Raw genomic sequence first — 279242 nt, forward strand, 5'->3', positions numbered from 1 at the left:
TCTTGGAGGACAATTGAATAACCCTGATATAGTAGGAAAACTTCACGCTCCTTTATAATTGTTACAAACAGGCCCACACTGAAGTTGTGTGCTTACACGATCCCTGCACTTTGCATTTCCATCAGTTAAGTGTTTAAGCTCCCTGCTGCATTTTACGCTTTTGAATCCATTCCACAGTTTTTCTCCTTAAAGTGTGTAAAATGTAGCCATGCAAATATAAATCCACCAAATCATTTCACTAAAATCATGTTGTTACTTCAACCACCAAAGTTTTTGTAATCATTTTTGTTCTTGTATACATGACATTTCATAATGGATGTTAATTGAACGGCTTAAATGTTTAGTCTGAAAAGGCTATTATTAAAAATAATAATAATAAATATCCCTAAATTGTCTGCCTGTTTTTATGTCTACGGTTATTTACAGTACAATGATGCATTTAAAAAGCGTCTCCCAGCAGTGACTAAACACTTAGGCCAATCAACCAATCCCTAAACTGACTGTTGGTGTGGATTCAACAACACACAAAATATCTGGAAACAGTCCCAATATAAAAAACTCATACTCGCATACTATTCAAACCATTTCAGTCATAGAAAGATATGGTAAAATTGTGTAGTATGCAGTTATGAAATCAGCTTGTGACTGACTGAATATGCTTTCCCCTCTACAATGTGGAAAAACTGGACTGAAATGTCAAAATTCACAGTATTTATAAAACACCTACATGAACTGCCTACACAGACAGTATGTGACTTTAAACACAACTGGTGTCAACATCAGTTGATAGAAATGTATAGACCTTCACTGCTCGTCAAACACATTATAATTACAGACTGCAGAACACAAACTTGTGCATTAAAATGGCAGATTGCCTTCTGGGAGGAAAAAAAAAATTCTGCCACACATTTCCTTTAAAATATCTTTATTGCTTGAATAGTTTTGATACAGAACAGCTTACATTTCTGATTCTGAAGCACTCATTCGAAGAACAAGAGTAGTGTACCAAAAATGTTCTGGTGATTCTGGTTCCATTCAAGTCCAGTAGAATTATTTTTGGGGGTGTAGCAGCGACACAAAGCTCCCTTTTACATCAGTCAGCACGTCTAACAGTGACAGGTTTCCAATCCTCTGCATCATTTTTCTAAAGAGACGGGAGGATAAAAAAAAATAGGGAAAAAGAAATACATACCTTGTAGAAAACCCATGAGTGGAATGTGGATTTGATAACTCCACCCTGTTCATTTGAATTCACAGTCAAGTGCTAAAAAAGTAGTGATTGATGATTCAACAGATTTAGAAATCATAGGTGAAGAGAAATCTTTGTTGCATGAAAAAAAAATGATGATTTGAGAAAGACTTCTGTATGAACCCTGAGAGTGAGACAGAGCGGGGGGGCGGGGGGCAGGTGGGGCGAAAACATACAAAAAATTATAACTGAACAACAAAACAGGTTATCATGCAAAACTACCCTAAAGATTCACCCATAGCAGAACATTAACAGTAAATTTCACAGTTTTATATGCAAAAGAATATATCAATGAAAACAAATTTGTATCTCTCTGTCAAACTGAAATAAATCACCATCATAATAATATAATAAAGATAACAGAAACAGTCCACACATTCTAAAAAAAAAAAAAAAAATCCATATAAAGATATACATAAAGCTTTCAGATCAAAAGTGATTATGACCCAGATCAGAGCTGGGATGCTAAGTATTGAATTTGAATCTTTTTTTTTGCAGCATAATTGTGATAATACATGGCTTCTCCACATTTACTTCTTCACCCCCACTGTGTCACAATAAATACATTAAAAACAAGTCTGTGAGCATTCTTACCAGGAAACCAATCACGTCTGCACACAACCAACACAAAACACACTCAACATGAACCCAGGAAAAGGCATCGGGAGAAGCAGAAGTCCCGGAATACACAGATAGAGAAAGCGATTGCGATTGCATTCAAGTTCATCCAATACTACAAGTCTCGTGCCTGAGCAGAGATGTTAGATCTTCACCACTAGGGGGCGCACACAACCTGATATCCAATCAGGGGCAAACTCTCTCACCTTCCCCGCAATTCCTATTCACATCCCGGCATGCTGATCAACAGGCATCCGTTTGGTAGATGTCTTCTCCAGGAAATCGGGAGACCTATATTCGGAGATGCTTACCAGTCCACATGATTTCAAACAGTCTCCGTGCCCTTTGAGGTTTTTGCTTTGTTTGTGTCTGAGGTTTCTTTACAAAATGAGTTCATAAAACTGAGAGGTCAAAGAGATCCAACACTACAGAAGAACGTGTGATTGACATCGGGGTCCTCCTGGCTGAGGAGCGCTGCAGGACCACATCCTGACTCGAGGCAGCAGGGCGACAGGGTTCAAGTACACCTGAAATCTAGTTCGTGAGCCCGGCAGAAAGTAAGACACCTGCCTAAAGCTAAGACGAAAGAGTAAGGCTTAGAAATGTATGTTTTTGGAAGACCGTAACACGACACAGTTACACATTTCACAAGTACATCAGATTCATAACTCATGGGCTTCCTGTAATTTGCTTTTTTTTAATTTTTGTATTCTTAAGTAGCTGAGACAGGGCTTGAGGGACAGTAATTCAAGAGCCCTTAAGTTAAAAACATTGCCATCCCTCATTAAAAACCATCGTTTTGTGCCAAAAAAATTTACGTTAATGCTAACTCAAGACATTGACACAATCAGCACAGCTGGACATTCATCACCTGTTTTGAGCTCTTATACTTTGCCCATATACTTAACGCGACAGCTGCTGATCATCTTTCCGAGGATGACCCTCGGATGTTTCCCCAAAACATCTTTAGTTGACACAGCACCCAGAATGACAGATCTCTGTGATAAAACACTTACTCTGAAAGCGTCTGTCATTAAAACGGGGAAATTACTGGCGAGTTAAAGAGGACAAACAGCAACGAAGAAGCCCTATGGTGAACAAGTCATCTTTGCATATTCCAGTTATGCACTTAAGGTACAAGCCTTTCAGTAGAAACACGTCCTCTTGTTAATCCAGCCGTCGCTGGATAAAGGTATAAACTTGCTTTTCATACGACAGATTGCACTGTCGCTAAACTCTTCAATATGATATGCAAATTTGTTCATATATTGCTTAAAGTAGTTATCTCAGGATTACACACACACACACACACACACACAAAAATCATAATGATCATTGTAAAATACTATAAAAATCAACTTTAAATCGAGAAAAATGCAGATAAAGATATAGCAAAAAAGTAGAAAGGCACTTGGAAACAAGTCATTGCTTCTTTTTTCTCATTGCAATGTACTTTTGTTATATGGCACTGCTTCTTCTCGAAGCACGTTTCACCACAAGGTAAGATAAACTAGAAAAGAGTCGCTCTTCACTCCACTCCAAGCAGTGGCGGCTCGGGGGTGGGCAAAATGTGCTCAGTAGTGGGCTTGGTGTGTATTTCCAGTAAACCTTGGATGAATCCCTCCGACGGCTCTAAGTCGGATGTGGTGGGTGAATCTGATGCTGGTTTCTCCTCTGGCGGTTCTTTGGGTGTCTCTGTTGCTGATGCAGGTCTCGTCTTGGAGGTTAGTTTAAGCTCTTCAGCTTCCGCAGGGGGTCCACAATCCTCCTCTTTCTCTCGTGAGGTTGGCTCCTCCTTCACAGTGTCTGTTAATTCGCTTTCGTTCTCAGAGGGTGGATTGGTGCTGGTGGGTGTGCACTCGCCTTCGCTAGCCGAACGCCCGCTGAAGCCGTCCTCGTCTGGTCCACCTGTGACCCCGCAAGTCGAACCATCGCTATCCGCTTCACGTAGTTTCTGATGAATTCGCTGATGTCGGACCAAACTGTGCTTAAGGGTGAAAGTGCGCTCGCATGTCTGGCACTTATAAGGCCTCTCACCTATTAGAAACAAGCCATTAAAACATTCAGCTTTATTTTATTAAGATACAAGAACTCTGATTGATGAATGATCTATACCAATCTAGTAAGTTTTTTTGTATTGTCAATACCTGTGTGAGAGCGCATGTGTCTGGTGAGGTCCTGAAGGCTCCAGAAACGTTTGTTGCATATACCGCACACCTTTTTCCTCTTGTCCGGCTTGCTGCCAGGTTCTTCAGTCTCTCCCTCAGCACTCTTTGGTTCAGTTGTAGGTCCCTCTTCATCACTCCTCTCCTCTTTATCCTCCTCAGATCCACTATCCACCACACTGCCCGAACCCTCGTTCTCTCTTGTGCCGTTTCTTACACTCTCCACCTCTTCCTCTGTAACCTGTTTATTATTTTCACAAGGCATAATTGGGTCGTCTGATTTTGTGAGGCTTTGTTCAGGTCCATTTGTTGAGTCTGATGCTACATCCTGCTGGTGAACTTTCTCATGTCTGGTCAAGGTGGCGGCGTAGCGGAAGCTCTTCTTGCAACACTTGCAGGTCAATTTGGACTCCTCCTGAGGTGTTGCTTTGTCAGACATGTCACCATGTGCTGCAGGAGAGGACTGTGGCTGGTCTTTCTCAGGGATCTTGAGGTCCTGCGATTTGGAAACAAAGGTCAAGTCAAGGGTATTATTGCTATGGGAATCGCCATCCTCTTTTTCTGAGTCATTGTGCTTCAAAGACTCTAGGGCTGTTGGGTCCTCCTCTTCTCTGTGAGGAAGAGGCTCTACCATGGCTGTTTCTGTAGGCTTAGCTGGTGAAGGTTTCTCAGCGTCAGATGCTAAAGGCTTCTCAGGGTCTGATCTTGTGAGATCCATAGCCTCACTAACAAGAAGCTCCGTCTCAGATGCACTCTCTGAAATATACATTGACCCATTACACTTCTATCAACAGATACAAAAAAAAAACATGGTCTAAAGTACGTAAGCAATTCAAAGGTTCTTTAATATATTATGTTGGTACCTGCACTCTCTGGTGAGCCTTCCTCTGCGTCCTTAGACTTGGGTATTGCTCCATTGCGTCTAAGCACTCTGTTGGAAACGCCATGTTTGCGTAAAAGATGTCGCTCACAGTTAGACTTGGTTGAGAAGAAGGCATCACACTGGGGACAAGGATATGGCTTCTGACCTTTAAGGAATACAAAATAGTATCAAGAAAATAAATTACTCATAAATGAGGGGTAAAAGAGATGATGTACATCAGCATTGTAAATCCTGTAGAACTCTGCATACAAGACTCACCTGTGTGTGTTAACATGTGGCGCTGAAGCGAGCTTGCCCAAGGGAAAACTCTGGGACAAAAGGGGCAAGTCATCTTTTGCACAGAATTTGAGTATGCATTCTTCTTTCCTTTGGAGTGTTGGGATTGAACAGTCTGGTGGGCCAGCAAGTGTTTCTCATCTTTCACCTCTTTCTCGTCACTAGCACCTGGATGCCGCCCACCTTTTCTTGCCAACTCAATTGTGTTGGTCTGAAGATAGGCGCTGAACTTGTTGGCATCAGTGGTTGCCAACATCCTCTCAACACTAGCAAACTCCCCACTAGACTCCAAATCAATACTTGGGTCTGTGGCATTCATCACAGGTTTCTCTTTCACTGTTCTGTTAGAAAGCCTTTTCCTAGACCTCCTCTTTGAGCTCCCTAGAGAAAACTCTTGTGTCAAAATATCTGGTGAGTCTTGCTTGCCATGTGTATCAGAATCAGCCTGAAGATTATTAGTGTTGTCCCGTTTAAGAAGGTCAGGGGCACCAGAAACAGAGGAAATGATCTGAGCAATAGATGCTAGTGGTGGAAGCTCCTTCACAGCAGCAGAGGAAGGTTTAGGAAGCAGTGGCTTTAAACGCAAGAGCCTTCCTGCAGCATTGGAGGACAAAGCAACAGGGACCTGGTAGCATCCAAGAGTTTGGGACTTCTCATCAATGGACTTCTCGGCCTGTAATGCCTGTGCAAGTATGCTAATGGATGACTGTTCTTTCTTAACCTCTCTTGGCAATGTGGCCTCAATGTCTTTTTTGAGCTTCTTTACAGGATTCTTAGGAATAGAGAGGTCAATTGGTTCCATGCTAGAGTCATAAGAGACAGGTTCAGTTTTGATCCCAGGAGATCCACTAAGACTTCCAGCACTGCTGCCCCCATGACTTTTGTTAGAGAAGTCCAGAGGTTGATCCATATCTATGTTGTAAAAGCTAAGGTCCTCAACTTTGATAGGCTGCACAACAGTGCTAGGAGAAACCCCACTGAGAGGAGAGGGGTTTGGGCTATTTGGGGTTGATGCAGCTAGAAGAGTGATTATGTGCTCTTCAATATCCTGCTCTTGGACTTCTGGATGTTGTTTCAGAAGGTGATGGATACAGTTCCGCTTGGCAAGGAAGGCTGCTCCACAACGCTTGCACTCAAATGGCTTTCGCTGGCAGCCATTGTGTGTGCGCAAGTGAATCTGCAGGGCTCGGAAGGTCTTTAGGTCCTCCCCGCAGAAGCGGCAAGTAGTTTCACTAGTTCCAACCTGCTCCAGTATGTCTGCTGTGGTTGTGGACGATGTCACATATTTAATGTTTTTCTCAATCTCCTTGCGATTGTTTTTCATGTGCTTTTTGCGAAGGTGGCGCTCACAGTTAGCCTTGACAGTAAATGGGTAATGACAGATCCGGCAGACATAGGGACGCTCACCACTGTGTGTTCTCAAATGACGAATCAGTGTTGCCTTGTCTGGGGCCACGTAGTCGCAGATATTGCATTGGTGGGGTAGGATGCCTAAATGATATCGCATATGTGCCTGCAGCACACCAGAAAACAAGCCTTTCTGAGACGTTCCCTTCTTTCCAGTGGTCTCTTCTAACTTGCCATTCTCCTGTTTGATATGCCTTTCATCCATGTCCATTGGGGTATGGGCATCTCCCATGCAATCTGCCTCCATTTGTATCCTCTCTGCTGAAGCCTGGCTGTTGGCAGAATTGGATGAGGAAGATGGGGAGATGTCCCAAACTGTCTTGATAGGATGGCTGGCAGGGGGTGGGAGGCTAGGGCTGATACAGCCCAAGGACGCTTGCTGGGTGTTCAATAGGGGTGGTGGAGTTGAGGCTACCATACTGGTTCTGGGAGCCACCAATGGCTTTGGCTTGAGTGGAGGCATCTGTTTGTAGCCTGATTGCACGGCACTACAAGGCGCCTTAGATAAGGGTGGGAGAGTGATCTGGTTAGGAGCAGCAGAAGCTACTTTGATTATTTGTTGTAAATCAGAAAGTTCCATGCTGGTTTCACCACAAACAGGCTTCACTACCATACCACCATCTGGGTGCACAATAAAACCAGTCTGGAAGGGCTGAAGGGACAGCAGATTGAGAGCTTCTTGATGGGACAAACCATGAAGAGTCGTTGGGTCTACAATAGACAGGTTAACCCCTTCACTAAGGCCGTCCTCCTGAGGTACAGAGGACTGATTCTGGTCCACGTGGATAACCCGAATGCTATCAAGCTTGGCCTGCTGGACATCATCTTCTGAGGGGACAGGCTTAACCTGAGAGATGTGCTGCAAGCCCAGGGAGTCCATGAAGCTGCTTTTCTCAGGAGTGGGAGGCTCATCTTTCATAATTAAGGGTGAAGTTGACTCTTGTGTGCTACTGAAAGTCTCGTGTGAAGTCTCGTGTGAAGTCTCGTGTGAGGTTTTGTGCAAGTCCAGAGCTGAGCTAAGAGGAAATGCTTTATCACATGTGTCACATACAAAACGATGGAATTTGCCAGTACATCGCCGAAGGTTGGTTTCACACCAAATCTGTGGGTTCAAATAAAATCTAGGCTTAAACTCTCAAATATTACAGACAAGTTAAAGAAATATAACATACTGTGCAGATCAACCACAAAAAATTTAACCATGGCTGTTACCTGTGCAATTTGAGGGAACTTCAGGCATGAGAAGTCAATGAAAGCCAGATCATTAAAGCCAAGAGGAATGGATGGGTTGTTCTGAATAAAGGGTCGTCCGTTGGGGTCTGTGGGTAGCTGCTTATGGGTAGCTGCATTGTGGCGGAGCAAACTTCGGTGTGTCCGGAATGAGATGCAGCATAAATCACATCTAGGAATAAAAATACTAATGTGAGGTGCTGGTGATATCAAAAGATCAATGTTTTATAAATACTGCATCCAATCTATAGTGTGTTGTTGAGACATCTGGACAGGGAAAATAGAGCAGGGATTTCCTAAGTGAATTAACTATGAGCTGGAAAGTCGATGATTACCACACCCTTGCCTATAATGGCACTCTTTCTGTATTTGTAGGGTGCAACAGCTGGCTGATGTCTGTGACACTGTGCACTGGTCTTGTCACATGCTCTGCCCCTGATCATGGTGACGACGTGTCCACAGGGACTGTAAGCTGCTTTTTTCTCAGTAGACATACACAATGCAATGTAAGGCAGAGTATAGCAGCACATCCACCTGAGAAGCATAATACCTTAAACTGATAACAGGTTCAGGACCAATGCTTGAGAATGATTTAATTATATAAAAACAGCTCGTTTTGCGTGAGAAAGCCACGAGAAGCATTCAGCTTGTCTGTTATAAAGAGTTCAAGCACTGTTACCTATAATTACAACAAGCACTAACCATGCCTTGTCCAGGATGCTTGTGCAGGATTGTTTCTATTGGCTATTCTGCAGTGGCTTCAAATGTGGCTCATCCAATCAGATTTCAGAGTGAGAACTGTTCGTTTTATTATAGCATTTATATATGGGAGTGTCTGTCTTACTTGGAAGGGCTGTTTGGGTCAGACAGATAAGTCATTTGTATGCTGGAAAGCATTACTTGGGTCTGTTTGCATGTGTGTATGTGTGGTTATTTTGCTGCTTTTAGAACTCTAAAGAGTGGAACCCAATTCACAGCAGTCTAGATCCTCTTAACTAGCACTCTTAGCTCTTGTGATTACACAGGATTAGTGCTAAATTTGCAGTACTTCCATACAACAATAACGCTGCTCTGAAACACAATCAGACAGGCCCTGCCAACTTCCTTCTCCCAGAGCCATGCAATACAGCTATCCATTAACCAGAGGAGCAACCCATTGGTTAAGGTGAGTTTAGAGGAATATTCTGCAGTCTGACATCTCTAGGGATACAGCTACAATCTTACACACATGCATGCACAGACTACTACAGAGATGTCCTACAGAATGCATCTTCCTGAAGTCTCCTCCTGTGTCTTATTAACCCCCCCCCCGCCCTCCATTTCTCCCTCTTTCCTCTATTTGCCACTCCCCTTTCCTAAGCCTGGGGGCCATATGCGGGGGAGGGGGGGGAGAACCTCTTAGGCCTCTCACGAGTGGGAGGGAGACACGTCGACAGGATTACAGTCATGTCGGTATGATCATTCTCGGCCAACAACTTTTCAGAATAACATTTCAATAAGCAAAACAATTAAAGTTCCAAACTGTCAAGATCAAACCTGCTCAACAAGACAAACAAACGTGTTTTTAACATGCACCAAATTTCACTGAAACAAAATCCCTTTGCATAGTCTGTAAGCAAGAGCCATCTGTATTCGGATGTGTTAAATTATGACTTTTCCAGCACAAAGCATGCCACTATATCTCCCGGCAACTGCAGGGATCCAGCCTACAGCCGCAGCTACTGGCGTCCCCCTGCAATACAACTCGCACCTCGAACAAAGGGACAACATTCCTGTCTGGGCTTAATGGACAGCTATAATATACTGAACGGAAAACTGAAGGTAGGAAGGGCCAGAACTGTTCCATTATCAAACCCTAAACAGTATTTTGTTACTAAGCCTCTCGGTCCTGAATTATACTCATGCCTCTCTTGTGTTTGTGTTGGTGTTACATGTTCATATTGTTTTTGGAAGCACTTTTGAATGAACTGAATCTACTGATGTATGGGTTTATACCTCAGAGTTGTGTCAGGATGGGTCTCCACGTGGGCATCGAAGTCGTTTCTGCAGGTGAGGGTCTTGAAGCAGATAGGACAGGTCAAGACTTCATCCTGTCCTCTGTTCAAACTCTGCTCATCTACTATGCTATCCTCCTTGACCTGCAAAACACAGGCCACCGTCAGCTATTTGTAGCCCAATCTGAGAACACCATCTTAGGGCACAGGAAAGATGGTGGAGCTACACTTACCTTTTTGCTGGCTGTCTCCTCCGTTTTCTCACCATCTTCATCATGGCTTAGTTTGCGTTTGGCTGCAGAGTGACGTCGTCGCTTAGGTGGAGACAGAGTTGGACTGTTGGGGATGGAGCTGGCAGAGTCCTTGTCGTGGATCTTCATGTGTCTGAAAATAGACAAAAGAGTGTGCTTTATAACTGCATTTTGTGCGTTTACAAACCAGCTTTCACATTGAGCATCACAAATGATTCTGCTCTCTGAAAAATGCCTGGGAACTACAGGGTTAATGATTGTGGAACAATTTCTTGGAAGAGACATTTGCAGATGCCTTCCACTTGTTTGATGGATGAATAGCTTGTGAATAATACTGTAGAAATTAGTGTAGAGGAACCCCTGTTCATCCCATTGGGAGCCAACAGAAAGGACTGCAATGGGAAGATACTAATGGTCTGGAAACTCATGCAATTATCCCACAGCCTCTATATGTGCTTATGTGAGTCCAAGATGGCGGGTAGAGATCAACGGAAAAGAGAGCGGAAATGTTGCAAGAAGTTGATCCTCTATTATCGAGAGAAATCTTGAGGAAACCAGTGAGAAATTGGATGTCCAATAAAGATAAATAAAAAAGATGTCAGACTCAAGTAAAAGTTTCAAGCAGACTTTAAATTTATAACTATATATGACAGATAGATTTATATTTATTGTACAATCAAAGGTCAAATTTCAAATGAAGCAAATATCCAGGAAGGGCTCTAAATAAGGGTTTATATCTGTGTACCTATAAAAGTTTATCTCATGAAAGTACTTTGGAAGTATACATGCATGTGCAAGTGTAAAAAAGGTCAGACATCCCATGGTCTTGCAGGTCTCAGTTTTCACTCTGGTCAGTCGGTGGTTTATTAATAGCAGGCAGTATGTTGGACACCCGTGTGAGGACCTGACAGTCTGTTATATCTCTCTGCTCTGGACTCTGACCTTGCCTCTGACCAATCACAGAAAACCAGCACTGCTAAGTCAGCAAACTTTGATTGGATGGAAATCATCACCACAGTAACCTCATATAGGATGACAGCTTATCCTCTGGAAAAAACTAATTCGAGTTTATATTGATGGCATGACTGAATCAGAGTTTCAATTGAATTAAAATGTAATGAGTAATGAGGCTGTAACATTGTTCTAACTGCACTAGACTGAAGTTTCCTGTCCTTGAATGAAGGATGTCAATATGGACATTTCATGAGCAGGCTGGCTAATCTGTAAAGGATCATAAAACTTGTTGATGCATAAACAGGTTCATTCCATCCAATCCAAGCGTTCCATTGCGCTCCCACAGAGCACAGATAGAGGGCACTGTGGTGTCAGAAAGTTGCAATGTCAGAGCAAGGGCACCCCTGCAAACCTGTGGCTGTTCAGTGGTGTAACTAAAAGCAAAAGAGCAACCAATCAGGACGCACTCTGACTCTCCTCTGTGAAGCGGTGAACTTTCTCCAAGGCAACAGTGACTCGACTTCTCGCAGCCCCCATCTAACCATGTGATGCTTTGGCACAAGATGGCTGCCTCCTCGTCAACTACATGGACATCTACCTTGGACATACATGAGGCCTCAAAACTATCATTTCAGAACTGAAAACATGCTAAAATATTTGTTATCAGGTTTCATTTCTAGAATGAAAAGCTTCTTGATATTTATAGGGAAAACTATGAACGAACTGAATTAAACTTGGCATGTACATCGTCCTGCACTGTTCATGCTAAAGACACGAGTGATGAGAAGACATCAGCTGAAAAAAAAAACCAGCCATATCTAGAGACCAGAATATTAAAAAAAAAAAAAAATGGGCTCAGCTTGGTCCAACAGACTTTAGTAAGGCCAATAGTTAGTTGTTTTTGACAGGAATCTGTGACAGGAATCTGACACGAGACTGTGAGGAATAGTATAATGGATTGTACTGTTGTTTAAAAACATAGTCTACCAATTGTTCCCTGGACAAAACATATTTCCAGAACACCAAAAAGCAGTTTTGAAAGTTACATATGATTCAAGAACCCCCTTGTAACCATTATTAGTACAATTATCCTCATAAAATACCATGGAAAAGATGAGATATTATCAGGACACTAACAGCAGATGTAGAAAAACCAGATTCCCTTCACATCCGTCATAGCCACACATTCCATGCAAATCAAACGTAGCATAGTATTTCCAATTCCGGCCTACAATCTCACTGTACTTCTGCAATTTACAGAGTGCTTATTCAAGCCATCTTACCCAGGGGCCCTTTAACAACTGCTAAGAGCTGTCCACACAAACACACACACACTGATCCCCCATATGCACATCACCATCAACCTTCGCAACCTTGGGAGGAAGTTCATGTTTACCCCCTCCATCAGCAAGGCCTGCTGGGAGAAGATACCATGACCAAAACTGGAGGGAAGCGACGGGTGGGGGAGGTGTTTAAAAAGTCACTCTTCACTTCCTGCAAAGCTCGCTCTCCTTAAACAAAAGCAAGGCTACAGAGCTGACGAAGCCCAGCGGTAGCACACGTTATATGAACACCAACATACATAAACAAAACAACGCCTTTTCATTTATCTTAGTGGTGCACTCATCCTCTGAGCAACTCTTCAGCGCAAGCGAAGGCAGGGTGAGGCCTGAGGGATGTAATCAACCAACAAGCTTTCACTTCTCTAAAAAGCCCAACATACGTCTCTGAACAATTCAACTTCTCAAATGATGCTTTTACAAACGGATGTGGACATCAGATGTAATGGAACTTGCACTATCTATGCTAGAGATGTTAAAAAACCTCTAATGTATTAATAAAATCCTTTTTTGGCAACCATCCAGAACACCCTACCAAATATTTTGAAGACCTTCACAACACCCTAGCAAGCTGTATAGCAATTAACAACCACAAAAAACACTGTAATAACTCTAGAAAACCCTAGCAACCACTTAAAACACCTTAGCAACTATAGAACACCCTAGCAACCACCCAGAACACTCTTGCATCTGTATAGCAATGGACTAGCAACCACTTAAAACACCTTTGCAACTATAGAACACCATAGCAACCATTTACAACACCGTAGACACCTCTACAACACCATAGCAACCTCTTACAACACCGTAGCAACCATAGAACACCCTAGCAAGCTGTATAGCAATGCATTAACAACCAGGTAAAACACCTGAGCAACTCTACAACACTATAGCAATCACTTACAACACCTTAGCAACTCTAGAACACCATAGCAACCACTTACAACACCGTAGCAACTCTAGAACACCCTAGCAACCACTTACAACACCGTAGCAACTCTAGAACACCCTAGCAACCACTTACAAAACCATGTTAGCAACTCTAGAACACCCTAGCAACCACTTACAAACACCATAGCAACTCTAGAACACCCTAGCAACCACTTACAAAACCTCAGCAACTCTAGAACACCCTAGCAACCACTTACAAAACCATGTTAGCAACTCTAGAACACCCTAGCAACCACTTACAAACACCATAGCAACTCTAGAACACCCTAGCAACCACTTACAAAACCTTAGCAACTCTAGAACACCCTAGCAACCACTTACAAAACCTTAGCAACTCTAGAACACCCTAGCAACCACTTACAAAACCTTAGCAACTCTAGAACACCCTAGCAAGCTGTAGAACAATGCATTTATAACCAGGTAAAACACCATAGCAACTCTACAACACCACAGAAACCACTTAAAACACCTTAGCAACCCTAGAACACCCTAGCAACCACACAGAACAGTCTTGCGACTGCATAGAAATGTACTAGCAACCACTTAAACACTGTAGCAACCCCAAATCAACATCCTGGCAATCAGCCAGAACACCCATGGTGGCAAATTAAGCACCACTCACATTTCTTCATGAAATTAATATCCAGTGACAAATCTGTTCTGCTTAAATCAGATCGGCATGAAAGCCTCAATGAAATGACTGCATATGACTCATTTTGCTACAAACAAACATTAAATCCACCAAGACAAAGTCAGCGCTAAGTTTAGGATTACAGCTCATTCAGTAGTTAAACAGAAGATATGACGAAACATTAGGGCGGATGGCCATGCTACTCCCACACATCTCCCTTCCCTTAAATCACACGTACAGTTACTCACTACTGTTTATCACTGAATTTAAGACCAGTTGAGTTTGAATATTCAATGGTTTACAAAGGTGTGCGTGTATGAAATCATGCCCTCAAAACTTCGTCAAAATAATAATTTGTTAATTACACTTTATTAGCTGAAAGAGAACTTGAAATCAGAACTGACTTAATAAATCAATGCACAATTAATCAATACGGATTAAATAGAAAGAAGCTTCATAAATTTTATTTAAAAAATGTAGTATCTTTAACCAAAATGACACATATTTGCTCCAGATTGCAAATCATTTTTAGTTTGAAAACCCCGACTGACCTGTGCATGTTGCCATTGGTGGTGAAGGTCTGATGGCACACAGAGCATTCGTAGGGTCTCTCTCCACTGTGCACTAGCATGTGACGATCCAGAGAGCTAGCCGAGCTCAGTGACTTCCCACAGATACTGCAAGAGTGGTCCGAAGCCCCGCTATCAATGTTGTGCTGAAGAAAAGACAATTGGGTCAGCTAGCTCGATAGGTTAATTAACATTACAGCCTCTTCAATATATTGTCCTGTCTAAGTGGCTTCTGAAATCGCTCGGACAGATGGCACTTGACTTTGTGCCATCTTTGCTGACTTTAATCACAAGAGCATGTTACCTGGCGGATGTGCATGGTGAGCTGGTGTTGGGTCTGAAAGCTCTTATCACACAGTGGACAGACGAGACACCCACTCTCATTTTTGGCTTCCTGGAACAAATATGAGATGAACCGCATGTAGTTATATATCTCTACAGCATGCACAGAGCATTGTGTTATACTATGTGACAAAAGCTTGTGTTTCAAAGCACGGGATTTGGCGAGGACGCAAAATTGACGTCTCGTTGACACAAAAGCAGTTTTTGGGACTTTGATGCGCAAATGTTTTAAAGTGCATATGTGTATCTTCATTTTGTCAAGTTATTTATTTTATTCAAGTTTATTTAATCACTTGTTTTGGTCAACTCATTCTTTGAAAGTCTGTTCTGCTCACCAAGGTTGCATTTATTTGATAAAAAATTCAATAAAAACAGTAATATTGTGTAATTTTATTACAATTTAAAAGGACTGTTTTCTATGTGAATATATTTTAACATGTAGTTTATTTCTGTGATGCTCCGCTGTATTTTCAGCATCATTCCTCCAGTCTTCAGTGTCACATGATCTTCAGAAATAATTTTAATATGATGATTTACTGCTCAAGGAACATTTCTGATTATCATCAATCTAGAAAATAATTGTGCTGCCCAATATTTTTTGTGGAAACTGTGATATTTTTTTCATTATTCTCGGATGAATTGTTGAAATGAAGTGTAATTTCTATTCAAAAATAAAAAATAATAATTCATACTGACCCCAAACTTTTGAACAGTAGTGTAGATTAGCCTCAGAGCTAATGGAATAAAAGCCACAAAACATATTAGAGAAATTAAATAATAAAACTCAGCTGTGATATTACATTATTAAACAAAAGCTAGTGTTTTGGTTTAAAGTCTTGTTTTCATCATTTTGCACACTCAGAAATAATTTGAGCAGCGTGGGTAAAAACCCATATGAGGAATGAGGCCTTGTCTTCCGACCTTGAGTGTCTTGTCAGAACACGTTGTGTGTGTGAGATACTGAGCTAAATTCACTGTTAAGTAAACACTTGCTCAACCCCAGAACTACATCAGCCACGGAGCACAGACTCCACAGCTCCACATAAACCACAGCAATACAGCTCACATTTACACACACAACAATCGATCATCTGAAGATCTGCTGTGTAGGAACTGTGAGTAAAATCAATGAAATCCTCTCCTCCTCCAAGTATGTTTTGTTCGAGTTTGTATATTTCATGTAGAGCATCTTAAAGAACCATTTCCTCTTTCTCCTTGTGTGGAAATCTGTGTAAACTGACACCACACACACTGAAATAAAAATTCGATCATGATTTACTCACCCTAAAACTGTTCCAAACCTGTACGAGTTTCTTTCTTCAGTTTCTGGTCCCCACTGGGGACAAACAAATGTTTGGTTAGCCACAATCCTCTAAATATCTTCTATGTTCAACAGAAGAAGAAAAACACACACAGGTTTGGAACAACTTGAGGGTGAGTAAATGAGGACCGAATTTTCATTTGGGGGGACTATTCCTTTAAATGTGAACATAGCAGCACTGTCCCGCTCAGCGAGACAACCAGTTCCTGTTCTTCTGTTTGTATGACGTACTCTTACTTGTATGATGTCTCAAAATAAATGCGTAGCCGTCTCATACTAGATATTTATAAGGAGATAAAGAGAAGGTGTGAGTCATCACAAATCCAGCCCTAAACAGACGCCCACATGATCTACAAACACACGAGTGGAATCTTCAAAAACATCTCTAGGAAGAGAAGAGCACTTCCTTTTCCTCTGGTGGCACGCTGGCGAAGGGCTTGTTTTCCTTCGGTGACTCTCTTGGCTTCAGTTCAGGACCAGCGAGTGCCGACTGCTCAAGCTGAGCATATTTACCATTCAGCATGTTATGAGGGGAAGTGTCATTCACAGACAGCGTTTGCTTTTTGACCTTAACTGGAAGTGATAGTTTCGTCATAGAAGGAAGTCTCCATTCATTTCATCGCCACGATTCGCTGAGTCATACTGACCTGCTTAAAAAACTCCACAGGTCACAGGTTTTGGATCAGGAATTTTTTTTTTTTTGCATAAATTAAGACTTTCAATCAGTAAAGATATATTGACTTCATTAAGAATGATGGTTAAGACTTTTATAAATGTTACAAACTTCCTATACATCACGGTTTCCACAAACACATCCAAAATCATTTCAACACTGATAATAATACATGTCTCTTGAGCAGCAAATGATTATATTAGAATGATTTCTGAAGATCATGTGACATGCCATTTTTTTTCCACTGGTTATAATTCACGGGGTGCATCTGAGCAGACACCTCTTAGCAACATTTTATTTTTTACCAGTTTTTGTCCGAGCCTGTTTGTGTTTAACAGCACCTGTCTGGTGTGTTCTGTGCTTTGGCACGTCTCTTTATTCTCAGTTAATCCAGTAAATTACACAACGGACTATAAGCTTCTTTACTTTTCCTCAAAAGGAGCGAAAGAGGCATGAGAACTAGACTACAGCCTCCCCAGGTGAAACACTGCATACTGGCTAAAAGACACACACACACACACCAATTTCTATACGGGTCTCCAGATTTGACATCCTTGAGGTTTTATAGCTACTGTCCTAAAGCCAAAATTTCAGAATGTAAATAAGAACAATGCTCTTTCAAAAGTGGGAGGAACACACTTAAGGAGGGTTTAGATCCAAAACTTCAGAGACTTAACTTCCCCCCACAGTTCCACAGGAGTGTTAAGGGGTTAAAAGCGACACCTGTTGTCCCACACAGGGGTGTTAAGGCATGAACTGCATGCTCTAATGGAAGTCATGTGATGCAGCCAGGATGGACAAAAGGTGGATTGAGATGCCAGAAGCCCATTTGTCACTTTCTGTTTAAAAGCAGGATGGCAGCATCCATAAAGTCCTTCCCCACCTGTACTTCATTCTAACCATGAAAACACATGTATATAAGCAGCAGCTATTCATTATTTAATGCTGCATCCCAATTCACTTTAATTCTAAATAGTGCAAGATTAGATTTAGCATATTATGTAATCACAGTACAATAAAAGTAATATGCAAAATGTGCCTGCTGTAGATCACAGTGTTTTTAAATGCATTAACCTAAAATGGAAAATGATGTGGTGATGAGCCACAATGGTGGAATCTCTGGTTACATATTTAAAACTACCAACTTTCTCATCAGGACAAACTTTTGTATACCGTATTTTCCGGACTATAAGTCGCACTTTTTTTCATAGTTTGACTGGTCCAGCGACTTATAGTCAGGTGCGACTTAGCAAAATTAATTTGACATGAACCAAGAGAAATGAACTAAAAATTAATCAAGAGAAAAAACATTACCGTCTACAGCCGCGCTCTGTAGCCTACATTAAGCATCATAGAGCGCCCTCTCATGGCTGGAGACGGTAATGTTTTCTCTTGGTTCTAAATAAATGCGACTTATAGTCCAGTGCGACTTATATATGTTTTTTTTCCTCATCATGACGTATTTTTGGACTGATGCGACTTATACTCAGGTGCGACTTATAGTCCGAAAAATACGGTAATAGAAGTATGTGAACTGGGATGAAGCCAAGGACACTGCCATGTCTCGTCTGATTGATTCATTTGGGGAATGAGTCAGTTTTGAAATTATGAATTATTGTGAGACATTCGGTGTTGAGTTAGAATCATAAATATATTTTGCGTTTTATTAACAAATAGTTATTTTCAAAAACAGGAACGATTTGTTCTTGACTTTGTTTTTTTTGTATGTAAAGATATGTATATTTACTGATATCACATTTATCAAGTATGTATGAGACTTTCACTCTTATTCTTCGTAACGTCTTACCTGGGTCTTTCTTCCACTGCGGTTGGTGCTGGGGCTTTTGACGGACACCTTACTGGGCGTGGTGTGGGCGGAGTCTACACCGCCATTAAGCCGAGCTGCTTTCATCACGGTGCTCATCATGGAGTTAATGGAAGACAAGTCCACCCCATCGACTTCCTCCATCTCTCCGTCTACTCCATTCTGTCCATTCTCCCATTTGTTTGCTTTCTCCTTTACACCGACAGAACCCTCTGTGGATGTTTTAATTTCTTTGTATTATTTTAATGATAGATAGATAGACAGACAGACAGACAGATAGATTAGATCCTGACCGATATGGGTTTTTGGGGGCCAATACCGATATTATGAAGTAAAAAACACCTATATCGATATTTTGGCTAATATTCTTTGTGTATATTATTATAGTATCGTACCAGTCAAAAGTTCAGACACTTTCCCATTCATGTGTCCAAACTTTTGACTGGTACAATATATAGAATACTATATGTACATAAACAGAATATGTACAGTATAGGCCTACATAAACAAATTTTTTGCAATCATCACTTAAATGTGGGGATCAAACCCTTATAATGACGTGACAAAGATATGTAATGGAGGCCGGGCATTCAACAATTTTATTATCCCAAATGAGTCTGACATCAGTGCACTTAACAGTAATGCTGAGTTTATTTATTTTTAACCAACTAGAGAAGTGTGAAGTGTGACATATTATACCGCTGTAAATAAATACAATTTAAATTTAAGTCTCGCAAACTTTAATGTCCTTTGAATGTAACGTGTACAGGTCATCAGTAGCAAACAATGGACTGCAGTCTGCTGGACAAACTACGTGATTACACCATTTACAAGCATTTTATCTGAGTTTTATTTTCTAACCATTTTTTATATCTGTGGCATATTCATCGATACCGATATATCTGTGACAGGCTAATATCGGCCGATAAAATCAGGCTCTAATAGACATAAAACAATGGATGGATAGAGCTGGGATAGATGATACAAAGATGATACAATGATAGACAGAAGCAACAATGGATAGAAAGATGATAGAGCAATAGATAGAAGGAACAATGGATAGAAAGATAAGAGTAATAAAACGCGGCATGGATGATAAAATGATACATGGATAGAGTGAAAGATAAGAGTAGCAGACTGAGTGAAAGAACAAAAAAACTGAACACAACTGATGGATGGATAGATGATAGAATTAATAATCAATAGAAAGATGGATGGATAGAGCTTTAGATAGAGTGAAAGAACAAGTGATCAAAAGAGAATGAACGATGATGGATAGAAGGTATGTAAGATGGATCAATAGATGGGGGACTGACAGATTTCTACCTGTGTGTGCTGTTTGTGTTCCTGTGGGGGCGGGGCTCTGGCGCTCATCGCTTTGCTCCGCCTCCTCCTTAATGAGGGTGCAATTTGCAGATTCTGTTCTTTTCTCCTCCGTTGAATTTTCCATAACTATGAAAAAAATAAATAAATCATACGCAAATAAACCATGGGTGCTTTGAGTGCACAGGAAGAACAGCTTATATCTCATAGTAAATTTTACATTTAAAAGACCTAGATGGAGAACAGGGGGCAAAAATGACTGGAAGAATGGGAAATTTTTCAGCGTGTACACTACATACTACTTGATACAATCAGTGGAACATAACGTGTGTTCTCCAGATGAGGCACGGTACACGTTTTCTTTCTGTCTGCAGAGCGCGCTTGCCCGGCTCATGAACACACAAGTCTGCCCAGTGCAAGTGTGTAAGAGTCATCGTGTGATGCCATAGCTGACTATGAAGTTCTAACGAAATTTAAGAAAAGACAGAGATCTGATTGGCTGAAACAACTGGCAACATCATAGGTGTGGCCTACGAAACCATGATTGGTTTCATCTGATTTATTGAGAACTACAGACGACCACACAGGAAAATCTCTGCTTTGGTGGGCACCAGCATGGCAGATGGCTGTAGATGCTAATCTGGATGAGCAGGGGGGTCTAAGCGCTACTTTTAAGAGGGGAAGGTCATGAGGGGTTCATTCCCGAGGGAGATGCTTAGAGGTACATCGACCTAAAAAGCAGCACTCTAAGTGTTGGTTATGATTTAATAAGTGTGCTAATGACTAAAAGAGACTGATAATGTGTTAACATGAGGAAGGGAGAGTTGGAACAGTTGTCAAGAGGAAAGATATAGGAGGGAAAATGATGGAGAAAAGAAAGAGATTCTCTCTTTTCCCATCCACAGCCACACAGGAAGCTCCTCTGGGGTCTGGGTCAATTCCTCTTTTGGAGAGAGGATAAAGAAATGCAAGCGTGTGTGACAATGCAGTTGGACAACGGGTCTGCTTTTGGCTGGACCATAACAACATGGTAGATATGATCAGGGGGACAAACTCTGCACTAACCGGAGAAACTTCACATGTGCCTTGTAGCCAAATGGAGGTAAACCAAAATCCTCCAGAAACAGCCTGCTACCCAAGTACTGAATGCACTCGATTAGACACAACTACTGCTAAATACAGATAGTGCCCTACTTCTGAGTCCTTACGCTTCAAAATAATGACAATAAATCATCATCGAAAAGACCTCTGTAGACCCTTAGTGTGTCAGAATTTGTAGTTTTCTGCAAAAAAAAAAAAAAAAAAAAAAAAAACCCCGAAGAAAATGGATGACCAAGTATTTCTGAAGTGTGCATTTGATGAACACATAGGGATGAATCCCATGAGGCTACAGGAGAGGATTTGTGGATGGCAGTGAAGTGACAACTAATGTTGATAGGTCACATGACAACAGGCCTGTTTACACTTGGCCACTTCAAGTGTTTTCTTTTATCAGATAGCTATCCAATTGAGAAAAAGACCATAAATGCATTAAAATAATATAATAGGCCCAATGGCAACATGGATGATGTGTACATCCAGATTTAATCCATGTCATTTATCAGGTATCAGCTAATTCAGCCTTTTCATGATAAAGCAGTTTAGTTCAGGTGGTAAAATCTCAAACATGTATGGTGATATGTATGGGTTAATTCATGATATTGGTAAAAGTTTTTTTTAACTAGAAAGACACTTAAACACTTTTTTGTTGATTGAGATGTGTAAAGAAAACGTTATTACTTTTTACTTGGGCTTGAATGGATCGTAGTTGATCCGTGATCCGTACAGACCAGGACCCAATGGTTTGGCACGCATGAGATCCGCGGATTAAATGGATGCTCCACCCCAAAATGAAAATTTTGTCTTTCATCTCTTAGTCCCAAATGCCATTTTGGAGAATATGTGCTGGACGCAAGCAGCGTACGCTGGACGGATGCACTGTTTTCATTCAAATCAATGCGTAAATACATGTAGAAAACCTATCATTTTGGCACGGCTGACACAGAAGAGCATACACTGCTTGTGTTCAGCGGATGTTCCCCAAAATGAAGCTACAGTAATGCAGAGAGACACAGAGGAGACAAACTGCTGAATAAAGTATTTTTTTTGTTTTCTTTGCATACAAAAAGTATCCTTGTCGCTTCATAAAATTCAGATTGAACCACTGATGCCAGATGGACTATTCTGACCATGTTTTTCATAATTTTCTGGACCTTGACGGTGTAAGATACTTGACAGTCTATGGGACAGTCACAGCCTCCCAGTTTTCATCCAAAATATCTTAAATTGTGATCAGAAAACGAACACAGCTTTTACAGGTTTGGAACAACATGGGGGTAAAAGATGAATGACAATTTTCATTTTGGGGTGGAGTATCCCTTTAATTGACAAATTTAACAACCCTCTACAATGCGACTAAATCTTCACTCTGGGCGAATAATGATGTCTAACATTAGCCTTAGATTTTACTCGTTTTTTAGAAGATTTTACTTTTACTCGTCTTCAATTATGTTTGATTAAAGAAAGAACGGAGAAAGCCTAACTGAGAAAACCAGAAAGATGCTGAACAGAAGAAGAGGACAGAGAGAAAAGAGAGAGGTGAGAAAACCTGTATTAGTAGAGATGGGTGTGGAAAGTTGAGCATGATACTGTTGGGTTCTGTTGATGATTAGAGGTAGAAAGACCAGGGATTACACAACAGCAGGGCAGGTTTCGAGTTGTGCAAGGATTTGGGGTGGGGGTCTGGGGCGAGAGTGAGTGAGAAAGAGCTGTACTTGTCATAAGGAGAGATAGTGCGGGTGGAGGGAGTCGGGGGGGCTGCTGTTACTACATCTGTTCCCAACCATCACTCTCACTTTCCTGCACACACACACACACGACAGAAAAAGATTCTTGCACATCCTTGTTAAAACAAGCCAAACAAAAGACAAACTGTGGGAAAGCAGAGGTGATTTTGGGAGACTATGAGGAGAGAATATGTTATGGTTGTGCCTGCGTGTGCATTTGTGTATGACCGTATGTGAGCTTTTTAAGTGTTTGTGTGTCAGTCAGAAGCACACAAGAGTGGAAAAGTCCTCACTGCCAAACCGAGCAAGCAAGAACGCCTCTGCTGCTCCCTTTCTCTGTGTCTCTCCATCTTGTTTCGTCTCCCATCTGTCCCTCACTGCTTTTCTTGACTCATCCTACATAAACTTCTTCAAATATCCTCAAAGCTATTCTAAAATGTAAATGCTTACCTTTTAAAATTACAGAAACTACTTTACAATGGTGTAAAATATTCTAAAAATCATAATCAAATTTAGTAATATTAAGACACGGACTACACTGATAGCATTTCTTTCAAACCAAAAAAATGTTTGACAACAGGGTGTGGGTTGGAATAAGCCCAGAACCACTGCAAAATCTCAATTGAGGCATTACGAAATTAGATGAAATATTAACTAAACGAATATGCTGTAGGCTCAAATTATTGTATTTCTGCATACATCCATTTGTGCAGGCCTTGCATTGCATAGATGCTAGCTAATATATTAATAGTTGACACTAGTAAACTCAAATCAAATCAGTCTTAAACCAGACTAAGCTATAAACTAGCTAAAACAACTAAAAATCAAGGTATGTATTTTTTTAATTCACCCCCAAACTTCTCCAACTCCAATTTATTTTAATTGGTAACACTTTATTTTAAGGACAAATCCTCAGTATTAAATGGCATGCATATTACTTGCATATTGGCTGTTTATTAGTATGTATAACGCACATATTAATGACTTATTCTGCAGGACCATACATTTGATACTTTTCCATACTTTAACCGAACAACTACCTTACTAACTATTAATAAGCCGCATATTAGGAGTTTATTATGGCAAAAGTCATAGTTAATAGTGAGACCTGGACCTTAAACTAAGACCAAACATTTTTTGAGAACGACTGGTTGCAACACAGCAACACAAATGAGCAATCTGTTAAAGAAAAAAAAGTTGGTTTCAGTTCGATTTGAAATGATCAGCGGCTTGTCCTTCTGTCTACTTTCCCATGAGACACACATATGATGCTGACAAGTCCAAATAGCACCTGCCTATTTATTTGAGAAGCATTCCTAATCTAAATTTACATTAAAACTTGGGCCTAAAGCCAAAGTATTCACTCAAGCCACAATGCTGCCAATGCAGACAAGACCTTTTACTCCCTCGTAAGATGCCGATAGCTCTAGCTTACATTCAGTAGAAGCTCTTATTAAAGCGATTGGCCTGCATTCTGGGATGCAAATGACGGAGCGAGTGGGTTGGGCATGCGAGGATGGCTCTCAGACAACAGCTCCGAGCCAAACTGCCAAAAATGACACGTGCACTTCAAAAGCAAACAGATCTGGAGCGACCGTAGCGCCGATTCTCTGTTCACTGGTGGGAAGAGGCCTTGAAAGGCTTTTATAAAGGGAAAGGAGAGGATAAATATATAAATGATTTCCCTGAGTGAGAGAAAGTTAAAAAAAGGGACTAGTTTGCTTTGTGGTTAAACTGAGAATAGGTCAAGGCGAGGGGGTTGCGAGGGGGTGGCCATATGTTGGCTGTCTATTACATCCTCCAGTGTCTTCGTTGACATCACAGCGCTCAAGAGGAAACAGGAGAAATCTGGTCTCATGTGTGAAATAAGCGGATAAACAGATGAAGCGGTAGAGGAAGGAAGCTACAACTCCTGTACACTTACTGCCCAAAGCTTTTAGTGTACAAGAAAAGATTCCTAGTAGCCGTTTGCATCTTCCTTCCTCCCAATCAGTGACTCCCGAGTGACTGGGGCCTTCCTCCGCCCCTTCCACGAGCAGATATCCTGTCCGGACTCGCCAGACCGAGTTAAACAAAACCTCACACACAAAATTCAGTCAATGTTTGGTCACCAGTTATGGCCTGGAGTGCAGTTCGCCAGCTTGAACTTTTCACGTTCTGTCTCTCTTACTCTCTGAGGGCAAAGATCAGGGTATCAGTAGAGCACTGTGTTTACAGAGACCAAGAGACAGGGGGTTGGGTCTGGGGCCAAACTAGGACAGAGTGGAAGGAATATTACTAGTGCTCCCTCTCTTACTCACGTAAATCACTCATTTGAAAGTCATTCACCCTTGAGGTGTCTGTTGGGTATTACACAAGCATTGGCTCAAAGGGGAATAAGCCTCTGAACTTTACGTAATGGCCTACTGAACTAACAATGTGCTGAGGCAAAACACAGCGGGACCTTTTAAACCCCATCTGAAGTCAAAAGAAATGTCGACATTCTCCTCTGTGTGGCCATCCTCTATGAAAATCACCACAATCTGGCAAATCCCGTCACCTGATCCACAAAGACAATTAAAAGCATTAATTAAGTGGCAAACATAAGTTGGCATGAATGGAAATTGCGGTTGGATTGTAGAAAGTGTTGTTTGGTAACTGTTGCAATCGTTTCATGGTGACTTTAAGCTGATCCAATTATTGATCCAACACTGCAAGTCCACAAATTTAGATGCACTTTTAGGGACATTCAGTTAGATGGACCGCAGCGCAACGATGCAGAACAGTCTCTTGACATGTTTTAGTACCCATGTTTGTCACCAGCTTTCCAATAAAGATTAATAAGACGTATATTTTCTTCCCTTGTGTTTCAATATAAATCCCTTAGACTATTTTTGTGATGCAATGTTTTTAAAGTAACAGAAAAAAGCATTTTGCAAAGCCTAAAAGTCGATAAATGACAGGAAATGTGCAGACCTCAACGCTCCTGTGAGCTTCATGGCAGTATGTTGATGACTCTACATTTTCTGGTTTAGAGAGGATGTGTTTCTGTCATTTTTCAGATATGTGAGGACGTTACCGAGAGTAAACTTGAAATCAACTAACCAAGACCTACCGGACAACATATTAAAACATCACGATTCTGCAACTGTTTCCTTGTGACCTAAACAGCCTAATCTAGTAGTGTGAGAAAAACAGACCTCTTATTAAATACTTCCTCTATAAAATCAGTTCAGTGCACCAAGAGCAGAACAGAAACAGATATGCTAAGCAAAAAACAAGTGGCTGAGCACAAACACACAGACCTTTCAGCATCAGATGAGTAATGCTTTCTTCTGACATTTTTCAAATCGATGTAGTCTGGTTTTAACCTTTTATTGTCGTCTAACACTCCTGTTCTCCAACACTGTGAATCTCAGTTGTTTTAATGCAATGTTTACCACAAGCTGAAGTCTTTTTGTGCGGGTGTTGTTTATGGTGGAATCCTGGTCGCTCCATCTATGCAGACACTCGAACAGGTTTTTGGTGGATGATGGACTTCCTCACCTCACAAAGAGGCCTCTCAGGCCCACACAACCATGCATCAGCACCAGCTCATCGTCTTACCGTATTGTACCATAATGGAACAGTCTCACAGAGCAGAAAAGGTGACTTTTTTTCGATCTGTGTGTGTTACTAACCTTTATCTTGGTGACATCTAATGCATTTTATCATCACTGTCACATGCCCTACCAGTATGTGATAAACCGTTTGGTCCTGTTCCGTGACTTTCACCAAATGCGCCACAAGTCTGAGCACGGGAGACTGCGGGCGCTCAATAGAGCGTCTTGAGCAACAGGTCATGACTCACAGGAGCGCTCGGAGTCAGTTATCTGAACACTAAACATTCAAAGTAACAATCTAAACTGTGAAATGGCAGTCAGAGGCCGCTTGTTCCGAAGTATAACGCTGTAATTCTGCCATTTATTTTGTGCAAAAGAATGTGTGTCTTTTCGGAGCATCATTCTTTCACCTAGATAACACAGCTGCTTTACAGAAGAGAATGTTGACCTTTGACCCTGCTACCTGAGAACACTTCAGAACGAGGAAAGGGAAACGTAGCTAGCAACTTGAACAAACTTTACAATGAACAATCTAGACGAATAAAAAATATACCGGGCACACTTATTTATAAGATACTTTTTACCATGTTTCATCTTTACAATAAGGTTCTATTTGTTAATGCAATTGTTAACACAAAATAACAATGAATCCACAATGTGAATACACATTAAATTAATTAATATATTATGGAAAAAACATGAATTATTACCAACATAATTTGCAACTGTGTATAATAAAATTAACATTAACATACATTAACAAATGCAAAAAAGAGTGTACACCTCATGTATTAACTAATTTGAAATTACCTTTTGTTACCTTTAGTTAATGTATTTACTAACATGAGCAATACATTTTGAACCATGATAGTACATAATGACCATATTTAATAAAAATACAAGTGTGCATTGTTTGCTCATCATTAGTTAGCTCATGGTGCATTACCTAATGGGAACAAATAAAACTCAATTTTACAAGTACATAGAATTAAAAATAGTCACCACAATGGTAGTCTCTATTTTTATCTTTGATGTTTTTCCATTATCAATGCCTGTTCTGCATTTAGTTTTAAGTCTGGCCTTTGTCTGGTATTTTGTCTTTACATCTACTTGCATTCTTTTTCTTCAACGCAACAAACACAAACACATTTTTCAGATTCCTCCGTGCATCTTGATGCAAAGCCATGTCCATGATTAAAAGTGTCTTAAAACAAGACAACACAACACTGATAGACCACAGCTTCATGCAGCGCACGTTAGCAGTTAAATTAAGTGCATGCGACATCTGAAGAGCTGAAAGCAGATTACAAAGTTCAAGCTTAAAAGTTTCTGTGCTTTTATAAAGTAAAGTAATAAACTGTGACTTCCCAAATAGTAGATTTGAACATTGTTTTGTATACCAAACTCAATTTCAAAAGGATCAGAAGCCTATTAAGCAGTGGCTAGCTTCACTGTTTTTGCAGTAATGGGCCGCATGCACACTGCAAAAAAAAAAAACAAAAAAATCTGATGAATGACAGAGCAAAGGAATGCGAGTCAATGATGTGTGGAGTGTGAGATGTGCTGTGACTGTAAAACAGTGAGGATGAACAGACATGTGCATGAAATGATGAAATAAAAGAAGGAGAGATAAAGCTCAAAGTTTCGAGTGAAACTTGTGGACGGGACTTGACAAGCAGGTATCCATGCTGCATGTGCAAACAGTCAGGATGCTCACGCGGACAGACAGCCTCGGTTCGGCTTGGACCGGACAGTGAGGTATATTTACCCGTCCTCAGACGAGGTTGTCTTATTCTGCAGCCGTTCTGGGTTTGAAGAGGGACCGCAGTGCACCTCGTGTGTCAGCAACCACTGCTCACACTGCAGGGAGACCACAAACAGGGAGTTTAATATGCATACCTATGAAAACACACACACACACATGCACTTTCTTTCGGGATGAGACTTTTGACCTTGAAATCTGTTATAAAGTAATAAAAGCATTGCAAACATTGCTTCTGTGTTGAATCACAGCCCTATGAAATGACCCGTTCTTACATACGATCTGGATCTCAGTGGCTGGAGTTTGACCTGCAGTCATGGCACAATTTAACTCGCATCAAAAAGCTGCTTTGAGTCAAAGACACGTTAGTAGTGTAAGCTCTAGAAATCACAGTTCCCTTGAGTGTCTGTTTGTCAGTTGCTATAAATGTCTGAGTATCACTTCTATTTTGGTCCGATTCACAAGCACCTGGTTCTCATGAAGGGGATTCTTCAAACGATTCATCCAAAAGACTCACAAACTCTGGATGATTTGGTGAAGGGTTTGTCAGAATAATTCAAACTGGTATGAAATTGACAATACATTTTTCTTGACCAGAAAATAACATACACATCCATACATACATACATACATACACACACACACACATATATATATACACACACATACACTTTTTTTATTTTAAAAAGATATTTTAAATTGTAATATTTCACAATATATGAAGAAACATTATTGATAACTATTTTTTTAAATTCAAAAGTTAAAAAAAAAAATTCAAAAATTCAAAAATTGTAAAAGTTTGACCCCCAGCTTTAGTGTATTGTTATCTAGAATTAAGAATATTGCCATAATATATTTTTGCTTATACACCCTATTTCTATTTAGCTTTATGTGATAACATTGTCAGTATTAAGAGTAGACTATTTTTAACTGGCAGCTGCTAAAAACATAAACAGAAAAAAAAAACTTGCTAAATGACTTATTTGTTAGAAGACTAGTATTTTATTACTAATATTTTACAATAGTACAGTTATAATACTTCTGACATTACCTAATTTTTAAATAAACTGTATTATTTTGGGAAAATCAGCATTGGAAAACGTTGCACAATCTGTCTAGGCCTGCTCCTAATTAACACAGTAAGACGTTTTTCAGCATCTTTTGTTGCATCACTAATCAGTGATTGGCCCGTTTAACGTCTGTCAGCCGTCCGCAGACGTGATGGAGAGATACAGAGATGCACAGACGAAGAGGAGGAGAGACTTACGCAGCTTTATCCTCTTTGTGAAGGAGCTTTTCAAAAGAGAGGAGACGTGCAGAGAGTGTGATGGAGCGTGTGTCTTTAAATTAGAGAGAGGGAGAGAGGGACACAACTGACTGAAGACAGATGACCATAAAAAGTTCACAGGAAACTTCTCCGTTGGTGGTGGGGGATGGAGAGGAGATGGAGAGACGAGTGAAGGAGAGATGGAGGATGGGATGAGAGAGACAGGACAGAGATTATCAGATTAGCGGCTGGTAAGACTGTCTAATTGAGAGGCACAGAGGCAGGTATAATGGCCTGCTGGAGGAGACATTTTAGGCTGCTGTGGTCTTTAGCCACGTCAGTGTGTGTGTGTGTGTGTGTGTGTGTGTGTACGTATGCCCCCCTGAAACCCACACAGCCTGCGTGTCTCTGCTCTGATGATGATGACCGGACACTGACTGTATTCAGCAACGGTTATTGGCTTTGGTGTGAATTGCACAACAGTCAGAAAAAAAATGATAAAACAAAAGGAGAAGCAAAGTGGGTAATACATCAGCGAATGAGCAGGCCAGAAATGTTTGACACAGCCAGCCTCCCAGATGCATTACCAGTGTGATTTAAAGTGTATTTTATAAAGTATATATATTTTATTAAAGTGTATATATACAAAAAAAGGTAATACATTCGGAGCAAGTGCTTCCATATTGCGCCAAAGTCTATGTAATTAAGTTTTCATTAACTTATTTTAATGCATATTTTCATTAAATATAAAAGTTTAGGGTCAGTACAATTAATAATAATTTAAAAAAAAAACTTTTATTTCAAGCAAGGATGCATTTAACTGATGAAAAGTCACAGTGAATCATTTTATAAGTTTACAAAAATATTATATTTCAAATAAATGCTCTTCTTTTGGACTGTATATTCAAAGACTCCTGCAAACCTGTATCACAGAAATCTGAAGCAGCACAAATGGTTTTCAACATCGATAATAATAAATGTTTTTTGAGCACCTAATAAGCATATTACAATGATTTCTGCCAAAGGATCAATTGAATATTCAGTGTTGCCATCATCATAAGGATAAATCAAAACAGAAAACTGTTGTTCTAAATTGTAATAATATTTTTGATCAGATTAATGCAGGCCTGGTGAGCAGAAGAGACTCGAAAAAACATGAAAAATATTTAGTGATTCTTATATACACGTGAAAATAGTCGTGTGATTTTGTCTGTCCTGCTGTGGGTTAATTTGCTATCATTGCCATTAATTACTGAAGCACAAGTGCAGAAGTTAAAAAGTAATAGTGAGACTTCCTTTGTGAACACAGCTAATTAGATGAGTCACTAGATTCAGACTTCAACAAATAGTTTGTTGAGAAAAAGTTAAAGCAGCTGCAAAAAAAAAAAAAAAAATAGAGAGATGCCTGACGATGAACCACAATTAACTGCTACAGGATACATTTCATTCCTCTGTGCCAGGAAACAGTTTGATTCAAGCTGAATTTGTGTTGAATGAGTGCAGTATTGGCTGCATCCATTTTTGGGTTAAACCTGTTTGTGTATGCATACTATGTGATTACCTCCGCCTCCGTGTGTGTGTGTGTGTGTGTGTGAAAGAATGCTACTGCTCTGTTTCAGGGCTGGATGACAGGCACGGACAAGTGCAGGAACCGACGAGTTTGAGAGCAGTTGGCGCGCTGAGATAGCGCTGCTTTCTGCCTAGCACATCGCCCCTCAATATCAGTTTCAATAGCGAGAGGCCAAGATAAAAACCAGTGAAAGGCAGACAGGAGATGGGACCTGACGCAAAAACAGGAAGGTGTAGAGTTTAAAAGAAAGGGATGAAAAAAAAAAACTGATGAATGAGAAGAGCAGGCAAGGTGGCACAGATAAAGAGCGAGGTGAGAATCTGGACAAACGGGACAGGCCAGTTTGCTCATTCGATGCTTGAAAGACCTCACTGAGTTAACTGCTCACTCCCTGACTTGTTTGCTTTGTTTCTACTAAACACCAGAGACACAGAGAGGGAGAAAGGGGGGCCGGAGGATGGGTGAAGGGAGTTACCAGAACCTGCACCACCCTGAGGTCTGTTTTTTGCAAGCATTCCCATCAGAAGTGGGCCTTGGACCAGAAACACAGTCCCACGGAGATGTAAATGCACAGCCAAGCCAGTGAAATAAAGCCATCCGATTATATAATTTACATTCATTTTAACTCAACGTAATTAACCTCCAGTACTCGAGGGGGCAGTCTATGCCATTAATTTGATTGTGTCGACTAGGGCTGGCACAATAAAAGGATGCATCGTGATTTATTGATCGATTCTGAGATTTTCGGAATGCATCGTGATTCTCTCTCAAATCGATACTTAAGCAGATTTTTAAGAAACATGCTAAGTTAACATACATCTTTATCTGAAAACCAATGCTAGTCATTCGGGCCTGAATGTTGGTCTCTGTTTTGGTTTGTGAAACCCGCCCACTGCCAGTTTACCCAAGTGTCTTTCAGTCCCCCGGGCTGCCACTTGGCGGAAAACAGTGTATTTCATTTTATTCATTGTCAAGTGCGCTCGTTCCTGTTGGGTGTTGTCAATCTGGCAACCTGCTGAGGAGGAGAGGCTGGGTGAAAAACAAAAAAAACAAACTCTCCAATATTTTGAATTTGCACTGCAATACCTTGTTCAACCACTCTGTTGTCAATCCTACATCCAGCACCGTTAACAAAAGCTGGTTCTCTATGCTAGTTTTTAACCAAACGCTCAAATGCTACAGAAGATGTGCACTTGTGCATTCGGCTGAGTAATGTAAGTGTTTAAATGTACTTGCACATTTATGCTTTTATGATAAAAGAATTCATGCAAACACAGCCCACTGTGAGCATCCTTGTACTTTGCTTCAACCTTTTTGAACTTTATGAATGATTATTTTAGGTTCAAGTGGTGCATGTGTAAGGAACCTGAAGCAGCAGAATACAACTATTTCTATTTTCTAAAGCGCGCAGTGCTATCTGCTGTTAAGAACTAAGCTCAGAATCGATTCAAGACAGAATCGCGATGCATTCCGAAAATTTCAGAAACATTTCTCAATTTGCGATGCATAGTTTTATTATCCCAGCCCTAGTGTTTTTATTAAGCTTCCTAAATAATAAGAGTTTATTATTAAACAGTTATCTTCAAATGGTTGCTAAACCATGACTTGAAAAGCAAAAATGAGCATAGAAGAAGACATCTTAGGTTAATGTTTGTTACAGCGCCCCTTGTGACAACGTGGAGAATGCACCACATACTTGCTTTGAAGAATGCAATGGTTTTACCATCATAAGGTCTGCAAAACACAATGGTACTATGCAATTTCCACATCCAGAAAAATATTGTAATACCAATAGTATGGTAATTTTTAGTACAGCAGCCCTCAGTATGTTTCCTAATCAGTCTGCAGAAGTGCCAGCAATGCAATCAAAAGCAAAGACATAGAAAATTGAAATCATCTGACCAGCCATTGTGTGGCAACATGTGGAAACTCCAGTGAGGCTTGGGTTCCTTTTACAGATGATGGTTTATGTTAGAGCAGAACAGAGAATAGCATTAGCCCATCAAACCAAAGAAGGCAAAAGCAGACACGTCACCAACCCCAATTATTTTCTCCTTATTCATGATTTTCTGCTTCCTAGACGAATTTGCAAAGATGCTGGCCTCAACCACTGACAAGACAGCACATCCAGTTTTGTCTGCTGACTGATTTTTCATGGTTATATGACTAACAACAGGAAATAAGAAACTATGAATATAAGATGTGACTACATCGAACTTACAACTTTCGCTTCAGCTATGAATAAAATGAGTGCTTCTGCAATGAATTTGTGGCATCAAACTGTGATCAACTGTTTACTCTTAAACATCGTTTAACACCTGAGTAAAGCATACATCATATCAGGCAACATGCTAAACTGTGCTGAGCAGGAAGTGGCTTTCATTTCCAAATCAAGCCTGGCTGCTTCGCCTTGGGTTGCTTCGCCTTCATGCAAACAAGTTCTGTATCTGTGTGAGCATCTCAGATGCACTATAAAAAAGTTTCAAAGCCTCCAAATCATAGTCACTTTGAGAACACGTTGCTGCTTCTTGCTAAATGGCTTTAAGACGTATCCTTGAAGTACAGCAGGGTTGCAAGGATGCGCTGAAATATTTGGTTCACATGTGTTTTAAGGGGGATGGGGGACGTCTAGCCCCAGCTGTGGTGCAGGCTCGGTAGTTTCTGGCTCTTCAGAGGTTAAGAGATGATGTAAACAAGCATGCAAATTGAGGGGTCCTTGGCAACGGACGACTCAGCTGTCAAGCCTCACAGGTGTTTGCGACAGGGACAAGTCTAAGACCCTTCTTTCTTGCAGATGGAAGGCTTTTATTTTGGTCTAAAAGACACATATGGTGCCTCGGATTGGCCAGACTTCTCAGTGGGGTACTGCAAGAGCAGTTGACCGGTCACATGAGCGAGGTTTAAGGACAGGACGGCCTCGTATTCAGTCTCATCTCCATATCCATGCAAATATGCATGGGCGGTAAAAGAAAGGACTGCATTCTCTCACAAAAGAGAGGCTGGGTTTGCAAAGACCGAGTTCTTGTAAGAGTAGACAGACGCTGGCTCGTGCCCGGTTTCTGTGGAGAGCCGTGGTGTTACAGAGGAGTGCAGATGCAGGGTCCATGCTGACAGATCAGTGTGCCACTGACAGCTGCCTGGAAAAAGCATACACTGTCCACCCTCATTACAGATGGTGTGTGTGTCTGTGCATGTGTGTCCCCACCGATCCGTCCAAAACAGGGCAGCCATTTTATAACGCTTCCTTGAGATGTGAACAAGAACCGTGAATGAAAAGAACCACAATGATGCGAGACTACATCCCAGGCTTACTCTGGTTAAACAGTGCGTGAGGTGTAGAGGACTGAATGAAAAGGAGGATCTGAGCATCTAATCTCCTTCCCTCCTGTTGTTCTTGTTGTTTTGATCGCTCCTTTATTTAGCGGACATGTTCCTGCAGGAAGACCAAGCGATCTTTCCCCCGTCCGACTTGCTGAGATGGCATTCTCTCTGATACGCTTTGACTGCGATCTGTGGATATAAAGACATCTGCAACTGTTCACTGACATCGTTTCATTTGAGCGTTTAAATGTCTGCTTTTGTACTCGACAGTAAAAGGTTTATTTTCAATTTTGTTGTGCAAAACTGGATCTTTTAACTCATCCGTGGAAAAAAAAAAATCCTCTATGGAAGAAGTCACATGGGAATTCTTCCCATCTCCCTCCCACTTTCCCCCATTCCCTCTCTCTCGGGCAGAGCTGGTGAGGGTGGCAGCTTTTATGGCAGAGAGGATGCAGTGGGCTAATGCTGTTCTCCTTTGACAGTTGTCTATCTGTGCAACAAATGGAACATAAATCCAGAGGCACACAGAAGGCTCTCCAAACCTCACTGTGTACATGGCTCACATCAGCAACTAGAACAACTTATGCATGGGGCCTGTAGATGTGCAACTCACTTCTATCACTGGAAAACTTCTCTTTAAACATTATTGATTATCATAAAGGATGTACCAACAACTGGAGGCAAAAAAATTGAGATGTTCAGCATGTTCAAAGCTGACTTTGAGTTCAGTGAGATTATAGGGTCCCAGATAAAGTGGCCGAAAAATATTATTTTTTGTTGCATTTTGAGAAACATTTATAATATTGTAAACAAAGACAGAAGTAGGGTATTGTGCGCACAAGTCGGCATGAATGCAAGTAATGTTTTTCAATTAATCTAAAAAGCACTGTAATAACTTAAGGTTTGGCTTATAAGATGGTGTTAGCCAAACTGTGCCTTGCAATAAAACTATAAAGATGCTTCTGATAACCATCTCTCCTTTATGCACCGTTGAGGTACAGGTGTGGCCACCGGTTTCATGAAGTAGACTCTAAATTCACTGTACACCTGAGAACACAAAGAGACCAGGAGTAGGAAGAGGAGGAGGAGGTGTGTGGGGGTACCTCCAGGCCTTTTCAGTCCTGTTAAACAGGCAAGCTCCTACAAGCCGTCCTGAAAAAGAGGCCCACGATGCTGTGCACACACATCCTGGAGCTGATCCGAGTGAATGCACCAATACAGCCAAGGGATTCCCTCACAAATTGCATGAAATGGTGTTCAAAGAGGAAAAAAATAGCAAAAGCTTAGATGATCATTCCAAAAACATTGTGCAAAAAAAAAAAAAGAAAACATATCTATTCTGTAGAAACTTTTAATCAATTTTACCAAAACTAGAACAACCTGATTCACTGTAAATAATGTGCTAGCAGCTCAGGTTTGGAGGCTGGCGAGCTGCCATGGAGGGTTCTCCATCATTTATTTGGAATACTAAGAGAAGGAAAACCACTGGAGGGGTGTTTGACAGAGAACTAGGCAGATATGCCTCTTACGGCATGCTATAATAGAGCTCTTTGTGAAGCCAAGAAGAATACAGCCTTCATCGAGCTGATGCTGAGAACATCTCTCTGTGTCTCATACGAGCACACATAAACAGACATGCAGTGACCATGCATGAGTTGTGGCTGCTTTTTCCCCTCCCTTGAAAAAGAAGCTTGTTGGGTGAAAAAATCCAAAGCAAGATTTGTGAATGCTTATTGGACCCAGTTCTGACGGCGATGTTATCGTCAGTAACTGCGCATTACCTCACTCCCACTTCTTTCACTCTATCATTTCTGCACCTCCCCTTCCCTCCGGCCCCCTTTTGGCTTCTGTTACAATGTTACATGGCCTAAACTCCAGAGCAAGGATGCAGGCTAAAGTACAAGGCCATAACATCAGCCAACTGGTGCTGTGACGGCCGTCAGCCACCCACTTTTATGGCTCCGCCCCCAAAGGCCAACCCACATGACTCGCTTCAGCCAATCGCGTCCGTTCTGCCAGCTGTTTGCTATTGCTGTTCGCCTGAGTGACAACCAGGCCGGCGGTTGCAGCAGGGGTCATCCATCACACTGACGCGCAGGGCTTCTCGGCTGAGCCGAAGCGACTCCCTAGCATCACATCACGTACAGCCCCCCCTCCCCTGCCTGAAATAAGAGTCACATTGTTTTTTTTCCCTTTCGTGGAGCTCCAGAGTTGCTGTGCAGGGCTCTCTCTACATAGGCGGCTGCCTGAGGACATGCTCCTACAAGGGAGCGATTCATCTAAAATGGGGGGTGGGGGGTGTGGAGGCGCTGGAACTTCGTAGGACAATTTGCAGACTGAGAGCATTAAGTCACGATTCTTTCTATAAATGTGGCAACTTGGTGTTTAGCATCAGTCTGACCATCCTACAAAAGGCTGCAGAGGCAGTCTACAAAGAAAGAGCAAGCCAAAAGCGAGAACTTGATGGGAGTCTAGAATCGGATCCATTCAGTGTATTTTGCTGTAATCACCAAATGCCAAAAAAAACGTTGATGACCAAATTTGGTGAGAGTTAATTTCTTTCAGTTTCACCGTACTGACCGTATTAAGTGACATGATTGAAATAAAATCTTTATTATTACACCCATATATTTAGCATAACACTGAAAATGGATCGGTGGTATAACATTTATCTCGTACTGCGGACACCTCTATTTAATGTAATGCTGGTGAAAACAACAATTACATATCATGTTATTTGGAGTTCCAACACTTTTATGTTACGTGGCGATTTTAATTGTGCATTTAAATACTTTATTACAAAGTGAGTAAGCTTAAAAAAAAAGTGCCACCTACTATACCAATACGTATTTATACGATTATGTAAAACTAGACTCAATTTGGGAGTAAAGTACACAGATGTACAATGTTATCCACTAAACATCACAACATACCGTTATTCGTGCTTGCATTGTCCTTTAAGCATCAATTAGCTTGAAACCTCCTTTAGATGATGGATCTCAATGACATCAGCTGGTACAGAAATTAAAGAAAGTACACAACCCAGCAGCAGTCAAAAGACGGTGGTCATTACAGATCAGTCTCTTTTTCCTCAATTTCCATGACAGTCTGTTGAGGCGTAAGGGCACCAGCATTTCAGCTGCAGGGCCGCAAAGGCCTCATTTCCATCTCTACAGGCCCCTTAATGTTTGCCCATACACTGATAAAGAGGGTCCCATCGGACGTAAGGCGGCACCAGAGTGGGTACAGATTGGTGGGTGGGTGACAGCCCTCAACATTGTGAGGTCCTGAAAGGATAAAAGGGGTTAAAACACACAGGAAGGGACAATTACAACCTTCGAACAAAGGCTAGCAGGCTTAGACGAAACGGTCACATGACTCAAAGGAAAAAGTTCTGGTTTCCTCCACTGATTTTGAGCTCTAAACACTTTTTTTTTAATTGTCGAGAGGTTCTTAGAGCATGACCTGATTAAGTATTTAATGTCCACCTCTAACAAAAGAGCCAGATTAGCAGAACTGAGGAGTACGTTGCCTGCGTTCCCCTGGAAAAGACTGAAACCATTTAATTCACGACCTCTGATGAACAATTCCCTAAAAGTAGCACAAGCGTTATCATAATTATGAGAACCTGAAAAAAAAAAAACATCCAGTATCCACCATTTCCTGTTCAGCAGACTCACACACGGCCTTGTGGGATAGGCCATTTCCTTAGCAAGCCATGAAACATGCGGTTGAATCACAAACACAGACGTGCGGCTCCAAAGTGACCAATCACCATCGTGCCATCATCAGGAGAGGATTTCAACAACGAGTCTAAAAGCCTCAACATATCTCATGACATTAGAAAAGTTTTCTACATGCACTGTAGGACTGTCAATTTCTTTGCAACTCTCTTTATAGCTTATCAGCAGCCCACTGACCTTGTTCAAAGATTACGGCAGAATGAAATGAGCGCAATCTAGGAGAAGCCACTTTATGACTAGTTACGCAACACCGATTGAGACAAAACAGAGGTTTTGCACATCATACACCAAGGGCACGAGATGGACTCTTCATTCAAACGAGGATGTTGCAAGTTTTTGAGCCTGACGTGCTGAAGATTACAACTCTTCATTTGTCTTTAAATATCTGCATGGCTTTCAAAAGATTTATGAAATTTCTGAACTGATCTAGTTTAGGCTAACTGATCTTAGGCTAGTAGTACCCATAACCCACAAGGATGAGCGAAGCAGCCATTTGACGTGCAGACCCTTGATCTGGTCTTCATGTGCCAATCAACAGCCTGGTTATCTTCTTTGCTCTCTGATTAAGTTTATTATTACCTCTGCTCTACTTTTCTCAAACACTTGGTAACAAAGTTCACAAGTGGAGTCCTAACTCCCTGGTTAATGATAACACTCCACTGACAGTCATATTGTGGGATGCTCTGGACGCATGGAAACTAGATGAAGGAAGTAGATGAATCCGAATGGTTTTCTGATGACGAACACTGATGAAGAGGTTTTGTAATGTGGCAGTTATCGCTCATCCACACTTATACTCTCATTGACAGGCACAGACAGGTCGGATTATAGTGCATTCACACAAACAGTTGTTTTGAGCCACACAGCGAGATCCTACCAGCTAAAGCCCAGGAGAAAAAAGAAACGCCAATAGGTCGTGTCCACAAATTGTGAGATATGGTTTCAGTTTTATTCACTGAAATTGTCAAATTTCAGCCTCAAAGCAAAAGAAAATTAATTCACGGCAAATTGAAAATGAATTCTCTTTTGTAGAAAATGCTGAAAACTTGATGGTCCTTAATAGGGCTGGGTGGTATACTGAGTTTGTACGATATATCGCTTTATTTTTAATAAGCGATACGGTATGAGGCAATACTGTTTATATGGATTAAATGGATTCACATCTGAATAACAGCAGAGGACACAGAGTGAGATGTTAAGGGGCAAGTGCAGTTTGTTCTGAACATGAGACATGTTTTATATTAAGGGCTTTACAATAACTAGTATTTAACTGATATACTTAACACATATAGTTTAAAGCGGCTCACACAGAGACGCTGCCTGCGCCATTTAATTTGTTTTCAGATATGCCATTATCCTCAGTGCATAACTTATATTTCACTGGCATATTCTCCATCTGTAAACGTTATAAGGTCGTGGAAATGTTTCCATTTTGAATGTCAGGAGCCTTTTGCATATGATTCTCCGCTAAACTTGACAGACTTCAGTGTACGAGCACCGCTGGACACATGCTTTTGCTTTAAAAAGCATAATTTTTAATGTTACAATGTTAGAACATAATGCGATGTTAGCCCCTTTTTTGCACATAATGAATAGCATAGCCAACTTTCACTACATTTGTTTTCATTGCCTTTAATATGAACATTGTTTGATTAGACAACATTGGGCAGGATATTAAATAAATGAATATATTCTGTATGTCACACTTGGGTTTTTTAGCCATATTGCCCAGCCCTAGTCCTAAAACAACTTTTTTTTTCATCCACTGTATCTTTAACATTGCTTATTAGACCTCATGGTTTTCCACATGTATTCTGGGTGGGTCCCTCAGAAACATCCAAGCGTGCAGGCTTGCTGGGAAGTAGGTGTTGAAGAAGGGCAGCGTTTCTGTCTGTTCATTGTGTACACAGCCCCTGATGGGAAAGGCCAGGTTTCAGGAGAAGAAAGAACCCTGTTCGCTGTCTTTTGTGGCGTCTCCTCAGAGGCGCGTCAGAAGAGCCTGCCCCATTGACTCCTTGTTTCCCGAGGGAGCTAGACGGTGTACCATTAACCCCATACCAGTGAGGCAGACACACCTTTACCTTTTCACCTGACCATTCGAATTCACAGCCCAAAATCGGACTTGAACGCCCACTTTAGAGCCCTAGACCTCTCTAACCCAACCCCCTCCCACATCATTTCAGCCGGCTCCATCACAAAGACGCATTTATTTTGGAAACAGTCGCCAGCATATCAGCATCTCCTATCTTTTCTAATGCTGATATCCCTAAACAGAAGGAGCGTGGCCTGGTGCTATTTCATGTGTCTCTTCTCCTGGTGTGACGACTCTGGGAGATTTTTCTGAGCGGACCGGGTGTGGCTTTCAGGAAGGGTTCTTCAGATTAGTAACACTGGTACGCATCTTAGTCAGACCGTCCTGGCTGGAAAGCGTCTGGTGGAAATGTCAAAGACGAATGTGACCAATCTTTTTGTCTGAACTTGCGGGTGCAAGACCAGATTTGTTAAAGAAAGTGTGAACCAGGAAAGCCTTGATTTCATTCACTCCCCGTGTCTCCGCCTCCATCCCAAGGCCAGTCCAGTAACCTCATCCTCCCTGCCCCCCTACACTCATAGCAGCTGTGCAAAGGATGCTCTCTCTCAGGTGGAGGCCCATGTGTTTGCACAAGAGCTTGCAAGAAGGTGTGTGTCTGACTTCTTTACGAGCCTGAGGTTCAGCAGGACTAGGGGCATGTGCTCCAGTCTCTGTGGATACGAGGTGTGTCCTGTGTTTGCTGAACAAACAACAGCACCTTTTCAGCTCATGAGATTGCTGGACATTGTGTGTGTGTGTGTGGATGGGTATGTGTATGGTTCGGTTTTGAAGAAGAGGATGACTGACTGTGAAGGTTGTTATGCACTTGAATTATCTGCTTCTTATCCATCACTGCATAAACAGCTACAGGGAAGCTTGAGAACTTCAGTTCAACATGGAGGGACTTCAAATAAGAACCAGGGATGGAATGAAAACAAAGCACAACTTGCAACACGACACACTTCTATGCTATGATGCCAGGGTGGTGCTATGAGACTGCTAGTTGTGATGCACCAAAAAAAATGATGTACTGAAACCAAAATTACATTTTTCATTTAGACAAAAAAAATTGTAAATAAAGTTTGGGAAACTGAGCAATCTGGATAACTGTAACATGCACAAAATAGTCAATGACACGGTCAAAAGTTTAGCTTTTCATTGACTTGATATTCACACTCAATATTTATCTTCCCCAGCATAAAGGAGCAACCCATAAATGACACAATAAAGACCATAAACAGATCTGCTGCGGTCAACATCTCATATTCGCTGAGCTGCATCCCAGGATTACATGTTTTCCCAGCATGCACCGCAGCCGCCAGGTAGCATGTCATTAAAACAGCTCATCCTCGCGAGCTATATTTGTTATCCACCGAGTGGCAGACCAGCGGAGCAGACGGAAGCAAACGGCCACCTCTTGGTTTTCGATTAGCGCCAGACATAAGACGACCAGTTTTGTGCCCTTTACACGAAGGCCTGTCTGCATGTCCTCAAACGTGCCAGACGCAGAACATGCAACGACAAAATACCCTTCCTGGTGTCCCAACTCCAGCTCAAGACGACGATTAGTGCAACTGTATCATTTGCATGCTCTCTCCAGTTCCAGCGTACTCTCTCTAGTTGCTGCGATGCTGTTGCCCTCTTTTTTTCTTCCTGCAACCACTCGTGTCTTGTCTGTTCCACCCTTTCTTCCCTCCCTCCCTCCCTCTCTCTTTTTGTCTCTCGGCCAGCTCCACTGAGCAACAAGTGCTGCCTGCGAGTACCACCCTCCCCCTCGTCCCAGCCTCCAGAAGCTATCGCAAATCCTGCGAGCAACTGCCAGCTGACAAAACTGTTTAGTCAGCAAGAGAGAGGCAGAGCAAGCAGGGAGGGATAGAGAGAGAGAGAGAGAGCGCGCAAACGAGAGCCATGCATCAGTCGACCCACACTAAAAACAACCAAAATAACGCTTTAGATTTAGCCTAAACACTTATCTTGAGAAAACAAGAAGTGAGAGTTCTAAAAAAAAAAAAGAGAGAGAGAGAGAGAAAGTAATAAAACCAGGGCCTGTGGTGTCAAAAGCACTAGTGGTCTGTCTGTCGAGAGGTCTGAATCTCAGAGAAGACTAACTAACTCACCATTGTTCGAACACTTCCTTCATCTCTTCCCCCTCCACCTCAGAGTCTTTCCTCTCATCTCCTCTTCTCAGCTTGCCCTGCCTCCCTCCCGTCCCGTGGCATTCTTTCACATCGGTGATAGCCGTTGGGTTAGACTTTGAACTCTTAGCACATACCACAACATTATTTGCTGGTTGGAGCGGCTCGGGGGAGAAGCGGGTGATAAGACGGGAACAGTTTTTGAGGCATCGTCAAGCCTGATCATCGGGGCAGATGATTGGGTCAGTACTCTGATGAAAGCTTCTCAACAGTCTTACAGCTACAGACTTTAAAAGCATGACGATCATTACAATGAAACGTTTCAATAAAAGCTGTTAAAAACCAAATTCAAATGGCACTTAGAGAACACATTATTCTGTGGTTGCCAACATGACTTTAAATGCAAGTCTATGGGACTTTTATTTTATTGTAAGATAAACCATTTGAAAAGGTAACATCTCACCTCGACAGGCCGTGATTTAACACATCATACAAAGAACACAAGTTCAACAATTACGGTTTTGAAATGCCAAATAGTACTGCTGCTTTCATTTATGAATTCATCAGACTCTTTTATACAAAGCAACATGCAAATGATTAGCGAACAGATCAGTAAAAAGTCAGAATTGTTTTAAACTACATGTTTTGCAACTGCTAGTTCTCCAGCAGCTTCATGTTTCTTTTTTACAGCCAAAGATAAGTGCTGCCTGTGTGGGCCATGCAATCACGGAGAGGATTGGTTGAATTTTTGAGGTCGAGCCTTCAATCCCATATATGACACATCTAGTCTGTTAACAATAATGAGCCACGGCGAGGAGGTAAAGCAGTATTCATGAAATGTCTGCATTCTTCTTACTGCATTAACAAACAGTAGACAATGAGGTACTTCAAGCAGGACAACCTCAAATATAGCTGAGGCTGAAGTGTCAGCACCCAACACTATTCTAGTGCAGACGTCCAGACAGAGGCATGCCTGTGTCACTGAAATATACCACTGGTTTGAATAAAACACCAGTTAAACTGCGTGCTAATAAAATTAACAAACACTTACTACAACTCTGCATCTCCAGCTAACTTTTGCATGAATGAGTTTGAATATCTAGTTATTTTGTGTGATGTTAATAAATTGTGTGTACTTGTACAACATCATCTTAATATTTATGAATAAACGCCCAATTTGGGGAGTCAACCAATCCACCTTAGGGCTCATTTTCCTCCATCTCGTACTCAAAGCTGTTCCCCTGCTGTGTCCCTGTCTCCACTATATGCCTCACGGAGGGATGGAATATAATCTTATCTAAAAAAGGCAGGATAAATATAGCCTGGGAGCCAAAGGGCCAACCCAACATGCCCTAGGGCCAAAAGCAGGTCCCTCTCCATCAGGTTGCACATTTTCAAGATCTCATTTAGACTTCAATTGCATTAGTAACCAGTAAGACTACTAAGCAAAACATCTTGAATGAATGGATGAAGAATGCATAAACTAGGTACAGCTGCCTAACATTAGTAGCTAAAAAAGGTATAACAACATGCAGTATTTCAAATGCACCTCATGCAATTGAATCTGGGATCAATTATTTACAAAGCGTTTCAGGGAAGATGGTAATTCTAAGATAGGAAATCAAATCAAATCCAGTGTAAATCTGGTCACTGATGCAAAGCAGAGCTGTAAAGTGTTTATCATTTGGCCTGTTGTGTAGGTATCTCGGGAATTATTACTATAATGAATTAAGTTAATGTCAACACACCGGACACTCACTGAGACCCAAGGGAGGATGACAGACTTTTAATTAGCCCTGGAAAACTCCTAAGGGGGACTGGACACCCGATTGGGACAGTGTGCATGGGTTTCTATTCACTGAACAGTTCACCATCAATCTCAATTTCCTTCGGGATTTAATTCACGACATCTTGCATTTGAAAACACACATACTCTATCAAAAACTCCATTAGCAAAGCTCAAAGATACAAATATGTGCATACTTCAGACTCTCTAGAATGCGCCTTTAAAACTAAAAAAATAACAAATATGAGAGCATACTTTCCTATTTGCCTTAGCCAAAGAGGAAACAAACGAAACTGCATGGAAACATCCTCTTTCTTTAGCCACAACATCATCAAGTTGATCCTTTAAGACTGGCTGCAAGGCCTCCGTATGGTCCTACTCATAACACGGCCGCTCTCTGCCAATCTCTGACATCACTAATGTGAGAGAAGAGCACAGAAAATCTGCTTTGTGCTCCAGCTAAATACATCAGGTGGGGCTTTTATTTTAAGGGATGGCATAAGATCTTATATTTAGAGATGGAGAGAGGCATGGTGTCCGTGTAGTGATAGTGCATTGCTGCTGCATGAGACTCTGCTCGTCTCCAGTGTTGAATTTCGTAATGGAATGTGAACTGCTCATCCGGATCCGTCCTCTCCTCCCTGCCTTTAAAAAAAAGGCAAGAGGAAACTTCTTTATCTGCCATGACCCCGTCATCTAATGCGATTGGTCGAGCAGTACTGGGACTGTGTATTATTTGTAGCAGTTCACTCCAAACCGGAGTATGCGGTGTGAAGTGGAAGCGGAGCATGGAATGGGTTTTTGGAAAGTCAATGGTGTTTCACTGGAGGAGTGCACAATGGAAAACCTGGAGTGGAGCTAGAGACAAGAGATTACAGAAATCTGTAGAGACAGTCTTTATATTTGCGTGTTACTTGGTGACACTCAAAACTTGATGCTTTGGCCCAATTTTGGAACTACTAGGAAACTTGTTCCCCTTAATACTGTGCTTGTGCATGCCACAAATCCAAGATGGAAACATAACATGGAAGTAGTCTAAACAAAAAAGGAATTATACTGTGATCAGTAAACACAAACAACTAGGCTACATTCCCAAAAAAAAAGAAGAAAAAAAAAAGAAAAATTTTATATATATATATATTTCTACCAATTTATTTATCCATGGTACCACAACAAAATGTGAAGAAACTGAAAGTTCAGTGATAATCACCAGTTTGCTTCAAACTTGCTCTCTGCTCACTGATCTCCATACAAACATTACAGATGTATTATATGATGAAAACTGACATCTTAAAGATGTTTGTACCCAGATAGATGAAGCGATCTCTAACACACATCTTCCAGAAGTACCTGCGCTGTCTGGGTAAGTAACTTGATACTGATCGAGCAATATCACTCACAAATAACACTGCTGAAGTATTTAAACTAAGCTTCCCAGAGGCCTGCCCTTGCTTCAAAATACTACCACGTAAGACACGCAGCAAAGCGTCTTAAAACCACACCGACACCGTGGAGGATGCACAGAAAGAGGCGAGTGAATGTGCCACGTTTACCTCGGTCTCTCCTGAAGTGTTTGAGGAGGAGCGGACGAGAGACGGGACAGAAGCGCCTAGCAACAGAGACCGAGCCGACTCATCCATTCCTTCACAACGACACACTTCTCCAATGAAACTTACAGAAGCACTTTAAAACATGCAAACCCCTCACGCGCTTGATTTGATGATGCACACCTCAACTGGTGCTAAACCAGCGACTTAAAGTGTGACAGAATCAGAATTAACATCGACAACTACCTGAACATGATCAAAAAACAGGCCATGCTTAAAGAGATAAACTTTGTGACGCAACAGGTTGTTGTCGAACTAAACAAACCACCACCACAAACAACAACAACAACTAAAAAATGTATGCAAAACAATCGAAATGTATATATATCAGAAACTACAATTCCGTTGGTCGACAGCGACCGAAGCGCGAGGCGAGGCGATCAAAGTGCACGCGAGATGTGATGCTCCGCGCGACAAGCGGCGCGTTAGCTCGACGCGCTAACAGCCACAAACTTTCAGCCCCATCATCGCATGCAACAACTTCCACATCGCACTAAACAAGTTAGTAAAGAGAGCAGCGAAGTTGCGTGAAGAGAAACACGCCGATGTCCGCGAGAAGCGCTGCTGTTTGGAGCAGGTCTGCGAGCATCAGCTCGGTCCTCGCGCAACGAGGAAGCTGAAGTTAGGGGAAAAAAGTGACCTCTTACTCCGCTTTAACTTTCCCACTGACTCCAACTCCTGGAAAACATCAAAATAACAGCCCAAGCAGACCAGCAGGCCCGCGGGAGACAGTTTAGGAGACACCCGAGTCACTTACGCTTGACTTTGTTGGGGTTGGGTTGCTTTCGCCGAGACATGATGATGATGATGGTGATGATGATGAGCTGAGGTCAGAGAGAAAGAGAGAAAAAAAAAAAGAAAGAAGCTGCAAAAGTTGTTCCGGAGAGGAATCAAAATGGCGTTTGTAAAAGATGTGCAAAGTTCGTCAACTTTGAGTTTGAGTTCCCCACTCTCCCAGATTCCCCCACGCCGAGATGCTTCAGGGAGGAGAGAGGAAAAGCCTCGTTTGGTTTTCCTCCCACCGCGTCTCTCTCTCTCTCTCTCTCTCTAAAGCTGATCAGTGAGGCGGAGTCACGTGTTGCTCCTGCTCTAGTCTCCAAGGGGACGCGCGCTCCTGAAGCTGCAGACACACACCAGCATCACACACACACACACACACACACACACCTAGTTAACCTGCTCTTTCACTAACTCTTCTAAAACAACTCTTACAACACAGAGAAGTGTGTCTTATGTGCTGACAAACACACACAGAAGTTCCACTTCAGAAAATAAAGACACAAAATATTAAAGGCCAAAATAAAGCTAGACATAAAGATAAAAAATTAAGATAAAAAATTTAAATTATTATTAGAAATAATAATTGTGGTAGTGAATCTGATGAATCATTACCCCAATAAAATATTTAAATAACACTAGTAAAAAATTAAATAAAATATAAGCAATACAAATTGTCATTATAAAGACAACCAAATTGTTCAAATTATTACTATTGTTATTTTAAAAAAATAGTAACGAAAATAGTAACTGTCAATTTTGGCAAATTATCTGTTTAAACATTATTCTATTTGTTTAGTAGAAAACAGAATACTAAATAGTTAATAAAAAAACAACATTAATAAAAAGTATAAAATACAAATAATAACCAAATAAAAGCACAAATACTGTCAATAAATAAAATATAAAAAAATACAAATGATTATTCTTAGTTGCACTTGTATTCATTAATTTTATAGTTCACTGTTGTATTGTCATGGCAGATATTTGTACATTAAGCACACAACTTTTTTTAAACAACTTTAAAAAGAGAAAATATACAGAGTAAATGACAAAGAAAAATAAAAGCACCTTTAAAGATCTGAAGTTATGAATATAACATTAATAAAATGTTCAGAACGTTACATTAAAAATGGTTTTGTAGAAGAAATAAAAATGTCAGTTTTCTTCAGATGACAAAAGAAATAAATGCTGGCACAGCGAGCGCTGAATGATGATTGGTTGTGGAGGATTTATCTGAAGCTGCAGATCCTCGAGGGGCTGATAGCAGGACACTAACCCCCCCCCCCCCCCCCCCCCCCAGACTGACCACTGCCTCTTCCCATCCTCACACCTGACTGACCACTACTGCACACACCCCAGCTGTGTTTACTGCTCATATCACACAGAAACATGTGCTTTTCCCCTTCCTGAAGAGTTTAAGGAGGTTTGAGTTCACTCTTTGGTCAATGAATAACTTGGTAGAGCGGTTTATCATTTCAAAGTCATGCATCTTTACAGAGTCATATGCAAGGAACTTTATGACTCAGATATGCTAATGAGCAAATTAAAGTGATGGTTTGGTTCTTTCATTATGATGTAAAGAACAGGTCAAAGCGCGTACTGAAAGGCCTGCAGATCTACTCGAAGTAAGACAAGATGCAGCGAGACCTCCGTCTCCAAACTAGCCGAAACTTGAGAGTGATGTTATTTATTGACCGTTACCTAGGCTTCCGAATGCAACCCTGCTGCTAGGGAACAACCGTTCACGGCAACAAAAGGTTTCCTTTATCCTCTGTGACCGAGTCTGAAAGAGTACCTCAGCAGCGACACCGACTCTGAGCCATCCCACACTGCACTGCAGGCCGCTGCGTCACAACACATCCACAGAGCTGTCAGGAAATCAAACATTGTAACCGGACTTTAATGTAAGAGTAAACACTTCAATACTGACCTTCTCGTGCTAGCCAAGTACACAGCAGGCTTGCTTAAAGAGAACGGTGTGCATGCATTTAGAGCAATAACTGTCTGAATGTGGCAAAACTAGCATAACACCAAAGTATTAAGATTTTGAATAAGCACATGCTAAGGTTGCACTGGCTGCTTCCAGAAGACTCTCTAGCTTCTTCAAAGATACGGGTGGATGGAGAAGAAGTGAAAAAACAGGTTTCCTTTGGTGATGGATGACTGTTGGCCAACAGTCGTTTGTGCTTCTGCTCCCTTTATGTTGCTTTCTGGTTACTGTGTAGGCCTGAGCGGTTCATTCTGTTATCTGTTTATTAGTAAACAACATTAATGATGTGCTAAATGTATTCATGTTTGTGCATTTAACAGCCATTAAAACATCTGAGCTTCTTCCTCATTGTAATATAAGTAAAAATAGCATGCCTGCTAAGACCAAGTGGAACTGTTGCACTGAATTGCTGAAAATAAATGAGAGCTGTTCCCATGCCTCGCTAATAAAACATGTATTCTGACGATGTTCCCATTAAGTTATGAACACTTTATTTCTGAGTGTTTTCTAAACATCGAAAACAATGTTTTTATGTGATTGCTTTTTTAATGTTTTGAAAAAAAAGTTTTTATTTCTTTCTTTGAACGTTAAGGAAATATTCCATTTTAGAATTGTGTGAACATTATGAGAATGTTACTTTTGAATGTTCTGAAAAAAAAAAAAAAAAATGTTCATATCTTTCTAAAAGTATTTCATGCTAGGTGTCTTTAAAATGCTCAGAACTTATTTTTGATCTTTCTAATGTTGTCTGCTAGTTCCAGTTCGACCACATACAATAAAAGCCTCACCTTGTATTATGAATCAAAGCAGCTGTGATGAAACTTTCAAGCACAGGCTAAAATGTGTTTCCTCAGCTGAACTAGAGTGAGCAGTTTACTGTTAAAACACTGAAGTGTATGCATGTGATGTAGGCTATAGCTCGGTATGGTTATGCAATGCTTTCATGATGGAAGTTCTGGTCTGTATGAAGCAAGAATGAGTGAGCACATGTATTTTAAATACAGAAGGGGGCAGATGTGATCTCTGAGGTCATGAGAAGACACTTCAGACTCTTCATCAGATCCGTCTGTTGAATTTTTCATGTGTACATCAGGAATGTCTCTAGATCATCAGGCCTCATCACGGCTCGTGAATGGAAGGCATGCTGTGTTTTGAATGTATGTGCTGTCATTATGAATAGGCAAGAACTTTGTACTTTGTGTTGTTTGCAATTAAATATGGTATCTGATATTTTGTACAATTAAAAAAAGGTTAACTTCTTAAATCAGTATACACTATTTTTTTAATTTTTGGGATACGGTCTTAGGGCAGAATCTAAAACGTCTAAAACAAAATATTTTTTTATTATTAATTTGAAGGCAGCATTCAGAGCATCGCTTGCTCCTCAGCAGTGCTGTGAGTGTGAGAGGATTCGAGTCTGCTGGCGCCATCTACCGGTGACACACAGGATTGCGCTGTGTTACACACTCGAGTGTGTGAAGCACTGCTAATTTAGTATCATTTATATACTAATATACTTTTTATTATTATTATAATTTTTTTTGTTGCAATATTTAGTAGTATTAGTAGTATTTTTGTCATTTTATATATTATAGTTTTTATTTATTTTATTTTAAATTATAATTTTATTTATTTAGTTGTATTTTAGTACATCAAGTTAAACTGAACTGAAAACATACATGTTGCCTTGTCAACTAGCGGAAATAAAATGAAATAAAATAAAATTTTATATTTAATTTGATTTAAAGGGATAGTTCACTTCAAAATAAATATATCAGTATTTACTCACTCTCAGGCTGTATGAATTTCTTTCTTCTGTTGAACACAAAAGAAGTGATGAAGAATGCTAGTAACCAAACAGTTTCTGGTAGCCATTGACTTTCATAGTATGGAGGGAAAAAAAATTATATGATGTAAACGGCTTCCAGCAACTGTTTAGTTACCAAATATCTCATAATTCATCCAGGTTTGGAAGAACAACTTGAGGTTGAGTAAATGATGACAGGATTTTCATTTTTTTGGTTGAACTCTCCCTTTAAACTAACATTCATTTTGTTTCGAGCAACATTTTTTTTTTCATGGTTTTAGTTTTGACTCAGTTTCATAACTATAAGAAGCCAGTCCTGACAAAAAAAAAAGAACCTTAAACTGTTGATATTTGTAGACAATAAGCATTAAAAAAATAATAATAATAAGATAAAGAGCTACTGATGACAAAGACGTATAACCTGTTTAAGACTATTTAGTTCATTTTTTATAGTTATTTAATATTGCTACCCATGCCACTCAAGGTAATCTGTTACTTCGGTTAGAAACCGAGGAAAATGTATATATATTTTTCTTTCTGTCATTTCCACCATCGTGCTTTGTGTACAGCATTCTGTGATTAAAAACTTGTAACTTTTGTGGAATTACTGATTCTCTTGTCTTGCTGTGGCTAATTTCATAGCTAGCATTTTAGATATCCTAAAAAAAATACCCTAGATATAATTCAATAATTTTCTTCACAATTTTCCATCATGTGAGATAAAAAAAATAAAAAATAATGAAGATATAGTATGTGATATTTACCTTGACGTTTTATTCACAGATCACATGTAATATACTGTACTGTTATAATATCTCAGTGCTTTTCTGTTCAGTTGCATGCTCCCTAACTTTGCGTTTATTTTAGTGCACAAACATTTTTCAGCATTATAATTCATTGGATTTTTATAGCTTTTGAAGAGTTAACAATCTATAAAATCATCCGCAAGCATCATAAATCCTGAACACACGCTGACATTCGCTCAGTACAGTTTCCACAATTGAAGCCAGATTCGATTGCACAGCTGCTCTCAGCTGAAGCGCAGGTCGTTCTCTGCTCTTAAAGGATCAATGAAAGCTGAGAGTCGCATTCACACAGGCGATCAGGAAGCCATCTTGATTTATTGCACGTAGTTTGAGATCAAAATTAGCCTGTGAAGAAACACACGTCAGACGTATGGATCAACAGTGAAGCAAAGCCTAGATGTTTAGCTGGAACATACAAACCAGACCTTTAGAGGAATATTAGTCTTGTACTTAAACGATGAGTCAAGCGTGAGGATTTCTGGAGAAATCGCAATTTGACATGTTATAATTCCCAATGATATTGCAATCTAATACTGTCAAAGGCAACCAACGACTTTCTTTCCATGCTCACCTCCTCTCCTGCTTCCACAAAACTTGAAACGTGGGAAATGAGGAAGACAGAGGGGCTCGTCCGAATTCAAGATCGGCTCGTTTTGCCCGTGTAGCCACAGCTCATATGATGAATAAAGCTCTTTGATGGACTGCCCTGTGGAAGACACACATTTAATGGCTTCTTGTCAGTAATCTGAAACAATGTAATAGTGATGTGCAAAGATGAACACTCACTCAGAATCAAGGCCAGTCTGATTTTTATAAGATCAGTCAACCTCTCAGGACAAGGCAGGAGAGTGAAACCTATGTCCTGTAAAGGGTCTGAGACGGTGAAAATTGGGAAAATGAAAGCAATTCACTATGCATTTTGGGAGGTAAATAAAACGACTGAATTGCATTTACTGACAACTGGTAGTTCCTGTAAATGATGTGTATGTCACACTGATCTCACCGCAGCTCCTGTAGGTCACCGTGATTCTCTCAGAGTCGCAGACTGTGTGAAGCGGCCATCGAGGATCCTGAGCGCGAACCCCATTCACCTGAACCAGAACCAGGACCAGAATCACAAATAACAGCATACTGTCCCACAGCCGTGTCTTCAGAGTCTGACCACCTCACTGTGAATTGTAGCCGAAATACGTGGAACTGGGCAACTTCACTTCTCATTACGGTCAAAACGGTAAAGTTTCACTTCCCTGAATCTTCATGTCAGTACAACTTTATTGTCATCCCCTTTAAAACTTCCTAATATCCAGTACAACATGATGCATTGATGTAAAATACATTCTGTTTTACACTATACCTCATGTATAGAGCTCAAAAGTTCAAAAGCATCACAATCAAATCAAATATTCATTTACTTTTACATGTTTTCATGCCAGCACCTTCTATAATATATATATATATATATTTTTTGTAAAATTTCAGAGTTTCACTTTCCAAGTCATTTTTATTTGCTAGTCTGTTTTTTTTTTTTAACTCAGAATCTGATTTACAGGCAAAAACTATTATTTATTTATTTACTGATCTATGAAATTTCTAGGAGGTAGAAAAGCAGATTAACTATTCTCCTCTTATATATATATACAGCATTGTTTAGGACTGCTTATGTCAGTATCCGCTCATATATTATTTTATGGATCCAGAGAGTATGATGAGAAAAAGAGGAAACAGATTTGAACTGTATATGGATAAAAATGTAACACAAACCCTCTATGCATCATCTACCCATAACAACTGAGGTTTTATCTGACCGAGAGTTCACTGAAGGTACAGTCCTACAACATTAGATCAGTACAGAAATTGAATTTTTTCCATTAAGGGGCAATATATGCCACTCTAAATTGATTTCTATTTTTAGAACATTTATAAAGGATTTTTGTCTGACCATATCAGATATATGTTAACCTTTATCTTAAATTCGTAAATGTAATCAATGAATTAAATATGAATAATACGTTTTAATCAGCATCTGAAGTGGCATTGAGTCTGTATGCAGATCAGAGGTGGCATAAATACACTTACAATCAAATTACTGTTGCATAGATACTGTTATGAGATAAGTGTTATAAAACATATTTTTAATACATATTTGCAAACATTATGGCTTTCCAAAAAAAAAGAAAAAAAAAGGAATTTTGGAGGCATTTTTGCTCTGTCCTTGGGGATCAAACTAATGTCAATGGCATTGCTGGAATGAAAAAAATATATATATCATTTACAGAAAAAATACAGTAAAATATTTTTGGCTGAAGGTAACTGCAATTTATCTCACTGTACACAATGAAGATTATAATTAGATTTAGTAAGACAATACAGTGTGAGTATAATAAACCCTGGCTTTTTGAAATATGATGAATAACAAATACATATTGAGTGAAATATTGTTGATGTTTTAAAGAATGGTGATCAGCACATGCATACACAGATCTATCCATCATATCCACAATGATGTGAAATAAAGTCACGTATTCCAGCACGTTTTGTTGTTCCAAAACACTTCCTTTCAATCCTTCAAGCTTTTGGACTGAATTATATCATTATCATCTCGTCTATTGTTAGTGATGGTCTGAATATGCTGTTGTCATCGAGAATCAGAAGCAGGGTCACAGATGTGTGTGTCAGACTGACCTGATCTTGGGATCTTCTTGACTTTGGTGGCTGTGGTTCCTTGGAGGTGTTTGTCTCCAGTGGAAGAGGAAGTCCTGAGCGTATATTAATCAGCATGAGGCTCTTCATTAACACATCTGCCTGGAGCTTCTCAGCAGACCATCTACTCTTCTACAGACACCGTGAGTTCAACACTTTTCATGATGGTTTCAACTGTAAACACTTTAGCATTACATACAAGGCTGTTTAGTTTAGTTTTGTTTATACTGTATATTACACAGAGATACATGCCTTAGGTAATGTATTCTCAAAGTGTAGGGATGTTCGTTTCAGAAATTTTTGTATCCGACTTTGATTTCTGGTTCTGGAATCAACTATGCAAATTCCCTTTGTATTCATTGATTATTATCAGCATCCAAGATCTCTTCATGTAATCAAAGCGTCGCTCAAAACCTTCCATTGCAGACAACAGACAAGCCAGTTTCACCTTTTAAGCGAAATTATCACTTATTCACATTTGTGCACCAGTGTCTGAATTGTGTGTTTTAGATTCAAAACAAAAGTTGTAGGCAATTAAATATGTTTGTCAGTCGAATGCTGATCACAGAAATAAACAGTGAACCTCATTAACTTAAGCAAGCACCAGTTGCTGTATTGAACCGAAAAAGGCAACTTAATCCCAAATTTTTGGAATTAGTTTCTTGCTCCCAAGTTGTTGAGAATCGAGAACTGACTTGGAAGCAAGGAGTTGATTCCCAGCCCTAAAGGACTGTCTGTATGGCTGTATGTTTCTAACATTGAAATGATCTGTCATCCAGGTCAACGTCAAGACATTTTGTGCACATCATGTCATTTAATAATGTCATCGGCCGTATTTCCCTTGCCAACTCCAACTCACAGGAGTCTAACATACTTGATGAGTTTTCGGATGCTTGGAAGCCAAGGGGACCCCTAGATGGAGGTAAAGTCTTACTCATGTTTGCATTTATGCATGCCATTCTGCACAAAAAACATTCAAACATTTTCCACAATTTGTGAAAATACGTCTTCTTTAAAAAAAAAAAAAAAAAAAAAAAAAGCTGCAGGTCTGAACGTGGTGAGCTTTGACATGTGTGTGGAGGACAACAGAAAAAAACATTACACAGACAAGTACAAGAATTCCAGTCTCATTGTGCGCAGGAATAAAGAGTTCAACATCATCATCAATCTAAACCGGGACTTCAATGCAGAGCAGGATATGGTGCAGCTGGAGTTCATGATTGGTGAGCTTCTGCGTTTAGTAAAACTTTTAAAAACATGATAAACTACATAAAGACTCTGTAAGGAAATATCTCTGTAGCCTAGCACAGGTTAAATCTGCTGATTTGCTCATCACAGGCAGTTCACCTAATGCAAAAAAGAGCACCTACATCAATGTGTCTATTGGAAAAATGAAACAAAACGGGCGATGGAAGTGTCGTGTGGTGGAAACAAAAGCCAATGCAGTGACAGTGGGCATAACACCTGACGCCAGCTGCATCATTGGCCGATTCCGCATCTTTATAGCAGTAATCACTGATTTGGGAAAACAGCGCACTCCGAGGAACCCCAACACTGATTTCTATGTGCTGTTCAATCCTTGGGACACTGGTGAGTACGACTGTAACACACTGGAAACTATTTTAATATTTGTAGCATGAACTTGTCAAACAATGGAACTTTGATAAGTCTTTAGATTTACTCGGACACTGGACCATTATTATCTCACTACACATGTGATGACACATGCATTTTGTGTGTGTTGTTACCCAGAGGATCAAGTGTACATGGACAACGAGGAGGACAGACAGGAGTATGTGATGAATGATGTGGGGACCATCTTCAATGGAGATTACAAAGACATAACCTCCCGCTCATGGAACTTTGGGCAGGTTGGCAGTAATCTGGAGATGTTTCTTCACATCAGGCATAAAAAAAAATGCTCATGCCCATATACAATCTAACCTAGGGGTGTCCAATGTTGCTTCTAAAGGGCCATTTTCCTACAGAGTACAGCTCCAACCAGTTCAAACACACCTGCTTGGAAATTTATAGGGGTGTCTCTTAATTATAAAGCTGCATCTTAGTAAGGTTGCATACCTCGGCTGCCACACCATCAAGCATGGTGAGTGTGATTTCACCAAGTACAACATGTTCCTGGATCAACATCCTTGTTGATCCTGGAACAACATTCCAATAAACCAATCAGAATGGAGATATAACTTTTCAGGAAATACCCGTTTTAAGCTTACAATCAGGGTAAGGTGCTTCTACACCCTTGTTAATCAGCTATCCTTTCACTCAGATTTTAGGAAAAAATTATGGGTAGGGGTAGGTTTAGGGGTAAGAATCGGGTTAAATCTATATTTTTGGATAATAATGTTTATTCAGTCATCAAAAGATGTTGATCCAGGAACCTTACTTGGCAAAATCACGGCGACCATCAAGCACCATCGAAGCCCATCTCAAATTTAATGATCCTTGTAAGATGCATCAAGTGTATCCTTTGTGTCTTCCAATTACCCACAATCCTTTGTACACATGCCAAACTACACACACACACACACACACACACACACACACACACACACACAAAGACAGAAAATGAGACCACATTGAGCAATTTGAGATTCATAATTAACCCATAACTTTTAACCTTTATGACATTGCTATTGGGACTTACTAGATCATCTCACTTTAAGCGTTCAATGATGAGGAGGACTCAAGCCTAGAAGCTGAGAAAGACTGGTCTATGAAGGACACAGCCTCACTAGGATGCAGCCATCCAATTGAGAAACGTCCACTTCGCTCTTAGACATACATGCAAACTTCCCTGAGCAATTCCCCTTTGGGAATCCCTGCTACCATTTTAAGGTACTTTCCACTTTATCAAGAGGAGGGACATTTATATGGATAGACCCTAAACACCTCGACTTTGACTGAGGGAGCGAGACTACTCATACGTACACGTCAGGAGACTCAAACACACACAATGCAACATGATACAGACACATTAAATTGTGCTTAATTGAACACCACCTCAGTATAAGTAATAACATGTAAATATCAAATCATCACCATAGCAGATTCCCAGTGAACAAGGGTTCTGCCAGTAGTGGGCACTCATGCAACATAGGCCATGAGGTACATCCGAGTAATCGAGAAGTTAGGATACCTTTACTAGCTGTTCCAAGTGTGTTTAATTAGTATTGAAGCTAAACTCTACAGGAAGGTGACCCTTCAAGAACAGCATTGGACACCCCTGAATTAACATCCTATGTGGTTTACTATAGTTTGAAGAGGGGATTCTGGATGCCTGCCTATTGATAATGGATAATGGGAAAGTACCACTAATGTACCGTGGAAATGTCATTGAAGTAGTTCGGCAAGGATCAGCTCTGGTATGATTTGATAATAAGTTTTAAAGTTATGGATAATTCCATGAACAAGTAATCATTTTGTATTTGCTGGTATATTTTCAGTTGAACGCCCAAGACGATAAAGGTGTCCTGGTTGGCAACTGGAGTGGTGACTACTCCGACGGTACAGCACCCACTGCCTGGACCGGAAGCCCTGAAATCATGCTCAAATATGTCAATGAAGGTTATGAGCCTGTGCGCTTTGCACAGTGCTGGGTGTTTTCCGGCGTGATGAACACTTGTGAGTATGGCCCGTCCATTAAAGACAGTTTTCTTCATAAAACATTGTCAAAATTCTACATCATTTTTTGCAACAACTGTTCCTGTCCCCCACCCAGTTTCGCGTTGTCTCGGGATCCCTGCACGGGTCATCACCACTTACCACTCTGCTGTTGACAACACAGGCAACTTGAAGACAGACATTGTGCTAAACAAGGATGGGAATTGGGACCAAAGCCGAACAAAAGATTCGATCTGGTGAGATCCCCTAAACCAGGTTGCATCCAAGAGGTCCACAATTCTGCATTTTGCATTGCAGAAAATTGGTGCCTTTGTTGAAATAACAAGCTGTCTTTACACTGCAAGGCTTAATGCAAAGATCTGATCTTTTGACAATTTCCACTTTTTTTGTCCAATCTGTTTACATTCACTTAAGACATGACTAGTACCTGATATCTTCATTAACTTGAATCCCCTCCTAAACTAGACCAGTTCCACTGGTAATCACTTCCAGAGACTCAGTAGACCCCTGGGTTTTGAATAGCCGTAAATGAAATTAATAGTTAAAATTAGCTTGTTCTTTGACTTTAATGCATACCGTCTGTGATTATCCCGCTTATACCATGATCACTTGCCAGCTTGGACATGTTCAAGTTAAAACTGTCATTGACGTTTGTAGTGCAAATTCTGTCTGAATAGATAAAATAATGTAAGCTGTTTTATCTACTGTTCTTTAGAGCTGTTTAATTACTCAAAAAACAGTGACATTATTATCACCTTCCTGAAAATATAATGTAGCAAAGAGATTTTATTTAGAAAATTCACGAGACAACATCTCAAAACAAGTTTATGTGCTCCTGAATGCTTAATAAAAGAAGCAGAGTTATGTTGGAGCACATACAGGCAACATCTGCTTCATAATTTGACAAAGTAAAGTTCCGTCATGAAAACTCTCGGAGGGATTGGCATGGTGATGTACATGATAATGTTAATGTATTTGGTCTTGGAGGAATGAATCTGCTACGCTAAGTTCCGAGACTTGCCACTGCCAATATATCTACAACATGCTGCTGTGAGTGTGTAAGAAATATTGCTGATGCAAATATAACATACATTAAATAACCCCATAGTATACATGAATCGCCTTGTCGCAGATCTATACAGGTGGAGCTGGGGAAGGAGGAGGGTTTCTGAAGCAAGCTGCACTACTACCTGCAGCTCTAGTCATATATTTGAATGTTGAGCGGCGAGCCCATTGGCTACCAGTACAGGAGAGAACCAATCAGCTGTGCCATGTTATAATGATTTCATTACGTAAGATTGAGTTAGACCTATCGCACTGCACCATCAGAGTTTCATACCAGATCTGTATTTTTCCTTTCTTGGGCAAATGCAGCTCCCTTGCCTTGTGATGGCTTGAAGTTCCAATGGGAATCAGATTCACGTGTTTAGACATAGGTGTCCAATTTCTTAGACACAGATGTCCAGATATTGGATATGTATTTGTGCACGTGAAAAATCTGATCTTGTGCAGATTTTTATTTACACATGTGCAACAATATTTGATCTGTGTCACATGTGAGTAAAAAAAACAACAACAACAAAAAAAATTATTTATGTTTTGTGTGTGTGTGTGTGTGTGTGTGCCAATGTTAATGCAGACTTTTACATTGTAGCCATTTTTACTATTTAGTGAAAAAAAATTATGATACACTACGAAGCCAATATAATTCTATTGTCAGGTTAGTTAGTAAAATGTTTAGATGCAATTCTGTATGTAACAGGAATTTCCACATCTGGAATGAGGTGTACATGAAAAGGCCTGATCTGCTTGAAAAGTTCTCTGGCTGGCAAGCGATCGACTGCACCCCTCAGGAGACCAGTGATGGTATCATGACTTCTGCCACATTATAAACGCACCATAGCAGTGCCTTTTTTGACCCAAGTTTATATTTATGTTATTTTACATGTCCCATGCAGGTCTTTATCGATGTGGCCCAGCGTCTGTCAATGCCATCAAAGAGGGAGAGGTCAGCTATCCATTCGATGCAAAGTTCGTCTTTGCAGAGGTAAAAGCGTGTCAATGTTCTTGCTTTTACCCTGTATATTTATAATACATTTTTAGCTACATGCAAATAGACATGGAAAAACATATATATTTCCTGTCTTCAGATAAACAGTGATGTGATATACTATAAGGCTGATATGTATGGAAATCTGAAGATTATCCGTGTAGACACTGTGTATGTGGGAAAGCTCATTTTGACTCAAAAGAAAGACAGCAGCGATTATGAGGACATCACAACTAACTATAAATACCCAGAAGGTATGTTTCATATCAATCTACAGAATTGTATGCAATGTGACATTAGATCAGGAGAGCTGCCTTCAATGTAACAATGTGATTCAAACGATTGGTCTCTGACCGATGGAAAATGCCAATATTTTGCCTTCAAACTTCATGATTCTAGGAAGTCTCAAGGAGAGAGAAATCATGCAGTTTGCAGAGCAACATGGTGCCCCTTCCAGGGATTACTTGACGCCCCCAGAATCAGGTGTGGACATTGAGCTCCAGGCTGACGCCATCAAAATTGGTGAAAACCTCCAGCTGACTCTGAACATTAAAAACCAGACCAAACAAACCTGTACCCTCAGCGCCGTCATCACTGGCTGTGTGGTGTATTACACGGGCATCAGTAGCAAAACTTTTATGTCTGAGGAAAAATCTGCAACCGTGGAAGCCTCGACAAGTGAGTCCAACAGAAGTGTTTCAGTAAAGCAGTTCATTATCTTGAGATCGAGCTATAAAGTTCTAAGGAATTCTAAAAAAATTGTAAATGGATTAGTTCATAGTGTGATCATAATATCTTTACAGCTGAGTCCCGGACAATAGATGTCACAGCTTCGGAGTACATGCCCTACCTTGTGGATAAGTCCAACCTGCTCTTCGTGGTGTATGGGCAAGTTGAGGAAAGTGACACTTCCCTTTCCACGATGAGAGTTGTCAGTCTTCTTCCTCCTGAACTTACAATGAAGGTAAACACCTTTAATAACAATTCTTAGGGGAGTCCGTGTTTCGGGCAGGGTATTCATTTTGAGTTCACACTTGATATTGATTTAGAAATATGTCAAAAATGAACATTCTGTCATAATTAATTCACCATCATGTTGTCCCAAACCTGTCTTTATTGATTGACTTCCATTCAAAGGACAAAAACAGTTTAAAGTAACTCACTAAAATGAACCTTTATAGAAAAAGGTTTATTGTTCATTATTATAAAAAACAACAGCAACACAGTAAAATAAAACTGAAACATTCCATACAACTCTGGCTTCAGGGGTGCAGATTTCACAATTTCACAATTCTTTTAGCTTTAAAAACAATTGGTAAAGCGGAGTTAAGTTGCATTCAGTATCTCATGGGAAATTCATATTTACTTGTTAGGAAGTTGTAATTGCAACTTCATGTCAAGTCATTTGGTCGGCGCTTTTAGGCGATGCACCTTTTTACAAAAAGTTGGTATGAAACAGAAGTTGTGATAGTCTTTTCTTCCCTATTGTTGTTACAAGGTGTCAGAGACAGCCGAATCCATATGCAGTAGTTTATTATAGAGTGGTCAAACAGGCAGTAATCAAACAACAGCGTCAAGTATGTCAAGGGATATCCAAAATCAGAAACAGTAACAGGCAGAGGTCAGGGCAGGCAGCAGAGAAACACAGGCGGTATAAACAAACCAAGATCAGATACGGCAAGAAACAAACACCAGGAAAATGCTCGGAAATGTCAGACGAGGCTAAACAAGACTTCAGAATCATTAGTTGCATTTACATGGACACTTTTTGCTTCCATTGGAATGAATTAATTCTGATTGACGAATCCGAACGTAGTGTTTACATGAACGGTACATAAAGTGATCGGGTTGATGTGTGCGTTTATATGTCACAAGCTTCTGATCAAAATTTACTCTTTTGACATGCGCACACTGCATGAATATACAGAGTTTCCCACTGCTGTTTTAAAAAGCACACATATTATTTATCTGCTTCGGGTCCTAATTAGGCGACGACCAGCACATGAACTGTTGTGTTGCTTAACTTTACTTTAGCAAAAAAAAAGTCGTAAAAGTGCCTCTTCCCACACTCAGAACTAGTCATCTGTTGATGAGAGTCTTTAACGAGGACTGGTAGGACGTGGTTGTGTTCCACTTCACATCCGCTGAGTGAAAGGGGAGATTTATAATGACAGGACACTTATTTATGACACTTTATTCACCAGGATGAACAACTCATTCGGTGCCTTATAAGTCATTATGCTATTTCTACGTTGCTGCACATGCGCAGTACTTTCCAGTTTCGGTTTTCAATCCGATTAAGTGTTAACATGTCCTCTCGCTCTGATAATAAAAGGGATAAACCACTGTTTATCCCTTTTTTTCCCTGTGAGGGAGGGAGACCCAAGACGAAATCTAGCGAGTTGTGGGACCAGGGCTTCGAAGGAACTAACAACGGCTGAAGGAGTCCAGCAGGGGGTCGATTGGAAGACTACGAAACAGCTCAGACAGAGCAAGCCAAAACAAAAAGAAGAATGTCACGAGCCATGGCTGGCTACCAAAACCGCTGTTTATCGAGAAACATGGTACGATTTACCCCAGGATGGCAAGCTACCTTGGAATAATGACCCCATTGGATAACTTCGGACCTTGAAGCCTCTGGCATAAACAACCGACCCGGTGGGCACCCGGGCGGGGACGTTACCCCTTGCGAGGCTGTGCGAACTTTCGACTCGATGTACCACGTGACTGCAGAAATATAGACTTTCTGGGGTACAATGGGTTCGGAAAAAGATGGGCTATCAGAAACATAAAAAATACGGGATAACGCGTCCGATTTGATGTTCTTAGAACCTGGATGATAAGAAATAGAAAAATCTAAACGACCAAAAAAAAAAGAGCCCTTCGAGCCTGCCTAGAGTTTAATCTTTTAGCGGACTTGATGTATTCAAGATTTTTGTGATCAGTCCAAACATTAAAGGAACCCCCAAACCTTCCAACCAATGACGCCACTCTTCCAAAGCGAGCTTGACTGCCAACAGCTCTCTGTTTCCAATGTCATAATTATGCTTGGCGGGGGACTAATGGTGAGAGAAATACGCACAAGGATGCACCTTACCATCAGTGAGGGAACGCTGGGATAAAACCGCACAAACCCCCCACCTCTGAAGCGTCATCCTCCACCACAAACTGCTGGGAAGGATCAGGGGCAATAAGGATGGGAGCTGAAACGAAACAGCTTTTCAGTTTGGAAAATGCAGCTTCCACTGCACTAGACTACCTGAAGGCAGTCTTGATGGAGGTTAAGGAAGTCAAAGGGGCGGCTAGCTGTCTGAAATTGCGAATAAAATGTCGGTAGAAATCGGCAAAGCCCAGAAACCTCTGCAGGGCCTTATGAGACTCTAGGGTTGGGCAATTTACCACAGCCTGGATCTTGTCGGTATCCATGCACACCCCCTCGGCCGAGATGATGTATCCCAAAAAAGAAACAGACTGTGCATGGATAACGCATTTCGCCGCCTTGTCAAAAAGCCCATTCTCTAACAGCCTCTGAAGCACTTGCCTGACGTGTTGAACATGTTCCTGGAGAGAATGAAAAAATATCAGTATGTCATCCAGGTACACATAAATTAACTGATCTACCATATCTCTCAACACATCGTTGATGAGTGCTTGGAATACCGGGGGGGGGCGTTACAAATGCCAAAAGGAAGAACAAGATATTCAAAGTGCCCCCTGGGGGTATTAAAAGTGGTCCTCCATTCATCCCCCTCTCTTATGCGAACCAAATGATAAGCATTACGGAGTTTAAATTTCTTGAAAAATGACACCCCCTGCAGACGCATGAAAGCCGCCAACATCAACGGCAAAGGATAAGTTTTCTTCACCGTGATGTCATTCAAGCCTCGATAGTCAATACAGGGATGAAGAGAGCCGTCTTTCTTTTTCACGAAAAAAAGAGGAAGAGGTGCAGATGATCTTGGCTGTAAGAGAATCAGAAATATATTTCTCCATGACCTCCCTCTCCGGATTGGAAAGCGAATATAATTTGCCTTTAGGCGGAGATGTACCTGAAAATAACTCTATAGCACAGTCATAGGGACGATGCGGAGGTAGAGAAGCAGCCCGAGAATTACTGAATAGTCTCTTCAGGTCGAGGTACTCACGTGGCACGTTAGACAGGTCAGTGTGATCATCCTGAAACACAGAACAAGACACAGGAGAACATGCAGAGAACAGACATAACGCATGACAATATTCACTCCAGGACAAGACAAAAAAAAATTATGGAGCACTAGCCAGGGATGCCTCAAAACCACAGGAGCAGCAGGAGTGTCAGTTAAGAGAAAGCTAATGTTCTCAGTGTGTTGTCCAGAGATTATAAGTTTGACTGAGACTGAGGAATGTGTGACGGAGGGTAATGGCTGACCATTTAGTGCCACCACAGAGATGGGCTGAGAGAGTTCCACCATAGGTATCTTAAGTCTTTAGCAACATTAATGTCTAGAAAATTACCCTCAACCCCCGAATCCACCAAAGCCTCACAGTCAAGAGTTAGAGAATGGAGTGTGAGCCTTACCGATAGCGACGTGAAAGAAAGAGGGGATTTATTAAGAGTTGCCCCACCCATCAGTAACCTATTACTTACTGGCAGGCACCGGCTTTTACTGGACATTGCAGAACGACATGACCGGTGGCTCCACAGTACAAGCACAAACCTTTCTCTCTGCGTCTCTGCTTCTATTGCTGTGAAAGGCGAGACCTGCCCATCTGCATGGGTTCGGGATCTGGAAACGAGAACTCACTCTCGCCAGTGACTGATGATTAGGGCTGTGCAAAAAATTGAATGTGATTTTCATGCGCATCTCATCAGTAAAGATGCTCCTGTAATTAGAAGTATATCTCCAGCACATGCGTTCAGATCAGGGTTGCCAGGTTTTCACAACAAATCCTGCCCAGTTGCTTCTTAAAACTAGTCAAAAACTAGCCTAATCATGCTTCTAGAAGGTTCCCTGATAAAAAAAAAAGCTTCCCAGGGTTAAAATATATGTTTTTTAGAAGGGTTGCCTTGGTAAAATTAACATTTTAGGGGCTAAGAATCACGTTATTCGATTCGATTTTTTGCACAGCCCTACTGATGATAGGCTGCTCTGATGAGTGACATCAGGGATTCTCCTTAGTATCTTCTGGTGGATACGCCTCCTTACTCCACATCCACACGAATAGCCAACTCAATGAGATTATCCACCCCCACGGGTAAATCCGAGGAATAAATGTCATCCTTGATGGTATCCGAAAGTCTGTGTAGAAACTGGTCCAACTGTGCCTCAGAATTCCAGCCGCACTCCGCGGCTAAAGTGCAAAATTTTATATAATAATCGGCTACGGTGCGATCCCCTTGTCGCAGCTCCACGAGAAGTCTAGCTGCCTCTCTGCCATAAGCAGCACGATCAAATACCTTCTTCAGCTCCTGCGAAAATGCTTGGAAGGAGGCGCAGCACGGAAGTCTCTGTTCCCACACGGTGGTTCCCCAGCTTGCCGCTCGTCCTGTGAGCAGAGTTATAATGAACGCTATCTTAGATTCCTTGGTGGGAAACAATGACGGTTGAAGAGAAATATAGAGGGAGCATTTAGCCAAAAATTAGCAACACAACCGGGGCTCCCGGAATAAAAGGCTGGTGGTGGTAGATGAGGCTCAGGAGATTGGATACTTTGATCCACGGTAGCTGGTGGATTGGACGCAGGTGGTTGCTGAGAAGAAACGGTCTCTTACTTGAAGTGCTGAAACTGAGTGGTAAGTTACGAAACCTGAGTGACCAGGGCTTGGACAGCACGACCCATGGCCATCATCATGTGAACCATGACAGTGAGAGTCCAAACGCATTATATATAGGGGAGTGAAAAAGGGGACACCTGGTGATAAGCCCTAAGCATGGGATTATGGGAAATGGAGTTGGGAATGGAAATGGACACCAAATACAAGAGTCCTGAGTAGAGTGCCCTCCACTGGAGTTCATGGGCACTCCAGCTGATGATCGTTTTAGAACAAGGAAAATTGTCGGGTGGTACATGATTTTGTCCATTGGGAGTTGACTGATTGTTTTACTTTACTAGTAAAAATGTCAGCAGAAAAAAGATGTTGTTACGAGAGGAAGGATAACCTAATTATAAGCATAGATAAATCATTTCTAATAAATACTGCAATACTCCATTACAAAATTAAGATTTGTCAATTTTGATTTCAAGACGACTTTTATCTGTGCTTCTACAAAATTATAAATAAAGAATGTGCATCAGTGTGTTTTTATTTTATTCTACTTATGAAGGTGCAGTTATATATTCTATCATATTCGTACAGTACTATGGTATTTTGTACATGCAACTTGCATAGTTGTGTTGCAAATGAAAAAAAAAGGAGCTTTGTAAAAGCTGTTGTTGCTCTACATTATAATCTATCTACAGATGACTGGATCTCCCCAGATTGGCAAGGAACTCGTGGTCAGTGTGGAATTCCTGAATCCCTATAATTTCACCATGAAAGATGTTCAGCTTCGTGTTGATGGACCTGGTCTGATACCGACCAAATTGAAGAAATACAGGTGACCTTTTTATTTCTATCACACTTGCAGGTGAAATAAAGCAAACACACATAGATGTCGCAATAACTACTACACCATACACCAATAAACATGTCCAGACATTTACAAAGACATATATGGTATTTATTTTTGTGCATATACACTATCAATATACATTCAATTATTTATTTTATGGTGACTCCAGTTTATGTTGCAGTCATGTTGCATACATAGAAAACCAAATAAACCTTTGGCTGAATTCTGAAAACATTTAATCTCTTTTGTGTGTGTTTCTACTTGCAGCCAGATATTACCTGGTGCTTCGGTGATGTATAGACTGTTGCTGATCCCTCAGTCTCTGGGGAAGAAGGTGCTCATGGCCTGTCTAGACTGTCCTCAACTGAGACAGGTCACCAATAAGCTGGAATTTGAAGTAGTGCAAGACCCAAATACTGAATAAAGAGTGACACTGTGAACAAGATAGAGAAAAGACAGGGAAAGAGGAATGGAAGAGAAAACAGTGTTTCAGTGAAAACAAAACTTTATGACTTTCATTTGTTCTGTGGAACACAACCAATGTTTTGAAAAGCAGAAGATACATTTATGCAGGTTTGGACAACATGAGTAAGGATATGACATGCCAAAAAAAAAAAAAAAAAAAAAAAAAAATTGTTTGCACGATTTACTAATTCGTTCCCTCATATTTACTAAAACGTGCACACGATTACCATTCCCTCGATTTTCTATTGTTTTTGCTCGATTTGCTAAATTGTGCATTTAATAATGACATCAATTGAAATGCCTAGTTATCTGTAACATGTTTTGTTTGGTGAAATGCTTTCTCTGGTTGGAAGGAATCTTACCTAGCTTACTTTATTAATCACAATGTATTGTTGTTTAACTGTGCTCTAATGCCATGGACTATGTTGTATTAATGCATATCAAGAATAAATGTTTGAAGCTTTTTGATGGACAGAATTATTATTTTTTTGGACACAAACACTCATATTCGCATATAAGATATATACAATAATTTATAAGACCTGTCATCATTTAGCAAACTCATCTCATGCCATTCCAAGCCTGTTTGATTTAAAAAATAAATAAATTGCGAAACCGGCACACACACACAAAAAAAGTTTGTATGGTTTTAATGCTTAATAGTTAATAGAATTTGTAGTGGAAACCATGAGAATTCTGTGGTCTGCTACTTTCTTTTGTTGTTTTAGGATATCTCTATTTTCTATTTGTACATTTTCTTAAGTTGATTCTGCTTATGTATGGCGTATATTGTTTTGTTATCATGCTGTAGGATTGGGGGACTGGAGCTTGTCTTTTGCTTTTGTATATTTCTGTGTGTACTGTACATGTTTTGTTTGGTTGTTAAATTTATGTTGTAATTTGTGTTTATATGACCCCCTTGAAAATGAGATGTTACATCTCAAAGGGCTATGATTTCAATAAATTTAATTCTATAGTTGCCCAATTTATTATTCACTCAATATTTACCAATATGTGCCTCATAAGCATGTCCCAAAATCGGAAATTTTGGAAAAATGCATGTCATTCAACCCGCCTGAGGTCTATTTAATGGATAACTACAAGAGAACAAATGTTTTCCCTCGTATTTTACAATTTGACGTGGAAATAAGTATGAATATTTGTGATTCTGACATTTAACCGAGAGGTTCAATCCCCACATACTACCCATACAAGTCTTCAGAAGCAAGTTTGAGAACTTTAATTATAATTAGGCATTGCTTAACCCCTGATTAACCCCGGATTTACACTGCACACGTCATGCTAATTTCTGTGTTTTAACTTTTAAGACTTCGAAACATTCAAGTTTATAACTGACCAACCTCTAAAAACAAATTTATAGCTTTCTTTGTAAATAAATATGTAGCTTTGGAGTGGTGATGCTGTACAAACGACCCCAGCCTGACCTCACAGCAATTCATCACAGTTTCATATAAATATAAAACACTAGCTCAGAGGCTGAAGGCCAGATGTGAATTTTATGTAAATGCAGCTATTTCATGATGATTTTGCTTGTCCTGAAATGTGAACACAGTAGCAGAAAACAGCCAGTATAGCGTTGTGCTAGGAAAAGACCTGAATTTATTCACTAGTTGGGCATTAGTAGAACAAACTCCTCCTGCGGATCACTCGTTCTGCTCAGAGCATTAGAGGTTTCAGTTACAGCTCAGTGAATGTGTTTTTAACATTTCCAGCAGTTCTGTGAAGTATGGAGTACGCAAAAACCTCAGTTCCTACATCTCTAGTGAGGTAAGACATCTTTCAAGACAATAGTTTTAGGCTTCAGTGTTAGAGGTCAACAGGATTTTTGGGGAGTCTTTTGGTTATTTGTGTAAATACAAGCTTGAAATTCTCTAAAATTGTATTTAATCTCTTAATAGTAGCACTTTAGAGTTCGTTAACACTACTGTTATGACAGAATCTATTTTCCCATTATTTTTACTCATAAAACTAATTTATATAATTTATATTAAAGGTCACTTAAAAAAAAAAAACTTGGATCAAAAAAATCAAGTTGAAATTAAGTTGAAATGTGCTTATAAATAAAAATGTAAGGAAATGTTTTAGAGTATAACTATAACTATAAACACTATAAACAATCCGCTAATACATTTTTAACATGGTAAACATTAACAATTTAAAAACAAACATTATTAACAAAGAACATTGATGTATTTCTAAATTAGCATTAAGTTAATTTAGTTTACGATATCTCATGCATCAAACTGATCCTTATTTTAAAGTATTACCTTTTTAAATGCATTTTTAATTTAAAATTCTTCATGCTCAAATCAAATAATTAAGCCTCTGTAAGTGAAATACAGTAAAACTACTGTGCAAGTGATCTGTACTTCAATATACTCTGCTATGAAAGTCTTTGATCAAGCATTGCATTATTGCTGCAATAACAGATGCGGTAAACAGATCTCTTCCTGTTTATATAACCATAACTTAATCTTTACAAACCTCATTGTTCGGTCAATGGCAAATTGCCTGGGTCACCGCAGTCCATTAAATCCTTTCATTAAGCCGTTAATTTCTATTATTCAACAAGCTGTAGCTTTAGATTTACCCCAGAATGGTACATATTACATCAAGTGACAGTTTTGTTCTATCGTGTATGGACTATCGTGAGATTGCAGGCCTGTTTTGAAGTGTAACCGCTCAGACAACAGTTGTTTCTCCGTGCCGTATTAAAGTCCCAGCTGTGACTGTGTGTTGGTGTGGTTGATGTAGGTCTGTGTCGTCGGTGCAGACGTCTCTTGTCCAGCGAATGCTGCCCCCTCCTCAGCCCCGTCTGTACAAGGTCTGCACGCAGAACCACCGCAGGAGGAAAGGCTTCACTGCCACTTCTCTAGCAGACCTCATGGAGCAGGTCAGATCTCTGGAACCTAGTAAAGCGTGACGCTTCATACTCTAGTCTATAGGGTTATTTAGGAGTTTTTATTATTATTGAACATTAACGTTCAGCACTTTGAGGTCCATAAGATTTCTAATGTCATTAAAAGAGTCCTTTATGCTCATCAAGGCTGTGAAAGATTATTGAAATTTTAAATAAGTGTTTTCTATCACAATATATTTTAAAATGTAATTTATTGGCAAAGGTGAATTTTCAGCATTCATCATTTTTTTGTACAAAAGTCAGCAAAATTTCATGCAACCTTGATATATCATACTGACTCGAAACTTTGAAACAATAGTTTGATTAGGATTTATTATTAATAATATTTCAGCTCCAAAAAGGGTACACTGAAAAAGGCTTACAATTATCACTTAGAAATTGCTCATAAATTTCACAAATAATTATCAATAATAATTAATCTTTAATGTCCAATTTTTAAAATTATTTTTTGTATAGTGAATGCTTGCTGTTTCAGAAAATCTGATTCTCATTTAGTTTGTATTCATGGAAAAACATCAGTCAGTCGATTGAGCTCCATTCAGATCTTACTGAAGATTTCTATACTGATATACAAAATTAATCGTTTGCACGATTAATGAAGTAAATAGAAATTCAGAAGTATATTTGCCACTACAGGTGTGCAGCTCTTTCTTGATGACGTATCAGTTCCTCACACTGGTGCAGGAGGATGATGGGACAGTGGTGGACTCTGAGGCTTTTTTTCAGTCTCTGCCTATTAATACTCCATTCATGGTCCTGGAGAAAGGGGAAGCTTGGACCCCCAATAAACTGGTACGACAATATTGTTGATTTAACAAAAATAGTCACCTTTAAATTTTGCAGTGTCAAATTAAACAAATAGACATAAAAAAAATAAATAAAGACTGAATATTTTATTTATTTGCCTGCATATCATGTGATGATTAACTGACATCAGAGAACCATGAACATGTAAATGTGTTGTTATATTATTGAAATATTCCTTTAAAACTTTGCATATTGTACTTGAAATATGAAGTAAATGGATCTGAAGTGTGGAAATCTCTGATTTACAGTACTAAACAGTAATATGTCATTCAATTGCCATTCAAATTTATTATGATTCTTTCTAAATTCTATTTAATTTTCTATGTATTTCTTATTTTTATGTTAATAATGCCATATTTAATGAAAAAGCACATTTTGATAAAATTTGCTGATTGGTTTCACTTTTAAGAGAGAATTTCTGTAGCCACAGCTGACAGTAAACATTCGTTTATTTTTCTTTTTTTAACAGTATACTATTTCTCAACTGTGTAATACTGCATAAGCTGCAAAACACTTACACACACTTTTTGAGTTAAAACAATTACAGCTGTCAAATTTATGATCTGGTATGGTTTAAATAGTTTCATAAACTGTGCTTCTCAAGCAAGCAGTGAAAACAGATTTGTAGGTCTAATCAGGATTATTTGTCCTAGAGCTGATTAACCAGATCCAAAGTGTTGCTTCATTTTTCAGTTTTGTTTTCTTAAAAACAATATTTGAAACTTTCATCAGCATTTGTTATTTAAAGCTTATTATTCAATCATTACAAGAGTTATTTTTGATAAAACAATCTTGTGTTTTTACTCCACTAGGGTGCAGGCTTGAATCTACCCTGAACTCTCATGACATTGTTGCTCATTTCAGTCCGTGATTTGTCTCACAATTTGCCCTCGATGCATATTTGGCAGGTTCTGCCCAGTTTCAGACAGCTAAGAAGAGGAATTGCCAGACTGAGCGTTGACCAGTACAGACTGAACCCAGAGGATTTTCTGGCCTGCCTCATCTTTAAAGCCACGCTCTATGAAATACAGTATACAGTCTCTCATACCACATCAAGTGCACCAGAGCCAAGCACCTTCTTAAGTAAGAGATTCACGATAAAAAGTGGGTTTCCAAATGCCAGGCTTAAAATTATAATTTTAGAAATGTTTGTCTGGACAATCATATAAACATATACAGCTGAATCCAGGCTGAAGCTGAAGTCTGACTATAGTAAAGTAGTAAACTTATACTATAGTAAAGCATCTATAATTTAATACAGATGTTTTACCATTAACAGTGATGTACTTCAGGGAGCAATCTGGGATTACTATGTTACAAAAAGTATACAATCTGTCACTGGAGCTAAAAGGTAATTATTTTTTTATCATGTTTACACTTCAATGGTAAACATTAGCCTACCTTAAAATTACATATAAGTACTTTGACAGTACACATGAGCAGTGTTGGGGAAACTGTTTTTTAAAAAGTAATGCATTACAATTTTGTGTTACTCCATAAAAACGTAACTAATGGAAAGTAATGCATTACGTTACTTTTGTGTTACTTTTTAAATCTGGATGGGGTTACTTATTTATTTTTAAAATAAAAAAGTTATATTTTTGGCAAACATAAAAGCCTTTTCACACCAAAAGTGAAAATAACATTCCTCAGGCTGAAGGGAAAGTAAATTTACGTCTGTACAGTAGAATGCAGAAGAAGAAATTTCAACACACTTTTAGCCCTTTATTTTACAGTCCTGTTCCTCATGTACATACTATGTATTTATTATAGTAATTACAATGTAATAACTAGGTACTAACAATGAACCTACCCCTAAACCTAACCCAACCCAATCTAGTTACCTTGTACTGTATTACCAGAACTTACTTAGATAAATACACTGTAAGTACACTATAAAGTACAACTACTGTAAAATAAAGTACAACCAAAAAAAGACACACTAATGTTTGTCTAGAGTAATTTTTGCTTATTAATATGGTTGAACTGGATCATCAAAAGTCAGAAGCAAAGACACTGGTATACAGAATAAGATTAAATACTTAAAGGATATTTGTGTTGTTTAATATTTAATTATTGCAGGTTTGCATCCTATTCGGTGTTGCATTGTTTTTATTGATTTTTTTTTGAGTGAGCGAGTTACTTGTATCAGATTTCTTTTTTCTAATAACTAGTAAAGTAATGCCTTACCATGGGCACAGGAGAGCTGTCAATCAATAAATTGGGAAAAAAAGTAACTCAGATATTCTCTTGTAAATTCAAAAGTAAGGCATTACTTTAATAGTTATTTGAAAAAAGTAATCTGATACAAGTTACTCGTGTTACTTGTAATGCGTTACCCCCATCACTCCATATTAGTATCTAAAGTTTAAGTATTAGTACCTTCTAAAAATGTACAGCCCAAGTGACCACTTTATATCTTGTTTGTTACTGTAATAAAAGGTCTGTCTGAAAGTTTAGTAATGTTGACCTGATATTACTCTCTTTTTTCCCTCTTCAGGTCTTTATTGTGGTTTTTCATGTACATGGCCAAACTGGCGGGTCAGGTTCTCCTGTGTCGCTCTATGTATGTGCCGTGGTATACCGGGGACAAGAAATCCTCTGGCTAAACGTCACACCAGCTGGTGACAGATCAAAATAGTGGGAAGAAATTAATATTGCTCTCATGTTTAGTTTTTGCTTATATGCTTAGACAAACATCAATATATTTGTGTCATTGGTACATTATGTTTTATGTGACAGAACTGCTTCTTTCTAAAAATGAAACATATGCAAATGTGTACTGTGAATTAAAAAAAAAAAAAAAAAAAAAAAAATATATATATATATATATATATATATATATATATATATATATATATATATATATATATATATATATATATATATAGTGCACTAAAGGTGAACTGAATACTTTGAATGTCATATTTTATCAGACTTGTGCTAAAGAGATCTCTTGTTGAGTGACTGCATTTTTAAGACTTTATCTGATTTACTTATCCATCAGAATGAAACTCCCAAAAGTCACGTTTCTGACTTCTCTCACGGTTTTGAGTTTCCTTTTCAGAATTTGTGAGATAAAAAGGTATCACTTTATTTATTTATTTTTGTCATTTTATTTTATTCAGTGGTGGAAACAGGCTTCCATAATATTTGCCACAAATGTATGTATTGCTTCTCATGGTTCCTGTGGCTCAAGTGGTAGAGCATTGCGTTAACAGTGCAAGGTTGTAGGTTCGATTCCCAAGGAACACATGTTCAGTGAAGATTTTCATCCTGAATGCACTTTAAGTCACTTTGGATAAAAGCATCCGCTAAATGCATTCATTTAATTTTAATTTTCTCTGATGACAATTTTATGTATCAAGTGCAGCTATAAGAAGACAATATAATGAAAAAGACAAAACTCTGTTCAAAATTGACAGGAGAGCGTCATCATTATTCAGTTAAAGTTTAGATAAAAATCAAGCTCTTATCTTAAAGACAAAAACTGTGTTGGAAAGAAGAAATACAAGTAGCATAGTATGAATGTACGGTATACAACAACACATTTAGATTACACAGTTTACTCTGGAGAGCAGCAGAATAGCCTATTAATTATATCAGAATATATTACTTTACAAAGTAATGCAGAATCTGTTCCTAGAAGAGAGAGATGCCAGCACGTGTGATTGTGCAGCTGATATGTCATTCAAATCTGCACCAATCGTGTGAGAGGCAGAGTGAAAGCTGGAGATCATGTGTCAGACTGAGCTCACCCTCAGTCTGCAGCAGAGCCAGAGCCAGAGCTCACTCAGAGGAGCATCTTCATCTTCACACACCTACAGCAATGAGGGAGATCGTTCACATTCAAGCCGGACAGTGCGGCAATCAGATCGGAACAAAGGTTAGTTCAATGGATTTTATTTTCTTTCACATATGCGTCATTTTAAGACTTTACATTTTGTATTTACAAAAACTGTTGAGCATACTGATGAATACAGCCATTATACTACAGTAGCTATGCAGAGAGAGAAATTAAACTTTGGGAATTTTTTGGAGATTAATCTTACTGATTCTACAGTAAACACATCGTTTTTAGTGAATGGGCGAAACATAGTGGAACGAGTGATTCTTTTAGTATATCAGTGAATCCAAATGTAGTCCTGAGTGACTTGTGTGGTTCGATTCTCAGACAAATGACTCGTATGATTCAGTCAATTACATTGATTCAAAATGTGCTGCGTGACTTGTGTGGTTCGATTCTTAAACAAATGATTCGCGATCCGGTTCTTTACAGTGAATCAAAACTTAATGCGCCAGTGCGTTTTGATTCCCGATCGTTACTTTTTAGTAACTGAAAAACAGTCCCGACTATTAAGATCCAGTGCTCCTCTGTGAATTTATTTTTCTTTATACTTCCTCTAGTGAAAAAATTATCGCAATATGAACGCGCAACCAGAATCTTTCATCGAATCCCATCGCTATAGTTTACATTTACATGTAGTTTGATCATCCCTAGTAAGTGTAGTTAAATGTGAGTCATGACAGACAACAGACCGCTATATTTTAAGGGCACACCCGCTACACACATGATACGGGTGTGTCGAGATGCGTCGTGCTGAGCGCGAGTATGCTGAGAATCTGAACCCTAGCTTTATCTCACTGTCTGAATAAATGATATCTAAACTAACGCAAAACACCTGTGGCACTTCTAGTTCTGGGAAGTCATCAGTGACGAGCACGGCATCGATGCAGCCGGCAACTACGTGGGTGACTCTGCGCTGCAGCTTGACAGAATTAATGTATACTACAACGAGGCGTCCTGTAAGTGTGTGTGTGTGTGTGTGTGTCAGTGTGTGAGTATGAGGTATGAGTCAGTGTGCTTGTCTCCCCCTCACGAACTCACAATGACCTGCAACTGTTGAACAGTGCAGTCAGCTCACAGGAATTTCCTGACTTCACCAGCATGCTTTATTAAACGATTCATTAAAAGACATATGAATTCATTTATAAATGCTACATTTCTAAAATTAAGTTTTTAATTAAGTTATTATTATTATTATTCATGTGTCATCTGTTTTAGTGTTCCAAAACATAACTTTTACAGCAAACAAGATAAAAATATGTTTGTGTGTTTAGCTCACAAGTATGTTCCCAGAGCCATACTTGTGGACCTGGAGCCTGGAACTATGGACAGTGTTCGTTCTGGGGCATTTGGACAGCTGTATCGACCAGATAACTTCATCTTTGGTACTGTTTCAACATGTCAAGCTGTTATTTATTTATTCTTTTTTTTTTCAGCTAGCATAATATTTGTAGGACCATTAGCTTCAAGCCAAATAATGTATTAAAAAAAACACATACACCTTTTTTTTTTTGGAAGTAGTTTTCTTAGAACACATACTTTTATTCCTTCAAACTAAATTTGTATTAAATTAATTTAAACTAATATTCTTTTCAGCAATATTCCTGATAACATACAATGAGATTAATAAATGAGACTAATCAAATCTGGCTTATTAACATTTTCTGTGTTATATTTTCTATCTCCCAACACTTAACACTTAATTTGAAAGTATATTTTGAAATCAGATCCCATTTGAAGCTGATTTCATGCAAACATAATTCTGATGGCACTACAGTTCAGAGGTTGTTTATTAGTGTCTGTAGACATCAGACTAATTTTCCACAGTGCTACGCAATGGAAAAACAGACAATAGTTATACATATTATGAAGAGTAATACTGAGCAAGATTTTAGTTTGAAAGAAACATCTACACATGTTTTATTGTTACTATTTTTCATATTTCTTATAATAGTAAATAATTTAAATGACAAATTACCACAAATGGCATGAGTAATTACAGCATGGTGATATACATTGTGATATTATGTTTATACAACAGTTCAATGGAACAAGTGGCTAAATACATAAGAAACAACAATGGAGTGTATTTAAAAACCCTCTTTTGTTCAGAGCTACTTCCTTTCGCCACGGATTGAAGCCTCCATTATTAATTCGAAAACATTGATTAAAGTGTTAGTTCACCCAAAAGTAGAAATTCGTCCTTGTTCTACTCACCCTCAAAGCATCGTAGGTGTATGTGACTTTCTTCTTTCAGAATAATCCAACCGGAGTCATGTAAAAAATTGCCCTTGCTCTTCCAAGCCTTTCAATGGGGTAAGTGGGTGTTTGTTGTCAACAGTTCAGAAGACATGAAATAAAGTGCGTGCATCTGTAATAACACATCAAAATGCTGGTCACAAATTAGAAGCACAAAACGAGGATTTGTAAAGAAAAACATTGGAGGATTTGATATAAGCCAAGAGAAGAATGTTTTTCCTTTGCTAAAGTAAGGAAACTTTGTTTCCTTTGCTCCTACATTTCCTAGAATCGCTTGACACATACACTACATCTTCCATCTTCCGCCTGCACATCTTCTGGTTCCCAACAGTCAGCAGATGTGAGAACAAAAGTGTTTATTACCTTTGAAATCTGGACATTTTTCTTACAAAAACACATGGATTCACTACTGAGGGCCTTTATTCACCCCCCAGAGCCGTGTGACAAACATCCCTGAGCAAAACGCTGGTCACAAATTACCCCATTGAAAGGCTTGGAAGAGCAAGAACACTTTTTTAATAACTTTGATTGGATTATTCTAAGAGAAGAAAGTCACATACGCCTAGGATGCTTTGAGGGTGAGTAAAACATGGACGAATTTTCATTTTTGGGTGAACTAACACTTTAAATGTTGCACTCATGAGCTCACATCTCAGAAGACGTTGAGGCACATTTTCAGATAGATGTTTTCTTTATTAACATACCACATATTTGAAGTCTAAACAACTACATTCTGACCTTAAAAATTACATACAGCTGGTAGTTTAAATAAAACAGGAATAATGTTTTCTCATTAATATCACTTCCGAAACTAGCGTGTACAGCTTTTATTTTAGAATTAAGAAATAGATTACTGTACAGTCATTTTACAGATATAATGCATCTAGAATAAACATCACATAGGCAACGATACACAATTTCTACACGGCTCCCAATAGCCAGTCACTAACCAGTCTTCTCTTACTGCATTGCTTTTGCAGGACAGACAGGTGCAGGAAACAACTGGGCCAAGGGCCACTACACGGAAGGAGCCGAGCTGGTGGACTCTGTCCTGGATGTGGTCAGGAAGGAGTGTGAGCACTGTGATTGTCTGCAGGGCTTCCAGCTCACACACTCCCTCGGCGGAGGAACCGGATCGGGAATGGGGACTCTTCTGATCAGCAAGATCCGAGAGGAGTATCCAGACCGCATCATGAACACCTTCAGCGTCATGCCTTCACCCAAAGTGTCCGATACGGTGGTGGAGCCCTACAACGCCACACTGTCGGTGCATCAGCTGGTGGAAAACACAGATGAAACGTACTGCATCGATAACGAGGCGCTGTACGATATCTGCTTCCGCACGCTCAAGCTTACCACACCCACGTACGGCGATCTCAATCACTTAGTGTCGGCGACTATGAGTGGCGTCACCACTTCGCTACGCTTCCCCGGACAGCTGAACGCAGATCTGCGCAAGCTAGCGGTCAACATGGTGCCTTTCCCTCGCCTTCACTTCTTCATACCCGGCTTCGCGCCGTTGACCGCAAGAGGAAGTCAACAGTATCGCTCGCTCACCGTGCCTGAACTCACACAGCAGATGTTTGACGCCAAGAACATGATGGCCGCTTGTGACCCAAGGCATGGGCGATACCTCACGGTGGCCACTGTTTTCCGTGGCCCCATGTCTATGAAGGAAGTCGATGAGCAGATGTTGGCCATTCAGAACAAGAACAGCAGCTATTTCGTAGAGTGGATCCCCAACAACGTTAAAGTGGCGGTGTGCGATATCCCACCCAAGGGACTGAAGATGGCCTCCACTTTTATCGGCAACAGCACGGCCATCCAGGAGCTCTTCAAACGCATTTCCGAGCAGTTTTCGGCAATGTTCAAACGCAAGGCCTTCCTGCATTGGTTCACTGGCGAGGGAATGGATGAGATGGAGTTCACCGAGGCCGAGAGCAATATGAACGACCTGGTGTCGGAGTATCAGCAGTACCAGGAGGCTACGGCCAATGATGGCGAGGAAGCATTTGAGGATGATGAGGAAGAGGTGAACGAGTGAACGACAGATGCACGACAATTTTGTAAGCTGTGATTTTTACGTTTTGTATGTGGATGACTGAAGTCCTAGTAAACAAAGCGTAATTGCAATAAATGCATTTTGAGGACCACATGCACCTGTACTGTCTAAGTGAATATTCTTGGTTTTTGTCATTTGCTACACTTAGACTTGTAAAACACTTGGAATTTATTAATATGGCTTTTAATGATGAGAACTGTGAACTGTTTAAATCAAATTATTAATTTAAGACCACTCCAAATGTTTTCCAAAATGTACAAATCTAGTTAAATTGTATGGAATGTTCACTAAGTGTACTTCGAATCTTAAGTAATTTTTCCAGTAAAAGCAGTTTTTACAGTAAAACGCTGTATTTGCAAAAAAATTATACAATTGATGAAATAAAAGAACACTTAAAGAGAGACACTTCCAATAATTTTTTTGACACACTTAAGTACACTTTTATTTTTTTAAAATACATTTTAAACCGTTATGTTTGAATAATCTTCATTTTTAATGTGTTGACTTACATACTAAAGCACATACAAATATATTTTTTTACTATAGTGTTATTTGATTCTACAGTTAAATTTAATATATTTCAAATGTATTAAATTGCAGCTTTATCATTACAAATGTGCAATTATGAATATATTCAAATACATGGCATACAATACAAGTTTCGATAAAAATGACTTTATAGTATATTTTAATTGATCATAAATCCTTGTCAGTATATTTGACAGTACTTTTGCAGTATAAGGCAATGGATTAATGAAATTCTACAGTAAAAAGCACTTAAGTCCTTCTTAAGTGGGTCAAAAAAGCACTGTAAAGTTAACTTAATTGCGATTAATATCAATTTAAACGATGATACATTTTCATTCAATTGCAATTAACATGCAATTTTTTCACACTTAAATATAGTTTCAAATTATAGTATTTCCATAACAATGTATGATAAAGTGTATTTCCATCTCTTGAGAGTTGGAGCAAATTATATTATATTATTATATTATATATTCACAGACAGGATTTAGAATAAACCAGGATTAGGCCACACAGTAGTTCAAATAGGACATTTAAGTAATTTTTATTAACATACCTCAGAAAAAACAGTACTGGTGTGTATCTTGAAACAAAACAAGACACTGATATATTTTTGGATCAGTCAGTGCAAGTTTCTTTCAGTTAAAACAGCTAAGATTTAGACTTTAGTCTGGGACTAGGCTTAAGCCTTGTCTGTGAAACCGGGGGATAAAGTTGCACATGAATAAATATTCCATAAAAAGATACACAAACTGTCACTGGGGCAGTACATTTTCATAAGGTTTCACACCTTTATACTGTAATTACCATTAAAGGGTGCATTTTGGTATATAATTTTACCTAAAGTGTTCATATTAGTATCTGAACACATATTCATAACTTTTGAAAGGATACTATCCCAGCAACAGCTTTTGTACTTTGTTTCTGAGCGTGTAGTCAGAGAGATTTGATTTGCCTCGAGCTAAAATCCTATGGAGGATAGGTGAAGGTAGAGCCAGGCATTCTGAATAACACATGCTTTGTTCATATCCGCTTGTGTCTCATAACACACAGGCTCTTGTTCCAGCCTTGGACACAAATCCTGCTCACTCAAACTTCTATTATTCTCAACAGCTGCTGAGCAAGCCGTTCTACACTTAGCAGTATGTAGCTAACAATAGAGGAAGTCCAGTCTCGACACAACTATTTAGAGCACAGTATTAACAAACACAAAGGGCTTCCAGCTGGATATTGTGTACCATCAGACGTAAGTTCTGTAATAGGAGTGATTCACAGAAGCTTTTCAGATTGTAATTGTGATCCTGATCTCTGGACTCTGAGCGTGTATAAAACTCGAAGTCGAGAAGCAATGTGTGAAAAAAAATGAATTAAGTATGTCCTCCATAAAATGTAAATAAAATAAAATAAATAAAATAAAAAGAAAATAAAAGAAATTGAAAAGGGTCAAATAAAACAAATGTAATAATTTATAAAGTTAATATGAACTATATAATTAATAATTATATTAAAGTACTAAAATGCAGTACCTGTAAATAAAGCAATAAAATACAATTTTAACAATAAAATGTTTGTATATATAGTCAGGATGCAAATTGATTGATTTCAAATCATTAATTTTATAAAGAAAACATCATTACGTGCCATTAAAAAGTGTTAAGAATATCATTTTTAAGCACATTAAAACATTGTATGCTTATTTTAATATTATGTTTGTATATATGTATTTTATTGTCTGTTTACAAAGTGATTTATTTATATTTATGATTTTCCAGTTATTAATTCACATATTTACATATAATTCTAAATAATTGAATAAAGTTAACATATTTTTAGAAATTAAATAAATATATACTATAATTAATTATATTTTATTTTTATACAGTATCTGCTATTCCCCATAAGGCTAAAAGAGTGCTACAGTCCATTCACAAAAAAAAAAAAAAAAAGAAAACCACAAAAGGTCCATGTGCGTGATATTTTGAAATATGAAATGGTTATTCGCAGGATCATGAAAGGCCTGTGCAGCTGGACGCAGGGTTTTAGAGGTCTTACTTTGGTATGTTTAACAGCTGCAGTCGACTCAGCTGAGAGGAAAGTGGGTCAGAGTGTCTCGCTCACATTTCTTTAAGAACCCAAACGCTAAAACCTCCACAGTCCCATGACAGGATAGTAATGTCTATTACTGACTTTTTTTGCAGTCATAAATATATAACCCATTTAATGTGTTCTGTATTCCATATCCATGCTGGAGGTTCCAACAGTTTTCATCCACAGTAATACTAGCTCACTGTCAAAGCATGTGAGAGGGGGTCACAGCACGCCCAATAAGGCTTTGAAAATGTCTCTGGAATCTCATTTGTTTAAACCAACTAGACATCCTCAGATATATTCGATGTTGATGCTTAGCCTAAAGATGGATGCAAAGTAACACTAACTATGCAAAGTGTCTGCTTAAAATACATTGTTAGAAAATAAATATATATAGCTCATGTGCCTAAACATTTATATAACATAAGGTAACATCATCAACATGGTGCTGGACTGCAGGCATATTTCACTTCAGGTCATATTTATGGCTCTTTTCAAAATGTTTATACAAAAGCAAACCATATTCAGTTAGATAGGTCCTTATAGTAACAAAACGGCTAAAAGGACAGCAAACTATAAATACACTCCAGACCTTTCTATTCATCCTATTCATCTGAGTTCCTTATATATTAGTATACCACAGATTAGAGTGTGCTTTGTCATTCATAGAGCCGTGAGGTGTAAATCAATCTCAACTGCATCAGATGTCATTCTATCAGAATCCTTAATTCATATTTCATACTTCATATCACTGGATTATTTTAAATACAAATATTTTATATTTTATTTAAAAAATAGAAAAAAGTGAAATATGAGAATAGTGAAAAAATATTAAAATAAAATTACTGTATTTGTTTTTTTATATAAAGAATACATGGATGGATCTATATAAAACATAATATTAGGACTCAAAACAGAGGCGGAGAGAGTACACAGCTTCATTACTTGAGTAAAAGTGCAGATACTCCTTGCAAAATTTTACTCAAGTACAAGTAAAAGTACTACAGTCAGATGTCTACTTAAGTAAAAGTACTGAAGTACTTGTTGTTAAAAGTACTTGAGTATGAAGAGTACAAGAGTACATTTTCTAAATAGTGCATTATTACTGAAACAGTGCTTACATTTATTTACAGAAACGTCCTACATGGAGTTCTGAAAATTTTCAATGTTAATTGTCATGGTTGGTAAACCGTGATCTCTGGGTCCTGCACTTTGTGGTGAAGTCTGTGTGTTTTGCGTCTGCACTGTCTTAGGTCACCCCTGGTTAATGAAACATAATCCACGAGTGGATTGGGGTTCCACGCAGTCACATTGTGGAGTCATGTCCGGTTTCTGCTTGTCCTGTTGTCCCTGTCTTTGTCTTTCAGAAGGAGAACATGGTGTTATCAAACGTTCCCGCAGAGTATCTGGACCTGAAGGAGGTGTTCAGTTAGTCCCGTGCTGCTTCTCTTCCTCTGCATAGTCCCTACGACTGTATGACATTGGTTACATCATACATTTGAAAGGTGTTCCTGTTGTACCTATTATGTGATGTTGCTTTTGCTACATGTTATTTGTTATTCATAAAGCATTTAAACAGATAGGCGTGCCATATTAGCAAGACATTGTGAGTCTTACTCTTGTCTTCTTGAACACAGGTCATGATGTGGATGGCCAATGAAGGTAAGGCTCTAACGATGAGAACACCAAATGGTAATATAAAGTTAAATGGCTCTGCTGCCATCTAATGGACTTATTTTGTTTTGCTTAAAAAACAAAACCTTAAAAAAGTACAGTGCTGCTGTGTTTTAATTTTTTCACCATCTAGTGGTTCATAGGGGAGCCATTATCCCTGGTGAAATTTTATCCCAGCTTTAAGCTAACTCTCACTATGTTTAAGGGATAGTTCACCCAAAATCACACATTCTGTGAGATGGACTTCACATCAGAACACAAGATCCAGGGGGCATGGATGGATCCAGATTTAACTCCTTCCATATACCTAAACCTACTCATCTCCAGCCCCAGATCCCTAAACCTACCCATCTCCATCCCTAAACCCACTCATCTGCACATATCTCCACCCTTAAACGTACAGATCTCCACCCCAAACCCACCCATGTCCACCCCCTAAACCCACATATCTCCACATATCTCCACACCTAAACACACTCATCTCCACCCCTAAACCTACCCATTTCCAACCATCTCTACCACTAAACCAACTCATCTCCACCCATATCCACCTAAACTACCCATCTCCACCTTCTAAACATACTAATTTCCACCCATCTCCACCACTTAACCTACACATCTCCACCCCTAAACCCACCCACCTCCACACATCTCCACCCCTAAACCTACCCATCTCCACCCCTAAACCGATTCATCTCCACACATCTCCACCAATAAAACTACCCATCTAGACTCATAAAACTATCCATCTCCACATATCTCCACCACTTAACCTAAAAATCTCCACCCCCAAGCCTATCCATCTCCACCCCTAAACCCACCCACCTCTACACATCTCCACCCCTAAACCTACCCATCTCCACCCCTGAACCCATTAATCTCCACACATTTCCACCAATAAACCTACCCATCTCCACCCCCAAACCTACCTATCTCGTTCCCCTAAACCCAGTCATCTCTAACCATCTCTATGCTTAAACCTACACAGCAAATTTCGGGAGATGAAAATTTAGGAGTTAGGCATAAAAGTGTGAAAGAGTTAGATTTTTGGAGTTTATTTTTTAACTCTGACTAAAGTTTGTGTTATGGGATACTCCTTGGCTGTGTTTTATTTTGGAGTTCATTCATCGGTGTTAAGGAGCGTGTTTTAACACCATGTCTGGAGTTAAATGTTAAGAAAGTGCGCCATGACACGACCCTGGTTCAGCAGCACGAAGGACTGATGGAGTTTTGTACTTCGTCGTGACTCGTGAGGTATGTAAAAGCGTATTTATATACATATTAAAAATATATATTTCAAAATGTTTGATATTTTCTGACGGAGATACGTTTTGTCGTAGCTGTTACGTTCTGTATTGTAATGTCGTGGCGAACTGTTGACCGTTAAGTTAACTCGGAACATGTGGCTGATTTGTGCGGTGTTTTTTTCTTTGTTTTTTTTTTTTTTTTCTGATGTGAACGAGCTAACATTAGCATCTTTCCTTTCACCATGTTTCTGAAAATGTGTGTTTTTCCGTCAAACTGAAGAGGTGACTCCGCTCAAAAAAACCTTAGTCGACGAGGTAATATCTTGTATCCAGCAGCAGCCTTATGTCTGTAGCATTGCCTAATGTTTTAATAAACTGCAGGGTACCCTGCTAATAAGATACATTTTGAGCCGTGAAAGTGTAGGCCTGTACTTTTTTGAATTGTAACAGCTATGATAAATACGTCTGAGAGCGCGTGGTTTTCAGCTTACACTTACACACACACACACACACAGTTTCTCAATCACACTAACATTAGTTGTTATGTTAAATAACATGTTTTCTCTTTAATTTCAGGTCAAGATGTTGATAAAAGTGCAACTTGGAGGGAAGAAAAAATATATAAAACTGGAAGAAGTTTGTTTCTCAGATTTTCTTAGTGCAGGTAAGTTCTAAATTTAGTATTTAGTTAATAAAGACTAAGTAGCATTAGTTTTGTAATTTCTTTTGTAAATAACCTGTTGGTATTATGGTTTAGTCCAACAGAAGTTTATGATATCAGAGAATACAACATTGAAAGTCACAGATGACCAGGGCATAGAGGTGGATGAGGATGTATTCCCAGAACTTGCAACAACCAAAGAAATGTGTTTTATCATCCACACTGATGATGGTAGGACATTAAAATAATGTTTGTTTTGTTTTATAGATATTTTCTGAGTTTGTGTCTTGACTCCGAGACAAACATGTGTGCATTTCAGAACTTCTGTTTGCTGAAACATCCAAGAATTCTGTTGACTTCTCAGACCTGACAGAGTTTGGTGCCTCTTCAAATCAGACAGAATATGTTACGCTCACTACTTGTGGTAAGCAGAGAGATATATAATGTGATTATTTGGTCTGACCCTGGATATATCCACTATGGTACATAAAAAAGTTTTGCTGAAGCAACTCTTCGATTGTATATGCCTTATACTGTGTTGTTGTGATCTTCAGATTTGACTGTCCTGCAGCAAGGGGTTGTTGAAGGACCCTCCTCCCCAAGTCTGACAGATACATTGTCTGTCTCAAGCAGATTAAGCAGCAGTGATTCTGGATCTCAAATGCTTCAACCTTTAACGGACAGTTTCAGTGCAAGAAATGTATTTTTTTTTTTTTACTTCCATACAAATAGATCTTATGCTGTAGACATAATGTTGTAAAAGAAATGCATTTTGAAAGTATTCAATGGTATGTATGGTTATTTGATTAAGATTAATGTTTTTGTTTTAAAAAAAAGTCCAAGTGTGGTTGTAATTTTTCTAAATGTTTTCTTTTAGAATATAAAGCAAATTCTTACTTCAAAGACAGCAGGGATGACTGTGATCAAAGAGTATGAAGACACTGGGAGTTTGAAAGATTCCACAAGGCGGTTAATGGTGAACATAATTGTAGCTCACATGCATGAAAAAGAAGGGTAAGAACCTTCAAGACATGGCTTTATCATTTAAAAAAAAAAAAAAAAATCAAACGATTCTTAACACATTAGTTTCATCTTTGCAGGAGAACTGTTAGTAAAGCAACAAAGGAGTTCCATGCCCTTGGGATTGTGTCCCTGTTCCCATCTTTGAAAGACCCATACTCTAAAAAAGGATATGTAAGTTTGCCTACCGAACCATAAACATCTTATACGCTCTTGAGTCACTGTAATTGTATTATTTTGTCTAACATAAGATACTGCTTCCTCCCAGGAACATTTCTATGACATTCAGAGCAACAAAGGCTTTCTTGAGTGGCGTATAAAGACCGTGCAACGTAAATCCAGAACCACCTCTGCATCACAGAGCAGAGTGGAGCTAAAAGGAGGTCCCACATTATCAAGAACGATTGGAACTATAGATGACCAGCGAATAGGAGATGAATGTCTGGAAGCTGTGTCTCTCCTCAATCACACAACTGACCGTGACTTAGTGTTCCAGAAGATGAGAGAAACTTTCCACTACCGTCAGCAGATTCTTCACAAGCCACAGCGCTCAGCTGATGTACTACAAATGTTTCCTCGTTTCTTGGACGTCAAAGGACTGGTAAATATTAAATAGGAATATGAAATTTTATTAAAAATATTATGTTACATTATATGTTTAAACGGTTGGCTTTTGTTTTTTAATTAGATTTTGCAAGACTTCTCACTAATGTTTGGAGCAGAGGTTGCTTCAAGGTTTCTGGAAAAATGGAACACCAGTTTCAAAGAAAAAGTCATCCAGGAGGCCAGGAACCTTAAAGAGACTGCTCTCCTGAAACAGCATCTGAAAGCTGTACTGAAAGAAGGATCTGATACTACTGATGATCCAGGTACAGTCATCGTTAAAATAGTAATGTTTTTACTTGAATCAATTAATCTTCTGGTTAAAGTTTTTATTGATTATTTCCCAAAAAAAATGTATTTCCAAAAGTCTGCTAAAAACACAACACAGTTATTTCTTAAAATTTAGTCTATTACAAAAGCTCATCAGTAAATTCATGCTTTGTGAATGCTGTTCATAACTACTTGAATTAAAAAAAAGTGATGCGTGGAAAAGTCACCTTGGCTTTGGATATGTACAGTATGAAATTTAGAAATTTAGTTTGCTCTCCATCACACAACTAATAACTACCCCACTAATAGTTTTTACTTGTAAATTACACAATCCACGCTGTTAACTTAATGATGCCATAAACAGACTGGTTTGAAATAACTACTGTTATTTTCTGTCTCCAGAATGGGACAGTGACATGGCCTCTCTATTTGTCCTGCTTCATCTTCTTACTCCACAACCAGCTGGAAGAAAGCGGCCCAAGAAGATCAGTGTTGGAGAGGCAACAGATCATCTGGTCAAATTTCATAAGGTTTGTTAAGACTATCCTATTCCAAATATTGTACTTGATGCCTATTTTTTTGTACAAATTGTTTATAAAGGGGACATTTATTTTATGTTTCAGTCATTCCAAAGCCTTGATGATCATCTCCTGACAACTGAAGGAAACCCTCAGCCATATCTTCTCGCCTCAGGGACTTCAAAAGCACAGGTTTCCACCTTTTACATTGTCTTGGACAGAAAAGTTCTGCCTTGTCAATCATGTACATCCTTGGGTGCCTTTGATGAGCTGTTCAAGTCCCATTTTGTTTTCAGTGTGAAGTATGATGATGCTCTGTCCAGTCTGTACACATTTTTGCAGACAACTGTGTACAATATCGATATAAGTACAACTGAGGAAACTCCAAGGGTCAAAGAGCTAAGAGCAAGACTGTTGAACAAGCACTAATTGTCTTATTTAACCAAAATGTTAAGTTGTTTCCTCTGCACTTCATCCTTTTGTTCAGCTTTGCTTTTGTTCAGGCACCTCAAACTAATTCATGGAATGTATCCTGGGAAAAATCTAAGACTGAAATGTGGTCAAGCAGATTGTTGCTTGCAGTTCTCTAGTTATTCTGGATTTAGGAGACATCTCATTAAGATACATTCTTCAGTTGGTGACAAATGTGACCCTCATGAGACCCCTTCCAGTTATGAAAGTGAAGAACAAAATTCTCATACCTTAAATGATGAAATACCTTCTACTTCATCCCAGTGCCAAAATTTTGAAGCAGTCCCTTCAGTATGTACTCACAAGAAAGATATGTGTGCGTCCATTATAGCAAAACTTATGGCAAGTGGTGTACCAAATACTGTAGTTCTTTCGACAATTGAAAATTTGGAGGAATTTGTTGAAGATTTGCAGTCAAATATTAAGGACCATGTCTTAAACTTACTACCAGGTAACAATCCATCAAGACCAGCCATAGAAGAGTTATTTAAAAGTTTGGACAACCCTTTCAGCCAATTGAACTCCGATACCAAATGGAAAAAGTATTTCAGAGACAAATGGGGAGTAGTAGACCCAGTTGAACTGCGCCTTGGTGTTAGGTATGACACCAGACGAAATAACAAAACTGGAACTTATGAACAAGTTCCCGTTAATGATAAATTCATATATATTCCAATTTTGAAAACATTCCAGTTCATTTTCAGAAATGAAAACATTTGTGAGATGATGCAAACATGTACTCAGTCTGACATATATGAAGACTTCTGCGATGGTAGCTACTTTAAAAATCATCCTTTATTTTCGACTAATAAGTTTGCTCTCCAAATTCAATTATACTATGACGAGTTTGAATGTGCAAATCCTCTTGGTTCCAAAAAAGGAATTCATAAAATTGGTTGCCTTTACTTCATTCTTAGAAATCTTGCTCCAAAGGTGAATTCTGCCCTCATGAACATCCATTTGGTATCTTTGTTCCATGCCCAAGATGTTAAGAAATATGGGATTGATGAAATACTGAAACCTTTAATAAGCGACTTGAAAATATTAGAAACTGTTGGGATTGCTGTTCCATTTGCTGAACAACCTGTATGTGGCACACTTGCCCTCATTACTGGTGATAACTTAGGTATGCATAGCATTCTTGGGTTCTTGGAATCATTTAGTGCAAATTATTTCTGTCGATTTTGCTTAATTGATAAATCTTCAGCTCAGTCAGTTTTCTCAGAGGATGACCCAAGTTTGACTTTAAGATCACCAGTACTAAATGATCAGCATTATGCCAGTTTGGTAGACGATCCAACACTAACCTCTTCTTTTGGCATCAAGAGGAAAAGCATGCTCAATACTTTGCAGTATTTCAATACTGGGGAAAACTATGCTGTCGATATCATGCATGATATTTTGGAAGGGGTTGGTCAATATGAGATAAAACTGCTTTTTGAATATCTGATTGAACATTTCATCTCTAAAGAAAGCTTGTTGAACAGGACGTATGCTTTTAATTATGGCTATATGGAAACTAAAAACAAGCCCACAAATATTAATCTTGACTGCGGAGGACATGGAATAGGCTTAAATGCATCGCAAACACTGTGTTTAGTCACAAACATACCTTTGATATTTGGTGACCTGGTACCAGATGATGATTTGCACTGGCGCTTGTTGCTCTTGTTGTTGAACATCATAAATATTGTGTTCTCTTACTCAATCACTGAGGGGATGACCGTTTATTTAAAGCACCTTATTATCGAACATCATAAACTCTTTAAAGAACTGTTCCCATTAAAAAACTTGCTTCCAAAACATCATTTTATGGTCCACTACCCAAGGTGCATTAGAAAGATCGGACCACTCATTCATATCTGGACCATGAGATTTGAAGCGAAACACAAGTTTTTTAAAGATTCTGTGAAGAACTTCAAAAATTTGACAGTTTCGCTTGCAAATAAACACCAGTTTGCAGTAGCATATCATTGGGAATGCTTGTCTTTAAAGACAGTTGAGTCTGGTCCAGTCAAAATGTGTTCACTTGAGACACTTGAATTTTCAGAAAATATAACTGAATCTCTCCATGTTGATTCACAAGCCACTGTCAATCTCACAAAGTGGGTAAGATGTTGTGGTGTTGAGTATCGTGTTGGACTCTTTGTTTGCACGGGTACTGATGAAAACATGCCAGTTTTCAGCAAAATAACCTCAATCATTTTACACAATGGTAAAGTGATTTTTGTTTTGATTGAGCATGAAACATTTTTCCATGATCACTTCCATGCTTTTCAAGTGAGTGAAAACCTACCAAGGAAGGTACTGGTTATAGAAAGGGAAAGATTAAGACATTTCAAATCTTTTGATGCCCAAATGTCATATGGGTGTGATTCACAATTTTATGTTGTATCAGAGAGTTGTATTATCTGATTTCTTATTTAAATGAGTTCACTGTGAATTGTCACTTCATCTGATGTATAAGTGTCTACCTCAGGTTACACAATCCTGCACTACTTTTTAATATATATATATATATATATATATATATATATATATATATATATATATATATATATATATATATATATATATATATATATATCCTGCCGGCTTGATTTTATATAATGCAGTGATGTGTTGACAATGTTTTATAAAATTTTACTAAGCAGTTTTATTTGGCACTCTGTTAGATGCCTACATGTATTAAATGTAAACATTTTGCTGTTAGATTTTACTGTATTTTATGACTGCAGTTAATTTCAAAGTGTGTCCATGCATGGAATTTCTAAAGCTAATGTATGGATTTGCTTAAATAAAAGCAGTTAGTGAAGAGAATGGCATTCAGTGTAGTCATTTTCACATAAAACATTAAATATTAACTCTAAGAAGTGTAAAATTGAATGTTTTAAAGTGTTGATTTTAACACTGGTAAAGGAGTTCATATTTAACTCAATTTCAGAGTTACAGTTACTCACTGTAGGATTAGTATTTTTACTCCAGAAAGTGTTACATTTTAACTCTAAAAAAGTGTTAAAAATTCAACTCCAAGAGCGGAGTTATTTTAACACTGTGCTGGAGTCTATTTGATGGTCACGCATGTACACTCAGATTGAGTTGATTTTAACTACCAGGGAGTTTATTCCAAAGACCAGAATTTGCTGTGTACCGATTTCCACCCCTAAACCTACTCATCTCAACCCATCTCCACCACTTAACCTACCCATCTCCACCCCTAAACCCACCCACCTCCACACATTTCTACCCTTAAACCTACCCATCTTTACCCCTAAACCCACCCTCCTCTGCTTGTGTTCAGCTGGCAAAACGCGTCAGAAGAAATAAATGTCCATGTAGTTGTCTGTGTTTACCACTTTACTCACAGTATCATTTTAGCATTCAATATGGCACATTCTGCGCCACTGCTGCTGATCAGCTCGACCGTTTCTGGGGGTCCAGTCATAAGTTTCTACGGAGCATCAATGGCCTTCACACCTGAAAACAGATATCCAGATGGAACAGTGGAGGTACAACCAGGTTAAAACATTAAAACTAAGTGAATATCTCTTTCATTGAATGACAAATTTCATTTGCTCTGTTTTCCTCTAAATTAAACATAACTGAGAGCTGTCATCGCATCACTTACTTTCTCCTGTGAAACACAAAAGAAGTTATTCAGAAAATGTCTCAGTGAAAGTTGTTCTGTTTAAATGTTACTCTGAATGCATTTTTTTAATAACATCATGGATGGCTTATTTGCAATTATGCAGAAAAAGAAAGGTCTGTTGTGTGTGTTCAAGGCAGATGCACTTTTACTAAAGAGAGTCTGGTAAACTGCCGTGTGATCCTCAAGTCTCATGGGTCTGTTATACTGGTGACTGCGATGTTCTCACACCACTCAGGTCAGATTCTCTAGTGCCAGTCTGAGCATCACATGACCACCAATGTCAGTGGTGATGAGCCCTTCACTCTGAGATAAGAGCAATCAAGTCTATTTATATTATATTATAAATATGTATTGAATGCAACTACATTGTGACATTTTTTAACTGCAATTGTGAGCTACATCTACCTTATTTTACCAATAAAATGTATCTTTGTTGAAATAAATTAATGTACGTAGGGTTATTAGATATTAAATATTTTACTACCACTTACTATCATTTTTTCAGTGTGGTTGACATTAATTTAATAAACAGTTCTATTGTGTTTGATATGGTTAAAGTGTTCTGTAGAATTTATGGTAAATTATTTGTACTGTAGTGTAACTTCTACTGAAACTTTTCATGGATATGTGCAAATGCACATTTAAAATATGCAAACTATATTAACTATCTATATAATATTGAATAACACACTGCAGTTAAAATTGTAACCAAGTGATTTAGTATTTTAATCAACACACCAAAAGTGTGCTTCTTTAAAGCATGACAAATTATAACATTATGAATATAATTTTTGTTTATGTAAGTGTGTTAAGAAACATTGTCATGAAAGTGAACATTTTAAGTACACCACAAGTGCACATTCAATACAATTTAAGCATACTTTATCTTTGTGAGTTGCTTTTTTGATTCATTTAAAGTCATACTCAAGTGTTATTACTGACAGCATCTGAAATGTTAATACTTACATACAGTTACAGTTGGTACATACAGTTAAAGTAAAACACATTTTATTAGCAAATGTATTGCCTTAAAGAGCCATTTCTATTTATTTTTTTGCTCATAAAATGTAGTTCCCTTTTGAGAGAACTCTTTGCTGCGTGTGTTCGGTGTTTGAAGAACATGTGAAAACACACCAGTTTTATTGACTGGTGGTTATCACAAGCATGACCTTTGTCCCCTGTAGAGAACATTGTATGTTAGTGAATTTCTCTGAGACCATGCATGCCACATTTTCGTCCTGTACAGAGCACATTTAGGGCTTTTTAGTGTAATGTTGTACTTTGCATTAAAAAAAGTGCTTTCCCAGTGTGCTGTGCTTTAGCATGTGATTAAGCAAGTACTACTGTTCGAGAGTGAGAAGCAAACAGTAAAGAGAGAGACATTTGTACTTCAAACAGTTGTTGGTCTGAAGTCATTACAATGGCAACGAGTGATTAATTGCTAATACAACCTGAATCAACCCACAAACACAATGAAAAGACGACCATAAGGAGAAGGCATCGCTAAAAGTTGCTGCGACTTACACTAGGACACAGCAAAACCTAAAATCACAGGACAAAGAAAATTGCACATATCTGCCTGTGAGTAAAACGAGAGATAAAATATATATATAAAAAACACAGAACGCAACGTAGCAGCAAATTATAAATACAAACTAACACAATTTGCAAATGCTCGTATACGCAAACAGGCCAAATGCCTTTCAATGATGTGTTACTGTATGATAAAATCATGGATACAGCTGCTGAACTGCCCTACTTTCCAAGGTTTGATATCAACATAGAACAAGGATCTCTCGCACCGAAACTGAAAAAATGGCTACTAAGGTTTGAAACATTCCTGACAGCCGCTGATGTAACCAACAAAACCAGGAAAAGAGCAATGTTACTGAATTATGCAGGTGAACTAGTGCAGGACATTTTTGAAACAATCCCAGAAAGTGGTGACAGTGATGACTATGATAAAGCAGTACATGTTCTCACAGAATACTTCAACCCAAGTCACAATACTGAGTATGAAGTTTATGTTTTCAGACAAGCTAAACAAAAATAAGGAGGGACCATTGATGATTTCCAGAATATAGCCAGAGCATCTGAAACATCAGAAATGCAAGCAGTGACATTGAACGTGTTGCAGCGATACCACTGACAAACTTTAAAAGAAAGATGACAAGTAAAAGCCCACAACAGAAAACAGTACAAAGAATGCAAGCACCTTCGAAAATCAAACAAACAATGACAAAAGTATGGATATCTCAACAACCTCTGGACATACTATTCCAAACTGGAGCCACAGTCAACCTTCTTGGCAGCTGAAGTTCTTCAACATACCATTCATCAGGTCCTGCTGGGAATTCCTGGAGTTTGAAATTTCAGTGATGACATTCAGGTGAATGACACCACAGCAGATGCCCACAACAGATCTCTTGAAGCATTTTTTCAGCGATTGCATGAAAACAACCTGACAATCAACAAGGACAAATGTGAATTTCACAAAACATTTTCTTATTCTCCAATAAAAGAAAAGTGCTTTCCCAGTGTGCTGTGCTGTAGCGTGTGGTTAAGCATGTACTGTTCGAGAGTAAGAAGCAAGCAGTAAAGAGAGAGACGTTTGTACTTCAAACAGTTGTTGGTCTGAAGTTATTACATTTAGAGATGTCAAATGTTTGGAGGTTTGAACACAAACACACTTGATCTTGGTCTTGGAAAAGACTGACATTGATAGTTTTATCAAATTTAACATTCTTAAGGAATTGTGATAATATATTTGTAATTATCATTTGAATCTGAATTTTTTATTAAATTATTTGTCTTAAATAATCATTGTGCCACTGTAGCCATTGGCTTGCTTAGTTGGGGATGCTTGACTGATTGAACAGACACTATTGGAAATGAGCGGAACTGTTTGATGACATCACTGAATCATCAATGAACTGACTTCAGCTGAAAAAAAAGGCTTAGCACCTCCATTGATGAAGGTTATGGAAGGTTAAGTTAGTTCAGTTCATTGATTAGCATCGCAATGGAACACTGAATGTTCTTGTATCGGGTGCTCAAGTTTTTCCAAGGCTGGACCATGTCTCACAGTAGTTTCCTTCAATACAGTAAATATCATTAGGCCTACTTTATGTGAGTCCATTCTTGAAGGGCTCTATATGTCTCACACTTGAGGCCTGTTATTGTCATGATGGACAACTCCTTTGTGCGCTTCCAGTCAATGAGTTCTGGGAAGGGAGATTCTAAAGGAACTTTTTCTGTTAGTATTATGACTATGTGGAGAGATCTCGATTTAGAAGATTCTACAATGAGCGTCTTCTGTTAGGATGTATTTCTAATGCATATACCTATTAGTAGACGTCAAAGTGAGGTGTACTTAGTTGCTTTAGTCGACCCACTGTCTGCCCTCATATTCCCAGCACATCAAGGCTGGATGTCTCAGTGCAGTTGTGGCCAAGATAACTGCATGCTTTCTCTATAGTCTGCTTCTAGAAGTTTCCAGCCATTTTAAGTGGAGGGCGTGCTGGGCCTGCCTCCATGAAGCAGATGCCGTTTAAGGTCTTGACGATGTGCCACGCTTCATAATTTGACTAATGCCAGCCAATCAACTTTTCACACTGAAGGAGTTCCCAGAGCATCAGTTCCTCGTTCCCATCTCAGGTAACCTGGTTTACATACATAACCTGAGAATAAGTTAAGGTTCAGGTTTCATTCAGTATGATTCAGTGATATTTTATTTTTTATTTGAATAAAACCAGTTAACTTAGATGTTACTATTTTTTTAAAGGCAAATGAAAAATGCTATCACATCATTTTCATGACCAACCAGTTGAGAAGCACTGATTTAACTACTTAAATCACTGAATGTTTTAATTTCTTGACAGGAATGAAGAAATGTTTTCAATGAATAATATTAAACTTAATCATTGACCCACATCAGCAAATTACATTAAAACTGATACTGTTCAGTTTGTGTGGGGTGTGACTCGCTGTGAACAATTTTCCTAATGTCTTTAAGTTTCGTTTATTTTTCCATGTTCTACAATTTAAACTTAAATGGTAAATTTTTCAAAGCACTACACATGTGATCTGATTATTTTCTGCATCTATGACTCTTGCACTTTGAGTAGTAATGGCACACTGGACCTGGGACTGCATGTTTTTGTAAATTATCTAAAGTATTAGAATTCCAGAAGTTGAGCTGACTATTTATCAAGGTTTCAATTCTTTTTAAACATTAATTTACACTTCCAGTCATTTGTGATTAACTGGATAAGGATTAGGGATAAAAAAAATTAAATTAAATTTAAAAAAAAAAAAAAAAAACCTTGGCTTAAAAAAAATTTACAAATAAAACCTGTGCATTAACAAAATTCTATCCCATTTCCACGGTTTTGCAGTCCAAACACCAGTCCACAGTTGTGAACCAGGGGTGAACAGGCCAAGTTTTCTGACACCAACTCCCTTACATGGAGATCTTCAACATGCAGCTGTGGGATGTGTTCACACTATCACTATCCGTGCCCAGAGTTTGGGCCACTGGTCTGAAATATGCATGGTCCTAAACTAAACTAAACAAATTCAAGCACAACTACTGACTAGAGGGCAAGTCAATAGTGTAGTGACTTCTGTATAAATTCAGAGGCTCTTTCAGATGCAGACACACTTCTGTGGGTTTCAGCAAAAGCAACCTCAGTTGAATCTGTAATAATAGCATGGCAAAACAGATTTGGCAAAAGCTATGGTTTTCAACCTGTGGGCTCCGGCCCCGTAGTGAGTCACTATGGTATTGCAGGTGGACCGCCAATTACTATTAAAATAAATAATAATATTATTAATAAAAAAAATGTTAAAAACATTCTTTATCGTAACATAATAACATAATTTCATACATTTAATTAAATAAAAAAATATATTAAACTGTAACTATGCTTCCACTATTCGAGCTCGCTGATTGGTTTAAGAATGAACCACCAATTTATCTTTGATATTTTGTGGCATATGCTACAGAACAACAGCAGTTGTGCCAAGCAGTGCCAGCCCGAGTTATTTTCTGTTCATTGCCAGTTCATTCAATAAAGACAGTTAACAATCTAGCTTCTGAGTACTAAGTTAAAAAATGCTTCTCCTGCCAGTACCCCAAAGTGGCCAGTGTTTTTAATCATTACATCAACAAGAAGTCTGACTATATCTTCACTTAATCCAGCTTTGGCACTTGAAGTTACTCTTTTGATATTTTTACTAACAATAACTTCAGCAGTCGGGTAGACCACAGTCTGTATCCATTTAAATGGAGATAAATTTGGTGGATATGCTCTACATGGTTATTGCAGCTCATTCTGCTCTACATGAGGTCTGACTCTTTGTGGAGTCTTGCAGAGCCACTACAGATGAAAACCCATACAGTGCCCCGTTTTATGACATCATTAAAGAAGGGTGAGACTGCTGAAAACCTCACATCCTAAGTGTCAAACTCAATTCCTGGTGGGTTGCAGCCCTACAGACTTTATTTCTAACCCTGCTCTAACATAGATACTGATTTTGCAGAGTTAGATGTAGTCATACAGTAGGTCAACATATTTTGTTGACTCTGGAACAACATTTTAATCCAAAAATGTAGTCTTGACCATTTACCTACATCTAACCTTAACCAGTAGTACTTCCTAAAATCAGAGGAAATTATAGATGAAAGACACTGACTTACAGTAAAAGTACCAAATACTGATTGTATGACTAAACTTTACAAAAGCTATAAACTGGTTCTTCAAGTCTGATCACAATGTTGTTCAAGGTTAAACAAAGATGTTGATTCAGGAACATGTTGTACTTGGTAAAATCAGGTTCTACCTGCTCAAACTCAAAGTGTAGTTTTCAAATAAGCCTAAAGGACTTGGCCCTTGGCACTTTAGGCCCCTTAGTGCCAATTGGGCATCGTTTAAATGCCACAGCCCACCTGAGTATTGTTGCTGACCATGTCTATCCCTTTATGACCACCATGTACCCATCCTCTGATGGCTACTTCCAGCAGGATAATGCACCATGTCACAAAGCTCGAATCATTTCAAATTGGTTTCTTGAACATGACATCACTGTACTAAAATGGCCCCCACAGTCACCAGATCTCAACCCAATAGAGCATCTTTGGGATGTGGTGGAACGGGAGCTTCGTGCCCTGGATGTGCATCCCACAAATCTCCATCAACTGCAAGATGCAATCCTATCAATATGGGTCAACATCTCTAAAGAATGCTTTCAGCACCTTGTTGAACCACATAGAATTAAGGCAGCTCTGAAGGCAAAAGGGGGTCAAACACAGTATTAGTATGGTGTTCCTAATAATCCTTTAGGTGAGTGTGTGTAACCTAGACAATTTCTCCCTTATTACTTTCTCATAACCTATTAAATAATTAGAGCATATATTAATAACACAATAGCAATCAGTGATGCGCGGGTCAATGTATTAATAACCCGCACCCGACCAACGTTTTCAACGCCCGCAACTCGGACCGCAAAAAAGGAAAATAAAATATTGTAACTGACCCGCTTCCTGACACGCATTTTTTAAATGTAGTAAATGCTCATCATAGCGTTATTTGGCCATATTGTCACAGGTCGGGGGGGCCAAGCTGGACTGCACCCACCCCTGAAACCCAGGATCACCTCGGGGAGCGTACCAGAAGAACCAGACGGACGAGAGTATAAAAAAATGAACAAGGTTTTATTTAGTTAAAAGCAATTTAAAAGTTCAGTGTTCCTTCCGTGTCTCCCGACCAGAACAGAGCCAGACCTCAGACGCTGGGAAGGCGTGGAGTCGTCAGCAATTCGTGCCTGTACGGGGCCAGCAAGAGCCAGGATAGTCTGTCACCCGTCCCGGAGTGAGGGGGGTTTCCGGGTAAGTAGAGCTCGTGGATGTTTCGGTCGAGACCGGGAAAAGGAATAATTCTCGTGTCCACCTCCTTTTACAGGGACATCACATGCAGCATTCGGCCCAGAGAATCCTGTGATCTGCACAGCGGGGTAAGTAATCAACAGCAAGTATGCGTTCTTGAACAAGTAGTGGGGCTTACGGCTGGGAGAGGCTTCGGTTAAGACCGGGAAAGGAATAATTCTTGTGTCCACCTCCTTTCATAGGGACATCACATGCGGCGTTCGGCCCAGAGAATCCTGCGATCTGCACAGCAGAGTAAGTAATCAACAGTAAGTATGTGTTCTTGAATAAGTAGTGGGGCTTACGGCTGGGAGAGGCTTCGGTTAAGACCGGGAAAGGAATAATTCGTGTGTCCACCTCTTTTCATAGGGACATCACATGCGGCGTTCGGCCCAAAGGATCCTGCGATCTGCACAGCAGAGTAAGTGATCAACAGTAAGTATGTGTTCTTGAATAAGTAGTGGGGCTTACGGCTGGGAGATGCTTCGGTTAAGACCGGGAAAGGAATAATTCGTGTGTCCACCTCTTTTCATAGGGACATCACATGCGGCGTTCGGCCCAAAGGATCCTGCGATCTGCACAGCAGAGTAAGTAATCAACAGCATGTATGTGTTCTTGAATAAGAAATGGGGCTTACGGCTGGGGGATACTTCAGTTGAGTGCCTGGGTGTGGATTACGGTGACGGTGGTGGGCTCTCGGGGTGGTGAGCGTCCGGCATTAACTCTATATATCTTCCCCACACTCTGTAACTTCACTTCAAACGATTTATTGTGCAAACACACCACTTCAGACACGGCACACCCACTCTTAGTGCAAATAGAGCCAGCACTCACCCAACGATGGCTCCGTCCACTTCACAACGTTATCACTCCCAGTCCAGATGTATACAATTGATCGAAGTCCCAGATCAGGTCTCTTAACTTCCCTCCGATAGTGATGGCGCGGCCTGGTCTTCACTTACTTTCCAGAGCTCACACTCTTTCTGTCCTGAATATCTCCACTCGATCGCTGATATATCTGTTGCACAGCCAGATAACCGAAACCCCACAATAGTCTTCAAATACCTCCACACGCCAGCCCAAACGTCCCAGGAATTCACCTCTCCTAGGGGAACACGTCCAAAGAGAAGAACCACACACGGGGGCAAGCCAACCAGGAAGAATCGCCGGGAGAACGAACGACCGAATAGAATCCACAACCCTGCATGGTCTCTGCACTTCTCTTTTTATGTGGTTACTCCGCCTCCATAATCCTCTCACAGATCGCCACATCAAACTCCCCACACCAGATGTCAATCTGTCATTAGCGTTGTTATTGCGACATCGGGCGCAACCCGGAAGTGGACCGGTGTTACCGCGACACCGTCCCGAGGGGAACACAAAATTCTGGCGGGACTTAGTTCCGCTTCCCTTTCGTCACCCCGTGACATACCCCCCTGCCAAACCGTTCTAGTCCCTAGAACGCCTTTCAGTCGCCCATTCTCCATAGCGTGCCGGGGGCCGACCTTGGTTCTCCCTCTGGGACCGTCGTGGTGGCGAGACAGGGTCGATGTCCGCAGGCATATCCATCGGGTCTCTGGGGGCCATTTCTGCGGGGACATTTCCCCGTTCTCCTGGGATCACGGCCCATCCTGCTATCCACGGGGCTACAGCTTCAGGCTCCTTTGGCGCCTCCTCTACGGGGCTGGGATAGTTCGGACAGGGGCGGATCATGTTCCGATGGACCACTCTAGCGGGCCCGGCTTTTCCTTCGGGCCGAATTGTATATACTGGCTGTCCAGGCCGCTGCTGGCCCTCGACCACGTATGGTGCATTCTCCCATCGGTCACTGAGCTTCCCCTTCCCTTGTCGCCGGTTGTCCCTTACCAGGACCCTTTCTCCGGGGAGAAGGGGGGCTTCCCGAGCCGTCCGGTCGTACAGCCTCTTGTTTTTCTTCCCAGCCGCTCGGATCCGTCCCGAGACTTGCTCGTATGCAAAATGGAGGCGTTGGTGGTGGCGCCTTACCCATTCGGTTACGTTCCCCTCCTCCTCGGTTGCTGCCGTCCCCAGCAATAAGTCGGTGGGCATCCGCACATGCCTGCCAAACATCAAATAAGTGGGGGCGTAGCCCGTGGTACTGTGCGTACTATTATTGTAGGCCTGAACCAGATTTGGTAGCGCACTCACCCAGTCGCTCTGATGTTCTTGGTCTAGCGTGCCGAGTAAGTTCAATAGGGTCTGATTGAACCGCTCGCATCCGCCATTTCCCTGGGGGTGGTAAGTAGTGGTATGGGTCTTGGTGCAGCCGTACACTTTACACAGCTCTCTGATTACCCGAGACTCGAAGTTTGGCCCTTGGTCCGAGTGTAGGAACTCGGGGCAACCGAACGGCTGGAAGACAGCTCTCCACAGAGCAGTGGCGGTGGTGTTCGCCGTCTGGTCCAAAGTAGGAATGGCCCAGGAGTACTTGGTGAACAAGTCGGTAATGACAAGGATGTTCTGATAGCGGTCTGCCGGCCGACCCAAAGTCAAGAAGTCCATTGCGACTATGTGGAGAGGAGCCTTTGCCTGGATGGGGACCATCGGTGCTCGTGCCTCCTTCCTGGCTTTGAACAAGGTGCAACGAGGACAGGCCTGAACGAAGGTACGTACCGTTGCTTCTAGGTTGGGCCAGTAGAAGTGTCGCCTCAAGAGAGAGACCGTTTTCTCGTGCCCTTGGTGGCCCAGCTGATCATGGTACGCTATCAAGAGCTCTTGTACTTGGCCTTCGGGGACAACGATCTGTCGGAGTTCCTCGTCCAGCCCCGGATCTCGGACAGACCTACAGAGTACTCCCTCCTTCACCTGTAGTCTGGCCCATTGTCCCAACAGCTTCCTTCCTGTTCCCCCTTGGGCCCGTTGTTCGGCCAACGTTGGTTTTCGGCCCCGTTCCAGCCATCGCATCAAGCCACTGATCTCCCTGTCGGCCTGCTGTCGCTCTTTCCAGCGGCAGGGGTCCCATCCCCAACTCACAGGCATCCCCTCATGTTGAGTCCCCGGCGCCTCCACAATGCCCACCATATACTCCTCTCCTTCGGGGTCTGGTGTGGGTTCCGGTGGGTCCCTCGGACCTTGAGCTTCCGGGAGTCGGGACAGGGTGTCAGCGTTGGTGTTCTCCCGTCCTGGCCGGTATCGGAGCTGGTAGTTGTAATTGGCCAACTGGGCCACCCAGCGCTGTTCCACTGCCCCCAACTTCGCCGTCTGTAGATGTACTAGGGGGTTGTTATCAGTTACTACCGTCACCTGGGCACCCCACAAGTAATCTTTAAACTTTTCGCTGAGTGCCCATTTCAGCGCCAGCAGTTCCAACTTGAAGGAGCTGTAATTGGCGTCGTTCCTCTCTGCTGGATGAAGGCTCCGGCTTGCGTAGGCTACGACCCGCTCTACACCGTCCTGTTGCTGGGCCAACACGGCCCCCAAACCCAGGTTGCTAGCGTCCGTGTATAAGACAAAGGGCTTGGAGAAGTCAGCATACGCCAGAATCGGCGCCCGCAGCAACTCGTCTTCCAGTCGCCGGAACGCAGCCTCACACTCGGGGCTCCATAGGATAGCCGGCGATCCGCGACCTCGGGGGCGTCCTGTCCCAGCCAGCAACTGATTTAGGGGCTTTGCGATCTTGGAGAAGTCCTTGATAAAGCGGCGGTAGTACCCCACGAAGCCCAGGAATGACCGGACCTGCTTCACCGTCTGCGGGGCAGCCCACTCTCGCACCGCCGACACCTTCTCCGGGTCGACCGAAACTCCCGCCGCGCCCACACAGTGTCCCAAGAATTTGACCTCCCACCGTAACAGATGCCATTTGTCCGGCTGGAGCTTCAGCCCATATTTCTCCATGGCCCCGAAGACCTGCTCAAGGTGTTGTAAGTGGGAGTCGAAATCTGGGGAATAGACAATCACATCGTCCAGGTATACCAAGGCGGACTCCATCAACTGACCTCCCAGGCACCGCTGCATCAGCCTCTGAAAGGTGGCAGGAGCGTTGCAGAGGCCGAAGGGCATCCGGTCCCACTCAAAGAGACCGAACGGGGTGGTAAAGGCGGTCTTCTCCCGGTCGGCCTCGGCCACTTGTACCTGCCAGTAGCCACTTGCCAAGTCCAGCGTGGAGTACCATGCCGAGCGTGTCAAGCCAGCCAGGGAGTCCTCAATCCGGGGTAGGGGGAACGCGTCCTTCCTAGTGACCAGGTTCAGCTTGCGGTAGTCGACGCAAAACCTCCATGCGCCAGTCTTCTTCTGTACCAACACGATGGGAGCTGCCCACGGGCTGCTGCTCTCTCTAACAACCCCTCGATTGAGCATACCTTGCAGCAGTGTACGGACCTCCGTGTACAGGGTAGGTGGGACGGGTCGGTACCTTTCTCTACTGGGCTCTGCATCTCCGGTGGGGATCCGATGTTGCACGACGTTGGTGCAGCCGTAGTCCTCTTCGTGTGCCGAGAAGACATGTTGCCACTTGCTCAGCAGGTCTCGCAGCTTCCTGGCCTGTGTCGGTCCCAGCTCCTCCCCTTGCAGGGAACTTCCCTTCAAGTGGCCGGGCACCTCCTCCCCTAGGCTCTGGGGCGACGAGCTCGCTTGGGTAAGGGCCACTTCCACCACCGCGGGGTGTACTTGGCGAAAGCTCACGTCCTGGTCCTCCCGCACCTGATGGGATTCTACCGGCGTTACCTTGACCAGCCGCTGATGTTTATGTAGGTGCACAACATGGGGCGTCCTGTTCCGAACTCTCACCGGGATCCGTCCTCTTCGTGCCACGGCCAAACCTCTGGCGACTTCTACCTGCTGGCCATCCCAGTGGGGCTCCACCAACACCCATTCCTCCGCTCCCACGTCCCGCTGGAGGACTCGCACCCATACTAGGGCCTCGCTGTTCGCTGGCACGGACAGGGCATAACGGCACGCTACCCGACCTGTCCCTTCGCGGCCTTGCCGGGCCCGGGACATCTGGATCCGTCGGCAGTCAGCGGCGACACGTTCCCATTCCTGTTGTTTGGCCAGCGAGATCCCTCGAGCGGGCGATGCCCGAAATAATTCTTCCCAACATGCAGATAATACATTCATACCTAGCAAGGCCCGGTGACTCCCCAGACAGTGGTCCTTTACGATGATCACTCCCTTCTGGGGCACGATCACTCCGTGGATCTCCAAGTCCGTCAGCCTGTAGCCAATGTAGGGGATGTCCAGACCATTTGCTCCTTTCAGGGAGAGCCAGGGAGCCTCCGTCCCATGCATCCTCTGATCTCCAAACAGCTCTTGCGACAGGCTCTCCGCGAATAGGGTCACCTGGGATCCGGTGTCGACGAGACAGGGCACCTTCACACCGCACACCTGGACCTCCACTACTGGGCTATGCCCGACCAGCCTGTCCTTGGAGCCTGCTCCGATGGGTGGGTCATCTAAGGGGGTCCCGACCACACGACCCACTGTGGCCGGTCGACCTAAAAACCCCCCTCCGAACCTCTTCGAGGACCACACTGTCGGCTGTAATGGCCTGGTTGGCCACAGCGGTTGCAGATAGGTCGTCCTTGCTCGTCCCATTCAAACTGGGGCCGGTTGGGCCGGTTAGGTCGCCTCCCTGCGTCCCTGTTCCCGTCCGAGTACACCCGGTCCCGCGAGATGGGCCTCACCTCTGGCCTGGTAGCCCCAGAACGCAGCTCGTCCACGAGCGTCTTGGTTAGCTCCGCCATCTGCTCCCTGACATCCTTTAGGAGTTCGAGCTTCAGAGTCTGTTTCCACTCTGCCATGTCGGGGACAGCCACTGCGGATCTACTTACGGCCGCACACACAGGGGGTTCTTGCACCTCAACCTGATCATTCTCCAATGCCACCGCTTCCTTCTTTAGGTCTTCGAAGGTGAGTTCCGGCTCCCTTCTGAATTGGACTCTAAGTCCCTGGCGTACCGGGCCTTCCCTTAGCCCCAACAGGAATTGGTCCCTCAACAGAGTCTCACTATCTCCGAGACCATGGTCTGGGCGTCCCTGCAGCCTGGTAACTCGCTCCCGTAATTGGAGGGCGAAAGCTCTGACGGATTGGCGGGGGCCCTGCTTGCTGCTGAAGAACTGGGCCCGGAGAACCGCAGTTGGAGTGGCGTCACCATACCTTTCCGTCAGGAATCTGAACACAGACTTGGCGGTGGTTCGGACAGCTTCGGGGGCGGCTTGGACTTCCCGCCGCGCTTCCCCGTCAAGGGAGTTGAGGGCAAACTGTAGCTGTTGGGTCGCGCTCAGTCCCTGTAGCCCGGCCAGATATTCGATCTGAGCCCGCCATTCGGAGAGGCGCACCTCTGACTCATTTCCTCCATATTTCTGGACCCAGGGGTTTCCCATGAACACTGGCATGACTCGGGGTGGGGCCCCCAGTGCCTCGTCGTCGGCCATCTGAGAATCCCTGGTCGCTCAACCCGAGGTGAAACCCTGCCGACTACGCCAAATCTGTCACAGGTCGGGGGGGCCAAGCTGGACTGCACCCACCCCTGAAACCCAGGATCACCTCGGGGAGCGTACCAGAAGAACCAGACGGACGAGAGTATAAAAAAATGAACAAGGTTTTATTTAGTTAAAAGCAATTTAAAAGTTCAGTGTTCCTTCCGTGTCTCCCGACCAGAACAGAGCCAGACCTCAGACGCTGGGAAGGCGTGGAGTCGTCAGCAATTCGTGCCTGTACGGGGCCAGCAAGAGCCAGGATAGTCTGTCACCCGTCCCGGAGTGAGGGGGGTTTCCGGGTAAGTAGAGCTCGTGGATGTTTCGGTCGAGACCGGGAAAAGGAATAATTCTCGTGTCCACCTCCTTTTACAGGGACATCACATGCAGCATTCGGCCCAGAGAATCCTGTGATCTGCACAGCGGGGTAAGTAATCAACAGCAAGTATGCGTTCTTGAACAAGTAGTGGGGCTTACGGCTGGGAGAGGCTTCGGTTAAGACCGGGAAAGGAATAATTCTTGTGTCCACCTCCTTTCATAGGGACATCACATGCGGCGTTCGGCCCAGAGAATCCTGCGATCTGCACAGCAGAGTAAGTAATCAACAGTAAGTATGTGTTCTTGAATAAGTAGTGGGGCTTACGGCTGGGAGAGGCTTCGGTTAAGACCGGGAAAGGAATAATTCGTGTGTCCACCTCTTTTCATAGGGACATCACATGCGGCGTTCGGCCCAAAGGATCCTGCGATCTGCACAGCAGAGTAAGTGATCAACAGTAAGTATGTGTTCTTGAATAAGTAGTGGGGCTTACGGCTGGGAGATGCTTCGGTTAAGACCGGGAAAGGAATAATTCGTGTGTCCACCTCTTTTCATAGGGACATCACATGCGGCGTTCGGCCCAAAGGATCCTGCGATCTGCACAGCAGAGTAAGTAATCAACAGCATGTATGTGTTCTTGAATAAGAAATGGGGCTTATGGCTGGGGGATACTTCAGTTGAGTGCCTGGGTGTGGATTACGGTGACGGTGGTGGGCTCTCGGGGTGGTGAGCGTCCGGCATTAACTCTATATATCTTCCCCACACTCTGTAACTTCACTTCAAACGATTTATTGTGCAAACACACCACTTCAGACACGGCACACCCACTCTTAGTGCAAATAGAGCCAGCACTCACCCAACGATGGCTCCGTCCACTTCACAACGTTATCACTCCCAGTCCAGATGTATACAATTGATCGAAGTCCCAGATCAGGTCTCTTAACTTCCCTCCGATAGTGATGGCGCGGCCTGGTCTTCACTTTCTTTCCAGAGCTCACACTCTTTCTGTCCTGAATATCTCCACTCGATCGCTGATATATCTGTTGCACAGCCAGATAACCGAAACCCCACAATAGTCTTCAAATACCTCCACACGCCAGCCCAAACGTCCCAGGAATTCACCTCTCCTAGGGGAACACGTCCATAGAGAAGAACCACACACGGGGGCAAGCCAACCAGGAAGAATCGCCGGGAGAACGAACGACCGAATAGAATCCACAACCCTGCATGGTCTCTGCATTTCTCTTTTTATGTGGTTACTCCGCCTCCATAATCCTCTCACAGATCGCCACATCAAACTCCCCACACCAGATGTCAATCTGTCATTAGCGTTGTTATTGCGACATCGGGCGCAACCCGGAAGTGGACCGGTGTTACCGCGACACCGTCCCGAGGGGAACACAAAATTCTGGCGGGACTTAGTTCCGCTTCCCTTTCGTCACCCCGTGACAATATCCTTAATATATTCTAATTTTGTCAAGAATTATACAAAAAATTGTCAATAAGCGCATAATTTCTTCTAAAATAGTCTAGTCTGGCTATGGCTATTCTGATGTTTCTGTTCAGCAGACCGAGGTTCAGGTTTGTTCCGATCAGAGCTTATGAGCGGAGAGCGCATTTCTCCATATATTACACTCCGCTCTCTCATTCCGTGGGGTCTCGCTCAACCTAGAATGGCCTGCTGGTTCGAAAATATGCAAGGAGACATTTAATTGTTTAGTAATAAACTGGTGTTTTCTGTGTCGCTGCAAAGGTGAAGTTGACGATGCAGACTCGCCACACCAGAGAGAAATTCACATTTCATATGGATTACAAAATCAGAGAGTAGCCTATTTATTTTGTTTTTAATATTTTCATTTAAAAGGGTGATGTCTAAATGTCTATGTCATTCTAAAGTGCAGGCTCATTTGTGAGTTGGTATATTACCCAGCTTGTAAGCGGTATATAGTTTCCCTTGTAGCCTTGACTGTTTTTATAACTTTACAGTCTGACAGTTTTTAAGTGTGTGTGTGTGTGTGTGTGTATTATTGATTTAGTTTGTGTATTCTTCTAGGATTGGGGCAGCAGAAGGATTAGGATTGGTTTCCTATTACTCTCGGTTGTGGTAGTCTTCACTGATTGCCGTGCTCCATAGTGAGGTGCTGTGTGTTGGTGTGCATGTGTGGGATTTTGTGTCCTTTTTCCTACATAGGAGAATTTTGGGACTTATTCCTGAAGAGGAGCTGGATGCTGACCCCAATCTGTGTGCTTTTTTTTTTTTTTTTTTGTTAATGTGTATTGTCATTTGTGAATCCTATATTCTTTTGTGAGTGTTTGTAATGTATTGTGTGGTTCCTCTGTTTTTGTATTAAATAAATCTTTTGTATAATTTTTGTCTCATACCTGACCCACTGAACTGAACCTGTGAGCTTATTCTTATTTAGAGTATTTCCCCTATAATCAAACTTGGGGTGGCGTAGTCGGTCTTATTTGGGCTTTTAATTTCGTTGCCCTCTAATTCGTATCCGCCACATAATCAAGCCAGAGGCGACAGCGACAAGGAACTAAAACTAGTGGTTGCCGTGTGTACTGCGTTTGAGCTCCGTCATATTCCTTTTATCGACAATTTTTTTTAAATCTTTAAAATCTCTTTTATACACCATTATTTTTGTTTCTATAATGTGTGAATATATCCTATATCGTATACTACAACAAAAACAATCAGAGCACCTGTCACAGTGTCTGGTCTGTGTATCTCTGGGTGTCCACTAGAGGTCTCACTTCCCCATATCATCACCCCAATTGATCTGGACTAATCACTGTTCATTGCACACAGCTGTTCCTACTCACATTGTTTGCACCTATCCATATATACCCGGTTTGTTTCTGTCATTGTCATGGAGTCCTTGTTTAATATGGAATTACATTTGGTTCAATTAAAATGAATGAAACTTTATAAAACTGAACTTTTTTCTGAAACTATTAAAAATATGCCATTACAAAAGTAGAAAAACAAAATGAAAATTTAACCGGCTCTTCAAATATGCTCCATTCTTTTTTTTCAAAGATTTTATTTTGCTAATCGTGGATTCTGAATGCATTGCCACAGATTTCGCTTACGCTTCGCAGTTTTTTGTTTGGTGTTTTGACACAATCTTCTCATGGGGGTGGGCTTAACAGTGATCTACCCGGATTGGATAGTGCACTTTTGATGGACAGGTGCTCTCTGACCGGGAAAGCATATTGGAAAGCTCTCGCTGTGATTAAATCTGGTCTCTACCGCACCCTGCTTTTTGTGTTCCCTGGTTTATGTTTCATGTTTCATGTTTTGGACTGGTTACCTGGATTTTGACATTTGCCTGGCTGGATTTATGATTCTGGAATACCCAAATAAACATTGTTATTGTATCTACCTGTTTGTTTGTTGCGCTTTGTGACAGAAGGACTTCATCATGCCCAGATCCAGTGGTGTGGGATTTTGAATCCGTTCCCCAGCCACCATGGAGGAGGGGAGAGGGAGACTCTTGAACTTAACCACCCTTCGACAAAGGGGGAATGAGGTGGGGGGTCTGGCTCAAGTGTTTCTTGACCATGGCAGTAGGGCTGGAATATAACGATGAGGCATTGAAGGACTTATTTAATCAATGCTTGGATGACCCTTGCCTCGGTGGGAGATGAAGGGGCTGGAGGTCCTGGACTTTTGGGGTTTCACCAAGTACCTACACCATCGTGGTCTATGGAATACACCAGCCACACCTGTGTCTCCAGACAAGATTGCCAATCTATGCCTGTGTATCCAAACAAGATGGCTACCAGCCAGGTGCCACTGCACAAGAAGGTTGCCAGCCCAGTGCTATGGTACAAGATGGCCGCCAGCCCAGTGCCCCTGAACAAGATGGCCACCAACCCCGAGGCACTGCACAAGATGGCAGCCACAGTCGACTTTCCAGAGTCGAGTCAGTTCCCCATTGATTTTCCAGAGTCAGGTCAAGTAGCCATTGACCTCCCAGAGTTGAGTCAGGTCCCGGTTGACTTTCAAGAGTTGAGTCAGGTTCCCTTTGATTTCCCAGATTCGAGTCAGATCACCATTGACCGTCCAGAGTCAGGTCAAGTCACCATTAACACCCATGAGTCAAGTAAAACCACAGTTAAACCTCATGAGTCAAGTCAGGTCACCTTTGATCTCCGTGAACAGGGTCAAGTCACGGTTGGTCTTTATGAGCCAAGTCAGATCACTACCGTTCTTCCAGAACTTCATCATGTCTCAGTAGATCTTCCAGAGCTTCATCATATCAAAACAGATCATCCAGAGCCTGGTCACGTCTCAGCTGAACTTCCAGATCCTCGTCACATCCTGTCTGTCGCACCCAGCAATGCTCTCTCAGCCTGTTATATTGCTGTCAAGTAGACTATTATGGCGGTGTAACCTCCAGAGGTGTTTTTTTGTTTCAGTCTTGAATGTGCTTTTCATGCACAGTCTGTTCCTTCCCTAGGTTACATCGTCTCTTCTGAGGGAGTGCGTATAGACCCTGACAAGGTTAAGGCTGTTGTAGATTGGCCAAGTCCAGATTCCCGTAAGGCCCTGCAGAGGTTTCTGTGGTTCGCCAACTTCTATCGATGTTTTATTCGCAACTTCAGCCAACTAGCCTCGCCTCTGACTGCTTTGATCTCCGCCAGAATGACATTCAGGTGGTCCGATACAGCTGAGGATGTATTCATCAACCTCAAAGCTGCTTCATTTCGGCTCCCATCTTAGTCGCCCCTGATCCCTCACATCAGTTTGTGGTTGAGGTTGATGCAACAGAGGAGGGGTAGATACAGTTCTATCCCAACGTTCGTCCTCAGATGACAAGATGCACCCTTGCGCATTTTTTTTGGAGAGAGTGTTGCGATGTTTGGGGTCCAAGAATCCTTCATCCTGGAGCCAACAGCTTTCTATGGTTGAGTACACACATAACTCGTTACCAGTGTCATCCACGGGCTTCTCTCCATTTGTGTGTAGTCTAGGGTACCAGTCACCTATTTTTCCAAGTCTGGATTCCTGAAGTCTCATTCCCCTCCGCTCACGCCTTTGTCCAGAGGTGTCACCACACATGGACCAGAGCCCGTGAGACTCTGCTCCAGGTGGGGGCGCGCACTAAGGCTAAGGCCGATCAAAGCCTCCAGTATACGTTGTGGGTCAAAACGTGTGGCTTTCTACCAAGAATGTTCCACTCCGCTCCGTGTCTAATAAATTAGCTCCCAAATTCATCGGCCCATTTACTGTCATCAAGATCATTGTTCTCATCTTAATCCACCGTCCCCGGTTCCATCACTGCCGCGACTCGTAGACGGGGAACCTACGTATTCGGTCAATCATATTCTGGACTCAAGACGGAGGGGATGCAGATTCCAGAGGATCTGCGCTGACTATTTAGTCTCTCTGTTTTCACCTTGTCAGATCATTGTTTGGCTGTTCCTGTCTGTTCACGCCTGTCCAGTTTACTTGCTACCTGTTTGTTTGTCCTGCATGTCTGCCTTCACGTCATCTTCATCCCTGGGATTATTCACAGCCGTCAACTTCCGGATTATCGTTTGTCTACACTCACCTCACGGGATCGTCACGCCCGGACTGGGCTGTACCACAGCGTCCCTGTGTCACTGAGTGTTGCCTTCCTTGGACTTTGTTTGCATCATCATCATCCCTGTTTCACATTTATTAAATAAACTCTCTTTACTTGCTATTGAATCCATCTCTTTATTTCATCACACTAGTTCAGGGAAAAAACACAGTCTCTATAGCGTGAAATCTAGGTGAAAGAGTCTCTATGTGCTGAGAATGAACTGACTTCTGTGAACACTGAGTCGGCCAGCTAAAGAAGTTTTTAATAGCTTGACATAAAATAGTTTTTAATAGCTTGAAAAATTTTGGTAAAAATGCACCAGTCATACCATAATTCTCTTTTTGTTCTCATGTCATTACAGAAATTAGATTTACTGTAGGCTACTATTCAGTCCTTACACATACCCTGTAGACATGTTCTTGTTACTGTAATGACTTTCTGAAGGTAGAAATTAATTTCTACTTACTAATGTGTCGAACGAAATGTGTGCATTTTTCACTAACCCAACACTAAATATGATCTTTTAGAAAAAATGGTCAATAACTGTTTTGCAAACTTTTTTTCCCTCTTTCATTGAAAATAAAGAACTGAATCAAAGAACGACTAAGTCACAAATTACTGGCATCAATAGTTAAGTCGACTGAAATACAGGATACATAATAAAAGCAAGCAAACAAATAGAAACAAATGCAGATATACTTTTAAATTGCTTTTGGGGGGAAATGATTAAGGCACTGGACTAGGATCATCTTTCCAGTGTGCATGTGTTGAGCGCTTGTGTTTGTGCACTTTATCAAATAAAGTCTGAAAGGCTGTGTTAGGTTCTATGCATACAATAAGAATTTGCATAACTTGAGTAAGACACAACGCTAAGACATTTACCAGGACAAAAACAAACACGAGGACATCAAAAGCCTCACCAAACCTGTTAATGGGGTTTCTTTGTTTGCTGAAAGCAAAACTAAAATATTACATGGTCTTGAGTGAAATGCACTTAATCATTAACAAGAACAAATGAATCATGAGGAACAATCTTGCATTCATGCATTTAAACGCCTGCAGCCCGCTGTGAAAGAAGATTTCCCTGGAGTTTAAGATAGCAACTGCATTATAATAGCTACAGCTTTATTAAATAAATGAAATAAATTTTTTTACTGTATTTTATTAGATTATTTTATTTTCATACTTGCTTATTACAAACAAGACAGTCAGTGTCTAAAGTCATAAATAGAAATTGAATACATGCATTACATGTCAACAATATTTATTTCTACATTTTCAAGGACTTTTCTTGAATCTTAAACAATGCTACCTGTCTTTGGAAATTTCTTCAAATAAATGACAAACAAAAGCTAAACTGTTTTTGCTGCTTTTGTTTTGTTTTGTTTTCTTTTGTTTTCTTTTTCTAAAACTTGTTTAGCCAGTTATTTTAGTATCTACAACTCTCTGAATTTACATTTAAAGTTATTCTTTTGTATATGCAATCAATTAAAAAAATATATATTTTCTTGTAGTTTTTATTACCTATCAATAATGTTTTAAAGCCTAATTTATTTGACCTTTTTATTTAATTTATTTGATCTGTATATATATGTGACAAACAGACAAACAATTAAAACAAAAACAAACACCATACAGAAAAGAAAAAAAAAATTAAGTACCAAAGACAGCAACCAGAGCCAAAATAGTGTTGTTTTTTTTTGTTTTTGTTTTTTTACACAAACTTAAGCCTCATTCATAGGGGAACATGACAGGGCGTCTGCCACAACGTTTTCAGACCCTCTAATGTGCTTAATATCAAGGCAATAAGCCTGAAGAAACAAAGACCAACGTATCAGCCTTTGGTTAGGACAGTGAAGAGAATTTAAAAACGTCAAGGGGTTGTGGTCTGTATAAATAACAACAGGTTGACTTGAGCCAACATAGATGTCAAAATGCTGTAACGCCCAAATCAACGCTAAAGCCTCCTTTTCCACCACGGAATAATTTAGCTGGTATGAGTTAAACTTGCGCGAAAAGAAGCTGACAGGCCGAACAACCCCCTGTTCATCAGACTGTTGGAGAACAGCTCCAGCTCCAACCTGACTTGCGTCAACCTGCAAAGAGAAGGACCTTTCAAAACAAGGAGCCGCAAGGACAGAAGACGAACACAATAGAGACTTAACATTTTCAAAAGATAGCGCACAATTTGACGACCATAAGAACTTTGTTTTGGTTTTCAAAAGATCGGTAAGTGGTGCAACAACTGACGAAAAGTTACAGCAAAAGGAACGATAATAACCCACTAAACCCAAAAACCGCATAAGCTCTCTTTTGGTAGTAGGTGCAGAGTATTCTTGAATAGCTTGAACTTTTGCATTTAATGGTCGAACTTCACCACTTCCGACCACTTTACCTAAGTATGTCACAGTGGCCCGAGCAAAATCACACTTGGCTAAATTCACAGTCAAGCTAGCTTCCGAAAGGCGCATCAAAACTGCATGCAGACGTTGTAAGTGCAAATCCCAACTGTCACTGAAGACAACCAGATCATCTAAATACACAGCACACCCCTCAAGGCCTGATACCACACGATTCATCAGGCGTTGAAAGGTGGCAGGAGCATTTCTAAGCCCAAAACTCATTACTTTGTAGGAGTAAAGACCTGATGGTGTAATGAAGGAAGAGATTTCTTGAGCTCGCCGAGTCAAGGGCACCTGCCAGTAACCTCTTAGCAGGTCAAGTTTAGTTACATACCTAGCTGAGCCTACCTGGTCAACACAATCGTCCACCCGAGGGAGTGGAAAACAATCAGGCTTTGTCACAGCGTTTACCTTTCGAAAGTCTGTACAAAACCTTACAGACCCATCAGGTTTTCCTACTAATAGACACGGAGACGCCCAGTTGGAACACGAAGAAACTGCAATATCATTTTCTTGCATATACCTAATCTCTGCTTCCATCAAATCTCTTTTTTTCTGGTGACACACGATAATAACGCTGTCTAACAGGGGAAGCATTACCCACATCAATATCATGCTCAACCCAATCTGTTCGAGACGGCGTATCTCCAAACAACCCAGGGAAACTCCGCAAAAGTGCACTCAACTCCGCCACCTGCGAAGGAGACAAGTGGACCAGATCATCGTTTAACCTTTCCAAAGACTCAGAATTATTTAAACGTCCACGTAAAATACCATCATCTGGTTCTTTACCCTCATTCTCCATTTGCCCGGAGCAAAACCCAGCTCCAACACCTGAAACAGCAAGGAGAGCAGAACAAACAGGGTTTACTTCCCCATTAGACTTCTCATAATATGGTTTCAGTAAATTCACATGATATAATTGAGTTTACTTTCTCCGAAACGGAGTGAAAATCTCATAATTTTCATCACTCAATTTACGCTTCACCACATACGGGCCTTCAAATTTTGCCTCAAAAGGAGAAGATGGCAAAAGACGTGACACAAGAACTTGGTCTCCTGGCTCAAAAACACGACATTCCACCTGGCGATCATACAACCGTTTCATGCCTGCCTGTTGTTTTTTTTGTTGAACTCTGGCCAATGCTCTAGCCTCAATTAACCTCTGTCTAAACCCATAAACGTACGACAACAGATTTTTCGGTGAGTCAGAAATTTTGACGGAACTTTGTAACACTCCCACAAGCCCACGAACTTTATGACCGAAAACTAAATCATTGGGACTAAACCCAGTGCTTTCGTGCACAACCCCACGTGCAGCCAGTAGTAACCAGGGCAAACCCTCCTCCCAATCTCTGTCCAACTGCACACAATAAGCACGAAGAAGAGACTTCAACGTTTGATGAAATCTCTCCAACGGTCCCTGGCTTTGCGGATGATGCACACTAGCAAGATTATGTTTGATTTTAAGATGTTTTAAAACCTGTTGGAAGAGATGAGAGGTAAGGTTAGTACCCTGATCACTTTGAATGATTTTAGGAATGCCAAAAAATGACATGAATTGTGACAAAGCTCTTACAATTGATCGCGATGTAATTGTTCGCAATGGATAGGCTGAAGGAAAACGTGTAGCCAAACACATGACCGTAAGCAAATATTTGCTTCCCGATTTTGAAGGTGGCATAGGGCCCACGCAATCAACTATAAGATGTTCAAAGGGATTACAATCAGCAGAAATCGGATGTAATGGAACTGGCTTGATTTGGCTTACTGGTTACCTGACAAACGTGACATGACCGTATATAGGTTGAAATATTGCTCTTTAAATGTTGCCAAAAAAAATACTGCAAAACACGATCATAGGTCTTACGCACCCCAGAATGCCCCGACTTTTCGTGTGCAACCTCCAACACGCCACGCCGAAATTTTGTGGGAAACACTACCTGAACAATAGGATCTCCCACAAAATTCTCACCATGAGGACTCCATTTCCTCAACAATAACCCATCTTGTACAAAATAGCCTCTAGTCTTATCTGATACATCGCCATCCTGAAGTGCAGAGGTAAACAGCTCATCCAAAGTGGAATCTAACCGTTGTTCTTTACTCAGCTCATCTGCAGACAGAGGAAAAGGCAGAGAAGACAAATCAGGTACAGGCAAAAAAATGTGCTGTGCCTTTAGCTCACTTCTTTCTTGAGGCTTCAAATGCTCCATACTTTTAGCCATAGCGCGAGTTACAACACCCACAGGGTCTACCACCATTTCGTACTCACTCAACTCTCCACTAGATGAAACCATAGGAGACGGAGACGCATTTGGCCACACCTTATCTCCTGCTAATTTGTTTCCCAAGATAAGGTGTACACCCTCAATTGGTAAAGCAGGACGCAAACCACTACTACTTCCCCAGTCACTAAGTCAGAGTGAAGCTTAACCTTATGAAGAGGAACTGTTAATGTATTTAAGCCCATACCTCAAACTAAAACACTATTACCAGTTTCAGATTGCACTGAAAACGGCAAAATGGACTCTAAAATAAAAGAATCCATAGCACCTGTGTCACGTAGAATTCTGACAGGAACTTCAACTCCATCTGACAATGACACTCGACCTTCTGTAATAAAAGGAGCATAAGTGGACAAATAATCATTAAACAGTTTATCCTCAGACTCAGCCCCACTAGAATGAACAGAATTTGCCACTGCAGCAGGCTTAAACTTATTTACGTCAATCTGTTTATTTTTCTCTTTAAGTATAGGGCAGTCCCCTTTCCAATGGCCTTTTCCCCGACAGTAATTACATATTTTAGACGAATCAAACTTCCCTGAAGAAAAGCATCCACCCTGAGAACCAGCATATGTAACACGATTCGCGGCAACTTCACGTGTTCTCCAATCAGCAGCAGTGTTTTTATGAGTGAGCACAAAGTCATCAGCCAACAATGCTGCCGCCTCAGGAGACTCAATTTTGTGCTCACTGATATACATCGCAATTGGATCAGAAACGGAAAGTTTAAATTGTTCAACTATAATCAATTCCAGCAGTTCCTCAAATGTTTTGGCCTTTAGCGATGCACACCAACGAGTAACATGTCGTCTTAAATCTTGCACAAACTCCAAATGAGTCTGTCCTTGCTCCTTTTTACAAGACCTAAAACGTTGTCGATATGTTTCTGGTACACACTCATATGCTTTCAAAACTGCGAATTTAACGGTTTCATAATCTCTACAGTCATCTGTACTCAAAGCAGCAAAAGCTAACTGAGCCTTACCGACCAATACACTCTGTAGTAACAGAACACAATCGGTTTTAGACCAACCTTGTAACACCGCAACACATTCAAACATAGTAAAAAAAACATCCGGATCAACCTCATTAAATTTAGGAACAAGTTTTAAGCTTTGATTCAGTGGAAACTTCTCACTCTGACCAACAATTGACCCAACGTCACCAACTTTACCTTCTTCAATGAGCTTCAGTTTTAAATACTGCAAGTCCATCCTTGCTTTATCCAATTCTATTTTATCACGCTCCGATTTCTGCTTTATTTTCTCATGTTCCATTTGTAACAATAATAACTCTTTTTGCTGGTCAAAAGTTAAAGCAGACTGTGTAGTCTAACTTTTTACATGCTGGTCACTTTCACTCATTTCAGCTGTCAGAACTTTCTTATCAACCAGTTTATTCCTCAGCTCAGTTTTAATACTACTTTCTTTTATTCTCTTATCGCTAAGTTTTACTTCATAATATTCAGCGATATTCAAAAGTTGTTCTTTTGTACACTTATTTAACAACACGTACGACGGCGATTCAACAAACTGGTCAATATCAGCCATAAGCAAATAAACCACAGACTGAAAGTATTCAAATGTGCAATCAAATACTTGGAAATTAGCCCACTATCTAACTCCCAAAAATCTACCTACTTAACTAAAACCTAAATCTTCATGTGGATACTGGCGGGGGGAAATTAAGCACACAAGCCCAGTGGGTGGAACTGCAACTGGTTAAACCAGCGACAATTCTCAACACCATGGAAATGCTCCCGAGACAACCGCTACTACCCGCGTTCACCACAACTCTACAAAAAATAACAAAACCCGATATGTTTCAAAGGAAACACACCGCTAAACCTACCAGGGATAAATTCCAAGTCAAAACAAACACTATTGCACAAAAGAAACTTACCAGTCGGAGGATTCAAACGACGACCAAACAACTAGCTACACCAAACGCTTTCAGCTATCATGACGTAATTATTCAAATTGGGATCCCCCAAACGTCACGACCAAATAATTTCCAATCCCCTTTAAAGGAATAGAAAACAACAAAACAATCCAAATAATCAAACATGTTCAACTAAGGCATAGAATTAGCCTAAGAACGGACGAGCCCCCATTTGTTACGTCCCGTGACTCAAAAAGGAGACGCAACAAAAACTGGGACATAAGAAAGCCAATTCGTAAAAAAAAACTTTTATTTAGCTCAAACAAATATACCAAAACGTCTTAAGATAGTATTCAAAGGCAGTAATGGCATCCTAAAGATATGTGCGAGAATGTAATATCCTGTGGTGTGGTCTCGTGATGTGTGCAAAAAAGAAACATCAAACTATAACGAAAAACAATCAAGTTGGCCGCCCGCTCTTCTGCCATCAAGCTTGCTTCTTATAAAGAGGCAAGGGAAATTGGGCACAGGTGTCACGGATGCAACCAGGTTACGGGGGGCGGAGTCATCCGACGTCTACTGGAAAAAAGCCCAATGAATACCCAGGTCGTCACAATATATATATATATATATATATATATATATATATATATATATATATATATATATATATATATATATATATATAAGAAATATGAGCTGCCATACTAAACTATAATATTAGTTTCTTTTTAATAAGATGGACAATCGTCACATATAGCCATCTGTGAGGTTTTTTTGTTTGTTTGTTCAGCAACAGTAGTACAGTATATCAAATCTTGAGCAGATATAGTTACAGATCTTGACTCTTAAGCAAGGTTTTATCGTAATATCTGAATCTATCGATCTAAATCCTGTGGTAAATGTTTGTTATCATTAATCATTTTATCTTCAATGTCTGTGTTCCACACTCGTTCCAGTCAGTAGATAAAGCGCCAGACTGTAGAGTTCAAATATCATGTAATCTGATCCTCACATGTAACAATGAAACTAAGTTTGGATGAAAGTATCCAGTAAATGGCTACTTAAGATTAATAGCATACCGCCAAAAAGTAACTCAACATCCTCATTACATACCTCAATTACTCTGTCAAACCTGTCAAACACAAATTAATCGTAAGAAGATGAGAAAACAAACAAAGCATCTGTAATGGAGGAGCAGAAATCTCTGATACAGTATATGGCAAGGTATTAAAGTAAAACTCTTCCATAGGCTCTCTACTGCATTTGATGATATAATGCATAAAATAAACCAACAATTGTAACGGACAAACATGTATTTGATGATCTACATGCATTTTCAATGAAAAACCTCTCAAACTGACAAGAGAGTATTCACTGTGTTTCCTTCAATCCTTTGCTTTTTCTATAATTAAAGTTTGCCAGCTAATGACCTTTGAATGTTTTGACTGGATTTGCAGCATTTGTTGAATCTACTTTCACATTTGCACATTTTTTTTTTTTTTTTAAAGATTGAAGCGATATAACTTACCATGTAAAACTGGACTGACTGGACAGTTTCAGCTTGAATTTGACCAACAGGAAGACTTCAGTAGCGATAATATTATGTAATAAAGTGCAGTACATTTTCAACACTGCTAAAGATCATCATGAACAATCAAAATTATTATATAGTACAATCATATAAAAAATGATCAGTAAGCCATGGCAGAATGTTTTTTTCTATTATATTAATGTTAACCCATTTCATTAAAACTTTTATATATACAAGATTTAACACATTTTTAAACTCAGTTTAAGTTTATTATAATTTAATTAACTGAAATAGGTAACTTTTCTCAAACTTGCCATTTTAATAAAATGCACAATCAAATAAAAATAAGTATTTAGTATTTCAAAAAGAAAATGTTTTCACATAAAAAACAAACAAAACAAAAACAAACAAATCACTAAAAACAAAAAACATGTACATGCTTGTATTTGCTCTAGCATGGTTATTATTTTTAATTAAAACTAAGAATATTTTGTTGTTATTTTTATTGTTATTTTTATTTTTATTTTATTTATCACTGTTATGTTATTATTGTTAAGACTAAACTAAAATAAAAACATTTTTTGCCTTGGAAAGTAACTCAAATAAATTGAAGCACTGTAATTATAAGTGGAAATAAAACGAAACTGAAAAAAGAGAAAAGGAAACATGCAGACAAACAAAAAAGAAGCTAATGAAAATGCACACAACAAATCCTAAATAAAAACTTAAAAGACATAAAAGCGCAAAATTTGGAATGAAAACTATAATAAATATGGAAGTATATAAATACTTCTAAAATACCAGCACTGTATGAGATCAAAACGAGACCTCAAACTGAATTTCTAGATGTATAAGGAAGCTATGGAACTGAAAAACTGCATGCCAATCATTTTTAGGGTAGGAGTGGAACTTTAATCTTTAATCTTTTTTACTTTATTTTTTTAGATGACTTCCTCCATCAGGTCTTTAAAAAGGTAGTGCAGTGATCAGTTGTCAGGTCTCATCCAGCATCATCATGTCTGTCTCTGCTCTGCTCTCAGCTCTGCTGCTGCTGGCATCCACAGCCTCAGCCTCACACTTCTATGGAGGATCAATGTCCTTCAACTCCAGAAAGAACACTGATGGCACCTATAGGGTGAGAACTTTATTATATTTCTTCAGTTATGGGTACTTTTAATGAGGATTTTTTTTTTTTAATTAACTAAAATTATACAGTACACCAGTCAAAAGTTTGGAATAAGGTTTGTGTGTGTGTGTGTGTGTGTGTGTCTTCTGCTCACTATGATTTGATTAAACGACAGTAAAAACAATAATATTTTAAATATTACTATAGTTTAAAAAAAATGTTATACTACATGTACTGTATACTATATGTTAGGTAAAAAATGTTATCCTATGCACTGTGAGTTGCTTTGGATAAAACTGTCAGTTAAATGCATGAATTTAATTTTTAATTTTTATTTTACAATCAAATAATAATAATAGCATATTAGAATGTTTTTTGAAGATTTATGTGACACTGATGATTGGAGAAGTGATGCAGAAAATTCAGTTTTGATCACAGCAATAAATTGCATTTTAAATATATATATATATATATATATATATATATATATATATATATATATATATATAATATATTTATACCCTTGGTAAAATCATAATTACATATTTTTTGGCTATACGTGTGAGAATATATTGTTTTGTGTGTATACATATGTCTTTTATACATTTAAGATAAATGTCACATTAAAACATTTTTTATTTTTACATGCTTTCAGAATTTCTATTTGCTACTTCTTTAAAATAATTTTATGTATAGACAATTTTGTCATTTATCCTTGTCCTACACCCAGATGTGAGATCTTAAATTATGACAATTCAAGATTAAAACAGTATTACATTAACATAACAACATAATTAATATTTAGGACAGGAATTATGAAATCAACCTTAGTAAAGACAAAGGAATCTGCCATTTTATTCCAGAAAGTTGATGGTAATTATATCTATGCAGGAACAATGAAGGATGTTAGGGGTGTTGTAGCAGACATTGGAGTTTGATTCCTAGGCTTATCAGACAGTAGCTATAATGGTTTTATTTTGATAGAGTACTTAAATCTGTATTATTATTTTTTTCAGGTGGATATCCGCTTCAAGGAGGCCTATCATAGCTGTTATGCAACTGACTCCTGGACGTGCAGGTCTGGAAATTGTGGCAGTAGAACCTCTTTTGTGGGTGGTCAAGTGGACACCAGTCCCAATGGTGGTAGCTGGTGCCAGACTGAGGCAGTGGTGAAAAGAACCGTCCCCAACAATAGCCCATTTCAGCTGCAGTAAGCACAATTAATCATTTTGACCAATCTAATTCACCATAATATAATAGTACTGTAGAATATAACTAGTTTATTACAACTGGTTTACTATAAATGAAATGCATGTGTGAACAGACAAAGTAGTTGCTGCTGGATCTACACCTTATATAACGTATATGGTGGAAACTGGGGACTTCTCACACATATTGACCTCGGAGAGAGATCTGACACCTCTAAACCCAACACATCTCCAGTCGCTACCACTCTTCCCATTGTAAGGTAAAATCATCAAATTCATCGAAAGATTTTTGCCTGCAATAAAACTCCTCTTTTTCTATCTGCTTCTTAAAGAAATGTACAACCTCCATTCATTTGTTTTTTTTTTTTTACATAAAAAAATATATATATTTCATGTCCAATTTATACTTTTAGGATTAAACTAAAAAAAATAAAAAAATAAGACCCCTTTAAAGAAAACATGTACATCCAAAATTCTGATCTCCCTTTAATCTGTTAAACACTGTTAAAATGCTCAGCGTTCATAATGTAACCAACAAACAATGATGTTAGTGTAATACTATTACAAAAAAATTATATTGCACATGTATTATATTTTCATAATTTATAATTCGTTTCCATATTATTGTATCCATTATTGTCTCCAGTAGGTGGCGATATTGGTGGGAATATAAAGGTTTCCCTGGTAACAGATTTACACAAAACAGCAACAAACTTTGAAATGTGCAGTGCTCATGTTTATTCAATAAAATCATCATCACTATTCTTGTCTTTCCATCCCGACATTTAAGAAAACCTCCTGAAACCATAATTTAGACTTGGTTGTACCATTTAAGACTTTGTATGGACTTAAATTTGATGCTGTTAGATTTCAGACTTTTTCAGGACCTGTCAGCTTTCCTAATTTTTGAGAATGCCATTGTTTTTCACTCACTGAAAGTCTCATCGGTCTGCGCACCACTCTCTGCTCTCTTCTGCACACATCTGACGGTAGCAACCTGTGGTGCCGTAGTACCCAAACGGCTCTACTGAGCTGACCTTGTATTGCTTGATATACATTTTATTTTATTAGAAAATAACATTTGACATTTATTGAATTAATTATGTCAAAAGCCTTTGTTGTCTTGATGGATGCAGATTGCTATGGAGCCAGAAGAGTCTCAATAAAGATAAATGCACACACTACAGTCACATATGCACACATATGATTCATACATGCACACACATAATTCATAAATACACACACAGGATACACAAATGCACACAAAATTCACAAATGCACACACAAAATTTAAAAAGCACAGAAGATTCACAAATGCATACAAAATTCAGAAATGCACACAAAATTCAGAAATACACACAAAATTTAGAAATGCAAACAACATTTACAAATGCACTCAAGATTCACAAATGTAAAGGACAAGATTCAGAAATGTATTTCTGATGCACACACACATATATCTTGATTTACAAACAAATTTGAGACTCCCTTGACTTGGAGACTTAGGTCTCTGCAGAACAAAAGTGGGCGTTTATCACCATGTGGGTGGTTTAAAACTGCTGGGTGTTTCTGAATCATGCAATCTAAATGATCCCCCTTACTCAACCCCACCCCTAAACCTAACGTCACTATTACATCAACCAATCAGGTATCATGGTGTAAAAACACCTTGATCTTGTAACTCCCATTACTTTCTTGCCGAGACCTATACTTGTTGACTTGGCTGGACACACAAATGCCTTTTTTTAAACAGGGAATGATCTGCAACCAATCAGATATCTCCCTTGTTTTAGCCAATCACAAGAATGCACCCCACGTGGGGGATTGTTTACTTATAAGCCAATCAGCGAACGACTCACTTTCCTCACGCAGCGAACGACTCACTTTCCTCACCCAGCGAGCGACTCACTTTCCTCACGAGTCACGCAGCGAACGACTCACTTTCCTCACCCAGTGAGCGACTCACTTTCCTCACGAGTCACGCAGCGAACGACTCACTTTCCTCACCCAGCGAGCGACTCACTTTCCTCAGCGAACGATTCACTTTCCTCAAGCAGCGAAGTTGAGCGAACGATTCACTTTCCTCACGCAGCGATCAACTCACTTTCCTAAGCGAACGACAGCCGCAGACCCACTTTTCGCAGCCAGAGAGCCACTTTCCTCTTGCAGCGGACCACTGACTATCTCTTCATGTAGGGACTGAATATTATAATTAAAGTGACTTCTATATTGCATCCAAAAGAATATTTAGATATATTTAAATATTCAAAAAGGTTTAAACATTTTTTTTTTTTACTTTCATTAAAATATTTCAATAAAATGAAATAATTGCCTATTGCAAATTTATGAATCCATGGTTAACTTTTTTTCTGCAGTCACTGGGCTATATGTATTGAGACACTTTTAAATTTATATTGTGTAAAAAATAATAAAAAATAAACCTGAATTGTAATCTAAACATCTGTATTTTCATACAATTTAATAGCAATTGCTGTGTGAACACGTTCATGTGATTGGCCTATAAGTAAACAACCCCCCCTCATGGGGTGCATTCTTGTGATTGGCTAAAAGAAGGGAGATATCTGATTGGTTGCTGATCATTCCCTGTTTAAAAAAAAGCATTTGTGTGTTGAGCCAAGTCAGGGGAGTCTCAAAATTCACACACAAATGCAGTGAAGTTCACAGACCGCAAGCAGTTTGTAAATCAAGATATATGTGTGTGTGCATCAGAAATACATTTCTGAATCTTGTCCTTTGCATTTGTGAATCTTGAGTGCATTTGTAAATGTTGTTTGCATTTCTGAATTGTGTGTGTATTTCTGATTTTTGTGTGCATTTCTGAATTTTGTATGCATTTGTGAATCTTCTGTGCTTTTTAAATTTTGTGTGTGCATTTGTGAATTTTGTGCGCATTTGTGCATCTTGTGTGTGTATTTATGAATCATGTGTGTGCATCTATGAATCCTGTGTGTGCATATGTGACTGTAGTGTGCGCATTTATCTTTATTGAGACTCTTCTGGCTCCATAGATTGCAGTCTAATAAGTACTTCTTGGAGCCTGTTTGCCTATACACATTTCAAGATGACTGTTTTTGGATTGTTTCTAGAGTTCCTCAGAACTGCGCCAGGAACTACAATCTTTTGTCCTGTGATCCAGATAAAGACAAGGTCAGGTGTAGATATGGAATTAGTTCTGCAAATGAGTGTGGAATGTGCCACAAACCTGCAGGATTCAATTTGGACCAGGTGAGGAATAATATATAACCATGTACATTGTCATGGACAGCAGTGAAATATACAGTTAACTGGCCACTACACAGAAATAAGAAGTGTTTCTTTTCATTCTTCTACATGTTCTTGGCTGATTTGGTTGCTAATAATGAGTTTATTTAGATCATTTCTTTCTTCTTTCCAGAGCACCTGTACTCTGTCAAACTTTGTCAATGCTTCACGTGGTTTTTATGCATTCGAGCTGGTCATGGAAGACTATCCCACCCAGAACATAACTCTAAACTACACTGCCATGGCCGCGGTGGTCAGATCTCCCTTCATTAATTCATCTTCCAATCCACCATTGAGCAAAATACCTCTCCAGTTTGCAGTAGAAGGTACCGTCCGCTGCTGAAATCAGTTTTTTAATTGTGTTGTTCTGCCACAGTCTTTATATTATCTTTTGGTTTTAGTGGAAGCTCCTGCACCATCTTGCATCGAGGGTGAATATCTACCTCGGTTCATCCACCCAACACCTAATCAGGGAGAACATCTACAGGCTCGTGTCAATCAGGAGCTAGAGATCAGAGTAAAGGCTACTGCAACCTTCTCAAGGTATGATGGAAATGTCTGATAACAGTAAATACATTTTTTTTTTCTGGACCAGGGGTGTCCAGTCCTACTCCTGGATGGGCAAAGTTCTGTAGAGTTTAGCTCCAACACACTGGAAATTTCTAGGAAGAGGAAGACCATGATTTTTTTCTCAGAGATAACTTTCCTCAGAGCATAAACTGGATTAATCTAGATCAGGAATGTTCAGTCCTGCTCCTGGAGAGCCAACGTCCCACAGAGTTTAGCTTTAACCAGTTCTTACACACTTGCTTGGAAGTTGAATTAATTCTGTAGGTAAACTCTGCCAGGCAGTAGCCCTCTTAAAACAGTACAATTGTACAACAAAGATTGGCTTAACAATTTCCAGCCCAAAAGCTTTCCATCAAAAACATTCACTTCCAAAAGAATGTAATAGAATTATATTGTCATGTTAACCAAGGTTGATAAATACCATTTTTACTCTGGGCAGTGGAAGACCTTGGAGTCAAAAAGGTTGAAAACCACTTATCTAGACCTTCACTATAACGGGTTAATTTTATTTACGTTTCTAATCCAATATATGTGCATCCTATTGGATGTTTTTGTTTTGTTTTTTTCTCAGGATCAGTGATGTGGTCTTTAGTGGACCTCTGAATAGCACAAAGGAGACCACCACCACTGGGGAGTATGTGATCAACTGGACACCAACGTCAGAGAATTATGGCCAACATTTTCCAATTTGCTTCATTGCAGAGGGGCAAAATGGGTATGATTACACAGTGAGATTAATTCAATAAAAACGTGCCATATCAAAAGAAGCTGATTAATCTTCTTAATATTTTAGGTCCAGGAACTATCAATCTGAGATGAGGTGTGTAATTGTTGTGGTGGAGGCTGCAGGTAATTTACAGTGTTCATTGAAATGCATCTTACTAGTCATGAGTCATGAACAAAACATTCCTGACCATAAGTCTAATCGATAGTGTTAACAAAAGCAAATGTGAGATTAAAACACATTTGCTAAAGCCACTATGCCATGCCACACCAAGTGGCTCTTTGTATGGAGTGTTGTGATTTATTTTCACTGGATTTGTACCAGAGTGCTTTGCAACACAAATGCAACATTGTACCAGATGGGCTACCTGGCAAGTTTACAATATCAGAAAAGCCATAGATATGGAACTGGTTAGGTGATACAAACATCAAAATGTATTAGTTTACAAATCATGTGCTTATTATTAACATTGTGCAAAGAAACCACACATCCTTTTTTCTTGAAGCAAATGGATGTTTATATATCTGCATTCTTACAATCGTTCTGTATTTGTTCAAGGTCCAAGAGCACAAGTGACCTGTACTAAGGACAAAATGTCAGTGTCAATAGAAAGAGCCACTATTTCGGGTATTCATGGAGATCACTTGCGGCTGAACAACAATGCTTCCTGTGCAGTTTCTTCCAACGAGACGCATGTGTTTACAACTTTCTCTCTAAGCGGATGCGGTACTCAGATTGAAGTAAGAAGCGCAATGAGTTTTAATAAATACTGTATAAAAAAATAAAATAAAATAAAAACTTTCACTGCATGTAAACTGATATTTATTTTTCTGTAGGAGACTGATGAACATATTTCCTTCAAGAACACAATTGTTACCTATGATAATCCAAACCACATCATAACCAGGAAAAATGTATTCGAAATTGAAGTTATGTGCAAATACCAGAAAAAGAGCAGCATCACCACGAGGTTTGATGCTCACAGGCCAGCCGTCAACTTCACAGAGAGAGGATTCGGCTCATTCAGCTATCAGTTTGAGTTTTATCAGTCTGGTTCCTTCATAAACACAAGAAATCCCAGCAGCTACCCACTGGATTACAACGTTGGAGAAAGGATCTACATGGAGATCGCCCCTGTCAGTGTCATACAAAACACTGAGGTCTTCCTTGAGTCCTGTGTAGCTACACCCTATGATAATCCTAATTATCCCATCTCTTATCCCATCATCACAAATGGGTAGGAATACAAAATCACTAAAAGCAATAAAGCCATATGTTTTACACAATGACCTTTCAATTTAAATAAGTCAGGTTTATGTTTGGCATGGAAACACAGTTTGATTGTCATATTCCAGATTAAATCAGTATATCTTCTTGCCAAGTTTCAATTGAAAAACAGACATTTAAGACATGTCATGCAAAATCAGATTTATATATGTGTGTGTGTACTTTTTATTAATTTCTATTTAATATGTATTGTTATATATCTTAAGTAAATTGAAGAAAGTAGTAAAATGTTACTTTTATAAATATATTATTTCAGTTAACAGTTGTACACACAAATATATTTTCCTTTCAGACACAAAACATATTAGTTTTAATTTTTAACTGATGAAGTTTTGAAATCGCTATATTATCAATTACATTAGTCACTATGTACTGTGTCCAAGGAAATGCTTTGTCTGTCATTTTCCAACAAATTAATTCAATCCAATTTGTCACTGTGTGTCAGATGTGGGGTTGATGAAACTGTTATCATCCACACAAGTCACCAGCCCAGTGTAAAGTTCAGTTTGGAGGCTTTCAAGTTCATTGGACAATATGACCAGGTAAGGATGGACAAAAAATATACAAATGTATGATGCACATACCTTATATTACTAGAATAGTGAATGTGTTTTTTTGATTCGTCACTCTTTCTCTCTCTAGGTGTTTATCAGCTGCTTCATTATGATATGTGAAGCTAACAATCCCAACACACGTTGCGCTAAGGGATGCACCAATGGCACACAGGTTGCACCACCCTCACATGTTCACAAAAGAGAAGCAGCCATCCAGACTGACATCCACTTCATCTCCCAGGGACCACTGCGGCTGAAGAGGAGTGCATCATTTTCTGGTACATCCTAACTTGGTTTTTTTATGTGGATTGTTTAATCAAAAGATATAGTTATAACAGCTAATATCCCTTATTCCTTTAAAGATGCCATCAGCCAAAGCTTGAACATGAACCTTGTTTTCGTGGCCGGGTGTGTCGTATCAGTAGTTGCCATGGTGTGTGGAATGATGGTCTACAAATCCAGGGGATCAAAGGTCAACTACCAACTTCTGAAATCAGATGAGATTTAATCAGATCGGTTCAGACTACAATGAAATTATGGCAAACAGCTAATTAACATATTTTGGTGGCATGTATTTCTACAGTTTCTTCAAAAAATATTTTTTGGTTTGGGAATATTGCAAAAAACATTTGTTCGGCCTTTTATGTATGATTAATTGTCTCTTTGTGAACTGCTTGTGGTGTTTACATGTATTCTAATATATTAAATGCACTGAATAAAAACGGATAAATATATGCTATTGATTCAATTTAAATCAAAGTTATTTGTGTAGCACTTTTCACAATACACAGTTTCAAAGCATCTTTAAAGAAAATGGATGTGCTACATTAGAATTTATCAGAAGTGAATGTGTCCAAGTAATCTTGATTTCACATAAGAAAAGTTCAAGATAATAGAATCATACAGTTAGCTCACATTAATTAATTTTAGGCAGAAGCTCATAAAAAGCAAGTGTGATCTTAATAATTACAATATAGATACATTTTTGCAGTTGTTCATGATGATTCAAGTTGGTGTAATCTGAGGTCCTCTCAGGGGTCAGCATCATCTCTTCACAGGTGTTGGGTCATCTGAGGTCTTTTTATGAGCCTGGATCCATGCTTGAACTGGTGTAATCTCTAGATACCTCGAGATGGGCATTCCTGGGCAGGAACAGAGAGACAAATGGAAATGAATTAGCGTAGCTGCTGTTCATGCAATGTTTCAAGTAAAAAAATATATTTGTGACTTTTATCTGATCTAACTGGGAACAAGGGTATGAGATTCGTTATATGAATGCTTGGCTGAAGAGATGTGTCTTCAATCTAGATTTAGATTGAAAAGAAAATATCAAAAATAATCACAACTGCTTGAAAAATACATTTTAATAATGGAAAGAGAACACTTCAAGACTAAGGATACTCAGCTGTTGCAACAATTTCAATCTAACAATTTGGAATACAATATTTTGTCATCTAAAGAAGCAGAAAATGCACTTCTCAGATCAGGACAGAGGTATTACGAACACGCGGATAAGATGGGAAAAGTATTAGCATGGCAAATAAGAAAAGAAGACATTAGTAAATCAATAACTAAAATATGCTCTTTAGGTAATAAAAGTATTAAACATCCAAAATCAATTAACAAAGAATCCTTAGATTTTTATAAATTGCTGTATAAGTCTCAAGGAGTAGAGGAAGCTGAAATCCAAAACTTCTTAAGCAAATTAAATATCCCAGTCTTATGTGATAATGACGAGAAGAACTGGAAAAAGACATTTTAAAAGAAGAGATTCAGTCTGCTTTTGCTGCATTAGCTGGGGGTAAAACACCTGGTTTGGACGGTTTTTCCATGGACTTTTATAGAACGTTTTTCTCTAAATTAGCTGACCCATTGCTTTCAATATATGAGGAGACAATTTATATTAAAGAATTACCAGAGATTTTAAATCAGGCTTTAATTACAGTCCTGCTGAAACCTGGCAAAGACCCTAATCTATGTACCTTGTAAAGGCCGATCTCACTGCTTAATTCTGACTATAAAATTATTACTAAAATGATTGCATTACGTTAAGAGAGGGTTTTACCTAGTTTAATTCATATGGATCAAACTGGATTTATAAAAAAAAAAATAGATGCTCTTTCGATAATATACGAAGATTAATGAACATTATTTACTCGGCAAAACAAATGGATTCTCCGGTGATCGCTCTTTCTTTAGATGCAGAAAAAGCTTTCGACCGAGTAGAATGGCCTTATTTGATAGCTATTTGCATAAAATGAATTTCGGTCCTAGATTTATTGATATGATTTGAATGTTGTATGGAAGTCCATCGGCAACTGTCCGTACTAATTCCGATTTATATTCGTACTTTCATCTATCAAGGGGAACCAGACATGGACGTCCTCTGTCTCCACTACTTTTTGCGTTAGCAGTGGAACCCCTGGCCATAGCAATACGGGCAAATGAATCCATATCTGGACTAGAGGTAGGAGGTTGTGTACACAAAATATCATTGTACGCGGATGATGTTTTGTTATATCTAACTAATCCTGAAGCATCTCTACCTATTTAATCTCAATTGTTGTAAAACTTAATAGACATATCTCGTTATAAAATTAATATTAATAAAAGTGTTATGGTGCCACTAAATTTGACTGCGGAGAAAATGCCCTTAAAGGTGCTGTAGGGAACTTTTGTAAAAAAATATTTTTTACATATTTATTAAACCTGTCATTATGTCCTGACAGTAGAATATGAGACAGATAATCTTTGAAAAAAATCAAGCTCCTCTGACTCCTCCCAGTGTCCTATTGCCATTTGCAGAAACTCCATCGCTCCCGGTAAAAAACAACCAATCAGAGCTGCGGTCCGTAACTTTGTTTGTGTTCAAAATGTAGAAAAATGAACATAATAAGCGAGTACACCATGAATCCATTTTCCAAACCGTGTTTTTAGCTTGTCCTGAATCACTAGGGTGCACCTATTATAAGTGTTTATATTCGGACTATTTTAGATTGCTTCGGGGGTACCGCGGCGGAGTAACCCAGTACCTTTGTGATTCTGTCACGGTAGGAAATCCAGTGTTTCCTCCGTGTCATGTTTTGTGGTTGTTTTTGTACTTACGTTGTCTCCATGTGCTCGTTTAGTTGATTGTGGTCACCTGGGTGTTGATTGTCTCGCTCCAGCTGATCCTCATCACCCCTCAGCTACATATACTCACCTCGCTCTCTGTCTGTTGTCAGATCCTCACTCATGTTGCAGTCTCCCTGTTGGATTACCGTCTCCCGTGTTAGTGTTCTGGATTGTGTTCGTGTTGTCGTCTTCGTGTGAGTGTTCCGGTCACTTCCTGGTTTCATCCATTGACCGTCCACACCGTCACCACCGACTTCACCATCCAGCACTTCTCACGCCACTGTAGACCTTCCGTCACCATTGCCCACATCCTGGACTGTGCCTTCATCTTTCAGTTTCGCTGTATTTTCTACCATCAATAAACAACCATTCTAATTACCTGCAATTGCTTCCTCCTCTCTTACGAGCCGTCACAGTAGGATCTGACCATCATGGAAGCAGCAGGCAATCGCTCCCCATCTCATCTAGAGGACATTCTGCAGAGAGTCGTTGATCGTATGGAGCGCCAAGACAAGGCGATAGATGAGATGGGTCGAGCCTTCCAAGCAATGGTGACGAAGGTGTCCGAGCTCGCTCTACAGGCTCAACAGCAACAACAACCGCCACCCGCTGCGCCTCCCACGCCACCCACACCGCCGATCGTCTCCGGAGGGATTTCCCAGCCCGAACCACGCCTCCCCATTCCTGAGAAATATGCGGGTGAGCCAAACTTTTGTCGATCATTTCTGTCACATTGTTCTCTACACTTCGCCTTACAGCCCCGCACGTTCACCACCGAGGAGATGAAGGTGGCTTTCGTCTTGTCCCTACTGACGGGGAGGGCTGCCCTCTGGGGAACGGCGGTGTGTGAGAACCAGGACAGCTGCTGTGCATCGTTCCACACCCTTTCGGTGGAGATGAGACGAGTCTTCGACCGCTCCGTCACCGGGAGGGAGGCGGCTAGACTTCTCACGGATCTACGCCAGGAGGAGAGGTCCGTATCCGACTATGCCATCGAGTTCCGCACCCTGGCGGCGGAGTGTAAGTGGAACGAAGAGGCGCAGTGGGATCACTTCCTGCATGGGTTGGCTGACCACATCCAACAGGAGATCCGCGCCGCTGAACTCCCCACTTCTCTCAATGGTCTTATTGACTTCACCATCAGGATAGACAACCGACTCGACCAAGCCGACAGACGGAGGGGGAGAGTTGTTCTCGCGACCAGACCGGAGGCTCAGCGTCAGCGCTCAGAGGTTGCGGTCAGCCCACCTGGAGATTCTGAACCCATGCAGGTGGGGCGAGCTCGGCTCTCCCGGGAGGAGAGGATCAGGCGGAGATCCCTGGGACTGTGTTTATACTGTGGCAGCCAAGAACATCACATCCAGCGCTGTCCGGTAAAAGACCAAGCCCGATAGTAAAACCGAGGCTACTATCGGGTGGGATCTCTGCCAAGAAGACCTCATCTACATCGACACTCCTTCCGGTGAGTCTACGGTGGTCTACCCACGCACTTAATCTTCACGCTTTGGTGGATTCTGGGGCCGAGGGCAGTTTCATGGACTGCAAATTCGCCAGGAAGCTCAACATTCCTCTCACCTCCCTCAAACACCCCATTGCACCTTTTGCACTCAACGGACACAAATTGCCGATCATCACACAGACCACTCTACCGGTTTCGCTCATCACAGCTGGCAACCATACGGAAGAGATGTCATTCTTCATCACGGACTCACCTCTATCCCCCATTGTTCTCGGTCACACCTGGCTCCAGAAACACAACCCAAGGATCGATTGGCTTCTCGGATCTGTGGTTAGCTGGAGCGAGGAATGTCATTTGTCTTGTCTTTTGTCTGCTGGTGTTAATGTTTCTGAGTCTGTGTTTCAGGGGGAGGCAGTGGATTTGGCTAACGTGCCCGCGGAGTACCACGACCTGAGGGAGGTGTTCAGTAAGTCTCGGGCTGATTCTCTTCCTCCTCATCGTCCCTATGACTGTGCGATAGAGTTATTGCCAGGTACTTCTCCGCCTAAGGGCAAGTTATATTCCTTGTCTATTCCAGAGACGGCGGCCATGGAGAAATATATATCCAGTTCTCTAGCAACGGGGTTCATCCGCCCTTCCTCTTCTCCAGCGGGGGCGGGGTTCTTTTTTGTGGGAAAGAAGGACGGATCCTTGCGACCTTGCATTGACTACCGAGGGTTGAACAACATAACGGTAAAGAATACCTATCCTTTACCGCTTATGTCTTCAGCTTTTGAGAGGTTGCAGGGAGCGTCTGTTTTCACTAAATTGGACTTACGTAATGCTTATCATTTGGTCCGCATCAGGGAGGGGGATGAGTGGAAGACTGCTTTTAACACCCCTAGAGGCCATTTTGAGTATTGCGTCATGCCCTTCGGGCTAACCAACTTGCCGGCAGTCTTTCAAGCACTCGTTAATGACGTGTTACGAGACATGGTCGATCTATTTATATATGTTTACCTGGATGACATATTGATTTTTTCTTCGTCTCTCCAGGAACACATGCAACACGTACGACGAGTGCTTCTGCGGTTGCTAGAGAATGGGTTGTTTGTCAAGGCGGAGAAATGCGTTTTTCATGCACAGTCTGTTTCTTTTCTAGGACACATCATTTCGACTGAGGGTGTTCGCATGGACCCTGATAAGGTTAAGGCTGTGGCAGATTGGCCATCCCCAGAGTCTCGCAAGGCCCTGCAGAGATTTCTGGGGTTCGCCAATTTTTACCGGCGTTTCATTCGCAATTTCAGCCAACTAGCCGCGCCTCTGACCGCTTTGACCTCCCCTAGATTGACGTTCAGGTGGTCAGACGCAGCCGAGGCTGCGTTTACCAAACTGAAGAGCTGCTTTGTTTCGGCTCCCATTCTCGTCACCCCTGATCGCTCACGTCAATTCATAGTGGAGGTCGACGCGTCAGAGGTGGGGGTAGGAGCAGTGTTGTCCCAGCGCGCATCCTCAGACGAAAAGGTTCATCCTTGCGCGTATTATTCTCACCGTTTATCCCCTGCGGAGGTTAATTATGACATTGGTAATCGAGAGTAGTTGGCAGTCAAACTTGCACTGGAAGAATGGCGTCACTGGCTTGAAGGGTCGGGTGTACCCTTCATTGTATGGACGGACCATAAGAATCTCGAATACATTAGAACCGCCAAAAGACTTAACTCCAGGCAGGCTCGGTGGGCATTATTTTTCGGTCGTTTCGATTTTACACTTTCTTACCGGCCGGGTTCCAAAAACATAAAACCCGATGCTTTATCCCGTCTTTTTGAGCGTTCCGATCGTACTGCTACTCCCGAGCCCATTTTACCGGGGACCATCATTATCTCCGCGCTCAGATGGGAGGTCGAATCGAAGGTTTTGACTGCCTTAGAAGGGGTAACGCCCCCGGCTCGTTGCCCACCGAACCGATTGCTATTGGGAAGACTTCCAATCGACCTCCAGAGGGGTTACTCTTACCGCTGTCTGTCCCTTCGAGACCCTGGTCCCACATCTCGCTAGATTTCATTACCGCCCTCCCGCCCTCTAAGGGCAATACGGTGATTTTAACCGTAGTGGACCGGTTCTCGAAGACGACTCATTTCATTCCCTTGCCCAAATTGCCATCAGCCAAGGAAACAGCGGTAGCTGTCATTGACCACGTCTTCCGTATACATGGCCTTCCGACGGACGTGGTTTCTGACAGGGGTCCCCAATTTGTGTCCAGATTTTGGCGAGAATTCTGTAAATTGTTAGGAGCGACTGTTAGTCTTTCGTCCGGGTTCCATCCCCAGAGCAATGGTCAAACCGAGCGAGCCAATCAGGATGTCGAAAGGGTTTTGCGATGTTTGGCTTCCAATAATCCTTCGTCCTGGTGTCAGCAACTCTCAATTGTGGAGTACGCACACAATTCTTTGCCAGTGTCATCTACGGGCATGTCTCCATTTAAGTGTAGTTTAGGGTACCAACCACCTAATTTTGTCAGTACGGAATCCGAGGTTTCGGTCCCCTCCGCACACGCACTAGTACAGAGGTGTCACCGCACCTGGACCAGAGCTCGCAGAGCTCTGCTCCAGGCTAGGTCGCGCACCAAGGCTAAGGCCGATCGCCACCGGTCGAAGCCTCCCCGTTACGTCGTCGGTCAAAGAGTGTGGCTTTCTACCCAGAATATTCCTATGCGTTCCGTTTCTAACAAACTTGCTCCCAAATTTATTGGCCCGTTTTCTATTACCAAAATTATTAATCCGGTAACCGTGCGTTTTAGCCTTCCTCCGGCGTACAGGAGGATTCATCCCGTGTTCCATGTGTCCAAAATTAAATCGGTGATTTCTTCCCGTCTTAATCCGCCTGCCCCGGTTCCGCCCCCGCCTCGTTAATGGGGAAACCACCTATTCGGTTAATCGTATTCTGGACTCTAGACGGAGGGGACGCGGATTTCAGTACTTGGTGGATTGGGAGGGTTACGGTCCGGAGGAGAGAAGCTGGGTTCCTGCTCGGGACATATTGGATCACCACCTTATAGATGATTACAATCTACAGGTAAAGCAGGCTGGGAACGTCAGGTGACGTCCTAGGGGAGAGGGTACTGTCACGGTAGGAAATCCAGTGTTTCCTCCGTGTCATGTTTTGTGGTTGTTTTTGTACTTACGTTGTCTCCATGTGCTCGTTTAGTTGATTGTGGTCACCTGGGTGTTGATTGTCTCGCTCCAGCTGATCCTCATCACCCCTCAGCTACATATACTCACCTCGCTCTCTGTCTGTTGTCAGATCCTCACTCATGTTGCAGTCTCCCTGTTGGATTACCGTCTCCCGTGTTAGTGTTCTGGATTGTGTTCGTGTTGTCGTCTTCGTGTGAGTGTTCCGGTCACTTCCTGGTTTCATCCATTGACCGTCCACACCGTCACCACCGACTTCACCATCCAGCACTTCTCACGCCACTGTAGACCTTCCGTCACCATTGCCCACATCCTGGACTGTGCCTTCATCTTTCAGTTTCGCTGTATTTTCTACCATCAATAAACAACCATTCTAATTACCTGCAATTGCTTCCTCCTCTCTTACGAGCCGTCACAGATTCTTCATAGACATAAACAGAGAGAAGTAGTTCCGGCTACGATGTTCTTCCGCAAGATGCAAGCAGTTCTGTTTATTAACCGCTAGAGCGTCAAAAGTTCTCTACTGCAGCTTTAAATAAAATTTCTTTTTTATGGAATTCGGAAAAAATTGTGTATTTAGGATTAAATGTTCCTTCGAAGCTCTAGAAAAGGCGCTGTTAATCCCATTGACTTGTATTACAAGTACTTAACAACCCATTCATTAGACAAACTTTGAAATCAGGAAAAAATATAATTGGCTACTGTCGTTATATTATAATACTTATAACACAATATTGGTATAAAAAGGGAATACAAGTGTTTGGAGAATTATATGAGGAGGACACACTAATGACATTTGAACAGTTGAGAATAATGTTTTCTCTTCCTGTTAAACACTTTTTCAAATACTTTCAGGTGAGAAATTACATAAATACAATACATGGTAATTTAAGGTCTCTCTCTTTACTCCCAATGGATAGCATTATAAGAGAGAAAAAAGGATCTAAAGGTTTTGTGTCTTATATGTAGACAAATTTCATTGACTTGTATTGGGATGATGTATTATCTTCAAGACTTAAATGGGAAAAAGATCTTGAATGTACTTCTGAACAAGACACTTTGGAACTCATCTGTGATTTCATCAGTGCTTTAACATTTTCATTTAATAGTAGACATAGATTCATGCAGGTCAATATTGTACATAGAGAATATTATACACCTGGAAGTTTACACAAGATCAGTGATTCATATTCAGAATGTTGCCCCAGATTTAAAACAGAGGTGGGTACATTATTGCATATGTTTTGGACTTGTTCTGAACTTAAAATCTATTGGAGAAATATAATACAAACTATTGACAAAAATACTAATGTTAAGCTTCCATGTGTAACGGATATGCAGATCATCGATTCATGTGTTTAATTCAGATTTTCCAAATGAAACTCTTTTTGCACCAAGTGCCTGGCCTGGCGCCAGCCTGGCTGGACTTAAATTATTTACGATGCCCATGCGAGCTTCAAAGAAGAAATGAAAAACCCCAACCACATTCCAACACTGGAGACAAAGGAAACCTTTCGTATAAGTTCCTTACTTTCATTTTATTATTAATATGTATTTTAAATATGTTTATGGATTGCATAAAATGGTTAATCCTTGTTATGTGAAGAGTATAAGTGCTAAGCTTATACTTTAGGAAATGTCTCTCCTCACTTTAACCTTCTCAAAGAGAGCCATGTTTCTGCAACCCCCACTTTTGCAGGTCGTAAAAGTTTACGACCACACAGGACAGGAGAGAAGCCAAATCACTGGCTTCTTTTGAACAATGCATTCTATGGAATGTTTTCATTAACTTTCTGTTTTTATGTTTTATACATGTATTACGTATTCCCTTTTGGTACATTTAGATGTTTCCCAACATCTGCAGTGTTATCATGTGTTAAACAAATCTTTTAATATGTGTAATTCTACATTTGAATGTAACTTCATGTTTTGATCACATATATCTATTATGTTTAGTCTTGTTCTAATCGTCATGCTCTGACAGACCCATTTATCTAGCGCAAAGTAATGAAATATGCATGTTACCTGAATTACAAACTTGCTAGAATAATCCCTGGAATTTGGACAAGCCCTAGATCTCCAGGGGGGGGGGGCTGTCTTCACAGAGACAAAGGAACTTTTCCCTCCGTTTCAGATCGCGGACTTTCATTGGCTGTTTACGCGAAAAAGGGGCGTGAACCATTTCAAGCCATAAGAACGACCGAACAAGGTCCACCCGTTTCTTCTTCCTCTTTTCCTCTTCTCCGTTCTCGGACACGCTGCTCTCCAACGTTGCTTCCGCGCGGCCGTAGGCCATTTTAATGGCTCCTTTAGAAGCTTTCGTTTCGTTCGTTTCTTTTCTTTACTAAGTTTATTCAACTATTCGCCTCTCCACGCAAGGAAGATGAATTCTGGAACAATGTTTGTTGAACCTTTCAAATACCGCGCAAGGACAGAACAAAGGACCACGTGCTCCACGCTCACGCAAAGATCCAGCGAAGCGTGCACGCGCGTCACATGGCCTCCGGCACACGCACGCTGTTTTCAAAAGGACAAGCGCACAAAGCTTCACAAAAAGACCACGCTCACGCGCTGGGCCATGCAAGTATTACTTTTCTATGGAGATTTAAATGCTGGTTTAAAGTGTTGTTATGATCTGATTTGTTGTTGGCTTCCAAAAGTTACTGACTATGATTTTCATACCTGAGCTCCTTATGTGATCTCATTCTATTTTCTCTCTCTCTCTCTCTCTCTTTTATTTGGATTCGTTATGTATTGTATAAAGCTTACTGTTTGTATTGTCGTACGCATATTTACTCTGTGTGATTTGTAGTTTGATGTATTACTAGTTTAATTATTAAAAACCCATATACTGACGATTGGCTTGGACTCCACCCCACTCACATTACGAGTCACTGAGATGTCTGATCTATAGCTACAAGCTCTAAATTTAGAAACTAAATTTATCATAAGGATAGGATAATATTTTCACGGCCAGAGAATACTTTTCCTTGAATTATAAGGCGTGATAACTTTATTGAAAATTGATAGGTCTACAGTGGTTTGCTGGACATACCACGGTTTGATTTGCAGTAATTTACAGTAAGAGATATCACAATAATTGATATGAAGAATGTAATATTGACATATTAATGAGTAAGTTACAGTGCCCTGTGATTATTTATTGTTATAGGCAATTGAGCTATTTTTCATAATCAATCAAATTTAATGTAACTGTCATCTGAGATATAAATTAATCATATTCCTGATTAATTATTCAAATTCCCTATATATCATTTGAGTTAATTACTATGTAAAACTCATTGTTGTTACACATGTGACCCGATATTTATATTATTGTGGGGATGAATCAATTCTTCAAACTGATCAAAGGAATAATTTACGTTTAGTTAAGATGGCTCTGAGAGCAGCAAAGAAATGTATAGCTATACAATGGAAATCAGAAAAACCTCCTAGGCCTATTGAATGGCTTAGAGAACTTTCGTCCTATGCCTGTTGAAAAAATAATGTTTAATCTGAAAAAATGTCATCAATGTTTGGAAAGATTTGGGAATATTTATTGCATATGTGAATAATTTGGATGAAAATGCTGATTTGACGATTTAACTCGTCTTGCCCCGGATTTGGGTATGTCAGCTCGTCAGGAGATGGTAGCAGGACCCCTCCTTCCCCTGGAGGAGGGCCGAGGGAGAAAGGTTTGTTCTTGTTTTCTTTTTGTTCTGCCACTGGCCCCTCTGCCAGTGGTACCAAACCCTTCTCTAAAAGAGCTGTCTCCTCTTCCTCCGGGTCCCAAGAGGCCGTGGACAACTGTTGGCGACGTACTTCCTTGCCGCTCTCGTTCCCCTCTCCCTTTGCCAGGTTCCATGCAGATCCAGCTCGAGAATGCATTGCCTTCTCATGCCCTCTTTGCCGTTTGGAATTCCAAGTGCTTGCACTCCGCCCCCGCAAAGGGACGCTATGCCTCCCATGCCGGGGCTGTCTTTTCCAGCTTGCTGCCCCACTGTGGGTTTGCATGTAGTTCCCTTGGCCCCACTGGATCAGTTTCTGGGAGCCTCGCTAGAGCTCCCCAGGCCATCCCGCTGGCTCATCCAAATGATCAGGCTCGGCTACGTGATTCAGTTTGCCCGGTGTCCCCTAAGGTTTCAGAGTGTTCGTGCGATGATGGTGGGCAAGGATGCTCCTGTCATGCTGGCAAAGGGCGCGATAGAGCCGGTCCCTCCAACTGACATGAAGTCCGGCTTTTACAGCCCCTACTTCATATCCTGGACTTGGACCAAGCTCTACACTGAATTCCGTTCAAGATGCTAATACCCAAGCGCATTTTCAAATGCATTCGTCCAGTAGATTGGTTTGCAGCAATCGGCCTGAAAGACGCATACTTTCTTGCCTCCATTCTTCCTCGACACAGTTTCTTTGGTTTGCTTTTGAGGGGCAGGCATTTTAGTACAAGGTTTTCCGATTTAGGTTGGCCCTGTCTCCCTGTGTCTTTATGAAGGTCGCAGAGGGAGCTCTGGCTCCTCTCAGGGAACGAGGTGTCCGTATCCTCAACTACCTCAATGACTGGCTGATTCTAGCTCACTCTCCAGTGTATTCTGTTTCAGCTATAGGCCCTCACTCTTGCTGGACTCACGACAGGGTGCTATCACTCACATGGGTCACTGGAAAAGACATTGTAAGGGACCCCATTCGTCAGTCTCTTTCTGACGTAACATAGAACGTGACCAACTGAAAGGGAACATCTAGGTTACATATGTAACCTTCATTCCCTGAAGGAGGGAATGGAGACGTTACATCAGAAAGAGGGTTAAGGCTCCTCAGCGAAGACTTGAGTGCGAGTTGCTCACGTTGCTCCTTATATACCCGCACAGCAGGGCAGAGCTCACGATGCAGGCCAAATTCTGCAGGCCAAGGTACTCTGTGTACCATTGGCTCGTTTTGTTACCTGCACGCTTAGTAATCAAATTACAGTTAGTCCAAAATGCAGCAGCAAGAGTTCTAACTAGAACCAGGAAGTATGACCATATTAGCCCGGTCCTGTCAACTCTGCACTGGCTCCCTATCAAACATTGTACAGCTTTTAAAATATTGCTTATTACTTATAAAGCCCTGAATGGTTTAGCTATTCAGTATTTGAATAAACTCTTGTTACATTATAATCCTCCACATCAGCTGCATTCTCAAAACTCAAAACTCAAAACTGCGTTCTGAAGTCTAAGGGTATTTTGGGGGCCTGGAAAAGTTTTGTCATGCCCTGACATTTGTGCTTTTTTTCCAGTTTCTTATAAATATCTAAATGATAAAGTATATCTCACTGTGATCAGCACAGACTGGGCTATAATAATATGTGAGCAGCATGTGTGTACATTATTGTGTTTTTGAAAAAAAAAAGTTAACTTGAATAACACCATAAAACACATACAGAACATTCGATCCTGGGACTTTTGAGAACTGGAGCTTATAGCCAAGAATTTTTCTTTCTAAATCATCTGAAAATCACCTTTACTCACTGACAGAAAACAAGACATTGATTTAAATTTTCTAAGACACTTTTTGTTGGTAAAAGTCATATGCGAGCAGGCGTCAACTATCATGAATATCATTGTGATTTACACCTGAGAAGACAAAGGCCTGCATAATGAGCTGCATAATGAGCCTCTCATTCAACTGTGCCACTCTGAGGGCAATTTTTTTGGCATTCTTTCTCTAGTCACACAATCCTTCAGAAATCCTTTTAACAATCTTATTTTCTACCAAATAAACCCCATTTATTATCATTATTATTATTATTATTAATGTTGAAAAGAGCTGATAATATTTTTCAGGTTTTTTAGGGGGAATAAATCGAAAGAACTGCATTGTTTTTACATTTGTTAGAGTTATCTCTATTTGTCACATTTATATTATTTACATCAAGCTTTTGAATGGTATAGTATTGTATATTGTTATTGAAACTTCATAATGTTTCACTTGATTATACATTTAGTCAGGAATTATAGTTTGGAAAAAGTATTTGGAAAAAGTCTAACTAGTAAAATGTTTACACGTTATGTGAAAACTAGTACAAATAAATAAAAAGAGACTTACTCATGTTTATGATCTCTGCTGAATAAAGTGCTTCATTCTTTTTTCTGAGGAAATCCATTTCTCAAATCCTCAACCACATCACATCTTTTTGGGGTGAATTATGTCTTATTCCTCTCATCGCGAAGCAAACAGTAAAATAAAATAAAAACTTGAAGAACAGTCTCGCTGCTTTTCTTCTGTGTGGGCGTATTCAAGCCGCGCGCTTCAGTTTGAATCTGAATAGCGCGTTAAGCGCGGGGGCGTGGTCACATTAGATATAATGAGCGGAGATATGAAAAACAGACATTGCGTTGTTTTCATATGGATTGCTTTATCTCAGAATATTTGTTTTCGGCAGCACTTGTTTAGTTTAAAAGTAGACATTCCAGGCTTTCTATAGATATCTCTCTCATGTCTCTTCGTTGAGTATTCACGGAGTTACAGTTCATTTTAATGAAATGTTTGTACATGACGATCAGCGGAGATAAAGACTGTAGACAGCGCACCTTGTTTGTTATCTTTATTTTATAAGTGCACAAAGGTTTTTTGTTATTATGTCTGTATCCAAAAAAAACTAGACCCTTTACAGATTCGATAGATGTATTGCTCTTATCTGTACGATTAAAACTGAGAGTGTAATTTAAGTTATTTTCAGGGTTATCAGGTGAAAATGACTCAAAACGCATATATGCGTTAATCGACTCGAAAGGGTTAAGAAACCAAAACTAGATCCTAGTGTACTGGCAAATTATAGGCCTATTTCAAATCTTCCATTTATGTCTAAAATTTTAGAGAAAGTTGTGTCTGCTCAATTGAGCACCTTCCTGCATAAAAATGATCTGTATGAAGAATTTCAGTCAGGTTTTAGGCCCCACCATAGCACAGAAACTGCACTTGTTAAAATTACAAATGACCTGCTCCTTGCGTCAGACCAAGGCTGCATCTCATTTCTAGTCTTACTTGATCTTAGTGCTGCGTTCGACACCATAGATCATGACATACTCATAGATCGATTACAAAACTATACAGGTATTCAAGGGCAGGCTCTAAGATGGTTTAGATCCTACCTGTCCGATCGCTTCCATTTTGTTTACTTAAATGGGGAGTCATCTCATTTATCATCAGTAAAATATGGAGTGCCACAAGGATCCGTCCTAGGTCCCCTTCTATTTTCAATATATATGTTGCCCCTTGGTAATATTATTAGAAAATACGGAATTAGCTTCCACTGTTATGCTGATGATACTGAGCTATATATCTCAACGAGACCAGATGAAACTTCCCAATTATCTAAGCTAACAGAGTGTGTTAAAAATGTAAAAGATTGGATGACACACAATTTTCTCCAATTAAATTCGGATAAGACAGAGATATTAATTATTGGACCAAAAAACACTACACAGAATCTTGTAGATTACAATTTGCAACTAGACGGATGTACTGTTACTTCCTCTACAGTCAGAAATCTGGGTGTTATATTAGACAGCAATTTGTCTTTTGAAAATCATATTTCCAATGTTACAAAAACTGCATTCTTCCATCTTAGAAACATTGCCAAGCTACGAAACATGTTATCTGTTTCTGATGCAGAAAAGCTAGTTCATGCATTCATGACCTCTAGACTGGACTATTGTAATGCACTTCTAGGTGGTTGTCCTGCTTCTTCAATAAACAAGCTACAGGTCGTCCAAAATGCAGCAGCTAGAGTCCTTATGAGGTCAAGAAAATATGATCATATTACCCCAATTTTACAGTCTCTGCACTGGCTACCTATTAAGTTCCGTATCAGTTACAAATTATCATTACTTACCTATAAGGCCCTAAATGGTTTAGCTCCAGCGTACCTAACTAGCCTTCTACCACGCTACAACCCATCACGCTCCCTAAGGTCACAAAACGCTGGACTTTTGGTCGTTCCTAGGATAGCAAAGTCCACTAAAGGAGGTAGAGCTTTCTCACATTTGGCTCCCAAACTCTGGAATAGCCTTCCTGATAATGTTCGGGGTTCAGACACACTCTCTCTGTTTAAATCTAGATTAAAAACACATCTCTTTCGCCAAGCATTCGAATAATGTTTCTTTTTAATTGTGAGTGTAGTTGCATCTGTTCAAAGTTGCATTTTTATTCATTAGCTTGGGTTAAACTAATTTTACTTTGTTGGATCAGCAGCTATGCTAATGATGTCTGTATTTTGTTTCTATGTTTCGCCACGGGATTTACATCCCGTGGTAACTAGGATTTAAACAAGCTCCAGTCTGGATCCAGAACACCTGAGAAGAGATGATGCTGACCCTCAGAGGACCCCAGATGATGCTAACCTTGAATCAACAAACAGAACTAACAATTATTGCTAAATGTGTGACTGAATCATATAATAACTTAATAATATTGATAGTTCATCGTCTAGCTGACTACGTCTTGTATTATTATTATTTTTTTTTCTAAAATCCTGTCAAATGTGCACAAACTACTAGCTACTACTAAATATTGTAGAAACATAATTTTCTGTAAAGTTGCTTTGTAACGATTTATTTTGTAAAAAGCGCTATACAAATAAACTTGAATTGAATTGAATTGAATTAATAAGCATTTTTTATTTTTTTTACTGCCTGAAAACATCCGTAGAATCACATCAATAGTCCATCTCAGATACTTCTTTATACTAAATTGAAAAGGGAACATATGTAGAAATGTCAGGTAAAAAAAAAAAAACAAGATTAGACATTTAACATTTCCTTTGTGAAAAAAATAAAATAAATTTAATTGTGGAAAAAATGTACTGGGCTGTATTTGATGTCTTCAACCAGGGGCATTTGATGGCTGGGAAATTATGATCCATTGAGCCACATTCAAATGGGAGTTTTGGTCTTGACAGATGTGTAGTACTTTCACTGTTTGACCGTTTGCACAGTAAAACACGCTCCTAGAAAGCAGCATCTTTTAATACATCTTCCTGTGACAATCCACAAGCACTGCGAATAGAAAATATGAATAAGAGTTCAAATAAGAGATTATTGCAACACATCAGCACTTATTATGAACAAACCCAAATAAAAATCTCTGAAGCAATCTAAATGTATTAGACTACGAGGAGAAGCTCAGTGTTTTATAGTAAAGAGTAAAGTTGTGTGTGTCAGTAATCCTAACAGTTATAGTAACAGACTGAGCAACATTCTTGAAACAAAGACTTTTATATACTGAACAAAATTATAAATGCAATACTATTGTTTTTGCCCCTATTTTTCATGAGCTGGACTCAAAGATCTAAATCTTTTTCTATGTACACAAAAGTCCCATTTCTCTCAAATATTGTTCACAAATCTGTCTAAATCTGTGTTAGTAAGCACTTCTCCTTTGCCGAGATAATCCATCCACCTCACATGTGTGACATATAAAGAAGCTGATTAGACAGCATGGTTATTGCACAGGTGTGCCTTAGGCTGGCCACAATAAAAGCCCACTCTAAAATGTACAGTTTTATCACACAGCACAATGCCACAGATGTCGCAAGTTTTGAGGGAACATGCAATTGGCAAGCTGACCGCAGCAATGTCCACCAGAGCTGTAGCCCATGAATTGAATGTTAATTTTCTCTACCATAAGCCATGTCCAAAAGCATTTCAGAGAATTTGGCAGTTCATTCAACCAGCCTCACAACAGCCAATGGTGATTGGCATGCCACCATATTCTAATTTGATGAGTTCATGAATTGGTGGGTTTTTGTTAAATGTGAGCCAAAATCATCACAATTAAAAGAACCAAAGACTTCAGTCTGTGTGCATTGAATTTATTTAATACACGAGTTTCACAATTTGAGTTGAATTACTGAAATAAATGAACTTTTCCACGAAATTCTAATTTATTGAGATGCACCTGTATGTACATATGCACACATGCATGCACATTTATAGCACTATATTATATTATTATATTAACTTTGCTTCTAATGCAGCGGCTGTGGGAGTGATAGTAAAATTGAGGTTGTTCTCTTTTCTGACTGCCATTATTGATTTCAGCATCCTCTTTTTGTGTAACAGTATCAAAGGGCCACAAGATGGCAGGATTACACTTTGTGTAAATAAATGTTTTTATTCAGCAAGCATGCATTACAGTAAATAAATGCTGTTACTTCAATCTTTCTATCCAAGAATCCTAAAATTGAAATACATCACAGCCTGTTTTCAAAACTGTGTTTTGAGCAGCAAATCAGCATCTTAGAATGATTTCTGAAGATCATGTGACACTGAAGACTGGAGTAATGATGCTGAAAATTCAGGTTTGATGACAGGAATAAATTATATTTGACAATATATTAAAAAAGAAAAGTATGAATATTATTGATAAATTTTTACTGATCAAATAAATGCAGCCTTGAGAACATTCAGAAACCGTAAAAATCATTTGAACGGTCATTTAACAACTTAACTACCATCTGAATGACCTCATACGAGCCCTTAAGCAAGCCCCTCAAGGTGAAAACAAATACAAGTAATGTTGAACAATGTGCTCATTCAGCGCTTCACAGACTATGAGAAAGTGCAGGAGATCTCAAGAGTATCGGTGATTTGCTGATAGCATAAATATGTTTGAAGACACAATCGCTCACAGAGTGCACAAGGCTTTTTAATTGGCAATTACAGTAACCCGAGACGCTTGTCTCCAACGTGTCTAGATTTAAAGAAACACATAAAACAGATGAAAGATGCTCGCTCTTGGCTAGAAAGCACTTTCTTTTATGAGGCGAGTGATTAGGGATTCTGTTCACCTGCGGCTGCTCCTGCAGACTCTCACAATCGAAGGAAAAAACGACCGCTGAGATTCCCACCGCTGCCGTTACCGGCAGAACTGCAAGCTCAGCCCTCGAGCAGCGAGAGCAAATCAAATATGTGGGCATTATCATCGTGGGAGAATCTGTCCCTAATCAAATAACCAGCAATACTGCTACACGCCAGCCCCTTGTTTTGTTTGCAGAGCTACAACAGATGCAAACAGATTTCAAGTGAAGGAGTCTGTGTCTGGCACAAGAGACGGATCTGGCACTGTGCGCCATCCGAAAAGGCCCGGCTGCCTTGGAAACAGAGAAGAAGGCGACCCAAAGGAGGAAAGCACTCAAGAAGGGGGCGGGAGGCAGAGGGAAAAAAGGTGGAGTGTTGTATGAAGAGAGGAGAGAGAGGGAAGAGAGAGCCAGAGGCAGAGTGAAAACACATTGGAGCCTAGAGTGAGAGTTACTGAATGAGACACAGCAAGTCCGGCCTCGACTCTGAGGCGTTCTTCACACTCCAGCGCTCGCCTCGTTCATTCACAAAACAAACCCAGGAAGGAAGCCGAGAGAGATATCCGCACCACATAACAGGAGGCAGTGCAGCGACGGAGCGCTGCGACCAGGCATGCGAGGAGGAGGTTAACCGCAAGTGCTGTCCCCGAGCGAGAGCAGCACGGCGCACGTCCTCCACAGCGCCACAGATGCCACAGACTCCCTCATCCTGGAGTGGAGAGCAAAGGGCTCCTGCCGAAGGGGGTCCCGACAGATGTGGCGGTCCCTGCGTGGGGCCCTCAGGTGTCTGGGGGTGAAGGTGTGCCGCAGGAGCGCTCTGCTGGTCATCCTGCTGTGGTTGGCCTCGTGGCTCTTCCTCAACGGCCTGGTGTTCGTGCACAGGAACATGTTCTCTGACTTCTGCACTGACCACAAGAGCAAAGAGATCCTTCAGAGGGTGGTAAGACTACGTTTGCCTCTACTACTGGATGTAACTTGATGAGAGCAAATTTAAAAGTATTAGTTTACATGAGAAAATTAAGGGAAGACAATAGAGGTGAACAAGGTAACTACTTTAACCAATAGTAATTAAAATACTTTTCTCAGATGATTCTGAATCACATTTTCTGTATAGATATGCCAGTGAGGCTTTATTTGATCAACTATGCACTAATCTGAACAGTGGATAAAACCAGGTGCAAAAATTAGTTTTGTTGACATATAGAAAAGGATTTTACAGAGAGGGGGTTTTGGATTCCTCTATTTATCATTGCATTAATCCGAAAATACTTGCAGTAGCAAGTATTCCCCATGTTTTAGGAATAAAATGTAATGTAAAAATTGTGTTGTTATATTAACCAAAACTAAAATGTTAACTGAAACAAAATATTAAAAAGTCCATTACTTTTTATTAGTTATTCAACTTTATCTACTAAAATAACTAAAGCTAAAAACTTGAAATTTAAAAATAAAAACAAACACAACATAATAACTAAAACTTGAACTAAAATATAACATGAATATAAAAAAATTATAAAAATTGATTCAAAACATTGATAAAAACTATCATAGCACCTTAATTTACAGATCCTCTGTAAAAACCTCCAAAATATTAATAGGGATATAACTACGTTCGCTGTATGTAAATACTTCTGAAGTAAACTCACAAGATTTCAAATCAACTATTATAATTAGACACAAATAGATACAATGTAATAAACATTTAAATGTGTGTTTTCGGTTGCTTTATTTTCACCAGTCTTTGCACTAGAAGCAAAATAGATTTAAATCTCAAAACTGATTGCTTGAAACTTCAAACATCCTACAGAACTTTTACAATGGATTAATTGGCTCATTTTTCTAAATATAATTCAATACAATCAGCTGTCATGTCGCAGTTGTAACGATACCTCAGGGGACTGTGATGAATCTTCCACAAAAGGCACACACAGAATTTCCAAGGATTACTCAGTGGAGCATTGAATCATGGGTGCCAGCAGGAACGCTCCTCCATTAAAGGCTTAAGCTTTGTTCCTCTGGGGAAACCTAAAGCTCTTTTAGAGCCACTGGATTATATGTTGTCAAGTGAGTGCTGAAAGAACATTTTGTTTGTTGTCACATTGGGAGCCGCAAATTCCTGGTGGCCTTTAAACGGGGATTGAAATATGATTACTGGTGTCAATTAATGGGAAAGTTTTTGCACGCAACCTCTCATTACTAAAAGGGAATGTGTTGGCAGGAGAAGATTCACCAAATGTATTAATAACATTTGCGCTAAAATGTTTAACTTTTTTATTTTTATTTTGAAATGTAAATACAAATTTTGACTTCCTACAACATTTCTTATGTAATTCAATTTTACCTGATGTTTGTTTTTTGACAACAAAATAAATAAAAACAGAGTAATTTGAAGAAAAATAAAACATGGTTTTAAAGTAAATATTACATCAAATTGCATGTGTATGACACACACACACACACATAGATGTATATATCAAAGTTAATAATTGTATCAAACTATTTAATTTTAAATCATACTTTTGAGGTAATGTCTGACTGATGCAGTCTCTTTAACAGATATGCTGAGTGAATTATAGTTTTTGCTCCTGTAATATCTAAGATCAGGAGACGAAAGTCATCTAATTCTTAATATTTAAGCAGGCTAAGATAAATATTATACTGAATTCAACAGCTGTAAGCCGATGGATACTAACTATGAGGTGCATGACATTTTGGCAAGAGGATGTGCAAATAACAGACTGGCCGCTTTAATTGTTGGGTCGTAGTCAATCTGAAATTCTCAGGGATGTTTAGTGAGAACACTTTAGTTCAGGTTTCACAATTCAGGCTCTACAGAGAGTTAAGGACAATGAGTTCATTCCACACAACATTTTTTATTAAATGTATTTAATAATTTTATTTTGTGTGATTTTCTTTAAATAGTTGATAACCCTGCTCTTTGCTAAAAACATTTTCAACCTGCACAGTAAAAAGGTAAACTGTCACATAACTGTAAAAAAGTAAAAAAAATAAATAAATAATAATAATAATTCTGCATATGTACCTTTTGGCTCTTATTACTGAATAATATTCAAAAATAAACATTTAGTTTTGCTAATTTTTAAAGTGTATTCCTATCTCTCGTATTAATTCTGTATCATCCATTATTTTACAAGGGGGAAAAAGCAATCATTTATAGGATGGCAAAATGTTGTTTACATGCATTAATTTAGCATATGTATTTATCCAGAGTGACTTCAAAATAAGTGAAAATAAGCTTTTGAGTTTTGATTTGTTTATCCTGGAGTTTTTTAGTTATAGTAACGTGCCTTACCCATCATTCAGTACATCTCCGAAACACTAAAGCCTACTCCTCAGTTGATGAATTGTAAAAACATTCTGATAATCTGCCAAACAGTTAGCTTTTCTAAGGGCTTCGGCATTGCAATAAACAGCGCAGAGTGGTGGATGTTCACACAATAAACTGTTCATAGTTTCTGGCAGCATGTGGCTGAGGAGCTTTGGGCAGCTACTCTTTGAACTATACGAGACCTTTTTTTAATCAGCGGTACCATCTGTCACCTGTGCAACCAGGCCTGTGTTATAGAACTGTTGGCATGAGTGGTGTTTTAGTGGCGCTCTGCTGCAGGCTCTCGAGTCGGTTTCATGCTGTGTTTATACTCTCATGTGAAGGTTAAGCTCAGATGGTCTTCCATGAGGTGGGTAGTAATGGTCCACTGACTTGATGGATTTTCATGCACAGATCATTGTATTGTAGTAGGTTTAATGCTTCAGGTATGTAATTTTGATAGTTTTAAGATATTACATTGTATTGGTTGGAGAGACCAAATAGTCATTTGCAGATACACAGCCATATACTGTATTTAAGGGCTACAAAAATATCTTCTGCTCACCAAGCCTGCATGTATTTGACCACAAATACAGTAAATACAGTAATATTGTAAAATATTATTACCATTTAAAATATCTGTTTTCTGTGTGAATCTCTGTTAAAGTCTTATTTATTTCTGTTATGCTCCGCTGTATTTTCAAAATCATTACTTCAGTCTTCAGAGTCACATGATCTTCAGAAATCAGAATAATATGATGATTTACTGCTCGAGAAACATGAAAACAGTCAATTCAATTCAATTCAATTCAAGTTTATTTGTATAGCGCTTTTTACAAAATAAATCGTAACAAAGCAACTTTACAGAAAATTATGTTTCTACAATATTTAGTAGTAGCTAGTAGTTTGTGCACATTTGACAGGATTTTAGAAAAAATAATAATAATAATACAAGACGTAGTCAGCTAGACGATGAACTATCAATATTATTAAGTTATTATATGATTCAGTCACACATTTAGCAATAATTGTTAGTTCTGTTTGTTGATTCAAGGTTAGCATCATCTGGGGTCCTCTGAGGGTCAGCATCATCTCTTCTCAGGTGTTCTGGATCCAGACTGGAGCTTGTTTAAATCCTAGTTACCACGGGATGTAAATCCCGTGGCGAAACATAGAAACAAAATACAGACATCATTAGCATAGCTGCTGATCCAACAAAGTAAAATTAGTTTAACCCAAGCTAATGAATAAAAATGCAACTTTGAACAGATGCAACTACACTCACAATTAAAAAGAAACATTATTCGAATGCTTGGCGAAAGAGATGTGTTTTTAATCTAGATTTAAACAGAGAGAGTGTGTCTGAACCCCGAACATTATCAGGAAGGCTATTCCAGAGTTTGGGAGCCAAATGTGAGAAAGCTCTACCTCCTTTAGTGGACTTTGCTATCCTAGGAACGACCAAAAGTCCAGCGTTTTGTGACCTTAGGGTGCGTGATGGGTTGTAGCGTGGTAGAAGGCTAGTTAGGTACGCTGGAGCTAAACCATTTAGGGCCTTATAGGTAAGTAATGATAATTTGTAACTGATACGGAACTTAATAGGTAGCCAGTGCAGAGACTGTAAAATTGGGGTAATATGATCATATTTTCTTGACCTCATAAGGACTCTAGCTGCTGCATTTTGGACGACCTGTAGCTTGTTTATTGAAGAAGCAGGACAACCACCTAGAAGTGCATTACAATAGTCCAGTCTGGAGGTCATGAATGCATGAACTAGCTTTTCTGCATCAGAACCAGATAACATGTTTCGTAGCTTGGCAATGTTTCTAAGATGGAAGAATGCAGTTTTTGTAACATTGGAAATATGATTTTCAAAAGACAAATTGCTGTCTAATATAACACCCAGATTTCTGACTGTAGAGGAAGTAACAGTACATCCGTCTAGTTGCAGATTGTAATCTACAAGATTCTGTGTAGTGTTTTTTGGTCCAATAACTAATATCTCTGTCTTATCCGAATTTAATTGGAGAAAATTGTGTGTCATCCAATCTTTTACATTTTTAACACACTCTGTTAGCTTAGATAATTGGGAAGTTTCATCTGGTCTCGTTGAGATATATAGCTGAGTATCATCAGCATAACAGTGGAAGCTAATTCCGTATTTTCTAATAATATTACCAAGGGGCAACATATATATTGAAAATAGAAGGGGACCTAGGACGGATCCTTGTGGCACTCCATATTTTACTGATGATAAATGAGATGACTCCCCATTTAAGTAAACAAAATGGTAGCGATCGGACAGGTAGGATCTAAACCATCTTAGAGCCTGCCCTTGAATACCTGTATAGTTTTGTAATCGATCTATGAGTATGTCATGATCTATGGTGTCGAACGCAGCACTAAGATCAAGTAAGACTAGAAATGAGATGCAGCCTTGGTCTGACGCACTTTTAACAAGTGCAGTTTCTGTGCTATGGTGGGGCCTAAAACCTGACTGAAATTCTTCATACAGATCATTTTTATGCAGGAAGGTGCTCAATTGAGCAGACACAACTTTCTCTAAAATTTTAGACATAAATGGAAGATTTTAAATAGGCCTATAATTTGCCAGTACACTAGGATCTAGTTTTGGTTTCTTAATAAGAGGCTTGATAACCGCCAGCTTGAATGGTTTTGGGACGTGTCCTAAAGTTAACGACGAGTTTATGATATTGAGAAGCGGTTCTTCGGCTACAGGTAACAGCTCTTTCAGTAATTTAATGGGTACAGGATCTAATAAACATGTTGTTGGTTTAGATACAGTGATAAGTTTATTTAGCTCTTCCTGTCCTATGGTTGTAAAGCACTGCAGTTTATCTTTGGGTGCGATGGATGAAACTGAAGTGTTAGACGCTGTAGAATCTACATTCGCTATTGTATTTCTAATGTTATCTATTTTATCAGTGAAGAAATTCATGAAGTCATTACTGTTTAACGTTGGTGGAATATTTGAATCAGGTGGCATCTGGTAATTTGTTAACTTAGCCACTGTGCTAAATAAAAACCTTGGATTGTTTTGGTTATTTTCAATGAGTTTGTGTATATGCTCTGCCCTAGCAGTTTTTAGAGCCTGTCTATAGCTGGACATACCGTTTTTCCATGCAGTTCTAAAAACTTCTAAGTTAGTTTTTCTCCATTTGCGTTCAAGACTACGAGTTAATTTCTTGAGAGAATTAGTATTACTGTTATACCATGGTACAGTACGTTTTTCTCTAACTTTTTTCAATTTGATCGGGGCAACAGCTTCTAATGTATTAGAGAAAATAGTGCCCATGTTGTCAGTAATTTCGTCTAATTCGTGTGTATTTTTGGGTACAATTAGCAGTTGAGATAGATCAGGCAGGTTATTTGCGAATCTTTCTTTGGTGGCTGGAACAATAGTTCTGCCCAGACGGTAACGCTGCGACATATAGTTAATATCAGTTATACGCAGCATGCACGATACAAGGAAATGGTCTGTAATATCATCACTTTGAGGTACAATATCTATAGCAGTAAGATCGATTCCATGCGATATAATTAAATCTAGTGTATGATTAAAATGATGAGTGGGCCCGGTGACATTTTGCTTGACTCCAAAGGAGTTTATTAGGTCAGTAAACGCAAGTCCTAATGTATCATTTGCATTATCAACGTGAATATTAAAATCTCCCATGATTAGCGCCTTATCAACTGTAACTAGAAGGTCTGAGAGGAAATCTGCAAATTCTTTCAGGAATTCTGTATACGGCCCTGGTGGTCTATACACAGTAGCCAGAGCAAGAGATACATTAGATTTCTTTTGCATGTCTGACAGAGTAACATTTAGCAGAAGTATTTCAAAAGAGTTAAACCTGTATCCTGTTTTCTGGGTAACATTGAGAATATCACTATATATTGTTGCAACACCCCCGCCACGACCAGTCTGACGGGGCTCATGCTTATAACAGTAGTTTGGGGGAGTAGACTCATTTAGACCAAAATAATCATTTGGTTTTAGCCAGGTTTCAGTCAAGCAGAGTAAATCAAAACTATTATCTGTGATCATTTCATTTACAATAACTGCTTTTGGTGCGAGTGATCTAATATTTATGAGCCCAAACTTTAAAAATTGTTTTTGTTCATTTACTTTACATTTTTCTGGTTTAATTACGATAAGATTTTTTCTAGATCCTACATTACATTAACTACAACGTCGTATGCACGTAATATCATTACCATATTTTTTGTACGTTCTTTATATGCTCTCTGAGTATAGAGCTATTTAAAAAGTGTGATTAAACGTCAGACACAAGATTAAACGTTCCTTAAAGATAAAATATGTTTATTTTCAACAAGTCAGAATATGGACATGCTTTTAAGCTTTTAATGACGTGACATACGGACGCGCGCTTCCACAACTGACGCACCGCGCGCACAGTATTGACAAGAAAAGAGTTGTGAAACTTTCTATCTCGTATGGAGTTATAACGTGAAATAATGACACAGACTGGCTCATCATCTCATCTGCAGCAGAGACTGTTGTATCAGAAGGACGCACTTTTCACTTCAACTGTGTCTGACAGGAGAATTTAGCTTTCTGAGGTGAGTCTTACAATTTATAATAAATAAGTGGGTTGATAAAATGTATAAAACAAAGTAAAAACAAAAGTCTAACATCGCTAAAACCTTTTTTTTATTATTTTATTGTTTTTATTAGCCTTCTAGCCGTTGAGTTACCATGGCAACCGCGTACACATCAGCTGCTGGAGAGGAGAGGACTCGTCTGACATGTTCTCTGTTTCTCGTCAGTTATACCAAAGAAAAGGCCAACAACTGCGACAGATTTGTTAAGTAACACGTTAATATTATCCACAGTCTACTTTAAGTACTTTTTATTAATATTTATACCTCTGTGATTATGGTATTTTTCTTGAAATGTCTGCTATCAAGTATTACGCTAGCATAGAAACATGATATAGCATATTAGATTTGAGCTCTTATTAATGAATGTTTGGGCTTTTAATTACATCTTATGCGTAAAGGATCGGTTTTGATTGCTTTGTAAATGTTTTTGATGGTAATTTGTCAATAGATAAATGAAGTGAAGTTAAGCTAATTAATTTAACCTTAAAGTCTGCACTGTAGAGTCTATCAGTGATGTCACTTACGGTCTAAAATGGGCTGAAACTATTTCAAACCACTGTTTCAAGCTTGTTCTGATTTATCATTGTAAACAAATATTGATAAAAACAAAAAACATGTACATGCTTGCATTTGCTCTAGCATGGTTATTATTTTTAATTAAAACTAAGAATATTTTGTTCACTGTTATTTTTATTGTTATTTTTATTTAATTTATCACTGTTATGTTATTATTGTTAAGACTAAACTAAAATAAAAACATTTTTGCCTTGGAAAGTAACTCAAATAAATTGAAGCACTGTAATTACAAGTGGAAATAAAACAAAACTGAAAAAAGAGAAAAAGAAACATGCAGACAAACAAAAAAGAAGCTAATGAAAATGCACACAACAAATCCTAAATAAAAACTTAAAAGACATAAAAGCGCAAAATTTGGAATGAAAACTATAATAAATATGAAAGTATATAAATACTTCTAAAAAACCAGCACTGTATGAGATCAAAACGAGACCTCAAACTGAATTTCTAGATGTATAAGGATGCTATGGAACTGAAAAACTGCATGCCAATCATTTTTAGGGTAGGAGTGGAACTTTAATCTTTCTTTCCGGATGATTTTATTGTTGTGATTTATTTTTTTATTTTTTTACTTTATTGTTTTAGATGACTTCCTCCATCAGGTCTTTAAAACAAGTATAGGTCTCTGCAGGAAAGTAATGGGAGTTACGAGATCAAGGTGTTTTTACACTATGATACCTGATTAGTTGATGTAATAGTGACGTTAGGTTTAGGGGTGGGGTTGGGTAAGGGGGAACATTTAGATTGTATGATTCAGAAACACCCAGCAGTTTCAAAACACCCACATGGTGATAAACGCCCACTTTTGCTCTGCAGAGACCTAAGTCTCCTTTAAAAAGGTAGTGCAGTGATCAGTTGTCAGGTCTCATCCAGCATCATCATGTCTGTGTCTGCTCTGCTCTCAGCTCTGCTGCTGCTGGCATCCACAGCCTCAGCCTCACACTTCTATGGAGGATCAATGTCCTTCAACTCCAGAAAGAACACTGATGGCACCTATAGTGTGAGAACTTTATTATATTTCTTCAGTTATGGGTACTTTTAATTAGGTTTTTTTTTTTTTTTAATTAACTAAAATTATACAGTACATACACTAACAGTCAAAAGTTTGGAATAAGGTGACTTCCGGTTTGGAAATGTAAAGAGAAGACGCGTGTTTGCAGAGCTCCCGATAGTTTCTGACAATATGTGCTTTAATAGTGCCATTTAAACTATCCAAAACTTTTTTTCATAAGTGTTAAAATAGTGTTTCGTGCAATCGTATTGATACAGCAAGATGAGCAAAAACAAATCAGTAGTAAATGCTCCGCCAACAACGAGAACCAGCATGGCTAGCAAATTAGCTACCATGGCTAGTGCAGAGAAATCTGAAGAAATACCTGCGGATAATGACGGTGTCTCTATGAGTCAGCTGGTAACGGAATTAACAAGGCAACGAGCTTCGATTAAAGAAGACATATCAGCTCTGATTCAAGAATCCATGGGGCCGCTTCAAGACATCAGTGAATGCTTTAACTGAGACGTTGGCAAGTTTTCAATCCCGCCTGTGCGCCACAGAGACACTCGCGGGCGATAATTTCTCGGCTTTGTCTGAGGCGGAAAAAACTATCAAAATTCTGAAAGAGCAAAACGCGATGCTTATGGATCGAGTTGATGACTTGGAAAACCGGTCACGGAGAGCAAATATCAGGATTTTAAACGTCCCAGAGAATAGCGAGAAAGGCCAATCTACTGTCAAGTTCGTGTCTGAGATGTTAATGGAAGTCATGGGTCAAGAAGTTTTTGAAAAGCCTCCCGAACTAGAACGAGCACACCGGTCGCTGGGTCCAAAACCACAGGAAGGTCGATCTCCGCGGCCACTGGTTATATGTTTTCACAGATTCCAGGAGAAGGAGAAAGCGCTAAGATGGGCCAGACAGAATGAGGCTAAATACAAGGGCTCGACTTTGAGGATCTATCCAGACATCTCAGCCGATCTCGCCAGAAAGCGCGCCACATTTAAAAACGTCAAACAGTTGCTATATCAGAAGAATGTGCGATTTCAATTGCTTCAATTGCTTCATCCAGCACGGTTACGAGTTCATCACAATGACGAAACTTTCCTGTTCAATACGCCTGAAGAAGCTCAGCAGTTTTACGATCAGCGGATTGCTGCACGTGAATAATTCCTGGCACCATGGCAACGTTATTTTAAACAACAGAAGAGACATGTTGACTTTTAGGTAGGCCTAAGATACTGTGATAACCAGAAAGCCCTTTTCAGGGTACCCTACTTTCTAAGCGCACTTTTTATTTTAGAGTGGTTTCATGTCTCTTCCTCTGCATGGTCAATTAGGATACCTTATTTTCATTCGTTGAATGTGTCATTGACTTTGTTTGATAAGCATTGAAACACTTTAAGTTATTGGTCGGCTATACTTCATAATAACTGAGATAATTTACAAATTATTCAGTCACACTTATGGTGAATAACGTCACTGCAGATTGGCTAAAAATTGAAGTCATGCATTTCTAGTTTGGTTACTGAGCGGTACTGTAATAATAGAGCTTCAGATATGCTTTTGCACTCATATAAAGTTTTATTTTATTATGCAGTACCGCATTTATTAATAGTGCTTTGGGTTTACATACACACTTATTTGTATGTTTGACTTTGTTTTTTACTATGCTTAACTCTGATTACTTTGGGAGCTCTGGGGAAAAATGGAACGTATATGGACTTGGACTATCGGGAGTTGAGAGAGTGTTGTGAGCTGCGGTTTGTCTTTGTTCTATGGACAAATCTAGAATGTACTATAGTTTTGGCTGTTTATCAAGGTTTATTATATGTTTCTGTTGGTGGTTGTTTTTTTCTTTTGTTTTTTTTTTCTCTCCTCCCCTTCCCCCGGTCACAGACAGAGGATACATTCTATTGTGGATACAATATTTGGGCATATAGATAGATATTAATAAATAATGGCAAGTACGGACAATAAAGTGGAATGTTCTGGAGGGTCAGTAACACGCCTTGTTAGCTGGAATGTTAGAGGATTAAATGGACCAGTTAAAAGAACTCGCATATTTACACATATTAAGAAACTAAAAACTGAAATAGCTTTTCTACAGGAAACACACTTGCGTATTGGAGATCATAACCGACTTAGAAAAGCTTGGGTTGGCCAGGTTTACCACTCTAGTTTTAACCATAGAGCTAGAGGTGCAGCCATTATAATTCATAAAAAAGTACAATTTACTGCATCTGAAACCATTTCAGATCCCCAAGGGCGTTACGTTATTGTATCTGGCCATCTTTTCGGCACACCAGTAGTCCTGGTGAGTGTCTACGCACCCAATTGGGATGACGTTAATTTTGTGAAAAAAATATTTTCCTTGTTACCAGATTTAAACTCGTACCATCTTATATTTGGTGGGGATTTGAATTGTGCCATGGATACAACTATGGATCGATCCAACCCTAAAACTGTACCCTTTTTTAAAAATGTCTCAGACTATTGCTGGATATATGACTCAAATTGGATGTGTGGATCCATGGAGGTTTTTATTTCCTGATAAAAAAGAATTCTCTTGCTTTTCACATGTCCATCATACATATTCAAGGATAGACTATTTCTTTACTGATAAAAAGCTTATCCCAGCAATAAAAAACATAGAATACTCTGCTATTGTCGAATCAGATCACGCCCCGGTAATTCTGGATATTTGTTTTACTTACAACTACCCAACACAGTCAGTATGGAGGCTAAACACAACTTTACTTTCAGATGTAAACTTCTGCCAATTCATATCTTGTGCGATTGACAATTTTCTACTAACTAACAAAACAGACTCTATATCACCATCATTATTATGGGAGACGTTTAAGGTTGTAATAAGGGGAGAAATAATATCGTATTCTGCCTTGCGTAATAAAGAAAGCAAAAAAAAACACAGGAAAAACTAATTGAATCTATTCAGAAAATTGACCGTCAGTATGCTAAGGCCCCAACAGCAGAACTATATAGAGAAAAACTTAGTCTTAAGACAAAATATGATTTACGATCAACCGAAAAAACAGAACGCGACTTGGTTTTTGCCCGTGCAAGATTTTACGAACATGGTCATAAGACAGGCCGTATTCTTGCCCAACAGTTAAAAAGTAAATCAGCATCTCGGCTTATTCCAAAGATTAGGAAAACATTGCAAGAAATTACAGTGGATCCCCAGGAAATTAATTCTGTTTTTCATAAATATTATTCAGATCTGTACAGTTCAGAATTTCCACATGATGACTCTTTCATGTCAACATTTTTGGCTAATGTTAAGCTGCCCACAGTTAATATAGACCAAAAGAACAATCTTGATAAACCTCTACAACTTCAAGAGATAGAAGATTCAATTAGAGCCATGCAAAGTGGTAAAACCCCGGGACCACACGGGTTCCCGGTAGAGTTTTATAAAAAAAATTTCCTCACAACTGTCCCCTTTGCTTCTTAATATGTTCAATCACTCTCTTGATCAATCAACACTGCCATCAAGCCTTACACAGGCCCATATCACAGTTCTTCTGAAGCCAGATAAAGACGCCCTTGATTGTAGTTCTTACAGACCTATTTCCTTACTAAATGTAGACGTTAAAATCTTATCTAAAGTACTGGCCTCTAGAATGGAGTGTATAATACCAGATATTATTTCACAAGACCAGACAGGCTTCATAAAGGGGTGCCACTCCTTCATTAACATTAGGAAACTTCTTAATGTTGTGCATTCTCCTGCATCAGAGGGTAATCCTGAAGTGATTATTTCTCTGGACGCAGAGAAAGCGTTTGATAGAGTCGAATGGAACTATTTATTTGCTGTTTTAGATAAATTTGGATTTGGCTCAAAATTTGTTTCCTGGATTCACCTACTGTATCATCAACCTTAAGGCAGCCGTAGTCACAAATAGGATAATATCAGAATATTTTCCCTTGTCCAGAGGCACACGGCAAGGATGCCCTCTTAGCCCTTTGCTATTTATTTTGGCTATAGAGCCATTATCATCAGTACTCAGATCATCACAGTTAATCAGTGGTATTAAAAGAAGAGGTGTAGAGTATAAAGTCTCTCTCTATGCTGACGATTTGTTACTATATACAACTGATCCACTATCATGCATCTCCGAAATTGTGAAAATATTAAAAGAGTACGGATACTTTTCAGGTTATAAATTAAACTTCTCTAAAAGTATATGCTTCCCTGTAAATCATATGGCAGATCAGATTACAGTTACAGACTTGCCCTTTTGTATATCAAAATCAAGATTTAAATATTTAGGAATAAATATTACCCGCTTGTACACTGATCTATTTAAAGCAAATTACTATCCCATACTTAAAAAAACTTGAATCAGATTTCCAACGGTGGAGTGTTACATACTTGTCTTTAACTGGTAAAATCAATTGTGTTAAAATGAATGTGTTACCCAGATTATTGTATTTGTTTCAGAGTCTTCCAATTTTCTTGCCAAAGTCCTTTTTTCAGTCAATCAATAGGTTGCTGTCCTCCTTTATATAGGGGGCAAAAGGCCAAGAATATGCAGGGAGTTTCTTGAAAAACCGAAAAAGGATGGAGGATTGGCCCTCCCAAATTTGCAAAATTATTATTGGGCAGCAAATTTACAAAAAATTATTTATTGGTTTCAGTCCCCACATATAGAATGGTGTGAAGCGGAGGCTAATTCTTGCAAATCAACCTCATTGTTGGTGCTGATAACAATGAAGTCACCATTCTCACCATCACAGTTTTCCTCAAATCCAGTTGTAATTTCGACTCTCAAAATATTTAATCAGTTTAGACAAGCATTTCAATTAACAGACTTTTCCTTGAAAACTCCCATATGTAATAATCATCTTTTTCCAGCTGCAAAGTTAGATGCTACTTTTAAGCAATGGCAGGACCTGGGCATAGTTAAATGTAGTGACTTTTTCATCGATAATATTTTTGCCAATTACAATGATCTGATTCAAAAATTTCATCTTCAAAAGTCAGATTTTTTTCGTTATCTTCAAGTTCGACACTTTATTCAAGCCCAATGCTCTGTGTTTCCTCATATGCCCTCTGAATCAGGGTTGGACTTGATTTTTAAGACTCCTACACACCTCAAGGGCCTCATTTCTAAAATATATAACTTAATTATGACATTCCAAAATAGGTCACTAGAGAAAATTAAACGGGAATGGACAGGAGAGTTGGGAATTCGCATATCTGAAGACACTTGGGACAAAGCTGTTAACAGAATAAATAAGACTTCATCTTGTGCACGACTCAATCTGATTCAGATGAAAGTTCTCTATCGTATTCATTATAGTAAAACCAAACTGGCTAAAATATACCCAAATATAGATGAAACATGTGATCGTTGCAATGCATTTAAGGCAGATCTAACCCATATGTTCTGGACATGTACTAAACTGAGACAATTTTGGTCTTCAATATTTGAAATTTTTTAACTCCGCATTTAATTTAAGAATTCAGGCTAACCCAATAATGGCTTTGTTTGGAGTCATAGATGACGACATTCACATAACTAAAGATAAAGCAAATGCCTTGGCGTTTGCAACATTAATAGCTAGAAGAATTCTTTTAGAGTGGAAATCACCAATGCCACCTAAACTGTCACTATGGCTCAGTGATGTAATGTTTTTTCTAAAAACTGAAAAAATCAAATATTTTCTCAGAGGATCAACCAGAACTTTTTACAAGACATGGGATCCTTTAATAATCTATATAGAGAAGAATGTACTCCTCCAACTTTGAGCCAACAACCCCCCTACATTGAATACATTGACCCCTCCCCTTCTCCTATAGGTTGTGTTTTTTTTATTTATTTATTTTTTTATTATTATTTTTTTATTTATTTATTTACTTTTTTGTTTGTTTGTTTGTTTCTTTATGTTGTGGGTAGAAAAAGTAAAAATGAATGCCTTTGAGAGTGCCTCTGTCACTGAATACTTTCAATGTACCTTGTTTTGATAAAAATATAAAAAAAAAAAAAAAGTTTGGAATAAGGTTTGTGTGTGTGTGTGTGTGTGTGTCTTCTGCTCACTATGATTTGATTAAACGACAGTAAAAACAATAATATTTTAAATATTACTATAGTTTAAAATAAATGTTATACTACATGTACTGTATACTATATGTTAGGTAGAAAATGTTAGCCTATGCACTGTGAGTTGCTTTGGATAAAAGTGTCAGTTAAATGCATGAATTTAATTTTTAATTTTTATTTTACAATCAAATAATAGCATATTAGAATGTTTTTTGAAGATTTATGTGACACTGATGATTGGAGAAGTGATGCAGAAAATTCAGAAAAATCACAGCAATAAATTGCATTTTAAATATTTATATATTTAAATATATATATATATTACAATATTACTCTTTTAATGTATTTTTGATCAAATATATCTACCCTTGGTAAAATCATAATTACATTTTTTTTTGGCTATACGTGTGAGAATATATTGTTTTGTGTGTATACATATTTCTTTTATACATTTAAGATAAATGTCACATTAAAACATTTTTCTTTTTACATGCTTTCAGAATTTCTATTTGCTACTTCTTTAAAATAATTTTATGTATAGACAATTTTGTCATTTATCCTTGTCCTACACCCAGATGTGAGATCTTAAATTATGACAATTCAAGATTTAAACAGTATTACATTAACATAAAAACATAATTAATATTTAGGACAGTAATTCTGAAATTAACCTTAGTAAAGACAAAGGAATCTGCCATTTTATTCCAGAAAGTTGATGGTAATTGTATCTATGCAGGAACAATGAAGGATGTTAGGGGTGTTGTAGCAGACATTGGAGTTTGATTCTTAGGCTTATCAGACAGTAGCTATAATGGTTTTATTTTGATAGAGTACTTAAATCTGTATTATTATTTTTTTCAGGTGGATATCCGCTTCAAGGAGGCCTATCATAGCTGTTATGCAGCTGACTCCTGGACGTGCAGGTCTGGAAATTGTGGCAATAGAACCTCTTTTGTGGGTGGTCAAGTGGACACCAGTCCCAATGGTGGTAGCTGGTGCCAGACTGAGGCAGTGGTGAAAAGAACCGTCCCCAACAATAGCCCATTTCAGCTGCAGTAAGCACAATTAATCATTTTGACCAATCTAATTCACCATAATATAATAGTACTGTAGAATATAACTAGTTTATTACAACTGGTTTATTATAAATGAAATGCATGTGTGAACAGACAAAGTGGTTGCTGCTGGATCTATACCTTTTATGACATGTATGGTGGAAACTGGGGACTTCTCACACATATTGACCTCGGAGAGAGATCTGACACCTCTAAACCCAACACATCTCCAGTCGCTACCACTCTTCCCATTGTAAGGTAAAATCATCAAATTCATCGAAAGATTTTTGCCTGCAATAAAACTCCTCTTTTTCTATCTGCTTCTTAAAGAAATGTACAACCTCCATTCATTCGTTTTTTTTTTTTTTTTTTACATAAAAAAAAAAATATATATTTCATGTCTAATTTATACTTTTAGGATTAAACTTTAAAAAAAAAAAAAAAAAAAAAGTAAGACCCTTTTGAAGAAAATGTACATCCAAAATTCTGATCTCCCTTTAATCCACACTGTTAAAATGCTCAGCTTTCATAATGTAATCAACAAACAATGATGTTAATGTAATACTATTAAAAAAATATATATTACACATTTTATATATTTTCATAATTTATAATTTGTTTCCATATTGTAGTATCCATTATTGTCTCCAGTAGGTGGTGATATTGGCGGGAATATTAAGGTTTCCCTGGTAACAGATTTACACAAAACAGCAACAAACTTTGAAATGTGCAGTGCTCATGTTTATTCAATAAAATCATCATCACTATTCTTGTCTTTCTGTCCCGACATTTAAGAAAACCTCCTGAAATCATAATTTAGACTTGGTTGTACCATTTAAGACTTTGTATGGACTTAAATTTGATGCAGTTAAATTTCAGACTTTTTCAGGACCTGTCAGCTTTCCTAATTTTTGAGAATGCCATTGTTTTTCATTCACTGAAAGTGTCATCGGTCTGCGTATCACTCTCTGCTCTCTTCTGCACACATCTGACTGTAGCAACCTGTGGTGCCGTAGTACCCAAACGGCTCTACTGAGCTGACCTTGTATTGCTTGATTTTATTTTATTAGAAAATAACATTTGACATTTATTGATTACATTATGTCAAAAGGCTTTGTGGTCTAGATGAATGCAGAGTGCAGTCTAATAAGTACATCTTGGAGCCTGTTTGCCTATACACATTTCAAGATGACTGTTTTTGGATTGTTTCTAGAGTTCCTCAGAACTGCGCCAGGAACTACAATCTTTTGTCCTGTGATCCAGATAAAGACAAGGTCAGGTGTAGATATGGAAATAGTTCAGCAAATGAGTGTGGAATATGCCACCAACCTGCAGGATTCAATTTGGACCAGGTGAGGAATAATGCATAACCATGTATGTTGTCATGGACAGCAATGAAATATACGGTTAACTGGCCACTACACAGAAATAAGAAGTGTTTCCTTTCATTCTTCTACATGTTCTTAGCTGAACTGGTTCCTAATAATGAGTTTATTTAGTTAATTTCTTTCTTCTTTCCAGAGCACCTGTACTCTGTCAAACTTTGTCAATGGTTCACGTGGTTTTTATGCATTCGAGCTGGTCATGGAAGACTATCCCACCCAGAACATAACTCTAAACTACACTGCCATGGCCGCGGTGGTCAGATCTCCCTTCATTAATTCATCTTCCAATCCACCATTGAGCAAAATACCTCTCCAGTTCGCAGTAGAAGGTACCGTCCGCTGCTGAAATCAGTTTTTTAATTGTGTTGTTCTGCCACAGTCTTTATATTATCTTTTGGTTTTAGTGGAAGCTCCTGCACCATCTTGCATCGAGGGTGAATATCTACCTCGGTTCATCCACCCAACACCTAATCAGGGAGAACATCTACAGGCTCGTGTCAATCAGGAGCTAGAGATCAGAGTAAAGGCTACTGCAACCTTCTCAAGGTATGATGGAAATGTCTGATAACAGTAAATACATTTTTTTTTTCTGGACCAGGGGTGTCCAGTCCTACTCCTGGATGGGCAAAGTTCTGTAGAGTTTAGCTCCAACACACTGGAAATTTCTAGGAAGAGGAAGACCATGATTTTTTTCTCAGAGATAACTTTCCTCAGAGCATAAACTGGATTAATCTAGATCAGGAATGTTCAGTCCTGCTCCTGGAGAGCCAACGTCCCACAGAGTTTAGCTTTAACCAGTTCTTACACACTTGCTTGGAAGTTGAATTAATTCTGTAGGTAAACTCTGCCAGGCAGTAGCCCTCTTAAAACAGTACAATTGTACAACAAAGATTGGCTTAACAATTTCCAGCCCAAAAGCTTTCCATCAAAAACATTCACTTCCAAAAGAATGTAATAGAATTATATTGTCATGTTAACCAAGGTTGATAAATACCATTTTTACTCTGGGCAGTGGAAGACCTTGGAGTCAAAAAGGTTGAAAACCACTTATCTAGATCTTCACTATAACGGGTTAATTTTATTTAAGTTTCTAATCCAATATATGTGCATCCTATTGGATGTTTTTGTTTTGTTTTTTTCTCAGGATCAGTGATATGGTCTTTAGTGGACCTCTGAATAGCACAAAGGAGACCACCACCACTGAGGAGTATGTGATCAACTGGACACCAACGTCAGAGAATTATGGCCAACATTTTCCAATTTGCTTCATTGCAGAGGGGCAAAATGGGTATGATTACACAGTGAGATTAATTCAATAAAAACGTGCCATATCAAAAGAAGCTGATTAATCTTCTTAATATTTTAGGTCCAGGAACTATCAATCTGAGATGAGGTGTGTAATTGTTGTGGTGGAGGCTGCAGGTAATTTACAGTGTTCATTGAAATGCATCTTACTAGTCATGAGTCATGAACAAAACATTCCTGACCATAAGTCTAATCGATAGTGTTAACAAAAACAAATGTGAGATTAAAACACATTTGCTAAAGCCACTATGCCATGCCGCACCAAGTGGCTCTTTTTATGGAGTGTTGTGATTTATTTTCACTGGATTTGTACCAGAGTGCTTTGCAACACAAATGCAACATTGTACCAGATGGGCTACCTGGCAAGTTTACAATATCAGAAAAGCCATAGATATGGAACTGGTTAGGTGATACAAACATCAAAATGTATTAGTTTACAAATCATGTGCTTATTATTAACATTGTGCAAAGAAACCACACATCCTTTTTTCTTGAAGCAAATGGATGTTTATATATCTGCATTCTTACAATCGTTCTGTATTTGTTCAAGGTCCAAGAGCACAAGTGACCTGTACTAAGGACAAAATGTCAGTGTCAATAGAAAGAGCCACTATTTCGGGCCTTCATGGAGATCACTTGCGGCTGAACAACAATGCTTCCTGTGCAGTTTCTTCCAACGAGACGCATGTGTTTACAACTTTCTCTCTAAGCGGATGCGGTACTCAGATTGAAGTAAGAAGCGCAATGAGTTTTAATACATACTGTATAAAAAAATAAAATAAAATAAAAACTTTCACTGCATGTAAACTAATATTTATTTTTCTGTAGGAGACTGATGAACATATTTCCTTCAAGAACACAATCGTTACCTATGATAATCCAAACCACATCATAACCAGGAAAAATTTATTCAAAATTGAAGTTATGTGCAAATACCAGAAAAAGAGCAGCATCACCACGAGGTTTGATGCTCACAGGCCAGCCGTCAACTTCACAGAGAGAGGATTCGGCTCATTCAGCTATCAGTTTGAGTTTTATCAGTCTGGTTCCTTCATAAACAAAAGAAATCCCAGCAGCTACCCACTGGATTACAACGTTGGAGAAAGGATCTACATGGAGATCGCCCCTGTCAGTGTCATACAAAACACCGAGGTCTTCCTTGAGTCCTGTGTAGCTACACCCTATGATAATCCTAATTATCCCATCTCTTATCCCATCATCACAAACGGGTAGGAATACAAAATCACTAAAATCAATAAAGCCATATGTTTTACACAATGACATTTCAATTTAAATAAGTCAGGTTTATGTGTGGCATGGAAACGCAGTTTGATTGTCATATTCCAGATTAAATCAGTATATCTTCTTGCCAAGTTTCAATTGAAAAACAGACATTTAAGACGTCATGCAAAATCAGATTTATATATGTGTGTGTGTGTGTGTACTTTTTATTAATTTCTATTTAATATGTATTGTTATATATCTTAAGTAAATTGAAAAAAATAGTAAAATGTTACTTTTATAAATATATTATTTCAGTTAACAGTTGTACACACAAATACATTTTCCTTTCAGACACAAAAAATATTAGTTTTAATTTTTAACTGATGAAGTTTTGAAATCGCTATATTATCAATTACATTAGTCACTATGTACTTTGTCCAAGGAAATGCTTTGTCTGTCATTTTCCAACAAATTAATTCAATCCAATTTGTCACTGTGTGTCAGATGTGGGGTTGATGAAACTGTTATCATCCACACATTTCACCAGCCCAGTGTAAAGTTCAGTTTGGAGGCTTTCAAGTTCATTGGACAATATGACCAGGTAAGGATGGACAAAAAATATACAAATGTGTGATGCACATACCTTATTTTACTAGAATAGTGAATGTGTTTTTTTGATTCGTCACTCTTTCTCTCTCTAGGTGTTTATCAGCTGCTTCATTATGATATGTGAAGCTAACAATCCCAACACACGTTGCACTAAGGGATGCACCAATGGCACACAGGTTGCACCACCCTCACATGTTCACAAAAGAGAAGCAGCCATCCAGACTGACATCCACTTCATCTCCCAGGGACCACTGCGGCTGAAGAGGAGTGCATCATTTTCTGGTACATCCTAACTTGGTTTTTTTATGTGGATTATTTAATCAAAAGATATAGTTATAACAGCTAATATCCCTTATTCCTTTAAAGATGCCATCAGCCAAAGCTTGAACATGAACCTTGTTTCCGTGGCCGGGTGTGTCGTATCAGTAGTTTCCATGGTGTGTGGAATGATGGTCTACAAATCCAGGGGATCAAAGGTCAACTACCAACTTCTGAAATCAGATGAGATTTAATCAGATCGGTTCAGACTACAATGAAATTATGGCAAACAGCTAATTAACATATTTTGGTGGCATGTATTTCTACAGTTTCTTCAAAAAATATTTTTTGGTTTGGGAATATTGCAACAAACTTTTGTTCGGCCTTTTATGTATGATTAATTGTCTCTTTGTGAACTGCTTGTGGTGTTTACATGTATTCTAATATATTAAATGCACTGAATAAAAACGGATAAATATATGCTATTGATTCAATTTAAATCAAAGTTATTTGTGTAGCACTTTTCACAATACACAGTTTCAAAGCATCTTTAAAGAAAATGCATGTGCTACATTAGAATTTAGAGTGATCTGCTATCAGAAGTGAATGTGTCCAAGTAATCTTGATTTCACATAAGAAAAGTTCAATTCAATTCAATTCAAGTTTATTTGTATAGCGCTTTTTACAAAACAAATCGTTACAAAGCAACTTTACAGAAAATTATGTTTCTACAATATTTAGTAGTAGCTAGTAGTTTGTGCACATTTGACAGGATTTTAGAAAAACTAAAAAATAATAATAATACAAGACGTAGTCAGCTAGACGATGAACTATCAATATTATTAATTAAGTTATTATATGATTAAGTCACACATTTAGGAATAATTGTTAGTTCTGTTTGTTCATTCAGGGTTAGCATCATCTGAGGTCCTCTGAGGGTCAGCATCATCTCTTCTCAGGTGTTCTGGATCCAGACTGGAGCTTGTGTAAATCAATTAAAAAGATACATTATTCGAATGCTTGGCGAAAGAGATGTGTTTTTAATCTAGATTTAAACAAAGAGAGTGTGTCTGAACCCCGAACATTATCAGGAAGGCTATTCCAGAGTTTGGGAGCCAAATGTGAGAAGGCTCTACCTCCTTTAGTGGACTTTGCTATCCTAGGAACTACCAAAAGTCCAGCGTTTTGTGACCTTAGGGTGCGTGATGGGTTGTAGCGTGGTAGAAGGCTAGTTAGGTACGCTGGAGCTAAACCATTTAGGGCCTTATAGGTAAGTAATGATAATTTGTAACTGATGCGGAACTTAATAGGTAGCCAGTGCAGAGACTGTAAAATTGGGGTAATATGATCATATTTTCTTGACCTCGTAAGGACTCTCGCTGCTGCATTTTGGACGACCTGTAGCTTGTTTATTGAAGAAGCAGGACAACCACCTAGAAGTGCATTACAATAGTCCAGTCTAGAGGTCATGAATGCATGAACTAGCTTTTCTGCATCAGAAACAGATAACATGTTTCGTAGCTTGGCAATGTTTCTAAGATGGAAGAATGCAATTTTTGTAACATTGGAAATATGATTTTCAAAAGACAAATTGCTGTCTAATATAACACCCAGATTTCTGACTGTAGAGGAAGTTACAGTACATCCGTCTAGTTGCAGATTGTAATCTACAAGATTCTGTGTAGTGTTTTTTGGTCCAATAATTAATATCTCCGTCTTATCCGAATTTAATTGGAGAAAATTCTTTGTCATCCAATCTTTTACATTTTTAACACAATCTGTTAGCTTAGATAATTGGGAAGTTTCATCTGGTCTCGTTGATATATATAGCTGAGTATCATCAGCATAACAGTGGAAGCTAATTCCGTATTTTCTAATAATATTACCAAGGGGCAACATGTATATTGAAAATAGAAGGGGACCTAGGACGGATCCTTGTGGCACTCCATATTTTACTGATGATAAATGAGATGACTCCCCATTTAAGTAAACAAAATGGTAGCGATCGGACAGGTAGGATCTAAACCATCTTAGAGCCTGCCCTTGAATACCTGTATAGTTTTGTAGTCGATCTATGAGTATGTCATGATCTATGGTGTCGAACGCAGCACTAAGATCAAGTAAGACTAGAAATGAGATGCAGCCTTGGTCTGACGCAAGGAGCAGGTCATTTGTAATTTTAACAAGTGCAGTTTCTGTGCTATGGTGGGGCCTAAAACCTGACTGAAATTCTTCATACAGATCATTTTTATGCAGGAAGGTGCTCAATTGAGCAGACACAACTTTTTCTAAAATTTTAGACATAAATGGAAGATTTGAAATAGGCCTATAATTTGCCAGTACACTAGGATCTAGTTTTGGTTTCTTAATAAGAGGCTTGATAACCGCCAGCTTGAATGGTTTTGGGACGTGTCCTAAAGATAACGACGAGTTTATGATATTGAGAAGCGGTTCTTCGGCTACAGGTAACAGCTCTTTCAGTAATTTAGTGGGTACAGGATCTAATAAACATGTTGTTGGTTTAGATACAGTGATAAGTTTATTTAGCTCCTCCTGTCCTATGGTTGTAAAGCACTGCAGTTTATGTTTGGGTGCGATGGATGAAACTGAAGTGTTAGATGCTGTAGAATCTACATTCGCTATTGTATTTCTAATGTTATCTATTTTATCAGTGAAGAAATTCATAAAGTCATTACTATTTAACGTTGGTGGAATATTTGAATCAGGTGGCATCTGATAATTTGTTAACTTAGCCACTGTGTTAAATAAAAACCTTGGATTGTTTTGGTAATTTTCAATGAGTTTGTGTATATGCTCTGCCCTAGCAGTTTTTAGAGCCTGTCTATAGCTGGACATACTGTTTTTCCATGCAATTCTAAAAACTTCTAAGTTAGTTTTTCTCCATTTGCGTTCAAGACTACGAGTTACTTTCTTGAGAGAGTGAGTATTACTGTTATACCATGGTACAGTACGTTTTTCTCTAACTTTTTTCAATTTGATTGGGGCAACAGCTTCTAATGTATTAGAGAAAATAGTGCCCATGTTGTCAGTAATTTTGTCTAATTCATGTGTATTTTTGGGTACAAATAGCAGTTGAGATAGATCAGGCAGGTTATTTGCGAATCTGTCTTTGGTGGCTGGAACAATAGTTCTGCCCAGACGGTATCGCTGCGACATATAGTTAATATCAGTTATACGCAGCATGCACGATACGAGGAAATGGTCTGTAATATCATCACTTTGAGGTACAATATCTATAGCAGTAAGATCGATGCCATGCGATATAATTAAATCTAGTGTATGATTAAAACGATGAGTGGGCCCGGTGACATTTTGCTTGACTCCAAAGGAGTTTATTAGGTCAGTAAACGCAAGTCCTAATGTATCATTTGTATTATCAACGTGAATATTAAAATCTCCCATGATTAGCGCCTTATCAACTGTAACTAGAAGGTCTGAGAGGAAATCTGCAAATTCTTTTAGGAATTCTGTATACGGCCCTGGTGGTCTATACACAGTAGCCAGAGCAAGAGATACATTAGATTTCTTTTGCATGTCTGACAGAGTAACATTTAGCATTAGTATTTCAAAAGAGTTAAACCTGTATCCTGTTTTCTGGGTAACATTGAGAATATCACTATATATTGTTGCAACACCCCCGCCACGACCAGTCTGACGGGGCTCATGCTTATAACAGTAGTTTGGTGGAGTAGACTCATTTAGACCAAAATAATCATTTGGTTTTAGCCAGGTTTCAGTCAAGCAGAGTAAATCAAAACTATTATCTGTGATCATTTCATTTACAATAACTGCTTTTGGTGTGAGTGATCTAATATTTATGAGCCCAAACTTTAAAAATTGTTTTTGTTCATTTACTTTACATTTTTCTGTTTTAATTACGATAAGATTTTTTCTAGATCCTACATTATATTTATATTTATATTTTGACCTCACTATTCTGGGAACAGACACAGTCTTAATAGGTTTTACAGCACAAGTACTTTTATCATTTAAGCGGGTGGAACAAAACTCATCATAATGGTTATTTGAGAATTGACTTACTAGTCACATGGAGCGAAGTGTCCTGGAGATGTTGTCAGAGAGCAGCTCCGCTCCGATTCTGCTGGGGTGTAATCCATCAGCGCGAAACAGTCTAGGACGCTCCCAGAAAAGATTCCAGTTATTAACAAATAGCAGTTTCTGTTCTTTACACCATGACAACAACCATTCATTTAAAGCAAAAAGTCTACTGAACCTTTCGTGTCCTCGTCGATACGTGGGCAGTGGTCCTGACACGACGATCGTCGCCGCGGGCGTCGTGCTGCGAACCGTCTCGATCAGGCTCCTGAAGTCCCTCTTCAGCGTCTCCGTCTGCCGCAGCGTGGTGTCGTTAACCCCGGCGTGAAGCACGACCGCTCTCGGGCTCTCGTCGTCCTTCAGGATCGCGGGTATCTGCGCAGAAACATCGAGAACACGAGCACCAGGCAAACAATGAGTGTGCACTTTACCTTCGGCTAACGTAGCACTTACGTGTCGGACGATGGAGTCTCCGATGATCACAGCGTCGCGTCCTGTCTCGCGGAGGGGAGCGAAGCGGTTCTGGATGGAGATCTCGAAGGCAGGAGGGGGAGATGTCGTCGCCCGGGACCCGGCTCGCATCCTCCGCTGTGGATGCACCCAGGGTCCGTGGTGTCCCGGCGTCGCAGTGAAGGACATCTGGGAAGATCGCGTCCTGGGTGCACCGGGCCTGCGCAGAGAAACACACGGAGTAGACGTGGTGGGACTGTTAACAGCACGCTGTATACTTACCCCGGACTTGTGAGCGTCAGCCCGGGATGATTCCAGCGCGGCTCTCCGCTCTCTCAGCTCGGCCTGCCTCCGTTCCAGGTCGCGAATCTGCTTCCCCACGGCCTCGAGCTCGAGCTGCACAGAGTGGAGACATTCATCCGCCATTAAAGCAAGTAACAGTGAGTACAGCAGTGGTAATGTGTGTGAATAGAGTATTAGCAATGTAAGCTCAGTTAGCAGCAACCACGCTTGCTGATGCTAACTGGCTAAAAGCTAATAGCGGACCCGGGAGATCAAAATAAATCTAGTGATAGCGAGTCGCTCTAATTGTTTTTGTTGTAGAATACAATAGAGGATATATTCACGCGTTATATAAACGGAAACGATGGTGTATAAAATAGATTTTTAAGTTAAAAATAGTCAATGAAAAGAATATAGTGACGGAGCTCAAACGCAGTTCAGCCGTCAACAACAAACAGGAAGTGTTCAAGATAATAGAATCATACAGTTACAGTACAGTATTAGCATGGCAAATAAGAAAAGAAGAAATTAGTAAATCAATAAATAAAATATGCTCTTTAGGTAATAAAAGTATTAAACATCCAAAATCAATTAACAAAGAATCCTTAGATTTTTATAAATTGCTGTATAAGTCTCAAGGAGTAGAGGAAGCTGAAATCCAAAACTTCTTAAGCAAATTAAATATCCCAGTCTTATGTGATAATGACGAGAAGAACTGGAAAAAGACATTTTAAAAGAAGAGATTCAGTCTGCTTTTGCTGCACTAGCTGGGGGTAAAACACCTGGTTTGGACGGTTTTTCCATGGACTTTAATAGAACGTTTTTCTCTAAATTAGCTGACCCATTGCTTTCAATATATGAGGAGACAATTTATATAAAAGAATTACCAGAGATTTTAAATCAGGCTTTAATTACAGTCCTGCTGAAACCTGGCAAAGACCCTAATCTATGTACCTCGTAACGGCCGATCTCACTACTTAATTCTGACTATAAAATTCTTACTAAAATGATTGCATTACGTTAAGAGAGGGTTTTACCTAGATTAATTCATATGGATCAAACTGGATTTATAAAAAAAATAGATGCTCTTTCGATAATATACGAAGATTAATGAACATTATTTACTCGGCAAAACAAATGGATTCTCCGGTGATCGCTCTTTCTTTAGATGCAGAAAAAGCTTTCGACCGAGTAGAATGGCCTTATCTGATAGCTATTTGCATAAAATGAATTTCGGTCCTAGATTTATTGATATGATTTGAATGTTGTATGGAAGTACTAATTCCGATTTATATTCGTACTTTCATCTATCAAGGGGAACCAGACATGGACGTCCTCTGTCTCCACTACTTTTTGCGTTAGCAGTGGAACCCCTGGCCATAGCAATACGGGCAAATGAATCCATATCTGGACTAGAGGTAAGAGGTTGTGTACACAAAATATCATTGTAAGCGGATGATGTTTTGTTATATCTAACTAATCCTGAAGCATCTCTACCTATTTAATCTCAATTGTTGTAAAACTTAATAGACATATCTGGTTATACAATTAATATTAATAAAAGTGTTATGATGCCACTAAATTTGACTGTGGAGAAAATGCCCTTAAAGGTGCTGTAGGGAACTTTTGTAAAAAAATATTTTTTACATATTTATTAAACCTGTCATTATGTCCTGACAGTAGAATATGAGACAGATAATCTTTGAAAAAAATCAAGCTCCTCTGGCTCCTCCCAGTGTCCTATTGCCATTTGCAGAAACTCCATCGCTCCCAGTAAAAAACAACCAATCAGAGCTGCGGTCCGTAACTTTGTTTGTGTTAAAAATGTAGAAAAATGAACATAATAAGCGAGTACACCATGAATCCATTTTCCAAACCGTGTTTTTAGCTTGTCCTGAATCACTAGGGTGCACCTATAATAAGTGTTTATATTCGGACTATTTTAGATTGCTTCGAGGGTACCGCGGCGGAGTAACCCAGTACCTTTGTGATTCTTCATAGACATAAACAGAGAGAAGTAGTTCCGGCAACAATGTTCTTCCGCAAGACGCAAGCAGTTCTGTTTATTAACCGCTAGAGCGTCAAAAGTTCCCTACTGCAGCTTTAAATACAATTTCTTTTTTATGGAATTCGGAAAAAATTGTGTATTTAGGATTAAATGTTCCTTCGAAGCTCTAGAAAAGGCGCTGTTAATCCCATTGACTTGTATTACAAGTACTTAACAACCCATTCATTAGACAAACTTTGAAATCAGGAAAAAATATAATTGGCTACTGTCGTTATATTATAATACTTATAACACAATATTGGTATAAAAAGGGAATACAAGTGTTTGGAGAATTATATGAGGAGGACACACTAATGACATTTGAACACTTGAGAATAATGTTTTCTCTTCCTGTTAAACACTTTTTCAAATACTTTCAGGTGAGAAATTACATAAATACAATACATGGTAATTTAAGGTCTCTCTCTCTTTACTCCCAATGGATAGCGTTATAAGAGAGAAAAAAGGATCTAAAGGTTTTGTGTCTTATATGTAGACAAATTTCATTGACTTGTATTGGGAGGATGTATTATCTTCAAGTCTTAAATGGGAAAAACATCTTGAATGTACTTCTGAACAAGACACTTTGGAACTCATCTGTGATTTCATCAGTGCTTTAACATTTTCATTTAATAGTAGGCATAGATTCATGCAGGTCAATATTGTACATAGAGAATATTATACACCTGGAAGTTTACACAAGATCAGTGATTCATATTCAGATTGTTGCCCCAGATTTAAAACAGAGGTGGGTACATTATTGCATATGTTTTGGACTTGTTCTGAACTTAAAATCTATTGGAGAAATATAATACAAACTATTGACAAAATTACTAATGTTAAGCTTCCATGTGACCCGATATTTATATTATTGTGGGGATGAATCAATTCTTCAAACTGATCAAAGGAAGAATTTACGTTTAGTTAAGATGGCTCTGAGAGCAGCAAAGAAATGTATAGCTATACAATGGAAATCAGAAAAACCTCCTAGGCCTATTGAATGGCTTAGAGAACTTTCGTCCTATGCCTGTTGAAAAAATAATGTTTAATCTGAAAAAATGTCATCAATGTTTGGAAAGATTTGGGGAATATTTATTGCATATGTGAATAATTTGGATGAAAATGCTGATGTGACGATTTAACTCGTCTTGCCCCGGATTTGGGTATGTCAGCTCGTCAGGAGATGATAGCAGGACCCCTCCTTCCCCTGGAGGAGGGCCGGGGGAGAAAGGTTTGTTCTTGTTTTCTTTTTGTTCTGCCACTGGCCCCTCTGCCAGTGGTACAAACCCTTCTCTAAAAGAGCTGTTTCCTCTTCCTCTGGGCCCCAAGAGGCCGTGGACAACTGTTGGCAACGTACTTCCTTGCCGCTCTCGTTCCCCTCTCCCTTTGCCAGGTTCCACGCAGAGCCAGCTCGAGAATGTATTGCCTTCTCATGCCCTCTTTGCCACTTGGAATTCCAAGTGCTTGCTCTCCGCCCCCGCAGTTCCACCTTGCTGCCCCACCGTGGGTTTTCTTGTAGTTCCCTTGGCCCCGCTGGATCAATTTCTGGGATGCTCCTGTCATGCTGGCAAAGGGCGCGATAGAGCCGGTCCCTCCAGCTGACATGAAGTCCGGCTTTTACAGCCCCTACTTCATAGTACCCAAGAAAACAGGAGGGTTATGGCCAATCCTGGACTTGGACCGAGCTCTACACTGAATTCCGTTCAAGATGCTAATACCCAAGTGCATTTTCAAATGCATTCGTCCAGTAGATTGGTTTGCAGCAATCGGCCTGAAAGACGCATACTTTCTTGCCTCCATTCTTCCTCGACACAGTTTCTTTGGTTTGCTTTTGAGGGGCAGGCATTTTAGTACAAGGTTTTCCGATTTAGGTTGGCCCTGTCTCCCTGTGTCTTTATGAAGGTCGCAGAGGGAGCCCTGGCTCCTCTCAGGGAACGAGGTGTCCGTATCCTCAACTACCTCAATGACTGGCTGATTCTAGCTCACTCTCCAGTGTATTCTGTTTCAGCTATAGGCCCTCACTCTTGCTGGACTCACGACAGGGTGCTATCACTCACATGGGTCACTGGAAAAGACATTGTAAGGGACCCCATTCGTCAGTCTCTTTCTTGCGTAACATAGAACGTGACCAACTGAAAGGGAACATCTAAGTTACATATGTAACCTTCATTCCCTGAAGGAGGGAACGGAGACGTTACATCAGAAAGAGGGTTAAGGCTCCTCAGCGAAGACTTGAGTGCGAGTTGCTCACGCTGCTGCTTATATACCCGCACAGCAGGGCAGAGCTCACGATGCAGGCCAAATTCTGCAGGCCAAGGTACTCTGTGTACCATTGGCTCGTTTTGTTACCTGCACGCTTAGTAATCAAACTACAGTTAGTCCAAAATGCAGCAGCAAGAGTTCTAACTAGAACCAGGAAGTATGACCATATTAGCCCGCTCCTGTCAACTCTGCACTGGCTCCCTATCAAACATTGTACAGCTTTTAAAATATTGCTTATTACTTATAAAGCCCTGAATGGTTTAGCCTCTCAGAATTTGAATAAACTCTTGTTACATTATAATCCTCCACATCAGCTGCATTCTCAAAACTCAAAACTGCGTTCTGAAGTCTAAGGGTATTTTTGGGGGCCTGGAAAAGTTTTGTCATGCCCTGACATTTGTGCTTTTTTTTCAGTTTCTTATAAATATCTAAATGATTAAAGTATAATCTCACTGTGATCAGCACAGACTGGGCTATAATCAGTGTTGGGTATAGTTACTTTGGAAAGTAGTTAGTTAGGTTACAACGTTACCATCAATTAAAAGTAATCAGTTATGATACAGCGTTACCTATTCATAAAAGTAACGCGTTAGAGTACTCATGCGTTACCAAAAATTAAAAGCCGTTTGCAGCGGCTCACACACGACAGACACAGCCCCCTGCCCCTTTAAATGCACCCAGAAGTCGTGACTCCCGACAATGAATAACGTCAGTCATCCGAGTAAATTAACACTGCAGGATAACAATAACAGGAAAGACAGTCAGCAATAGGCTATTCCACATGGCGTTTTATTTATTTATTATCACAGAACATATTATTAATCAAAATTTGCACCTAACATTACCCAGCCCGGGTAGCCTACTGTATATTATGAGCACCACAAGATAACTCCTGATTTTTCTTTAACTTTAAATAATGCAGTTATCAAAGTACAAGTATGCTTACTTGTAAACACAACCTTAAACAGGCTTGCAGATTTAAATCCATTTAGAAATGATGAACAACCAGCCAGCCAACGATCTAACATAAATTAACAGCTGCCTGTCAAACAAAAATGATAACAAACCAAATTAAATCCTTCACTGCCACACAGGCAAATGACAAATCGCTTAATAGCCGAACTAATTATTATTAAAGTGTCACTCACAGAGTGTGCATTTTACGGTTATGTTCTTTTCTTTTTCGTTGACAAATTGAAAATAATGTGCGTACTTCCATAAACCAAACGCTGTCCTCTCTGCCATCTTGCCGGGAGTTCGAAAAAAACACACACACACACACACACACACACACACACACACACAGGGTCAGGCGCAGGGCACAGACGCATCACAGCCATTGACTTTACGATCACAGAGCTTCGGCTCCGCTGATACATCCGCAGGTGGCACAGTAGACCTAGGCCTACTGTCTGACAAAAAGCAGGCTGCAGTCGGGATTTTCCTTTCCTTAAAATTACGGATTACTTTTTAAAAAAAATAACGAAGTTACTGATTACTTCCGCACGAAACTAACGCGTTAAGTTACACATTTCAGGAAAAAAGTAATTAGAGTACTCTAACGCGTTACTTTGTTAATCGCATATACGCGTTAATCAACTTCAGAGTGTTGATTAGGTAAACCAGAACCGGGAACACTTCCCATAACACCCGTTGTACTTGCTACATCATTAAAACAATGGCATCTACGCTAATATTAGTCTATTTTTCTCTTATTCTGAGGTCACCGTAGCCACCAGATCCAGTCTGTATCCAGATCAGAGGGTCACTGCAGCCGCCAGGATCCAGTATTTATCCAGATCGTAGGGTCAATGCAGTCATCCGGATCCAGTATATATCCAGAACAAATGGTGGATCAGCATCTAGAAAGGCTCTATAGCCCTGAAAGACAGATGGAGACCAGGACAACTAGAGCCTCAGACACAGATCCCCTGTAAAGACCTCATCTCAGATGACCACCAGGACAAGACCACAGGAAACAGATGATTCTTCTGATGATCAGATGATCTGACTTTGCTGCAGCCTGGAATTGAACTACTGGTTTCGTCTGGTCAGAGGAGAATTGGTCCCCCAACTGAGCCTGGTTTCTCCCAAGGTTTTTTCTCCATTCTGTCACCGATGGAGTTTTGGTTTCTTGCATCTGTTGCCTCTGGCTTGCTTATTTGGGGTCATTTCCTCTTCAGCAATATCGTTGACTTGATTGCAAATGATTGCACAGACACTATTTAAACTGAACTGAGATGACATCACTGAATTCAATGATTAACTTTTTTTTGTGTCTTTGTGCACTTTCCAAAATCCACACTGTGGTAAGTTCGCATGCCAGTACTCTGCAGCATTCTTTTCTAAAATCCTATATGGTGAGGGCTTTGTGCAGTTGTTTTGTGCCCTTTCTTGAGCTGTGTCTTGTCTTGTTCCTGTCACAAACGTACACACAAACAGAGAGATCCAATTGCAGTGTTTAATAGAGAAAATCCAAAAATCGTAGTCCAGACAGGTAAGAGGTCAATATTAACGAAAGCAGTCCAAAAACAAGAACCACGAAAAACACTAGGGAACACGAGAAAGCAGGGTGACATACAGTACAACAAGGACTCCATGAAACAGATAGAAACAACCGGCCCAGACAGCAACATAGTGTTTGCCCAGATCTGGCCCACATCTGGCCCGCATGAAATCCATAGCCGCATTTCCACTGTCGGGCCAGTGCGAGCCAGGGCTTAAAGCGGGCCAGGCGGGGCTCATAGCATAGCCAGTAGCACCGAGGCCAGAATAGCGAAGGGTTTCCACAGTCAGGGCTTGAAGCACCGCTGCGCGTCACTAAAACAAGCCCTTTACACGACTCTCAGAACAACGTCATGCAACCTCAAAATTTCACCATCAAAGAGTAGTTATCAGAAAACTAAGAAATAAGTCACTGGAACATGCGCGATCACAAAACGAAGATGATAAAAGCGGCCGTTTGTTTGCATGCTTTGTTATATATTCAAATTCAAAAGCATCGATGTTTTAACTATAGATGTCACGGAGACGAACCCCGTGATTCCCGCTACTGGCCAGCAGAGGGCTCCATCTCCTGAATATTGACTCTCACACTCACTTATACTGATTCGTACTACACTACCCATCATCCCCGTGCCTCGGACTCTGATCATCACACAGGTGCAGCTCATTGGTACGGGTATATAAGCTGCACAACTCCATCAGTCTAACGCGGAGTCTTGTTTTGCTCCGGCTGACATTTCCAAGCGTTATTTCCCGTGTTTGATTTCCTGTTTACCAGTTCTGTTTGTCTACCGTCTCTTGAACCATTGCTGCCTGCCTCTTGACCTTGGATTGTTTATTGGACTCTGAATATTGCTTGCTACCCCGATCTTTTGCCTGTGTTTGACGACGATTCTGGTTATCTCTACTATTGTGTTTGCTGGTACTGATCCCTGCCTGTACGACCACGAGTTATTCAATAAAGCCTGCAAAATGGATTCCCCGTCTAGTGATGATTCGTTACAGAAGACTTCGCCACAACCGAATCCAGCGGCTTACGATCATCTGTGTGCTACAATGGCAGCTCAGGCAAGTCAAATCGCTGCTAACCAGCATCAATTGAATCGTTTGACTTCAATCACTGAGGAACTGGTACAGGCTGTTCGTAACCTCCACAGCTCTGTCATGACGTCACCACCACCGGCAGCGGCCGCCATTGCTCACGCGGCAGGAACGCCAGCGCAAGTTAATCCACGACTGGCTTACCCGGAGAAATTTGACGGGGACTCTACCAAGTGTAAGGGCTTCCTACTGCAATGCTCGCTGTTCGTCGAGCAGCAACCCACCCTTTACACCACTGATGCTGGTAAGATCGCCTTCGTTTGCTCATTATTAACGGGAAGAGCTTTGGAATGGATAACAGCTGTATGGCGCGAGGATGGAACAGCGTTCACCACTTTCACTGACTTTCTGGTGCGATTCCGTGAGGTATTTGATCACCCCCGAGAGGGGAAAGGAGCGGGTGAGCGTCTACTTGAATTGTCGCAGGGAGAATTAACAGCAGCGGAATACGCTATGAACTTTCGTACACTGGCTGCTCAAACGTCATGGGTGAGTGACACGCTGAAAGTATTGTTCCGCAAGGGGCTTAATCACGAACTGCAAACCGAACTCGCTTGCCGTGATGAGGGGAGAACTCTGAGTGATCTCATTTCGCTTACCATCACCATTAATAACCTACAACGCTCTCGCTGTGTCAGTGCTCAACGCCTCTTCCCTGTTACAACAACACGGTCCACAGAAACTACAGAACCCATGCAGATCAACTCCTATCATCTGACAGCTGAGGAACGTCAACGTTGCATGTCTAATCGACTCTGTCTCTACTGTGGCGCTCCGGGACATCAACGAATTACTTGCCCGTCACGCCGCTCTTCCTGTACTCCTAAGTCGGTGAGTGCATCTTTTTACTGTGTCTCAGTTCCGCTGGTAATCAAGACTAGCAACGTTCGTGTAGCTACCACTGCTCTACTTGACTCCGGAGCTGCTGGGAATTTTATCTCTGAAGAATTTGCCAAAAGGAATAACATTTCTCTAATTCCATGTACGAACTCTCTGTCTGTAGCCACAATAGATGGACGCCCTTTGGGGTCTGGATTGATCCCTCACCACACTCAAGAACTGCAAATGTTAACTGGTCTGCTACATCAAGAAACTATTCAATTCTACGTGCTCCCTGTATCTAACACTCCTGTTATTTTGGGCTTGCCCTGGCTCCGACTACATGACCCTCAAGTGTCGTGGAGAGAGGGACAAATTCTTAGATGGAGCACCCAGTGTCAGAAATCATGCCTTTCGACCATCTCTCCCATGACTGTGCAAGTCGTCACGTTAGGCTCGGAGTCCACCAACATTCCCAATCTGCCCAAGGAGTATCACGATCTCGCCACCGCCTTCAGCAAGGTACAAGCAAACACATTACCACCACACCGCAGTCACGATTGTGCCATTGATCTAATTTCAGGCTCATCACCACCCCGGGGTCGAGTATTTCCATTATCATTACCCGAGTCAGAAGCCATGGCCAAGTACATTGAGGAGGAGTTGGAGAAGGGGTTCATACGTCCGTCCACCTCTCCTGCTTCGGTCTGGTCAATAGTCCTTCGGTTTTTCAATCCTTTGTCAATGACATTTTCAGAGACATGCTAAATAAGACTGTTATCATATACATTGACGATATCTTGATCTATTCAGATACCCTGGAGGAACATATCCAACATGTGAGAGCCGTGCTGCAGCGACTTATTGAACACCAACTCTATGCCAAGGCGGAGAAGTGTGAGTTCCATACCACCTCCACCACCTTTCTGGGGTACGTCATCAGTCCAGAGGGGGTCGCCATGGATGAGAGCAAAGTCAATGCCGTTCTCAGATGGTCTGAACCCAAAACACTGAAGGAACTCCAACGCTTTCTGGGATTTGCTAACTTCTACCGCCGTTTCATCAGAAAATTCAGCTCTGTGGTCAGTCCTCTCACGTCAATGGTCAAAAAAGGAACCCTTCGGCTACACTGGTCAGAGGCTGCTCTCCAAGAATTCCAAGATCTAAAGGAACGGTTTGTGACTGCACCCATACTCCACCATCCTGACCCATCTCTTCAGTTCCTCGTCGAAGTGGACGCCTCCAACACTGGTATCGGGGCTATTCTCTCTCAACACCAGGTTTCTACCGGTAAACTCCACCCTTGTGCCTTTTACTCCCGCAAACTCAATGCTGCTGAACGTAACTACGTTGTAGGGGATCGTGAACTCCTAGCTATGAAGGCGGCCTTCGAGGAGTGGAGACACTGGCTGGAGGGGGCCAACTTTCCTTTCACTGTACTAACAGATCATAAGAACCTTGAGTATTTACGCTCAGCCAAGCGCCTCAATCCACGGCAGGCAAGATGGTCATTGTTCTTCTCCCGATTCGACTTCTCAGTCACCTACCGCCCGGGCTCCAAGAACACAAAGGCAGATGCGCTATCCCGTATTCACGAGGATGAACAGATCTCCTCCGAACCAGAACCTATACTAACCTATAGTTATCTCTACTATTGTGTTTGCTGGTACTGATCCCTGCCTGTAAGATCCACGAGTTATTCAATAAAGCCTGCAAAATGGATTCCCCGTCTAGTGATGATTCGTTACAATAGAATAAGTGATACATTGATCATATTGTTTTAATTTATCAGGACTCAAAATTATTCACACATAAATACACTAATTTATATTTTATTTATTTATTTTTAACGCTCATGAAAATAGCCTGCTTGTTCAGTCAAGTCTGTTTCTGTTTATTAGCCACAGTAGCCGTCACATTTAGAATTAATGATAATATCTCTATTTTTATAAAAGCTCCCGAACAAAAAACATTAGGCTATATTCTTTTATGATAGGCAACGTGAGATAAACTCTCGAGACGAGGCTTGTGACAGATAATATTATGTTACTTAATAAATACACAATTGTGATAGAGAATAGGAAGCTGACATATTTCTTCAAGTGGTCATATTTTACCATGTTTACTATGGTAACATGTTTAGCGTGCATATCTTTTGCATCGCTTATAAATATTTCTGCCTTGTATGGTGATTATAATCTACATTGGATCAAGTTATTTCAAACACTCGCTGCTGACTGAAAGAGAGTTTTCAGCTCGACTTATTTAAAAAAGTGTTTAATGCTGGTGTTAAAGCTGTTATCTTTCAGAAATGATCCTCAGCGCAGACTCTTTATTTTTATAAAAGCTCCCGAACAAAAATCATTATTATATTTTGATGATGTGCAACGTGGAGCTAAACTCACGAAATGAGATGACAGATAAAATGTTACTTAATAAATACACAATTGTGATGGAGAATAAGAAGCTGATGTCTTCCAAGCGGTCATTTTTACCATGTTTACTATGGTAACATTATTGTTTACCATGCATAGTCTTTTACATCGCTTATAAATACTTCTGCCTTGTTTAATGATCATAATCCACATCGGATCAAGTTATTTCAAACACTTGCTGCTAACTAAGAGTGAGTTTTGAGCTCAACTTATTTTAAAAAGTCTTTAATGCTGGTGTTAAAGCTGTTATCTTACTGAAATGATCTGCGCTGACGCTCTCTAGACGCGGAGAAACTCCGCCTTTGTTCATAACTCCTCCTCTAGCCCCAGCTGGCCCGCTTTGGCCCAAGGATTTCGTCGGGCCGAAAAACCCTGGCCGTTGGCCCCGAGGAAGCCCCGGCGAGGCACGATCAAGCCCCGGAAGTGACAGTGGAAACGCGACTGGCCCTGGCACGCACTAGCACGCCTGGTCTTAGCTCGATAGTGGAAACACGGCTCATGTGGGCCAGACCTGGGCCGAAATTGCTTGCTGTCTGGGAGTTTATATGGACAGGTGAAAACGATGAAAGTGGGGACAGCTGAGTGCAATTAACAGGTGTGCAATTAACAGTGATGAATGGAACAAAGGCTTGTGGGAAATGTAGTGCCTGCAGTGGGGTGCAATGGGAAAGTGAGACCACTAGTGCACACCCAGGGATACACAGACCAGACCAGACACTGTGACAGTTCCCCACTCAGGGAACCATGGTTACATAATTAATCTGAGATGTTTTCCATAAATCAGTACATTCAGCAATGCACTTTAACCATATTTGAAAAAAACAAAAAAATATATATATATGATATATTACATAAAGATGTACTAAAAAGATGTACTTAAAAATAATTTAATTAAATGTAATTAAATAAACATTTAAACTGTATTTTGTAATTTAAATAAAACATTACAGTACATGCATGTCACACTTAAGTATATTTTTATAAAGTATACTATTCCTGTAATAAGCATTTTTTTTTTTTTACTGCCTGAAAACATCCGTAGAATCACATCAATAGTCCATCTCAGATACTTCTTTATACTAAATTGAAAAGGGAACATATGTAGAAATGTCAGGTAAAAAAAATAAAAAACAAGATTAGAGATTTAACATTTCCTTTGTGAAATAAATAAATAAATAAATAAATTGTGGAAAAAATTTACTGGGCTGTATTTGACGTATTCAACCAGGGGGCATTTGATGGCTAGGAAATTATGATCCATTGAGCCACATTCAAATGGGAGTTTTGGTCTTGACAGATGTGCAGTACTTTCACTGTTTGACCGTTTGCACAGTAAAACACGCTCCTAGAAAGAAGCATCTTTTAATACATCTTCCTGTGACAATCCACAAGCACTGCGAATAGAAAATATGAATAAGAGTTCAAATAAGAGATTATTTTAACACATCAGCACTTATTATGAACAAACCCAAATAAAAATCTCTGAAGCAATGTAAATGTATTAGACAACGAGGAGAAGCTCAGTGTTTTATAGTAAAGAGTAAAGTTGTGTGTGTCAGTAATCCTAACAGTTCTAGTAACAGACTGAGCAACATTCTTGAAACAAAGACTTTTATATACTGAACAAAATTATAAATGTAATACTATTGTTTTTGCCCCTATTTTTCATGAGCTGAACTCAAAGATCTAAGACTTTTTCTATGTACACAAAAGTCCCATTTCTCTCAAATATTGTTCACAAATCTGTCTAAATCTGTGTTAGTAAGCACTTCTCCTTTGCCGAGATAATCCATCCACCTCACATGTGTGACATATCAAGAAGCTGATTAGACGGCATGGTTATTGCACAGGTGTTCCTTAGGCTGGCCACAATAAAAGCCCACTCTAAAATGTACAGTTTTATCACACAGCACAATGCCACAGATGTCGCAAGTTTTGAGGGAACATGCAATTGGCCTGCTGACCGCAGCAATGTCCACCAGAGCTGTAGCCCATGAATTGAATGTTAATTTCTCTACCATAAGCCGTGTCCAAAAGCATTTCAGAGAATTTGGCAGTTCATTCAACCAGCCTCACAACAGCCAATGGTGATTGGCATGCCACCATATTCTAATTTGATGAGTTCGTGAATTGGTGGGTTTTTGTTAAATGTGAGCCAAAATCATCACAATTAAAAGAACCAAAGACTTCAGTCTGTGTGCATTGAATTTATTTAATACACGAGTTTCACAATTTGAGTTGAATTACTGAAATAAATGAACTTTTCCACGAAATTCTAATTTATTGAGATGCACCTGTATGTACATATGCACACATGCATGCACATTTATAGCACTATATTATATTATTATATTAACTTTGCTTCTAATGCAGCGGCTGTGGGAGTGATAGTAAATTTGAGGTTGTTCTCTTTTCTGACTGCCATTATTGATTTCAGCATCCTCTTTTTGTGTAACAGTATCAAAGGGCCACAAGATGGCAGGATTACACTTTGTGGAAATAAATGTTTTTATTCAGCAAGCATGCATTACAGTAAATAAATGCTGTTACTTCAATCTTTCTATCCAAGAATCCTAAAATTTAAATACATCACAGCTTGTTTTCAAAACTGTGTTTTGAGCAGCAAATCAGCATCTTAGAATGATTTCTGAAGATCATGTGACACTGAAGACTGGAGTAATGATGCTGAAAATTCAGGTTTGATGACAGGAATAAATTATATTTGACAATATATTAAAAAAGAAAAATATGAATATTATTGATAAATTTTTACTGATCAAATAAATGCAGCCTTGAGAACATTCAGAAACCGTAAAAATCATTTGAACGGTCATTTAACAACTTAACTACCATCCGAATGACCTCACACGAGCCCTTAAGCAAGCCCCTCAAGGTGAAAACAAATACAAGTAATGTTGAACAATGTGCTCATTCAGCGCTTCACAGACTATGAGAAAGCGCAGGAGATCTCAAGAGTATCGGTGATTTGCTGATAGCATAAATATGTTTGAAGACACAATCGCTCACAGAGTGCACAAGGCTATCTAATTGGCAATTACAGTAACCCGAGACGCTTGTCTCCAACGTGTCTAGATTTAAAGAAACACATAAAACAGATGAACGATGCTCGCTCTTGGCTAGAAAGCACTTTCTTTTATGAGGCGAGTGATTAGGGATTCTGTTCACCTGCGGCTGCTCCTGCAGACTCTCACAATCGAAGGAAAAAACGACCGCTGAGATTCCCACCGCTGCCGTTACCGGCAGAACTGCAAGCTCAGCCCTCGAGCAGCGAGAGCAAATCAAATATGTGGGCATTATCATCGTGGGAGAATCTGTCCCTAATCATATAACCAGCAATACTGCTACACGCCAGCCCCTTGTTTTGTTTGCAGAGCTACAACAGATGCAAACAGATTTCAAGTGAAGGAGTCTGTGTCTGGCACAAGAGACGGATCTGGCACTGTGCGCCATCCGAAAAGTCCCGGCTGCCTTGGAAACAGAGAAGAAGGCGACCCAAAGGAGGAAAGCACTCAAGAAGGGGGCGGGAGGCAGAGGGAAAAAAGGTGGAGTGTTGTATGAAGAGAGAGAGAGAGGGAAGAGAGAGCCAGAGGCAGAGTGAAAACACATTGGAGCCTAGAGTGAGAGTTACTGAATGAGACACAGCAAGTCCGGCCTCGACTTTGAGGCGTTCTTCACACTCCAGCGCTCGCCTCGTTCATTCACAAAACAAACGCAGGAAGGAAGCCGAGAGAGATATCCGCACCACATAACAGGAGGCAGTGCAGCGACGGAGCGCTGCGACCAGGCATGCGAGGAGGAGGTTAACCGCAAGTGCTGTCCCCGAGCGAGAGCAGCACGGCGCACGTCCTCCACAGCGCCACAGATGCCACAGACTCCCTCATCCTGGAGTGGAGAGCAAAGGGCTCCTACCGAAGGGGGTCCCGACAGATGTGGCGGTCCCTGCGTGGGGCCCTCAGGTGTCTGGGGGTGAAGGTGTGCCGCAGGAGCGCTCTGCTGGTCATCCTGCTGTGGTTGGCCTCGTGGCTCTTCCTCAACGGCCTGGTGTTCGTGCACAGGAACATGTTCTCTGACTTCTGCACTGACCACAAGAGCAAAGAGATCCTTCAGAGGGTGGTAAGACTACGTTTGCCTCTACTACTGGATGTAACTTGATGAGAGCAAATTTAAAAGTATTAGTTTACATGAGAAAATTAAGGGAAGACAATAGAGGTGAACAAGGTAACTACTTTAACCAATAGTAATTAAAATATTTTTCTCAGATGATTCTGAATCACATTTTCTGTATAGATATGCCAGTGAGGCTTTATTTGATCAACTATGCACTAATCTGAACAGTGGATAAAACCAGGTGCAAAAATTAGTTTTGTTGACATTTAGAAAAGGATTTTACAGAGAGGGGGTTTTGGATTCCTCTATTTATCATTGCATTAATCCGAAAATACTTGCAGTAGCAAGTATTCCCCATGTTTTAGGAATAAAATGTAATGTAAAAATTGTGTTGTTATATTAACCAAAACTAAAATGTTAACTGAAACAAAATATTAAAAAGTCCATTACTTTTTATTAGTTATTCAACTTTATCTACTAAAATAACTAAAGCTAAAAACTTGAAATTTAAAAATAAAAACAAACACAACATAATGACTAAAACTTGAACTAAAATATAACATGAATATAAAAAAATTATAAAAATTGATTCAAAACATTGATAAAAACTATCATAGCACCTTAATTTACAGATCCTCTGTAAAAACCTCCAAAATATTAATAGGGATATAACTACGTTCGCTGTATGTAAATACTTCTGAAGTAAACTCACAAGATTTCAAATCAACTATTATAATTAGACACAAATAGATACAATGTAATAAACATTTAAATGTGTGTTTTCGGTTGCTTTATTTTCACCAGTCTTTGCACTAGAAGCAAAATAGGTTTAAATCTCAAAACTGATTGCTTTAAACTTCAAACATCCTACAGAACTTTTACAATGGATTAATTGGCTCATTTTTCTGAATATAATTCAATGCAATCAGCTGTCATGTCGCAGTTGTAACGATACCTCAGGGGACTGTGATGAATCTTCCACAAAAGGCACACACAGAATTTCCAAGGATTACTCAGTGGAGCATTGAATCATGGGTGCCAGCAGGAACGCTCCTCCATTAAAGGCTTAAGCTTTGTTCCTCTGGGGAAACCTAAAGCTCTTTTAGAGCCACTGGATTATATGTTGTCAAGTGAGTGCTGAAAGAACATTTTGTTTGTTGTCACATTGGGAGCCGCAAATTCCTGGTGGCCTTTAAACGGGGATTGAAATATGATTACTGGTGTCAATTAATGGGAAAGTTTTTGCACGCAACCTCTCATTACTAAAAGGGAATGTGTTGGCAGGAGAAGATTCACCAAATGTATTAATAACATTTGCGCTAAAATGTTTAACTTTTTTATTTTTATTTTGAAATGTAAATACAAATTTTGACTTCCTACAACATTTCTTATGTAATTCAATTTTACCTGATGTTTGTTTTTTGACAACAAAATAAATAAAAACAGAGTAATTTGAAGAAAAATAAAACATGGTTTTAAAGTAAATATTACATCAAATTGCATGTGTATGACACACACACACACATACATGTATATATCAAAGTTAATAATTCTATCAAACTATTTAATTTTAAATCATACTTTTAAGGTAATGTCTGACTGATGCAGTCTCTTTAACAGATATGCTGAGTGAATTATAGTTTTTGCTCCTGTAATATCTAAGATCAGGAGACGAAAGTCATCTAATTCTTAATATTTAAGCAGGCTAAGATAAATATTATACTGAATTCAACAGCTGTAAGCCGATAGATACTAACTATGAGGTGCATGACATTTTGGCAAGAGGATGTGCAAATAACAGACTGGCCGCTTTAATTGTTGGGTCGTAGTCAATCTGAAATTCTCAGGGATGTTTAGTGAGAACACTTTGGTTCAGGTTTCACAATTCAAGGCTCTACAGAGAGTTAAGGACAATGAGTTCATTCCACACAACATTTTTTATTAAATGTATTTAATAATTTTATTTTGTGTGATTTTCTTTAAATAGTTGATAACCCTGCTCTTTGCTAAAAACATTTTCAACCTGCACAGTAAAAAGGTAAACTGTCACATAACTGTAAAAAAGTAAAAAAAAAAAATCTGCATATGTACCTTTTGGCTCTTATTACTGAATAATATTCAAAAATAAACATTTATTTTTGCTTATTTTTAAAGTATATTCCTATCTCTCGTATTAATTCTGTATCATCCATTATTTTACAAAGGGAAAAAAGCAATCATTTATAGGATGGCAAAATGTTGTTTACATGCATTAATTTAGCAGATGTATTTATCCAAATAAGCGAAATATAAGCTTTTGAGTTTTGATTTGTTTATCCTGGAGTTTTTAGTTATAGTAACGTGCCTTACCCATCATTCAGTACATCTCCGAAACACTAAAGCCTACTCCTCAGTTGATGAATTGTAAAAACATTCTGATAATCTGCCAAACAGTTAGCTTTTCTAAGGGATTCGGGATTGCAATAAACAGCGCAGAGTGGTGGATGTTCACACAATAAACAGTTTATAGTTTCTGGCAGCATGTGGCTGAGGAGCTTTGGGCAGCTACTCTTTGAACTATACGAGACCTTTTTTTAATCAGCGGTACCATCTGTCACCTGTGCAACCAGGCCTGTGTTATAGAACTGTTGGCATGAGTGGTGTTTTAGTGGCGCTCTGCTGCAGGCTCTCGAGTCGGTTTCATGCTGTGTTTATACTCTCATGTGAAGGTTAAGCTCAGATGGTCTTCCATGAGGTGGGTAGACATGGTCCACTGACTTGATGGATTTTCATGCACAGATCATTGTATTGTAGTAGGTTTAATGCTTCAGTTATGTAATTTTGATAGTTTTAAGATATTACATTGTATTGGTTGGAGAGACCAAATAGTCATTTGCAGATACACAGCCATATACTGTATTTAAGGGCTACAAAAATATCTTCTGCTCACCAAGCCTGCATGTATTTGACCACAAATACAGTAAATACAGTAATATTGTAATATATTATTACCATTTAAAATATCTGTTTTCTGTGTGAATCTCTGTTAAAGTCAAATTTATTTCCGCTGTGCTTTCAGCATCATTACTTCAGTCTTCAGTGTCACATGATCTTCAGAAATCATGAAAATATGATGATTTACTGCTCGAGAAACATATTTTTGTAAAAACAAAATGATTCTTCCATGAGTTCAAACGAACAGCATTTATAAGAAATAAATTTCACTTTTGATCAATTTAATGCATCCTTGCGGAATAAAAAGATTAAAACGTATTCAAAATATACCTGACTCCAAACTTTTATACAGCAGTATCTACTACAAAAACACCATCTGATAAAAAAGGCTCGGAAAAGTTCTACAAGAAATATGATTTGAGCATGTAATTTGAGCATCATTTATTTGCAGATCCCAGCTGATTTAACATTTTGCATGCAATAAAATTTCATGTTTTTAAATTGAGCTTTTTGGGGCCACTGTATGTGGTTATCGGCATACAAGAGTATACCAGCGGACAATAGGCCCTTTTCTAATTTTATATCCCAGTTTTAGTGATTTTCTTGTAAAGTGAAAATGATGGAGTGACCCAGAGCAGCCTATGCAGGCATTCTTGGCATGCCGGGACTGGCCAGCGCTCAGGCCAGATGGCAATAGAAATAGACTGCTATTCTCTGGGGTCTACTGTTTAATCATTACCTTACATGCTCAGAAGCATAAAGAAAATATTGTTTTCCTCTTATTTCATGTTCAACTCACAAGAGTTTTCTGCTCTCTGGATATGGCTCAGTATGTTCCCTCCTTCAATATGCAAGTGTGGGTTTTCTGTTTTTTCACCAGCTGAAACAAACGTGTGTGTGAAAAATGGGAGTGCAATTGCTTAGTAACAGCACACCTCTCCTGAACAATACACACGGGTTGAAGTATCATTCATGTCCGTCGCACAAGCTGTGCAGGATGAGCTAGCAAGAGGGTTTAACGCTGTACAAATCACCAACTCTAAGTATAAGCTAAAGTATTAGTGATGCTTAATGCAAACAGTGCTAAATATGTAACTATCAACAGCCTGACAGGATAAACGATGCACATTTTCACCGAGACCAAAATAAAAGTATGCATATATGTCATTAAGCCAAACATATTCACTGGTTGTAGATTTTTCCATGACAACTTACAGTCAGTATTACTTAAATATGTTAAGATTATGATGTGTATTCAGTCAGTGCAACTAAACTTTAACAAATAAATGAATAAATAAAAATTGAATATGTCTGTAGATAATTTAATATATTCTGATTAAAGCAGTTAAGAATCAGACATGCTGAGCCAAGGCAGCCAAAATAACATTTGACTAATATTCCAATTAAGTTGTTCAAAAAGTTATTTTTTAAAATATTTTTTATTTTTTTAAGATTCATTAAAAAACGTTGGAACATTATGGGAACTTTACTTTTGAATGTTCCCTGAACATTCTGAAACTAGTAACACTAAAACAATTTTTTTTTTGTTTTTTTACTAATGCTTTGAACATGATTAAAGACCCGCTCAGACCAGAAAACATTTGTTGATCATTTTGAGAGAACCTTGCCGGAAGGTTCGCCAAAGTTCAGAGAGCTGTCAAATCCAGCACTTAATCTTCTGTCTTGTACTGAAGGAAAAAAAAGATCAGTTTGTGTGATCCTAACCACTAGATAACAAACACAGCCATGATTTACAACAATCGCGTCACTTTCTCCGAGCCGACTCTCACTCCTCAGTTTTCCCTGCCTACACACATTCATTTGTCAAATTTCTAAACACAGTGAGTCTGCTTTCTGTACTGAACACGCAAACATACAGTGGATTTGGGCCTCACAGTGGGAAAGTTTACATGCAAACGGGAGCTGTTGTCCCATATGAACCAAAATCTGGAAATTAAAACATATGTGGGGGATTTAGCTGTCACTAAAAATGTAGCTCCCCATGAAAAAGATCAGCCTGGAACAGAAGCGGCGGAGTGAGCTCAGAGCACAACATGCGTGTTTGGCCCACATAAACACCGTGAGAGGCCCATGAGAGGGTCTGTAGGGAGGAAGCTCTTTCTATGTTTAGACTCAGTCGAGCTGATAACAGACCTCTGAGATTCAAGAGTGTTGTCATGGTAAAGCGACCAACTGGGAGTAATTCAGGTAATTACTGATGCTGGCTATTATTATCACTCACTCACTCACTCACTCACACTGTCAGATATAATATGCATCTTTGGAGAGAAAAGTGCACAGTGATTTAGTTGTCTTCAGTATGGTCTGTGATTGTTTTCAGTTCATGATCACAATCAGAATTTGGAAAATGCAAAATTCACTTTCAAAAGTACACATGATGCGAATTTAATACACTATTGTTAAAGAAATATTTCAAGTTTATTTATTCATTAGAGCAGTCAGAATGAGAGTCCAAAGAGAAGATAAAAACATCACAACAATCCACCCCAGTCCATCAAGTAACATCTTATGATCCCAAAAGCTGCATGTTTGTAAGGAACAAATCCATCATTTAGACATTTTTAACTTCAACTTCAAACTGTTGCTTCCAGCTAAAATATGAGGTGGTTTCTGGATGTTTTTACTTTGATTCGGTTTGATCGAGATATATTTTAAACCCAGAAAGCTGTTGGTTGAGGACTTTGCATTGCATCCCATTACAATAAACAATAAAGCTTTTGGAATTTGAATTTGAATATGAGTCCTCTACTCTACTAATAACACATCCACATGATGTTGGCATAGTGACAGTCACTCACATTGTCTTCAAAAAATCCAAAAATCTATTGTTATTACTGCCATTTTTAGCCAAGTTTATACAAATGTGTGATTATATTTTATGTAGGGGGACAAGCAAGTAATAGGAGAGCATCCATCAAACCATTATGACTGATAATGATAAGGAAAATATTTCGCTTACATTCTAAAGCCAGTGCAGATACGGCAGGAGCCGGACCGAGTGCGGATAACAGCTGTTTACTTTGGAAGGTGACAGAGGACGATTTGCGGTGTAAGCTCTGTGGAAAACAAATCATCCGAAGTCCCGGAGCCCCTGAACTGACAGTGACTATTTGAGCAAACTGCAGCATTAACCAGTAATTAGCTCATTTTTCATGAGAGGGTCAAAGTGGAAAATGCAAGAGCAAAAGCAGGGCTGTTTTAACAACGTGCATACAATAATTATTAGACTGTTTTGCAAGATTAAATGTGTGAATTTACTGCATGCCAGTAAAATATGCTGACAGGTGGCATTGGTGCCATATCTCAACATAGGCACATAGTCAATAAATGTGATATGAGATGGAATTAAAAACAGAGACTGTGAAACTTGAAACTTATACTTGACTTCCTAGAAATAAAAATAATGAACAAGATTAAAAATATAAAGTTTTTATATGCTTATTAAATGCTTTCATGTTTCAAATAAATTTAATCAATATAATTTTAACCTGTACTTATTAAAATATATAAAATAATAAGTGATCATATTAAATAGTATTTTATTCATGATTTTTTATAAACAAAGTTACAGTAAAAACAATAATATTGTGAAATATGATTACAATTTAAAATGAATGTTTTCTGTTTTAATATATATTTTAAAATGCAATATATTAATTTGAGGTAAAGCTGAATTTTCTGCATCATTCTTCCAGTCTTCAGAGTCACATGATCTTCAGAAATCATAATAATATGCTGATTTGCTGCTCAAGAAACATTTCCGATTATTATCAATGTTGAAAACTATGGAAGCCCATTTCCGCCACTGCATAAAAATAAAGTCAGAATTGCGAGATATAAACTCATAATTGTGAGAAATAAAGTCAGAATTGCGAGATATAAACTCATAATTGTGAGAAATAAAGTCAGAATTGCGAGATATAAACTCATAATTGCGAGAAATAAAGTCAGAATTGCGAGATATAAACTCATAATTGCGAGAAATAAAGTCAGAATTGCGAGATATAAACTCATAATTGTGAGAAATAAAGTCAGAATTGTGAGAAATAGTCATAATTGCGAGAAATAAAGTTAGAATTGCGAGATATAAACTCATAATTGCGAGAAATAAAGTCAGAATTGCGAGATATAAACTCATAATTGCGAGAAATAAAGTCAGAATTGTGAGAAATAGTCATAATTGCGAGAAATAAAGTCAGAATTGCGAGATATAAACTCATAATTGCGAGAAATAAAGTTAGAATTGCGAGATATAAACTCATAATTGTGAGAAATAAAGTCAGAATTGCGAGATATAAACTCATAATTGCGAGAAATAGTCAGAATTGCGAGATATAAACTCATAATTTCGAGAAAAAAGTTAGAATTGCGAGATATAAACTCATAATTGCGAGCAATAAAGTCATAATTGCGAGAAATAAAGTCAGAATTGCTAGCTCTAAACTCGATACTGCAAAAAATTATATTAGAACCATGAGTGTCTTTATGATATGCAATTCTGACTTGTGAGTTTATATCTTGCAATTGTGAAAAACAAAAAACATCATACATATATATGGCTTGGTGTTTTGATAATGGTGTTTAAATCACTGCTGATAGAAGCCGACACACAATCACTGTGCACACTTCACTTCTAATGGGAAAACTGTCTTTGTTTCAGTGTGCTGAGTATCAGCAGGGAGTTCTGACCGGTGACCTCTGCGAGGACCTCTGCGTGGCCGGTCGTGTGGAATACAAACGCTGCCTCTATTATGAGAATGGCAAGAAGGTCATGGCCGCCAGCTGGCGTGGGGTGCCTATCGTTCTCAAGTCAAAGCTGGAGAACTTCTCCTCCTATGAGGCTTTAACTCTGCTGGAGTACCAGGATGCAGCGGGAGGAGCGGGAGGCGAGGAGGAGCTCTCGCCGCTGGATGTCGTCTTCTACGCCACGCTAGAGATCAAGAACTCTCTGGGATTGGAGACGGGAGCTAACTTGACGTTGCCCCGGTTGTGGGGCCAGAAGCTGAAGGAGAACGAGCGGACGTACTCTCGAGCGGAGCTGGCCTCGCTCTGGGCTCTCCTTCAGCAGGAGGAGTACACCTTCCTCAGGGTCCTGCAGGATTTAACCCACCACGTGGCCAAGATCCTGGGCTCCTGTGGTCACTTTTACGCCGTGGAGTACTTGGCGGCCGGACACGCGTGGGACCAGTACATATTCTCGTTGGATGAGCTGATGCTGAGCTCCTCTCCGAACACCTGGAGCGGACAGGAGAAGATTATAAACGCAAGAGACATGGTGCCACGAGTGGCTCTGAGCTTTCTACAGATGGTGGAGCATTTTGAGAACGACTTTTCCCACAGCTTACACCTCTGTGACATCAAACCAGAGAACTTTGCTATCAGAAAGGACCTGACGGTGAGTAAAGACTTTACAGCAGAGATTCTTTAGGGTTTATGAAGGTAAATTTAAGACTTTTTTTAGTATCTTTTTAAGACCATGTAATACAATTGTAGTCTTAATTTTGAAGGGGTCACAATACATCAACATATTCTCTAAATGTAAATGTCTAGGGAGCAACGAGTTGTATTAAAAACATTTAAAAGTCTAAAAAAGTACATTTAAAAAAGAATAATTTTAGTGGAGAAGAAAAAAGCTTGAGGCTTGAATAACTCTGTTTCCAAGCGTTTTGATCACACCGCAAAAAAAGTGTTGTACGCCATCAGTATGTTTTAACTTATTTTCCAGTGCAAATGTTTAAAGATTCTTCAATCAAGATATATTTACTTCAGAAACAAAATGACACAAGATCAGAAGTCTTGTTTTCTGAGAAACTGAACAAAATGAACTGCGTTTACGATTAAAACACCAACAAACATCAATGGCATCAAATGCTATTGAAAGATTTTTCGTTTGTAAGCATAAACTTACTTAATTTTGTTATTTAGAAAACAAGATTTAAGGATTTTTAGATATTTTATTTGAAAACAAGATGAAAATACTGAGGAAGAGTCATTTTTTGCAATGCAGTTTATGACTTTTAAAAGCCTTAAATTACAGAAGGACAATTTGAGACTTTTTATGACCCACAGAAACCCTGAAACAGGCACATTAGGTATAATTGTATCATAATTACCAAGAAACACATGCGTTTTTGCTAGAATTTGTGAAACTTGTTATAGACCTCATTGCTGTTCATCTCTCATTTGCTTAAAGACGAGCATTCCTTAATTTTTCGGCACCAACAGTGCTGATAGTCATGAAAATAATGACATTCAGGAGTGGATCTACCTTGCAAATGATCCGCCATATCATTTTATTTAATCAGAAAATTATGACGTGATGAAACAGATTTAAGGAGAAAGTAAAGGCAAGTGGTTTACTGTTCACTTTTAAATGAAAGGATCCAAATCTAAGTAAAACATTAAAGAAACATAATATTCAACATTTCTTTCAGGTATCGGATTAGATTATTATTGTAATAATTTGATTATTGTTCTTAAATTATTCTGCAGTCTTTATTATAGTCAAGTATTTTTAGAATTAGATACAATTAATTAGCAAATAATTCTTGGCAAATTGTGAAATACACTTCAAGTAAGATCAATTACATTTTCCAAAGATTTCCTTATGAATTTGCTGCCTGGGGCTTGTTAGGGTCCAAATATTCCAGGTTATTGGAATTATTCCGGGTTATTATCCAGATAATTATTATGATGGTAATTAATTATTAACTAAATATTTCATAATAACAATGATTATTATGGATTATGATGTTTTATCATGTTAATTATCATAACATGGAGTTCTTCAAACACAAGCCTTTTTTTGCACAAGTTATTATACAAGCAAGATAAAATGTAATGTGAACTAAAATATTTATTCAGATCCTTTGGATTCACACGAGTCAAAAATGGATGAAAGGTTAATATTTAGAGTTTGTAGATCTATATACATCAAAAGATATTTGTGTTCAAGCGGAGCCGATGAGATTGAGATGAAGGAGGTTTCATGGGTGTTTTCACCACACTGCAAACAACACCTGACATCATGCAGCTTGTTGCCATGACTACAATCAATCAATGCCAGATCAATGCGAAGCATAAAATAATATGTGTTTAAAATTCTTCTGAAGATTTCTGTGAGTTCGTATTGGCTTTGTAAACACTTTGGACATATCACCGACTGACCTGTCCTGTTCAAATAGAAGGATATGTTAATTTCATATTATATTTATGATTATTATTTTGTTTTTCACTGGTCAGGTGGTGGCTATAGATGTGGACATGGCTTTTTTTGAGCCCAAAATGAGAGACATACTTGAGCAGAACTGCACCAGTGACAATGACTGCAACTTCTTCGACTGCATTTCCAAGTGCGATAAAGCTAAAAATAGATGTGGGCCGAAACGCGAAAACAGTAACCTTCAGGTGAGTGAGGCATTCATTATTCTGAATCCAGTGTTTACTGCAATTGTTTAATTTGCATCTAATTCCTCTAGACATTCAATAATCCTATGGAGTATGTGTTTAGGAATTATATATGTGGTAAGGTGCTGAAAGTGAAAAGAAAATAACTTTGTTTTGGGAAAATGTCACAAAGGAATACCAGTAAAATAGCCGGAGGACACAATCATTCTTCAGCAGTAAACACTGCCAATGAAAATGCACGGAATGTTAATAGTTCATGATAACGCTGAAGGGAATCAGATAGCACCATCATTACTGCTCCTAAACACAATGGGGGTGCACAGGGTCGAATAAAGGAAGCTCCTTATATTTAGGGCGAGTAACAGATCATCATCAGCTGTGGCTATGGTCAGCCGCAACAGGCTACAGCTCATTTAAGACTAGCTACATTTGCACAAGATGTTTGTGTAATAAATCTACATAAAAAAATAAAGCTGTATTCAAACTGCAAGCCGACAATTCCAGTTTTCACATTTTTCTGTAAGGTTGTTCACACCACTTTTTAAAAACGTTGCGCATATCAGAGGTTTCTAAACTGAGGCGTTTGTGAGAAACACCCTACCCTGGCATGTTCACCAGCGGCAGTCTTAGTTTTACTGTTTCAGATGTAACATTTTCAAAACTAAAGATTGAGCACACTGAGATAAAATGACAAAAATTGTGACCACTTAAGTTATACTTGGGGGGAAAAAAGATGGGAAAAACAAACAATCATATAAACCCATAAATATCTGATTTATTACCAAATATGCAAGTAGCTCAGATCAGAAACTGATTAAGTAAAATTCAAAGCTTTTAGCAAAAAACTACGGAATTGTATTGCCATCATAAAAAGAAAAATATATAAAAAGATATAAAAAGAATCTTTTTATCCCACAATTTTACATACGATTCTGAGTTTATATCTTGCAATTCTGAGAAGAAAGTCACAACTGTGAGATATAATCTCAGATTGGCAAAATAAACGATTCTGTGGTGGAAATAAGCTTTCATAAAAGCAGATCTGTGTCACATTAGGAGTTACAAAAATACTATTTCCAGTGAAATTACTCGAGACAGAGGACCATAAACAGAGTATCATGTAACAATTTTTATGAAAGCTGAAAATATTGTTTAATTGCTACTTTTTAACTCAAAATTATTTTTCTTGCAGTTCTGATACCTGAAAAGTTGATATAAATTCTGAGAAAAAAAATCTGAATTGTGAAATAAAGTCGCAATTACTTTTTTTAATTTTACCTCACTTTAGAGAGAGAGAGAAAGTTAAAGCATACTGTACAACATCAGTGAGCAAAGTTACAAAAATACTATTAGCAACAAAGTTACTACAGGTAGAAGACAATAAATACTGTTTTCCAGAATGCCGCCACTATTACCAGTAAATGCAGGTTTAATTTTCCCATAAGATACTTTGCCGCAGTCACGCAACGTCTTTCATCGGTTCGTTGCGGTTTGTTGCTAGTCAACACCTGCTGTCAGTGCCAGCTCCCCTTAAGGAGAACAAGTTAACAGACGAGCTGGACGCATGAAGCCAAGTCCAGCTCCGGGCCACAGGTGGCTGAGACAGAGCCCATCTCTCCGTTCCCGATCACTTAACGCAACCCTTGGTGACCTCTTCCTTCCCATTGTATGGTCTGCCATTAAGAACAATGAGGGCTTTGTAATGTTCAGGCCGTTGGGTCAAGGAGACCATCGCTTTCAAACGGCATGCATAGCAAATATGGCTGATGATTGCTCTGGAGATGATGAAACGAGACCAGGATGGCGCTAATGGCTGCTTCCCTCATCCATACCCATGCTTCACCCTTTGGAGTCGATAGCTGTCATGCGTCTCTCTTTCTGTCTCTCCGCAGGTGATCTGTGAGAAGATCTTCAGGCCTTGGTTTTCTCCCACGCTGCTCGGTGCTAAAGCAGGGCTCCCCCTGCAGGTGGCGCTGCAGCGGGCCGTGCAGGAGTGCGCTGAGATAGACGGCGGGGAGGACGCCCAGCGCACACGGGCCGTGAGAGAACAGCTAAAGGATCTGCTCGTGGAGCTCAGTCAGGAGGACACGGGACACCAGGGTGAAGGCCAGGAACATAAGATGAGACGCGTCCATACGGCACTTCATTTCTAAACGAACTCTCGAAAAGGCAACGAAAGAACAAATCAAGTCATGTGCAATTCTGGAAATCATCTCAGATGACTATTACAGTCGTGATTATGGTTTTCCAACAGTCAGATACATTCAAAATGTCTTTTAACACTCTGGTGCTGTTCGGTCATTTTGAAAATGTACAATATATATATTTTATTTACTTCTTCTGAATGGTACAAAACTTGGTTTTGGCACTTGCTATGTGAACACACAAAAATCATGGACATGATTCGAAAAGGATAAATGCTTCTGAAAACAAAATATTTCTTAGAAAATTTAAAATAGCATTTTTGTGCATTTTAAATAATGATAAACTTCTTTATTTTTATTTTTTCAAGTTTCAAGTGGTTTATTTAAAAAGAGACCAAATGTAATCTGTGCTCCAAAGCATTCAAGATTGGAAATTTAATTTTCAGGTCTATGCTCAAAATCTGGCTAATAAATAATGAACGGATAGTAACTATTCCATAGATATAATTTAGTACCATGAAATCAGCTTCAGAATACAACATATGAAATAAAACATTATCAAACGAAAATATAGTACATTAATTTCATTGGGGACAATAAATTAATTAATAAATGAATAAATAAATAAATAAAATTAGAGCAGCACCAGAGGGTTAGTTCAGCTAAAAATTAAGATCTATATACATTTTCACTCTCATGTTGTTCTAAACCTGTATGAGTTTTTGTAACTATTGTTTTTTACGTGTTCCATAGAAGGAAAAAAATCCATACAGGATTGTTATTTTTGGGTAAACTATCCCTTTAAGGTGAAGATATGCCCCTTACCATTACCTATACTGATAATTATATTAGCGTCCACACCAATGTGAAATAACATTGTTTCACACTGCCGCTTTGTCAAGTTTTTTTTTAAAGCAGGAGGGATTCTGATTGGCCGTCAATGTATTTTTCATTCATCAGTTTAAAAAATATATATATTTAAAGTGATCCCAACAATATTGTTCCACTCTATTGTTAGTTGAGTGGAAATTTTGAATGATTTTTAAAACTATATCTTTATTGTTATTGTTATAGTCTTCGTCCTTTGTGTGAAGGAACTTGAGAATAAAAGTGAGGTCACAATTACCATTGTTCAGGAATCCACATGATTGGGAATTTCGAATGAGAGTGAAATGTTCCCCAAGCAGATTTTGCAACTGGTTCAAGTTGGTCGTGCTGAAATTTTCTCTGTGAGCTGCTTCATACCTCTCTACACTACTGACAACAGACTATGGACATTTTTCCAGTGAAATTTCTCTAATGTGGCTTTTACAAAAACAAATAAATAAATAAATGTCTTCCTGTGATTTTGTATTAACATTTCAATAAACCATGGCTCAGGCACAATCCTTCTGTCTGGTTTCTTACCCGCAGCTGCACGCCGTCACGGCACATTATAGTCTGTTTGCACATCAACACATGACCGAAAGCTCACAGGTCAAACCAACATTTGGTTCCTTTCGACGGAAGAGGAGCGATCTGTAGATTTGTTTGGATCTACCTTCGGCATTGTGGTCTTCACAGGAGATCGGGTTCCAGTCTGCCTCCAGTCTTTCAGGAGAGGGGGTAAGAAAGACCAAACAACAGCTTTGGACCAGGGAAGGATGAGATCAGTAGTGCATTACAATACTGAATTACTTCCTAAAATAGTAACTAATTAGGTTTTATGTGCATTACATTACTTTTGCATAACTTTTTTCTCATCTTGCATGGGCTTGATTGTTTGTTGTAACATAAAAACATAAAACAACTGATTACATAACGTGCATCACTGGATGAGACGCATGGACTAGAAAGACTGGAGCCTATAGAAAGACTGGTGAACTTCACTGATTTATGATCTTCTGCCTTGGTTGGACTCTAAATGTTTTCCAGCTTGGCTTGCAGTGGTCATCAAATTATGCATCTCCATGACAACGACAGGGGTCTGGTTTTGATCTGCTCAGACGTAACATACTGACGGCAGTGAGGACATCAACTTGATGCTGAACGTTAGCAGAATATTGTGCTCGATGTTTAAACCAAAGCAGAGCAGAAATAAAGAGGATTTGGTCGAGATTCATGTAGTTGTTTACCTTGACATGGATTGGCAGTCAATCCTGCATTTTTCAAGGGATATTGCATTATTTCACACTAGCTGTGAAATAATGAAGCACGGTGCAATGGTTATCTACTGGTTATCTAATGTTTACACCGCCGCTCCAGTGTTTAGAAGGCTGGAACAAACTGCAGGTTTTATTATTCAACTGGCCACATTAACAACTGCTTGCGCTGAATAATTCTGTCTTCAAGATTTGAGAAATGTTGGAGACTTACTCAGCGCCCTAGAAGGCTTCTCGACATATGTGAGTATGGAGCAAAAAAAACTCTTAAGTCTTAAGTCTCTGGGGTATATATATATAAAAAAAAAAAACACTGTATTGGTCAAAATTATTGACTTTACTTTTATGCCAAAAATCATTTGGATATTAAGTAAAGATCTTCTTCCATGAAGATATTAAGTAAATTTCCTACCGTAAATATATCAAAACTTAATTTTTGATTAGGAATATGCATTGCTACACTCTAAAAAACGCTGGGTTGTTTTTTCAACCCAACTGCTGGGTTGAGGCCGTTGGATAGGACTTTGGGATGTTTTAACCCAAGTTTGGGTTGAAAATAACTATCTTTTTTAACCCAGCGGGGGTGGGTTGAGGACGCGGACGTGAAGGAGAGCACGCACGTCACGTCAAAATCGTACGTCTCTCCAGTGCGAGCAGCCGCCATTTTCTCAGCGTGATAGAAGCGAGAAGCGAGTGAAAGACTATGGTAAGTAACGTTAAATATTCAAAATGTAAAGTTATCTTTTATTGTTTACCCGGTTGTATGAAAGGCGGAAGGTTTTATGAAAGGCGGAAACAAAGGAGCTTAACGTTATATCTAACGTTATATAAAAAAAACGGACGCGGTTTTCGCCTCAGACACGGAGGTCTTAACTGCCTTATTTAACGTTACTGAACGGAGGATGTACTTTTAATATAACGTCTGTGAATGTATTTTGTCATATTTACATAAGATTTTACATTATCTGTTCTCTTTGAGGCGTTAACAGACGGTTATGGTCACGGTTACGCTCATGTGAATTTGTCTTTTTTTTTCGCGGTTAAACTGAATGTATGTTTGTCTCCTAAAGGAAACGGCATTGTGTAGTAAAGACTAGCATAATTATTTTGAGGCTGTTGAAGTGGTAACTGTTAAAAGTATGTTTTACATGTAATATTTCAGACTTGTCCAGCTTGTGTCTTCATTGTCCTCGCGCTGAGAGTTAAAGATACAGAAGCTGTTTGTGTGAGGAGTCACAGACCTGTGTGAGGATGAGGAGGAGGTGTTCTTCTGAAGAGAGGGACAGACGGTTTAAGGAGAGTAAACTTCAGAATAACATCAAGTTATCTTTATTTTTACTAAGACTAAAATAATGTGTGTGTTTTTTTTAGATGTTGAAATCCAGAGACAAGATAACTTCATTCTTTTGAGACTGATGTAAGTTAAATTATTATTATTATTATTATATTTATGTTTCTGTTGTGTCCTGCCTGTTAACTTCACATTTTGATGCAAAAACAGTGTGATTTTATATATGTATGTATGTATATGTTAATATTTTATTGAAACCATTGATGTCCATCTTTGCAGAACTCAAACTAACTGGAATTAAGGACACACAATTCTGCTTGTGTGAGGAGGTGGTTTTCTCAGCTTCTTCTGAAGAGAGGGAAAGATCGTTTAAGGCAAGTAAACTTCATAATTTCATGTTATCAGTTGTTGTTTTTTTACTAAGAGTAAAATAATGTTTGTTTTTTGTTTTTGTAGATGTTAAAAGCAAGAGACATGGGAGATCATCATTCCCTTGAGATTTTATGTAAGTTATTTTTAGAAAATAAATGTTTCTGTTGTCTCCTGCCAGTTTACTTCACATTTTGATGCAACAACAGTGTGATTATGTGCTCATTTCATTAAGACCATTGATGTCTGTGTTTTTCATTGCAGAACTCAAACCAACTTTGGAGTTGTCTGATTTGGAGAGTCATTATTCTTGGTCTGCGCTCTTAGAGGTAAAGTTCACACAAAAAATCATTTACTTGCCCTCAAGTCATTCCAAACCTATAAGACTTTTGTCTGTCTTTACAACATAAATTAATATATTTTTAGTTTTCTCATAATATTTGTTAATCCATTTATAGTTTAGATAATCTGTATTTTCAAGCTTCATAAATATAGTTATTGTAGAAGTAAATTCTGATATTTATATATGAATACATCTTAAATTATATGATAGCAAACATGTATGTTCAAAATAAAATATTGGTCTCCCAGACCAGCAATAGAGGACACAAAAAGAGAATATTAAATATATTCATATGTTTTCCAAAAAAATGAACAGAGTTTGTATGAGTCTGGAAAAACATGGGGAGAGTAAATTATAAACATTTTAATTATTTGGTGAACTAACGGTTTGAAGAGCAGCCCTCCATGTACATGAATATTGTGAGGTATGTGAATGTCATGTCTGTTTTAATGTTTCAGTAAAGAAGCTTTCTGAAAGCAATATTTATTCAAACAATATCGCATGTCCTCACACTAGTGCTGCCATTATAGACTTCATGAGAGCTGTGATAGACAGACATTAAACAACCACACAAAGTGTTGAAACTTTAACACCGATTATTTACCTATCCTTACGGATGTGAATACACCTCTACCTGAAAATGGATAGTTTAATTAAATGTTTAATTTTTTCAAATGTGTTTCTCTTAGGCCACTGATGAAGAGCAGGCGGTGACTGGGATGAATGCTGGTCAGAGAGGAGAATTTTCTTTCCCCTAAACAGCACTGGTTTTAAAGGAGAACGCTGCCCTGGATGATGTAGATGTCACATGCTGTGCTGATGGGGTTTCTTCATGATTACATCAGTTATGCTAAAGAGATCATGAAAATTGACCATGATGCATGATCTGTATTCATGGACAATGAAACAAACTGTAAGTGTATAATTTGTTAAAAAAAAAAAAGTTAAATGCTTTTTCTGTGTTGTTTAGTAGAAAAGTTTACACTGTCATTCATACACCTGCTAACATTCTTTCACACACACACACACACACACACACACACACACACATGCATCTGTTAAAGGTTATAATATCAAAGTTAATGTTGTGATTTATTTGTGTACTGTCATGCCAGAATAGTTGGAAAAAAACCTAACTAATTGTAAATTTATTGTATGTGTTTTCATATATTTTTATACAATATATACAATTGAACAAAGTCCAATTTGATCTTAAGTTATATTCATCAAATGTTCAATGCTTTGTTTATGAACTCTGTAGCTGTTAATGCCATCCTTTTCTGCATTTCTTCTAACATGTTACTTTTTGACTCTTCTCTTGTTTTTAATAAATATTTTCCTTTTGGTAATTATTATTTGTGTGTAAAAGTGATATTTAAAATGAACAACATTTGTAGGTTTAATGCCTAGCTCAATTTGGGTTAATTGTATCGTAGAAATGCATTGTTTCCCCACATGGCTGCACTCTGCGAGTTTATTTTCTGCCAGCAGGAGGCGCTAAGAGCGGGAGAGGTAGGTTTCTCCGGTAACGGCTGCAGAGCTGTGCTGAGCTCACAAACGCTGCCTCATCAAGCACATGCGAAATGATATCGAACATTTTCTAAATACAGTAGTTTTCCTTCTGAAATACAGTGATAAAAAAAAACACCCGCTCTGTTTTTTTAAACCCTGCAATATAGTCATTTTAAACCATAAAAAAGGCAACCCAGCAGGCTGGGTTAAATATGATAACCCAACTGGTTGGGTTAAAACAACCCAGCGCTGGGTTCGTCCCTTTTTGACCCAGCGCTGGGTTGTCAAAATAACCCAAATTGGGTTGTTTTCAACCCAGCAGTTTTTAGAGTGTAAGAATTCATTTGGACAACTTTAAAGATGATTTTCTCAGTATTTAGATTTTTTTACACCCTCAGATTCCAGATTTTCACATCCGATCCTAAAAAAAAAAAAAAAAAAAAAAAAAAACATCAATGGAAAGCTTATTTATTTTATAAATCTCAATTTCGAAAAATTGACACTTAAGACTGGTTTTCTGGTCCAGAGTCACATATAATACTTTACAACCATGTACAGTGACTGCTGTGAAAGTCTGAAAGTCTTTAAAGGAAGCATCTGAATATAATTTGACCATCATTTCAGATTAATTTTTAACATTTTCTTTAGGAAGCTACAGAAGTGAAAAAGGAAGTTATATTGATTAATTTGTAAAGCAAATTAAGAGGATGAATAATACTACTTGGCTTTGTGATGACAAAACTGAATTTTAATTAACAGCATGTAAACAAATTCATAGTTTCCCTAATTTAATTATATCTTATACATTTTATTTTACTGTATATCTTGTGACATTTTTACTTTGAGGAAGAAATGCAAAAATTATACTTATACCATATAAAACACGTGAATGTCATTAACTTCTAAATATTAAACCAAGTGGAATTTATTTTAATATATAAAGAATAAGAAACTTTTAAAACAAATTATTTCATGAAAGAGGTTTCTCATAATGTAGATGACAAAACAGTTGGTAGATTGTTCAAAACTGAAGCAAAATAATAGCATATTCTGTGGAATATGTAATATGCAGTTCTGGGTGAGCTATGGTGAATGCAAACATTGAAATCTATCAGTTTATAAATCATGCACTAAATGTGTTATGAGCTTACTGTAGTATTGTGCAAGGAACCTTGTGGAAGCGAGTCTTCATTAAATGATAATCTGCTCTGTAATCATAATTTACTCAACAAAAAAAAAAAAGAAGAAAAAAAAGAAATACATTAAAAAATAAAATAAAAGTAGTTGGTGGTTTACCCTTTTTTTTCTATTGAATCGTATTTATGGGTAAATTTATGGGGAGTTTTGCAAAAAAGTTTGTAGAGGCACATTTTTCCAGTGAGTCTAGGCTGATTAGTTTAAATAAAACAAAACAAAAGGTGATTTATTAACTTCACATTTTTTGTCTATAAAATCCTTTGAGAAAAGCCTTTATATTATGTTATGTTCGTTTGTGATGTCTAGCTTATTTGTGACTCTTCCTGATGTAAAATGTGAAAATGTTACATTAAAAAGTTGAATTTTCCTGCAGCATAACATGCTTTGAACTCTCTTTCACAATAAAGTTAAAGATCTGGTGTGGCAGCATTTATCCACAGATTCATCCTGACAGATCTAAGTCATCTGAATGGTACTCTCATGCTGTGAAATTGCTTCCATGTTTTTGGTCTACAGAGAGTAATAACATGTTATCAAACCCCAGATGCAGAGGTCAAAGGGAACACAAAGCAACATTTATTTCATGTTAATAGGGACAATCTAATGACAGTACTCACTGATTTACAACAGAGAGCAGATATCTTTTCATTTATGAAAAGCAGATTTCAGGATCATTTCAGACACGGTGGTCTGGAAGGAATTAGCTGCTTTATAGACACGCATCTCTGAGCTGAAATATCCAGTATTTGGGTATTGTGCAAACAGGCAGCACATACCTCGGGTGGGGGTGCGGGGGGGTGTACTGTAACTGTACTGCATTCAAGACTAAAAGGGTCAAAAGTTTGAATAATTGCAGAGATTGTGTTACTACATTCTGAAAGAGTGACGCAACACAAAGGGAATTCACACACAACCAGATGCAACCTTTTTCAATGTACATTTGTGATGGCTAACATAGCTAATGGACATTGGCTGTGAATGAACATTGAATTACTACTAAATGACCACACAGGAAATAACAAGCCATAAAAAATCTATTTTGAAACAATATGTATTGTGAAAAGCATTATATAAACAAATAAACAAGAATGTAAATGCTACAATGTAAATGCATTTACATTGCATGTGGATTCTCATTACTTAATGGTTAAAACAAATATAATATCACACTATTGATATTAGATGATATAATGGAAACTTTCTTTAAATAACTGCGTTTGTGTCATTTACATCCAAGAACATGCATGTTTTGACTTCACAAGATGTTAACTGGTGGACTGTGGATTATTGGGATGTTTGTATCAGCTGTTTGGACTCTCAATCATGACGGCACCCATTCACTGAAGAGCATCCATTGCTGAGCAAGTGATGGAATGCTAAATTACAAAAATCTTTTTAGATAAAGAAATTTTTATTTTTGGGTGAATTACTCCTTAAAATTAAACTTTGTGTCATTGTATAGGACGCTAAAACTTAGAAAAGCCTTCCACTTAAATAAGGAATTGTAACAAAGAAGAATCTTGGAATTGGTAAAATGATCTCCGAGTGGTAAATCTCATGGCCTGGAATGGTCTGCAAGTCTCTGCAAGGCTTTAACAACTAACCTGTAATTGTATCCATGGACTACTCCCAACTTGTTAATTCATTTCAGCTTTTATGATGTTTATAAATACTTTTAACCATTCATTTTGGCAAACGTTTAAACCTGTAAACATTTTAAATTCATTGCAATAAAATTTTGATTTGTTGTGGGTGTTGTTTTATGACATTCTTTGGACCTAATGTTTCTGCAATGTATTCATTGACTCCTATGAAAAGAGACTACATCACATCTATTACAGTCAAAGAATGTTAGAAATATTCATGGTTAATATGAAATACAAGCTCATGCCAAAAACCATGCATATAGTCCACAATACAAATGAAAATTTCACTATAAAATGCTGCTGGCAGAAGATGGACGGGCCCTGCTGTGATATGAGCTGAAAGAAAGAAAGAATCTGGTATGGTCTGAATGTGGACACTCATCAGTCAACAGCCCTGCTGTAAGCAACATTAGAGCTTGACAGAGTAATGGGATGCAAAGGGAAAACTCTGGAGCAGATAGTGAATGCAGCTTGCATCAGTCTTCTCCGGTGGGGCTGGTGATAAATTAGTGTTCGCTCTACAAGCACTGCCTGGGAAAATGGCAAGAAAAATGCACTGCAGCTGTTTTTTGTGGGATGTTCCTCAAATTACAGAGATTCAATTGTACAAAGCAAATACCGCTGTTAGTAGGGTGTTAATCGCAAAGGTCAATGCAATTTGTCTCACTACGCATATCTTGAAGCCATTATAAAGGAACTGAAGGAATCACTATATGGGAAATATTACTCTAGCATCTTTTATCCTGCACAGCCAAATTGTAACTCTGGTGACATTTCAACCTCAGCTCAAAACATTTGCAGTCTTTGGGTATTATATTATGTGCTTGATATTTTTTTTTAAATAATTTAAGCCTATAATTATTATTATTTTTAATTGCTTTAAATTATTTTGGAGCCTAACAGCATCTACTTTTTGTTGTATAGATAGGAGCAGCTTGGATATTCTAAATAAACTAGGGTGACCAAATGTGCCATTTTCCCAGGAAACGTCCCGGCCAGGATTTCTATATTGCCTAAAATTTCTAGGTTTCGACTTTGGTTTCCTGTTTTCATACTTAATGAAAGTAATGACCGTTTTACCAATAACATGCAGACATTGTACGTAACCGACCAGTCCTGGCCAAGATGTGTCCTGGGAAAAAGGGCTTTATATTATAAAAATAAGCAACATATGCTGTGGTGTTTATAATACAATGGTGTAATATAATACTACATTTTTCTTCAGTGTAAACACTGGTTTTCAAAACAGCTTTCTGTGTTATAGCGCCACCACCCTTGCCCCGGGGGAAGTATAGGTTATACATAAAACAACGAAGTCTTATTGAAAATGCACATTCATTCTCTGCCAGCAGGAGGTGCTTTAGGGACAGCAGAAATAGCTGGTTCCCCGGAACAGTGTTTTAGTTTAAGAATGATGATTATGTTATTACCCACTGTTCTGTTGATTATAAGCAAATGCTGTAGTTGTTGTCTTCCACTTAATATGCTGTGTTCTTTAAAGGTGGATTCTGATGGGCTGTTAATGTTTTTTATCATTCATCAGCAGGAAAAAGTCGTTCTGAAAGTGTTTTTATTGTTGTAGTTGTAGTGTGGACTCCTTTATTCTCAAAAACTTTTTACAGTTATCATACTTGGCCTTCATATTTAAATTGCGAAATCATGCAAACATTATTCATACATCTGACTTACTCATAAATATAAAGGTCTACTATTTTATAACTAATTATTCAATTATTATTATTATTTTCTTTTATAATTTGGCTTGCAATTTTTTTTTTAGATTTATGAAACTCTATTTATCCGTCCATCCATCTTTAAGTTCAATGTAATGTTCCTAGATTGAATAATCAATATTTTAGTGTTTCATACATTTATTATCCACGTTTTTTATGTTACTTATTTGCAAGCCTCCAACGATTATGAAAATACAGTGTAACAAAGTTCATAGATCGGGAAGAAGGAGGCAAGAACATTTAAATTAAATTAAAGCTGGCATGAATAAAAAAAGAACTTTCTATTTTTTTTTATTCTATCCATTTTCTAAATGCATGTTGCATATATTAATCTGAACAATTCAACCATGCGACTAAACTTCACTTTCACCTGCTGCTCTCTTACAGTCGACTGCAAGCTCTGATTCTGATCTGCTTCCATCATCAGCCAAAAGACAAAATAAAGTTCCCACCTTACATTTTTTTCTTTTTCAACAATATGTTTAACTCAGATGTTCATCACTAAACAGAAGAAAATATCCATTACATTGCCTCTTTAAAGATTAAGTTGGTTCCTATTGTAAACCATATACAAAGTCAGATACAAAGCTTTTATTGGGAGGTGCTTCTCTTCAGCTCTGAAAATGAAAGGAATCATTAAGTAATGGAAAAAGAGCCCATAATGGAAAGAGACTGAACGAAGGAAAGAAAGAACTGCGTCTTACTACTGGTATTTGACCTGGAACAAGTATCGAGTCTCTGGCCAGGGGAAAATCACCTGACTCAAGCTGACAGTTGCCTTGAGCAACAGAGGAAAATATATAAATATGTTGAAGAAAGACAGTACATAACTTGCACCGGCTAAACCTAAGGGAAGAAAGATTAAACCCTGAAGCACCACTTGAGTCTAGTCAGGCTTTTGAGCTGATTTTAAGAGAACACCTCAGGTGATTGGAAACCTGCTCTCGTTAAGCTCATAATCACTTATATTTCTTCTAATCAAACTGAACAGATCCCTAATGTTGAATGACGACAAAACACAAATGGATATGAATATGAAACAAACACATACAATGCATGATAAAAGTAATTCCATTACACCTGATTATGACTTTTTTTTTATGAGGTTTCTTAAAAAGTAGTTATATTTGTAAGCAAAACTAGGCTTCTGAGACTTTGAATATCGTTGTGAACAATGGGATGCGTTGGAGTCAAAAAGTTTGAGAACCACTGATCAAGCTCAGATATACAGATATTTCATGAAGACATAAAGGCTGCATTTACACTGCAGGTCTTAATGCCCAAATCCGATTTTCTGACTATATCCGATTTTTTTGACGACCCGCTACATCTTCTTTTAAAAGTGACCCGTATCCTATTTTTGCATTTACACTATACACTGCTGAAACTACCAAACGTAGATGTTCTGACCCGGAAATGGAAGTAAAACAGCACAAAATACAATGGATGCAGTTGCAAATAAAATGATACAGTGTTTTAATATCCAATTTATTACCACATATGAATGAGGCCTGCATCCGATCGGAGAAAATCCGAAACCATGCGTTTTTTTCCTGCTTACACGTTCACTGGTCATATTCGATCTGTGCCACATGAGAGAAAAAAAATCGTAATTGGGTCACTTGAACCATACAGTGTAAATGGGCCAAAGAAACCTGACATAGCATATTGCAGAAAGTAGCATTTTAGATGACATGATATTTTACATTATACGTCCAGTAAAAGCTTCTCAGGTCCCTCATTATTTATTCATTATTCTGAATTTAACTAGCAGTTTTCTAAAGAACAATTTATTTCAGCTGAGAGCTATTGCAAAGCTGAAATTTCTAATTTGGTGATCTGGAGAAATGCTTTTATCTGAACCTGGGCATTAGTCAGTCTTCACTGTCTCGCCTGCAGCTAAATCAGAATAATGCTAGTGGGCTCTTGACTAACACCAGGGAGAAGGACCATTTATCATGGGCTATGCATCCAAACTCATTGACTTCCAACACACCAGAGATCCCTCAGACGAGGCAACCAAAATAGATCATATCTATTGACTTCAACATATCTAATTGCACTCCAGAGCAAATGAAGTGCTTAGGCAATTAAAACTCCAAGTCCAGTGTGGGACGAACCAAAAAAAAAAATGGTCTTGCAGAGAACTACAGTCCTTTCAAAATGCCAATGCTATTAGAAACAACAGAGGACAGCTCTGAAAGACAAGAATGGATGCATTCATTTGGTAAAGACGCTCCAGCTCACAAACTTGAAGCACACAATATGTCCAGGACAACCTACTGAAGGGGAACACAAGAAATGTCCTCCGACAAAACTAAGAGTCTGGCTCAAGGGCAGAGAAAGACTAAAAGCATTGTGCAGTTGCCAGTTCATTTTGTCCACTGACTTTCTAGGCCAGCCTTTTAACTAAGATTCAACTGCACTTTTAACAAATCTAAAGGACCTTTCGCACAGATGATTTGTGCTTTCACACCGAATGCTAAATTATCGATCACCTTTGATTTATTCACAGATGCTGCTGACCGAGAATGCATTTAATGACTGCACACGAGGTGGTGCAACACATTAATGAGCTGATCATATTATTGTATTTGACCACTTTTTTTAAACAGTTAGGCTTGCATTTTTAACTTGCATTGCAATTAGGCTTGCATTTTTTATGTTTTTTATTTATTTATAGATTTAGGAAACTCGATCTATCCATCCATCCATATATAAGTTGAATTTAAGGTTCCTAGTTTTGAATAATCAAAATTCATGTGTTTTTGTACATTATCCACTGTTTTTTTCTATTAACTTACTAATTTGCAAGCCTCCAACGACTATGAAAATTCAATGTAACAGTTCGTAGATCGGGAAGAAGGAGGTGGGAACCTGTGAACATTTAAATATTAAACTTTAATAAACAAATGAACGAACACGAAATGAAAATAAAAGCGGCAGCCCCTCACAGACGACTGCCGCATAAAACATAAAAAAAACAAAACAACACAAATACTCCAGGACTGGTCCTCTTTCATCTTTAACTGTCTTTGCAATTGTTTTTATATTTTGAAATAAATGCTGCTCTTTTTTAAGGACTTGAATCCAAACCTTTGAATCCAAGCTCTTGTCGAATCCAGTGCATGTCGAGCCTTGCCTTAAACTGCTCCGAGGAAGGATTCATTCACCTGTCATGCCTGCCTCCACCTGCTCTCTATCTCCACAAGTGTTTCCCACTAAACATATCTCACCTAATCTTTTGGAATAATAAAAGGGACATACGTTTCTTTCAGATTCAGCCAGTGGATTACAAGGATTGTTATGTAATCAAATGTCTCTGTATTCTATGTCAAACCAGAACAATGCATGCTTTGTGCTTCATCAAAGTAATAACGGTGTTTGGCACCTCAGTTGACTGCAGGGTTTCCATCAATATCAATGGCGTTTTTTTTTAAATGCTTGTGGTGATATGAGGAGATTTTTAACAGAATACAACAAATCTTGTGAAGGAGAGATCCTGTCAGGCTCCAAAACCCTCATGTCGTTCCAAATCTTTTGTTTTCTTTCTAATGTGGAACGTTAATGAATTTACTTGGGGTGGACTATCCCTTTAAGGAATATAAAAGAGCTGCCAGTTTCTGCTGGTCTGGGTGTTAAATATGGATGAATACTTTTTTCTCTTTGTATTGAAGATCTAAAAGACAAGCATAGAAATGATCTCTGTCTTTATGAACACAGTCCAGTAACTGTGATTTCAAATTCTCCTCATTTTGTAAAAGCTCTACACAGGGAGCCTTCAGGTCAGATGAAGTAGGTGTAGTAATTTATTTTCTCGGGGAAAATCAATTTATCTTGCTCTGCACAAAGATCGTCCTTGATCATTTAATTGCATCTTTCACTTTAAAAACCGTATGGGCAGGTGAGATGTAGCACGGAAACAAAAATATGACGGGCACGTCAAGAACAAAAAACAACACACGCATAGCAACATAAATAAACCATGATGGAGGGCAATGTTTACTTGGCTTCTGAAGAGATGTTAGATGTCCTATGAGAAATGCTCCTTCTGGCCAGAAATAGAATAATAGCAGCGTGGAGCTTTTCAGTTCATTTTGATTCTGGAAGGACATTCTGCAGTGAATCTATTGACTATTGATGAAGGCTTACAACATTACACCTGAACAGTGATGGACCGGAGGCTTGACTTGATTTGAACAAATGACTATTAATAAATAAAAATGTTTACTTAGTACAATTAATTTAAATATATAAAACAATATATAAAAAATAAAATAAAATATATAAAAATATAACAAAAAATATATTAAATATATTAAAAAATGCATACATTTAAAAATGTAAAAAAGCGATCATGAAGTTAATTTGATAACATTTGATATATATGTGTGTTTGTGTGTGTGTGTGTGTGTGTGTGTGTGTGTGTGTGTGTGTGAGAGAGAGATTCTAGTTACATAACCAAATTGGTATTATTTGCTATTAATAAGGTAAATATTTTTTGCAAATGATATGCATCTCTGCAAATAACAGGTTCTCTGTCTCATCTATGTAGAAAGCAGAATCACAGAAGTCACATGTTCTGTTCAGAGATGAAGAACGCAGCTGATATTCTACACCACAGCGTTCCTGTCATACACATATTTCATAGAAATGGTCTCTTCAGCGTCTGGTTTACATCAAGATACGTGTTATCCACACTCTGAACCTGAGCTTCACAGACTCTCACTCTCCTCTTTTATTTCTGGATGTGAGAGTGTTTGCTCTCTAAAGTGTGCCGAGAAGCATGAAATGTCTCTCAAGGAGAAGTCTGTATCGAGGAACAGTGTATTTTGGTGGACCGCAGGCTTTTACTCTTTGACAGAGTCCTAAAACTCTTTGCAGAACATGAACGATGCTGTACCTCAAACTATCTCCAGACAAAAAATACCTTAGACATTCATTGAAAGAAAATACAAAATACCACAGACTTGGGCCTAGCTACCATTCAGAAAAACCTAGCAACTGAAAATACCATGCTAACACTCACTCAATGTGAAAACCACCAAGAGAAACAGTGTTGTCAAGCTTTACTGTCATTCCGCTGTTTATGGAAACATAAAGGAATGAAATAAATGAAAGGAATGTATATAACATACATATACCCAATTTATTAATCTAATTAGACAAATACTTTACATAAACACCATAAACTTCCTGTTATTGTTAACTGAAAGCAAAAAAAAACAAAAAAATTAAAATTAAAAACTTAAACTTAAATATCTTCAATGGAAATGAGAAATGTTGCCTTGGAATCTGACCGAAAGTTGACGTACTAAAGTGACTAAAAACTAAAACTGGAATATAAAAACTAAGCTATATAGAAATATACAAAAATAATAATAACAAAAGTGGCAAAGCACATAAAATTATTAAAGCTAAAATTAAAATAAAACCAGAAGATATATAAATAAATACTACAATAATATATAAATAATACTAAAACAACACTGCCATGAACAAATAAATAAAATACAAATACAAACCCGATTCCAAAAAAGTTGGGACACTGTACAAATTGTGAATAAAAACAGAATGCGATGATGTGGAAGTTTCAAATTTCAATATTTTATTCAGAATACAACATAGATGACAAATCAAATGTTTAAACTGAGAAAATGTAAAATTTTAAGGGGAAAAAAAGTTGATTTTAAATATCATGGCATCAACACATCTCAAAAAAGTTGGGACAAGGCCATTTTTACCACTGTGTGTCAACCCCTCTTCTTTTTATAACAGTCTGCAAACGTCTGGGGACTGAGGAGACAAGTGTCTCAAGTTTAGGAATAGTAATGCTGTCCCATTCTTGTCTAATACAGGCTTCTAGTTGCTCAGTGTCTTAGGTCTTCTTTGTCACATCTTCCTCTTTATGATGCACCAAATGTTTTCTATGGGTTAAAGATCTGGACTGCAGGCTGGTCATTTCAGTAGCCGGATCCTTCTTCTACACAGCCATGATGTTGTAATTGATGCAGTATGTGGTCTGGCATTGTCATGTTGGAAAAGAGACGACATCTGGATGGGAGCATGTTGTTCTAGAACTTGGACTTACATTTCACTTTTCCGGCCTCTTATTGCTAACTGTCCCAACTTGTTTGGAATGTGCAGCTCTCATGAAATCCAAAATGAGCCAATATTTGGCATGACATTTCAAAATGTCTCACTTTCAACATTTGATATGTTATCTTTATTCTATTGTGAATAAAATATAAGTTTATGAAATTTGTAAATTCCTTTTTTACTCACAATTTTTACAGTGTCCCAACTTTTTTGGAATGGGGTTTGTAAAATAAACTGTGGTGAGCTTTTTTAAAATTGTAATAATGTTAATTAGATATATGTGAGTAATTTCTGTACCACTTGCAGCATAAAACTGAATTCAAATAAAATTAACAATTTTAAAACAGGATACTTAGGCAGTTCCACAGCCACGCCTCCATCATTGTTCAGCCAAACAGGAAGTCCCCCCTCAAACACACATCATCATTGTAATCACAAGTGACAGGTTAAAGTGTTTATACTCTTCAGGAAGTCAGCCTACCAATAGCTTACTCATAATTGTCACTGTAGGGCAGGAGAAAATACACTGACATATTAGCAAGCATTGAACTTCCTGGAGGGAAATGTTAACACATACCCATATATCTCATGCAGGGGCTGTAAACTAATGGCCATGAAATCCTGCTGAAAACATTTCTTTTTCTTGAGGCAGTCTGCTTCAACAGAACCCATTCTTGCATTGGTGGCACAGTTCAGCGGGTTTAGAAACACAATGGAGCGTTTTTACACACTGACCTCTATAAACCAGTCCCTCCGTGAGAGCCAAACTGAAAGAGTGACATTGTGATATTTCATATAAAGGAGCAAAGTGAGCTTAATGGAAAGCATGAGCATTTCTTCCACTGATTTTTTCTTTTTCTTTCTCAAAAACCTCGAAAAATTCAGACAAGGGCTGTCAGCATTCTTGTGTGGAAATGGAAACCAGACACTGGGATAGTTCTGCAGATGCCTCAAGGGAAAACGCAAGGGCCCTCAAACCACAAAATCTGTAATTAGCTTATTCACGAACATTAGTCATTGAAATCAGAACAAAAATGAAAAGCATTAATCTATGTATTACAGAGCCAACATGCTGCCATTGCTCTAGCTATTCTCTGTGTGGGATAGATTTACAATCAAAGAAAGAGTAAAAGACATTAAACTCTTTACAGTTGTTGACCCAGATGCAACTCATCTAAGGCACCTTTAAGCCTAAAAAGAGACTCTTTCAGCTCAGTATCCACCTAATAAAACAGGGAAACACGGCAGATAAGCTAAAACAATGACCTAAGCCTCCCTGAGCTTTAAGCTTCATATTGTGTCTTCAGTTTTTTTAAGCAAACATGATGCCAGATGACCAGTTTTGAAATGAGACCTTCTTCAGCTCACTTTATGTAGGCCGGTGAGTTTTAATGTGGAGGTGCTGTGTACTGATGCATGCTCAGGTTGTGGGCTTTTTGTGAAAAGCCTTCCATGACTTCTCCAGATGTTCCCCATTACTGGAACAAGATTTTATAAATCATTTTCTAGAGTGTGCTGAGCTGAGAAAATAATTATATATATATATATATATATATATATATATATATATATATATATATATATATATATATATATATATATATATATATATATATATATATTTTTTTTTTTTTTTTTTTGCTATAATTTATTTTAAAATTTAAATAAAATCAAATAAATATTTTCTTATATATAAAAGTTTTTGTTTAAATTTCATGCTATAATCATCACACAAAAAATACCTTCTACAATAAATTTGAGTGACTTTTTCAGCAGTTGAAAATTTTAGACATTTATTTTATTTAAAAATTTAAATGATTCATGTAATATTTTTACACTTATATACACATTTAAAATTCAAACAGTTTTGCTCTTGCAACTTTTTATATTTAAATAAAATCAAATGTGATGTTTAAAGTATTCAATTTTAATATTTTGAATGTTAAATGTAATATGTTTTAATAAATATTTCCTGTTACATTTTTTATATTTTAGCAGAAATGTATATTTAAATGTAATTATTTAACCCTTAAACTGTCACTCACGTTTTTGAAGATAGACTTGAATGTGCATGATACAAACCTAAATGTTTATAATTCATGACTGAAAACATTTTGTAACATGATTTTGATGTGCCATTTACATGGTAATGCAATGTCTGATTTTAAAATGGGTTTTAAAGGATGAATTTTGAGATTTTATGTTTTCAAGTGATATATAACTTCTGATGATTTCTAAAATGTGATAGAGAAAAAGGCAACGAGGAAGTCTTTTTTTTAAACAAAGGTCAAACTCCTTCTGTAATGTAGATTTCTGAGGGTGCACTCTTGTCATAAATTAATCTATTACATTTCCTACATAATAAAAAAAAAAAAAAATTGGTAAAATATATATTTGGGAGACCTTTCCAACGCTATGTAGTTAGTCAAGATTAGATTAGATTTGATTGTAATATAGTATAGTCAACGTAAGTGTCCCGTATTCGGGACGGGTGACAGTTAACAGGTTTTAATATAAAAAAATTGAATATTGAATATATTATTTTACATTCGATGTAAAATATTTAAAATGTTAAATGTTTAATTTTTTTATAGAATTTTCTATTTAAGCTAACCTATATTATTAATTAATAACTATCAAATTCCCTGATATTTTCTGGTTTTCCCTTACATGTTTAAAACCCTGGGTGTCATATACACACAGAACTTAAATGGAGCAACATATAAAACTAATTACATGTTTAATACACCTAAATGGCTGACATTTTCACAAACCTCTTTTAAAATGATGTTATTATTTTCCGAGCATACGTAGTGTCCACACTGCAGCGCTTTGTGTTACCCCGGGCTTGTGAAGGGTTAAAGAGCAGATTTTGGAGCTGGATGAAGACGACCAGCTGCCACCTGCTCCGCTCTGAGGCTCAGCGCTGGGAACGTCCCTCTGGTATTTCACACACTAGGGCACATTACGCACGGAGACTGTTCTTTGCTTGGCAGCAAAATGTAGCCATGTGTTAAGGATGTGAAAGAGAACTACAGCGTGACCAAGCTGCATTTTATCACGACTCAGTGGGTGTTCAGCTGTAAGACATTAACCTGCTGTCAGGGGCAGCTTTCCCGCCTTTTTGATATATCTAACCCTATCATCCTTAATATGGCTCCTAATTGTATATTTAAACATAATAATACACACACTTTTAATAAAACTACATTGGAATAATTTATTTATACTTAACTACAATACACACTGACTTACTCAGTCTATTTGATAATCGATTGTTTTAATTACAGTGGACGCTTAAGCAATTACCACCAGCATAATAGCAGCTGGGAGTCACAGTATAAACGCCTCTAGTGTATTGGCTGGCATGCTTGTGGGATTCTACAATTTGCTTTGACTTCAATTATACAGATTAATTAGGGAGAAATGTATCCGCATACATTTGTCAACTGTGTCAGCACAGGTGGGGTGTTCAGCACAATTAAATGTATAAAACACCGTGGGACCAATCCACTAAACCGCTGCAGCATTTTTTTGTGCACATTTGTCAATCACCCGCAATCCTGTTTAACCAGGTGCCGCTAACAACACTTTGACAAACACAAGCAAATTATATAATTATTATTTACCTACTTGAATGATTGCAGTATAATTTCAGAGTTGTTTGTGCGTGTTTTTGCATTCGTTTTCTAGTGATGACAGCAGCAGTTAATCACCAAGTCAGGGATTTTTCTGACTGGGGCTTGCAGATTAATTTAATAAAATATAACATTAGAATAAACAAATAGGGCTGCAAAAATTAACTAAATAAAAATGAAATAGTGATATATATTATTAATTTGTGATTATCAAATCAATACACTGTGGACTGAAATTTGAAGTATTTTTGATTTAAAAGTTGGAGTTACTTGTATTCTTTTGAAGACAAAATATTCACAGTATATTTTTTTTGTATAAGTAAATAAACAAGGTTTATCAAGAAAAACTTTTAAGTTGGCTTGAGAAAACCAGACCAGACAGTTTTAAAAAGTTTAAAAAGTTTCAGTTTGAAATAGTTTGAAGTTTAAAATAGTTTTAAGGATTAAAGTTTGAATGTTTTGAAAGCAATAGTCTATTAGATAGACAGGCCAAATGGTCCATACTGCACAATAACTCTTCCTCCAGAGTAAAAATCATCCATTGTAGTCGTTTCACTTCAAAATCTAACAACATATTTGTTTATAATAGTTTTAGACTGTTTGCATTTGTTGAAGGTGCTTGATCTGTACAGATTTCTCTCCTGATTCAGACCAGATTACTTTTTCAGTGGAGCAACAGTTTAAAGTTAAACGATTTAAGGCTAGTTCACACGGCAGGATAATTAGGCCCATTTTAGCCCCGATTCACCCCTTTCCGACAATTTTAGGATGCTCCGATTATTGTAAAATAATCTGATCAAATATTCCTGCTGTGTGTGGTGTGTTAAGACTGCTCTCCTCTGCTCGGAAGAATGTCGGGACCGCTCCGATCTCAAATCGGGGATATCCAACATGTTGGATTTATTTGGCCCGATTTCTTCTCGTGTGTGGTGTCCCCCGAGGACAAACAATCACGCAGCCTGTGGACTGTGGCGTGTAGCCAATCAGAAAGCGAGGTGACGAGGCGGTGAGGAAGTACCGGGAAACAAAATCAAAACAGCCGGCGTATATAATATAACAAATATAACAAATACAAATAAAGTCGATGGGCATTACTACATCCACAACTGCAGTCCACCAGAGTACATGGAAACGAATATATGAACGTTTATTTCAACGGTTATTAATCTGTGTAGTACGTAACAACATTTCTATGAGATAAAACAACAACTTATCTCCATATTATGATATAGCAAGTATAGTCCATGCTCGCGTTGTCTCCACCTCTTTGACCATCGCCTTTTCTTGTTTTTCTCATGTTTTTTTTTTTTCCGTTAAAAACAAAGCACAAACTATGGCCACTGCATCCTCTTCGTCCGCCATGATTGTTTACTCTAAAGTCACGTTTGATCTCGAGGGATTTTGCGAGATTTCCCGTCTGACCTGGGAATGCTCGGGAGTCAAATCGGTTCGTGTGTGATGTGTTTATATTGCCGTGTGGCTGCACACCACACACGAAACAACCAAAACTGTTGGACCCGTGATTTTTTTATCGCCGTGTGTGGGGTCTCTCAGGTTTGGAAAATCGGCCGACAATTTAAAAATCGTCCCGTGTGAACCAGGCCTTAGGGTGCGTTCACACTTGTAGTTCATTTCTCTTGGCTTATTTGGTCTGGACCAAAAAAGAGAAGATTCATTTGGTCCTGGTCCGCTGAGCGTTCACACTGACATTTTTGACAGCAAACCTAAAGATACCGACCCTAAAGAACCTAAAGTCGGGTTGAATGACGTATACCACAAACATAACACCACACGAACTCCCCAAACATAAGCTGTGTTCAACTAGAAGTGGTGCTGTCCAGACCGATCAGTGTTTGATATCAAACTACCCATTCATCAATCGGTCTGTTCAGCACCGCTTAAAGTCAAACACACATGACGCTGTCTGCTGGACTAAACACACTCATTGCTGCGTGTATTTTCACCACCTCCAAACTCACGAAGAGCTCATAAAAAGCACTTTACCTCCTCGTTGCTCCACGGTTGCCCTCTGCTCATTTTGTTTCAGATACACCGCTCATTCCACATCAACAAATCATGTCGCATAGCCTCGCATCTTGTCATTACTTCCTATTTTTGGTTCTTTTAGAAGTACTTGGCAATACAAAAGTGTGAAACGTTCAGAAAGAGTGAATACACTCTTCCCACATACTTTTCTTTGTTTAATTGGTCAAATTTAACTCCTTTTTATAGTTCAAAGAATAAAAAATGACTAAAATGTCCTATAAATAAAAGAAATATGTAATATATAAACACTCTATCATTGCTAAGTCAATCCAGCATTTAACATGGTACTTAAATGTTTCAATTGTAAAAGCTCATCAATTTTAGCAGACTCCTAGACTCTGTATATAAATCTGGTTGTAAGTAGAGTCAGAACTCAGGTAAACAGTGTAAATCAGAGTCCCGAGGCCTGTACTGTCAGTTGAGAGCATGAACTGGCACGCGGAAGATGGGAATTTTTACCGTGCCTTGTGGTGACTGGCACCTAAACAAAAGTGCATTCTGAGGTGCAATGATGTCAGGAAATGAACGAAAAAATAACAGAAGAGCGACCGCAAGTGAATAAATGTACTGTAGCCTCTGAGATTAAAGATGACAGACTGATGCAGATTGTGTTTTAAAAACACCATCGATTGCAACATATCAGACATATCATCTTTCAATTGCTGCATGTGCTGATGTAGACCAAAAAAGACTGGATTCTGAAAAGTGTGGGAATCATTCTAAAGGAACATTTTTCTTTAACTTTGACGTGAGGTTGAAGACTTTAAAGGGGGGGGGGGGGGGGTGAAATGCTTGTTTTCACTCAATCTCCTGTTAATCTTGAGTACCTATAGAGTAGTACTGCATCCTTCATAACTCCAAAAAGTCTTTAGTTTTATTATATTCATAAGAGAAAGATCATCTGTACCAGTTTTTCCCGGAAAAACACGACCGGCTGGTGACGTGTGGGCGAAGCTAAAGCATCACGAGCGCCAGTAGGCTTTTGCGTTGAGAGCATGTGGAAACTGTGACATTACTGTGAGGGAAAAACCATCATCCAAAACAAACCATGGCTTACAGTCAGATTCAGCCATTTATTTATGATCCAGAATCAGATCCAGAGGCTGAAACTGAACGAAAGCAGCAGCAGCAACGACTCGCTCCGAGCGGGGCTCGAACCCGGGTCTCCGGCATGGGAGGGGGACGCACTAACAAGGAGGCAGAGATATTTGAAGCAGTTTTACTCACCGCCTGCGGTTCCAACACACGATCTTGACCCTTTTTCCTTGGGATTGCATCATCCTTAAGAAATAAACGATATGCAAATCCGGCGTCAAACTGGGCCTTGTTTGTAAAACAAGCATCTTCGAAATGCAGGGAACAAACACAAACACTTGCACAACTCCGTTGATGCTCTGTAAAAATAAACTCCATCCACTGGTCCCTTAATGCTGTTTTTTCTTTGGTAATCTGTGCAGGGTTGTCTTGCCCTGGCAACCAAAAATACACTTCTTTTGTGACATTTGGCGACGCTCTTGCTCTGATCAGTGAAGTCTGTTGTGCTCTCAGTGCTCTGCTATACGGGAGCGCGCGCTCTTCCGGCAGAAGTGCCTCAGGAACCATATAAGGAAATTCCGCTCCATCTAACGTCACACAGAGCCATACTTGAAAAAGCTTTCCGAAACTTGTGACAAACCGGAAGGAGTATTTTGGGAACAAAAATACTTCTTCAAACGTACAACTTAATTTTTGAAACTTTGTCCATGTTTAGTGTAAAAAACTCAGTATGCATGAAATAGCATTTCACCCCCCCCTTTAAGAGTCGATGAATCAGCTAACCCCTGTTGGCCTCCATAAATAAGCCAAACATCAATTAAACATGCTGATATTAGAAGCTGTAAGGGTAATGAATAACAGTCACCCTGTTTGTCACAGCGTGGCGGGTAGCAAGTCTGTTTCACATTCAAATCTTTGATGTGCAAAATGCACGTCATCTTTTCAAGCCTGACAATATTTGCAGTGCAGAAGTGCATCCTTGCTTCTCCATGACCTCCTATTTAGTGCAAAGCTTTTCGAGTCAGATGTGAAAGGGCCATTGAGCTCTGTCAGTATAAAGGACAGAAGAGACAAGAGTAAGAGTAAGCAAGAGCAGCGTACTTTAGCCTCTATCATTAGCCATCAAAGTGGCTGGGCCTGATTTCCATCTCAGTCAAGAGCCCCTGACTTGACTCTGACTCGTCTTTGTGAGTCTGCCGTTTCATTAGCATTGAGGAAAGTCACCTCGAAGATCTCAAGATGAGATTTCAACAAAATACTGACATCTGCATTCAAGATACAAGATAAACTCCCTACATTCTGTCGTTAAATTCCTCTCAGCTGTCATGTTCATGGATTATACAGCTCTATAATCTTGCATGCCTTTAATTGTCTTATTTGTGTCCGATTTTACTTTGAAAGAACTTTAGGAGGAACTTTTGCGAGAAAGGATCTGGCTCTTTTCCGAAGTCTTGATTAAAGTCAGAGCAGAGTTTAACTAAACATGATGGGTTACATTTAAGAACAGGCAAATGACCATCACAAATGGGCTACTATATAAAGAAATACATGTTTTGCTTTTCTTTATCTATAGCTTTCTCTAAACTCTGGATCCAATTAAATTACAGATTTTAGCTTACAAGGTCTTGCTTGAAAAAAAGCTGAAGCTAAATGTCTTGTGCAATGAATGTAGTCTAACTCATGGCATGTATTGAACGGTAAACAGAGTTTATCAATGGAACAAGTAAAAACTAAGAAATGCACTCTCTAGTGTGTTTTTTAGGCGAGTAACCCAACCCAACACACTCAGACACTTCATGACCTTTGACACCAGCTCCTCTTTCTTATCCTTTGATCGCACATTGATCCCTCGACTCGTCCACCATGCCCGCAGAGTTGACCGTCGAGAGATGAAAACTGAAAAAAAAAAGAAATAAACTCAATGTTGCGGAGGAACACATTACTAAATGTTACATGCAGCCTGAACATTTTTTGGGATTTACATTTAGAATCACAATAAATAACAAGGAAGAATCTGCAGAAATTTCCCCACACTGTTTACACAATGGATTTAAATATGGTAAAACATATGCTAAACGGAGCATCAAGTGCTATATTTACTAGTAGCTGAAAGCATAAAATTATATAAAATATTAATAAATGAAAAGACATTTTATGAATTTACTCATGATACTTTTTTATGGATTCTTTGATTACTAGAAACGCTCAGAAGATTTCAAAAGAACAGCATTTATTTGAAACTAGGGGAAAAAAAATACATTACAAATTTTTAAGTAATTAATGCACCCTGCATTCAATTTTTTTTTTTGCAAAATTTCAAATGCCTTTGCTGTCATCTTCAATCAATCATTATAATGCATTTGTCATTTCTGTATTACTGTTATTTCTTTCAAGACTTTCTTTCAAGACTCTTCCAAACTTTTGAATGCTAGTGTATCTTGATGCAAAACTCTGCTAAGAACTGTACATTTGCTATTGTTTTCTACAGTTCAAGGTCACCCATCAAGCCATAAAACAAACCAGCCAACGGTATTATATGGGTTTTTATATGGCTGCACCTGTTAGTAGCCTCCATCATAAAGAAAAAATAGGAGCTCATCTTCTCTCTTAATGACATCCAATCAAAACCATGAACACATGCCAGGCTCATAATGTTTTCATTTAGACTAAGTGTGCCAATGAGCACTTCACACTGCCTCTGGACTATAGCACCCTGCAAAAGTGAAACACGGCAACTACGCCAATGCTCAAACTACAGCTTTAAAGTTTTTAACTAAATATAGTGGGATGGATCCCCTTATGAAGACAACTACTGTGGTACAGTTTGCACGCACAGCTACTAGAAGATTTACATCTGTCAGACAGGTTGCTGACGTCGTCAAGCTTCGTTTGAGTCTGCGCGTCAGAAACGGAAGTGCTAAAAAACGCTAAAAATGGGCTTCAATTGTCTCAGTTGAGTTCCAATGGGGTCGATGTGTCCATTTCTTTTACTGTCTATGATGCGAACGCTAGTTGGTGCTCCAGTATAATCGGTCCGCCAAAACTCATCCAGAGAGAAATGTTCCGCGGTGCAAAAATAAGTTATTAAAAATGCGGGATTTTTTTCTGTAATTAATTAATTTTAGTTAACGCGTTATTTTTTGTGTAATTAATTAATCTCAATTAACACATTAAAGTCCCGGCCCTAGTTTTAACTTAAACTTAAACGTGTCTCCCTGAAAGATGTTGAGACAGGATCCATTAGAAGATTTAATCTTTCATGTGGGTTCATCAATTATTTTCAGGAAACTGCACCGTTTAATTTGCCTGGTCTTGCTAAATCTGTGCCTATTGCCGAGTGTGTAAGATGTCCCATTAGAAATAGAGCAATTTGCAAACTAAATTTTACATGAGAAAATGTAAGCAGTGTTTGCCTCTGCAAAACTTACCATGCATTTGCGAAGGAGTTCTGTTTTTATAAGTTTAACTGCTTAGAAATTAGGGCCCTGTGATTTCCCGAATGTAGAAAATGCAGACAGAATCACAGATCCCCATCATAAAAAAGGAATCAAATGTCATAAAAAAATAAAAATTTACAAGTATGCATGTTCTGCTTGTTTCTGTGTGAAAAAGCACTGCAGTATTGTCTGCTTCACTCATAAGTAAGTGTGCATCTCGGCTCTAAATAATCCGACAGGTTTTCGGTACAGAACAGATTGCTCTTGTTTGCATTTCTCTACTGCTGGGGATCTCAGGCATGATTTGGGGCAAGGTCTGTACTAAACACAGAGGAGGGAGAATCCCAGTGACTCCACTGTTGGGCTTTTCCTTACTCTTAGAAAAGGGAAAAGTAATCTGCTCCGGGGCTGGAGGCCTGGAGAACTGGTTAGAAGAGGCTGGCGGTGTGGAGCGGTTTGGAAGACGATGACAGATAAGTAGATGACAGAAGCCTTATAACTGCTGCACGCATCTTAGTCACGTTCACATGGCAGCTGTGGGATCTGTTTCTGAAGTCTGGCAAAGCTGAAGTACAGACTGTGACTGGATGTGAGGAAAATGAACATTAGTGTGAAAGGAAGAGGACTGGGTTGCCAAGTTGGAGGACGTCCAGCCTTTCTGGTGAAGAGACAAATCCAAACTGGATCTCTTTTTCTTTTCAGTCTGTTTTCCAGTTGGGTCACGCTGACTGGAGCGGCGTTGCTGCTGGGAAGCTGGTTCAGTGCAGCTCTACTGCTGTTTTCTGTCGTCACATTCGCAGGCGGTGGCCCAAAGCATTAAAAATGTAAGGGAAGAGGAGTTTGTGAATAGGGAAATATTTCCTGTGTAAGTGCGCACATATGGTTGATTCTGTGGTGATACAAACTAACAATGTCTAAAAAAAAAAGAAACTTTTAAAAGTTCACTGAAGTTACATTTACCATTATACTTTCATGAAATTTCTAATTTCTTAAATTATCATTCTCACTACTCTAAAATGTGACCCTGGAGTACAAAAGCAGTCCAAAGTCGCTGGGGTATATTTTTAGCAATAGCCCAAAAAACTTCAAAATTATAGATTTTTCTTTTATGCCAAAAATCATTAGGATATTAGGTAAAGATCATGTTCCATGAAGATATTTTATACATTTCTTACCGTATTTTATTAAAACTTAATTTTGGAAAAGTAATATGCATCGCTAAGAATTCATTTGAACAACTTGATGAAGATTTTTCTCAATATTTAGATGTTTTTGCTCCCTCAGATTCCAGATTTTCTAATAGTTGTATCTCGGCCAAATATCGTCTGATCCTGACAAACCATACATCAGTGGAAAGATGATTTATCTTGAGCCAAAATTGACTTATAATTTTAACTATAAAATACTATATTTAATGCATATAATCAACTGTAAAACTGTGGCTGTGTACAATGTATATATTATTAATTTAATAGTATTCCTTTTAAATCATATGTTTTCCTTTGTCTAAAATAAACAATCTGCAACAGCTAATCCATTTATAGTTAAATAATTTTCAATATTTAATTGTATTGCTAAAATATAGAATCGCACCAACATGCATAACACTTAACTGACGGAAACACATCCCGTTATATTTGGGCAGACTGCCTCTACCTCCACATCTGAGCTTTCTCAGAGACATGGAAAAATCATTTATTCAGAAGGAAATCTGTAAGCTTCCTCTTAGTTAAACAATTATTTGTGCTGAACATGTATGTTGATAATGAAGCTGGCACTAGTATGCTTTCGTACATCCAACAGAAATAAACCAGTCAGTTAATCATTGCTGCCTAATCATTATCAGTCATTACAGTCTATAAGATTAATAGAGGCTTCCTCTGCGCCAGCTTTCCATCTGTACTAACAAACATTTGTCAAAAGATTAATAACATCAACCTCAGCTCTAGCTGGTATAAATTAAACCTTAACCCATCTGGCCGACTTTAGACTCTCCTCCATACGCCAACATCAGCTAAAAGGAAGAAATGATCTAATGCAGTATCAGGTGTTGGAAACTCTTACTTGTATTCTGTGTAATAAATGTTAAGCGTCAATTATGCAGCAAACTCAAGGATTGTTTTAGCAGGCAGACCACACCACTTTCCTCACTGTCCATATAAACACTTCCCATATGTGTGTGAAGTCATTCCCTCCACCTTCACTGTGAGTAAGATATTATATTTTGAGAAGGCTGAAGATTTTGTATTTCGTCTGCTAAACAAGGGTCTTTATTCGTGAACGTTTGCTGTTTTATGAAATGTGACTTTTTAATAAAATGTCAATCTTTAAGAAAAAGGAAACGATATAAAAAGTGTTTGATACTATACTCTATGCAATGATGTTATAGCTAAAGCTAATGATGCGTGTCCTCAAAAAACATATCAAATAACTTGTGTGCCAAAGGCCAATAGATGAGTTTTTGATCTGTTTATTTGCCTATAAATTTGATCTTTTGCATTTTTTTATAGATAATGAGAGTGAAGAAAGGAAACTATGAAGAAGGTGGGTGTTGAGGAAATGACACAAGCCCGATCTGGGTCACTGATACACCACTGTGCATCCTGTCAGAGTTTGTGCACCTCCCTCGAGGCCACGTCTTTGACTAAATCTTGCTGTTTGCTAGTGAACTGGATGGTTCAGGTTTTGTTGGAAGCTGTATTCATTAATAAGCACTGCATGTGCAGTGAAGTGTTATGAGATGCTGTCTCTTTTGATCACTTATGTGGGCAGTTGATGTATTATATGTGTCCAAGGAAATCAATCAGAATCAATATTTTAGGTTTAATTTATTTTAATATTTTGGGAGTAAAATCAAACATGCTAGTCATGCAAATTATATTAAATCATTGTTATTTAATTTTTTCTTGTGTCTGAAAGAAGACAACTGCTTGTACATTACAATTTTAATACATTTAAATAATTCAATTTAACTTATAAAATATGGATTTTTTTTCCAACATAGATTGTAAAAGGGAATGAAAATATCATCTGTCGATAATCATACCGATAACCATTTCTTTTAAATTTGATTCACCGTATTGGGCATGCAGTTTTGATATGAAGAAGGCTTTAATATATTATATCATAAGATTCCTACTGTCTGCATAATCCACTTTCTTCACAACATGAATGCAAAATCTGGATAACACATGCATCTCAGTGGCTTTGGACCATCCATAAAGCAACACATCCAGCTGCGTCTGTGCCACTGATGAGCACAGCCATGACAAACTGGGCAATGCCAGAAGTAATACACAGCAGCAGAGTGCAGTACTTGATGTCAGATTCAATTAATAGCTACTTTATTGTTTTAAGCAGGAGAGTAAGCGAAGTGATGGTATGTTTGTGTGTATAGACGTGTGTGTGTGTGTGTGTGGTGTTTTCAGTTCATTGCTGTAGTAGCAAGGCTTGCAGGTCATCTGCACATGAAAACTCTCCGGCCTGCAGATCTGATATGAAGGGTCCAAGCCCCCCCTGCAGGTCCACTCTGGGAATGCACTGCACCGGCTGAGAGTGCACACAGCATGATGGATATCTGAGCAGGAAGTCAAGAAGGATATTTATATCTGACTGCCAACATAAAAAAAAAAACACAAACACAAAGAACAATGCGGTTATATATAAATAAGATCCAAACGCAGCATGATGAGATATGTATGGTGCGTTAATAATCTTTAATTTGTCCTTGCAATGTGTGATGTAATTGCTGCTCTGATTCATTATGAGCAGAGACCTAGCACTTAAAGTGAAAATGGGTGTTATGTAATATTAATAATGAGAAACATGTTTGGGAATAGGGTGAGTTCTGGGGCTCATTGCACTGGGATTGAAACACAGATGAAGTCTCCTACGATGTCTTTTTTTGTTCCGTATGGAGCATGCATATTGTCTTTATAGTACTGTAAGCAGATTTTCTTTATGTACACTACATTAAAAAACTTAATATTTTCATTCAGCATAGATTAATTTAATTGATGAAAATTTACAGTATTTCTAAAGTTACGCAGCTAAAGCAGTTTCTTGAGCAGATGATTACTGAAAGACTGGAGTACTGACGTGTGCTTGAAGTGTGCTTGAAATGATGCTGAAAATTCAGCTTTGCATCACATAAACAAATTACATTTTACAATAAATTCACACAGAAAATAGTTATTCTAATTTGGAATAATATTTCACATTATTTCTGTTTTTTTCTGCGATTTTGATCAAATAAATGCAGCCTTTTTAAACACCTGACACTGACATATAAACACACTAAAAACACATTGAAGCAACCAGAAGAAATCATCTTTAACACCCATTCTTGATCCATCATTTGATTGTACTAGCATCAGGATTTTTTCCAAAATTGGATTAAACATTTAACATCACCAATGAAATTAATGCAATGTAATAAGGATCAGGCGGCAACGGTGTGTCATACTAATGTGTGAAATGTTGCAGAATGCAAACTGTTTCTCATGATGGCATTAAGTGATGTCTGAGTTTTCTCAACTACTGTTCCTATCTGGTTCATGTCCACTAGGTGTCATTATCATGTTGCATGAATGTCAATCAACACAGACTGCTGCACCACTTTTCACATTACATTTTTAAACCAGCAGTATAATTTATGTCTGAAAAACAATTTATTTTACAAGCAACAATGACTTTAGATTAATGATAAAAAATAATAAGCACATGCAAAAAAAAGATTCTAATTCAGTGCTTTTGAGAAGTTGAAAATATGAAAATATTGTGCTAAACATAGCGGAAATCTGTGTATTATTATCAGGGAACTCCCCATACACTAGAACAGTTTCTAAAGGACGTGAACAGTTTGTCACCTATTGGTTTAAAGTACACACAGGAGTAGCCGAGTTCCTCTTCTTCACTTACTGAGGGCAGCTGATATCCAGACTAAACCGAGAGAGAGACAGTTAAAGAGACAGACACACAGTTCCAGAGAGGCAGGAGCATTAATACAGTTTAGAGACTTTCACCAGGGTTCACAGACTAGGATTAATCCTAGTCCCAGACTAAAATAACTTTTTCAACTGAAATAAAATTGCAGATTAATCTTATGTATATATCGGTGCCTTTGTTTTGTCTTAAGATGCACACCAGTACTAATTTTTCTATGTCATGTTTATAAAAAAAATTACTTAAATGTCCTAATTGAACTGTGGCCTAACCCTGGCTTAGTCTACCCCTGTCTGTGAATCCAGGCCGTTAAATAATTTTTAATGGGGAAATTATCTTGCGTTTGTCTGTGTTTATTTCTAAGCAAGCAAGCACTTTCGAACTAAATATATGGTTGTGATTTGGGTTTGAACAGAGGTTGAATATACAATATAAATAGGTAATCGTGCATGTCTGCACATACATACAATTTATGTTTGATAAAGCCAAGCCCCATGACTGAGTCTGTTTGTGATCAAAGGTTACATTGTGACCTCTAGACCAAACAGAAGAGGATCTGAGTGATGAACACACACACACACACACACACACACACACACACACACTTCCAGAGTCCCATGAATAAAAAAATAAAAATCCTGAAACTCTCTAATGATCTGTAAATTGTTTGCTCTAATTTAATAATGCAGTGAAAAACTGCATTTTTTCCTGAGATTAATTCTGATAAATTTGGTGGTTAACCAGATAATACGTCACTCAACACCACCATTACACAAGTTATTAGTGCTGATTGCTGTTGCTTATACAATTTTAAAAGAATAATTCACCCATAAATAAAAAAAAATTGCTGAAAATGTACTCACCCTCAGGCCATCCAAGATGTATATGAGTTTGTTTCTTCATCAGACTTTTAGATCTATTTAGCATTACATCACTTGTTCATCAGTGGATGCTCTGCAGTGAATGGGTGCCGTCAGAATGAGAGTCGAAACAGCTGATAAAAACATCACAATAATGCACAAGTAATACACACCACTCCAGTGCAAAGCTGTGTGTTTTAACTTCAAACCGTTGATTCTGGCCAAAATACTAGTCTTCTTTTCATAATATTGCTTCTTCAGGTAAAAATTCTTCCCGTCTGAATCAGGAGAGAAATATGCACAAATCAAGCACTGTTTACAAGCAAACAGTTCTAAACAAATGTGTTGATAATGGATAATGAACTCGTATTCGTGGCATGAGGACATGGTTTAACACCTTGACAGATTTATGACAAACATGCATCTCTTCACAAGATGTTAACTGATGGAGGATTATTTGTGGATTATTGTGATGTTTTTATCAGCTGTTTGGACTCTCATTCTGACGGCACCCATTCACTGCAGAGCATCCACTGATGAGCAAGTGATTTAATGTTATATTTAATCAGTTCTGATGAAGAAACAAACTCAACTACATCTTGGAAGGCCTGTAAATCTTGAGCAAATTTTCATTTTTGGGTGAACTATTCCCTTAAAACTTGGCACAAATTCACAGGAGCAGGAATAAATGCTTTATCTGGCAGAAGACAGCCGAGCGTGAATGAATACATCACACTGTCAATAGCTCATCTCTCATTTTAAGGCGATTATTATTTCAAAAACATGTTAACAGCTATTTGTTAAAATAAAATAAAAACTGACCAAATTACTTTATGCAAATATATGTTCCATGTATCATAGTTGTATATTGTAGATAGTAAAACTTTATTATTATACATTTAAAAATGAATATATTTGTAGTTAATATAATGAAATATACCTATAAATAATTACTGCAATTTTTATAAGATTTATATTTGACATGATTTATTTAGATTTGTATATGCAAATAGTTTAAATAAATATTTAACTTACATTATAGATGCATTGAATGTATGTTAATATATTCATTACATTTGTGTATAAATCATAAATTATAAAATACTTTTATGCACTTGTACATATGAATATATAAATTTTATTTACTAAATAGTTTACATAAATGTTTACACAATCTTATTTGTTGTTATTAATATAAATAAGAAGCACACAACCTGGGCACAAGTAGTCAAACAAGTAACAAACAATGAAGAGAAAGGTTTTTTCTTCATTCTGCACAATCACGTTGACGTCAGCTGAATAACTGACTAAGGCAAAGGGCTTGAACTGAGGCAAATGTGTAATGCATGACAACAGCAGTGAACTGGTTCATAGGTCAAAAGAGGCTATGACTGGAGATTGTGAACGCAGGCTGGAGGTGTTTGAAATCTTACCACAGCTGGAGGAAGTCTGCCTGTGTTAGCTTCCACACTGACACACAGTTGAGTCTCAGTGAGACTCAGTTCAAGCACTGTGGAAGAATATACAAGAGTACAGACGTGAGCATGAGTCAGTGAGAATGAGAACACGTGTCTGTGTCACCATCAGTTTCTGAGTGAACTCTGGAAGGCATCTAGGCTTCAGGGAGGAGCAAAACATGATAAACCGGGGCTTAAAATGTGACTCAGAAAGCATACGTGTTTCTGGGATAAAGCAAAAGGAGTACAGTATTCAGAAATGGGCTAACAGTGAGCAAAACAGAACAAAATTATGTTGTTTTCACTAGTAGGAACACATTCAAATGTTTTTTTTTTTAGATATATATACATTTAAGTTCTGAACCTTAGTCACTCCTTAAATCGGAGTCTGACCATGTGAACACAAACGACAGCGTCTCGTGCCAAAGTATACAAACGCCTCCGACCTACCAACTGCACTGAGTTTTCCAGAGTCACTGATGAAATCTTTTCCTGGGAAAGAAGGAAAAATCCCTGTTGAGATGATGAAACAAACTGCCCTGAGATTTCTGTGTAATTCATTAAAAACTATGTGATGGCGGAGTGTTGCGACCATCATTAAGAAGAGTTTGTGATGACGTGATTTTACAACCCTGACATATTCACCAGGAGAGCTGTGATAATGATGAATTGTCTTTGCTGAACTTTGATAGAGAACTCCGAAGACTTCCAAAAGAGCCATGAATGCAGCTTTATCTGAGATCAAGGATGGCACCACACATGTTTTCAAGGCACAGCCTCCAACACAAGGCCATCAAACTATCTGATCATCTTAACATGCACTCATTTTAACTTAATATCTAATAAGCACTCAATCTTGGATAGGAGACAATACTGAATGACCGGCTAATTGACTCTTGTGTAGAAGCATCACACACACTTTCCAGATTAATTGCCATTAATTAGTAATTGGTGAACTCCAAAATTCAATGTGTGTGCTCATTTCTGTTAAACTTGGCTGAACTGACACTTGCTAACCTTGAGCTAAGGTGATAAAATATTAGTTCAGCAAAGATCATCCAGTCTATTACACTACATTAATTACTCTGCACTAGAAAGACAGATCAAGGTGAAGCAAAGACACGATTACACACCAGATAAATCAGCCACACAGTGAACATTACCCTCAACCTACACTAGTGGATGACTGCCTACACATTCAGAGAGCAATAATTGTCAATTTCTATTGTATGTACCATGCACAGGCAAAATTCAGCTTGGTTTTTTTTTTTTATTTTACTTCTAGAATCATGGAAATGTTTCATGCTTTTGTAAGTATACTGTTTTCACTTGCTACAACATATTGGCCTGCTTTGTTCCATTTGGGGGCCAGTTTAGCAATCACAGAATAAGACAAACACTTCTGCAGAATCACAGGAAATACCCTTTGAGAAGGGTTGAACTGCGGGACAAAAAGAAAGAGATTTTGAGAAGCAGAAATGCTATGTTAACACTGAGGGCAAAAGTGGGCCAAATCTGATTTTTTTTCACTATAATACTGTTTATAATTATTTACCTTGGTGACTTCTTTTGCAGGAGACTTAAAAAAAAAAAAAAAGATGTATATAAAGTCCTTATGACCCTGGACTTTTTAACTGTAGTGTATGTTATGTTCTGATGCAGTGGAGACACTCACTATTCAGGCAAGTTAATAGTGTAGTGTCAGACCAAACACATGGAGCAACATGAACATTTCAGTCTTTTTTTTTTTTTTTGGATAAAACAGATTCTCAGAAAAATAACTTAAAACTCACCTGTAGACCATGTTTGTGTGCAAAGGCCTGGATAATACCACTCTTGTAAAATCAAATCTAAGATAAAGAGCAAAAACCCAGAATGGACAGTTAAAAAAAAATACTCAATTTATGCTACATCAAACAAAAACCATAGTGATTGATCTCGGACTTGTGAAAAGAAACAAACAAAACTTCATTCAGAACTTCATTCATGCATTTAGTTGAGATGCGTCGCTACAAAGGCATGTCGATGTCGCATTTTCCCTTTCAGCTACACAAGTACAAAAGCCAAGGAAGTTACATATGTGCAACATAATTATTCAGCATGGCACCCAGTAATATCTGACAGCAAATTAACGACATTTGTCAAATGTTCATCTGATTCCAATTAAAGGCACTACTGAAGGTAAGTGCTTTAACTGGACTTAGTTCAGGACAGGAAAGGGGATGACAGAGTGTGTGGAATGTGCCTCAAATACTTTGCTTTGCACTGGACATGTCTTTGCACGAGCTGTGCTGACACGCACACACACACACATACACCTTCAGATGTCACGCATATACAACAACACGACGAACTTTTACGCAAGGTGATACACATATCACGAAAACTGAGGGAAAAAGAACAACAATAACATTTTTTGACAGGAAAAGCAATATAAATCATAAATGATTTTTTTTTATAATCCATTTTGGAATTAATTCAAATTATCATTAAATATGTAACACTTTATTGAAAACTGTTGTGAGTAAGAGCACTTGTCTATGTCTATGTACTGTATGTAGGAATACAACTGAAAGACACAAAGCATTAAGTGTACTAAACAATAAATATTTCTTCAGCCTTTTTCTTCCAGCATGAATCTATGGAAGACTGTTTTTGCCAGGGGAAGAAAAAACTGAAAAAAAGTCTGCCTTTTTCTTAGAATTATAAGTTTATCATCTAGCTACTGTTGTTTTTTTGTTTTTTTCTCAGCCATGAAATAAAAAAAAATATGTATTTCTGCAATTCTGCATTTATATCTTGCAATTCTGAGCGGGAATTGTTAAACATAAAGTAGGCTGGTTCTTCTTTCTAAGGTCACCGGAGGGCTCTAAGGCCGAAGGAGCCAAACACCATTACAAATATATATAATACAAATATTTATAATTATTGAAAAAAAAAAAATATATAAAGCTGGCTGTAAATTTAACTGATATCACAAAATCTATCATACTTACAGTCATACAGTGATGTGCCCAAAATACCCCGACACAGGACCTCAGAACAAGCTCCCTGCAAGACAGAAGTAAAAGCCTTTGTCACTTCAGAGGTCAAGATAATGAAATATAAAGCTTTGCCTCGTGGTCTGTTCAGCTGATTTCACAGGCCAAAACTGTAGTGATATTGTTTTACATACTTAACCCTGCTGTTGTGATGAAAATCGGGGTACCTCTTTTGTGCTGGAGCTCAAACAGACCATGCAATTTGCCAAAAATCAACAAAATGAAAAATATTAAGAATATATCCTATAAGAATAAAATCTATTGCAACTTGTAAGAGATTTAAAATATAACAGTAATACATTATTAACTCATATTGAGTAGTTCCTTCCTTTGTAATAGAGGTCAACTTGACCCTAATATTTTTGATAAAAATGTCCGTGATTTTTTTATTTTTTATTATGCCTATTTATGCACACTGAGGCGCACAAAACTACATATTGTATAAATTATACAGTATGCATCATTAGTGGTACTTAAATTTTATTTTTACCATTTTCTACATTTAATTGGTGTAGATAGCATCTGCCTTGTCTTGGTTCTCAAACCCTTGTGAGGGTAAATTGGGTAAATTGTTGTTGTTGCTTCCTTTTCTTTTCTTTCTTGGTTTTATTAACAGAACGATCAGGGCCTTTCTAACAGAGCATGCTGCATAACTTCTTGACCAGGCCCTTGTCATTTCTAGGCTGGACTTCTGCAATGCTCTTCTGTCTAGACTTCAATCAAGCACAATCAAACCTCTACAAATTATTCAGACTGGTCTTGCAATGAACCCAAAAGAGCCCATGTTATACCTCTCTTACCTTACAAAAATTAACCATGGTTTTAGTACAAATAAAACCAAAAAACCATGGTTACTATAGTTAAACCATGGTAATCACAAATTATTAACCATAGTTTAACCATTGTATATGCAGTAAATCTTTGGTTATACAAATGGCAGTCAATAAGCCAAAAAAACATGGGTTACTACAGTTTTACTATAATAAAACCATGCTTATTTTTCGTAAGGGTTTATCTCCTTGCACTGGGTACCAGTTATGGCTCGCACCTGCCTACTTCCACTCACTACTACAAATCTACTGTATATCCCCTCCAGAAGTCTGAGATCCACTAGTGAGCGAGCGACGACTTGTGGTACCATCACAGAGAGGCTCCAAATCATTTTCCAGAACATTCTCGTTCACCGTTCCTAGCTGGTGGAATGATCTTCCCGCCCCTTTCAGGAATGCTGAATCCCTGACAATTTTCAAGCGACAGCTGAAAACTCATCTCTTTTGAAGCTACTGGACTTCATCATAAAAAAATAAATAAAAATAAAATCTTGTACTTATTTGAACAATGTCTAAAACTTGGTCTGTGACTTGGTGTCTGTTTGCGTCTTTATTAAGAAGAATTGCTTTATGTATCCCCCAATTGTAAGTCACTTTGGATAAAATCATCTGCAAAATGACTAAATGTAAATGTAAGTTTTTACATTTTTTTTTTTTTTCAAAGTGCTGATTTTTAATGAGCTGCATGAAAACCGGCATGTTATTGTACAGCCTTTCCAAAACTAAACTTTGCATGCATAGCCATGGCCTCAACTAAGAAAAATCCATAAAATTGCAAAAAGAAAGTACAGTTAATTATGGAGTGTTTCAAGCAGTTAAATCAAGTATGGGTCAATAATGCCAAGCCTCAAAATATAATCTATCACAAATCTAATAAATATGTGAAAAACAAAAACTATAGTTTTTTAATCAGCACACATTTTATTGTCTTTTCATCTGCATGCATTCACTTGTTTGTCTCTCATTTCTCATTCATTGCAATTGTTCGGAGAGAACAGATTTACACAACATAAATTCCTCAGCTCCGGAAGATTGAGGACAAACAAAGACTGTGCCCCACTTCCACTCATTCTGAAAAGAAAATGACGAGGGTTAAATTGGTCGAACCAACACGGTCACTGATCTGTGACCAAAATAAGTCATTATTGTAACAAGTTACTATTTTGGTCCAAAGGCAAATTTAAAACTTTGCGCATATTCTGTCAGTAACGTCAATTACCTCAGATAAATAACTCTATGTATGAAACATATCTCTGAAAGAAACTGTACAGTGTGCTGACTTGCTGAAAGAAAGAAAGAAAGAAAGAAGATTAGTTTTGCCTCAATTTGAGATTAAACAACAAAAATGCTGAGCTAACGTTAGCGTGTCAACTGTTAGCAGGATTGTCAAGTTTTTACAACAAAACCTCCCAACACGTTCCCCATTAAAAATCGCGTTCCTGGGAGGTAGAATGCCCTTTTTTGGGGGGCTGGGTTTCCCTTGGTAAACTTAGCTTTCCAGGGGCTAAATATTGCGCTATTGTGTTCGCTTCAACGCGTCAACAGTGTCAAAGTAGACCAGTTACGTCGGAAAACCGCGGACTTGGCAACACTGCTGTGAGGCTCGCGTGCCACTGTTTCCAGTGAACATGCTCTTATCTGACAGAAACACCTTAATCAACAATAGGCGGAGTAAATGGCTAGGGGCAACCCACTCCATCACTAGATTAAAATGACGCGATAAATGGCGACGCTTCCGTAATTTGCGTGAGAACTATGCTATCGTGAACTTTCGTTAACTTTTGCCGAGTTATTTCGTGAGCTTCACCGAAACTATTGACCCAGTGAGCTGATTGACAGCTCTCGGTCCAATCAAAACAGACACACATGCCTGGTATCATCCAATCAGATCTCGTCTTGAGCGGAATGGGCGTTACCTGGAAAGTTAGGAAATGCAATTGTTTGTACCCCAGTTGAAGTAGAAGTGATCTATCAACGAGGGAAGTAGATAGTTTCTGAACCTTCCGAACAACTAACACACGTTAAAACAAACCAATGGAAAACAACGAAAGAGACGGAACGGGTGTTAAATATTATCGATTGTCAGAGGTGGAGGAAAGGAACTCTTTTAAAAGCACATGGATCATCATTCATAATAAAGTGTACGACGTCACGAAGTTTCTCGAAGAGGTGAGTTTTAAAACAGCCTCACATGATCAATTTTAGTGCTAAAACATTCGTGTTAAGGTATTGTGTGCATGCATTACTTAGGAGTATTACTTTGTGTAAAACAACATAGCACCTTTGCACTGGAATTGTGTAATGCACAACAAGTGTAAAATATATGTGCATTATATAATGCAATAAACTTTAGATAGTCAAAGTTGGACAAAAGAGATTTGATTAACGTTACAGCAGTTGCCAACTGATTTGTTTGGTGTGAAATTAGCAATAGCGCATTAACAAAGTTAAAACCTGAATACAGCTAATTAAATATAGATGCATAGTTCTTTTTGGTTAAGATTGATGAGATGAATATAAAGGGAAGCCGTAGTTGCACCACACGCTGTGGTGCACCCAGCTGTGATTGGATTATAAAACATTTCACTTTTATCCATATTATCTAGGTCTAGAGAACTACCTAATCTAGTACAAAAAAAGTGTATTTTAAGTTGTATGATATTAATAACTGATAATTTCCTAGGCAACATTTTTTTAAGGGTCATTAAGCAGGCTAGGTAAGCATTACTGGGTTTGATCTGGATGATCTGATGTGTTTGCTGGTGTCCACAGCACCCGGGTGGAGAGGAGGTGCTGCGAGAGCAGGCGGGTGGAGATGCCACCGAGAGTTTTGAAGATGTGGGTCACTCCACAGATGCACGAGAGATGGCCAGCTCTTTTCTCATAGGAGAGCTGCATCCAGTAAGTCTGTCAGAGCAATAGTGAGAAGAACGCCTTTTGATACAGCATTAGTACATCAGATAGTGTCAAAAACTGCTGAGGAAGTTCCTGTGAGCTTTCTGAGAAAAACGTTCAAACATAATTTCACAATATACTCTATTTCTACTCTTATTGGGAGCAGAAAGCTAGAGAGCTCTCAGTGGCTGTAACAAAACAACTTTTTTGTTTTTCAGAGTCAGTTTTGTATGTGTTGATTTGCACCATCAGTCAGCGCTGGCATACAAAGAGCCATGATTAGTCATTATCCATTTATAATTTCAGTTAAGTTATGACATCACACCAATATATGCCAATGACAACCTATGTGATTTAAAAAAATCTAATCAAATAAATACTTCCCATTCCCCCAAAATATCTGACAACGATCCAACAAAATAATTTTTATTTATATTTTTTAATTATCCTGGACAGCATCAGACCTGTCGACTCAGAGTTGTATCTCATGGAATCCGAGATGTATTCCTAGACCTACAGTGGCTTGTGATGCCATCAATAGCCATCAATTTTTATTCCTATTGGAGAATCTGTGATGCTGCTGGATTCGACGCAGATGGAGACACACTGAACTGAGAACGACTTTTATATTCCAGTTCAGTTCCTGAATTAAAAGTGAAGCAGCAAAAAGGATAATAAAATACATTTTAAATAAATTATATATATATATATATATGTATATATATGTATGATGCTTAAAATTCAGTTAATAAGTTACACTTGAACATATATTCACAAACAGTAATACTATTTCACAGTATGTTTTTACTGTATTTTTGATCAAATACTTGCAGCCTTGGTTAGCACGAACAGAATGAACAGTAGTGTAAATATATTTACACACACTATGGATAGCTATTAAATACATATATATATATATATATAGTAATTTTTGCTGAGGCCTGATAAGTATATAGTTTATATGTATTAGTCAGAGTGTGCTCTGCAAGACTAAGGCTAATGCTAATTAATTTGCTTTGTTAATAAAATGTCAATGTGAGGCAAAACCTGTGAAATTTTTATTCATGCCTCTCCTCATCTTCTTTTCTCTCAGGACGACCGGGACAAGGTCCCCAAACCACCAGTACGTACTTCATTTTCCCATTTGAACAAACTCTGTGCTTTCTTAGTTTTGGACTTGCACTGGATGGAAACACCTAAACATGCATTTGGTTTTCTGTTTTACAGGAATCACTTGTGACAACCGTAGAAGAAACCACAAGGCAAGTTCAAATGCATGACCAAATACTTTTTAAAATAGAAATGTGGATGTGTTGTAACTTGTAACATGATTGATCATTATTTTCACTAGAAATCCCAATTAATAATTCAAGCTATTTACCAAGTGCTTTGTTTCAAACCTTTCATTGTGTCTCTTGTTGCAGCTGGTGGTCAAACTGGTTGATACCCGCTGTCGCCGCGGTGATCGTCACCTTGATGTACCGTTTATATATGGTAGAGGAGGCATGATGGGATGTTTCTCCAGCTCTGCCTACAACTACATTACCCATAATCCATTTCAGGGTTTCTCCATTACCATAAAGATTCTACTAATGAAGGCAACTTTTGTGTTCGTTTCAGTGTCTGTTGTCATGTATCCCTTGAGATTTAAAAACTGATATATGCAGATGTTTTTATGATATATGAAAGGATATTTTAGATCTAGCATTATACATATGCATACTTAAGATGAAGTTTTGATTCGTATAATTGTGTAATACTGTACCATGTATTCATTTGAAACATCCACAGTGAAGCGGGGGATATCCTGAATATCATCACATGCCTGAAGAAAGCATTTTGTTCCTCAGAGAAAGCATTTAGTTTCACTTGAAATGTTGTCCATCTTCACGTCATTGGAAGTTGATTGTACTCGGACCAGAGAGTTCTCACAAAAAAAAAACAAAAAAAAAACAGAATAAAATGTAATGTTTAACAAAATAACAGGTAATTATTTTGTCATTAATATGCTAATTATGATAGATTTACTGGATATTCTGCTATATATATATATATATATATATATATATATATATATATATATATATATATTTTTTTTTTTTTTCTGACTTTAATAGTCAGAAAAAATACTTTCTTCATTTGTTCTGTGCAAAACAAATTCGTATTTTTATTTTCAATGTGGGGGAAAATATGAAATAGAAATGTTTAGAATGTGTTTTTTACACAACCTGATCAAAAATATCATCGTGCTTAATTAGACTAGTAGTCACCACGTTAATTTCTGAAGTGAAGTGCAACACCGTTATCATATTTTTATCTGCCGGTTATACATTTATATTTAAAGGCATATCAGTGTACCACGATGAAAGGTGCTTATACCCCCCCCCCCCTTTTTTTTAAACAAAAACTGAATGTAATATTCTTGTACAGGTATGTGATATAAGGTCCAAGCAGCTTTCCCATAGACACATCCTTCCAGATGTTTACAGTGTGTTCGGTGCTGCTCCAGCTCCACACTAATGCTGAAGACTGAGAGAATGACACATTGTAACGTTGACTGAAATGCTCCAGTCAAATCATTCAACTTCATTGTGTCCCAATAAACAAATAAACTGATTATGTGACTTTCTGGAAACGTGTTTTAGTTAAAAAAACAAATATATACATATATCCAGGCAAATTTAAAATGTAACATTTTATAGGGAAGTTATTGGTCCTGCACACTTATATTCATTCATATTATAATTTCATTATAAGTAGCATTCATGTTTAAGAAAGATAGAACAAGACCACTTTCAAATCAAAATATTTGATAACTGAAAATGTTCGAGAGATTACTGATGACAAAACATGATGTTTCTAGTTGTGAAACGTACATGGCTCACGTCTATAGTTAATGTAATGAACTGCATCTGTGTGAACTCAATGAGAACCGACTTCTCAGAAAAAGGTGTCAGTGGGGTGTTACCTTTTCAAAAGGTACACCTTTGTACTTAAAGAGTCCATATTGGTAAATATCAGTACCTAAAGTTTACATATTAGTACTCAAAAGATACAAAAGCGTACCTTTTGAAAAGGTACCACCCCAGTGACAGCTTTTGCACCTTTTTTTCTGCGAGTGTTCATGCACTAAAAATCACTTTGACACCCGTTGAAATGTTAAGCTGGCTCTGAGAAAGCACCCAAAAATGAAAATTTGCTGATCTGCATGTTTTAAGAAACAGATCCATAATTAAGACACTTTTAACTTGAAACCATTGGTTCAGGTTAAAATATGAGACCATTATCCATTATGCTTTTTCAACTAATAAAAGCCCATCTCCTGTTGGCTCTCACTTAATAATCCACCCACACTCAAATATTTGAGCTTTTTTGAACTATTTTGACTTGTGAACAGAGAACAGTGCAGATTTTTCTTCAGATTCAGACAATGTTTTCTCTGGAGAAAGCATTATTGATTATGATCTCATATTTGGTTTTAAGTTAAAAGTGTCTTGATGATGGATTAGTTTCTTAAAACTTTTGGCTTTGCAAGACATTGGAGGGGTGTGGATTATTGTGATGTATAATGGGATGGTCGGAGGATGAGTACATTTTCAACACATTTTTATTTTCAAATGAACTATACCTTAAAGCGCAGACATCCACTTTGATATTTTGTAAGTGTGAAATGGTCTTGAGCTACAGACCTTTACATTAGTAGTTTGAATGTTACATCACTGACATCTGCTGGTGAAGTAGAGCTTCTACAACATCATGTCGATTACAATATTTTATATAACTTATTTATTTATTCCTTGTTTTATATTTCTTGTTTGGATCTGATGTGGCAATTATTGTGTTCAGTCAAAGTGTGTTAGAGTTAAAATAGCCCTAAATGTAGAGCCAAAATATATTATCATATTAAATATCAGATTTTATTTTGATTATTAAATATCATAAGTCTGCATCATATCATGTATTGCACTTTCAGCCTGTAGTCACATTTAATCTGCTTTGGACTGTGTACTTTACTCAGCACATGTGTTCATTACATGTAAAGGTAAACACAAAGCCATTTTAGGTCGAGTGTATCTGTGCACTCGTGTTGCTGCTGGACATGAGTGGTGTTGTAACAGTGTGTTTGTTTTGTCTTTGATAACAGTGTGTTTTGAAGATCTCACTGACCTGAGAAAACATACAATTTTCACACACACACACACACACACACGCACACACACACACACACACACAATGGAAAGTGAAAATAGATAAGTAATTATATTTAGTGAGGAACAACAAACAAGCTCTATCACTTAAATAATGTCTCATAAAAAAAATCATAATAAATAATAATAATAATAATAATGATCCAATTGTTCCATTTATTTATTTTCACCCAAATATATTTTGATGTATATTAAAACCTGTTAGCCAGCACCCCCCATTATGGGACTCACAGCTGAAAGTGCTCTAGCTAACTCATAATTGTAACAGTTTCCTACTTCAGTGTGTTACAAACATCATTTTGGTGTCTTTGGAAAGAAGACCATTTGGGCTTTCAACCAGAGTTGATAATGCTCAAAAATTTTATTGACACTGAAGTGCCTTGAAATAAATTGTACCACTCTTTTTTATTTATTTATTTATTATTATTATTATTATTATTATTATTTTTATTATTTTATATAAAAATACATTAAATGAGTCCTGGAGCAATCTAGAAAAGTAATGGCTTGAAAGTCACATGTCTCATGAGTTTTAATTTCAAATCTGAAGAAGATATCATAAAAAAATTGATTCCTGCAAATATTTTTCTGAGACTTTGTCTACCCCCCCCTCCTCGATATATATAATAAATTATATATATATATATATATATATATATATATATATATAATAATTTATATATATATATATATATATATATATATATATATATATATATATATATATATAATTTATATATATATATATATATATATATATATATATATAATAATATATATATATATATATATATATATATATATATATATATATATATATAAAAATTACCAACTGTACTGAAGGCTTCTGCAAACTATTTTAGTCATTAAACATACCACTGCATAGTCTTTCAATTATAAAATAATAGGAATGAACTTAGACATCATATAAGTAATCTATTTGAGCACTAGAAAAATACATTAATAATAATTTGAGGAAGAAAAGTAGGAATAATAAGAAAGATTTAACTTTGTTTGACAATTACATCCTGAGATTGCTAGAAATGCAGCATTTACTAATATTTCTGCTCATATAGTCAATTATCACGTGCTGATGGCAAGTTATAGAGATGGTAATCATAGAGATGCCCCATAAAGTCAATAATCACACTCCATTCATATACAGTAGATGCGTTTACATTGATAACAGTGATTACACAGTAATAGCTGCTGATTTCCTCTCAAACAGATGTTAATCATGCCGATACAGACAAATTCCCCATAAAACACACTCACACATATATGACCAATGTTGAGAAAAAAATAAAATAAAAAAATAACAAGAAAGAAAGAAAGAGCCGATCGCTTTCAGATGACATGTGCGTCACTGAGTAGCTACGTCACGAGCCCTGAGGAGAGAGCGGAATATTCAAATAAACTATATTCCGCCTTTCTTTCACTTTTTTTCTTTTTTTTTTTTTTTTTTGTGGATCATCTCATTCTGTTTCCGACACTATACGCTACAAAACCATGCTGTTTTCGATGCTTGAGGCCTAGATCTTTATAATGATATATAGTTTGTCAAGATTAATTTTGTCCCGTTTCATTTAATCTGTTTGTAAACACTGACACGTGCAAACAAAGAGAGTTCAGTGCGCGCGCGTCCAAGTGCACGTTAACAGGTATATTTATTGTATATTTAAGGTATGAGCTTATTCTTAAGATGGTCAGTGAATTAGATAACACATCATAAACTATACATTTTCACATTACAGCATGTACGTAAGTATATATTATTTAATCATTTATTTATTTATAAGCAAAAGCATTGTATTGCTATAATTTATAAATATATATATATATATATATTATAAATAAAAGTGCTGCAATGCTGTTGTGTGGAAATGGTTTACATTATACATTAAAAACACTGTGTTTTATCGCTCTTAGAAATAAAGGTACAACAGCTGTCACTGGGGCGGTACCTTTTCAAAATGTACACTTTTGTACCTATTGGGTTCTAATATGTGCACTTTAAGTACCAATATGTACCTTTTACGTACAAATATGTACCTCCTGACCTTGTGGAAATTTATCTTTTATAGAAACTTTATAGAGTTACTTTTTCCTGCAGAATCTGAATAAGTTGTGTGTTGACATCTGTCTCTGTCTGAGGCACTGCACTCACTCCATTTATCTGCCTTGTGTAGCAGCGGTGGGCGTAACCAGCAGGTAACGGATTACTAGACAGACCACCAATATATGACTGCACTCACGTGCGACTGTTATTAGCTCATAAGACCGCTGCTATATGCGCCTCTGGAGTGATTCTCCTGGAATGACGCATTTTATCATTGGAGATTACAAACCCGGGATGGACATGGACGAGGAGCAGATGGAGAACGGAATGGATTCCGATGATGACTTTCAACTCGAGGAGATACCCGAGTACCTGACAGACAGGAGAAGAGCCAAGTCCTTACCTGCGTATCCAGAGCAGGTCAATCTGTACCACCGGATCTCCCAGAAACACGTGAAGTTCGCGGACGCGCTCGGCTTGAATCTGGCGAGCGTCAAGCACTTCAGCAGCAGCGACGATCCTCAGATCCCAGCTAAAGTCTTCACCAGGCTGAAGAGCTACCCTCTCCACAGGGACCAGGAGATCATGGATGACTTGTGCGTGAACATGAAGTCTTCTCTGGCTCTGGATTATCTGGTCCCGGCGTTCAAGACGCCCGTGGACTCCGGTGACTTGGAGACGCGGCTGACGCGCTGCCGCGTCGCGCTGGAAAGCGTCACGGTCACGCAGTTAGATGTCCGTGGGATCATACGCGCGTTGGGTGCGAGAGAGGTTGGGGTCAGGTATACATTCAACGACTGGCTGTCGTTCGTGGACGCGCAAGCCATCCCCGAGCCCACAGCGCACAAGGCGCGCGGAGAGCGCTTCTCTGTCACCATGTACACGCCTCCTTTCTTAGGTCCGAGCGCTGCTGTGCACTTCGCCGTGTACATGAAGGATGATAACTCTGAGTTCTGGGACAACAATGATGGGATGAACTATTCCATGAAGCAGCCTGCCACAGCTCGTCAGCCAGAATGACGCGACACGAAGTGATGCGCTTTTACGCAAGGATTCATTACGCTTTTCACCGAGCACTTTTACATGCTCTTAGAGAGGTTATACAGTGGATTGACATTAAAATCTGCTTAAAAGAAATAGTTTACTGAGAATGAAATTCCCTTCACCATTAGTCTCCCTCGTGTTGTTCCAAACGTTTGATGACGTTTCTTTCGTGGAAAGATATTTTGCAGAATGTCCAAGCTGCTCATAGAAAACACCATAAAAGTGCCACAAATGTGGTCCATATGTCCCGTGTGTTATGTTCTAAAATTCTAATGTCACATACTTTTGTTTAGGGAACAAACTTAAATTATTATAATTTTTTAATGGCTAAAACTCTTTAAAAAAAGCATGTCTTCTGCAATCATGCCACATTTTAATTTTAAATAAATAAAGTAAGAAAAGAAAAGAAAAGAAAAAGAAGAAGAATCTCAGATGTGGGCCGGATCTGGGCTAAACTCACAATTGCAAGAGATAAAAAAAAAAAAAAAAAAAAAAAAAAAATCAGATTTCTGAGTTAGCATCTTGTAGCTGTAACTTTTTTTTGAGAGAGAGAGCAAGAGAGAGAGAAAGTCAAATTTGTGAGAAAAAAAGTCACAGTTATTTTTTTATTAATCAATATTATTAATATTTCTTTTTTTATGCTGTAGCGAAACCATACATCTGCCTTCAGTTCAAAGCATTCAAATGCATTGAAATATGCCTCCAGACACAAAACCATTGAAACTTGACACGTTTGACTATGCAAATCAAACTAGTTTTATCAATAGAGTTATCAAGGAGAAGCTTTTTCAGTGTGAAAATTAATTTCAGACTGTTTTTCACCCACAACAACACTCCAGAGGACTTTATGGTGTTTTTTTTTTTTTTTTGTGTGTGTGTGTGTGTGTTTTGAGCTTTAGGCTACTATGTTTTTGTTGCATGGAAAAGAGCAGCGTGGACATTCTCACAAACATCTCATTTCGTGTTCCACAGAAGAAATAAAATCATATCATTTGAAATTATATGAGGATGAGTAAATAATGACAATTTCCAAGTTTATATATATATATATATATATATATATATATATATATATATATATATATATATATATATATATACATACATACATACATACATACATACATATATATATATATATATATATATATATATATATATATATATATACTGAAATAATGCAGGGAGTCACACATATTACTTTATGGTTCACTTTCACAAATGATCCATTAATTAATAATAAAATGTATTGTTTCTATCATGGCTCATGCACTATTACTGACACGGTCAAGTTCTTTGTAATGAAGAGCATTAAAATAGAGAAAAGAATACAGCAATGCATTATGGGCTATCATCTGTTCCATTTGGGACAACCAAAAGTAGTTTGATCTGAGAATAACCATCAATGACATTTGTTAACTCAGAATTCTGGGAAAAAAAATCTTAATTTTGGCATATAAATTCAATCTATATATGTACACAGATGAGATAAGCTACCATCATCTTAACTGAAGTCCAGCTTTGTTGCTGTTTCTCCCAGTGTTGTATGCTCTATATGAATCTGTTTGACTAAGAGCAGTGCAGAGGGAAGAAGGCCTTCTGTTTTGTAATATGCAAATGTTTGTTTGAAAATATGCAAATATTCTTCATGAATGCACAAGTGAATTAATTTAGCAGCAGAGATTATACTCTGCAAATGATGCTTGGCAAAGTGCAGCACAATCATTGCATTTTGCAATGTTATGTAGCCATTTCCTTTCTCCCGACTCTGTTTGCGGCAACAGTACCAGAATTGAGATGCAATTAAAAATATCTCTGGATGTATAGTGTGCATGTTTTTCATTTTCACTGTCAATATAACATAAATATAACATTTATAACATAAAAAAATAATAATATATATATTTTATGTAGCTCACAATACATGAAATGTCTAAATAAAATCAGTAAGTCCTATTTAATTTTTCTTTATTGATTAATACAAGTTACTTTTTGTCAGTGGTACTTAGATCATGAATTAAAAGCATGTGCATAATTTGAATACATGCGTTTTAACAAAACCCACATAAAGAAATTCAAATGACATGAATTTATTGAAACATTAACCACCAAAACATGAAAAATACTACAGTATACATCAGTTCATGAACACAGACTCTTATGACTGTGTACATAGTGTGGGATCGACACAGTCTTCTGGATCTCATACATCTTTCCCTACGCACACCTGTGGACAAAGGACAGAAATCATGTCAAAAAAGAAAAGAAAAAGAAGTATGATTACATATGTTTAATCATTTTATATTTTACTGTATGATTATTATTATAATAGTGGTAGAGCATTGCGTTGGGGGTTCGTATCCCAGGGAGCATATATTAGGAAAAATTGTTAGCCTGAATGCGATGTCGGCTGCTTTGGATAAAAGCGTCTGCTAAATGCATAAATTTACACAAAAATTATTAATTTGATTACTAGAATATAACAACAACAACAAAAAAAAAGGATCTTCTATGCATTGTTGCAAAAATCCCTTCTCGGTTTTGCTTGGCACTTTTAATTTTGGAGGAAAAAAAAAGTTACATTAATAAATTTGATTTGGAGAAATGAAGCATTGCATCAATGTCTCATCAATGGATGCTCTGCAGTGAATGGGTGCCATCAGAATGAGAGTCCAAACAGCTGATAAAAACATCACAATAATTCACACCCCTCCAGTCCATCAAGATAAGTGTTTGTAAGAAAAAAATCCACAGTCACATTCAGCTAAAATATGAGTTCATAAATCCATAATAATGCTTCCTCCAGTGGAAAAGTTCATCTCCTGTTGTCTCTCAGATCAAATCCCACCACATATTTGTTTAGAGCTGTTTTGGCTTGTAAACAGTGTTTGATCTGTGCAGAGTTTTCTCCTGATTCAGACTTGACCACTTTCTCATTGGACTAAGCATTATTATGGATAGAGGACTTGCCTTTTATTAATTATTATTATTATTATTATTTTTTTTTTTTTTAAGTTAAAATGTTCTGAAAGATTTCCTTCTGACAAACACACATCTTCCTTCACAAGATGTTAACTGGAGTGCTGTGGATTATTGTGATGTTTTTATCAGCTGTTTGGACTCTCATTCTGACGGCACCCATTCACTGCAGAGCATCCATTGATGAGATGGAGATTTTATTTTTATTTTTTAAGGTATCTTATATTTTACTTAATTTCCATGATCTAAATATTCTTAGGAATTCAAAGTTTGTTGTCATTTTAAAGTGTCTACGCCTTCTTATGCTGTTATATTATGATTATACATTCAGAGGCATAAAATGGTCTTAAAATTACAAAAAAAGACCATATAGGTCGTTTGTGCAAGCATTTATTACGACCTATATTTACGTTTTATAGTTAAGCGCCCTCTAGCGGGCGTAAAAATAATGACAGTATCGCGTTGCGTCTGTCGTCATGAATTGACGTATAACGTCATTACCAATCAAAACGCACGTTTATTTAAATACAATGTGTGGGCGTTTTACACCGATCTCAAAGTATTTCCTACATATTTTACTACTGTAGGTGGCTTATTCGTTCGAATGACCACACCTAACCCCACCCCTAAACCTAACCCTCACAGAAATCATGCTAAATTATGATTTATTGAGCATATACATTTTCGTGCATGTCTGTTCCCTGGCATCGAACCCATGATAGCATGATTACATATCAAGGTATAAAGCAATAATCTACTAACTGAGCTACACGAAACGCAAACCGGAAGGCAAATAAAAGAGTATAAAACATCAATATGAAAACTATATTTTGCCGATAGGGGCGCAATTGTAGTATACGCTCTGATGGGTCGTATTTCAGGGATTTGGACAAACGACCTATACAAGCGTATTGGTTGGAGGACAGGATGCACAGCACTATGCAGTATTTGAATAAGACGAAATACAGCTGTGTTGATATGCATGTAATATCAGAGCAATCTTGTTAGAAAAGTGCACTAAAGTCCAAAGATTATGTTGTAATCTTTATTTGTCCATGTTTCCAATTGACGAGAAAGAGGCCAGCAGTAGGTTAAATCAATACTGAACAGAGATTCAGGCCAATGATACGGCCTTCATGATGAACGAGGACAAACCGTTTGTGTCTGAAAACTGAGTGTTCGAGACATCCATCACCAACACCACAGGACATCAAACTGTACGATCAGTCAAACTGAGGAGAATGAAACATGAGCAACACATCTCTGGAGCCAGAACTCAGAAAGGGACAAGAGAGATCATGTTTGATCAGAATCTGATGGTGGAAACGTCTGGCTGAAAATGTTGGTTATGAATATGTGAAAAGTAATGGTCAAACAATGAGAGTTTTTCACTGCAAATACATTTCATTTGTTGATCATCTTAAATGTTAAATACTATCATAGAACTTAGTACTGGGGTTCCAAAATTTGTAAGAAAAGCAACCTTTCAAATAGAAAGAAAGAAAGAAAGAAAGAAAGAAAGAAAGAAAGAAAGAAAAAACAAACAAACCAGAAAAAAGGGCAAAAAAAAAAAGACTGGAGCAAAAAAAAAAAAAAAGAAAGAAAGAGAGATACATTGAGCTGTCAATAACATTTGTGACAACACATTGACAACACAGATGCAACATTTGATAATAGCAATAATAATAATAATAATAATTACTATTAGTAGTAGTTGTATAGCAGCAAGTAGAAAAAAAAAATACATGTTAAAAGAAACTAAGTATTTACCAGATGATTTTTTAAAATACATTTATTTTAGTCTTAGCACAGTACCAATTAAAAAATCAAATTATAAAATTTTGGAAACAAGTACTTTATATATGTTTATATATTAATTAAATATGTTTAACAATATTTTTAAAACACATTTACAAAATACAATAATAATAACTTTCATTAAGTCAGTATTTTTTACATCTTTCACAAGTAAGTACATTCCTCTAGTTTGATATCAAGTATGTCTCCTCAGCTCTGTCTAAAATGGACCGGCCAAGAAAACAAGAAGTGATTGTACAGTAGCTTTGCTCGAAGCACAATCTTTTTCTAATTGTCCTCTCGTGTTAAATATGTTGACACAGTATAAAATGAGTCCAGCAGGACCACTGCAGGTCATCTACTTCAGAAACACCGCAGGCCTCCTCAGAAACACCATTTAGTTTGTGACGCGGCTGCTCTATTAAAGACATCTCAAAAAGAGTCAGGAAAGCCATCGGTTATGAAGACACACCTGAACGTGTGGCAAACTGCCGGGTCGGCGCAGGGAAACAGCCAGAGCGGAAGGAAAGATGCAAGATTGATGAAAGAGGTTCACATGTTCATTTTTCAGAGCGATGGCTCAGCAAAGAGGAACATTAAGATCTATTTCAGAGCACAGGCCCCTCGATAACTATTCCCTGCATCCCTGTGACACGGACCATCTGTCCCGGTGTCTCCTGTCCATAACCTCTCTTTAAAACAGAGGAGAGCGGGGCACTGACACAGACGAGCGCAGGATCTCGAGGGAGCGCAGCCAGATGACTGATGGGAAGACGAGGGAACAAGGTGCATTATGGTCCAGGTGCCAAACAGAGGAGTCAAGTGGCCAGCTGGTCTGAATTAACTCAAGTATTTAGTAAGTATAAGGTCTGGCTGATACTAAACTGCTGGTGTAAACAACATACTTCATATAACACTGATGTACAAACATACTCTCTCAGAAAAAAAGTACAGTTTGTTACTGGGGCGGCACTGTAAGGTTAAAAAATGCACAACTTTGTAGCTCATACACATCAGTACCTTACATTACATATTACTACTCTAAAAGTATATATCAGCACCAAACGACTACATATTAGTCCCTATTGAAATGGTACCATCCCAGAGATACCTTTCTACAGAGAGTATACTATGTTACTGATAAATGACTGTAGATTGGAGTTTGTAATTTGCTCTAGCTTGGAAAATTTCAGATTAGCTTTCTCAATTCTGGGCCGGAGAAATACAACAGAACATCCATTAATAAATCTGTCAAACATATTAATAATATATATATATTATATTAATAATTGCAAAAAGGCTACAAATTCAAGCTAGAAAAATGTCACAGTGCACACTGCATTTTAATCCAAATCAGTATTTACTTCCACTGTTTGCAAAACTGCAGGCAGACATGTCGAAACATGTACACAGAGCCTTCCCTGACTTCTTACCCCACTTTGAGGGGACTGATATGACCCTGCTATTATGCCAAATTAAAGCCTTTAACAGCGAAGCAGAACATAAAACAAAACAAACTAAAAAAGAGAACAAAATAGAAAACAAAAAGCAAAGCAAAAAAATAATAAATAATAATAAAAAAATAAAATAAATAAAAACAGCACAAAGAAAATACAAAAACATAAGAAAATCAAAACAAAACAGCAAACGAAATATAAGACAATAAAAACTATAAGCAAAGCAAAAAACAAACAAACACTAAAAACAAGCAAGAAAACAAACAAAAAGCAAAAAAAAAAAAAAAAAAAAAAAGAGAGACAAAAACAGAACAAATCTGAAAGAAAGAAAAAAAGACTGTGGAGTAAAAAAAACAGTCTTAAGTGTAATTTTTTCAAAATTTACACATAATTTAAAGCTGAATAAATAATCTTTCCATTGATGTATGGATTGTTATGAGGACAATATTGAAATGAAGTTCTTAGCAATGCATATTACTAATTAAAACTTTTTGTATATATATATATTTACAGTAGGAAATTGACAAAATATCTTCATCAAACATGATCTTTACTTAATATCTTAATGATTTTTGGCATAAAAGAAAAATCTATAATTTTGACCAATACAATGTTTTGTTTATTTATGGCTATTGCTACAAATACACCCCAGAGACTTAAGACTGCTTTTGTGATCCAGGGTCACAAATAAGAAATCAAAACAAACAGACAAATAAAACAAAAACAGACAAAAAAAACAAAAATAAAAATAAAACTGAAACTAAACATGAAAGTGAAACATACAAAAACAGAAAACAAAGCAAAACAACAACTATATAAAAATATATATATATATATATATATATATATATATATATATAAAAGCCAAACCAAACAAAAATAGCAAAGCAAAACAAAAAGAAATAAACAAAAACAGGAAACTGATTTCCATGAAAACCATTTTTTTTAGCAAGTTCTCTAAGAGAAAGGATCACTTACTGAAGAATAATACGATTTTAATGCTCTCAGGAACCATAAACAGCCTTGAACGTTTTTGCTAAAGTGAAGAGGACACTTTTCTTGACAAAGTGAAAAGGACGGTGTGGAGTTGGCTGTGTCTGAACTGGAGTGACTCTTGACTCTCCTCAGGACGGTTTCTGCTGTGCCATCACAGCTCTTTCTGTTTCACATGACATCAGCAGTGCATGCTGGGTACATCACACTCCAGGGAGGCACCTGTGCAAACTCATCCAGCACTGACACCGTCTCTCATCAACAATATTTGACCGAGAACTTTAAGAACTGACCTCAAAACAACACCTGCCATAAACACACATACGACTGAATGGAAACTACTGCATCAGCTCTCGAAAGACGAACGGAGCAGATTCTGTGACATTAGCACGGTTTGTTTACATCCTCCAATACCACTGGCTGAAATATAATATACTGCAACTGGGATGCTTCACAGATTTTATGTTTGATCTATATGTGCTGAGAATAGAATAGAATAGAATAAGAAACAATAATAATTACTATTACTATTATGCAAAGTAATATATCAAAATATTTCTCGCAGTCATTACATTTTATTAAACATATCAGGATTATATTTGCCATCAGTCACCCTACTTTCTAGATATATCGGTTTAAATGGCATTAGCCACTGAAAAAAAAAAAAATATATATATATTTTTTGTGGAGAAAATATGCATTTACATTTTTTAATTATACATTATATTAAATATATTTAATAATAATGATAATAATAATAATAATTTATCAAGTAATTCTAATATCCTTTATTATTATTACCATTACAATCATTAAAAGCACAAAGTCGATTAATAACAATAATACATGTTGCAATGTGTCCAGTTGGCAGCGTTTTGGAAGGTCAAGGTTGAAACTGTTTGAATTTTGATTGTCACGTTGCAACAACTGATCTGCACGCATCATTTTGCTGTAACACTGTTCTGAGAGGACTACAAAAGGAGTGTATGAGAAACAATGCACCTGTGCTAACCAAGTTTGGACTCTTCAAGTCTATCCTAGATGACAGATTTGGCTTCCTTAAACTCGAGGACACTCTTAAAGGCTCCTTGGAGGAAGCCAGCATCTATATTTGTGCTCTCTTTAGGTTTATTGGCAGATGTTTTCACAGAATTTCAAAGACAGCAGAACAGCTGGCTGTTTGTCAGAGACGGGGGATTCTGGGAGATTACAGCTGGCTGTGCTATACGTTTGAGAACCAAACCTAAATATGGCCAGATGGCGCAAATATACGCATAGCCTCATGATGCATGCTGCTTTACTACACTTAGAGCCACAGGTGAGTGTTTTCATGACATTAAAGGACAGAAAATTCCAAAGCAAGCATTCAAACATTGGCCTTTACTAAAGTCTACACACACCCTTACAGAGAGCAAACAGCAGGCAGATAGGGCACTTCTGATTGCCCAAATAAAACATAACACGACAAATAAGAAGATCTAGAACGAGGCTATTGAACTGATCAGCAGAGTTCAGCTCCAATGCTAATCAAACATACTCCAACAAGTGAATCAATGTCTGCAGGATTACATCAGCATTACAGACGGCCGTGTTGTTTTAGGGTCGGATTCCAGAGGGTAGAGAGTGAAGGCTAAACTCAGTTCAAAGGAGGCTGCAAATAGCATAAGGAAAAACTGTACATCAATATATCACTTCACAGTAGGAGGAGAAGGAGTAATCCTAGAACTACAGGAATTTTGACTAAAATGCACTAAAATTATGAAAAGTCATCCATTTGATTCATTCATTCTAAGGTGTCCATGTCTATAAATTGCATAAGATGTTATGGCTACAATGCATTTATCATTTAATACAAACAATTAAATTGCATATTAAACATCACAACGGACATTAATTACTAAATTTCAAGTTTTCAAATATGATAAACAATATTACTTTCATATTAATTAAATAATTACATTTTATATACTACATCAATTATATTAAATATACATGGATGCTCTCTCATAATATAATATAATATAATATAATATAATATAATATAATATAATATAATATAATATAATATAATATAATATAGGCCATAAGATATCAAAGACTGCTTTTGGGAAACAGGAAGGTTGAGAAGTTTACGGCTTGGCCCTCAATTAACTACAGCGATTAATGAGACAATCAACATTTACAAGCTTAGCAGCCTTTAGGGAAATCATTTTGGCATTGTGCCCTTTAAAATCTGAAAGAAATTAATATTTTGGTTGTAAATTTGTTGAAAGTGTGGGTGTGCACTGCCTCAGGCTCTTCCTAAATGATTCACTAGGGGGCAGCAGTGACTAACATTACACTCCACACACCAGCACGTGCACACAAAGGACTCTGCTTTACTCTCAGTGGGCGTGTCCTCATGCTCCTCCACTAGTGATGGGGGCGGAGCTGTGAGGGCGGGAGGAAAGGAGACTGGAAAACTCTCTCGGCCAATCAGAGCGCAGAAGGCATTGCCTCATGTTAACTGATGCAGCTGCAGCAGGCACCCCATTGTTGGGATGTCACACTGCAGATTCCCAATCTCTCTCTCTCTCTCTCTCTCTCACACACACACACACACACCAGCACACACACACTACAGAGGTGACACACAGCTTTTTTTCTTTTCCCATGGATCAACTGCAGACATTGCAGAAAAACTGTGGTAGCCATACACTGGAAATGACAATGAAACACGTACACACACTATTCCTTTAAACCTGGCTCATGTAGCCTACAGTTAGCGCTGCAAATAATAAAAGGGTTAACAAGTGCAAATACAGGTGGGGATTAATTGGCAATTCAAACTCGCAACCACAGGTTCAAACTGATCTTCTGCTGCAAACATCAGATATTTCCTACTGTACCCTTCAGTGTTAAAATCACACATGTAACTGAAGATCAGGTCAAAACGACCTCCAGATGACTCAAGAATCAGATCTACTGTGATATTTTCCAATCAACTCCAATACACGTTATGTCCGGAGATATATTTGAGCATACTGATTGATGAATTCAATCCCAGAGTGCACTGGGGTTTTCCAGTTAAGTGGACAGGGCACCTGAAGGGCATTTTCAATGGCTCATAGTGCATTATTCATGACCAGACTATTTTGTTTGTTCTTTTAAACCTATAAAGCTAGACTCATATCTACTGTATCATATTTAATATACACATTTCTAAGGCCTCAAAATGATCAACATTATCAAAAGGTTGCTGTTAAACTGTTGTACACAATGTACTACATGCCTTCTGTCATCTGACTGATAGTTTATATTTAGTAAGCAAGTAAATAGGTGGTAATGTTTTACTTTATCATTCAGTTGGCTGTTTGTATTGACGGTTTATTAGTAGTTATAAAGCACATATTAATGCCTTATTCTGCATGATCATGTTTTAGATACATTAATCATGCTACCTAAACTAAACAACTGCCTTACTAACTGTTAATTATACTCAAAAACACATTATTTTTTAATTTTTTATATATATATTTAGTTTTTTCATTAAATGGTAACTAAAAAACTAACTTTCTATAAATGGAAATGCAAAAGTTTTTTTTTTTTGGTAACACTTTAGTTCCAAGACTAATTCTCATTATTAAAGGGTTAGTTCACCCAAATATTAAAATGATGTCACTAATAACTTACCCTCATGTCGTTCCAAACTCGTGAGACCTCCGTTAATATTCACAACACAGTTTAAGATATTTTAGATTTAGTCCGAGAGCTCTCTGTCCCTCCATTGAAGCTGTGTGTACGGTATACTGTCCATGTCCAGAAAGGTCATAAAAACATCTTCAAGTAGTACATGTGACATCAGAGGGTCAATTAGAATATGTTGAAGCATCGATAATACATTTTGGTCCAAAAATAGCAAAAACTACAACTTTATTCAGCATTGTCTTCTCTTGTGTAGTGATATCCGGATCTTCTTGAACCAGTTCACCCAATCGAACTGAATAATTTGAAACAGTTCGCGTCTCCAATAAGCATTAATCCACAAATGACTTAAAGGGTTAGTTTGCCCAAAAATGAAAATTATGTCATTAATAACTCACCCTTATGCTGCTCCAAACATGTAAGACCTCCTTTTATATTCTGAACTCAGTTTAAGATATTTTAGATTTAGTCCGAGAGCTCTCAGTCCCTCCATTGAAGCTGTGTGTACGGTCTACTGTCCATGTCCAGAAAGGTAAGAACCGTTAATGTCAGACGCGTCCGATTTGTGAACCGAGGAGCTGATGATACTGAGCATGTGTGATTCAGCGTGAAGCATACCGACACACAGGGCGTCTGAACTGAACTGATTCTTTTGGTGATTGATTCTGAACTGATTCTGTGCTAGTGTTATGAGCCCGGGTAAACCGAAGGCTTGAATCAAGGGCAATCATCGCAAATGACGCCATTATGTCGAGCGCAAAATAACTGGTGAACCGTTTTCTTCAACCGGTTTATTGAATCGAACTGTCCGAAAGAAGAAATGGTAATCCGAACACCGATGCAACCGGTTCTTCACTCGTGAACGAGTCAGTCTATTGTTCATTATCTGGCTCGGCTCGGTTTCAGTTCTCTCTTCACAGCAGTTCAGTCAGTGTACTGTTTGAGTACATGAATTACTCCGGGATATTGGTTTGTTTGAACTCAGAGGGAGTGTCAGTCACATTAAAAAAAGATAACATAAGTCAATTGTGGATTAATGCGTATTAGAGATGCGAACCGTTTAAAACGATTCAGTTCGATTTGGTGAACTGAATGAATCGTTCGCGAACCGGATATCCAGACTGCTTTGATTTGAACTCTCTCTCACACAGACACTGAAGAGAAGACAATGCTGAATAAAGTCGTCGTTTTTGCTATTTTTGGACCAAAATGTATTTTCGATGCTTCAAAAAATTCCAACGGACCCTCTGATGTCACATGGACTACTTTGATGATGTTTTTCTTACCTTTCTGGACATGGACAGTATACCGTACACACAGCTTCAATGGAGGGACTGAGAGCTCACAGACTAAATCTAAAATATCTTAAACTGTGTTCTGAAGATAAAAGGAGGTCTTACATGATTGGAACAGCATAAGGGTGAGTTATTAATGACATAATTTTCATTTTTGGGTGAACTAACCCTTTAAGCTGTTAACTTTTTTTAATGTGGCTGACACTCCCTCTGAGTTAAAACAAACCAATATCCCGGAGTAATTCATTTTCCTCAAGCAGTACACAGACTGAACTGCTGTGAAGAGAGAACTGAAGATGAACACCGAGCCAAATTAATTTTTTATTTCTTTTTTTTACATTAAAAAAATGTTTCTCTTCAAACTAGCAGAACAATAATAAATAATAATTATTTAGACATTTATTCGTACACTGAATGAGAACCGTTTCTGTCGGACGCATCCGATTCGAGAACCGAGGAGCTGATGATACTGTGCATGTGTGATTCAGTGTGAAGAGTCACAGCTCGTCTGAACCGAACTGATTCTTTTGGTGATTGATTCTGAACTGATTCTGTGCTAATGTTATAAGCTTGGGTAAACCAAAGGCTTGAATGAAGAGCAATCATCGCCAATGACATTGCAAAAGAACCTGTGAACCGTTTTTTTTTTTTTTCAACTGGTTTTATTTGATCGAACTGTCCAAATGAACCGGTTCACTTGAGCACCTGCTCCTTTGCCCCTTAAGTGCCCTTTTGTCAAAGCAAAATTTCCTCGAATTTCCTTTGTAATAACATTCCCTTTTGTGAATGCCTGCACACGCCCAATCATAATATTAGTACAATTTATTAATAATAATTTAGCCATAAAAAATGACCAACATGATGAACTTTCACCTGACGACGACGACCTCATCTGACCGGGACGATTCTTCTCGCCACACGCGCATTTTTTTAATTACTAGAGGATATTTTCAACACCGCGGCAGCTGGTAAGTGGTGTTTCATTCTCAGTGAAGTGATTTTGATGTTTATTTACTTATTATTATTTTACAAGAACGATGTGATGTGAGAACATGCAGATATGTTGCTGTGTGTGTAGCCTGTAGTGCAGAAGTAACACAAACGTGCTGTTTGAGGGAAAAAAGTTTCACAGGCATCGAAGGGTCTGGTCTTTTTTTATGTTATTTCACTAAACTGTTTAAACTGTGTTCCCAAGATAAACGGAGGTCTCACGGGTTTGGAACGACATGAGGGTGAGTTATTAATGACATAATTTTTATATTTGAGTGAACTAACCCTTTAACTAACTATTAACTACAAGTTATGCCTCAAACTCTTAATCTGCATCTTATTAATAGTTAGAAAGCTAGTTCTTAAGTTTAGGCATGGATCTAAAATATTTAAAAAAAAAATTATAATAATGTGCTAATAAACAGCCAACATTCTAGTAATGTGCATGCTAATAAACATCTAGTCAATAGTGAGAATTGATCCTTAAACTAAAGTGTTTCCCAATAAATTATTGCATTTCCAAAAATGAGATATATCAGGCTTTACAGGGTTAAGAAAGTTATTTTTATCATGAACTTATTATCAAACACCATGTGAGACACGATGGTGTGTGCTTGGCAGGTGCGGGTTACTGTGGAAACGGCGGCGGCCAGGAATAAACCTGCGAATGTGGGAATGGGGAGTGTGTACAAATCCTCTGGCTCTTCTCGTGCGAGCCCTCAGTCTCTGGTGGAGGGTGTTGGATAACGCGCCGGTGTGCGATTCCTATCAGACGCCTCCCCTGTACTTCTTAGGCATTACAAGCCATTAATGACACACTCAGAGTGGTGTACGAGTGGATCGGGAGAGGGATGGTGGAAATTAAGGGATGACAGACGTGAGGGGAGGGTGTTTGGTGTCAAGAAATCAACGAGCTTGATTAAATTAAAGCAAACATTTTGCCTCCTACTGAAAATTTCAGAGGTATAAACAGACCCTGATTGAGAAGGAGAGTCAGATTATATCCAGCTGTCTCCTCAGATCTTCTCCGTCTGTCCTCAGAAAGGTCTTCTCTCTTTTATTTGCATCTTTCTGGAGTAGAATGGCAGTAGTGAACTGACTAAAGTGGTTCAGTGTGTTAATTCACTCAACCTCCTTCACCTTCAGCTCTGTGTTTCTGCACATGCTGCTCGAAAATTCAGTTTGTTGAAAAGAACAGTTCACCTAAAAATTATGCCATCATTTATTAACCCTCGTGTCATTTTAAACCCTTGTGAAGGGAGAAGGGAGAGAATCTAGAGTCGCTTTTTTTCTGTGCAATTGCAGTGTATGAGAAAGGAAGCCATAAAGAAAGTCTTCTGAAGTCAAAGTTGAAGTGATAGCTGCGTGTGAGGAACAGACCAGTGTTGTAATTGAAAAATAAAAACAAAAGCAAACTGTTTTTGAATTTAAAAACATGGTAACCAAATAAAAATAATTTATAAATATTAGATTACTATTTAAATTCTAAGATAGAATTATTGCCGTGGCAACTAATGGAAATAAGAGTTTAGGTTTAAAGTACTACAAGTACTACAATGACTAAAACTGAAATAAGAAATGTAAATATAAATATTTTAAAAAGCTAGTAAATATGACAAAAGCATAAAACAAATGTACTAAAATTTACACTAAATATTAAAATGAAAACTTAAAATTCAAAATAATAATCAATATTATTAGAAGCAAATTTTTCACAAGGTGGCTTATTCGTACGAATTCCTACGACCACACTCGTACAAATTCATACGATTGTTGCCAAATCGTATGTATTTTACGAGTTGCACAATTCGTATGAATTTGTACGAATGACCTACACTTAACCCCGCCCCTAAACCTAACCATCACTGGGGTTTAGACAAATCGTATAAAATGGTACGAGTGAGGTCGTACAAATTCGTACAAATAAGCCACCTCGTAAAATACGTACGAATTGGCCGTGAGATAGCGTTGAGATGACCTGGCCTCTACAGTCACCGGACCTGAACCCAATCGAGATGGTTTAGGGGTGAGCTGGACCGCAGACAGAAGGCAAAAGGGCCAACAAGTGCTAAGCATCTCTCGGGGAACTCCTTCAAGACTGTTGAAGACCATTTCAGGTGACGACCTCTTGAAGCTTATCAAGAGAATGCCAAGAGTGTGGAAAGCAGTAATCAAAGCAAAAGGTGGCTACTTTGAAGAACCTAGAATATGACATATTTTCAGTTGTTTCACACTTTTTTGTTATGTATATAATTCCATATATAATTCCACATGTGTTAATTCATAGTTTTGATGCCTTCATGGTGAATCTACAATTTTCATAGTCATGAAAATAAAGAAAACTCTTTGAACGAGAAGGTGTGTCCAAACTATATATATATAATGAAAAATGAAAATAATGATTTAAATGATTCATTCAGATTTGTGAACAAAACATTTAAACTGGTTTTCTCAGACAGAAACACTGAACAGATCTGAATCATGCACTAATCTGAAGACTTTCAGTGAACAGAGAGTTAAATCTCAGTGCGTGATGTATTTGAAGCATGTAAGCTCCAGTCTCCAATCACTGATAATTGAATAGAAAAGAATGACCAGCACAGCCTTTTAAAATGTATTATTTCGTGCTCGACAACCATACGGTTTGTACCAATGTCAGGGTGAGTAAATATACAATATAGACAGAATGCTAATTTTTTGTGAAAAAATAAATAAATAAACAACATCAATGATTTAATTTGACCTTAACTACATAGGCTGCTTAAACATTCAGCTTGTTTAAGGTCGGGATTGGGTAGCTCTTTTGCACATATCCGCAACCCAACACCTCCCTACAGTAAACTGCAGTGTCTCCTCAGAGGCTCACGGGAGGGGCGAGAAGACAATCAGCAGAAAAACTAGAGGAGAGGAGGACAGGAATCCACCCTGAGTTCAGGCATTTTGTCTCATCCTTCGAGAATCTAGACTAGTCTTTGATGCTCAGAGGGTCCCAGGACTGCTTCGATTACCCCCTCATCTTCAATTACGGCGGCAGTGCAGCAAAGGAGGTCATGCCCTTGAAAAAATGATGGTGGTGGGCAGATGAAGAAACCCTCTCAAAGAGCGCTTACAGATAGTTCACACACTGTCTGATGCATATTATGTTTAAAAAGAGTGCAAGTGCTTTCGCAAAACAGCAAGCTTCAGTGTGATTGCCTGGTTCGGGAGTCATATTGCACCAAGTTTTTATCAGAACACTCTGTCTGTGTAGATTTATTATCTGTGTTACATCATTCTGGGAACTTCAGGTTGTTACACACATACGATTTGCTCACCAGTGGATTCTTTTCAGTGAATGGGTGCCATCAGTATAAGAGGAAAAGTCATTTCATATGAACCAGAAGAGAAATCTGCATATCAATTGTTCTTTTAAATAAATCTAAGTCTACAACTTACGGAAGTTCTAAGCGGCCATGCATTATAATATTTTTTCTTCTTGTTTTCTAGTTATAACGACTTAATTTTCTCGTTATCTCGACATAACGAAGTTCGTTTCCTCGTTATAACGACTTCATTTTCTCGTTTTCTCGACATAACGAAGTTTGTTTTCTCGACATAACGAAGTTCGTTTTCTCGTTATAACGACTTAATTTTCTCTAAGAAGTTACAAAACTGCGCCAGCAGGTGGCACTATAGACCTGAATATAACTGATGGGGTGTTGTACACTATCCACTTTACTGTACGCGGACCTTCCTCGTGATCGCTATAATTTGTGCAGTCTTCATTACTGACATTTAATTAATTCATAAATGTTAAATGCTTGAATCAATATGAATATTTTGTGTATTAAGTTCCTGCTAGATGCATGAGTTTCACCAACGCGTTCTGTGTCATAAAATAACTGCTTATCAAAACCAAGGTTGACATCACTGTATTCTGTTTATCTACAGTAGGACGGGATTTAACGATGTAGGCTGTATTACTAATCTTTATTGTTAACCATAGTGATGAGAAGTGTGATGTATATGTAAAATCCATAGGCTAATTTAATTCAGTTTTGTTCTATAATGTTGTAATCGTTTTTTCTACACACACACACACACACACACACACACACACACACACACACACACACACACACACACACACACACACACACACACACACACACACACACACTCACACACACACTACACGTAGTCTTACACATGGACGCTCTGTTCAAACAGAAGCTTGTAACACACATGATATCTGCTACATCATTTAATGACTACTACAAATTACAAATTATATATAATTTTATTTCAAATAAAGGGAAAATGAAAAGTGAGTTTAATCCAAGCAGCTCTAATTTCGCGATGTTGCCATTTAAACATGTTAATTACAAAATCAAAATGTTCGTTGTATTGTCTCTGGAAAAATCAACAGTGATTGATCAGCCTTTATTTATATACAGTATTGTAGATGTTATTACCTAGGCGAAGCTAAATTTGCTGAAATATAGGCTACAGTAAGAGCGCCTGCATGGTTGTCCATCAGATGCCTGTCAAAGTTGAATTCGTTACTATAGCAACAGTAAAACTGTCATGTCCTTATAACGAGAAAACAAACTTTTGTTATGTCGAGATAACGGAAAAAATAAGTCGTTATAATGAGAAAACGACTTTCGTTATGTCGAGATAACGAGAAAATTAAGTCGTTATAACGAGAAAACAAAAAGGAAAAAATAATAATAATGCATGGCCGCTTAGAACTTCCGTAACAACTAGTTATTTGTTGGGGTTATTATGCCATTTTATACTACGGGGACCATTGGATGCTTGAATCTGATTGGCTGCAATTAATGTACTTCCAGGGAAACGCACAGCACATGTAGTTCCAGCCAGCTCTGGACCGCATTACATGTCCATATCACTTCGCCAAATGATTTCTGTTTGTAGGGACATGACCAGAACAAAGGCGGGGAGATGCTTGCAGTCAAAAAAAGTTTATTGACTCACATCTGACACTGGAGACAACCAACACTAAACTCTGAGAGGCCAAGTTTGCCCTTTTTAAACTCAAGGGTCAAACCATCCCAAACTATAGGAAAACCTACAAAAAGAAAAATCATACACACACACATAAACAGCCACATAAACTCAATTGAAGATGAAGTTCAAAACAACATAAGATCAACTTCACAAAAATACATTAAAAAAATGAACAATACATTTACATATACAGACATTCAAGATTAACAATAAACGATGACCCCCCTGCTCTGATTAGCCAGTAGACTATGCCTACATTACCCAGAATTCCATTTGATTGTATAAAATAGGAAACACAGGGCTCCCAAGTCTCACGCATTGGGCGTGAGACCCACGCATTTCAACCCGTTTACACGCTCACACGCCACACCTTCTATTTCTCACGCAGAGACATTACGAGGATAACGCCCACCAAGTTGCGGTGCTATTTTTTAAACCGTGAAGTGAGTTCCCCGAAGGCCCTGACACGCACCAGCTAATCAAATAAAATAAAAAATAGCTACCGATCAGCCAATCAGAAAAAAGCATTGCTGTATCTGGGTAAGATTTTCACAGGCTCGTGCGCAACACAGATTCAGACGCTCGCTGAAGTATGTAACGTAACGGTTACAGAAGAGGACAGCGGCTGTCACATTTTAAATTATTTACATCTCGCCGAACTAATTTCTACCGACTGATAAACGTGGGAGAAGAACATCCTATGAGTACAGTAGCCTAAGTCATCTCACATGTGCCCCCCCACCCCCGTTTTTGTCCAACTCCATTGAATTGCCAAGACAATGACCCCGATTTTCACTATATTAATTTTTTTTATCAATATATGAATTTAACAATTTTTCAAAACAGTCTAACATATTTTTTGATCTGATGGTTATTATGACCTCGACACGAACGCAATTTTGACCATCGGCAGTAGCTTTTGCGCCTATTATAGCCCACTATTATTTTTTTATAGCTAAAGTTACAGTTTGAAGAGGATGCGGGGCTACTCTGCAGTTTTATATAATAGACTTCTATAATAGGCCTATCCATAATACTTGTATGCCAGTACACATAATAGTTTTTTCTTTCCTTTTATTTTTACTGCACAACATCCTGGTCCCCATTTTAAAAACGTTTTGACTAGGCTATTTCATTATATTTTATCCAATGTATAATATTGATTATTGCATTCGTCTATTTCAAAGATGTCAGGGAAGAGGCAAAGGAGCATTCTTTCATGCTTTGCTCTAAAAGATCAGCTCCCTAAAAAGGTGGCTGGGTCAGAAGAGGAGACTGTGGAGAAGACAGTAGTGGAGGCAGTGGAGGTGGCAGTTAGGGTGCCAGTAGAAGATGGGTCCATGGAAGAGACTGTGGAGGATACCGTAGAGGAAACAGTGGAGAACCCACTGGAAACAGGGGAAAAGGGAGGGTTAAGTAGAGCAGCCACCTATAGGTGTTCCTGAAGGAGTGGTCAACCCGATGGCCATTCATCACAATGGGAACCACCAGCTCTTTTTACTGGTGCTTAGTCTGCAGACAAGAGAACTCCTGTGTCCATCAAGGTGTGAGTCCCTGAGAAAGCAGGGAGGCTTTCTAAAATAGCTGCATTGGTTTTAGTGCTCCCTCATTCAAATGCATATACTGAGAAAGTTTTCTCCATGGTGGGATTAAACAAGACCAAAACCAGGAACAGCTTAGCACTTGATGGAACACTGTCATCCATCATGACAGAAAAATGGTACCCCTGGCCTCAAAACCAGCTACCATCACCTACAATAAAAAACACTGACCATTTTATCTCGCTCTCTCTCTCTCACACACACACAAACAAATAAATGCTGAATTAAATAAATATTATTTATTTCTAAGAATATGTGTCATTTATGAGATCAGACACCAGTCCCCATCAAACCCCTGCCGCCATCGCGGCCGGCGCCAAAATCTCACTCTGAACTCAGTTCAAAACTTGAGAGCCCTGGAAACAAGAAGGCCACACTTCCTCTTAAAACCCTTATCCCCAAACCATGCTGCAGTCATGAGCCCAGACGAAAAAGAGGTAAGGAAATAAAACTAAAAACTTTGAATAAATAACTGTTACAGCCCTGCCTATTTTTCTCTTATTTTGGTTAAGGTTGCAGGTTCCTCCTGGATGGGCGGGATTCCAGTGTTAATTATTGGCACCTGTGGCACCCTATTTAAGAGGCTCATGGAGCTGTGATCACTCTCTCTCATTTTTGGTTTGTTTGTTTGAAGAGTGGGTTGATATTTTGTGTTCACATTTGTTTTCCACAACTCCACAAACCCAATTTCTAACAGCTATTTGATTTGATTCATTGGTTATTCTTTAATACTTTGACCCTAGACATTATTTGATTAATTTGAAATAAATTTATAACTGTATTGAAACCTACTTTTGTCTAAGTGCCCTCTTTATGTTGTGACTTTGAGCCGGGTCGTAACATAAATTGGGAGCCTCGTCCGGGATCAAATTCTTGTTTGAAGTTGGGGTTTTGTGACTTGTTTTTCAAGTTTTTTGAGAGTGGAGCATGGAAAAGGTTCATAGTTATTGGATTAATAGAGGACTCCGGTTAGGTAGAGTGGTCCAGCTGGGTTGCTAGTCAATCCTTCCAACGGAGCACTGTTTGTTTTGTTAGTTTGTTTTGTTAGTTTGTTATTTTTGAAGGTATCCCGGGTGGAGATTTAATCTCTGTTGGGGGTGCGCTATTCAGGGCCTGGTTTTTACCAGGTGACATGAAGTTCAGCGTTTAAAGTGGCCCCGAGCCTGGTAAGCCTTTGAAGATTAGAGAGGTTCGTTTTTTTTTGTTTGTGTAGTGTTTTACCGGAGTGGTTCTCTAGTATCCATGCCAATTGGTGTGGTACTTTGAATCAATGGCTAGTGTTGGGAACTTGTGAAATTTCTTTTGTTTGTTTGCTTTTGAGAGAGCATTTTTTTTCATCCCCACTTTCTTCAAATTGGTAAGTAATTTTACACCAATAACAAACGTAGGGAGTCAATATACTAATTAACATGCAGTTTCGTGGTAGCTACCTTGTTGAATATTGTCAGCAGTTCAGGAGTGATTGCGTGACTTATGAATTAATCTCTTTTTGTAAGAGTATTATATTGTTGGCATGCTACTTGCGGAGAGGGTTTTGTTAAACCTTTGTATTCGTTCTCTATAGAGAAGATAAGGGGACTGATTCTGATTTGTTAATCTGATTTGTTGGTGTAGATTAAATTACCATTAAGTAACTTTGTGGAAATGGAGTTGTGTATAAGGTAAAAATTTTTTTTTTTTGGTGGAGTATATTTAAAGGATATTGTTCTGATTCGTGTGAACTCCTAAAGTGGCTACTTGTTTGAAAACTTAGAGGTTTTTAGCAATGGCTTCCAATGTGGAAGAATTTCTAAAAGAACCTTCAGAGGAAGCACTTGAGAAGTGCACTAAAGAGCAGCTTTTGTTGGTTGCTGCTCATTATAATATAGAGCTCACTAAAAGTGATAAAAAACTTAAGGAGTCTATCTTAAAGAACTTGAGGGGCACTTTAGAGGAAGGAGTTCTAGTTGCAAAGTTACATGTTCCAAGTAACGTTGACAGTGAAGTAAAGCTAAAAGAGATGGTGTTACGAGAAAAGGAGTTAGAATTGGAGACAGTGAAGTGTCGCTTAGAACATGATAGAATAGCTTTGAAAGAAAAGGAGTTGCACAGAGAACTTGAGTTGAGGAAATTGGAGGGCCAGGAAAGGGAGCGTGAGCGTGCCTTTGTCCTTAAAAAAATGGAGTTAGAGTTGGCAGGTAGGACACCTGAGGGTCAGCCCCCTGTTTCACCTTTTGTAGTACCTTCAGAGTCTTCTCAAAGTGTAGGGCAAGCTTTTGATATTGGTAAGCATATTAAAATGGTTCCTCCATTCTCTGAAAAAGAGGTAGAGAAGTGTTTCTCCCACTTCGAGAGAGTCGCTACTTCATTGAAGTGGCCAAAGGATGTTTGGACGTTGCTTTTACAATGTGTGCTTACAGGTAGGGCTCAAGAGGTTTATTCATCACTTAGTTTAGAACAGAGTGCTGTGTATGATACAGTTAAAACTTCTATTCTTCATGCTTACGAGCTAGTACCTGAAGCATATCGGCAACGTTTTCGAAATTACATCAAAAGTGATAGGCAGACGTTTGTGGAATTTGCGCGGGAAAAGGAGAACATGTTTGTTAGGTGGTGTGCTTCTAGGCAAGTGGAAACTAAAGACCAGCTTAGTGACTTGATTCTCTTAGAGGAGTTTAAAAATTGTGTCCCAGCAGTTCTGGCTACATATTTAAATGAACAAAAGATTTCCAAATTGTTTGATGCCGCTGTTATGGCTGATGAGTTCGCTTTAACCCATAAAGGGTTATATGGAAACCAAGTCCCAATTTCGCTAGTGTAGTGAGTTCTCTTACAGACTTGTTAAGTCCAAAAATTGATTTTGTGTGGACAGACAGTTGCCAGCAGGCATTTGATAATGCCAAGGCCCTGTTGGTTAATGCCCCTATCTTGGCAGCGCCAAATTTTAAAAATGCTTTCAAACTGGCAGTAGATGCAAGTGAAAATGGGGCAGGGGCAGTTCTTTTGCAGGACGATGATCAAGGTATTGAACACCCAGTCTGCTTCTTTTCTAAAAAGTTTAATTCCCACCAAAGAAATTATTCTGTAATTGAGAAGGAAGCCTTGGCAATTATTTTAGCAGTTCAACATTTTGAGGTTTATTTGAGTAGTGGCAACCCAATTGAAGTGTTGACTGATCATAATCCACTAGTTTTTTTTGCAGCGAAGTTGCAACTCTAACCAGCGGTTGATGAGATGGAGTCTCTTTTTGCAGTCTTTTCCTTTACAAATTCATCACATCAAAGGAAAGGAGAATGTTTTAGCCGATGCACTGTCTCGTGTATGACATTCTATACTCCTGTTTTTTTTTGTAAATGTTTTGACATATTTGTTTATTTTATTATTTGTTAAATTTATTGTGTTAAATACTTTAGGTTATTTAACATTTTGTTGATTGAGGTGTTACAGCCCTGCCTATTTTTCTCTTATTTTGGTTAAGGTTGCAGGTTCCTCCTGGATGGGCGGGATTCCAGTGTTAATTATTGGCACCTGTGGCACCCTATTTAAGAGGCTCATGGAGCTGTGATCACTCTCTCTCATTTTTGGTTTGTTTGTTTGAAGAGTGGGTTGATATTTTGTGTTCACATTTGTTTTCCACAACTCCACAAACCCAATTTCTAACAGCTATTTGATTTGATTCATTGGTTATTCTTTAATACTTTGACCCTAGACATTATTTGATTTAATTTGAAATAAATTTATAACTGTATTGAAACCTACTTTTGTCTAAGTGCCCTCTTTATGTTGTGACTTTGAGCCGGGTCGTAACAATAACTACAAAATAACCATTTTTGGTGTCTCTTTTCCTTGACCTAATGGGCACCTTTGACCAGAAAAATAAACCCAAAAAACAAACATTCAGATCAATTATATAAACCAAACAAATATAAACAAAACACAGGGCATAGCCCAAAGATTAAAGATGACTTATGACATTATCACACTGTTATTAGTGGTGCTTGCCGGAGGCAAAGCATCACTATTATTATCTCACATACTTATTATTCTTCTAGATCCGTACAAATTTTGGTGCGTAACTTGTCCCGCAGTTTTTGTCACAGACCAACAAAACAGGTGTCAAATCGTGCGGCCTAATCGGGAATGGTGTGCTATGACTTTTATAAGCGATCGGCCATACGATATTCGTACACCGGGCGAAAAAACAGGCGAAAAATCCCATAGACAATGCATTGTGGCCAATTTTGACGGATCGTAGTTCTGAGAGAGAATTTCGCAGAAACACGTGAATCATTACATTTGGAGAGGCTATCAGGCTGTGCGAGAAAATACCTCGCAGTGGGGTTTAAGTTGTACCCCTGGGGCGCAAGAGCCCCCCAAATGCTCCTAATACAAAGTATAGGGAGGGCTTTTCCAACTATGGGAAATTACATAGGGATTTTGTATTAAATATAACTCTGGATCACAATATCATAGAGACATGGGGGTGGGCTCAATTTTATCAGACAACCAATCAGAATCTCAGGATCGTTATGATGCTATCAAGCAACGCCCTAGCAACCATATAGAGCACCCTAACAACAAATTCCATAGACTTCCATTGAAAAAGATCAAATTAATATCTTTGGATAGAAGTGTTATAGAAACATGAGGGTGGGCTCCTTTGACTCGGGCAGCAAACAAACAATCACAAATCCCCTTCAAGACTTCCTAGCCACGCCCTAGCAACCATTAAGAGCACCCTAGCAACCCATAGCATAGAGGGATATCTTAACACCTGAAAGACATAGAGGCATGGGGGTTGGTTTATATTAGCAAGCAGCCTTTGGAGTATCATCATTGGCAGCTGCCAGGCCACTCCCTAGCAACCAAACAGAGTACCCTAGCAACCATTTTCCAAGATCTATATCTCTGCATCAGAACATCCTAGAGACATGGGGGTTGGTTTATATTTACAAGCAGCCTTTGGAGTATCATCATTGGCAGCTGCCAAGCCACTCCCTACCAACCAAATGGAGTAGCCTAGCAACCATTTTGCATGACCTACATCTCTGCATCAGAACATCTTACAGACATGGCGGTTGTTTTTTTGACTCATGCTAGCAAACTGGACTTCCAACATGCTAGTCATGCTAGCAGTGAATAGCTACATGCTAATAGTGATTAGCTAAATGCTCAAATGGGCTAAGAACTCTATAAAAATGACATAGTGAGCATCTGTGACAACTACCAACCACCTAGTAACATCATAGCAACCACCCAGGATACCATAGCAACTGCCTAGCAATCGCCCCAAATACCCTAGTAACCGCCATAGCAATCACCAAGTGTACCATAGCAAGCGCATAGTAACACCTTAGCAACTATCAAGAGTACCCTAGCAACAGAGGGGCGAGTTTTGCCACTGCAAGCACCACTCACATTTTCTTCAGGAAATGTACATTCTAGTTCTGTTATTACAACAGCACAGAAACAAAAACCCACAACAACACTGGCCAGACATAAATATAGTAAGCAATATGATAAAAACGACAGACCATTTCCATGTTTTGCCAAATAATTATGTTTTATTATGTAGGTAAAGCACATACTCTCCCTCACAGATGCACATACATATCTTTCTAATAATTCAACGGCCCTGATTAAATCCCTACTTGTTTCTCTGTGGTGTAGCTGGTTTATAGCCTGCTTTAGGCTTCAAAATTCATAAGTTCTGTTCATTTGTGACGATTATCATTTTGGTGTCAATGCCTATTTTTTTTGCAATAATCCAAAAGCCAAAGGAAAATCCCGCTGGGTTTTTGTGGAGGTAGGTTGGCCTACAGAAATACCTCACTGCAGTTCTCCATCTGATGATTTATCTAATTAGATAATAATAGTAATGAGTTAAAATGCAGCTAAACATTTTGAAATATTGCTTAACCCTGTGAAAAGACCCCTCTAAGGTCAAAGATCAAAATCTCTCTTGCTCAACTCAATAGAAATGTCTGAAGCCAACCTGTCTGTCAGGAAGAGAAGGATAAGGCTATGAATCAGGAGCTCGTGGCGGGCTGAGAGACAGATATGCTCACACTCTTCAGTCTCATATGGACTTCTTCACGGTTCTCTGTGCATGAGGCTCTGTCTTCAGCAGTCATTAGCATAGCAGTCACTGCAGTTTAATGATGTGCCTCCACCAGCCGGCTCTCAGATGCACAATATGAAAATGGGATTCGGAGAAGCAATGCCAAAAGCCTTCGGGCTAAAAAGCTGCGTGTGGGATGAGAGCCACCCACACAGGCGCTCTGCTGACACCCACGAGAGCACGCTTTTACACACACACTCATTCACAAACATATGGCAAAGAGCACTTCATCGCACACAGAAACACACAAGCGGGTCAGAGGCTGGAAAACTGACTTGAGTATTAAATATCCTTCTGCGTCATTGCTTTTTGACTCTGCATGGTCTTGCCAAACCAAGCATCGCTATTACAGTCGTTCATACTGAGGTCAGGGGTCAACATATTCCAAAATGTACATAACTGTTTAAAAGCTCGGGGTCGGTAAGATTTTTAACAATAGTCGCATTCAGCAGAAAACTGATCAAAAGTGATGGTAAAGATATTTATACTGTTATAAAAGTTTCTTTTGAACTTTCTACTCATCAAAGAATCCTGAGAAAAAAAACAAATCATGATTTCCACAAAAGTATGAGGCTGTTTTCGACATTGACAATATTCCGAAATGTTTCTTGAGCAGTAAATTAGCATTTTAGAATGATTTCTGAAGATCATGTGACACTGAAGACTGGAGGAATGCTGCTGAAAATACAGCGGAGCATCACAGAAATTTAGTAAATTTTAACAGATATTGAAATAGAAAACTGTTATTGCAAATTGTAATAATATTTAAAAATATTCTTGTTTTTATGGCATTTTTAACAAAAAATGAATAAAAAATCTGTGTTTAATTTTAAAAGGTAGGTTTGGCACAAAAACAAGAATGCTCATCACTCAAATATAAGTCATAATGAATTATATTTTGTCATAATGAATCATAATATCATATTTATATATATATAATGTAATATAATTTTACATAATACTTGATATTATAACATTAGAAAGGTTATTACTATTATTATTATTGCTGTTACTACTACCTTTATTAATTCATTCATTTAAAAATACATACATACATAAACAAACAAATAAATAAATACATGCCTCTATTCATATAAACAACCTCTGTTAGGTTTGGCTAATGAAAAAACAAACATTAGCTTGTTACTATCTTTAAAAATAAAACATTTAAAAAACAACAACATAAAAACATGGTATTAATTGTCTTAACATTTATACAATTATTAATAAAATGAATAAACACACACACACACACACACAAATATTATTTAAAGTATATTTTTTACATATTTTCTCTCTCTCTCTCTCTCTCTCTCTCTCTCTCTCTACATATATATATATATATATATACTACCATTCAAAAGGATGGAGGGAGGGATGGATGGATAGATCCTACTATATACAGATTAGTACAACTAAAAAATATAAATTTCCTTTTCCATTTTTTCTTTAAAAATTTTCTAACACAAACTGTAAGCGCTCACTTTAAATAACCAAGAACAGCGGCTCACTTGTAACTCACACATAAACTTTAGTCCTGGTACTGCAGTGTAAACACACATCAGGCCAAAACCTCTCCAGGTTTACACAGTCTGCTCTCGGTTGTATAAAATGAAGGCACAATATGACTTCACTCATCTCTTGACCTTCCTTCAGACGTGATATATACAGGGGAAAAGTCATTTCTGGGGCAGGAGTGTGTATATTGAAGCAGATCGGTGGAAATATGAGATCGAGTCCTCGAATCTATGAACGAATGAAAACAGTCTGTATGATAGTGTCCATGTGTGCCTCTCGCAGGTCATCTGCAGGGCAAGGCCACTACTGAGGTGCGATGTGAGCGTTTCAGGGAGCACGCCGGCCTCATCCCATCATGCATTATACAGTCCATGAGCTGCTTACATTAGGCAGCAGTTTAATGCATACTGCATGAAGCCTCTGAACTGACATTCAGTAGATGTGTAGCCCTTCAGCAAGATGCAATGCAAAGGAAACTAGAGGAGTACAGTGTCCCTACATCACCCTAGGGGGCAATTTCTACAGCTCTACACTTCTGGAGTAGGTTTGAAATTAAACGACCACATTCAGACTCTTAGAAGTAAAAGTAATAATAATCATTTGTGTTAATCTTGCTTTCGTACGTTTGGCACAAAATAAGGTTGCTGATCACCCAAACAACAACAAATCCACAATAAAGCATTGTGGTGCAAGCACCATTATAGATGAATTCCCAGTAAATGGGGATGTTTTTTTTTTTTTTTGCCATTCAAATGACTGGGAAAGTCCCAATAAACCTAAATTTAAAATGATATTAATTACATATAATTTTATATATAAATCAAGATATTCCTCTTCTTCTTCTTCTTCTTCTTCTTATTATTATTAATGATATAACTATAACTTTCATATTATGATTACTACTGCTGCTACTACTACCACTACATTTACCAAATGTATTCAGAAAAACAAACAAAGAAACGTATATATAAATAATATCTTTAATGTTTTGCTAAATAAATATGTTATTAGCATGTCACTATTTAAAAAAAATACATTAAAACAAAAAATAAATATTTCTTTATATAATTTTACATACAATTATTATTATTATTATAAGTAGTAGTAGTATTGCTGCTACTATCTTTAACATAATTAAATGTATTTAAAATAAAAACAAAACAAAAAACAAAAGTTATATTTAATAATTGCATTTCATTTTATAAAATGATAACATATACAGTATATAATGAAATATAATTATTATTTCTGCTACTACCTTTAATTAAATGTATAAATAAATAAATAAATACATAAATGAATAAATATAATAATTATGTAATAATTATTTTATATACATGTATATAATATTATGATAACATTACAATTGTTATTATTATTATTATTATTATTATTGCTGCTACTACCTTTACCATAGTGAAATGTTTAAACAAACAAACAAAACAAATAAACAACCTCTGTTATACTTGGCTGACCTGTATATACTTGAATTCAAGATATGTTATTATGGTATTATCACAATGTCCTCATGGTCTCACATAGCTACATGTTAGACTACTATTTGTATGAAGTCTGGTCTACTTTCCAGTTTATGTTTTTGATAGTTTATTGCCGAACAGACCAGAGAAATAATTATTATTACATATTATGTCAAATTCAAAAGAAAAGGAAAGTCATGTTTCCTACAAGCCTCATTTCATGGTAAATATATGCGGTTATACTAAAATCGCCAGACGGCAGTTTCTATGAAAATGTCGTACAGTATATTTCCGCGACGCTGACACCCCAATATCCACAGCAGCAGACGCTCATGCCCAAGCTCAAGTGAAAACCTCCTTGTTAAGATTGGCCTTCCATAACATTACGTGTATTTCATACAGACGTAATAGATGTTGTTTATATCATCTGGCCCGGCTAGGCCTGTAAACTCCAAATTAAAGTCAGCCCTTCTTGCTGTGTTCTGATGAATAATGAATTATATATAAAAGTGTGCGGAAACGAGTCCCCCGTCAGCGGCTTTAACAAGCCTCTCACTCCTGTGGAGGCAGTTACCTTTAAAAGCTGACGGCGTGGAGCAATGAGGCGACTGTATCAGAGACTCTGTGGGACGATGACCTTTCAAAGCAGCTCTGCATCCTTCTGTAGTCAAAGACACTCCAGCCACTGAGCAGATGACAGCAACTGGGATTTAGTGGCCTGCAAAACTGCAACACAAAATGGACTGAAATCTGCATTGCTGCAAATTATTCTGAAGATTTTAGCATCTTCATGCCCGCGGGTCCTGGGTAGGACAGTACTGCTCTAATGTATCTACTATAATTGCAGATAAAAGTGCAGAAAGACTGTAAGAGTGCGCAGTGGTGTTATAATAAAGTGACAGTACCAGAATGCCTCAGTACTGAGGGGAACCACATTAATATACTATGGTACATGAAACACTCACCATAGTATTACCATGGTAGATACTGTATCACCCTGAGAAAGGTGACCAAATAGGTGACTGAAATAAAATGTGAACTTAAAAAAAAAAAAAAAAAATCCAATTAATCAAAGAAATAACCAGCAGATTTATAAGCAAAAAAAAAAAAAAAAAAAAAAAAAAAAAAAAAAAAAATATATATATATATATATATATATATATATATATATATATATATATATATATATATATATATATATATATATATATATATTAAATATTGCTATGTATATTAAAAAAAATATATATAAAAAAAACTTTTTTTTTTCAATATTTTAATATGCTCTGAACTACACAAGTGTTCAAATTAATTGGCCAAAATATGGTTAAATATTTTATTTCAGCAATGTTGTGCGCATTCATTTATTAAATTGTACATAATTTGAAATACCACAAAATAATAATGTGAAATAAAAAAGGTAGCTTACTTTAATAATTAATTTTATTTAAACCCAAAAATGAATATTCTGTCATAATTTCTCACATTTGTATTGTTTCAAACCAATTTTTTTTTCTTTTTTTCTTTCTTCTCCAAAAATCATGAAAAATACATTGAAACAAACAAAATAAATAAATAAAGTTTCTAATATTTTTATATATACAGCACATTATTCTTCAAATGTTTGGGGTCAATAAGATTTTTGAAAAGGGTTAAAAATACAATAAAACAGTAATATTGGAATAATTTATTCCAATTTGGAATAAATATTTTCTACTGTAATATATTTTAAAATGTAATTTATTCTTGTGTTCAAAGCTGTATTTTCAGCATCATTCCTCCAGTCTTGTACTTTTATGTTGTACATATTTCTGTGGAATTAAAAAACGTGAAACCTTTATTAGATTAGAATCAGAAAACCAATTAGAAAACCATTGTATTTGGTCTCTTAAGAAGCAGTGTGTTTCTACAGTCACAGACACACACTGTGGATTTACATACAGTGTACCATGATGATACAAGGATTTTCAAAGAAATCCCTCTACGCACACACACACACACACACACACACGCACACACATACACAGGCGTGAGATGAATGTAATGAGGACAGCTCCTCTGCAGCATGAGAGAGGCGAGTAGAAAGCATCTCATCCTCATAGCTCATCACACTCTCTGTTTAATTGGAGCCAGAGAAACCCAGTCGAGTGCTTTCAGATTTTCCTCAGACAGAAAAAACACAGAGCGATAGAAGTGGTGATCCTCCACTGCTGCCGTGCTAAAAATAGACCGCCCCGATAAAGACCGTTTCAATTCACATTGTTCTTCACTTCTGCGAGCGCAGGGCGTTTAGTGTCTGCAACAGGATCTTATTTCTCTGAGAGAGAGGGTTCGGGAGGGAAGTTTCTTCATGTCGACTCTATGAGAGGAGACACATGCTTGAAGGCCCATCTCGTCGAGTGGCTCTAATCTGTGAGGACTGACAGACAGACATGAGCAGACACGCTCCAGTCCCCAGTGAACACGAGGAGCTGACCGCATTACTGCCGGGCTAAGAGGCCATCTGACCCCCCTACAGCTCTGGAGGAGAGAGAGCCATCGAGCGGCCAGCACAGACGGAGGAATTAAGGATTCTGAGGCAGAAAACAAAATAGAGATAATTAGAGGGAGCAGGCAGG

The 279242-nt window shown here is 38.6% G+C and overlaps 13 protein-coding genes, 3 long non-coding RNA genes and 1 pseudogene across 29 annotated transcripts in view; 12 read left to right on the top strand and 5 right to left on the bottom strand.

The window, feature by feature from the left end:
* znf271 (zinc finger protein 271) overlaps window positions 1–395 on the top strand; it is an 11494-nt gene extending 11099 nt beyond the window's left edge. For both annotated transcript variants that reach the window (XM_052542327.1, XM_052542328.1), the window contains one exon: window positions 1–395. This exon is cut by the window's left edge and continues 650 nt beyond it. The gene's annotated coding sequence lies outside the window, so the exon portion shown is untranslated.
* Window positions 396–908: 513 nt separating this feature from the next.
* Window positions 909–46802, bottom strand: LOC127946151 (ras-responsive element-binding protein 1). 7 transcript variants are annotated; one of them, XM_052542483.1, is made up of 13 exons: window positions 46428–46802; window positions 28177–28268; window positions 20006–20131; window positions 18662–18891; window positions 14823–14912; window positions 14501–14664; window positions 10056–10206; window positions 9824–9966; window positions 7811–8000; window positions 5174–7700; window positions 4896–5060; window positions 4015–4788; window positions 909–3904 (listed from the first exon to the last, which is right to left on the bottom strand). In XM_052542483.1, the coding sequence occupies exons 3-13, from the start codon at window positions 20127–20129 to the stop codon at window positions 3396–3398; spliced, it is 5067 nt and encodes a 1688-aa protein (XP_052398443.1). In that variant the 5' UTR covers window positions 20130–20131; window positions 28177–28268; window positions 46428–46802; the 3' UTR covers window positions 909–3395. The 7 variants fall into 7 exon arrangements, with proteins under 7 accessions (XP_052398443.1, XP_052398444.1, XP_052398445.1 ...); XM_052542484.1 differs by lacking the exon at window positions 46428–46802 and adding an exon at window positions 42260–42503; XM_052542485.1 differs by lacking the exon at window positions 46428–46802 and adding an exon at window positions 29438–30044.
* A 4212-nt stretch (window positions 46803–51014) lies between these two features.
* Window positions 51015–52231, bottom strand: LOC127946508 (lymphocyte antigen 86). The gene is made up of 5 exons (XM_052543131.1): window positions 52057–52231; window positions 51840–51926; window positions 51625–51759; window positions 51479–51531; window positions 51015–51398 (listed from the first exon to the last, which is right to left on the bottom strand). The coding sequence occupies exons 1-5, from the start codon at window positions 52181–52183 to the stop codon at window positions 51315–51317; spliced, it is 486 nt and encodes a 161-aa protein (XP_052399091.1). The 5' UTR covers window positions 52184–52231; the 3' UTR covers window positions 51015–51314.
* A 1546-nt stretch (window positions 52232–53777) lies between these two features.
* On the top strand, window positions 53778–67485 carry LOC127946030 (coagulation factor XIII A chain-like). Its single transcript, XM_052542314.1, has 15 exons — window positions 53778–53896; window positions 54533–54675; window positions 54794–54976; window positions 55092–55343; window positions 55506–55624; window positions 57026–57133; window positions 57215–57392; window positions 57490–57628; window positions 59155–59258; window positions 59351–59439; window positions 59543–59696; window positions 59842–60120; window positions 60246–60406; window positions 65884–66020; window positions 66303–67485. The coding sequence occupies exons 2-15, from the start codon at window positions 54561–54563 to the stop codon at window positions 66457–66459; spliced, it is 2175 nt and encodes a 724-aa protein (XP_052398274.1). The 5' UTR covers window positions 53778–53896; window positions 54533–54560; the 3' UTR covers window positions 66460–67485.
* A 694-nt stretch (window positions 67486–68179) lies between these two features.
* On the top strand, window positions 68180–73043 carry LOC127946031 (cell death activator CIDE-A-like; annotated as a pseudogene).
* A 778-nt stretch (window positions 73044–73821) lies between these two features.
* LOC127945827 (tubulin beta-5 chain-like) lies at window positions 73822–78513 on the top strand. Its single transcript, XM_052541905.1, has 4 exons — window positions 73822–74134; window positions 74946–75054; window positions 75370–75480; window positions 77335–78513. Exons 1-4 carry the CDS (start codon window positions 73904–73906, stop codon window positions 78396–78398), a joined length of 1515 nt encoding a protein of 504 aa, XP_052397865.1. The 5' UTR covers window positions 73822–73903; the 3' UTR covers window positions 78399–78513.
* Window positions 78514–83694: 5181 nt separating this feature from the next.
* On the top strand, window positions 83695–87463 carry LOC127945961 (uncharacterized). The gene is made up of 10 exons (XM_052542180.1): window positions 83695–84617; window positions 84711–84845; window positions 84934–85038; window positions 85169–85314; window positions 85492–85628; window positions 85715–85808; window positions 85903–86235; window positions 86323–86503; window positions 86910–87037; window positions 87131–87463. Exons 1-10 carry the CDS (start codon window positions 84536–84538, stop codon window positions 87452–87454), a joined length of 1665 nt encoding a protein of 554 aa, XP_052398140.1. The 5' UTR covers window positions 83695–84535; the 3' UTR covers window positions 87455–87463.
* Window positions 87464–98501: 11038 nt separating this feature from the next.
* On the bottom strand, window positions 98502–104459 carry LOC127946115 (uncharacterized). Its single transcript, XM_052542417.1, has 3 exons — window positions 103541–104459; window positions 98905–103478; window positions 98502–98645 (listed from the first exon to the last, which is right to left on the bottom strand). Exons 1-2 carry the CDS (start codon window positions 104457–104459, stop codon window positions 99520–99522), a joined length of 4878 nt encoding a protein of 1625 aa, XP_052398377.1. The 3' UTR covers window positions 98502–98645; window positions 98905–99519.
* Window positions 104460–119480: 15021 nt separating this feature from the next.
* LOC127946469 (uncharacterized) lies at window positions 119481–167762 on the top strand. 4 transcript variants are annotated; one of them, XM_052543068.1, is made up of 13 exons: window positions 119481–119639; window positions 120647–120840; window positions 162616–162759; window positions 163715–163853; window positions 164023–164215; window positions 164291–164432; window positions 165031–165174; window positions 165253–165308; window positions 165742–165923; window positions 166020–166420; window positions 166920–167016; window positions 167117–167306; window positions 167391–167762. In XM_052543068.1, the coding sequence occupies exons 1-13, from the start codon at window positions 119520–119522 to the stop codon at window positions 167534–167536; spliced, it is 2148 nt and encodes a 715-aa protein (XP_052399028.1). In that variant the 5' UTR covers window positions 119481–119519; the 3' UTR covers window positions 167537–167762. The 4 variants fall into 4 exon arrangements, with proteins under 4 accessions (XP_052399028.1, XP_052399027.1, XP_052399024.1 ...); XM_052543067.1 differs by lacking the exon at window positions 120647–120840 and adding an exon at window positions 162308–162501; XM_052543064.1 differs by lacking the exons at window positions 119481–119639; window positions 120647–120840 and adding exons at window positions 146587–146772; window positions 162308–162501.
* On the top strand, window positions 124256–127989 carry LOC127946470 (CUB and zona pellucida-like domain-containing protein 1). Its single transcript, XM_052543069.1, has 9 exons — window positions 124256–124446; window positions 124522–124663; window positions 125262–125405; window positions 125484–125539; window positions 125973–126154; window positions 126251–126651; window positions 127147–127243; window positions 127344–127533; window positions 127618–127989. The coding sequence occupies exons 1-9, from the start codon at window positions 124317–124319 to the stop codon at window positions 127761–127763; spliced, it is 1488 nt and encodes a 495-aa protein (XP_052399029.1). The 5' UTR covers window positions 124256–124316; the 3' UTR covers window positions 127764–127989.
* On the bottom strand, window positions 149953–172557 carry LOC127946473 (uncharacterized). 3 transcript variants are annotated; one of them, XM_052543074.1, is made up of 3 exons: window positions 172092–172557; window positions 171813–172029; window positions 170073–171734 (listed from the first exon to the last, which is right to left on the bottom strand). In XM_052543074.1, the coding sequence occupies exons 1-3, from the start codon at window positions 172233–172235 to the stop codon at window positions 171673–171675; spliced, it is 423 nt and encodes a 140-aa protein (XP_052399034.1). In that variant the 5' UTR covers window positions 172236–172557; the 3' UTR covers window positions 170073–171672. The 3 variants fall into 3 exon arrangements, with proteins under 3 accessions (XP_052399031.1, XP_052399034.1, XP_052399033.1); XM_052543071.1 differs by adding an exon at window positions 149953–150296 and having other exon boundaries at window positions 171345–172557; XM_052543073.1 differs by having other exon boundaries at window positions 170074–171734; window positions 171813–172557.
* Window positions 172558–186724: 14167 nt separating this feature from the next.
* LOC127946471 (divergent protein kinase domain 1C) lies at window positions 186725–201282 on the top strand. Its single transcript, XM_052543070.1, has 4 exons — window positions 186725–187394; window positions 195004–195738; window positions 197586–197750; window positions 199643–201282. Exons 1-4 carry the CDS (start codon window positions 187209–187211, stop codon window positions 199901–199903), a joined length of 1347 nt encoding a protein of 448 aa, XP_052399030.1. The 5' UTR covers window positions 186725–187208; the 3' UTR covers window positions 199904–201282.
* A 1206-nt stretch (window positions 201283–202488) lies between these two features.
* Window positions 202489–203700, top strand: LOC127946479 (uncharacterized). The gene is made up of 3 exons (XR_008151099.1): window positions 202489–202741; window positions 203198–203452; window positions 203606–203700. It is a non-coding gene; the product is annotated as an uncharacterized LOC127946479 (long non-coding RNA).
* Window positions 203701–203776: 76 nt separating this feature from the next.
* LOC127946476 (uncharacterized) lies at window positions 203777–205390 on the top strand. The gene is made up of 3 exons (XR_008151095.1): window positions 203777–203831; window positions 203960–204024; window positions 204728–205390. It is a non-coding gene; the product is annotated as an uncharacterized LOC127946476 (long non-coding RNA).
* A 23910-nt stretch (window positions 205391–229300) lies between these two features.
* On the bottom strand, window positions 229301–239122 carry LOC127946478 (uncharacterized). 2 transcript variants are annotated; one of them, XR_008151098.1, is made up of 4 exons: window positions 238733–239122; window positions 236639–238584; window positions 233619–235492; window positions 229301–231322 (listed from the first exon to the last, which is right to left on the bottom strand). It is a non-coding gene; the product is annotated as an uncharacterized LOC127946478 (long non-coding RNA). The 2 variants fall into 2 exon arrangements; XR_008151097.1 differs by having other exon boundaries at window positions 236639–239122.
* On the top strand, window positions 238705–243032 carry LOC127946475 (cytochrome b5). The gene is made up of 5 exons (XM_052543076.1): window positions 238705–239682; window positions 240286–240414; window positions 241502–241531; window positions 241636–241670; window positions 241833–243032. The coding sequence occupies exons 1-5, from the start codon at window positions 239548–239550 to the stop codon at window positions 241915–241917; spliced, it is 414 nt and encodes a 137-aa protein (XP_052399036.1). The 5' UTR covers window positions 238705–239547; the 3' UTR covers window positions 241918–243032.
* Window positions 243033–246858: 3826 nt separating this feature from the next.
* LOC127946474 (protein phosphatase 1 regulatory subunit 3G-like) lies at window positions 246859–248135 on the top strand. The gene has a single exon (XM_052543075.1). The coding sequence runs from the start codon at window positions 246907–246909 to the stop codon at window positions 247693–247695; it is 789 nt and encodes a 262-aa protein (XP_052399035.1). The 5' UTR covers window positions 246859–246906; the 3' UTR covers window positions 247696–248135.
* Window positions 248136–279242: the final 31107 nt, after the last annotated feature.

This window comes from Carassius gibelio, chromosome A24 (genome assembly GCF_023724105.1).
Source record: "Carassius gibelio isolate Cgi1373 ecotype wild population from Czech Republic chromosome A24, carGib1.2-hapl.c, whole genome shotgun sequence".
NCBI lineage: Eukaryota > Metazoa > Chordata > Actinopteri > Cypriniformes > Cyprinidae > Carassius > Carassius gibelio.

Bases quoted from the DNA above. Each gene is read 5' to 3' on its own strand.
- LOC127946151 (XM_052542482.1), bottom strand. From the start codon at position 46,467: ATGTCTCGGCGAAAGCAACCCAACCCCAACAAAGTCAAGC. The intron at 14,913-18,661 runs GTAAGACGTTAC...TATTTGTTCCAG, and splicing joins GCAGTGGAAGAAAGACCCAG to GAAGCCAAAAATGAGAGTGG. The intron at 7,701-7,810 runs GTAACAGCCATG...TTGAACCCACAG, and splicing joins AGTTCCCTCAAATTGCACAG to ATTTGGTGTGAAACCAACCT.
- LOC127946508 (XM_052543131.1), bottom strand. From the start codon at position 52,183: ATGCTGTTATTTGTGATTCTGGTCCTGGTTCTGGTTCAGGTGAATGGG. The intron at 51,927-52,056 runs GTGAGATCAGTG...TCACCGTCTCAG, and splicing joins GGTGACCTACAGGAGCTGCG to ACCCTTTACAGGACATAGGT. The intron at 51,532-51,624 runs GTGAGCATGGAA...CGATTTCTCCAG, and splicing joins TTGTGGAAGCAGGAGAGGAG to AAATCCTCACGCTTGACTCA.
- LOC127946030 (XM_052542314.1), top strand. From the start codon at position 54,561: ATGTCATTTAATAATGTCATCGGCCGTATTTCCCTTGCCAACTCCAAC. The intron at 60,407-65,883 runs GTAAACACCTTT...ATCTATCTACAG, and splicing joins CTCCTGAACTTACAATGAAG to ATGACTGGATCTCCCCAGAT. The intron at 66,021-66,302 runs GTGACCTTTTTA...TTCTACTTGCAG, and splicing joins ACCAAATTGAAGAAATACAG to CCAGATATTACCTGGTGCTT.
- LOC127945827 (XM_052541905.1), top strand. From the start codon at position 73,904: ATGCCAGCACGTGTGATTGTGCAGCTGATATGTCATTCAAATCTGCAC. The intron at 74,135-74,945 runs GTTAGTTCAATG...TGGCACTTCTAG, and splicing joins GCAATCAGATCGGAACAAAG to TTCTGGGAAGTCATCAGTGA. The intron at 75,055-75,369 runs GTAAGTGTGTGT...TTGTGTGTTTAG, and splicing joins ATACTACAACGAGGCGTCCT to CTCACAAGTATGTTCCCAGA.
- LOC127945961 (XM_052542180.1), top strand. From the start codon at position 84,536: ATGTTGATAAAAGTGCAACTTGGAGGGAAGAAAAAATATATAAAACTG. The intron at 86,236-86,322 runs GTAAATATTAAA...TTTTTTAATTAG, and splicing joins TCTTGGACGTCAAAGGACTG to ATTTTGCAAGACTTCTCACT. The intron at 87,038-87,130 runs GTTTGTTAAGAC...TTTATGTTTCAG, and splicing joins ATCTGGTCAAATTTCATAAG to TCATTCCAAAGCCTTGATGA.
- LOC127946115 (XM_052542417.1), bottom strand. From the start codon at position 104,459: ATGGCCGACGACGAGGCACTGGGGGCCCCACCCCGAGTCATGCCAGTG. The intron at 103,479-103,540 runs GTTCGGAGGGGG...GGACCCCCTTAG, and splicing joins ACAGTGTGGTCCTCGAAGAG to ATGACCCACCCATCGGAGCA.
- LOC127946470 (XM_052543069.1), top strand. From the start codon at position 124,317: ATGGAAGACTATCCCACCCAGAACATAACTCTAAACTACACTGCCATG. The intron at 124,447-124,521 runs GTACCGTCCGCT...TTTTGGTTTTAG, and splicing joins TCTCCAGTTTGCAGTAGAAG to TGGAAGCTCCTGCACCATCT. The intron at 127,244-127,343 runs GTAAGGATGGAC...TTCTCTCTCTAG, and splicing joins TCATTGGACAATATGACCAG to GTGTTTATCAGCTGCTTCAT.
- LOC127946469 (XM_052543064.1), top strand. From the start codon at position 146,587: ATGTGGCGGTCCCTGCGTGGGGCCCTCAGGTGTCTGGGGGTGAAGGTG. The intron at 162,760-163,714 runs GTAAAATCATCA...GATTGTTTCTAG, and splicing joins ACCACTCTTCCCATTGTAAG to AGTTCCTCAGAACTGCGCCA. The intron at 164,433-165,030 runs GTATGATGGAAA...TTTTTTTCTCAG, and splicing joins GCTACTGCAACCTTCTCAAG to GATCAGTGATATGGTCTTTA.
- LOC127946473 (XM_052543071.1), bottom strand. From the start codon at position 172,235: ATGGCGGATGAATGTCTCCACTCTGTGCAGCTCGAGCTCGAGGCCGTG.
- LOC127946471 (XM_052543070.1), top strand. From the start codon at position 187,209: ATGTGGCGGTCCCTGCGTGGGGCCCTCAGGTGTCTGGGGGTGAAGGTG. The intron at 195,739-197,585 runs GTGAGTAAAGAC...TTCACTGGTCAG, and splicing joins CTATCAGAAAGGACCTGACG to GTGGTGGCTATAGATGTGGA. The intron at 197,751-199,642 runs GTGAGTGAGGCA...GTCTCTCCGCAG, and splicing joins GCGAAAACAGTAACCTTCAG to GTGATCTGTGAGAAGATCTT.
- LOC127946475 (XM_052543076.1), top strand. From the start codon at position 239,548: ATGGAAAACAACGAAAGAGACGGAACGGGTGTTAAATATTATCGATTG. The intron at 240,415-241,501 runs GTAAGTCTGTCA...CTTTTCTCTCAG, and splicing joins TCATAGGAGAGCTGCATCCA to GACGACCGGGACAAGGTCCC. The intron at 241,671-241,832 runs GCAAGTTCAAAT...CTCTTGTTGCAG, and splicing joins ACCGTAGAAGAAACCACAAG to CTGGTGGTCAAACTGGTTGA.
- LOC127946474 (XM_052543075.1), top strand. From the start codon at position 246,907: ATGCGCCTCTGGAGTGATTCTCCTGGAATGACGCATTTTATCATTGGA.